The 229,180-nt window shown below is 41.8% G+C and overlaps 1 protein-coding gene across 4 annotated transcripts; it reads right to left on the reverse strand.

Moving 5' to 3' along the window:
• Window positions 1-19,630: 19,630 nt before the first annotated feature.
• LMO7 (LIM domain 7) lies at window positions 19,631-211,761 on the reverse strand. Of its 4 annotated transcripts, XM_040991278.1 has the most exons (32): window positions 211,693-211,761; window positions 142,326-142,396; window positions 131,341-131,410; window positions 109,452-109,558; window positions 75,396-75,426; window positions 74,309-74,422; window positions 70,763-70,961; window positions 66,329-66,581; window positions 65,109-65,390; window positions 63,070-63,789; window positions 62,078-62,107; window positions 54,785-54,902; window positions 52,585-52,727; window positions 50,871-51,357; window positions 48,775-49,077; window positions 41,174-41,288; window positions 39,900-40,061; window positions 38,964-39,070; window positions 37,838-37,898; window positions 36,195-36,251; window positions 34,369-34,394; window positions 33,994-34,098; window positions 33,327-33,419; window positions 32,731-32,936; window positions 32,482-32,616; window positions 31,620-31,685; window positions 29,006-29,062; window positions 26,281-26,490; window positions 24,498-24,776; window positions 22,879-22,987; window positions 21,662-21,764; window positions 19,631-20,383 (listed from the first exon to the last, which is right to left on the reverse strand). In XM_040991278.1, the coding sequence occupies exons 1-32, from the start codon at window positions 211,759-211,761 to the stop codon at window positions 20,361-20,363; spliced, it is 4,911 nt and encodes a 1,636-aa protein (XP_040847212.1). In that variant the 3' UTR covers window positions 19,631-20,360. The 4 variants fall into 4 exon arrangements, with proteins under 4 accessions (XP_040847212.1, XP_040847211.1, XP_040847214.1 ...); XM_040991277.1 differs by having other exon boundaries at window positions 26,281-26,494; window positions 29,010-29,062; window positions 32,482-32,936; XM_040991280.1 differs by lacking the exons at window positions 22,879-22,987; window positions 131,341-131,410; window positions 142,326-142,396; window positions 211,693-211,761 and adding an exon at window positions 110,071-110,148.
• Window positions 211,762-229,180: the final 17,419 nt, after the last annotated feature.

Genomic DNA, 229,180 nt, shown 5'->3' on the forward strand with positions numbered 1-229,180 from the left:
AGCACATTTGGCCTCTTTCTCTCCAATATTTAATAGGCACTTACTGTCCACAGGATTGTTTATAATGATCATTTGTCCTGAGGGTCACTCTCTGGACCAGGCTAGTAGTTCAGCATTAATGCTGGCACCAACCAATGAGTGACGTGGCAGGCTTAATGACAGAGTGAAGGAAGGCACCAGCCTGAAGCCAAGACCTGTCCCACTGCAACCGCAGAGCCATAATGGGAACAATGGAGGACCTGGGAAGACCATGGTAGCTGTGTGACCCCTGGCTGCCTCTGATTCACAGAAACGTGTCCACTGGTTGAATCATCTACATAGAATTGAGATAAGTCTTTTCTAGAAGGAAGATTAAAGCAATGGCTTTGTTTAGGCATCACTGAAGGAATCTAATCCATTTAGCAATCTAGATAAAATCGGGGTGCTCACCATGATTTTTCTGTCATCTTGAACCACTCCACCTCTTCCCAGAGTTTCTCTAGGAGTTTGAGTCTCAGCATTTCATGAACTCAGCACAATTTATCTAAGTTGTTCCCAGTGACAGTGAGAGTCACACTGTGGAATAAGAAGACTCTTGGACGACATCCAGTCCCACCCTCACTATTCTCACTGCTGTTACTTCTCTCCCTCTACCACAGCCAGGCTCTGATACCTCATTGCCCAATAGCAGCAAAGTCTGGATGTAAGGTGTTATGGAGGAGTGGTCAAAGACTGAGTTTTGGAGTCAAACTGCCAGAGTTCAAATCCCACTCTGATCAGGCCTGGGCTTCTTCGGAAACCTGCTGGTCACTAGAGACATCATTTAGTCATTGGAAATGATTATAACAGTCTCCACCACAATTTGAGGAAGAATGATAGGCAACTGTGTTTTAAAATACAACATAAATTTGGGATACTCCAGGTTTGCACAGTATCAGTCAGGAGGCGTTGAACATTTAATGATCCACTGAGCTCTAAAATACAGCACCCAGTCCCTGTCTTATCAACAAGGACCAGCCATGGAACCCAGCTCATGTGTGTTCATCTTGGCTCATCCTTGCTCATCCTCAGCTATTGAGAGAAGTCAGATCCCAGTTAGCTCCAGGAGCCTGCAGTCTGCCGAGCAGACCACCACAACCCCATGCAACAGGCTGTGTGAAAGGCAAAATATGGGATGACGCAATGAACACGATAGAAAAGTTAAGACAGAGTTGGGTTGAAGTAGTCAGGAAAAACATTTGAGAAGAGACATTTTGAATTTGTTTTGAAAAATGAAGTGTAACTGACATGTGGTGGTACCCGGGGGCTAGTAGGGGACACACATCAACTGACATCGTTGGAAAGAGCAGGTCCACGCAAAACCCAAGCCGTGGTGAGAAAGGAGACAAGCAAATGACAAGCAGTGAATGCAGAAGAGTTCATGATGGCGCCTAGGCATCAGCCACTGTAAGCACACAACAGAGGCAGGCGAGAAGGCAAAGCGGTGAAGCTGCTGATAGCACCACGTGAGGATACAGAGAATGGGTCCCAGAGCTGAATTCAGTGAATAAAGATAGAACAAGTGATGCAAAAGATTGTCCAGAAATGATTCTATGATTTCCCATCTAATATCTGGGGATGTTTATGGGTTTATAAAATCAAAGTCACCCCCATGCAAAGTGTGCCAATGCTGTCCTCTGCCCTGTATGACTACAGTGATGGACCAAGCCATGTGCACATTCTCAGGACGCCATGACAACAAGCCAGCAAGGAAAAAGTCCTGGGTGATGTTGGACGCGATCTATAGATTTACATTCAAGACCTAGCTTTGCCAGTTACAAGCCCGGTGACCCCACAGAAGCTATCCCGCCTCTCTGAGCCTCAAGAGCTTTCTAAGAAACGCCAGGAGAACTCCCACTTTGCAAAGGTTACAGTGGAGGGTGGGCGGGGAGCGGGGAATGCAAGGGAACACACAGCACAGTACCCTGCACACAAAACACAGTTAAGGTTAGAAATGATTGTGGCAGGAAATACAGGCAACTGAACATAGACAACATAAAGAATGCAAGCCCGAGATGAAAATAGTTCTTAAAATACCTATCAGAAATTCCTTATTTTAGTTCTTCAGTTACTGAAAATGAATTGGCGTTTGGCTTCATTATTTACGTCTCTAAAAAAACAAGATTAGCATCTCAGGAGTTGTGTTTGCCTGCCCCCTGGTGTTCAGATGAACATCCTGCAGGACAAAATCTAAACATTCTGAGGGCTGGAGAGATAAGGTGACTTCTTCAAGGTCACAACACTTTGAGGAAAATATTGGAACCCAGGTCACAGCTCAACTCTTCCTGTTTCTTTTTCCTAAGTCTGGAGAGAGGTCAATCCAAGAAGAATGCTTCATGAATACAAAATACTGGCTCCATCACTTCCTGCTCTTCCTACACAGTGAAGCTACTGTTCTCTGGAAAAGAAGGGTTTAAACAGCCAGGCCCTCCTGCCTCCCGGCCGGGTCCCTCTCAGGGTGAAGAAGCCATGGGGGAAATGGGCAGAAAGACTGTGAGCTGAGGGAACTGGGCTTGCACGGGGCAAAAGAGCAGTCCTCCGTCACCTGTACGTGGCCCTGGGCTCTGGCTGATGCACAGCTGGACGAACTGGTCTGAATGCTCTCTGTGCCTGGAACGTCGACCCTGAACATCCCCGCCATTTTGAACTCTTAAATATCTGCTTCCCCTAGGTCGGCTTCCTTAAGATTCGTGCCTTCCGCTTCTTATTTTGCTATCAATCCGCTATAACTTCCCTCACAACCCCATCGGCTAATCCCTGACAATTACCAATCACTGCGGCTCGACAAGCCGATCCACCGATCCTCACAGCCACCCTCGCATCCACTTCCTCCTCTCCCCCTGCTGCCCCGCCCCTGCCCGGCCACTTCCTTGTTCCGCTTCATCTTGGCCCTTCCGGTTGCCCTTCCTTGCAGCTCCATCCTGCCACCCCAGCAGGAGACATTTCCTTCTTTGTTCCCTTCTCCTCCACACCCCCTCTCATTCCTACCTTGCTGGAATAAAGAACCCTCTAGGTATCTCGCTGTGTCTGGGATTCCTGGGAAAAAGGATTTGACTGCAGTAAATTCGCCGTGTGTAAGGCCTTACTTGTGGGTAAAAGCTAACACTCTCCAAGTCATCTTCAGGCTCTGGATGTTGGCATCTGTAAGAGCCCAAATGTGATAACCAAGCACTGGCGTTTTCATATGGACCAAGTACGGAATGGTGAAACTTTGGAAAGCAGCTGTGTTTTGTGGCTAGCAGAGATTTATACACAGGCAAGATATGGCCATTTTCATACTTCACTTGAATGTGGGTATAAAAATCTACGGCTTTAGAGGTGTCTAAAATATGGCGCTGTAGTGAACACAACTTTTAACCTCTCTGAGTCACAATTTATCATCTGAAAATGTGAAGACTTCATGGGTTAATAGAACTCACAGCACAGCGTTTAGAGCTCAGTCTAATACAAAGACGAGTAACCTTCCATTTCCCTCCTGCCTTTGTCCCCTGGAACACACAGGGCCAGGACGGGTAATGTCGATGGAAACTGCGGCAAGACGTGTGGCTGCAAAGGAAGGCCATAGCCAGGAGCGAATGCAGTGCAACAGATGCACATGGCGAGGGTCCTCCTGGCGCCCCACGAATGCCAGAGGGCATCACCAACTCTATGGAAATTTAGGAAAGGGAACTTGGGGGCGGTGCTGTAGAGATTTTTCCCAGTTGGGGTCTATCAACGCTAAGGTTTGAAAGTTTTTAGGACCCTGAGAGAGGATGGTCACATCAGGCAGACCTTGCAGCCAAATTACTTTCATAGTTTATTGGAGGGAGAATGTGACGGGCTGGCCACTGGCACCTCAGTGCAGCCAGTTTCAAGCCATTTTTTTGCAATGATGCCATTCTGTGCTGGAGTGCAAGTTGCACCTGTTCTGCTTTGCTCCAGCTCCTTGCTAATGCCCCTGGAAAGCAGCCGGAGACATTCTAAGTACATGTGTCTCTCCACACCATGCCAGAGACCTGGGTGGAGCTCCTGGTTTCAATTTCACCCAACCCCAATGGTGATTTGCAACCCTTTGGGTAGATATCAATAGATGCTCATTCATATTCTCTCTCTCTCTCCCTTCCTCTTTTTTTTTCCTGTCACTCTTTCAAATAAATAAATAAATACTTCAAAATTTTGTATGCATATCACTGGGTTACACTGCAGCCCTCCCAAGGGCTGCTGACAAGTCCCCTCCTGATTAGTAGAACATTCTTACATGTCCCGGGAGCAGAACTGTGATGGCCAAGCAGTTCTTACCAATGAAGACTGATAGTGGGAAGGGGCCAAGGAAAGAACCATGGGCTCACCCCGCTAGCTAGTGAACAGATTAGAAGTTGCTGGGGAGAAGGCTGGCTGATACTGGAACAAGGACACAAAGTATTTGCTACCCAGAAGGAATTCCTCTGGTGATCTATCCCCACAATGGTGACTACAGTCAACACTGATGCATCCTGTACTTCAAAACTGCTAACTAGATGATTGAAAAAACTTCTATTGGGGGCTGGTGAGGTGGCATTGCAGGGCACCAGCATCTCACACGGGTGCTGGTTTGTGTCCCAGCTGCTCCACTTCTGATCCAGCTACTTGCTTATGGCCTGGGAAAGCAAAGGGAGAATGATTCAAGTCCTTGAGCCCCTGCACCCACATGGGAGACTCAGAGGAAGCTCCTGGCTTCCAGCTTCAGATCAGCTCAGCTCTGACCACTGTGGGACAGAAGCGATCTATCTGTGTCTCTCCCTCTTTCTGTAATTCTTTAAAGTAAAATAAATAAATCTTTTAAAAATGTTTTTATTAGTATAAAACAGATTTCATGTATTTTATAGGTATAGTTATTTCTAAGAAGATAAAGGACAGGTATGTGATAGAATGGACTTATTTATTCCACGTTCTAAACATACAACAAAATATCTCAGTGTACCCCATAAAAATGCATAATCGCTGCTTGCCAGAAATAAACATATAAAAGTGGTTGGTATGGACTGAATTCTCACTTCGTGTTGAGCACTGCCATGCATTCACCACATGCTGGCTGCTCCTCATGCTACTGTGATACCCACTGCCTGGAGGAAGAGGGGGGCAGCTAGAAAAGTGAGCAGGCAGTGTCTGCTAAGAGCTTCAGTCTGGTGCCAAAACCTACCTTCCTAACCCCTCTGTCACGTTGAGATCCTGCAAGCAGCCCTAACAATGAAGACAAGCCGTCAGCTCCGATGTCAGCCAGGATGTCCCTGCGGTATGCCGTGGATCATAGCTCACAAGAAGATGCAGTAACCTGAAGAGCACTGCTCTAAATGTCCTACAGAGGAAGTCCTCCCAGCAGAAGAGGCTGTGGCCATTGCTCTGGTGTAGGCTGCAGAGGCAAGCTGGTTTTAGTCTAGAAAGTCTGACACTGCATGTACACTTCCTCAGTGGGATTTGCCTTTTACATATCTCAAAGTTAACATGACTGGTCTCCTGCTAGTGAAGTTACCCAGTGCTACCTCCCCTTGGAACACCACCAGCATGACTCCAGTAAGACCATCATGTTACAGCTACTGTGTTTTATCCGATGGCTTCTTGACGCTTCTGTTACCGAAGCCAAACTGGACAAGAAGGGAAATGTGTTGGGCATGGCCTGTTCAGTGTGTCTTGGGCAGTGGGCTGTAAGAAGACAGCCTCCCAAGCCACTCCTACACTGCTGGACCCCCCTTTTTTGCCACCGCCTCACAACTGGATAGCAATGACTTGCCTAATCCAGCAGCTGACAAGGAACAAGGAGCTCATGAAACTGAACATCAGGTCTCTCGTGTGAGAGGTGACTTGTTGACACAATTGGAACATATTATAAAGCGTCAAAACAAAAGTTTAAAATCTCACCATCATCTTGCTGTTTTCCTATCCTTTTCTCCCTCTCTCACATCCCCTTTCTTCTCAGAAGGCAGTGATGTGAGGAAGGAAAAATTAGCTCAGGTCACCACACTCCAGGAAGACAAGAGAAACTCCATTTAATGCTGTCAGTGACCCTAGCCCCATCTGGTTTCTCAGAGCTGCCCAGCAGGAGGAGTTATGGGTTAATGGGTAGTTAACAAATCATAGGATTTATAATTATTATTCCTGGAGGTTATGCACAACTCTTTTAGGCATTGCTTCTACACCATCTTTGCCTACATCAACTACTGTTGGTTGATACATGACCAAACAGTCTAGCCAGCTGTAATACACCCTAAAGGCCAATGTCAAAAAGGATGAGGCTTAAGCATTTACAAACCCTTTGCTTTAGGGGCTCAGCAAGGTAGTCTATCAGCATCTTAATAGGTGGTTGCCATCCCCACCTATCCCAGCTGGTAAATAAACGTTCTAAACCATAACATCTTTGTTTCTGATGTGGTTTCTGATCAACCTCCCAGCAGTGGAGTAGCTGTGATCACACTGAGGACCTGCCAAAGGGGTGGCTGCCTCAAAGATGTGTCATTTGTGGGAAATCCAGAAGCCATGCAGTTTGTCTGGGCTGGTGCTCTCTGGGTAGAGGGATGGATTCCGGGAATGCCTGTCTTCCCTTGGGCTGCCCCACCCTGCCAGGCTGTCTTAGAGCTGAGATGGACAGGAAGCAAATGACACACAGATGCAGCTCTCAGAAGTAGGGAAACTCCATAGTTCCTCATCAACAGATTCCGAATGAACTCTATGAAAAGTCTTTCCGAATTTTCTGGCTCCTCTACGAAGGAAACTTCTGAGAGAGTTTTCCAATTCTGTGAGCTCAAGAGACTTATGAGGCGTAAACGAAGAGTGGAGCTGAAAGAAATGTGCAGACTGCCAATAGCATTTTTTCTCACCCACACACACACACACAAAGACTATGTCAGTTTATATCATTTTTATGTTACATCTTCAAGAGTATATTACAATCACCCAAGTCACATAACAACCATTTGAAGGGTGTGTGGTCAACACTATGGGGTGGGGGAGAAACACATCTGACAAATGTGTTAGACAGTTAGTGGATGAAAACATCCTTACTGGATGTGAAGGTTTTCACAATTGATCAGCTTTTAAAAATTCTTGTAGGGTTAGCATCATGTTACAGATTAAGCTACCACCTGTCGCAAACACATCCGGTATGTGCACTGGTTCAAGACCCACCAGCTTATCCACCAGTTCAGCTTCCTGAAGGCAGTTTATACTATTGGAGTGCTTCAGTCCCCACAACCATGTGGGAGACTGCTAGGAGTTTGTCTCCTGGCTTAGCGTGGCCCATCCAGGCCTCGAGGGAGAGGACGATCAGATCATTTGGTTACCCTGCTTTTCAAACAAATAAAACTTATTTTAAAAATTATTAAAATTTAATTATTAATTATTATTAATTATTAAAAATTAATTATTACTAATTATTATTAATTATTATTAATTATTAAAATTATTTCCTGGGATTTTATTCATTTGCATCAGTTTGTCTTGTCTCTTAAAGAGGGTGACACACTTTTAGAAGCTTCATGTCCCACCACCATGCACCTGCCCTTGCATCTCTGCCTTACCCTCTACCCTCACACCCAGGCGTTTCAGCACTGCCCCAAGGTTCATCCCTCGTGCCATCATGCTCCCCTAACAAGGGGCACATCTCCCTCACTTCAGGCGGTGTTTGTCTGCTCAGTTATCATTCTACTCAAGAATCTTCCAAGCAAACTCCTGGGCAGAAGATACTCCCCTTGGCTCCTCACCTCGCCAACCCTCATTAACCCTTCCCTTCCAGGCACTCACTGCCCAGCCTCTGTACAGTTACGGAGGCTGATACAAGCTCCGTATTACAAGCTCCCATTGAGGGTTTGCTGTATTATCTGCACTGTTGAGATCAACACATACCATATACCCAGTAAATGCAAGGCTATCTCAAAAGGTTAATAGAAAGCAATATTGTAGTTAACTGAGGCCCAGACAATATGTATTCCATGAAGCTTTTCATACTGTTCATTTTCCATGCGATGTGATTAGTTACCCAGTAGTCTCCCCCCCGCTTTTTTTTTGGTGACTGTGTTTGTGCTGTTTCAGTTACCTCTTATCATCCAGATGAAAACGCTAAATGGAAAATTCCAGAAATCATCCCTAAATTTTTTTAAAGATTTATTTATTTTTATTGGAAAGTCAGATATACAGAGAAGAAGATTTTCGATCCCCAAGCAGCTGCGATAGCCGGAGCTGCACTGATCCTTAGAAAGGAGCCAGGAGCCTCTTTCAGGTCTCTCACGCAGGTGCAGGGTCCCGAGGTTTTGGGCCATCCTCAATTGCTTTCCCAGGCCACAAGCAGGGAGCTGGATGGGAAACAGGGCTGCCTGGATTAGAACCAGCGCTCAAATGGGACACAGTTGGTAGGATCTGTGGTGCAGGTGCCCACTGGGGGGCTTGGAATAATACAGAGAGATGGTGAGAACACTGCATATGCACATACATGTATGTATATAGAGACACACGGATATTCAGAGAGATGTTTAGCCTTATAGACACACGCCCACCGCACTAAAGGGTTGATGTGCCCAGTAGGAAATCTCTGGCTTCACAAGAACCATGGAAACTTAATTCAAAGAAAAAACAGGGGTCCTCCTCCTCCCCTTACCTTGGCCTACTAGGGTCATTGTTTGATTGTAACCAACGGTATGTCCAGAAATCTATTATCATCCTCAGAGGAGCCCAGGTACAAATCTTAAAAGCTTTTACTAAAAAAGAAGAAAAAGAAAAAAGGAAAGAAACCCTGGCCTGGCAGAGTTTTTTATAGTCAAGACCTGAGTGTCCCAGCAAGCACTTGCCTCTCCCACAGAGTCAAGAAGAAAGGACTGAGGCAACGCCCCAGCCATCTAGGGCAGTGGGCTCATTAGCCAGGGAGACATTCAGATTCCTGAGACATGACAGCCCCTGTAAAAGCTAGCAGATCCTCTGGGAATATCACAACGTTCCTGGCCACCGCTCAAGCATGCATGGGGCTACTGCTGGGCAGAAAAACCATCCTAAAGCTCAGTGTAAGCATCGGACAGAAAAAAATAAGGCTGCAGCCTCTGCCCATCCTCATAGGCTGAATTTGCTCTGCAGGAGGCAATGATCATTTCCACCTCCTGTTAACCCTGCAGCCAGAGTCCACTAGGACTCAGCTCTGGAGCACACCCAGACTACTGATATCAGACTGACAAGCGATTCAAAAACTGCAGAGAAAGTTATAAGATTGAAAAGGGTGGAGAAGGACAGGGCAGAAGCTATTCCACTTGCTTTCCCTCTGTGCTAATACTGCCACCTAGTGTTACAAAAACATAAAAAACCTGGGGAGCACGAATTCTGCTGCAGAACCATGCACACAGATAGCATTGTAGGAAGCACTGTTTATACAGTAGACCTTGCAAAACTGTCAGTCTTGTCTCATCGCAAAATCTGAGGTCCGGTTTTTAGAAAACAGTTTATTCTTTACTCCACAACCCAGAAGTTGGGCTAAGAGTCAACACAGATGTTTTTGAGCAGCTTATTCTTGAGAGCACTGCATGACTCCAGGCTGTACTGGTCCCATGCAGCCCTGGAGAGAGGTGCCACTGGGAACCTGCATTGCTGTTTTGTTAGAAAAATGAGGCACAGGGTGGGAAAACCTGTGTGTCAAGGTTGCACACATAAGATGTAGCAAAGTTCCAGACAGACACACAGACACTTCCATAGCCCTGGAAACTCAGACCAACCTGCACCTCGCTCTAAGTGGAACCTGTCATGAAGGCTAATAACAAAAGTTTAGGAAAGCTGTCTGGAACTGTCAAGGAGTCAAGGAGCAAATGCAGCTCCTTGTGGGCAATGAAATGAGGGGGAGAATGTTTAACCAGACTACCAGGAGCTGTTCCTGTGGGGAGTATGGTGTCTCTGAGTCCACACCAGGTAGTACAAGACCAGACAAAAGCAGGGGTCCCAAGGCTAACACTTTGATTCTCCATGGAACGTAAATGTACTTTAATGAAAATAATACAAAGGTCAAAGGCCACACGTAGGAAATTAAGACCTACCATGCTCTGCCTGAAACACTTTCATCGATTCACCCTACTTCTTAAGATGTTTTTTGTTGTTAAAAAAAAAAAAATAAAACTAAGTACTTTTCATCCTGCTATGGAGACCAAGAGAAATCCTGCCAGACACGGTGTAGGGTGTTCGAAGGAGCCTTTATCAGCCAAACTTGGCGACAGCAGCACCCATCACTCTAGGAACCACCACCATGTCTGGAGTGGCACCTCCCTAATTACTAGCTACAGTTGCTAGGCAACCATTCAGCAGTGCTCACAGCAATTAGCAAATGATCGAAACTTGGAGATGAAGAAATGGTCATTACCATGAAATCCATCGGTTAATCTAAATATCTATGTTCCAGCTTCTCCAGCAATATAAATTATCCTAAGAGATGCACCAGGGAAAATCTGGACACACTTAGATAGCTGCGGACATCCCCTTTTTGCTGGCTTCTCTGTCCACATTCCATTAATGCTAGGCCTCACCTTTCCTGGAATTCTTGAAAGTACACAATTAGAAATACAAAACACCTTAGCATTTGCATTTTTGCTGACTAGTCCAAATAGTGAACAAAGGGTGAGGAATACAGACATCCGTGAGCCACATTCAGGCTCCACCCCAAATTCACGATAAGCAGGTGCCAGAGCTGCAGAAACACAGCCCCTGACCAAGAAAGTGAGCCCCCCACCTCCCGTACTGGCTTTTACGGGGCTTCAGAGAGAAGTGGTTATGAAGCAGCACATCACCCACCCGGGTCCCAGGTAATGATGGGTATGCCCACACAGGTGGGAAAGGTGTGTGAAAAAGCTGAGTGCCATCGGTGGGCAAAGGGGCTATTCACAAGCCAGGGACCCTGGGTTGTGTCTAACCTGGGAACACCAAGTGGCAGACTGAAATCCACGGTGCTATCTCTCCTTTATACCTCCCTCTGGTTAAAAATAAGAGAGAGCATCCCTGGCCTCAATACTATCTCTTCTTATGCTTTATTGGATCATAAATAACAGACCCAAGCATACCAAGATGCTTTGTTTAAAAGAGAAGAAATGTAAAGAAAATCAAAAACCTTCTTGAAGACAATGATGCTACTGTATGATCTATGAGTCACTGAAGAATTTAATCAGAAGAGTTTTGAAGAGATGACACAAACAACAAAAAAATCAAAATCCATGATACAGTTTCTGCTGATTTTTGTTGGTGAAATGTGTCTCCTGTAGGCAACAAATAGATGGGTTTTGTTTTTTAATCCAGTCTACTAGTCTATGACATTTGATTGAGCTTAAGTCATTTACATTCAGGGTTAATATGCAAGGGTGGTAATTTGGTCTTGTCACTTTAGCAATGGGTTGTTCATTGATTTAGTCTTCTGTAGTCAGTTTACTGGGATGTTCTTCCCGTTTGCCTTTGGTTTTGGTGGGTGCTATTCCTCTTCCCTGTCAAGCGAACATCTTTTACATTTCTTCAGTGACACATCAGTCATTCAGTAGCATGTTATTTAATTTCATGCTGTTATTTTTTTTTCTTCCTGTTGCCGATTTTGTTTTATGGCTTTTCATTTAAGGGAATGTTTAGTAGCTATGTAGTGGAGACTTTCATATCTAGAAGCAAGTTAACTTCATAGCATTGTAAATTTCTATTTTTCTTCCTATTGTTAAATTTGGATTTTGACTTTTCATTTAAGGGGATGTACAGTAACTGTGAAATGGAGACGAACATATCCAGATGTGAGAATACAATGCAGTATGCATCTCTACTTCCAGACTAAAGATGGACTCCCAATGAAACTGTTTACTATAGGACAATAGGATAATGGACTCTGCCATTGTCCATGCTCACAATAACAGACATATGACTGTATATGAAGAACTATGCTTTAGTAATGATATAGGGGAACTCATGGGGGGGCAGGAATAAGGGAAATTCCAGGGGCCTATGGAACTGTATCATAAAATGATGATGATGATAATTAGTAAATAAAAGATTTTTTAAAAGAAATTCAATGTATTGCTTTAGTTTTTAAGTTTTGCAAACATAAGAACGATTATTCCAAGAATTGCTAGCTTCATATAGGAACTAATGAAAGCCTTTGTGCAATATCTGCATTCTTTTGCGGTGTTAAAGTCTCTGTATTCTCAAAGTGTGTCATCCTGAACGTGTAGATAATGGCCGCAGTGCAGAATGATAAAATCATTTCTCCTTTAAGCTTCTTCTTGCTGTCTGTTCCATTAATCCTGACAGGTTTGGCTTCCAAACTTGTGACCATGAACTAGTTGCTTAAAACCATATCAATCCCACCTTTAAAAATAACACATCAGCTCAGAAAATAACAACCAAGCGGGTAGCCCCCACCACACGGAGGTACAACTTATCTGCTACCATATTAACTGAAATCTCGCAAGATGTTCCTACAGATCTAACAATGTATTTAAATCTAACAAGTTTAAAAATCTTTGGGGAAAAAAAACTTCTAGAGTTTTATTTATGTTCTTCATCACGTGTATGTATGTGTGCGCATGAATTCTTTGACTTGCGATGCCACAAAGTTGTAAAACATCACAGCATGCAGAAGGCAGATAACTTACTAAGGACACCACAGTTAACCTCCAAGCAGCATGGAGCTTCCATCCAGCCTTCAGGATGTCTTACACCCTCTATGCCACATGGGACAAACACAGCCAGGAAGACTGACATATGTACATCAATCCTTCTACAAGGTATTAGAAAGACTTAAATTTATTTCCAAACAGAAAGACAGTAAGTGCTCTAATCTCTGTCCTAAATTCAATCAGCCAGCACTTTATTTTGGAGATCACTACTATAAAAACAATGAGTCATATACTGCCAAAATGGGCTGTGAAGAGGTCATTATGTAATCACTCTCACAGAAACAAATCTAGATTATTAGCACCAGTTTACAATATTCCTAGTATTTAGCATGTATTTGTAAAGGCAATGTTAGTGGATAGCACAGTGGCTCAACAGACTAAGCCTCTACCTTCAAACACCAGCATCCCTTATGACGCTGGTTCATTTCACAGCTGCTCAACCGTTTCCCAGGCCACAAGCAGGGAGCTAGATGGGAAGCAGAGCTGCAGGGTCACAAACCACCCCGCATAAAGGATCCCAGTGCCTGCAAAGCAAGCACTCCAACCACTAGGCTACCATGCCAGACCCAACTATTCCTTTGATTTTTATGACATAATTTCAATTCATTTTATAATCAACTTAATGCATTATTAACTATGATGTTCAATAAATAAAAAGGCCACTATTCTATAGGATTTTAGACAGGACTATAAAAAATCATATTTATTTCATTCTTACCCATTTTTCAATCAACTTCTTGACGTCCCCCTATAGAATGGAGACATCACATTTGCCCTGGTATTCCTAACAATCCTGGCACCCTGATACTTCTCAGTGTAACTGGTGAGATGAAACTCAGCAGGAACAGAGGTTCTTTCTAGTCTTTTCTACCCAGTCTCACTTAGTCCTCTTCTCAACAATTGACTTAAACATGCCCAAAACGGAGGCATCATGGACATTCCCAACTGCCCTGTACACATGAGCTCGAGATGGTCTCAAATGTAGCGCCTTCTATCAAAGAGACCCTTGAGAGCTAGCTGATCTGGTATAAATGACTTAGGAGTTTAAAACCACGAGTTCTGACCATCTTCGACAGGCATTGTCTTCCTGTGGGACAGCAAGTTGAAAAGGCATATGAGCTTCTAACAAACCTAAGAGGAACTCTGTTTAGCCTTCAATGGCAGCAGAAAAATCCATAATGCCTCCCTTGCAGGTCTACAGCACTGAATCCATTATAGATTTAATAAAGCACATCAGCTGTTAAAACCGTAAGTAGCACGCGCGTGCACACACACACACACGCACAGCTGCATCATTTTCCTGATTCTAATAGGCTTCTATGAAATTTTAAGTCCTGTTTCTTCTCTATTTTTATAGCAAGGAGTTACTATAATCTCCCATAGAAGCAATGTTGTGGAAAAGGCTTAAGCATCCATAAAGAGCTTTGAGGATCTTTACAGAGTAAGCATTAAAAAGCTTCACACAGTTATCAAACAATAATGAAGGGACTTACTGGGTCATCTAAATGTGCTGATCCAACACGATTTCAGTACATAAAATCTATAACCTTAAAGTATTTAGAATTTAAGCATAAAAGGTTGAATTTTTTATAAGGACTTTAAAAAGTATGAGCTTTTATCCAAACTTTATACCAATTATTTGTAAATCAATCAAGTTTCCAATTTTTCTCTTCATCATTACCATAAGATGATCCTCCTCCATGTCAACTGGATCACATAAAATTTATCAAGTAACCTCTCCAACATGACTCTGCAAAATACAACAAAATAAAACTCAGCCCTGTCCTCTCATTTATATCGCTAAGAAACTCAATGAAAACAAGACAATACCTTGCATAATGCAGACCATAATCATTTTTCAAGGGAGTTCACAAGATTAGCTATAGGAATTACTGTGGGTGATGCCTCAACATTGGGATTCCATCACTACGCACTGGTTAGCAACAATATGATTTTAATCTTACCTCTGCTAAAGCAGGTCTTGATTCCTAAGAAAATGGGAATCTGTTAGTTCAAAAATGGCCAAATCACTCAATTATGGACAATGAGAATAACAATCTGTTGAAGAATTCTGAGACATTTTCCTCTGTACTTGAGGGTAACAAGCAATCTCTTCTTCCCACTGCTAAAGAACGAGAAAACATGAGGTCTGTCCATCATCTTGCAAGCATGGTAGTAACCTGTCTCAGGATCAGGTACGCACAGTGAGCAGCCAAACAACCTTTGATAGAATGTTTGCCTTTTGATGGCCATTACTAAACAGCTGGGTGACTATATCGACTTTCTTCAGGTAAGGAAATAAGCTTCAGTGTGTTTGATTTGAGCATGCAAATGAATGCATATTAATGGCTACTCTTGCCATTTACACCTGATTCCCCATTCCCAGTTGCATTCAGAAATTGTGTATGTCAACATAACAGTTGTGCCCAAAAAAGATCCTGTCTGAAACAGAACCCATTTGCTCTCTCAAAGGATATCAGTGTTTAAACTACCCAAGTTTCAAACGCCAAAGTTATTCTTTCATTTTTCTTTGGGTCCTGCTGCATCAGCAGGTCATGACCTTTCACCCATCCACATAGTCTTTTTTGGGGTTTCACCACCTTGGGTCAGATTTTTTTTTTCATATGTTCATCATTTATTGAGCATGCAGCATGACGATGGTTCTAGACAGTGGGAATAGAGCAACAAGCAGACACTTGCATTGTTCCAGAAGATCCAAATGATTAACAAATGAGTACAAAAATATTTAATACCATAAACAGAAATCCTCCTGAAGATGACATCTGATCAGAATACTGAAAAACCACCAAGCCATCCATTCCAAATTGAACAATGTTACTTTTTTTAAAAAGACTTATTTATTTTATTGGAAAGTCAGATATACAGAGAGGAGGAGAGAGAGAGAGGAAGATCTGTCCGATGGTTCACTCCCCAAGTGGCCACAACAGCTGGAGCTAAGCCAATCCGAAGTCAGGAGCCAGGAGCTCTTCTTGGTCTCCGATGCGGGTGCAGGATCCCAAGGCTTTGGGCCATCCTTGACTACTTTCTAAGGCCACAAACAGGGCTGCTGGGATTTGAACCAGTGCCCATATGGGATCCCGGTGTGTTGAAAGGAAGGACTTTAGTCGCTAGCCCACAGCACTGAGCCCTAAACAACCAACATTGGTTCTGAATCCAGTATTTGTGGAAGTGTAGAACAATGGTTCTGCAAGTATTTTTTTAATGGAAAAATGGGAATGGTAAATTTTTATGGGCTGGACTGTGATAATTCAATACACAATGTATAATGATCAATTCAAGGTAATTAACAATTCCACTGCCTTAAACATTTACCATTTTTGTAATAAGGACCTTTGAACTCTCTTCCCAGTGCTTTATAAAATATGTAGTTGTTGAAAACAAGTTACCCTAATGTGATGTTAAAACAGCTTATTCCTCTCCACTGAGTCAGATAACTACAATCACAGCTACAGTATCACACACAGCCTATCTAAGGATCTGCTTATTCCTTTGCAAAACAGGCTGAGCTGCATAAACTTTTGGTAGGAGTAACAAAGTACGTGAGGAGCCATGAGTATGTTGATCTTAACTCAAAACTGATATTCTGTTCCTTCTGCACATTATTAAGGTTGTATCTGCTCTTAAAGATACAGTTCTAACAGCGGCCACAGCATGAAACTGCTCTACTCCCTTCTTGTATAGGGCACCTAGAGTTCCCACACACTGTCCCTGAGGTCCCAGTCCCTTTGCTCTGTCCTAGAACCCTTTAGACATGTGAGAATGAGCTTTGCTCTGTATTCATCCTAGATTCTCTCAGAACCTACATGTTTTATGAAAAAGATTCAGGAAGTTGTTTTCCTGCCCCCTTATGCATGAATTTTAAGCACAAATGATACTTAATGCCATTTTTATGGCAAGAACTGGGACTTAATTTAGCATGCCTTTTGAACACTCTTCCAGATTGCAAGGGAGGAAGTCGGCGAGCTAATTAAAACAAGTAAAAGCCCAACCCCAACACTCCCTCTTAGGTTCTGTCAGATGGTAATAATTATTCCGTGTTTATTCACAGGTAGTTTCACTTTCCGGCTAGTTTTCACTCTGCTATTTCTGAACATTTCAAACCAACTGCTAAGACTAAATCCTTAAGTAGAATCCACTCAATTTTCATAGTACCTTCTTTTCTGAATTCAACACTGAAGAAAGTTCAAGGGCACAAAGCTGTCTTCTCTCCTCTTCTTTATTCTGCCAACTGAGAAAACAGAATCTACCAGAATCTATGAGGAATGCAGAGGGCTCAGGTGCAACACCAGTGTCCAGATGACACCACACACTGGGAAGCACAGTTGCAGCTTTTAATGAATTCTTTCACACCCTTCAATTCATATTGCCAGAAAATAGGCAATAATAGTAATTTAAAGTGACCCAGTGCTGGAAAGTGGGGCACACACATGAAGAGACCTGAACCAGGGCCTGGTGCAGCGGCCTTGCAGCTAAAGTCCTCGCTTTGCACGTATAAAGATCCCATATAAGTGCCAGTTCTAATCCTGGTGGTCCTGTTTCCCATCCAGCTCCCTGCTTGTGGCCTGGGAAAGTAGCTGAGGATGGCCTAAAGCCTTGGGACCATGCATCCATGTGGGAGACCTGGAAGAGGCTCCTGGTTCTGGCTTCAGATCGGCATAGTTTCAACTGTTGCCACTGCTTGGGGAGAGAATCAATGGATCTTCCTGTCTGTCTCTTCTCCTCTCTATATATCTGACTTTCTAATAAAAAAAATTTAAAAATAAAATTAAAAAAAAAAACAGTCTTGACATGAACCTCTAGGAGCAACCCACCAGCACCAATACATACATGGTAGGGAAAAGGCACATCATAGAAGACCTCCAGTTGTCAGCTCAGTCCTCCTTATAATGTCATGCCAGAAAGCATTTGTCACAGACGGAGGTTTCTCTGTCCCTGAAACACGGTCCTGAATTGGCTTCTAGGGCATACGTGTCTTGCTTCTCCTCTCACTTCACTGCTACTTCTGCAGCTCTGACCTTCAATGCTGACGCAACCCATGCATTGTTGTTCTGTGGACATCTTCCACATTGTTATAGTTAAAACCCAGGTGCTAGGCTCCCGATTCTCGGCTAAAGTCCCCTCTGCAGGCCAATGGTTCTACATTTCTCTATGCAGCCTAAGCCTTGGCTACAGACTTGCACAGCTAGCCAAATTCCCAACAATGGTCCTACTTTAGCCTTGCCATGTTGATAAACCAGACTTCTCAACTGTGCACAAACGTGCTATACTACAATCTTCCCCATTTCTGAAAATGGTGACTCTACTTTCTCAGAGTCATCTTTAATTTCTTCTATTCTCTCTGCCACATAAAACATATCACTGAATTCGACCAGCTTCACCATCAAGACAGACAGACACACACGTCTTCCTGCTCCTTGCTACCTCCCTGGTTCCTACTCTTTGAAAGCAGCATCATCTTTTGCCTGGATAATTCCAACATTCTCCAAACTGGTCTCTCTGCTTATCACCTTTGCCCTTTTGCAATCTGTCATTCACACAACTATTTACCTCCTGTGTTCAGAGTCCTTCAGAGTTTTCCTATCCCACTCAGAGCAAAAGCCAAAATATCACGGCCTGCTGACCAACGCCTGTGTACAGTCCTCACGATCCTACAATCCCCCTCACTCCACTCCAACCAGAGTCATCACAGTCATCTCTTGAACATGGCCAATAATCTCCTGCCTCAAGATGAGGGCACTTGCAGTTCCCCAGGCCTCTGACACTTTCCCTTCATGTGTATGTATGGTCTGCACCTCCATTTCCACAGATTTTACCTCTAAAGTCCGAGAGGCTTTCTCTGCTGCCTCGTATGAAAAAGTACCAACCTTCCACTCCTAGCACTCAAGAATTCTTCTATCAGCCATGAGTTCTCCACTGTCCTTCTCCTACCTGTATGTGACGGGTTCCTCTCAACTAACAGTGTTCCTGGCTCCTGACTGGCTGCCTCAGTCTCAGCTGTTGTGGTCATTTGGGGAGTGAACCAACAGGTGGAAGGCATCTTTCCCTCAGTCTCTTTCTCTGCTTTCCAAATAAATAGAATCTTTTTTTTTTTAAGAACACAGTATAAATAACTGTATGCCGAAGGAGTTCAAATACAGCATCCACATGTTTGGAGTATAAAATTAAACATCACAGAAACTACATCTTGCAGCGTTTGACAAATTTTCCTTAATAAGCACATATTACCTTAATATCCAGGAATAAACAATAAACACTTAAAAACACTAGAACCAAATTTTTAATTTTCTCCCATATTACTGCTACTTAATTATATATATTACAGTGTTCTCTGTAGAAAGGTCATGGCAAATGGAATTTAAAATTTCAGAGCAAAAAAAAACATTGAATTCCCCATATAGTTTTTTTCATAATCCATTTTTGTCATGAACATGGTGAAGGCCCTCTCATGTCAACAGTTTTCATTTTCTAGAATTCCTCACTCTGCCTACACTAGAACCTAGGTCTCAAGAAAATTTATATTTTCATTCAAAGCACATTAAAATTGCATACTTTTGCAATCCCACACTTTATTTTTGAAGCAAAAGTACATTTTGTTCTAGATCTTTCTAAATTTGCTGCTTTTTTCCTTTTATCACAGCAACAGCAAAAGCAAGGATTTTATTCAAATAATCCAACAATGTGTCACTCATATTTCCTACCAGAAAAAAAATATGCTGTATTCAAAAAAGTAACTGTCAGAAAATAAAGTTACTCATTAAAACTTCTCAGTTGGAACATCAAGACTACGGTAACAGCTTCACAACCGTAGGTTTGTCAGAATTTATCAGACTCTACGCTTTACATACAGGCAGTTTATTTTGTATCAATTATTCCTCAATGAAGCAACTACAGAAGACAATACTATGAAAACACACACCACAATGTATAATTAAAAGGCAGCAACAGACACACCAAAGAAGAGGAACCACCACATCTTAAAGACATCAGCAAATTTATTTACAAATGCAGTTGAAACAGAAATGCTCACTGGTTTCTGGAGAAAATGTCCCGCGTATAAACCCTGGTTATCCATCATTAATGAAAATAAGCCCTCTGTTATTGGGAATTGCTTAGCAACAACTCTAGTACAGAAAATAGAGCTCCCCTAATCAAGCAAATAAGGTGTTACAGAGGTAAAATTTTTAAAAATAGTATAACACAGATGGAAAACAAGATACAGAAAGTAAATTTGCAGATGCATTTTAGCAAAAGTTTCCATACACTTTGCATTAATTTAGCATACATTTCAATAAACAGCAAATGCAATTATGTATTTATATTAACTATTTCAAATGTTTAAGAACTTTTTTAAAAAAAGCAATAAAATACCCTCTCTTCAAAACACCACTAGAAACTCAAATTAGACAATTATCAGCCTCAAAAAATATTTTGTTTTTATTTTTCCCTTGTGCTTTTATGATGCCTGAATTCAAAAAGTAAATACTGCACTATTCCCCAACACACATAATTTCCTTCTTATAAATAAACAACAAAAATACAAGTTTTATCAAGGCTGCAGTGTTGCTATGTAATCTAAAGAGGCAAAAAGTGACTAGTTTTTTTAAAAGGGAGCAAAAAAGACATACAACACACATTTATTGATCTACAGCGGCAGCAACCACCTCCTCTTCTATCTGCACCAGTGCTTTCGTGTGCAGGGTTACGTCACATGGCAGTTGGCCGTCCAGCTGATCAGGCAGGAAAAGAAGAGAGAAAAAGGGCTTAGATTCACAAACAACGCTGAGTATTGCCACCTGGGACACAGAGCAGTCACTACTTGGAGACCGACTCGGGGAGGGGGGAGTAGAAAGAGTGACCTGTCACTCAGTTTTAGGAGGAAACAAAGCAAAGCACAGCCTGTATGATCTAGGGTTGTGTGTTCGCCGAGACGGCGTAAGTACGAACCACAGACACAGGAGTAAGTTACACTCAACTCTCTGTTATTTGTATTGGAGGCGGAGAAAAGGCATGGGCAATTTTACAATGATTCCAAAAATCAATGATATTTGCCTTTGGAATTGGATGAGAGAGGGAAAAGCACACACACGTACACACAAGTCCCTGCGCTCTGCAGGGTATGCCCAGCCAGGACATTCTCCATCCCAGGGGCAGCATCCAGGCGAGGCCTAGACAGCTGCAGTGCGAAGGCTCAGAAGCCACACAGATAAAAGAGAGTTGACTGGGCTCAGGCCAGTTGCAGAGCACTCTTCACATAGAGGGCCACATAAATACCTCGGAGTTCAAAAGCAAATGGTTTTGCTGATACCACCTGTAACACCCTTTCACAGTGAGGAAGAAACACAGGTTACGGGCATCAAGGTGTGAAAGAGAAAGAGCAGAAATGGCTCTCTTGCTGCAGCTATAAACAACACACAATCTCATTATGCTATTCTGACCTATGGCGCATAAGCACGTGCTAGGACACAAAGTAGCATTCAAAGGTTTTTTTTTTCAAGCATTCGGTTTTTCTAAAAATGACATGGAAACACGGTATAACAGGATTAAAAATCTTCCTCTAAAAATACTGGTATTTGATTATTACTTAAGAATTACTTGAAAATTACTTCAATTGGTAGCCCATTGTTAAGTTATAGAAACAAACTGATATCAATCCTTCATCGGCAGCAGCAGGTGACTGTGCAAAGAGGTGTCTGAACTCTCCATCTTGGTTTGCTTGTAATCAACAACCCTAGGAAGACCCTACAAGACATCGACTGTCCTGATATTTTTGGACACCTGTCCGTGTCCAGCAACTCAGTCCCACATCCCACCCTTTGCACAGCCAGAATCCTGATTAGCAGCCCAGTTACTACACACCCTCTGGGAATTGGGGACAGAATAAGATCCACCCTCCAAATCTAAGGCAGTGAACTTGGGGGAGAGGTGATTGCAGACTCAGGGGAAAGCAGGGGAACCCGGGTTCTCCTCAAAAGACAGGAAATTTTCTCCCTGATTTGCTCTCTTACATTTGAATCTGAGATAGCAGTCGTTGCAGTAGAGCTGGTTGTTCCGGATTCTGACTTCGGCTCCTGAGGCAGAACCTCCGAGGTCGCACTGGCAGGACACACACTGTGTGACACCAAAGAAAGAACATCTGTCATGAGGCAGCTCGGGAAAGCCAGGAGCACCCTGGGGTCTAGCAGTGGGGGGAGAGGAGATGAGCAGGATGCAGCTTTTCTAAGCTCTTAAACGCATTTCAGCAAAGAAAAAAAATAAGCCAAAAGATTATTAGTAGATTAAATTCAAGCCTGCTGGATCAGACACTATTTAAAGGATTCAAAACAGCCGTTGGTAAGAGCCAAATGATCATTCTAAATAAACAACAACAACAACAAAAAATGATTTGCTGGTTGACTTCAAGAAATACAGGCACAACGTGACATGAAAGAACTGACTCAAATGAATGAAAGCTGGCTCTCTGGCACTTGGTTCTAGAGGGGCCACTCCCAGTGTCCCAGCTGCACTAGCTTGGCAAATGCTCTCACAGACCCATCATTTCAGGTTGGTTCCTGTGTTCAAGTATTAAGTATTTTGACACATTCTGCTCTGTCTAGGAAAAGAATCCAGGTCACCAAGATCCTAAGACCAGTAATCAAAGACTGGAAACTTTCTCCAGCCTGCTGTCAGTTACAGAATTAAATCTATGTGTGTCCCATCTGATTCAGAGCATCTGAAACCGAGAAAAACTTTGGGTTGTACGAACCACTCTGTGAGTCTGAGTCTAGAATGGTGAAACCAGTTACAGCCTATCAGGTATAGGAATAAACAGGCTGTACAGCTGTAAAAACACCTGCAGAGGCATTCTTAACCTGTTCCTTCTCTCCAAAGCTAGGCTCTTGGATATTGGAAAAATGGCATGTCCACATGGCGGGTAAATTTTATTTCAAGAATGCCCATAAGGGCGTCTTATAGATGGCATTTACACTGGGAATTTTACATATGGGGTGATAACAGATGAGAGATAGGGAGTGTTTTGTGTTTCCAGACTGACTTTCTGTAATCAGGGTCAAGATCTGATAGCTATAGAGCAGCAAGCAATTTGTGCTTTCAAACGCAACCCAGACCTGCAAGCGCTGCACCTGGCTTGTTGGTTAGTGGCCCATCCGCACCCAGAAGCTCCAAGAAGCCATGCGCTCTCCAAGCAAAGCGTTGCGGGGCTGCAGGCCGTAGGTCTCAGTCTCACCTTAAAACAATGCAAATGATAACAAAGCCCCAGGGACTCGATGACCATGGCGGCTCCTTTGCCCAGAATGTTATTACAGCAGGAGCACACACGCTTCCCACTGACTGACCTAGATGTGGAACAAGAATGGAATGCTGGCTTTCAAAACCTGTGTGGCTCAAAGCTCTCATTTCAAACACTCCTGTATTAAAACACTAGCAATGGCTGAAGGTGGGTTCTACTGAGTCTGCAGGGAAAAAATTCTTACTCCTCAGCTAAAGCTTCTGGTCAGCCTATAGCAACCTTGAACAAACTGGTAGCTGTGGAACACTCAACAGCTAACCATCTCTATGCAGAGGCTCGGTGGAATAAGTTCAATCTGCACCTCATGAGCCCATCCTTCTTAGAGCACAATTGGACTGAGCAAGTGTCTTTCCCACCCCACCCCAAGACATCTACAGCCTTCTGTCAATTACACTCGCCAGAGCACAAAACTTTCAGCATGTCCTTCCATCCTGTGGAACATCAACAGCAACTGTGAGATATGGCGAGACCTCCTGTCCGAACTCTTCCTCCTCACACTTCATTTTCTTATGCCCCAGATGCAGGAGTTCAACATGTAGCCTTAGCATACCACCTTCTCTGCATGGGAAAGCCAGGACCTGTCCCTCTGCTTTCTGAGCAGGGCCTTCCTCTCATCTCCCCACTGCACAGCTCATCAACAATCCCTCTAGGATTAATCTAGTTGTTATGTGAAGTGTATTCATGTATACATGTAGTACTATTCTGGACTGAAATACAATTATTTTCTTACCAATTCATTCATTTACTAGCTTAACAAAAGCACTACTTTTGTGTAGCATAGGTGTCGAGTTTTAAGCATTTGGTGATGGAATGTGGCATATGCTAGCGGAACTCCCTTAAGGTGCTGGTACTCAGGAAGAGCATAATAGTTCCATGGAGAAGCTGTCAGGCTCTAAAATCCCAACCCCAATAGACACCTGAGCTGTTCCCCATACACCCTTCTCACACCCTATGACCCACGGAGTTCAGTAGATGTCACCTGAACAAAACGTTGGTAAACCAGAAAACAGACGTGCAATGGTTTTGCAATCAGAAACCCAAAGAGCAACATCTAACCCACCTAACATTTTCTTTCTTAATTCAACTTGTTGAAAGCTCCCCCAAACAATGTAACTGGACCACAATGCTTTCCTTTTATACACAGTTGCTAGGAGTTTTATTATACTGTCATTAAAATAGTCAAACGCTTACAGCACTGCCTTCACTCAGAAATGCAAAAAGCATTAATAATGAGCTGCTGTTTCATGATTCCACATTGAGAGTTGGTGAGGCACATCTTACATTTAGGATCCTGAGCACATGTGCACACACAGGATACGATGGCCTTAACCAGATATCTCAGAGGCCACCACACCCGACACATGGGAATTCTGAGAAGAGGAAAAAGTACTAAGAAAATACTCCGAGGAATTGGTCTGATAAAAGAACGTTCTATTGGACACATTCAAAGCATTTTTTCTTCTTTCTCATTGGGGATTTTAGACAAGATCCAAAAGGGAATTAAAAAACAAATAACTGAGACTAAGAAGGAAAAAATAAGCATGTGGGAGTCTCACCTGCTGCGTGGCTGAGAGGCTGGCTGGGAAGCGGAAGCAGACTGGCTGTGCAGGGTGGGGGTCTGGGCGGTGGGCTTCCCGGGGCCAGCTGCGGGAGGGGGCACACTGGAGGATGGGTTCCGCAGGTAGGCACGGTTGGAAGTGGACAACAGCTGGGGTGGTGGGTGACTGAAGTCTTGAACAGAGGAGGATGCATGGATTCCTGTGGACTGACTGAGCCGCGAGGTTGGCTTCCAGGAGCTGGATCTCTGGGAATCGAGGTTATCCAGGGATTCACCTCTAAACATACAAAGGATTCATAAAAACCTCATACTCAAGTAGAAATCTACCCAACACCTCATGATCGTCATTACGATGCCATATTCTGTGTTCATATGCAGGAGTCTAGATACACTGATAATGAACTTGCACAAGCAGAGCTGCCCATGCAATACCATGCTTCAAATTCAATCAACATTTACCAAGCCTTGTAACACACTCTGAGTTTTGTTCTTTTTTGAGCATTGCCAATAGTACTTCAGATGTACTGCCTTGAATACATATTTGCTTATTTAACCAAATACCTCCAGGAGAGAAATACTAGAATCTAAATTGCTCACAGGGCACAGATATATAAATGTCTTCTTTAACACATACTGAAAAACTGTCTGCACAGTCAGGAACAAGGATTCACATTTCCCAATACAACTGTTAATACTAGGTTTAATTAATCTTTTAATTCCTTACAAATCCCATTAGCAAAAAAAAAAATCATCATTGTTATTTTAATAGTGCTAATCTTTGATAAGCTTGTTTTCTGTCTTCTTTTTCCTGGAAACTGTCTACACTACTTGTGTATGTATATAAACTTGTATTTATTTACTGACTTTTAAAAATATTTGTATACTGGGCCCGGCAGTGTGGCCTAGCAGCTAAAGTCCTCGCCTTGAACCTGCCGGGATCCCATATGGACACCAGTTCTAATCCCAGCAGCTCCACTTCCCATCCAGCTCCCTGCTTGCGGCCTGGGGAAAGCAGTCGAGGATGGCCCAGAGCTTTGGGACCCTGCACCCGTGTGGGAGACACAGAAGAAGTCCCTGGATCCTGGCTTTGGACCAGCATAGCATCGGCCATTGCACTCACTTGGGGAGTGAATCATCAGATGGAAGATTTTCCTCTCTGTATATCTGACTTTCCAATAAATATATAAAAATCTTTAAAAAAAAAACATATTTGTATATTAAGACACTTAGCTCTTTGTCTATAGCATATTACAAAAACTTTCTCCAATTTCCTTATCATGGAAGCAAAGATTGAAATAGAGTAGCTACAACATTTGTTTGCCCAAGATATATCTTTGAAAATCCTCACCCACTCATCTCCAATGTCCATTACATTTAAGGGTTGACCTTCTTGAACTTACAGAAATTTGGTTTTCACACTTTGCGAATCCCAATGCCCAAGGCAATTATGACCTCACTATAAACACTAGAGGAAAATGTGACCTCTGGTTAAGGTTAGCGGCCAGGAAAGCACTAAGAGTGGCATGCACTATTTACATGTCGAGTTCTGCTTCCAAATCTGCAATCTATTTGCTGTCTGAGACTGCCCATGGTTTTCCCACAAGGAAACAATGACCATCCCTACCCTCCAAATATTTCCCCAAGATGAAACGAGCTGCAACAGACAAAGTGACCAGCTCACATCTCCTTCTCTCATCTCATCTGAGGCTACTTGAAAGAAGGATGACAACTTGTCCATCCAATGCATCAACCTTCCCATTTATTAGGTATTTGCCTCACACCTCCTCATGATGCCTGGCAGACAAATGGGTTCTTTGTTTATACTGGCGCTGCGCTGCCGGATCCAGCTGTTGTCGTTGTGCAGAGACGTTTTCTTCCTCATCTCCTGGAGGATTTGCTGTCTCTCCAACTCAGCCCCCGATGGGCCTTGGTCCTTCTTGAAGCTCCTCTGGGAAGAACTAGTCTCCCCGATGCGGTCTAAATATCTGCTGCTTCCTAATAACACACCCACATAACCCTAAAACACCTACAACCCATCTTCACAATACCATTTCCCCATCATCTTATTTTACAATATTCCAAATAATTCCTTCATATATCTTATCCTCTACAAAAACCTTTATCCCAATCTTACCACTCCTTCCCCCACCTTATACCCTCTATTCCATAACCCCCCACAACCTCCTAACCAAAACTCCTAAACACTCTTCAACATCTCCCCTATCCAACAAACATAACACCCAAACCCCCCTCCCCCCCCATCACCCCCCCCATCTATCCCCCACATACCATCCCATATTTCCCAAATTAATATATTACTAAAAACCAAACCATTTTCTCCCTCTTCATTTCTCTACTACCACCCCCATTAAAACTACCATCTCACCATCCCCTATAATTAACCCATACATAAACTAAAACAACCACATAACTTCATCCTAATACCAATCCTACACAAAAAATCAATTTTAATATACACAATTATCACCATAAATCAACAATATCAGAATTATTGTACTACCAATTATCAATATCCCCTATACATAATAACCAAATACAAAAACCATTTATATTTATTAATCCCCGGCACACTTACCTAACCTAAACTACAGCCACTTCACACCCGCGCAATATCTTGTGCCTCCTAGATTTGTCAATTAATGTCTGAGTTGTACAAAGCAGTCACAACTTTCAAGCACCATCCTTGTTTTAATTCCAGTTAGGAAACTTCATCTCAAGACCATTCTTCCTCTAGATCTACTGCCACTGTCATCTTTTCAAAATTCATGCCCTATGTCTTCATCTTCCTGTCACCAAAGGGCTACTCCATCATACATTTCCTATACATATCCATGTTTATATTTGTGAATACACATGGCTTGTTGGTTTGGTTGTATTTAAATGAAATATTTTCTTGTTATAAGATACCCATTAGTATAACCAACTTACTTGTTGAAATGCATTCATTTCCACTGTCATGCAAGAGCATGCGATTACTTATCAGAGAAGAATACATCCTACCAAAATAACCAGACTAATGACACAAGCCATACATATTAACATGGTTATTCCAGAGATAGACAACTGCTGCTGTGAACAGGTCAGTATACAGGCTCATCATCATAATACAATCACGGAAAGTAAGTGAAGACCAGATGAACCAGATCAGAGAGTACCTGGTAAACTGGGGACTGAGAGAAGGGATAACTTGGCACAGCAAAAGGGGAAAAGGTAATTATATAAGAAAAGAAAACTACATTCAGCTAACAGAAGCTTTTGCAAAGTTGAGGAGAAGGGGCAATGTGAGTCTTCTAGAACTCTACAGAAACATGGCCATCAGGATGATCATGACTCCACAGGTTACAAACTAGCTGCTCCCGGGCTGATGCTGTGGCTCAACAGGCTAATCTACCTTCACAAACTAGCTGCCCCCACATCACTCTGACCTCAGATACCCTCAGCTCTCAAGGGAGTTTAAATCTTTGTAAGTTCCTTGTCAGCACTTGACGGCAACACATGAAATCAGATGGTCCAACTCCAGGTAAAGCAGAAGGCTTGAGGATCACAAGTTTACATTCCCTCCATGGTGGCGATGAGTTGGAGAGCCAGGGAGGGTTGCCCACTCAGACTGTGGCTGCACCCCAGTACCCACCTTCACCTTTGCTCAAGCAGGTTATGCAAGTAGCCTGCTTAGGCAAACCCTGACAAAGATGAAGATGACGCCTTCGTGTCAGGACTTGTTTCCACAGTTATAAAATGTCATTTACATGCTTTTCTCACAAATGCATCTTGTGGTAAGCTGCAGAAATATTTGCTGTCCTAATTTTTCAGCTGTAAGATTATACCTACTGTACAAAACTATATCATTCCTTTATAAAATGCCTGCACAATTCATCAGCTGTTTTAAAATCATTTCAAAATTCCCAATGTTCTCATCAGTCTCTGAGCTAAGATGAAGTGATATACAACAGCCAGTCCTCACTTCATTGCTGAGCAAAGTCAAGGGCCTGGCATGGTAGCCTTGTGGCTAAAGTCCTCACCTTATACATGCTGGGATCCCATGTGGGTGCTGGTTTGTGTTCCAGGAACTCCACTTCCATCCAGCTCCCTGCTTGTGGCCTGGGAAAGCAGTCAAGGATGGCCTAAAGCCTTGGGACCCCCAACCCGTGTGGGAGACCTAGAAGAAGCTCGGGGCTTCTGGCTTCGGGTTAGCTTAGCCCCAGCCACTGCAGCCACCTGGGGAGTTAATCAACAGATGGATGATCTTCCTGTCTCTCCTCCTCTATATTATTCTGACTTTCCAATAAAAATAAAGAAATCTTAAAAAAATTAGAGTCAAAATATGCACATTATTTGTTGTAGGTACATATGAAGACAAGAAACACTCAGTTTTAATAATATAATCTTAATCAGAAATAGTCTGACTTAGAAACATTGATCCTGTTGTGTGACAACAGAAATAAAGCAGTTTGAATAAAAAATAAACAGAAATTTGAAAAAATATACTTACCATTTTTATTTGGGGCAATCTCATGCAGTTCAGTAGTAGACTTAGATTTATTCCTAAAGTACAGAACACAACATATTAAGTATATCCCATAAAGTTCACATGTATGAAGTTAAAACATCAGAAAAATTGCTTTTCTGAAGCAATATTTTGTCTGTTGAGAACTACATTTATTTTTCAACCAAAAAATTCTTCATACTGCACAAACTAGCAGCAAACCGTAACATCCTGAAATAGAAAACCATGACCTGTGAGAAATAAACTGAAGCCCATTGCAGTTCTTCTCAGGGATCCTAGAATAGTACAATGATTGAAACCATGAGGTCTGCCTAGCTGATGGCAGTGTTCACTGAGTTCTAGAGCTCAGTCTTTGTGGGCTTGCTAACACTGCCACCTGATCCCCTCAAGTCATGCAAGTCTCTTCTTCCACTCTGCCTTGGGTCACACGCTTGATCCCCACTGGCTCCTCTGGAACAGGCCTCTACTAAATGCTTCCCCAGAGAAACGACACCATCCTGTACTACCAACTTCTAAAAACACCGAGATCTGTAGTGGTAGAATTTATGTCCATAAATCAACACACACTGCTCTAGTTCTCACTCTAGCAGGTACAGTGAGTTCAAAATCACATAATCATATTGTACATGATACAATAATATGCAGTCTTACACACAGGCATATGCATTCAACGCTTCTATGCATAATGTGCAATACTCAATAGTATATCATGGTAGATCACAATTGGCAAATAGCTGCATTGGGAAAACACTCATGGCCAGATGCTGTCAATGCCCCTGCAACATCTGTTGTATTTTGTAATGTTTCTCTTACCTGCATTTTAATTATTTTTTCCAGGGTAACAAACTACATAAATCTTTTTCATATCAATAAGTAAACCCATGGTTTTGAAAGAGAACTTAACATTTGAATGGTCTATAGTTACCTGAGGCCATTCATTATAAACCAGGTCATCTATCAATAGATTTTTCTTTAGCTGGCTGCAGTCCATTACTGCCTGGTCATTCGTTTCTCCCTTTCTACTCTGAGCCTTCTTCAGTCATCATTGCTCACAGGTTCAAGTCCTTCCTTACATCTAATAAATTAGACACACTACCCAAGGGAGACATTTCAGGTCTCAAAACACAACTTCAGGAACTTCCACTCTGTAATTACTAGCACTTTGTTCAGATGTCTTTAATAATTTTAAAACTGCAAAGCATTTTTCATATTAAACTTTAAAAATGTATGTTTCAGGAAATTTGTAATTTATAAATCCCATATTTACTTGCTAAACTGATCAGAGTTCTAAGCAACTCTATAGGAAACAGGTCATAAATATTTTAGATGTCCAAATGTGTTCCTTTTTCAAGAGGGGAACATAAAATCTTTTTTTAAAAAAGATGCATTTATTTCTACTGGAAAGGCATATCAGATTTATGAAGAGAAGGAAAGATATATCTACTGCTTTACTTTCAAAATGGCCACAATGGCCAGAGCTAAGCTGATCCAAAGCCAGGAGCCAGGAGCTTCTTCTGGGTCTCCCACATAAATGCAGGGTCCAAGGCTTTGGGCCAACCTCAACTGTTTCCCTGGGCCATAAGTGGGAGCTGGATGGGAAGTGGAGCCACAGGGACTTGAACCCATGCCCATATGGGATCCTGGTAATTTAACCTTTGAGCCACTGTGCCAGGCCTAGGGGACATATAATCTTAAGCTATTGCTATTAACATGTCAAAAACAGATTATAATGCATTACCAAAAAATGAACTGTGGAGCCCAGCATGGTAGCCTTGTGGCTGAAGTTTTCACCTTACACACACCAGGATCCCATATGGGGACTGATTTGTGTCCCAGATGCTCCACTTCCATCGAGCTCCCTGCCTGTGGCCTGGGAAAGCAGTGAAGGGTGGCCCAAAGCCTTGGGCCTCTGCACCCATGTAGGAGACCCAAAAGAAGCTGCAGGCTTCTGGCTTCAGATGAGCTCAGCTCCGCCTATTGCAGCCAATTGGGGAGTGAACCTTATTTAGAAGTTCTTTGTCTCTGCTTCTCTCTGTAAATCTGAATTTCCAATAACAACGAATAAATCTTTAAAAAAAGACGGTTTTCATTCTCTGTCCAACCCCATTGTAATGTGGCTCCCTCCATAAAGATGTAAAGTTTGTATCCTGTCTGTGAAGTTGAGCTGATTTTTGTGACTTCACTATGGATAAGACAGCCCTACAGCCTTCCTCTCTTAATCCCCTCTGTCCTAACCAGCAGGTATGTGAGATTCCAATCAACTGCGGGATAATAAAAGGCACATGGTCCCCCTATCTCCCAGCTCTACCAGGCATCAGCCTGGCCCCCAGAGCAGAGTCTCCTAGCTAACTGGCAGCAGAGGCATGAGTAGGCCTGCCAACTGAGCTCAGTCCAAGAGCGGACTCACACAATCTTATGTAAGTCATTAAAAAAGGTTACATGGCAAAATCCAATACCAAGATCAACCAGAAAGTTCTCTTCATATCACACAAAAGACAAAAAGCTCAAGCAGCTCTACATCATAAAGGTAAGCATTGGAACGCTGATCTAAAAATAATGAATACTGATCAAATTATGAATTTGTGTTCGACTTACCTGTCAATAGGAAGCAAACCTGAAGATTCTTCCTCTGTCTTTGACAGATCATAGGAATCAATGGGCCTAAAAGATGGGGAACAAATGAATTTCATGCTGAACAAGAAACTTGATTTTCCCTAACTTTACGAAAAGGATACCAAAATTTATACATACAGTGTCTGAGTCAAAAACTAAACCAATTACTGTAGCCAAACCGATGGACTGCTGTTATCAGGCACCTGCAACTGCTTCATTCATTCCACAAGCACATACTAAGTAAGTGCCTAGCACATCCATGTACTGTTGTGGGTACGGGATAGAAGTATATAAAGCCAGCTGCATGGTCTCACGCTACATACAATCAAGGCAGCAAACAGAACAACAAACAAATAAGCACATTAACACAAAGCAGGCAGGCTACAGGCAGGGAGGGAGGGACAGAGGGAATGGCACGGTATTCTGGAATGTTAAAGAAGGTGATGTTTAAGCAGCCTTAAACAAAACCAGCAAGACATACAAAGATGTGAGGGAAGCCTTGCTCAGACACAGAAAGCAGAACCCATGAAGTCCCCAGGGCATAATATGTAGGGCATTTTTATAGGAGAAAAATGGGGCCAGAGTGGTTGGAACAGTGTGAACAAGAGGGAAGGCCATGAGACACCAAGAGGTCGACCACCAGCTACCACGTGGCCTTCTGTGCATGAGAGAGGCATCTGATCAGTGTCCTCACATGCCTAGAAGGCCAAGGGCAGCATTTTGGACAGAGAGAGGCAATGACAGGACTGGGGTTAGGGTTTAAGGGTACCAGGGCACTGTTTGTGCTCACTTATGCACAGAATGGAGGAGCCTTTAAAACAAGGTAAGAAAATGGCTCACATACCTCCTATACTGGTAAATTCTGATGGACGTTTCCCTCTCTCTTTCTGCCAGGTGTTTCTGGTCCTCTGCCCGGCGCCTCTGGGCATCTGCCTCAGCCTCTCGCTGTCGTCGCTCCTGCTCCTCCTGGTACCGCTGCCTCTGGGCTTCTGCCTCGGCCTCTCGCTGCCTTCGCTCCTGCTCTTCCACCCGGCATCTCTCAGCCTCAGCCTCTCGCTGCTGCCGATCCAGCTCCTCCTGGTACTGCTGCTGCTCCCTCAATTTCCTCTCTCTCTCAAGCACCAGCTGCTCCTGCAGTTGCTTTCTCTGATCCTCAAGAGCCACGTCCTCTGGCTGTTGATCCCTCTCCTCCTCACCAGCACGGGTTCCTTCCCTGTCTGAAGACTTGGACCCTTCACTCCAGGAGGCCTCCCAGGTGGCGACTGTAGAAATGCTGTGCGAGTTCAGGACCATCAGTTCCTAGTGGAACAAAGAAGACAAAATCCACCTAAATCTCTAGATCTCCTGAATTTCTAGACTTTCCTACAGATTCAGACACACTTGATTTGGGGTGACGTCCATTGTAGTTGGCCCAGAAACCCACTTGACAAACTATGAAGAGGTTATAGCACTACAAGATGCCACCTGCAAGGGACTGGAGTGTGATTCAGAAGAGAAGATGCATGCCAAGTTCTAGCAAAGTAACTGCTGGTGCCATAGAAGAAAAGCTAGGAGTGAGACCGAAACAACAAAACTTCAGAAAATTACACCGGTGGATACATGGCCAAACGTGGAGGGAGATGAAGCATCCCCTGCTTTCTAGTCAATTCCATCAACAAGGGCAAGAGGAGGAAGAGGAGGATGCACTACCTCATTTAGGTACTTGGAGTTTTCCCTCTCGGCCTCCTGTTGAGCCCTTTGCCACTCTTCTCTCAGCTTCTCCTGCTCACGCTGGTATTTCTCCTGTAAGAAAACATGGTGCAGGGATCCACAGGTTGAGTTTTCACCCTAAACAGCCACTTTGCTCATTAACACTTCTGCTCTCTCTAAATTGACACCTTGACCCCTAAAGGCAATGACTTTGTTTTCATCGACTGCAGTGAGCTTGTTACGAAGGGACAGATGCTCTGATATCAGACTTGCATCAACACTCCAACATGGTTGAACCCCAGGTGGATGATCAGGGGACCTGGGCTCTGGGGCAGTGGGCACTCTCATCCCTAGGTACAGGAACTGAGCCCACTCAACATCGCCATACCTCTCACTCCCACCACAGTGCCCTTCATACCCCCCTAAAACCATACATACAGGATGTTTAAAGTGATGAGTCAGGAATGTTCAAAATACAAAGTATCTGCCCAGTGCAAGATGGGCTAGCTCCAAAGGGATTATTAATGAGTTACAAGACTGTAGGGATTTTGTCTTGTGTTGCTAACTTGCTCCCCAATTTTGGTTAACACTGATCGATCAGGGAACAGCAGTGAGAGCAAGTCTCAACCAGCCCTACCACACCCACGGCCACACCATGGTGTGTCACCTGCAGCAGCCGGTCCTGCTCCTTCTGCCAGCGCTCCTGCCGCCTGCGCTCCTCCTCCTGATCCCAAGCCCAGCGACTGGGCGTGCTAACGGTTGGCACGGGAAGCTGAGCAGCCACAGAAGAGGAGCAAACATAGAACAACACAACAATGTTAAGTTGTCTCCCAGACTGTTCTCCTACGAAGTGTTCACATTACACTTGGCCTGTACTAGCCTGAAAGAGTTAGCTTTCCACAGAAAAGTGCTTTCTCCAACATGGAAGGACTACTAGCTGATAAATCCCCAGGTCAAACAATGGAAAGTAACGCTACTTGGCATGAGTTAAGTCCTACCCACCACATCCTATATATCCAAAATACAAAACAATCTTACTTACATCAGGAGCCACAGAATCGGAGCTTCCTGTCATCACAGCATGTGGGCAAGGAGGGGAAGGAAAGCAGAGTCAGTCTCCATTTCCATGAAACCATTCCTTTCAGCAAGTTGGGTCACTATCATCCCCAGGCCACTACTGTGCAACATCTATGTGTTTTGTTTTTAGTAACAGTCAGAAAAACATTTTTTTTCTTCTCAGCTCTATTAATGCTATTCCCAACTCAAAGTCAGTAACAAGCAGACCGAACCATGCATACCAGAACTGGATCCACAGATCATTTTGAAGAGATTTCAGGATTCTGTCATTAATAAACTGGACAAATCATCTCAAAGTTTGCTAGCAGAAAACAAAAAACTTCAAATGCTACTAAACCCACCAAATCCAATAATTTACTTGCCAAAATGACATCTACAAGTCACTACAAGTCATACTCTCAGGCCTTCTTGGTAAACAACTTTTTCTCTTTTTACAAATATGTCATCCAATGAACATATTAAAGAAACAGTTCCTTGTCCTCTCCTATTATTAGAAGCACAAGTACTCAAACTTCATGCACACACCTATAACAGGCACACAATTATTTCTTTCATCCCTTTGGAATTATGTGTGTACACAGCATAATATTTACAAAACGTACCATTTCAGAAAACACACTAACAGACAGTATTTTTCAGTTTCTCTGAAACCTCAGTATTTATGTAAACTATTCACTTGTAATTTAAGGAAACAGCTTAGAGGTTTAACTACTCTTCCTAAAATAGCCTGTTGAAAAAAATGTGAGGCAAAAATAGAAACCCCCCCCCAAAAAAAGAAAAGAAATTGGCTTATTTCTGCAATTTCTAAGTTTCATTTAAGTAGAGAAAAGGAGCTTAATTTTTTAAAATTAATGACAAACACTAAAAATACTGACACAAATAGATGTACAGAGCTGGTAAACTATTTCTCTTTATGGTCAAAAAGACACTTTTATCCATAAAAGAAAACTACTAAGTGATTAACACAAAATACACAAATTATTACACTATACAGCTAGTCTGTTTAGATAATCTTAAAAGAAACAGTAACATTTTAATCAGCAAGAGCACAATTTCCATTGACTATTGCACCTCAAATGTTGGATTGCTTTTAAGTTCTTCATAGCAAACATACAGTTTGAGCAGCATGCATGAGGCAGAATGTTAGATGAATGTGAAAGGGGAAGAAACGCGACACGTAACACACATTGTGAGGCAGTGTGCCCGACTACACCAACTTTGAGAATTTTAAAATACACCTGCTGTCAGATGCAACCAAGATCTACTGACTTTGAATTTATTTAAAAGTCAGCAGGGTAGTTACATCGCCAATTCCAAAGCCATCACTCAGCAGTAACAAATCACTCGGCTCTTTTGTTAAGAGCATTTTCTGCAATCAAAACAAAATCAAAGTTTTTAAGAGTTGGCTAACTACATGTTGGTATAATCTGATACAGGAAGCAGTAAGGTTTGCACATGAAATGTCTCATTTCTTATTGTTATCCAGTGGCAAGAACTGTGTGTTTCAGAGCAACTAAACTTCTTTTAACGTTTTAAAATAAGACCAAAAAAAAAAACACAAAACTTTGGCGGTAAAGGACATGTAAAGACCCATTACCACAGAGGTAGACCCATGAGCAGTAAGAAAAGCCTGGTGACCCCAGGGAAAGAATGGAGATGGTTATGCTGCTTGGTCATAATGACAGCCCAACCAAAAGGTTCAGTGCCCAGCACCGCAGACCATGAAGAGTGGACAGCAAGAAGAAGCTTGTGAAAGTGTAGGAAGCGTTAGCTTTGTGACTTGTAGTTTACCTTGTTCAAAAAATTGTGACCGCCTTTTTAAGTTTTTCAAAGATATGGGTTCACTTGCTAGTTGAAAAATAAAAACAAAAGTAATCAGTAAAAACAACATTTCTATTCATTTTCATTTCTCACCACTGGTGAATTAGATGATACTTGATACACCTTCCAAATCTATAGCACTGTTTTTAAATGACAAATCAGATAAGCACAGAAGATACACATTATAAGACATGCATGTGTGTGCACATGAGCACACATATATACACATTTTAGCAATCTGTTACATTCATATTAGTAAAAGGAATAATTTTTAATTAATTAATTTCAGCACTCAGCCTTGCATTTTCACAAACTAAGAAAGTTAAAACACAGTTTTCCATGCTACATCACTCTGCTTTGGGACATGGAACGTAACATGTATTGCTTAATCAAACCAAAATCTCATACAGCATGAGCAGAATTATCTGTAATAAAGAATTATGTGCAATGAAGAGCTTTCATATACTAATAAATAAGAACTAAAAAGTAATGCGAAGGAAAACAAAACAGGACATCCAAGGAAAGATCAAATGAAAACAAATGCTATAGTGACTAGGTTCTTCCAATTGGAGAATTTTGCTCTAGCTTCCCAGAATTAGGTCCTACTAACACTGAGTAAATTAAATGGAGTCCAGTCACACAGAAAACATTCTATCATCTAAAGCATAAAATGTAAACGTGATTATGGCTTGATGCTGGTTGGTGCTGACTTATCCAACCAAAACCTTCCAAGACAAAGGCCTGCACGAAATCCACTGCCATTACAGAGTTGAAGGGGTCTTATCAATGAGCCCCACCTGATCCAATGGCAGAGCTGGACCTGAATACCTCAGAGTTGACATTACCATGAAAAACAAGGACTCATCATTGAAAACAGGCTCTGACAAAGAACACAGATCCACATAATTGAACCAGTCGTTTCCAATGACCAAAAATGAATTACAAAGACAAATAATGACAGTAAGAAGTACATGCCCAGATGGGCTTTAGTTCAGAGGGAAAGAAATAACACCTTCTTTTCAGTACACTTATGTAGACCAGATCTCTTTTAGTTGGCATGTCCAAGAAATAGTACACAGCAGACTGGGGCAAAGCTATTTCTGGTTCTACAGAAAAAGGAGGCGGGTGACAACTCCAACTTTTCCTAGACAGTGTGTCTTCTTTCTCTTTCCAAATGTGCACATGCATCAATGACCATTATCACTACTCGCATTTCCCGTTAAGACTGGTTCCCTCCACACTTGTGCACCCTACACAACAAACAAGATTTCATTCATTGTTTCATTTTAACGAACAATCCTCTTGCCAGTATATTGCAGCCAAAAAAGCTAACGGCCTTGGGAGAACCAGTCTTTCTTATTTGACTTAGGCACACGGGTACTGGAAACTCCAGAACACACTGCCAAAGCTTTGTTTGCAGTTCCTGAACTCTTCAGTGCTCACCCAAAAGCCCTTCCACCTGGCTGCAGCTGGATCTTCACACTAACCTTTTAGTTTCAACTTGCATTGTATCTGCTTTTCTTTCATTCACGGACACTAATTTTTATAGCAGCAGATTCTGAGTGCCCAGCTTTTCCTACATTATAAATGAGAGTTAAAATGGTGGTACTTACCTTTTGATTCATAAATGTGGCTTTCATCATGAATCCCATTGATTTCTTTGGATTCAGTATTCTAGCAAGAATAAAAACCCTAATTAAATTTCTTTGCAATTGGACTTCACACTTAAATAATGCATTTCTCGTTAATGAAAATCTCTCCTAACAAGATGAGTTTTTCAGGATATTGATGCATTTCTACAGACTTCTACATATAGTAAAGACTTGAACTTTTTCATTATTCTTCAATATTTGCAGCAGGATTAATAGCTGGCTGCAGGCATGGATGATTTTAACTTTAATTAGTCATTATTTTTTCTAGAAACATGATGAACCCAATAATCATTAGTTCATCTGATCTCTATGTACAAATAGAAGTCATGAGATTTTTCTAACATCTAAACTTTTCTTATTTAAGGCACCAAGATACTCTTATCTAATAAAAAGGGGGTATTTTATCAGAATAATGATGATATCAAACAAAAAAATACAAATGCACAATATTTAGTTGAAATTTGCCTGCACTGAGTCTTCACTCATAACAAATAAGAAAACACTTTTTTCAAAGCCTATATAAAGTGTATTGCTTCAATATCTTAAAAATAATCACAGACCTTTCCATCAGCTAGTGAGACTGACATATTTTTCAAAGTCTATATAAAGTGCATTGTTTCCATACTTTGAAAATAATCATAATGTGGACATTTCTCCATCAACTAATATAACTATTATGCAATTTTACCCATCAAATTCACCCATATATGCACTAAAATTGATTTATAAGGTTTTACATTGCAAACAATGATAACATTTATTTTAACGGTACGAAAAAATGTGGGTCGCTTACTACTTCAGAGTCACACACATCTGAGGGATGGATACAAGATAGAAAGATTGGCGAGAAATGGGTGCAAATCAACAGTAATGGTGCTTTTGATTTTACCATATGTAACTCACTACTGCCCTGTTGACGAGAAATGCCTCACTGTTTTAGAAGTGCATTTGACTCTGTAAAAATAATATATTCAATTTCTCCTTTCTGAAGCATTACCAAAAGTATGTCAACAAATTATTTGCTGCATACACAATTCCCACAGTTGCTTTGCTCTATATAAGCAGTCCTTCCTCCCCAAACACTTACAGGACTCTGAAGGCTTTCAGAGAAATCAGTTGTTACTGACACACTTGAAGACTTCTCAGAACTGTAAATTCCAGAAGTTGTATCGATCCACTTTGTTTCAGGTGCACCTATAATTTTGGTAGCCATACTGGTGAGATTCAGAATTTTATGGCGTGTAAATGGCAAGGAAGGCTGGTCTTTGCCCCAGTCTGATTGGCACATGAAGATCAAGTAATGAGTACATATAAATGTTGAAGTGGAAAGAATAAAGTTACTGAGTGCACATACACAAGATGGACACATACAAGACAAACAAATCAGATAGTGTGAGGAGAAAGAAGTGAAGAGCCCAGGGTTTTGCCACCAGGCCAGCGTCCCAGGACACAGTACAAAGGTTAAATGTTAATAATAAAGAGACTAGCAAATTCCCTGAATCTTCCCATAAATCAGGACTGGATTTCTATTTCCATATACAAGTTGCTAGGTTAGGGGAGACGTAAGGCCCTTCCCCAATCCAACTCCAATGTGTGCAGAAACAAGAATGGGATGTATAGAGAGTCCTTTGAGAAGCAATACCTAGGATGTCATCCATCACACACGTTCACACCACACAGGTGGGACACTGTGAAGAGAGGCAAACCACAGTGTAATTCTTCATTCTCGTTATTACAGATGGTTCCAGAAAGCAGATCTGAATACTGCGATTCCATCAGAGCAGGACATGAGTCAGTTAAACAGTAACAGTACAGAATTCAGTAAATTTGCTAGTAGAAAGTTCTGAGACAGAATTTCCAAAAGGTATGATTCAAGATTTATCCCAATATAACTACAAAACACCTTTAAGCCAAAAAACGAATAGAATGAAAAAGGAGAAAGTTACTGAAGCAAATTGTTACAACCACTTGCCAAAGACCAGCTCCCAATTTAGAAGGCAGACACTGGGCCACATTCACTCACCAGACTTTCCATAGCGTCTGACATCCATAACTAGGTTTCCAGTTTCCTGAGCCTTAGCCATGGCTTCCTCCCACTCTTTTTTATCCTTATTTGAAAATTTGTTGTTGTTAATGGCAATAATTTCATCATCAACCTGGAGCTGAGAAAATTCTGCTGGGCTGCCTAAATACAAAGTAAATTTTAAAAGAAACACACATTTTTAAAAAGAACGGTATGCTTTGCTAGTCACTGCTTCTTTAATCAAGATGACTTCCTGAAAAAGAAAATTGACTTCCTAATCCTGACTATGCACATCCTATTTTTTCAGGTGTGTCAGTAAATTGTGTTGTGTGTGTGTGTGTGTGTGTGTGTGATTAACAAATGGTTGAGTATCAACAATATTCAAAAATCAAGGCATTTTCAAATGCATCTTTGTAAATGAGGAATTCTAACTCTTTTATGTAACAAAAATTAACTTCATGAGGACAAAGAAAATGTATATCATTTTTAAATTTAAAAGATGAAGCAGACTGCACTGAAATCAGATGCACTCTGGAATGAAGCTAAAGAAAACATGGACACTTACAATCACATAACAATTATTACTGTAATTAAAACACTGTCAGGTAATTAGAGCAACCTTGAACCTCTAAAAAAATTGCCAGCACTAATATGAAATTTTAAGTAGCTTTGAAATGTAAACAAAGATTTCCTGTTAAACACACTGGTGTTCATTTGAATTTTAGGCCTTGCAATAGTTAATATTATTTCCCAAGAGTTCCTGGGCTTAACCTGATAGAACCTTGGGTGAGGAAAGAGAATTCCTTTGCAGAAGCACAAGTGTCCTGAAGACTACATGGGCAATAAAGAGCATACAGACTAGGATGCTCAGAAATTACACACACATATGTAAACATTGATTTACTGCACAGTATATATAGCATTTATATTCCACAAAAAGCAGCCAATCACGGAAAATTCTAAATCTTTAACCAGTTACTGTTTATTAACATTTCCAAATATCAAACCTGAAATTCTGACAGAAACATTGTGTAAAGCCACAAAAATCAGACTCCTTAAAACCAAAAGTTAATTATACGAGGAAAATATGTAATACGCAATTTATAACCCCAACCACTGAAAGTCCCAGGGAAGAGGATGCATCTCCTTTATGAACTGATGCATTCTGCACATATTTTCTCCATCTACAGCAAATAAATGTATTTCTGTGTCTTATTTTTCCCCAGAAAGAGTAACAAAAAAGAACAGTCAGTAGAGTTAATGCCATCATTTACCTGCTTCAACTGATGCTACGAAGATCCCGGAAAAGTCCCATTTTACTGTAAAGCCAAAGTCAACACTGTTCCCAGGCATCTGGTTTATGCTGATTCTCATATCACTAAACTGATCCTGAAAATAAAACATGAAACGCTGGTATCAAGTGTCCTTGGCACCCATGGGAAGGAAACTCTATCCATGAGAGAAGGGAGGCTGCATGCAAGGTGCACCTGAGTTATCTCCCGTAAACCAGAAGCTCCATTCTTTTTCGTCTGGTTTTACAATACACAGATGTACAGAAGTACCACTGAGCTTATATAGTTTTCTGCTCAAATAAGGGAAGTCTTATTGTCAATCATTGTTTTTCTCCACCTTCATACTCTTCATCAGTTTGTCCATTGATAGAGTTAGATTTTTGCTCACCATACAAATGAGCAATTTAAAAGCCAGTTATTTCCTGCCCAGGAATGAAGCAGAGTGGTTGGTCTTGTTTATTTTTAAAATCCCAGGATGCTCCTGCAATATTTCACATTAATCTAGCTGAATACTTTTAAGTAGTTTATTGACACACAACTGCCTAAATTCACACACACACCATGTCATCCAGGATTGGTACCACCCCACCCCACGCTGCACACTTCAAACTTTGCAAAGCACTTCTGCCTTCCAACTGCCACATGAGGCTCAAGGCAGAGCTGTTACAAGGCCATAAATGCAGAACTACTCCACCTGTGAACACTGAGGGTTCTTGGTAACAAACTGCCATTTCTCGCTGGTATTGCAAATATCCTAGAGCTTCTACAGAGCCATTCTAAGCTACACCACGACTTTCTTGAGACAACATCAGCCCATAACCCCCCCTGAGAACAGTCTCAGAGATAGAAGGTAAAATTCTATTTCCATCTCAACACCATACAACACAACAACAAATTCCAAATTACACAAGACCTGCTTAAAACAATTTAGAAAATAGTTACAGTCTGACAGGGAACCATGTCTTTGAAAACCTTAACTACCTTTCATAATGTGCATATTTTGTTTCATTTGGGAAAGGAACCAGTTACAGACTTAGGTTTTCTAATGTTTTAGTTCTTTGTTTCATAACAACTATAATGAATTTAGATTTGCTTATTTTTAAAAAATTTCTTCGTAAAGCTAGTTGACTATCCAAGAGAAGAAAAATAATTTTTTTCCATTATAATCTGACAGTTAAAGCTAGAGTCCACTGCCAATTCTTACAGCTTTCTAAGTTTTTCCATTTCTAAACTGAGTTTAAAATCTAAATCACAATACTCTGAGAAAAACCTAGATAGTACCTACGAATTAGAAGGTAGACAAGAAGGCACAAAAATGAAGAGTTGGAACTACATAGAACTGCAGAGTCGAAGTGTTGTGCACACACTTACTGTACATCGATTCTGTGCAAGATAAAATAATTACCACTCTGGAAGAGAAAAAATGAAGTAGACCTGATCCTTGTTCTCAGGAACTCATTACTTTTCAACATTTTCAGCAGAAAGCCTCTGTAAAGCATTTTTAAAGGAAGAATCCACATGTTGACCATTGCACTCAGTAATAATCATCCTGATATGATGAACACAGATGTGAATATAATACCTTCCAGTAGATAACAAAGACCTACTTATTATTTTTACTTGTTAACCCATTTTACCATACAGTGAGCAATAACTCAAAGTTACCATCTTTGCCATGCTGACTGCAAGAAATATTAAAGCCAATTAAAGTATATAGTCTACTGTGACAGAAGGGCAGAGAGAAATGATAGCTTTGATTTAAAAATAGTAACAGGGTTTTTATTTTGCTAGAATAATAAGATATGGGGTTTAATAAACAGTTTCAAACTACATAAGGGATATACTTTGTATATAATACAAATAAATACTTTGCTTTTCTACCAAATATAGACCAAAAAGAATGAGCTTAACGAACCTCACAGATATATTAGACAAGAATAACTGTTCCATACAGGGCTATTCTTGCTTCAGAAAGAAAGGAACATCTATCTGAACATTTCACAAGAAATGACAGATAACCACCTCTACAGAAGTCCCCAGGGAACACAGCAGTCTCCTATGGCTGTCACATAGCAGACTGCTAACATTCATCTTAGTGACAGTGCACGAGAAGAGACAGCCACAAGAGGCAATTACAGGTGCATTTCTGTCAATAACCTATCGGGGAGTTTGTGAAAGCCTTTCTTCTCGCAGTGACCTTGGTTTTTTTTTTTTTAATGATTTAATTATTTCTATTAGAAAGAGATTTACAAAGAGAAGGCAAGACAGAGAAAAATCTGCTGGTTCTCTCCCTAGTCAGAATGGCCAGAACTGAGCTGACCTGAAGCCAGGATCTAGGAGCTTCTTCTAGGTTTCCCAACAGGGCACAGTGTCCCAAGGTTTTATGCCACCCTCCACTGCTTTTTCAGGCCACAAGCAGAGAACTGTACAAAAGGAACTTCCTGGACATGAACTGGCACCCATATGGAGTGCTGATGATTGCAGGTAGAGAAGAGCCAATTTAACCATGCCAGCCCTGGTTTCCTTTTATTTATTTATTGCCAAAATCTTACTTTCAAATGAAAACCCTATGCACATGGCCTCCACTTTCCAACCATAAGGTAAAAGTCTTATAGTGGGTGCATGTAGTTTCATGGTAAGAGTCCCAGAGGTCCACTTGCATTGGCACTCTTCATAGTAGTCTGCAGGCATCCTGCTGTGGTTCTGGGCTCCTACATCAGCTTACCCCAGACTCCTTGCATGCGGATGTACCTACAGTTGAGTTCTAGCTTAAAATGCTCAACTGTGATTGCAATCAGGATTTCTATTCATGTTTCTCTTCTAACGACATACAATGAGTCATTGTACAAAAGAAATGAGCTTCTAAAGATAATGGGTGAATTACATTTTTTCTTCATGGAACAAGCTTATGAACTTTGGGAATAACCCAGATTCTTGAGGACTGATAAAAAGAAACTATCCAAAGGGCTTCAGCTGTCCATGCAAATGCCAGGGCACAGTTTGCAAACATGTCACAACAGTAAGCTTTGTGGAAAATCTGATGAATTTAAATTCTCACATCATCATAGATCAGAATTAATATACAACTGGGTCAGTTTTAGGTACGGACAAGTCAGAAAACTAACCTCAAGCTTTTCAATTAAACAAATGTGTTGACTTCAAAGGAAGCCTACTTAGCTTACAAAATAACATTAAAATTAACAAAGTAATAAAAATAATCCAAAAATGTTGTGTATACAAGGTTATGTGATGTCTTTTAGGCTCTTCATGGGAGGAGAACATGGAGTAACACTTCTTTCACGGCCATTTGTGATAGTAGAGCTACTTGCCTTCAAAGATGCATCCAAATGTTCATTCCAAATTTTCAGGTGGCATTTCCACTGCCTCTCACTTTACCGTACTCATTCCAAGCATACCCTCTACCACATGCACATTCAGGCTTCACCCAATCAGACACTGACTACCACTCCTCTTCAGGAAAGTCTTCCAAGCCACCCATTAACTATGCTTTCTCTTGCCTCAGCTGCTCCAGGCCTAGCCACCTTCTTTCTCTTTCACTGTCATTCAATACATGATGTCTCCTAGTCAGTCTCCACTCTTTCCGATTGCAGGTTTCCCGAGTAACCTTAGATCGTCAAGACTTCAACTGCTAAATACATTTAAAAATTTTTCTTCTTTCCAAAACTTTTCTTCCTCCTCTTGGTTTTAACATTTTGGTGAATTGCATCACTACCCAACCTTTTTCCAAAGTCAAAAAAGAATCATACCCTTTTTTCCCCTCACCCGCTTTCAAACTCCACACCACAATCCCTAACCCTACGGTCTGGCACACACAGCCATTTAATACCAATCCATCCTGAATCACCCCATTCTTCCCATCCTCCGTTGGCTGATCACCTATGTGCAGGCCGCCATCTTCCTTAATCTCCTGTTTGAATCAAGGTCTCTCCTGCCTCAGCCCTTGCGGTGTGCATTTCTGTACTCCATCCTGTCTAGTAGCCTCTGTCTACTGCATAGATTTCAAACTCTACATTTCAGAAAGAGATTCAACCTTGGTGCATTTCAGTAGGATACAGTACACATTTCCTCAAGAAGATCATAAGAATGGTTTAACCTTTATGAATGATAATCTACTTCAATTCCTACTGGTGCTTAATTTTTAAACACACAGCAAAGTTAAAATAAATCAGCATTTGCTATTATTACTGTATGAACAGCAGTTTCCAAATGACAGTAAGGTACAGAAAAAAAAGAAAGGAAAGGAAAGGAAATATAGAGCTAGAGAGCTTAGGCTGCATTTGTAGCCTAAGCATTTCCACCAGTCTGGGGCAAGTTACATAATTTTCAAATCTCAAAAACTTCATTCGTAAAAATGCAGATAACACCACCTTCTTTGCAATGTTATTGAGGGGATTAAATGAAGCATTTAGAAGGTGCCAAGACACCCAGCTCATGCCCAGTAATTATCTTCTTTTTTCCATGGAAACAATTTATACAGTTTCCAGATCAACTAAAGAAAATCCTGTTTAACTCTCACATACTTAGCACAAAAGCCAAGAGAAGTGAAAGAGCACACAGCCACTATTTACAGATCTTGGCACATTGTTAAGGGGGAGAAGAATAGGCTGGCTTCCTGCCCTTATGGACAGGAACGTCTAGTTAAGGTAACAAGCAAAACTCCCAGTCTGAAGCAATGATAAGGTAAGCCCTGGGCACTGCTAAAAGCAGAGCTATAACATGGGCCTGAAGTCAGGACGTTCGCATGCCAAAAACTTTCTTGCTTACTTTCAGACTCTTCTTTCAAAAATCTGGGCAGAGTTTGGGAAAATAGATTCATAGGGTGATCAACTGTAGAGGGCTCAGAAAATATCAATTTAGAGGAAGTCACACTTCCTTCCTCTTTGCTTGAATCACCCCAGAACTGCCCTGGTAGCCTGGGTTGGCAAGGAAGGTGAAGAACAAAACAAACAGCACACAAGAAGAAAGAAAGCAAAGGGAAAAGAAAAGAAGAAAAACCCCCACCTTGGCAATGGGGATAGAAATGCACAAAAACAACTGCTTGTAAAAAACTTGCAAAAATAGGGAAAGAGTCTGATTTAGAGTACTGGATACTGAGACACAAAGAAATAGTGTCAAGGTAATTCCTGAAGGAAGAAATGCAAGAGAAAGGTGACAAGAACACTCTGTAAAAAAAGCTATCAAGGCCACCTAAATGTTCGGCCACACTTTTCATTTGCTGTTATCTGAACACTGAGTCAGAGTTTGCAGGGGTACTGTGCAATGCCCTTTACATTCTGATCATCATCTACTCCGTACACTCAAGTTCCTAGAGTCAAAGGCACGGTGATATATTACAAGCCGCTTTCCTAGCAGCACAGAAATGGACACTCAGCATTTCAGATAGGTAAGTAACTATGAAACACCAGGACACTTGCAAAAGTTTGTGAAAACAGAAGTTAAAACATGTATATTAGTGCAGGAAGTTGGTGTAACCCCATTTTTTTTTCATGAACCCGTGGCTGCACAGACTTTGAAATTTTTCATACCAAAATAAACCTAGCGGTGAATTCCATGTCCCCTTCATTTTCTGAAGTGCCCTCTTCAATGTCTGTTGAAGAATTTGGATAGCTCCAATTGTTAAATAAAGCCTAATTTTCCAGGCAGAATACAATATCAAGTTTCCTGTCCAAGCAGCACACGTCCATGAGTGACAAAACCCGAAAGAGCACCACATGGACCATGGCTCCTTGGAGGTGCAATAACTCAGATTATAGCTACACATCACTCCACCTCATTCCTTGATGTGTGAATGTAGCCCTGTCTCCCAAGGTGCAACATTCCAATCATTTACTACTGGAATTTACTACTTGAAAGGGCAAAACACACATGCAAATCCATAAAACAAAAGACATTCTGCCTTATGTTCCCCAAGTACAACACTGCTATTGTTCTTACAATGTTAATCATGTGTCTCCTCTTCTTCAAAAATATTATCAAATAATAATTATAACTAACAATTTTAAAAGGTTGAATGGGGGAACAGCAATGGTGGCTCAAAAAAGTGAAAAATACAACAATGAATGTTTTACATGTGATTAAAAACGTATGCAGAAAAATTCACAAAAATCTATACAAAGTTTAATGGTTACTTCTAAAAAATGGAATTACTGGTAATTTTCATTGCTTATATTTTCCTGCATTTCCAGATTTTCTCAAGTATAGAGAACTTCACAGTAAGATTTTTTTTTTTAATTTTAAAGCTCTCCTATATGGATACAAATCTCATGCTAAGTAAATACATTATAGCAAATCATTTCTCAAATTTATTTCACTAACAAACTTAGCTAAATTATATATTTGATGCCTTGCCTTGGAAAATTCTAGTAAGATAAAGAAATATTAGAACAAGCCAAAGAATCACCAAAGCTCTCCATGCTCAGGGTTCCACACAATTATCGATATGGATTGTTCTAGAAGAATGTCTCTTGTTTGCTATACAGATTTTTACTATGTATGTATATAGGTCAAAAAGAACAGTTACTACCTAATAAGATCTCTTCAGACACCTGCTAGCATTTTACAAATGTTCCCCTCCACTGTCATTTTTCACCTCAAGGTACATTTTGTTTGGAGTCCAAACTTCTCAAAATTTATAGTTATTTATTTGACAGTCACAAAAAGAGAGGGAAGGGAGTAAGGGAAAGCGAGCAGGAGAAACAGATAAACACTTGACCCTCCATGCACTGACTGCCTGCCCAAGTATCAGCCACAGCTAGAACTGGACCAGGCCAGAGCCAGGACAAGGTACTCAGTCTGGGTCTTCAACGAGGGTAGGAACCCTAAATTCTTCAGCCAACACAAATTGCCTTCCCAGAATATGCATTAATAGGAAGCTAGGAGTACAGCAAGGATTCAAACTCAAGCACTCCATTAGAGGATGCAGCCATCTCAAGCAGCATCCTAACCAATGTATCTAAAGCAGATCCTTGGACCACAGATTTTACCAATGCCTCATCATTCATTACAACTAAACCTCTTTATTCTCATTAAGAGACAGGGAGGTATGCAAAGTCCTAAATGTTCTAAAACATAAAGCAATACTAAAGGTCATTAGAAGGTTAAGAAAACAGAGAAATGAAATCCATTCCCTGGAGGCCAGCACCTATCATGTGCGTCACTGTGTCCTTAAGGACAGCTAATTTCCTGGAAAAGAATTTTTATTATCCACCTTTATACTAAATCTGCATCTATAAACTTCCAGGTGACCCTGAACCTGACACCTGCAACTACTGACCACTAGCAGCATGAGGTAACAGTTATAGAAACACGGAGTACAGAGGCAACACCAGCCAAACCCTAAGGAGGCGGTCCACCACCTCTACACCCACACAATGCAAGGCTTCTACAGATCTATAAACTCAGAGTTGCAAGAGACATACTTCTTCCAAGCCCTGTTAAAAATAAACCCTGATGTTACATTGCATAGTAGCAGCTTGGACTCAAACACCTGGAGGTTAGCACAAGGTGTCCAAGTTTAAATGCCGATGCATCTAAGCCATGACAAAGAGCTTTCCCAAACTCACCCGTGACCTGGAAACCTCTTCTTGTAGAGGGTGTCTCTCTTGTCCAAACTCAGACATTGAATCAATGCCAGACACTGAAGATGGTGTGGCTTTAGAGGAGTCAGGCTGGTCTTGGGATAAGGATGAGAGGGAGGGTGTAGGAGAAGGCAGCCTCATCACATCTTCTGTGGTTGCCTGTCTCTCAGTGGATGCATTTGCAGACAGGTGGCTTGTTTCAACTTTGGGGGCAGAGGTGCTGACCGAACTGTTCTGAATGCTCTTGATGCTTCTGAAATTTCCATTATACTTCCAACCATTGTCCATCTAAAGAAGGAGACATTGCTTTAAATTGGACATGTCTATTAACTTTATTTTCTGTCTGCACAATACTCATTAACATTTTTAAATGGAATAAGCAACATATACCTCCTGGAGCAAGATATTGCTAAAACCCAGAAATACATTCTTCCACACTAAACACACACATTTTATATACGTTTCTGAAACTCGATTTGCTTCATTTCCTTTATCCTTTTTTACAGGGTTTATCTTTCCCTTTCCAACTTGCAGAAATTGCTTTCATCTAAGAGATATGAAGGCTTTACCTGTAATATTCTTGAGGTCGTTCTTAGGCCTCCATCAATTGCTTTTAATCATGTTAATGCTGTCTGCCATACAAATGTATTAATTTTAAGTGTGAATCAAGTAGAAATAGAGAACCCAATTGGCTTCATTTTATAATTTATTTGTTTCAAAGGTAGAGCAGCAGAGAGAAATTAAGTGATCCTCCATCCCTCTTATGGTTCACTCCCCCAAACACCGTAAGAGAAGCACTTAGGCAAAGAGGAAACCAAGGACCAGGAAGCCCATCCCGGCCTACCATGTGGAGGACAGGGACCCAAGCACTTGAGCTTTCAAATGCTGACTGACAGGATGAAAGTAGACCAGAAGCACAGGCAGGACTCAGTCTTGGGCTCAGACATGCAAAGCAGGCCTCCCAAGCCACATTTTAGCCCACTGGGCCATGATTTCTGACGCTGAATTTAATTTTTTGATTGCTAAATATGTTAATTTTCCTCAATATAATTGTCATGGCTTTGCTGGAGAGTTTAGGCTGGCTTCGCTTATCTCAAATATTGTGGTTTTTTTTTTCTCGATTTGGGGATTATATATTAACAAAACTAAAAGGAAATTTGAATGTTAATTTTAAAATTTAATACTTTCTTTCATTAATTCAGATTGACTCACTCGAGTTGCATCTGTAGTACCTTTTCATTCCAGGATTTTTCACTATTTTATAGCCTTCAAAATTCCAATCTACATAAACATCTGCCTGAACAAGATAAATTTTCATAACTATATTCAAACACATAAAGATATGATGAATTGGGAAATCAGGAAAATACAGAAATTAACATACATATTACTGAAAATATTTAGGCTAAATAAATGAAACTGCTGCTGTGTTGGTCAATAAGAACTGATTATTGGCAACTTTGTATTGTCCGATCTTGGCAGAAATCTTCATTTGAAAAAATTCAATGGTGAGAAATACATGTTCTGCCTCAGAATGTATCATGTTGGGGCCTGTAATGGTACAGTGGGTTATTGTACCCCATGGGACATAAGACTACTCCTCTTCTGATCTAGCTCATTGCTAGCATGCCCAGGAAGACAGAGAAGATTATTCAAAATATCCTGGTTCCTGACACCCACATAGGAGATCTGGACGGAGGTCTGGGCTCTGGATTTCTGCCTGACCCAGCCCAGGCTGCTGCAGTCATCCACAGAGTGAACCAAAGGGTAAAAAAAATCTCTCTCACACTCTTAATTATCCCTTCCCCTCTCCTCCATCTTCCCTCACTGTCACTATGCCTTTCAATTAAACCAATCAAACTTTAAAATGTATTAGCTCTACTTTCACAAAACAAACTTTAATCAACCCTGTCTCACTGCTACACTTTAACCATTTCCAGTATATATCTACAGGCAAAAAATGAAACCATATTCTACATGTTATTTGCACTTGACACATCAATTGTGCACACCTGCAGCCTCTGCACAAGTTTAACATTCTATTCTTTAGAACAGACTAAATGAACTAGGCCCACTTTTACCGTGTAAGATCTGGGGAGCGATGCGGTTCCCCTTGACTGGAAGCCAAAAGGTCTCGCTGTGACCACAGATGTCAACCTGGCTGTATCAGTTTTCTGGTAGCTCCTGGGGAGAGAAGCTGAAACTCGAGGAGCCTCCATTTGTGTGTTCAGTGCATGATCAGGAGACGCAGAGGCTGGACGTTCCCCTGCCGGCTTCTGAGAAGAAAGCTGGAATTCGCCTAGCACACTGTCCTCTCTCTTTGAGAAAGTTGTAGAATCTTCTCCAGGAATTTCCATAGGATAAGCTGGGCCCTTCTGTTCGACTCTCTCACTCTGGTAACTTGATTCTGACAGAGTTACTGTAGGGGCTAGCTCCTTTTGCACTGTCTCGCTCTGATAGATTGTTTCTGATACAGTCAGGCTTGTGGGCAGCTCTTCATTGTTGAACACATCATCAGAAGAATACATTTTTCTTAGTGTACTTGTAGACCTCTCATGTTCGTATTCCCTTAGAAGGAAACATCCCAACATCAAAGTTATGCATTTCATACCAGATGTGGAGGAATAGTAATTAACATGTAAAATGAGGCTGCAAACAACACTTTAATCAGCATAACACTAACAGCATGTGACAACATATATATGTGTGTGTTTTATATTTAATGCCACACCAAGAAATGCTGAAGGAAGTTGACTATTAAAGAGGTTCACAATGCCTTACAAGGATTTTTCTTTAATAATCAGGAGATTTTTGTAATAATAGGGAAAATTTAATAGGAGATTATTCATAAGGTTAGCCATCATTTTATAATTCTTGCAAGATTAAAACATCATACACATAATTGATTTATATTTAAAATTTTCAAAGATGCGGATTCTTAATAACATTCTGAACTTTTTCTCTTGTATAAAATTCATAATCAGTGAGTAAAAAAGACTCAGGCTTTGGCAAGAGTCAGTAAAGAGCTCCATACAGCTTGCTAGTCCTTGTATAGACAGTTGTTATGAATTAAAAATCACTTCATAAACAAACTGAAACAGCCTCATCTTTAAGTAAGATTTGCTATTATCTCTCACAGTCTTTCTGTATGGCGTTTGATTTAATAAAATCAAATTTATTGTTGACTTTTCCCACACAAAGAAGCTTTGTCTAATTTTGTCTGCCAGTGTATTTCCTTTTTAACATTATTCATAAGCCATATTTGCCATCTCCTTGCACTATCTATGTGCCAGTGTTTCACAAACAACTGTTTTATAGGAAAGCTCAAATTTAATCTTGATCCTGTATATTGCAACATGAAGAATAAACAAACCTATGAATTAATGGCCACATAGACTTCCTTTAAAATATAGTTTATTCTACAGAGACACATAATCACTTTGTTACACTTTATACAACTTTGTTAAAAAGTTACTCTGACCACTGCACTCATAAACTTCCTCTATAAGGATAAAGAGTATTTCCTACATCACTATAGCAAATACATTCAATTCTGCATATGAAGTCATGATGCTAAAACAAAAGAAATAATGAACTTCTATTTTAAGCATTCATTTCTTTGATTAACCCATAACACCAGTTAAACTCAATTTTTCTCACTGCACAGCAAAATCCTGAAAGTTTTGGTGCCTATTTGATTAAATTTCACACAGATGAACACTCCATATCACACTGTACCTACCCAAGCCATTTTGTGCACCACAGTTCCCACCCGTCCACTTTCACCCTGATTACCTGTCCTGCAGCATCTCCTTAAACGTCTTGGAGCTCCTTGCAGACTTCTCAAGAGCCTGCTTTTCAATTTCCTCTCTCTCCTCCTTTTTCTTCTGTAGATCTGAAGTGTAACTTTTCCGCCGGTCTTTCCATTTTGCAAGGTCCTGGGAGAGAAATCACATCAGCACTGGCATACCTGCATTGGTACACACCCTTTCTAGCACAGAAAAAGCACCAGAGGATCCAGTTACATCACTGAAACTATTCACTCCCTCTTGATGCCAACGTGCCCTAATTCCGCTTTTTATAGCCAGTGTTTCTGTACCAAGACTTTATCTTGTGAGTCTGTCTGAAAAACCTGACCTAATAAGAGAGTCCCCATTTTTGTTCTCCCAAGAAAGGCCTGCCTCTTTGCCCATTTCACGGAGAATGCTAAATGCTTGTAATGAGGTGCCAGATCAGACAGATAAGGAACTGTTTCAAATTCATTTTTATCTCGCTCCAACAGCCTGTTACATGAAGCAACACGTCTCACTGGCAAGACCCAAACTTAGAAATGCGATTGCAATGTTTTAGCTGGACACACACTCACTCTTTTATTTCACAGACAAGCTCAATCCCTACCTTGAGGTAGGCCTGGGGCTGGGAACTATAAACCCTCAGATGAGTAAGACATACTCCCTTCAAGGAACTTTCCATGGAGAAGAGTAGCAGACATGTCAATAAAAGTTCAGGGATGAATGAGCCTGTGTGGCTGCACAGCGTAGGTGAAGAGCTTCCTAAAGCAAGCCGGCAAGGCTATCTCAGCAAGGCCAGTGTGGCCGGGACCTTCCTGAGGATGGGGGAGTTAAGTGGGGGAATGCAAAGACAGTAACTGCCACATGAGTCGCGACAAGAAAAGTCATTCAAGAAGAAAAGACTTCTTTCTCATCTCCCTAGGACCACTGAGTGTAAATGAGCAAGGCCACCTCAGCACAATCAACCCAATTCAGCTTTGCATGACAGCTTGCAATCTAGGTTGTAGTACCACCCAGACTGTTAAGACGTTTGGACAGTTCTAGCCTGTTCTATGTCTTCCTTAGAATCAGCACAATGAACTGGAATGCACCCTGCAATCCTTAAACAGAAGTACAGCCAATGTCTTAGACTAACTCGAATCTCACTCAAGGACACTCCAAGCAAATTTGGTTTACATTCTTTGGGAGTAGACAGAGCTACTTCTGCCACAATGTCATCTTGAAGTCAATATGAATTATTTCCCAAAAGAACAGTAGTTTGACTTGAGTCCTGTGGGGTAACAGACAACAAGTTCATCTGATTTGACCTAAAGGATAACCACTATTGCCATAGCAAAACCATCACCGTGCTTTAAGGAAAAGTGGTATTAGATTCTTGATTCTTGACAACTGAGGTCTCAATTAAAAGAGAGTGTGGAATTTAGAAACAGAGCCAAGCAAAAGGACTTCATCACTGTAGACTTTCACTCCTTTGAAAAGTAACATTTACCTTCTCTGGCCCTTTGGTTCATGCTACAACATAATTCTCCCACCAAATACTTGTCTTCAAATTTCTTTGGGTTTATGTACAAAGTCTGTTTGATATAGTTTCTTATAATCTCTCATTTTATAAATGTTTCCTATGCACAAATAGGTCAAGCTTCGGTCTCCAGGATCAAAGCTACCAACCAAACTTACATCTATAGAAACATCTGTGAATGCATCAGCCCTGGTATAACATCTTAGTTTTCAATTCAAATTGGACAATGACTTCTTCAGCCAAAACATGACTCTAACAAATTTCTTATCTCTGTCCCATTTACACAACTTTAGGATTATTTTCCTCTTTCCCTATGAATGCAAAGATCGTTGAGACTCCTCCTGCCTTCTTCAATTTCAACCCTGAGCAAGGTCTTCTAGCTATCAAAAGCATAATCAATAGTTATACCTCAAATTCAACCACCAAACCATGACAACAAGTTCAGCATATTGCAAGGAAGCAGCTTCAAGTTTCTGAGAACTCAGAACACTGCAGATAAACATACTGCTTAGGATGGCTTTGAAAATATGCAAGAGTAACAGGCCAAAAAGGTTTAAACATCCTTGTCGAGAAGTTGGTCACTTTCTCTTCCAAACTGAATGCTTTACTCTTGAGTATATTTAAGAGAATCAAAGAGAAGCTCTGCCCCCCGACTCTCCCCTCTCCTATTGTGGAGGATACTCACATCTTGCCATTTCTGGTCTTGCTCTTTCAACTGTGACTTTATTTTCTGCATCTCTTCATAACGCACCTGACGCATATGCTGCACATCTTCCGCAGTGACATCACTCATGGACTTGCTCCTACAACACAAGCACTTGTGATTGCTACAGTTCACGTAAGCAGACTTGGGGTTGAGACACGCAGGTTGGACTTAGGCTTGGAAATTCCATCTAAACTTTGCCTGTATGACCTAGACACCTGAGTGATAGCATCACAGAAATACCAGAGATAAATGGCGTTTTTTCCAAAACACAGAAACAAGATGCCTATGCTTGGCAGATGTGATTTTTTTTTTTTTTTACAAAGTGCCTAGCTGAAACCTACACAATTTTTTTTCTAAAACATAACCATCCAATATTTATACACAGAAGAATCAATGCATAAAGAGTCACTTAAAAGTGACTATCGGTCACTAGAACCGCCTACATTTTTCTATCTCCCACACAGATCATCTTTTAAGGGCTGGCTGCCTTTTCTGGGCACTTATTAAATAATTTAACGATTACCTGATATTTTCTCCTCAGGTTCGATACCAGGAATGTAGGTTCTACAGCCTCTCAAAGGTTCTAAGATCTGCCCTCTCACTGCTCAGAACATGTGCTCTAAGCACCACAGGCAATTCCTAAAAATCAGTTACAATCAACCACTTCTGTGGGCCTCTTCAGGAAGACAGCTTTTTTATTAACTGCTTGACTCATAAAATCTCCTAGAAAGAGGATGAGGCATTAGCTCTTGAAGAGCCAAATCCAGAAACGAAGCAATCATCTGAGCAGGATGTTGAATACAAGGTAAATTCCGAATACACACACACAAGTACCAGAGTTGGTAAATTATGCAATGAGAAAGGAAGACTGTGGAAAGAAGCTGAATCTGAATATTTAGTAGGTAAAGAAAAAGATGAGGAAGAGCTTTTGAAGATGAGGTACCCACAGAGCTCTTCCTACTGGCTTTCATGCTGTAAAAACAGTCTGTATCATCTACTTGGGTGCCTAAACTTGGCCTTCCTCACAATTTTGTTTCCCCATTACTTTTATGCACACTCACCCTTGGCCAGCTCAGGAATTTATTCATGTAAATGACTCCCAAATCTACAAAAGCTTAGGGCCCATGTGATTCATTTCCAACTGCTTGTTGAAAAAACATTTCAGCATGGACATCCCCTTAGGTCCATGAAAAAGGATCAGTTGAAATAATATCTAGAAGGAATTTTGTAAACTGTAACTCATTAAACATATGGTTCTTATCAACACGGCCAGGCTCAATCTTGTTCCCAAACGTGCTTTTTTTCTTGTAGCTGTTAGCGGTGTGGCCTGCCTTCTACACATCCACATCTGTAACTCACAACCATTTTTTTTTTTAACCTTTGTTTCTCCCTTCTCCACTTTCAATTAGCCATTAAGGCCTCTTTCATTCTGTGTCTCTTTCCACCTCTACTGCCAACACCCTAGATCAGAGCGCAGCCAACTTCTGCCAGGACTTCCAACAAACTGACATAAATCATCACCCTGAGAGGTCTCCTTGCCAACTCCATAGAATATTTATCTTGTGAAACACTAATTCTCTGAGGTCCCTACTACACTACACTGAATGACCATACCCAAATTCATATTCATTCTCCTGTACAGATTCAACATGAGATTGGTGCCCTCTGCAACCTGCTCACGTCAGAAAGGATGAACAACATGCTTACAGACTTCAGTGGGAAAATCTGCAGACATCTGCCCAGATTGTCCAAATTCTTTCATGCCAACCTCTAAGATAAAAAGGATTAACAACTCTCACCACTTTCACAGTTACCACCCAAGTCTCTCTGGATTATTGCTGTAAGAATCCTGTTTTCAGCCCTTCTGGTCTATACCATATTCCCAATCAGAAGCCAGAGAGATTCTTTGCAAATTGTACTCAGGTCATAGCATGCTCCTACTCCATGCCCACCAGTATCTTCCCAGTATGCCCAGGTTAAGAGCAGGTCTTCCTACACATGTAAGGTCTGACAATATCTGGCTCCTCTCTGTCCCTCTGAACTCATCCTCGTAACACCCCCATTCCAACATCACTCTGCTCCAGTCAAGTGGCCTCTATGTTTGTGCTCAAAGGTCTTGCTTCTCCCATTGCTCTCCTATTTGCCTAGAATGTTCCTCAATGAAATGTTCACATAGCTCATCTCACATCTGTTTAAATGTTACACAGGTCCTTTGTTCCCTGATCTCCCAGAGAAACAGGAAATGCTCCTCCCTTCTGGTTCACACAGTCCTTTAGTCTTCATCATCACAGCATTTATCATCTGTGTATACTTTTTTACATACCACTTCCCTACCTGCAACATGACAAAGCTGGAATCCTGACTCATCTGTCTTTTGGTCTATTGCTGAAAGGGGAGTCTGGCAGTAAGTGCTCAGAAAGTGGACTGCATGAGTGATCCAGATAGCATTTGACTACTTGGATGAAGTCTTCCCAGCTCCTCAATATCTAAAGTGTTCTGTCCTTCCTTCACCTGCCCCAGTGCTTCAGCTCCATCTACTCCTTTCATATTGCCTACCCCTTAGCCCCCGGTTACACACAGGATGTGCAAGTGTATTCAGTTCCTCTACCTCCCACCTGTGCTGCTGTCGATGGGGAGGTCTTAACACAGCACCAGGCATACTGGATAGACTCAATATATCTGTAGTAAGAATGAAATAAGATCAATCTTTTTTAAAAGTCTTATCCTAAACTTGAAATGCTTTCAATTTCTTTTGTGAGCTAAACCTTTGTGCTCCAAAGTACTTTAAAAAGGAAGTCTTGTGAGATTTACTAAAGAATATTAAGGAAAAGTAATATGAATATGGAACACATGAGCACATTTGTGAAAACATAAAGGTCTACCACTATATCTAACCAGGTGTGAGTACACATAAAACTAATGCGTGAATGTGAAAACAAATATGTACTTATGTCATAGCAAGAAAAGAATGAGGCTATTCAATCTTTACTAAAACAGGCTCAAGAACAGGAAGCAGGAAACATTCTCAGGGACACCAAGGCATGAGGAGAATCTACCTGGATGATGCACTCATAAAGAGGAAAACTTGGGTCCAGAGTGATTTCTCTTGCACTCTGCAACAGACTGAAAGGACCTTGAACTTCCCTTGGGTGCTCTTTAGTATACACTCTCCTGCACTGCAAAGTGAAAAGTGTCCTTCCATAAAATGTGCTCATCGGGAACAGGGGCTGCACCTGCTTCCTGTGCTCCCCAGAGGGCCTCCGCACCAACACAGTGAGCCAGACACAGCCTGAAGTAGACAAGCTGCCGTGAAGGCAAGAACGGGAGCTCAATTTATTTCCTGGGGAATATCAGGTTACCCGCAGAAAGCCCAGCACACCCCAGAGTAGGTTAGGCAGGCAGCTGAAGGCCACTGGAAGAGAGGGTTCCGTGTCCAGCTGTGGAACAGGTTTTAGGGTTTTTCCTGACACGGGTGAATTCACTTCTCTGAGCCTCAAGTTTATTCATCTGCTGTGTGAGAACTGGACAAGGCTGTGCTAGGTAGAAAAAAAATCATCTGCTGCTACACACCAATTCTCATTAAAGCTAATTGATGGGGCAGGAGATCCCAAAGGCTAACTCTCTCAGCTGCTTCAAATTAGAGAGGTCAACCCAGATCACAGTGATACAATCTAGAACTTTGGGAGTACAGGAGTCTCTTAGGCAACGCAAAAAGAATTCCTTCCTTATCAGCACTGGTAGCATAAAATTAAACTTCTAACAGCTGGCTGTGTGCCAGAGGGCGTGGATTAGCTCACAAGGCAAACCCTCATCCGTTCCTGCAACACACAATTCTGCATCCTTGGGAAAGTTGCAGTGTCTATTTCTCTGTCTCCACCTCTCTAAACCACAAACACCACCCACCTGCCTCCCTCACAGAGTAAGATAAGCAGAGAGACAGTCAGGAGAATGATTTCGCAAAATTACAGACAACTGCACAGCAGCAGCATGTTGAGCTGAATGAAGGGCTAGTCACCAGCAAGCCACATACTCCTCAAATGCACATTAATCCTCCATTCACTTTTATTTGGAGAGGATCCAACTTAGCATTGCATGTAGATACTGTAAACAAAAACAAAAACAACAACAACCAGAAAAAAAGAACAGAAAAGTACAGGCCTAACATCTTTCCTTTCAGTTGAAAAGAAACTTTTAAAACAGCCTTTATATGAAAGGCATGAGAATGGCAATGTTTAATTAAGCCCACGAGGCTGGTCATCTACTATGCCCCCACAGCCTTTTCACAAGCAGCAAGGCATAGTGTTTGCTTAACTCATTTTCAGAGCATTACACATGAATATCTCAGGAATAAGGAATGGAAAGTTCCAATATGCAACACATTTCCCCAACTGTAAAATCAATGATTTTTCTATTTTGCACAGAAAATAGAAATTCCAGAACACTACATTAATGGCTCCCAACTTTCAGAGTTGGGTTTGGGTATACTTACTTATGTACCTCTCACCATCAGGGATTGTAAAAACTCTAAGAGCAATCAATGCAAAGCCTTGGTAAGCAGCTTAGAAATCATCATAAACTAGAAAGCTAGGATACTACAATGAGGACTTTCCACTTACATAAACTTATTTTAAATTCAAGTCTCAAGCACTGCACTAGTGACATATGGAGGCCAGAAAATTATTTGTTGTTGGCACAACCCTAACTACAAAGGAATTACAAGCCACGTGTGTGAGAGACACATCCTCTGCTGTTGGTAATAAAAAAGGGTCTCCACATTTGACCAAATGTTCCCTGGGGTTAAAAAAAATCTCCAGAAGGTAACCCATATAAACTTTTCTCCCTTTCTTTTTGCTAACTTCTGTGTCTTCAGATTCGACAGAAGGTGTGGGTAAAATCTATAGGTGTCTTATATTAAAGTTTCTCCATGAATCAGTGTTCATTTCCTGGCATACTACTGGCATACCCAATGACGTTATCATGCTACAGAATTATTTTTATATCCTCTTACAGCAAGTCTTGACATACCATTAACAGCTCCTGTGAGAAGGCAACACCAAACTTCAAATTTTTAAAGTTTCTACAGACATAAGTCCATGCAGCATGAAAACACACACATGAGAATAACAGCCACATTCAAAGCATCTTATTTAAAATAAACTGACTGGTGTTAAAAGTCAAACAGAAAGCAAGCCAGAAATTAGTAGCTTAAGACTTCAAAAACAAAGTGCACATTTCTCTTGAACTAATCTGCACCAAAAAGAAAGTATTCATGTAATAGATCGGTTTTTTTTTTCAATTATAAGGTATTGTGTAAAAGTACTTTCTCAGGCAGGTATGCCCAGCTTGACAATGCCCATGATGTTCAGGGAAAGATCATCCAGCATAAATATGAAACAAGCTCTAAATTAAAAGCCTAAATGTAATCCAACTTAAATTTGTATTTTATTTTCATTGCAGATCAGCTCAGGGACTCCAGTAACCAATACGAAAGTTATCCTATATTTAAGTGTTCTAAAACATTCTTCAGTTTTCTGAAGACTCGCTTATACTACTTTCTATTATTTGACAGGTCATGCATTATTCATCAATCTCAACTTACAGGTACTCTTGCTTTATCGGTGTGGTTGCCTTCCCACCAAACTGCATGCAGAATTGCCTTTAAAACAAACACGGTACTACCCACACAGCTCTCTGACTACTCCCCAGAAAGCCTTTGCTGCTGCTGCCATAGACTACACGAACACTAGTTTCTTGAGTATTGCCATTTAGATTTGGTTTGGGAACTTTATCATGATAATGTGCCCTGTACTAAGGAGGAACATGCACAGTTACTGAACCACTTCTATTTGTTTGCCTTCCCATCCAGTATCTGACCTGTGGGCCCTTATATCCCCTTTAACAAAATCAACTACTCCTGTCACCTACTGATATTACAAAATCATATTGAATCAGCAAATGAAAATTCTCCTGAAAATTATTCAAAACGCCTAAAGCTACAAAGAGATATTTTAAAAATCTAATTAAAATAGCTTTCCCACAATGAGCTAAGAATAGTAAATGCTTAAGTGTCATGCTAACAGTTGCCTGGTTCACTCTCACAGACATTAAAGCACAAGAGGATCTGGATGGATGATAACATGCCTTGTCTAACACATTGAACTAGACTGGTAATGTGATTTTTTAAAAGCAGTGGTTGAACATTTCCAATTAGCTGTTTGTGGCTCAAATGTATTGTACCCTTTCACATCTGGAATGGTTATCTTGCTAGAAATTTTCATTTTAGGATCTTCCAAGCTTACTAAGCTATCAAAATTATCAACAGCTACCAAAATCAGATGTGCTTAAAAATAAACAAGTAGTAGCAGAAGAAGCTTTTAGCTACTAGGACTTATACAGATTAAAATATGTAACATATTTAAACTTACTATTACTCAAAAAACATTGGCACTCAGGTCACCAAGTTACACTAAATTTCATAGAAAAATATTAAGATATAGCCATCTGCAGAATTCACAAGAATATGTTATGAAACTTCAATTATTCTGCAAATGAAAACTGCTTCCATAAAACCAGCTTTATGTGTTGTCTTGTCTAGCAGATTAGACAAACAATTGACAAAAACAGAATTGGTCTTGAATATAATGCTTGATTATTGAAAACTAATAAAATTTTAATTCTTTGCCATTTTGGAAAGCCAACTTGGCTCTGTATCCACAGCCATGTTGCAAGATTTCTCACCAGGAATCTTGAAACTATTCCCAGACACTACTACAGGAAAGATGGTGCCACTCACCAGCCCCACCCAGACACTGCTACAGGAAGGATGGTGCCCCACTGACAAGCTTCCTATGAGTTGGATTTATGGGCAGTATCGATTATATACATTCTAACCTTGAATAACTAAGTAGTTATTTGGGCTTCAGCATCCGGAAATCATAATTTTAGTATGAGTAGGAGCCAAACAGCAAGTAAATACAGCCGATCTGGGCAAGCACGATGTTACTTTTAATCAATGACATTTTTTAACGAGCTCAATTTAAATTTTCTAATGCAGCAAAGCTATGGCTTTCACATAGCATTTCATGCACTGGACATTCAGACACAGAAGTGTTACAATTAGTTAAAAAATTAATAAAAATGTCCCTTTAAAAACATCTCATGCACTACACATAGCACTCCTATTTAGTGACATGCCAGAACAGAAGTACAATGACAAACTATGCAAAAGACAAACAATTCACAAAGCTTTTTTTTGTGAACCATGAAACTTACCCATTCTCACCATAAATCTTTTGAAAGAGTCTAAGGAACCAGAAAACCAAAAAAATTAAAATTAAAAAAAAATCTAGTTGGAATACTCAGTGTCTTCCTAAACTCCAAAAAAAAAAAAAAATCTATTTGAAGATGGACAAATCCGGAAAGGATATTTCTACATCCACATCTTGATAATGCCTCAGGTTCTCACTGATCTCATATTTCAAGAAACTCAAAGCAAAATGAAGGGTTTCTCAATTCATGCTAAACCCCAACAAATCCATCAAGTCAGAAAGGTTTCCGGCTGGTCAGGAACTGGTACATTACATCTGAATCTACTAATTTGATTCAACCTATTCAGATTTCTCCATCTCCAAATTCAACAAAGTCCACATCTATCAAAAAGGGAAGATGTATACTGCAAATTATCAAAATAGTCAATTATACATATGTAAAATTCAGCAAACAATGATTAACGTTCATGCATTTTAACACCAAAGTTTGCAATGAACTTCATGATGAAAATGACTTATAAACTGACAGTCCAATAAACCTAGATTAAAAACAAAAATCTAGTTAAATGAAATTTGCAATGCTATATTAAAAGTTCAATTTACTCCCCAAGAGACATTCCAAAATAAGAGAAACATACTAAACCAAACTCTAACCAGACTATTAGAGTCATATGAGGACATGAGAATAAAATTCTGTAAACATAACTGGAACACATCTTTAGGGAATTTCACACTGCAGAATAGTACCACAAGCTGGAGACCAAAGGCAAGGTTTGTGTGTACCACTTCTTAAATGGGCCTAAGGAAGAAATCTGCAAACACAGACTTGCACACTTTCCATGAAATGACCCAAAGTTTCTCAAGGCAACACAAGTTTTTACAGGATGCTTCCATACAGCACGCGACATGCAGGGTGGAGCAGCAGGAGGCAGATTTTTCACACACACCAAACGATGATCCATCACAAGCAAAACCCTAGCAGAAACACAATCTGACCTCTCCACCATCAGCCGCTTCTTGTACCGGCGCCGGCTGGCCTCGCGGATGGCCTCCCATTTCTCTAAGTCGGCCTTACTGCAAGGACCAGGAGTGAAGCTCACAGGAGGCACGGTCATCCCCAGCTTCCAAGACTGGATCTTACGAGCCAACATGTCATCTTTCTTCCTCCCATACGAAGGAACTAATATCCTACAGCTAGTACTTATTTCTTTGGGGGGACATGTCCTTTCAAGCACACTGAGAAATCTGGCTTGAATTTCTGGAGGAAGAGCCCAGGGTTCAGGGAAAGGGACTGGTTGGTATCTATCTGGGGCCCCAGATAGAGGCACTTCTTTCTTCTGTGCTGGCATTCGACGGACGATCATGTCGTCTTTTTCTAAATCCGGGAGTACAAGTTCCCCTTCTCTACATTGCAAAATTATATCTCGCTCGACAGGATCATCTTGTTCAGAGTACCTTCGAAAGTCCTCAAAGGCTCGGAGAACACACGGATTTGCATGGAAAGCCCTAGTCTTTCTGACAAAGAAGTCATCATTCTGTAAGTCAGGATCCAGGGCTGACAACTCCAAGTCCCCTCTTCCATGGCCTGGTGCCTGAGAGAGATTCCTTCTGCGTGTTATGAGCCTTGGGCCAGAAGTGGGATCAATTCTGACATTTGTTTCAGAAGACAAGATGTCATCAGAGTATGTTTGGAAAGCCTGAAGCAATAAAAACTGACTGGAGCATAGGAAAGAAAAAGGAAAAATCTTATTAAGTTTGAGCAGAAAAGGTCATTAGGTAGCAGAGCAACTTGTCAGTTCCTGTGGCTAACTACTTTAGGAAATCATAGAAGGACTCTTGCTAGGAAGACAGATGAGGGTTTAAGGCTGTCACCCTTTCCTCTCCTGCATACTATTTAAAGGAACACAAGCAGAGCACATTCCTCAGGAAAGGTGAGCACCATTGGGACCAAGAGATGGACCTCAATGTAGAGCAGGTTCCACCTTCCCAGCACAGTCTGACACCCTGATATTGCTTGCACACTCACAGACCATACATAATACCTAACTCTTCATTTCCCACCTTCCCCTCAAAGGAATGACCCTGGAAAGCTATAAGCGTTATACATCATGCACTTTGCATAGCAGGCTCTTGTAATAAGTAGAAGTAAATAAAAACACACCACTCTGAATACTTAGAAAAGATCTTGAGTAATCATTTCTCTGCCTTTGTCTAACAGGCTTGCTCTTCCTAGTTTCTATACCCAATTCCTTTGTCCACAATTTCACGCATAGTTCAACTGTAAAATAAGGTGCTCTTTCTAAAGTTTTGCTGAAGTGCCTTTCCAAAATAACTATGTCCTATGTAGACATACTGCACATTACCGTGCCAAAGAATGCTGGATACTACAAATGTCTAAGCTCACATGCTCACACACATAACAGTATGCTTTTGTACAACATCTAGTAAGTGCATGATGGTTCATGATTCAGTGCGGTTAGGTCCTGGTTAATATAGCAGCAGAAGAGGACAGAGAGGGTGTCTAAAGCCAGACCCCAAGCAGGCAGGCTTATGCAGACAGGTGCACCTGGGCTCGTCCGAAGCACCGCTGCCTCTCCTGGCTGAGTGTGTGTCCCGGGATTTTGTGGCCCGTCTGGTAGCCAGTTCCAACAAGACTGATTGTCGTTGACGGGTGCTGTCTAGCCTATGCTCTGCTCTTTGTATTTTACTGAAAATGCTGGAGCTTCTGTCACAGCCCAAGTCGTCATCCTCCAAGTCTGAATTCCATCTACTGTGAAGTGACACGAAGGAAAGGGGTGAGGGGAAGAAGGAGACAGACAGCAGCAGGAGGAGATGACTACATCTAGAAGATGCCTTTTGAAGAGCCAGACCCTAAGGCTTCCATGTAAGCAAAAACTGGTTTCACACACAGACCTTCTGTGGATTACAGAAGGGAAATTAGCCTCTCTCATCTCTCCCACTAAAAATGCACACACAATGTAGCCAGCCTGAGAGCTGAATAAACGCTGGAGCAATAGGAACATGCATGGACAAACCTGAATCCCTGAAATTCTTTATACCATGGCTTATAAGTTTCCCTTTTTAGTCTTTTCCAGTTCACGTCTTCTGGGATCCAGCATTTAGGGAGAAACTGATCAATAGAAGTCCCTGGGTTTGGTACAACTGGACTTAGCTTTCGCACATAGAGGTCATCCTTGACAGTGTTGGGAACATTTGTTGCTTTTTCTTGTTCCTCTTCCAAATAACAAGAGGAGTCTGAAGTTCCTCGTTCTGCCGGCCAGTGCTGTACACTGCTGCCCCAAGTTCTCCTCTGGTTACTGTTCAAAACATCCAACCAGTTAAGTTACAGCGTGAGCAACTGCTGAGACAAACATGCTTCCTGGCTCACAAAGTTTGCATCACTGTGAATGAAACAGATTAATTCCCACTCTCATCACCACAGCCCCAAGGACCAACCCGAGGCATTACGTACAGCATTTTAAAAAGGTATTAGCTAGATACGCATGGGCCAAAAATACTACATTCCAAGCCGTGTTGAAAGGAAGACAAGTCACAAACCATTGTGAAGTAAAACCAGCAGCATGAGAGACAGCCAGATCCAGGGCCAGCACTTCTGGCCTCTTCGGCGTGTACAGCCTGTGGCTAACATGTCAGTGGGAGGAAAGATGTGCAGACAAGTTAGCAGAAGTGATTTTCGAGATACAACTCTTGGGCCTCCTTTTCACTTGGAATCCACATACTGCTGGCCAAGTCACCGCAAACCATGTCAAGTGGCCTTCGTTCTTCCTCAGAGTTCAAGCTACTGCTGAAACCACATGCCACCTTCAGATTAGAAACCCCACACTCTGCTCTACTAATGTGATGAGAAATTAAAGGAGATTTTTTAGGGGATCCACTAACATCATTCACAATGGGGTGAAGGGTGGGTGTGAGGTGAAAGAAAACAACAGAGCACAGCTCACAATGATCAACACCTCATGTAAATCATGCAACAATCACAAAAATATCAGTAAGCTGAAGGCACGCATTTATAGTAAGACCTAGCCAATCATCCGCTGACACTCTAAAACCGAATTATCTTCCAGATAGATACGACTCGAAATAGAGGTAAGGACAAAAAAACCTCATTGGTGGAAAATTTAATACATCACCTAGGAAACATATTTAAGAGCCATTCTTCTAACACATTTACATATTCTCCCCTTCCACACACACATGCAGAATTCACAACTCAAATCACACCACATCCCAGTACCTGGAAAATGTTCCATCTGCTTCTGTGTAGACTGGGCTTGCCCAGCTCCTTCTGTTATCCTCATTTTTGTCCGGTTTTTTCTTCCTCAAGGGCGCTGGCATATAGAACGGCTGTCGACTTTTGTTGGGTAAAAAGCGATTGAATGGCAGAGCCGACTTTGGTTCAATAGCCAAAACCCTTCGATAGGACATATCATCTTTATTTAAATCCTGCATTTTGAATATGAGCTCAGAATCCGCTTCACTTTCAGAACCTACAAAGGCGGCACAAGAATTTGCTTTAGTCTCCAGACTACTGGACTACTGAAACCCGCACAGCAATGCCTACGTTGCTTTTCCCTTGGAAACCCAGCACTGCTATTGTGAACTACAGGGAATATTTTTAGAAATTTGTCATGAAGTTGAGATAAGATCCATTAGGAGGAACTTGTTTTGCATACGGGAGGCACAGCCGGCGCATTCTTCTGCTGTTGCATTTTCTGAGCACAAAAAAGCTCCCAATTCACTGAGGAATTCCTTTGTTTCTCAATCATCTTTTCCTCTGTGATTTTTTTTTTATAAAAGCGGTTGATGTGATATACATTAGTAAAACCCAGCAACCCAGTCAGAGACAGCAAATAAAATGCAGCAACCCAATCAGAGACAGGTAAGATGCACTGACAGACGTATTTCCAAGTATGCATGCAGCTGTCAAAGAGCCATCGGGAAAGAGAGAGAGAAGGACACAGAGCAGCCAAAAGCGCACAAAGTGGTCTCAGAGATCCTCATGAGACCCCAGTGAACACTACATACAAGGTTATACTGAAGGTCACCTAAAGTCCCAAAACTCATGGCTTCTTCTCAGAGAACCTATGGAAATGGTTTTTCAGAATTCTGGGTTTTAACACAATCCAAAACCCATTGCAGAAAAACACCCTTCAACACACCTCAAGGTCATAAAGATGTAACCAGTAATTCACTCTCTTCCAAAAGAAATGTATTCCTGAAGGCTCAGAAGCACAAAGGATTAGAAAGTCACACTACCAGTCCACACTGAGTGCTGTCCTTCCTGCCCAGCTCGTCCCCCTGCTGCCTAGACCTCAGTAAAGAGGGACAGAGATGGTCACCTGCTTTCCTTCAGGGTTGTTCTTGAAGCTGGCTGTGTGGAACAGCTGACAGTAATGGGATCTCCACAGCCAGAGCATCCACAGCAGTCACGTGAATTAAAGGTCTTTTCATCTTCTTCCTCCTGCCTAGCAGGCATCTACAATCAATATCATAAAGGACAATCTACAGGAAGTGGATGAACAGCCAACCATGGGTAAGTAGAGTCAGGGCAAGAAGGGAGATTAACTAAGCAGCAAGGATCAAGAGGATTAACAGGAAGTATTCAGGATCTTTAAAATAAGAAAAAAAAAAGCTTCCTAAACAATAATACATCTTGTTCTTATTTCCAATAAATGTACCAAAGAGTCTTGCCAAAATCTGTATATGTGGAAGGTGAAAAATAAGAAATATACTACTCCCTTTTGAATTTTCAAAGTCTTTTTATAGTGTAGTACAGTGCTCTGTGGAGTTTTTGTTTGCTTACATGTCACACTACATGGAAGAGTTTTCATGAAAAATTAAGGAATTTTACTTCTCAATTCTTCTCATCCTAAAAATGTTATACTAGATTGTACTGATCATCGGTTTGGGACTACAAGGACAGTGGAGAGCAGCAGAATTTTAACAAATTACAAAGGTTCACCATACCGGTACCTTACTTCCCTACACCAAGATTCTTTTTTCTGCCCATTTGTAGTTACCAAGACTTCTCTGTTACACTCTTCAAAAACTGTCTTCATGTGCCAGTGCCATGGAATAGTACATTAAGCCTTCTCCTGTGGGGCTAGCACCCTGTATGGATTAGAGTCTCAGCTACTCCACTAGTGATCCAACTCTTTGCTAATACACCTGGGAAGAAAGAGGAAGGTGGCCCAAGTCCTAGAGTCCCTACACGAGATGTGGGACACCAGAAGCACCTCCTGGCTTTCAATTTCATACCAGTCTACTCCAGTCACTGTAACTACTTGAAGAGTGAACTAGCAGATGGAAGATCTCTCTCTCAATCTCCATCCCCTTTCCCAAATCTTCTAACTGCCTTTTAAACAAAAGTAAATCCTTTAAAAAAATCTTCAATCTATTTATTTGAGAAAGAGAGAGGGTACCTGCCAATGCTCCCATCTGCTGGTTCACTCCAGAAGTGTTTCCAATACTCACGACAGTTGCAAACTCAGTTCAGATCTCTCTCTCCCATGGGGAGTAGGAATCAATCACTTGAGCCACTGCCATTTTTCCCAAAGTGGCATTAGCAAGAAGCTGAAGTCAGAAACTAGAGCCGAGTATTACACCTAGGCAACTCAACATGGAACACAGGTATCCCGTGCAATGTCATGACCCCTAAGACTAGTACTTGTCCTTACTACACTCTTTAAGCAATGTCTGCAATTCCTTTCTGCTTCTAGGGCTTTAACCCATTTCTTTAAATGCCACCACCTTAACAGGAGACGTCCCATAAAGAGCATGGTTCAAGTCCCAGCTGCATCACTTCAGATCTAGTTCCCTGATAATGTGCCTCAAAAATGCAACAGAAGATGGCTCAAATGCCAGGGCCCTCCACCCATATGGAAGACACAGAAGAAGCTCCTGGCTTCAGCTTGGCCTAGTCCTGGCCTTTGTAGCCATGTGGGAGTGAACCAGCAGATGGAAGATCGATTTCTCCTCTTTCTCTCTCCCTCTCTCTTTATCCTTCCCTCTCTCTCCCAATCTGTAACTTGGACTTTCAAATAAATAAAATTAAACCAAAAAGAAAAGAAGGGAATGTAATCAGTCACCTGGGCTATGGAGGGTCACACCTAGGTAGCAAACACACACAGCACTGCTAAGGAGGGTGAACACCTACACAGTCATTCATATGTTTGCCTTTCATTTGTAAATACTACTACCACTCTAAGAGCTCCAGGACTTCCTTCTTCTTACCATACCAAATGCTAAATTTATTTTTCAAAAAATACATTATATATTCATTTCCATAAATTTTACATCAGAAGAAAAATAAAAGCTGATCCTAACAAATGATATATTAACTCAAGTACTTAAGACAAAAACAATGTGTCCTATCAGGCTGCACACAAACTAATACAGAGATAGATGTACAGAAGTATAAAAAAGCAAGCATATTAAAGTTATGTAGTCCTAGGAGGTAGGTACAACTGCGTTCACTGTAAAAAATATTTTAAGTTTGTTTATGTCTGAAATATTTACAAAAATGCTAAGAACATTTATTTTGAATACTTTCATATTTATAACAAGTAAAATGAAGTACAAATCTACAACTTTAATGTTTTTACGTTAACTACAGTGAAATCGAGAAATATCTCAAAAAATATAGTGTACAGTTTCAATCCAGTTGAAAATGTAGAGCTTGATATTTCTTAATTACTACAGGAGTAAAACACACCTGGTACTTAAGACAGTAGGGTTTAGGGCTTTGGTCTTGTTTTCAACCACAGTGACAGACAAAAAAGAGAGTTTTTGCCACTCCTCAAATAACCAGTCAGGGCTGGCCTAGGTTGAAGCAAGGAATGTAATTTGGTTCTCCCACTTGGATGGCTTGGACCCAAGTACATAAACCACCATCATCTGCTGCTTTCCCTAGGTGCTCATCTGCAAGAAGCTAGATTTGAAAGCAGAGCTAACACTTGAACCTGAACACTGCAAGACAGCAGCTTATCCACTGCACAAAACACCTGTTAAAGACATGCAGCTAAACAGTGATCTGAGCACAAGCTTTGACTTTTGGAAAAAAAGGTTTCTTCCTCAATGACAATAACTTCCTCTAACACTTTTCTTTGACAGTCATTCTTTTCTGGGTTACCCCAGATCCTAACAGGTCCAAAAAATGTGTCCTGCCACACTAGACAACTTATCAAAATGTAAAGAGAATTACAAAAATAATTTCCTATTTCTTCTTAAGAGATTTTAACCTTTACAGGAGTTGTGGGTAGAAGAAAATCACTCAACAACTTACAGACTTTTTGGAAAACACTGGGTGTATTCTATGTTTGGGTGGATGAGCTAACACGTCTCACAGGTGATCCACCCAACAGATTTATTAAATAAATAAAATTATTATAAATAAAAGCTTTTACTGTAGAATAAAGGTGTCAGGATGACAGCCACTGATAGAACAGGTTCCTCCAGTCCTCTCCGGAAATAACAATGAAGACAACAAACAAAAAATTTAGAACTTTCTCACCACTACAAGGGAGAAGAAATCCTCCATTACAGTTAAGTTATGAAAATCCACTTCATGAAATTTTCACTTTAATCATTTTGCACTGTTTTTCCTCTCTCGTAACAAATTGTATTAATACACAAAGAAAACTAAGCTGACAGCCAAAAACCAACTCACCTTCACGAACCCCTCTCAATGTGACGTCAGAGAATCCACTTGTCAGTGTTCCAGACCCCCAAGAGTCCAAGCTTTCAAAAGTATTGTCTCTCTTTGGAGTGCCAGGAAGGTCAGGGAATTCCACACGCTCAGGATACCAGAAGTCACTGCAGACACTGCTCCTGCGGCTCCTGGCCAGGCAGCTGGGGTCTTCAAGTGCCTGAAGAAAATAAATTAAAACCACACACAAATACAGCAGTCAGTATAATGTACCCACAATGTCATGGGTTATTACTTGTCTGCACAGCATAAGGCACATTTCATCCAATAAGCGAGGCGATCTGAGTTCGTTCCAAAACCCGATAGAAAGGTTTCAAGTAACAGAAAAATGAACCTGCAAATAACAGAAGGTTTACAATATCAAATGTAACAATGAAATATTATGTATAGAATATGGAAAGGTTTATTTAAATAGAGGAAATGAATCCAGTGTGGTGTCCCAGCTGATTAAAGTCCTGCCTACCAGTCAGCATCCCTCACTGGAGCTGCTCCACTAAAGAACCTGGGATTACTAACAATCCAGTGTAAAATACGAGCCCTGACTGAACCATGACTCTGCTAAAAGAGCTATGAAAAACACAGCCTCAAATGGGGGATTTTTTAATATGGCCTACGCATTAAATAATAGGCGATATTTCCAAGTCTGCTTAAGTAAGCTACCAGAAGCTTATTCCTACTCTTAGGAGATATTTTTTGCACATTTAGGGGTGAGGAAACATATCTTCAGTATACCTTAAAATGGTAGCATAAATACAAATAGATTGATAAATACATAATATGGGAAAGTACATAATGGGAATCTTTGAGTCAGATGGTAGAAATTTAGGCATTTGTTGTACTGTTCTCCCAACTTTGAATTATGAGTATTTTTGAAATATGAAAACTATATTTACAGTGAATAATTAGCACCTAAATCAGGCACATTTCTAACGCTGAATCTCTCAATACATGGTTCAACTGTTGACAAGAGTTTGATGCACAAATAAGGTCTACTAGATTCAAGTGAGATTTCTTATACTTCTAATGCCAGGCACCTTGGTATGAGAGTTGACATCTTGTCATGAACATGTCAGCACCTTCCTGACATCCTGATACTTCCAAGCAGATGGGGAAACTAGGCCTAGTGCTGGTATCACAAAAAATATATCTCAAAATAGAAGATTTTATAAATTCCAGTAAATCTCAGAACTGTAAGGTTTCTTAGACATGTACTTGTTGAAGTTTTACAGTTCAATGCCCAGAGGGATGATCTTTGACTTCATAAATCTACTGAGTAATGACAGGTCAGCTCAGTTAAAAGATAACCTCAGTAGGCCCTGCTGCCTGGCCTTTAAGGAAATCTTCACCCTGACAAGTCACCCAGATTGAGTCACCTCCAACTTGCAAGATGACTCAGGCACAATCACATACGTTGCTTTTTTTATTTAGCTGATTATTTTGGATTGTTTATTAATCATTATCTAGTTAAACAGGGGAGGAGGGAAATGTGATGAACATACGACCTGAACAGAACTGGTACAAGACACAGGTTCGCATGCTTCTCACTTTATAACCAGAAGAGAACTACAAATATATATATGATTCTCTTCATCTTCCTTTACATGTTTATTTGAAATACAAAATGACAGAGTAAGAAACTGGGGAGGGAGGGACATAGCCAGAGAGGGAGGGACAAGGGAGGAGGGAGAAGGGAAGGAGAGGAGGGAATGGAAGAGAAATCTATCTGTGGTTCCACTCCCTAAATGGTCAAACAGGAAAGGCAAAACCAGGAGCCAAGAATGCCATCCAGGTTTCCCACATGGATGACAGTGGGCCTGAACCCACTGCCTTCTTAGGAGCATAAGTGGGAAGAAGCAAAGAAGCCAAGCCTCAAACTGGCACACTGATTTGGGATGCATTGCCTTAACCTGACTTGCTGCACCACAATGCTGGCCCCATTATATATGGCTCTACATACCAGAAACTCTCAGTGCACTCCAATTTTAACAATGGTGACAGGAAATGGGCTTTAAGGAGGCAGTCCTGGTATTAAACATTATACCAGGCTTATTCCGAGTCAAACGGTCATAAAAATGACCCAGGACTATAAAGAGAGTACCAGTACATAATCCAAAGTCCCAGGTGGACTTTCACTGACTATTTTCCTAGATGTAGCAACCATAAGGCACAGCTATCTATGGACCCAGAATCCTGTGAAATTCCTTCCCAGTGCCTCACCCTTCATGGCAGGGGCTGATCTGCTCAGCTGTTCTACACAACTGAGCTCTGTAAGGTTGAGTCATTTGCTCTGCTTTCCAAACATCTACCACAACATGTGTGCACATCAATATCACAATTATGAGCTGCCTTCACTGATTCAAGAGATCTGAATAGCATGTTAATAACTCCCAGCAATTTAAAAAGAAAGGAATACCTTAACTTCCTATCATCCAAACGCCTGTCTTTTAGTATGTGTAGCTGGATTCAGAAAATCGATTTTAAAAAATTAAGATAGATGTAAGGTAAAGTGGTTTTCTTCCCACTGGCATAAAACTTCCATCTCCCAATCATGGTAACTACCATTTATTACATCCTGATGTTGCACCAAGGTAATGCCAGCAATGACTTATTAGCATATTGTAATATAATCACTATAAAAACCATATACAAAAACTACAATCAATTAGACATTTCTCTCCTGAGCCCTGCAAATGCTCTCTAAGTAAGAAACCCCACAGAGGACTTCATTTATCAGTGCAAAATAGGAGAACTAAGCTCCGACAGAACAATGGTCAGTCTGTCGCTCAGCTTTACTCTGAGAGTCTGTAAGTATTCAAAAGCCTGCTACACTGATTCCAGGACATGAGGGGCTAGAAATGTGTCCAAAATAAAGCACTCAACTTAGCTGGGCAACCTACGCTTTGCATTTGCTGCTGATCAAGATACAGAGAGCAGGGTAGAATTAGATTTTAGAATGGAAACTGAGTTGATGTTCATAGATTTCCAACACTGGAACTACCTCTCAACTCCAGGTTGAATTTTTGAGTAGGGAAAAATATAAATTGTACAGAATACTGAAAGAACAAAGCAAAGACAGAGTGGCCTGTTAAAGAAAAACAAGAAAAGGAACAAGAGGAAAAAAGGGAAAGAGGATGAAAAAGTCTTAGTGGGCCTGGTGCAACAACCTAGTGGCTAAATCCTTGCATTGCAACCACCAGGATTCCAATGAGCATCAGTTCATATCCTGACTGCTCTACTTCCCATCCAGCCCCCTGCTTATGGCCTGGGAAAGCAGTAGAGCATGGCCTAACGCACTAGGACCCTACACCTGTATGGGAGACCCAGCAGAGGCTCCTGGCTTCAGATTGGCTCAGCTCCGGTCCCACATTGGGAGTGAACCAGCAGATGGAAGATCTTTTTCTTTCTCCCTCTCGCTACAAATCTGCCTTTCCAGTCATAAATAAAATAAATCTTGAGGAAAAAAGAAAAAGTGGAAACAGTCATTTCACACAGATGTCATGTTCTTACCTTAGTTAGAGCTTGTCCTAAAAGATTTTCAAATGCTTTCAAATTCAGATAGGGCCCATTATAGTAGGGGTTACTTTGTGCCTTTCTTCCCAGCCAGTACAACGTTATCAAAACCTTCATTTGAAATAAAAAGAATCCATAAAGAACAAAATCAGTCCATTTAGTGACCACTTGCAAGCTTAAATTCAGATGACTATAAGGGAAAGATGACAACCATATATCACCGTACAATGAAAACCAGGAATTCCTTTACACTTCATGGGAAGGGAAAGAGTCATTAAAAATCTTACTTCTGAGATTTCTCTATCCCTAAACACAATCTCAGATCAAAAGCTCAGGTCCCAAAAGACATGCAGACACTCAGAATGTGCGAAAAAAGCAAAATAACTTTCTAGGAAAACATGGATGAACATTTTAAAATCAATCTCTTCTGCAACAAACTCACAGAATACACACTTGAAGTTTCTGCTTCCTTAAGGAGGATATTAATATTTTACACAGTTGTCACATTTGTAGACAGTATTCTAATACATGCAGAATATTAATAACATCGTGTGAGCCTCCATGAAGCAACCATTGAGAGTCCTTAAACACTCAGTAGTTTCATTTAAGCCTGCTTCAGTGGTTTTACTTTTTCCTCTAAAAATTATAGTGTTTATTTGCCTTTAGCACATTAGCAATACCTAAGAAAACTTCAAAAAGTTCCTTCAAAAAATCTGATGGATATGAAAGTAAAATATAAATTATATTGAATGCAAAAACTTTAAAAAATCTATCCATAGTTTTTTCAAAGCATGTATGTTATGTGAACTTTTAAAAGACGCTATGTAAGATTTTTTAAATCTGCAGCAAAATCAAGTACCCTCATGTGCCCGATTCCTAAATTTAACTTCTTATTTTATACCAATAATGCCAGAAAGTATGTTTTGAATATACACTAGAATAAAGACATCTGAAAGTATTTAGCATCTGTGACTAGCTGGGGGTTTTTTTTGTTTGTTTGGTTTTGGTTTTTTTGGCAAATTGTGATGGAAAAAAATGATACAGAATATATTTTTATAATGATTCATTGAAGTAAAGAGCTTACATTTTTCACCCTCCTATCGGTCTCTTCTTGCCTGTAAAACAAAGAAAATATCCATTAGCATCCATACACCCTAAATTATTCATAATTAAGAAAAATATTTCATTATTGTTCTTAACTTCACTGTTAAAACATACATTTTAATTTACTCCCATACAGGGTAATATTTATGGAACACAAAAAGGTAACAGTATTCTACATAACACAGACAGAATGTGCTTCTAATTCCACACTTACATATGGTCTACGGGAATTCAAAGACGCCATAAGCCTGTATCGCACGGCTTTGAAAATAGCATTTTAGCCAAGTATGTTTGTAATGTAAGATATACACAAATACATAACCAATATATGCATGGAAGACACATATACACAAAACACAAATACAGCCTACACAAAACACATACTTACATATACAGAAAAAAATCAAAAGGAGAGTAGGAGTATAGAGATAAATATTTAAAGTCACTTTCAATGAATCCACAGAATAAGCATGAACCAAAATGAACCTAAAAATACTATGTACCTCCCACCCATTTCAAAAACAAAGCATTTCACAGTAAAAAATTTATAAACTTTCCTACTGCTAGTGGAAAGACCAACTGGAAAAATATTTTAAATATGGGCTCTTATCTACTCAAACGTTTAACCCAATTGCTGTTATCTATTCAACTAAATATATCTATTTTCTGTGACTTGGTAATTCTATTCCTAGGTGCACAGCCAACAAAAGTGCTCATGCTTGTTCCACAAAAGTCATATGCAACAATGTTTATGTGAGATCACTGCCCCGAAGAGCAAACTGGAAGACGCACATGCTTTTAATTGTAGCACAGATAAGTTATGCCACGATGAAGCATCACATGGCAGTGAGAAAACAGTAACGCAACGATATTCAACCACATGGTTCAGGATCACAAGCAGTGGACAAAATGGCCAGATACAGAATACAGATTATATTGTTTCATTCAGATAAAATACCAAACCAAAATATGTTATTAGAAGTCAGTAAAGTTCTCCTTCTGAGAGAAAATGATAGAATGGCTCAACAGGCATATGGCATATGAAATGCTGACAATGCACACATTTTAAAAAATTATTTTATTTATTTGTGAGGCCAAGAGAGACACAGAGACTGTCATCTGCTGGTTCACTCCCTAAACACCTGTAATGGCTAAGTGTCAGTCCATGTGAAGCCAGGAGCCAGAAACTCTGTCTGGGCCACCCACAAGCATGTCAGGGATCCACCTAACTGATCTAGCACCACTGTCTCCATGGACACACACTATCATAAAGCTGGGGTAGGAGATGGAGACAGAACTAGAACCTAGGCCCTCTGATACGGGATGCACATGGTCCTAGTGGTGTATCCTAGATGTTACCTAACCCTTGGACCATTTCTGTACCCTGACTATTTATAGTTTGATCTGGAAGCTTACTACCTGGGAATATTAGCTTTCTGGAAAATACCTTTGATATTGTACATTTATAACATATGCTTTTCTGTATGTGTATATATATATATATAACAATTCTGTAAGAAGTAAACAGAATGCTTCAACATTTACTTTTTATGCGTGAAACTGTCATTTTGTTTCAATTATTGTTAATAGGTGCCACCTATATGCCCAGGAAATTTTTTCTTTATTTTTACTTGTTAAACTTCTTATTCCGTGCAGTATTAAGACTTTTTACTATAATTTAAATTTAAAACATGTTGCCTCAATAGCTAAAAATATAAGGAAAGGGAGAGTAAAGAAAAGGAATGAGAGTGGAAGGGAGAGAAGGAGAACCAATGAGAAAGGAAGGAAAGAAGGGAATGTTACTGTATTCTTAGAATTGTATCTATGAACTGTGTTTAAATTTTTTTTTTAGAGAAAAGAAAAAAATAGGGGCCTGCTCTGGGCTTAGGAGGTCAATGTACGGGCACAGCATCCCATAAGGGCCCCAGTTTGAGTCCTGGCTGCTCCATTTCAAATCCAGCTCACTGCTGATGCGCCTGAGAAAGCAGCAAAAAAAGACCCAACTGCTTGGGCTACTGCATCCAGCTGACAGAACCAAACACAGCTCCTGTCCTCAGGCCTGCTTCGTTCAGGCTATTACAGCCATTTTGAGAATGAACAGCAGATAGAAGAGTTCACTCTGTAACTTTGCCCTTTCCATTATTTAAATACATATTTTAATCAAGGAAAAAATTCAAAATATTTCAGGAGAAAGGTTGAAAAAAATAAACAGAATACACTTCACCACTCAAGCACACGAATCACAGCTTACCTACCCCAATAAAAACAAAATCACAAAATTAATGGCACTTTATTTCAGTAGTAGTAAGTGGAGAAACTCACTATAAACCGATTTTTAAAAAATCAAGAGCACTGTAAACTTATTACCTCTTTAGACTGATGACCAACATACACACTTCAATAATTGTTAGCCAAAGCACAAAAGAACCATCAGTACCCAATGTAAGTGATGTACTGGATTCACAAGTCATCCTGCTCTTCACATAAGTACATTCTAAGCAGAAGGAGAAATGGAGCTCTCTTGAACCCTGACCTCCATTTCACTGCCCTCAATAAAGGTTGACAATCCAGCACACTCATTTGCTTTTTACTTTTTATCAAACTATGCTGTGATAAACATGTACAATGAGCATGACCTTGGCATTATTACCTTTCACTCAATTCACATTCTCTTCTATGAGCATTTACAACATACCCTGGAACACAATGATACACAGCCAGTGTAATTAGTATCCTGCCACTGAAATGTAATGATACGAATTCAAATAGTCGAGGATTTGCTCGAGCAAGGAGTTCTTCCTCTGATACAGAGCAAATCATCCTATTGCTTGAAGTCACAACCAGGTAGTTTTCTTGCCTACAAAGACCACACAGCACAACCCAATGCTTTGAAACAGAACATGGGATTAAGGGAAATTTAGGGCAACACGACTGTTTGTGCACCGATCATGCTGCAGCACAACCTTCAGAATCAACAACGAGTCAACCCCATCGCCAACACTGAGTCACTTCTAACAAATGCCTCTGCCATTGACAGGGTTTATATTAAGGCTTGGGAACAGATCTGGCCCTCAATGACTGTGTATGTGTGCAACTTATCTAACTCCCAAAGCTTCAGCTTTGTTCTGCACAGACTGGGGATAATATTCCCCATCTCAATGGAGGAACCGGAATTGTGTCTGCCCCTAGCTTCATGGCGAAGTGCTCAGCACAAATAGAAGGCATGCTGTGACAGCAGGGCAGCTTATTTACTCCACATACAAACACTCCCCAAAGAAAGCCCTGCTGGAACCGCACTATTTTAAATTGCAACCAGCCCACCTGATACTCTACCTGTCTCTCATTTCTGCTTTGTTTTTGCATTTGTAACTATCAATAATATGCATTTATTCTTTGTCTCTATCCTCCAGAATCCAATAGAACTTTATGGTTTTGTTTACTGTCATATTCTAAGTAGCTTAGGACAAGGTGTATCACTTGGCAAGCACATACAAATGCTTATTTAAAATATTCAGGACAGTGCATGGCACACAAGTGCTCTCAAACAATGGTTGAATACTTTTAACTTTTAGAAATAAAAATTAAGAAGAAAAAACACAGAATGATAAAAGTTCAGTATATCCTTTATAAATATTGATGATGTCAAAGCGAACAATTAAGTTACATTAGTTTTCTTAAAATACATCCCATGAGCTGGCATGTTTTCAGCACAGCAGTCAAAACATTGCTTAGGACTCGCCCTAAACTATGTCAGGATGTCTAACCTGAGCACCATCTCCTCTGCTTCCAATCTCGCTTCCTGTGCATGCGCGTCCCAGGGGAGAGCAGGCGATGATTCACGTACCAGGATTCTGCCTGGCCAGCAGAGACCTGAGTTCCAGACTCCTTGATTTAGCGTTACTGAACCTAGGCTTTTGGGGCATAGACAGTAATAACAGCAATCAATCAGTCTCTCTCCTCTAACTTTCTTTTTTTTAAATATGATTCCTTGGGCCAGTACCATGGCATTGTCAGCGAATCCTTCACCTGCAGTGCCAGCATCTAATATAGATGCCATTTTTTGTGTCTCAGCTGCTCCATTCCTGATTCAGATCACTGTTTATGGCCTGGTTACACAGTGAAGGATGATCCAAGTTCTTGGACCCCTGCACTCAAATGGGAGAATCAAAAAAGCTCCTGGCTTTGGATCAGCTCAGCTCCAGTCACTGCAACCACTCAGGAAGTAAGTGAGCAGGTAGAAGATTTCTCTCTCTCACACCTTCTTTCTGTAACTCTGCCTTCAAAAAAAAATAAAAATTTAAAAAAAAAACTGAAAAAGGGCGTGGCCTGGTAGCCTAGTGGCTCAAGCGCTTGCCTTGCATGTGCTGGGATCCCATACGAATGCTGGTTCTAATCCCAGCGGCCCTGCTTCCCATCCAGCCCCCTGCTTCTGACCTGGGGAAGCAGTCGAGGATGGCGCAAGGCCTTGGGACCCTGCACCAGCATGGGAGGGAGACTCAGAGCAAGCTCCTGACTGCTGGCTTCAGATTCGCTCAGCTCCAGCCATTGTGACTACTTCTGGAGTGAATCAGCAGATGAAAAAATCTTTCTGTCTCTCTTCTCTGTATATCTGACGTTCCAATTAAAAAAAAATAAATCTTTTTTAAAACCTGAAAAATATGATTCCCAATGCAGAATTCAGTTTTGAATCAAACTATATTGGTTCTTGCTTTTTAAAGTACATCTTTAAATTTATGACAGTGATGGATATCTGAAATTTCAGAGAGTGAGCTGAATACGTGGATAGCTTCTCACATTGCTTGGATTACAAGCAAACTCTAAAATATCACCTTTCTCATGAAAGAAACACAAGTAGAACTTAGGTGGAATCCCTTCAGTTCAATGGACCACCTCTGGTCACTCCCTTACTACCTCACAAGGGGCTAAAGTTTTTAAAAAGTTATACTTTGGTGAAAAATTTTTGTAAACCATGTAGCTTAGCATCCCACATATATCCTGCAAACTTTCTGAAGGCCCTTCATGTGTGACCAGCACAGACTCTGCAGTTCCTGCCAGAGGACAAGGCTGAAAAAGTCCCCCAGCTCTGCACAGAGCCCCTCTGTGGCTGCCTTGCCCACCAGCACCTTCCCTCCGTCACCAGGCACACAGGGCGGGATCTCTCATTTCACTCAATGATTTAAAAATACCAGGGCGAATCAAGCACAAAAATACCACTCTGACCAAAGGAACAGGGAAACACAGTCTACAGAGACTCTCAGAGGATGCAGGCCAGGGTCTTCCTGAGAAGTGGTTCTTCCAGGGTCTTCCAGTCAGGCAGTGCCTGGGCTGAGAAGGCAGGCTCTCAGGCTGGCCCTGCAGGCCATGATTTCTAGATCCATGCTCATAAGATGTGAGAACTCAGTCCCATCACTGAACTCTGCCTGCCCAGCCTTGTCTGTACGATGCCGAGATAACGGCTACCTCACTGGACTTCCAAGAGAGATTACAAGGCAGAACTAGTAAGTGAGACATTTCAAGACTATCACTCAGCATTCACCACAACCAAAGCCCTTGGGAGAAGAGCAATAGGCCAACTCCCTGCCTACCCCCTCCACACACACACATGAGATAACTGTTAAATAACCTGCGACATTCGTTCATACTGTATTTCCCTGCCCCCACATCACAGAAGCCCTGGGACAAGGACAAGAAATCATTTCCAGAACCAGGTCATGCAGAGGGCAAGGCAAGCTTGCGTGCTGTTGCTGTCACTGCCCAAACATTCACACTGGCATCACGCCAGCCCTCCCCACCCATCCTTGGTCTACCAGGGCCCGCCTTGGCTAAATACCATGAGGTTTTCCAAAAACTCAAAAGATGACACAAAATATGCTCTTACATACCACAGTATCTCTCTCTCTCAATTCTGATGGTACAGTTTGAAAACCAAGCACTAATGGGTGAAATTACTGTGTTTACAGCAGTATCAGTCAGTTATATCATGGAGCTATTTCCAAAATTTGTCTTATCCAGAGGGTTAACTCTGGGTCACATGCATGCTGTCCACCACACTCTCTCCTATAGTCCCCTTTGAGGGATAGAAAACTGCAGCCACTCCTGACCTATGGCTGTAAACCCTGGAGTTACAGGGCAAGCACTTACATGTTCACGTAAGTTGCCAAAGGCCACTTACAGAGCAGCAAATCCAGGGGCCACAGAGGTGAAGACAACTTTCCCAAAAACAAGAGTCCAGTGCACGGACCCTGACCTAGAAGCCCACTTCCACCTCTTCTTCTGAACCTTGGTGTCCTTCTCCCCAGGGTGCTACTATTTTCATCATTTGCTACCTCATTTATTCCCGTAATCACAAACCTCTAAAAGACAAGTTTTCCATGTTCCAAAATTCTCTCCTCTCCCTACACTGCAGCCTCTAACCCCAACCGAGACCAAACAGTTTTCAGGCCACAAATGATAAAATCTGTAATTTAAAACTCATGTTGGAATTTATCATAGACCAGGAAGATTTCTGCCCCAGGTACCATGAGCAAGATTTTCCCATATCCTAAGAGAAAGAGTGTCCCCATGCCAGCCTGCAGCCCACGTCTCTAACAAGTCATCCAGATTCCTGCAGTATCTACCCTTACCCATTCCCTCTCTGCTTCTAGAACATGCTTCCCTTGTTCCACAAGTGTCACTTACTGAACTGGTGTATCCCTCAGGATTCTACTTCCAGAAGTTACTTCCCAGAGCAAGGCCTGGATTCTTCCTGAAGACCCAACCCTTCAAAAGCTGGTTTCAGCCCTACCCTGCCCTGCCCTACATCAGCTGACCTGGGTGTTGTTTCTGGGAAACCAGGTTGGTGTTAAGAGGAACTGGGCTCACAAGATACTTGGTCCCTCTCCAAGCCACTAGGTAACCTCTGCACACTCTCTCTTATTCCCTCTCTCCCCACCTCATTCTCACTTTTATTATTGCTTAATTCAGCCTGGCTGCCTGTTCACAACTTAAAAAAAAAAAAAAAAAACTGGGGCCAACCTTGTGGCATAGCACATAAAGTCAGTACCTGTGACGCCATCATCCTACATGGGTGCTGGTTTGAGTCCTAGCTGTTCCATTTCTGACCCACTTCCCTGCTAATATGTCAAGGCAAGCACAAGTCCTAGGACCCCCGATCCCAAGGAGGAGACCCAGAAGAAGCTCCTGGCTTCTGGTTTCAAATGGGCCCTACTCAAGCACTGCAACCATTTGGGGAGTAAATCATTGAATGGAAGGTCTCTCTTCAAAATTAAAATTTTTTAAACTCAAGAAATTGGGTCTTAGACCATGACTTCTTATAAGTGAGGAGACAGAATCTGGTTTAAGTGTCGTCTACGGCCATACCACCCTGATCTCGTCTGATCTCAGAATCTGGTTTAAATCTGCCAGATCTGTAAGGGTAAAGGGGAGTGGGTGACAGCAGAGCCAATCCAAAGCAGATGTCATTATAAGAACAAAATAAGAGTGCCTTAGTCCACTCATCATTGCTGCACCAGAAGAAATGTCTTACACTTTTAGAGGCTGGGAAGCGCAGAGTGAAAGGCCTGTCCATGGTGAGGGGCTTACAGTAGTGTCATGCCACAACACAGGGAAAGATCAGGGAGAGAAGGGGCTGAAACCCCTGCATCAGGAACCCCTTCGCACAACAGGGGTCTTAGGGCGTCCATGAGGACCCAGTCCTCACAACCCAGTCACCGCTTAGAGGTCACACTGTCAGCACTGGGAGCCAAGGAATAAATGTCCCAATGCTTTCAAACCCCAATAAGGGACATCCCTAGTTACTTATAAGGATGGTCTGGCTCCAAGTGACAAGAAAGTGCAGGCATCATGAACAACCCTGAGGACACCGAGAGAAACTTTCAAAAACCGAGCAAGGAACTAAGTTTTCACACAACTATACATAAAGAAAGGACCATGTCTTTCCAAAATGTAAAGAAACAAAGAAGGAATTGAAGAATCTATCGGGTAATGGCTTCATTTTCTATTAGCACAAGTTATTCTAGTTAAAGCTCCCCAGTTGCATTATCTAAAATACAGCAAATACTATCATCTTTTTTCTCACTGTGTGAAACTGAAGAAATGTGTAAATAAAAAGAAATTGAGGATCAATTGTTAGGCTATTTTACTCCTCTTTCCTCCACTCGAAAAACAGCAAGCAGCACTGAAAAGAAACTGAAATTCTTTCTCCTGCCCTCCCACCTTCATTCCTAAGAATGCAACTGTGTTTCATTTGACAGCCATCCCAAGGATGCTAGAGACCAGTGACTCATGCTAGTTTTAATCTGCCATTTCTACAAAACGCACCTCTGATGATGTGCAAAGCAACACTATCACAGGAGAGAATTAGTGGTTTCTATAATATATAAACCAAACTTCCTTACTTAAGTAGTGAAAATGAAACCACTCTTACAGACATAACAGTTTTTGCCTTAGCAACATAATGTAAACTCCTATTATGATGGAAGTACTAGCTTGTTAAAAATTTGTTATTAAATGTTACACTCCTCCCACATACTAGTAAAAATAGTGCCATTTTACTTAAAGAGAGAAAGAGAGAGAGAGAGAGAGAGAGAGAAAACCACGCATTTGCACTGGCACACAGGTCCTATTTTAAAAAAACAAAATTCCAGGAAACAAAAGGTGAGTTTTATCCGTAACTCTCTCAACTTAAATTCTTTTCTACTTCACACATCTCTTACTACATAAAACTGAGTTCACAACAAAAATTTTCCTGTAGATCCAGCATACATTGTATACTGGACCATTAAGATAGAAACTAAATAAGAATCTGATATCTGTTATGTATAGTCTGTTCATTAAATGGAGCTCTGACATTCCATTATTGGCAAAAGTGTTGAGGGAGATACTAGATGAGATGTCAACTAAGGAAGTTTCACTTCCCTCCTGTAAGTAACAACATTAGGTACCCACAGAAATGGAAAGATACAAAAAATAGCTGGCTTTGAGTTTTGGTTTTAGGCCTATTAAGTTCAAGACCCTGAACAAAGCAGGAATGTTGAGTAGCCAAATGGCAATTAGACATTCACACAGGATGCTAAAAATCTAGATAGAGTTTGTATTTGGGGAGAGCTGACAGCACACAAATTAAATGAAAGCCATAAAACGACTCAGAAAATAAGTATAGCTCAGAGAAGAGGTACATGGATTGAGCCCTGGAAGACCCAAACTGTAAGGGTGAGGAAACAAAAAAAGAACAATGGACAAGGGCCCCCAGGGAGATGGCAGTGCTTGCCCCTGGCCAGGACAGGCAAGGCAGCAGGGAAAAGGGAGCGAGTGCAGGAGGAAGATGGAGTGAAGACCAGGCAGTAAGGAACATCTCAGCCTTAACACCCACACACAACCAGTTACTAGACATCACTGCTCCTCTAAGGAGGCCAATACAGACAGGTAAGCCCTAACAGCCACGAGGATTCTATCAAAACCACTCATGCTCCTGAAGACACAAATCAAAAAAAAATACTCAAGTAGTCAAGCTATGCATCCCTCCTGACCTGGTAAGGGCAGCAGCTAATTAAACTATCAATATGAATCTTCTGGTCTTAAACTCATCAAAGAAACAACGTGCCAAGTAATATAACTAATCCAAGTGTTTCTCAAACTGTACCACAGAATGGCAGAAACCAGGAAAATTGATAGAGGCTGTAAGCTTAAAACATTTTTGAGGATACAAGGCAGCAAACTGACATTCTGCTCCATCCTTACACTTTGTGAGCCTCACTTTCGTTGTTTTTCTTTTGCAGAAGAGTTATTAAAATTCAGGATGATGGTCTTCATGAAGTTTTTTCCAATTGCATTCTGTTTAGTTCTACTTTGTAATTATAATCCCACAATCACCTTTATTAATATTTTACATTAATCATGTTGAATATCCAACATTATCCATTTCAATCAACATGAAAATTTAATGATTCAGAGATTATGAAACCGATATGCCAAAAACCTAAGGACTTTTCCCAATACTTATTATGATTTGTTTAAAATTTGCTTCAGGGTCTGGCACTGTGAGACTACAATCTAATCCTCTGTATGCTATGCCCGCATGCCATATAGGTGCTGGTTCAAGTCCCAGCTGCTCCACTTGCAATCTAGTTCCCTGGTTATAGACTGAAAAAGCAGCAAAAGATGGGTCAAATCCTTGGGTCCCTGCACCAATGTGGGAAACCTGGAAGAAACACCTGGCTCCCAACTTCAGATAAGCCTATCTCTGCCCACTGTAGCCATTTAGGAAGGAAACCAGCAGATAGACTATTTCTTTCTCTGTCTTTCCGCTATAAGATGCTAAGCAGAAGCATTTCAGTCCTCTCTCCACTGATATACCAGTATACTCCTCTACCCCAGTCAAGAAAATAAAACATGTCTCCAAACTTTGCCAAATATCCCAAGAGTCAGAAATGCTCTAGGTTAAACAACTGCTATTTAAGCAGAATTGAACTCTCCAAACACATAAACCTCCTGAAGGTCTAAAATTCGGTTAAAGAGTCATTTAATAACATCTGTCTAGAGAAAAATACCAAACATACATGCAGAGCAAGTACTAACTATGTATGTGCAAAGTTAATGCAAGTGTCCCTTTAGGAGACAAGGAGAGGCGGTTTTTACTACAGCCAAGGAAACAGCGATCTGACCACAGGAAAAGACTGGAGAGAAACAGCCAAGAGGCTAGTACTGCTGGCTGCCTCTAGAAGCCAACAGGGAAGGAACGGATTTTCCCCTGAACCGTCAAAAAACAACCAGCCCTACGACACTTCTGTTCAGCTCTTTAACGCTCATTTTGAGTGGCCCAGGTGCAGTCTGTGACAGCACCTTAAGCAAGAGTTCCTGTGCATAAAACCATAAGTGCTTGGGCCCCTGCACCCACATAGAAGACCCAGAAGAAGTTCCTGGCTCCTGGCTTTAGATCGGCTGAGCTCCATTCATTGTAGCCATTTGGGGAATAAACCAGCAGATACGTGATGTCTGTCTCTTTTATTCCTCCATCCCCCTCTTCCCTGTCTAGTACTACCTTTAAAGTTGCACAGAAAAAGAATTATGTAGTTGAAAGGTAGAGTTACAGAGAGAGGGTGGGAGAGATATACAGGCTAAAGCCAGCAGCCTGGAACTCCACCCAACATGGGCAGCATGGGCCAAAACATTCAGGCCATCTTCTGGTGCTTTTCCAGGTGCATCAGCAAGGACCCAGATTGCAAGTTCAACAGCCAGGACTCAAACAAGCGATATATGTGATGCTGGCAATGCAGGTAGCGACCTGACCTACTGCACCACAATATTAGCCCTTGTCATTCACGCTTTCAAATAAATAAAAATACATCTTTTTAAAGACTCATTTTGAACATAACATCAAAACTATAATCCAATTCTATTAGCCCAAGAAAACTTTGCTCCATCTTATTCTTTATAATCCCATTATCATTATCTCCACCTAACAGAGCAGACACAGTAATCTCTTCTCAAGTGCAAATATGATCTAAAAATCCCCAATGCTCTGATCTGGTGAAGAGCCCTAAAGTATCAGAGCCAAAAAGCTGAGGCCTAAACCTAACAATTAACTCCTTGTCTCACAAACTCTTCACGGACAGATCCCATCAACTGCAGCTCTTACATGTCTCTTGTGTGTCTCTTCTTTCTATGATACAATTCCCTCCCAGCCCTCACTCTGACCTTGTATCTCCTCCTCCACAGAGATCCTCCCATGCCTTTCTACAGGTAATGCACTCTGTGGCCATTATCTAGGAAGGACGTGGCTTGTGGAGCCCTCCACATGACCACGATGTACTCTAATGACTTAGAACCATTGCCTTAGAAATATACCACAGTTGCAATAACCTCTGAAGTTAAACATCATTTCCATTTCATGAGTGAAGCTCCTGCTCTGAAAATGGAAGTCTGAAACAATTCCCCCAGCCTTACTCAACTAGAATGAAAAGGGAAAAAAAAGCACAAAGAAATACCAACTGAAGTGAAAAGGTTGGAGCTGCTGCCAATTTTTCAGGTGTTGACTTACAAACCTTGGTATGCTTTGGCTGTGCTTAACAGAGCACCATAAAAATGCACTCAATTTGCTGTTACTATCACGCACTGAACTGGCTATCCAGATGCCTTGGTCCAGGGATCTAAAGGACAGGGAAGGTCACCGGATTTATTATTTAACACTGCTTGAGTACTTAGACTCCATGAGACCCAGATGAAAACATGGAAACATAAAACACCTATCTTGAGGCCATAGCACCCAATGCTTCAAGCAGCAAAGGAGGAATTTCTTCTGAATGATTTCGTAGCAGTCAACCAATGCCACCTTTAAAGAAACACTAATCAGAAAGTTAAAACAAGTTACCTGTGTGGCATTCACTTTATTTGCACTCTGTGCAAATTTATATAATTGCCTCATGACACTGTAGATTCTTGTTGCCTATTTCTTAGGAAAGCAATCTAAAAATATTTTTGTATTGCATTACTTCATGTTTTCCCCAGTTAAGTAAATCTGACTTAAAAAGCAGAGTAATTCATCGGAATGCAAGTAAGCATGACTGGAAGGCCACTGCACTGGAAAATCATATGGATAAACATTCTAACACCAAATTAGTTTGCCTGAAAGTAGTGATGCACAGAGAACTGTAAGGTAACAGTTTTAAAAGAGGGAAACATAACTTTTGGAAAAGAATAAAAAATATGGAGAAAAACTGATAACAGCTACACAGAAAAGTTAAGTATATGAGCATATTCTGGTGTCCTACTTAAAACAGGTAAATTGCTTTGAAATTTGAATCTAGTTCCTATTTAATTTAGCTTCTTAAATCTAAATCTACAATAAACAAAACGCAGAAAAGTGCTTTACTATAGAAAGCTAATAACTGGAATAAAAAATGTAGCTTTGTCCCAGCCTTTAGCTACTCTGGGTGAGCTGGTAGTGAGGTGCAGTGTACATAAGGACATCTGGAATCAGGTGGTAGGAGTGGAATCCACATAACCCATCTTGGCTCACGGCTAACATTGCCAAATCCAACGGACCTCTTCAGGGCCATTCAGTGATAAGCCTGCACTGGAAGAGATTATCTTTTGAGGATGATTCCTCTCTGATACTGCAATTATTACATCTTACAAAGGAAATATTCCAGAGAAGTATGCTGTTCAACATTCCTACTGTTATGAAAGCCAACAAACAGGTTTGCTAGTCTTTCTAGAGAGTCTTTATGGTAAGTTCAAACAAAACAATGTGTGACCACATTCACTGGATGGCATGACTAAGCACTCTGCAGGAATATAAATAGATGTTCCCATGTATTATTTCAATTATAACTCCGGGATAACATGTTCCAGAGATATTAACAATGACAGCTTTTGGGATATTCTATCCCTCCTCAATGTATGTCAATTTTAAAATGTCTTAAGAAATTAATTATTTTCAAAGATCACAGGTAGTGATGAATTAGTTCATTATCAGTCATTCAATAGAAAGCAATTCTACAACATAATAAAAATGAGCTTTATACAGATGTAACTCAAAATTTTGTCATGTTTCAACAGAACATAAGGATCAAAATTAGATGGTCAAATTATTTGGGAACAAAACAGGAAGAAGAGAATCAGTGTGATGGCAAGGGGCATGGCTCCTTATAAGTTCAAAAGTTAGTCAAGGGCAGGCTTTGGCTCAGAGGGTAAGATGCTCCTGTCACACACAGGATTACTTGGGTTCTAATCCAGGTTCAGCTCCTGGTTCCAGCTTCCTGCTGTTGCAGTCTCTTGGAGACAGCAGGTGAAGAATCAGGCAGTTGGGTCCCTGATGCAGGACACAGGGACTCTGGTCCAGGCTCCTGACATGAGCCTGCCACAGCCACACCTATTACAACACTTGGGGTACAGGCCACTGGATGGAAGCTACCTTTCTGCCCCTCTGCCTCTTGGGTAAATAAGAATAAAAATAAAAATAAAATTTATCTAAGAGAAGTCTTTCCTGATTCGATCATTCATCATTTTATGAAGACACTAATTTTAAACTCTTAGACACAATGCTTGGTTACTGACTTCTCAGGGAGATGATGTCTTTCCTAATTCCATAAGTTTAAGACACTTGTTACTAAAATAAAGAGGAAAAATTATAGAACCATAAGTAAATCTTTAAGAAAATGTTGAAGACAGTCACTCCTAATAATGAACTACAATAAAATAAATTGCTGGTGAGGCAGTCTATAATTTTACATACATTAAGGTATTGAAACATTTTAAAAGAATTTGATTAACAGAAAGTGAACAGATTTTATGCATTCCACAGATACAGTTTCAAGAAGACACTCACATTCCCCTCTTTCCTTTTTCCAAATCCCTCCCCGCATCCCTTCCCTCCACCAAAAACAAATGTTTTTGTTTTCACCTTATTTTATTCTGAGAACAGTGAATGCAGAGAATAATTCCATTCATAATTGTTAGCACAATCACAGAAACATTCAAGAATTATAGAGAAATTTAAAACTATATAGATTTTCATACCTGATGATTTAGACTTAACTGGCATACAGAAAAAAAAAACTTCTTTGTTTATAGAAAGGACCCCTTGAGGGGCTTAGCTCATTGGCATAGTGGCTCAGGTCCTCATGTTGCATGTGCTGGTATCTTATGTGGGTGCGGGTTCATGTACTGGCTGCCCCATTCCCCATCCAGCGTCCTGCTTGTGACCTGGGAGGACAGTTGAGGAAGGCCCAGACCTTGGGACCCTGCACCCATGTGGGAGACCAAGAGGAAGCTCCTGGCTCCTGACTTTGGATTGGCTCAGCTCTGGCCATGGTGGCTACCTGGGAAGTGAATCAACAGACAGAAGATACGTGTCTCTCCTTCTCTCTGTGAACTTGTCTTTGCAATAAAAATAAGCAGATCTTTTAAAAAAAAAAAGGCCCCTTATTTATAGGAGTCCTTCTTGCCCCATTTTTGTGCAAGGGTACTTCAAAAAGTTCATGGAAAAGGGAAATAAAGAGAAATTTTAAAAGTTCTTAAATTTATTCATAATTTCTCTACTGTATGTGTTTCTGAGCACTAATTGAAGACCTTCCTCACCTGTGTAGCAGATTGGATCTGTAGGAATATCACCTGCATTACACCATGTTCTCCTGGAAAAAGCAGCTTATTATCTCTAGGCCCCCGGTGACCCCTCTCATTCCTCCACGGGCACTGCAGCTTCTCTCCTAGAAGGCTTTCTTCTTTCTCCTCAAATGGACATATACTGTGCTCTCTGCCTTATCCCTCCAAGGATAAAAACTGCCAGACTTATTTCATTTGATAAATAAATGGATTCTTGCAAGTCTTTGGACTCAGACACACTTCCAACCACAGTCATTTTCACCTGCAGCTCACTGCCTGAAAAATTACTGGGAATCAGGTAAGTGAGGTAAACACAACATTGCTAGTGTAAAAAAAAAAAAAATCAATGAATTAATCCAGGAAAAAAAAGTCCAAAACTGGAGAAAAGCTAATAACACAGTGAAACCATCTCTTGGCAACTCATGTTGGGAGGCAGAGGAGAAGGCACGGGAGGAGGTGAAGATGACCAGGACAAGCTCCTTGGGGACAGGCTACTGACCCAGAAAGTCACTATTTGCAATGACAGTATCCCATAGCTAAGTGCCCTGGTTTGAATCTCGGCCACTCTACTACCTAGCCAGCTTCTTGCTAACTCGCTCCTTGTGAGGCAGTCCAAGTGTTTGGGTCCTTGCCACCACACTGGAGACCTGGGAGTAGTTCCAGACTCTTGGTTTTAGCCTGGTCCAGCCTCAGGTGTTGCAGACAATTAAGGAATGAGCATATGGGAGATCTCTTTCCAGCTGTCTGCTTGACTGCTTGCTTTTCTCTCTCTGCCTTTTAAATAGAAATGAGAATAAACATTTTTGAAAAGGTGCAAGTCCCAGTGGGCATGGTACTGATCTCGGTAAAATGGGACCAAAAGTACAAAAGAGAAGGGGTGTGTGTGTGTGTGTGTGTGTACACACTTCAGATTTTATACATGTCAATGTTGTAAGGATAAAACCAACAGTGAGCGTGGGCTTGCCTTCTGGACTTAGCCAGACACTGACGTCAGTTCAAAGACGTCAACATCACCGTATGGCCCAGCCTGGCAGTCCTGGGGTGGCAGAGACTCTTGTTTGAACACTGGTTTACAAAAGAGAGCTGAGTATTAAAAGCAGATGGCAGCAAAGTTAAGTGACAACTCTTCCTCCTGTTGTAGGAGAACGTATGAAGCCAATGGGAGGTGTGGGGATGGCTGACACTGCTCTGCACTGCGAAAGCCACACAGATAGAACTATTGCTTAAGTCCTAAAATATAGGAATCTCAGAACCGACTTCATTATCTAACAGATCCACACTCTTAAGGTACTTTTTAAATTCTTTTAATTTTTACCAGAAAGGTAGATCTGCACAGACAAGGAGAGACAAGTATCTGCCTGCTGCTTCACACCCCAAATGGTCACAACAGCTGGAACTGTGCCAATCCAAAGCCAGGAACTTCTTCCAGGTCTCCCACACAGATACAGCACCCCAAGGCTTTCCTACGCCACAAGCAGGGAGCTGGACGGGAAGAGGAGCAGCCAGGACAGAAGCCAGCAACCATATGGGATCCCAGTACTTGGAGGTGAATTAGTCAGTTCAGCCATTGTGCCAAGCCCATAGACATGGTTTTATTCCTGCAGGGTAAATATCTCCTGTACCCACTAGTTTTCCTAGCAAGCAATTCAGAGCATTTTCAGAAGGCACCAGAAAAAACAGACTGAATTCAATGAAGAGATCCTTTTTTGGGTTTTAAAGAATGAATGAAACCACATGTTGCAATCCACAATTATCAACATGAGGTACTGGCAGAAGGTTGGGTACATTGACCAATATAAAAAATCGTAATAGGTTTTCAACCCAGATGTCAAAGCAATAATGCAAGGGAAACTGACTTTAAATATTAGTACAGAACAATTGGAATTCATAGGGGACAGGGCAGGAAAATGGATCTCAACCTTTATATCATATACATAGATTAATGCTAAATGGAATACAGAGCTGAATGAGGAACTAAACATACTTAAGTTCAAGTGGAGGATGGAAATGACAGTATCTTTGCAACATTATATAAAATAAGGATTTCTTTTTTTTTTTAATTGGAAAGGCAGATATACAGAGAGAAGAGACAGAGAGGAAGATCCTCCATCTGAGGATTCACTCCCCAAGTGAGCTCAACGGCCGATGCTATGCCGGTCCGAAGCCAGGAGCCTCTTCCGGGTCTCCCACGTAGGTGCAAGGTCCCAAAGCTTTGGGCCGTCCTGGACTGCTTTCCCAGGCCACAGGCAGGGAGCTGGAAGGGAAGTGGGGCTGCCGGGATTAGAACTGGCACCCATATGGGATCCTGGGGTGTGCAAGGCGAGGACCTTAACCACTTGCACTACAGCACTGGGCCCAAAATAAGGATTTCTTAAGCATCACACACACACACACACACACACACACACACACACACACACACACACACACATTAAAAAATAAAAGGAAAAAGTAACTAAGATGGTAATTTGAACAAAATTTAAATCTTATGTTGTTCAGAAGACACAGAGTTAAACTGTGAAAGCTTAAAAACCTGAAAGGGGACAAGACAACAACCTTCTAAACATAATATAAACTAACTTTTGCAGAGCATTGAAATGAAGACAACTCAACTTCAAGGAGTGGGTAAACAACTTGAAAAACACTCTAGCCAGTACACACACACAAATGGTCAGTCTATACATGGAAGTTTTCACCATTACTAGTCATGAGGAAATGTGAAGCAAAGGCAAAAGGAACACCAATATACACTAAGTAGAGTGACTAAAGTCCAGCAGACCAGTAATAAACATTCATGAGAATGTGGAACAACTGGTCACACATTAGTCAGACACAGCAAACGGTCTGGCCACTCTGGAGAGTAGTACAGCAGTTTATCAAACTGACTGTCCAGTCACCATTTGGCAACCACATCCCTAAGAAATTTTCCCTGAAAAAAAATGTCCATACACAGACTTGCATAGGGGACAGGCAGCCTAGTGGTTAAGAGGTCCACACACCGCACTAGTGCCTGCATTCAACTTAAATTCCTGCCTACAGCTTCTGACTCTACCTTTTTGTTGGAAGCAATGACTACAGCTCAAGTAGTTGGGTTCCCGCCACCACGTCAAACACCTGGTTTGGGTTTAACACTCTAGGGTTTGTCTCAGGACATTGGAAGTATTTTAGGATACAGCCAGTGAACAAGAGTGTTCTCACTCTCTTCTCCACCTCCCAAATAAATCAATATGTTTTTAGAAGAACAAAATGTGAAAAAGTTTTTCAAAAAATAACCAAAAGTTCATGGAAAGTGGAATTCAAAGGTAAGCTTCCTTTTGTGCCAAAAAATAATGAAATCTATTAACAATTTTGTAAAAACACATTTTTGTGAACTTATTAAAAGCCAAAATTTGGAAATTCATGTCAATCAGTTGACAAATGAATAAACTGCAATATCTATATTTGGAAATACTACTTGGTAATAAAAGATCTCAACATACATAAATCTCAACAATAGTACATGAGGGCAGATATCTGGCCTCAGGCTAGGGAACCAGTTAAGATACCCAGGTCTGTCTCGGGTACCTAGTTCCATACTTGGGTTTAGTTCCTAACTCCAGCTTCCTGCTAACTTCCTGTAAGCAGCGGCAGTAGCTCAAGTGATTGGATTCCCAAGACCTACAAGAAAGACCCAAATTAGGACCAAGTTCTCAGCCATTCTGGAAGTGAACCAGGACACATGGAAATTCTCTCACTCTGTCTCATTCACACTTTCCTGAGTCTTTGCCCTCAAAATAATTTTTAGGTGCATAAATTCAAAGTAGTCCAATCTCAAGAGATTACTTACTATATATTCATGTATGTAATATTCTAAAAATGGCAGCACTATATGACCCAAAGCACAAGAGCTAAAGATGAAGGGGTTTGAGTGATACGGGAGTTAAGGTAACTTCCTAGGATTCTATACTTTCATTATGGTGATGTCTATGTATTGCATTTAATTTCAAAATTCAAGTTGCACACATAATGTGAATTTTATTATATACAAGTCACACAACAATAAAGCTGCAAAAAAATTAAGGCAGATGGTAAAGATGAATGGGAAGTGTACCCCAGGCAATGCAATAGCATGGACAAAGGTACGGCTTGCTTTTGGAGTCGATGGTCATCATTTTATACCACCAAAAAAGTGTAAGCATGAAACAAATGTGACACAGGGGCCTTTCCTTTTGGAAGCAGAAGTAAGGAAAGATTTCTATCCCCTTCAAAGAACCTGACTTTCTCATCTTGCACACAATTGCCCTGTCAGAAAACTATCAAATCTAAAAAGCTTAAATATAGCCATAGCTCCTGAATTACCCACTGCCCATCCAACACAGAATGGTAAGTTACTTCTGTCTTGCCTCCAAATTACATGCATTTCCTGTTGCTGTGAATGGTTCCACAGCTCAAAAGCCAACTCCCTGCTGCTTCACTCTAATCAATCCCCATTATGTCTTCCTTCTAGCATTTCTTGGCACCTGTCTGTCCAATCATGCTTTCACTACAAGCAGCAGTTGGCATGTTTATCATAACACTCCTGAACAGCAACAGTTCCTGCTCCTCTCCCCTAATCTCCATGCAGTTATCATTCAATCAATTTCATTGACTATATTTTCCCATCTTCCTATGGCTCTGAGTTTTAACATTCGTGCTCACAAGTTTGGGTACTGACACCAATAGCTTTTGAGATAGTTTCAACCAACCCAGGATACTTGAAGCACCAGTCTAATATCCCCCAATCTCATCATCCCTACCACTCTGCATCCTCTCTGCCAAAAGATGCATACCTCAAGCTTCTCCCACCAAAATGGAAGCCTCCAACAGCAGAGAGCATTGGTTTCTACAGAGAAGGCTCTGTTCAAGTGTTAGGTTTCTAATTCCTGCCTCTACACTTCTGGAGGTGTCCGTCTCCTTGCAGTGGTCACTCACTTCTCATTCCATCCTGCTATAACTACAGATGCACACTTAAGCCTGTCACCTGTTACACCTTCATGAAACTCTCACTTCTGTGTGAGATCATTGCCAATTATTTCCTTAACTCATGACATTCAGACTGTGGTCCTACCTGGAAACAGCTGGCCTACTAAACACCCACTCACAGCCCTGCCCTAGACCTCAAGCATCAGAGCTTGAATTTGAACGAGATGCTGATGTTCATGGAGCACTCAAATTAGGCAGGACAACTCTCCGTGAAATCTGGGGAATCTTTCATTTATAACTTGCCGAAATGTCAAAATCCTCCGTATCTCCAGAACTTAATTCCTACCAACCAGCTTCTTGAATTTCAGTCCATGTCTGAAAGACACACATTAACATGGCAATTTTTCCTTCCTATCCCTCAGGCAAATGCATTAGAGGTAGAACTCTACCGCAGAAACAGTCCTGGATTTGGAGTCAGCTGAGCTTTTCCACTTGAGCCATTTATGCAGTGACCTTTGGTAAGCCACCAAGCCGCTGTGTCTCGTTTTCCACACCTGTACACTTGGACACCCACCCTATCTTACCAAGTGCTTCTAAGATTACACAAGGCATTAAACAGAACATTCAAGTGCTACTTTCTTTCCATTCCTCTACCCTCTCACAAGCAGTATTTTTCCTTCTCTAGGTACTTAATAGCCTTAAAACTCAAATGTGTTTTTAAAAATACCATATCTAACCCATCTGCTATCTAATGAAAAACTGCCCTTCCTTGTAATTTTCTGCTTTATTCACAGCTTAGACTACCATGGGTTTCATTGTTTCCTTGGTAACACAAAACATCACATAACAGAATGTCAATCATTTATGAATTTAAAAATAATTCCTAAAGGCTTGGTAAGAGAAGAAGTAATGACTCTATTTACTATATATCCGTAAGAAATTCTTGAAGGGTTTCTGTGCTTGACTCATTTCTTGGACTTTGCTTGTCTGAGTCACTATCTGATCCTCCAGTCTTATTTTCTGCAACTAGAGTTTCATCTTACTGAAATTGGCCTGTGCTATTAATCGTTACACTTGACGTTCTGGGTTTAACCACCTGCTTCAAACTCTCCAATGACTATACTTACAACACTACTTAGCCAATATATTTAACATTTTTTTTCATTAATCCAACAGCACACGCCCATAACTTATGCTTTTGTCTACAATTTGGGTTTTGGAACAATACTTCAAATTATTACTACTCATTGAGATCTTACATCAAATTTAGTATGTAATGATCTAAAATGTAAAAGACAATCCCATTTTACATATATGTGTAAATATATCATCACTTATTCCCAGTCAAAAATGGTTGGAAAGCATCAAAAACAAGGAAACAAAGAAATTATGCTATATAAAGTGTACATATCACTTATTGTGTTAATAGTTTCCATGACAATGCTATAAAGGTCAAAGTGTCATTATATGATCCCAAGCAATTCAGATTAGTATGGTTTTATAATGCTCAGCCCTTAACAGGAATGTTCCATTATCACAGAAAATACAATTGAACATTCATAAATATCTGCATGAAGGTCATAAAACCTAAAGTGGTATTTATCCATCCAAATTTTTTTAAAAACCAAACACTACTGTTTCTCAACTGACTAGTGTTAAGAAGAATACTTTTACTACAGTTGTCTGTTACAAAACACGTGTTTTCATTTAACACTGCTAAAATTAAGAAACATCAAAACTGGTTACCTTAGATTCAAAGGCATAATACTAGGATATTTCAAAAGTTTGTAGAAAATGGAATTCAAAGCCTATGTTAGTAAAAAAAATATATATATATACATAAAATATAAATTTATATATATAATATATAATTATATATTTAACTTTTTGTGTATTAATATATATAAAACTATGTGCATATATATTTGTTTAACTTTATACATGCAAAGGGGTCTCCAAAAACTTCACATTATGCAAATTTTATAAAACTATGCACTGTTTTAAAAAACGCTTAGCATCAAATGAGTATTTTAATTGTAATTTTCTGTGAATTTTTTTAAGTCCCCTCAAAAAGTCACATGAAGTCACACTTATTATCTCACAAACCAAAAAAAATTAAGTCATATTACAAAGATATTTGTTACGTAACAAACCAAGAAGTATCAATCATGTACACAAATCCAATTTAGGTGTAGCTGGCCTGGATATACACAGCATATGCCTTTTCTCCCAAATAATGTAGTGGGGTGTGCATTACTATTTTTAATTACACTTTTACATTAACTTACTTTAATTTTCTCCCTTTTCCTACACCTGTCATATTATGATACGTATCAGAAAATGAAGCTTGTAACAGTGAAAAAAACGACTATGCTATTGTAATAACTTGGGGACAAACAATAAGACTGGATAGAAAGGAAAGAGGGGAGATGAAGGGTGACCCCTTATGCATATAACTTTATACCACTGTGGAAAAACAAATCTTAAAAAGAAAATTTGTCACAGAGAAGCACAAAGAATGCTAGAAATAGACTGATGGTCTGCTTAGGAAGGACTATGTTATTGTAATAATATGGGGAATATCAGGGGTTGGGAATTTGGCGATGGGGTAGGGAAATCCCAAACCCTATGGAATTGTTCCACAAAATTAAAATAAAATTAAAAAATTTTAAATACTAGCAATTTTGCAACAATTAGTCAAGACTGTTTAAACAGAGTGGAAAGAGGACAGATTCTGGAGACAGAGACACTGCCTGGATTTGACTGCGAGCTACACTTGAAAAAGTTCATACAGCTAAGCATGTTACCCTTCCCTCTGCCTCATTTCATTGGAGGCATCTGAAGCACAGGTAAACACCCAGCAGTGATGTCATTACTACTTGGAAATAACATACATAAAATACTTGCCAATGTCCAATAGCTCTTACCCAGTTTACGTAAATCTATCTGAATAACTGTGATCGGAATCATTCTGACAATTTCCCAATCTTGTTTGCTGCTAGTCAATCACTCCAGCATATGCATACAGAGGAAAATTGAGAAGTCATTTCAGTGCTCAAGACCCAAAAGCAAGTTATAACTTCAGAATGCATTTCCTGTTCTCAACTTTCAGCTTCCAGATCAAAGTAGAGGAAAACTAGGTCTCCCTTCCCTCATCTTTCCTCAGAATTCAGGATGTTTACTAAGTGAATATTAAATACTCAATGGCAATTAAACTCATCATTCCCAAAGTTATACTAAAGGGCCAGCATTGAAGAGAAGTGTATTGAGACGCTGCCTGCAATGCCAGCATCCCATAGGGATGCTAGTTGAAGATCTGGCTGCTCCATTTCCTGGCCAGCTCCCTGCTTGGGGCCTGGAAGGACAGTGGGTTAATGGCTCACTGTTGTGGCCCTCTCGAGACTGAATCAGCAGATGGGAGATTCTCTCCCTCTCCAACTCTGCCTTTCAAATAAAAGCTTTAAAACCTTTTTTAAATAGATGCCACTAACAGGGCACAGATCACAGTTAAGAGGACTCAATACCCTGAGACAAACCTTATCACCCTCTCCCCACCAAGAGCCCAGTGCAAAGCTTGCTGCTTCTGCCTGTGCTGGAAGCAAGTCCCCTGTAAAATCCACCAACCCACACAAATATACTCCTTCTTCTAAATACTTGGAGAGAGGGAGGAAAGGAAAATGTCAGGGGAAGGACAAAGCTCCATTTCTTAAGAATCTGGAACTCTGCATGCTGTGACCACCTCTGGTGCAATACTAATACTCCTGTGTCACCTTGAAAACATGGACAAAGCTAAGAGATGGACAAAGCTAAGACATGGACAAGAAAATAAGTTTACAAAGGTCTGGGGAACCTCAGCATCTGGCATCTCATTATGAAATTTCAGACATTTTCAAACAAGTCATTATCAAACAAAAATGAGTGTTCTATTCAGGCAGTTTACAGATGTGTTTTATTCACATTAATAAATGTGGAATAAGCAAAAGCTACTTATTAGACATTTCTTTCTCAGCATTAAATCAAAAGTAGTCCTAATAATATCTGTTGACCCAGATAGGTTGATTCCAACACAGAGTTCCATAGTTCAGTAAATTTAGAAAAAAAGGCAATCCAAAAAACTTGGCAGTCACCAATATTATTACAATGTAATAAAATAGTGAAATGCGGTTGCAACAATGATACTCTTGATCTTTAGAGACTTCTCCCTCAAAAGTGTTCAAAGCACAGAGAGCAAATCCATATTAAATTGACAATGGTTAATGCAAACATAACTCAAAGCAGGTGCTTCCCCAAAGCTAACTAAATCCCTACTTTTTCCTTTTTTAGCTTAAGAAAAAAATGGGCTTATTTGACGTGTTGATTCAAAATGCGTTTTAATCTTACACACAGAGAGAAGATCAAATAAGTATCTGTTCCCTGGCTTCCAGCTGCACTATTTGTAACATCATTTTTTTAAATTGGATAAACAAACATAAATGTCAAGACATACATCTGCCAAAGGAGAGAAGTAATAATTCCAACAGATAATTCCAATTTATTTACGCTGTTCTTTATGATCACAATTATAGTAGGCAGGGCCATGATTTGGGGGGTCAAAATAAAAAACCACCATCTTCTTTCCCATCTGACTCATGATGTTTGATAAACTTTTCTGTTTCAGAAGACAACTTCTGCTCAGATAAAGATGATGATGCAGCAGACACAGCCACCGGCACTGATCAAAAACTTCCCAGGTCAAGAAAGGCCTCCATTAGTTGAGATAGATTTTCACGCCTGGGATAGGCAAACCCTACATCCCTGATAAGCAGGAAGTAACTACAGAAGATGTGATGAATCTGTAACTTTCAGCAACCTTTAAGAGTTAGAAATCTCTGAGGAGGAACTGAAATGGGACAGGTAGGTACTGGCTGAGAGTCAACTCCCCCACACTACACAAGCCCCACCTGCATATCAATTAAATGACTCCTTTCTCAGGATGTACTCTTGTCCACCAGGGACTTGAAGGTGATGAGTAGCCATTCCCCTTCCCAAGCCCACAGAAGTATGGCCTACGGGAGAGGTACTCCGTCTCTTTCCATGGACACAATGTGCAAGGCAGAAAGGCATTCTTCTATCTTCCACCTTTCCCTCCCAACACATTCAATCCTGAGCATGACCTATGTATCTGTTATCTCCTTCCTTTTAAACAAAATTCCTTGAAAAAAATGCCAAGTTATGAAAATGACAATAAGAACTAAATGCCATTTGTTGAGCACTGATTCTATGCCAGCAACTATGAACTTCATAAACCTCACTTCACATTCCTCACTATGTTTTATCAGTACAACATTCTTGTGAGGCAACAATGATACCCAAAGGGCAGTATTTGTTAATTTCCATGGGAACACCAGGCTCTTGTTGCTTCTTTAAGATTTACTTATTTTTATTGGAAAGGCAGATATACAGAGAGGACAAGAGACAGAGGGGAAGATCTTCCATCTGATGGTTCACTCCCCAAGCAGCCGCAACGGCTGGAGCTGAGCCAATCTGAAGCCAGGAGCCCAGAGCTTCTTCTGTCTCCAATGTGGATGCAGGGTCCCTATGGCTTTGGCTGTCCTCAACTACTTTCCCAGGCCATGAGCAGAATGCTGGATGGGAAGTGGAGCCAATGGGATTAGAACTGGTGCTGATACGGGACCCTGGCACATTCAAGGCAGAGACTAGTCACTAGGCCATCGTGCTGGGCTCTGGCTTCTTTACTAATATCCTCACAGTGCGGACACATAGTAAGCAGGCAATAATGATTTGCCAAAAAAAACAACATGGAGAAACAAGCCTATCATAGAGAAGATGCTAGGTTAGCCATGGGGTAACATGGGATGGAACTGAACTGAAATCAAGAGACACCACCAGTTCTGCTCTCCTTTGAGATGCTTCTGTTCACAACATCCATCCAATGAGCACTCCTGTTCCCAGCTCTGAGAAACCAGGACACTTCAGCCACAGCTCAACCAAACACAGTCCATGAGAAATGAGCTGTTAGGAAACCTTCAAGTTTTTTCAGGTTTCTTTTCCTCAAATGGATTTTAACTATGACAAAGTCAAAGTAAATGTGATTTTTTTGCTGGGAAGACGAATGGTTTTGATGTTTCATGTTACACACAGTCAGGCAACTTGCCTTTGGAAAGTCAGAGGATTCCTGTAAGCTTGTTAGCAAACTTTCTTACTAAACATGGATTTCTCATTAGACATTAAATCTACCATGAGTTAGTATTAAAGAAAAATTATTTGCCCATGAGCTTCTACCATAATATTCCTAATACCCCCCATAAACCACCTTTTCCATCCAAAAATCCTAGTAATTTTAGAGTTGCTCCACTGGATGAAAACTAGTTAGTGATCATCACCTCAAGACAGGGAAATGTTTATAATGCATCCTTTACATGTCAGTTAACCATTTATCATTTGCACAACAGTATATGGTTTTATTAAAACTTCCGCCAACCACTTTGAAAGGTACATGGAACAAAGTTACAGTTTTGTTTATAGCTCACATCTAAGGAGGATACACATATTTCTTTGAGAGTAAGTGAATTTCAGAGTATGTTGCAATTTGCCATATCATATTCCGGTATGATAAGTGAAAGGCAATTAAAACCAAAAGTTCAATGACTGCTTGCCAGATCTGCTTGGTGTCTGTGAATCATGATAATTAAAAGAGGAAGTTCTGGCAAAGAAAAAAGCATCCATTTCACCCTATCTTGAACAGAATGGTTTTAAAATATACCAGAAGTCTTTGTAAATGAAATCCAATTTTCAAACATTGAACACCTATGGTGTCAGGAAGCAAGGGGCACAACAATGGAAATCATATGTGTTCTTTACCCACAGTTTTTTGAGTCACTGTAAAAATTACACACAGAAAAATCAGGCACTCTGAATGTGCTGATGAGAAGCCTACGTCACCTTCATTGCAATCAAGTGAAATGAATATATATCTCTATGTTCTCAGATAAATCTTCACACATATATTCTATCTGTGAATTTGCGGGGACAGTCACTAATTATAACATGAACTCTACTGCTGACACTTCATCATCTTATCTCTGTATGTGTAAGTGCAATCCACACTGAAGATACAGAATCAAAGTTTCTTACATGGGAGGTAAGTGAACAACTCACATAGCCTAGTTTCCTCTTAACTGGATTCAGTGCCATCTCCTAGTTTGTAGCTCCACAAACATTTAAGCATATATTCCAACAACACCTATGCCACTATCACACAAATGATCATTTAAGTCAGCTCAGAATAAAAGATGAAATTCAAAAATAATGCTTAATATTTCAAATTACTGATGAAGCTCACATTATCAAAATCAGCTGAGGAGACTAAAATTGTGTCAGTGTGTTTTAATTTTTTCTTAAGATTTATTCATTTTTAATGCAAATTCAGATATACAGAGAGGAGAGGCAGAGACGAAGATCTTCCATCTAATAATTCACTCCCCAAGTGACCCCAAGGGCTGAAGCTGCACCGATCTGAAGTCAGAAGCCAGGAACTTCCTCCAGGACTCCCAGGTGGGTGCAGGATCCCCAGGTGTTGGGCCATCCTCAACTACTTTCCCAGGCCACAAACAGGAAGCTGGATGGGAAGTGGAGTAGCTGGAATGAGAACTGGCGCCCATATGTGATTCGGGTGCATTCAAGGCGAGGACCTTAGCTGCTAGGCCACCAAGCCAGGCCCATGTGTTAATTTTTAAAGTGGGATTAATTCAGGGAAAAGTCAGGCTGGACTGACTATTCCAACTGGTGCAAGTAAAAATTAGAGTGGGTGAAGGTTGGTTGGGCTTTGCCACAGCATCACCTGGCAGAGGCTGGCACTGGGAGCTAAATCTATCAAATTAAACTCCAGAACCACCTAGAGAGTGCATAATCCAGGAGTGGGAGTGACCTATTGCGGAAATAGTGAGCACCTCCCACTTGGGTTACCACTCCCACTGGAGAGAACGAAAACCAGGACAGGGGCAGGGGTGGCTAGACAGAAAGGCACCTGCCAGTGTATGTATGGCCTGGATAGTAGGGTTGGTTGGGTTGAACTAGGCTTCAATGCCCATTGACATGTAGGAGAGCTGAATGGGATATGGGACAGACTGAACAAGTCTGAGGTACATATTGGCATGCGTGGAAACCAGGGTAGGGGCAGGCCTGGTGGGGGTTACAGGGAGTCACCCCAACTAGGCTGCAGCTCCCCCTGGTTTTCATGAGGGCCAAGTATCAAGTGGGCAGGATTGGGCTGGACTGCAACACCCATCAGTTCGTGTTGAAGATAAGGCTGGAAACAGAATGGACCCAGCAATTACAACAACCAGCATGTGCGTAAGCTGAATGCGGCAATGGACAGTGCTGGACCATGTACTGGCAAGTACACACAAGAATCAGGTCTGGGATCACCTCAGATGAAGTTTCTTTGGAGATCCCTACAACTGAACTGATCTCAGAACCCCAACCATGAAGAGACTAAGTCAGCCAGTAGATTCTGAGCAGATTTCATCGCGATTGGAACAGCGAGATCAGCAGCAATTCAGACCTGTTGAACTATCAAAACTGCTTGAGCGGGACCTGTGGAGCATGACTCACATTGGGGACCTGGGATGGGTGGGAGGCCGGGTGGGGCTTCTCCCTTTGTTACTTCCCTGACCCCAGATACTGGGATAAAATGACATTAGTGTGGAAACAATGGTCTTACCCACTTTCCAGTAGCCCTTGACCCTTTGAAACTTAATCAACTAAGATTATTAAAAAAAATTGATTTAATTTAACAATAAAGTGGGATTAATTCAACATAGGAAGTCCTATAGATAATAATTGGAAAGACAGAAACATCTCTTCAACAGACATAGGATATCTTATCCCTTCAAAGGGTAATGCTACAAAACAAAGGCATCATATCCACAAAAAACTCCATAAATAAAAGGTGTTACTTTTTAAAAGATGGATTTAGTTTTATTGGAAGGGCAGATTTTACAAAAAGAGAAGGAGAGAGAGAGGTCTTCTTTCCACCTGGTTCACTCCTTCAGTGGCCACAATGGCTAGAGCTGAACCGATCAGAAGCCAATAGCTATGATTTTGTTTCAGGTATCCCATGCAGGTGCAGGTTTCTAAGCCTTTGGGCCATTCTCTACCATGCTAGGCCACAGACCGGAAGCTGGATGGGAAATGGAGCAGCCGGAACACAAACCAGTATCCACATAGGATCCTGGCGCATGAAACATAAGAATTTAGCCACTGAAGTATCATGTCAGGCCCAACAGGAACTCTTTCAAGAACACCTTGTTCAGGTTATCTCCAGAGATAAAGATCCTGGCCAGAAAAGCAGAAGTCCTCAACATGAAGTAACATACCACCACACAAAGAAGAAGTGGGGTCCCTTCTGTATTTCTGTATTTCAGGGCATGGAAAGCGAAGAAAGGAGAGCTGATAGAAACACAGGCAATTGAGGAAGAAATCAACTAGAAACAGAAATAGCCTAGATGAAACTCTCAATTATTTCCTTGTTTCTTCCAATATGAGACCTATTGTATCTCAGAACTTTTCTCTACAACTTGGACTCACAGAAATTCAAACTCTATCATGAAAACATTTATGAACTTGGTTATCCATTTTTGCTAATCACTACCTGAGAAATCTAGAAAAATTAATACCCCTTCTAGGTAAGTGCCTACCCTGACAGAATGGCTGGATGGGATAGAAATTTAGGCGGGGGCGGGGAGAAACTTCCTCTGTTTTATTCTAATACATCAGCAGAAAAGGAATGTTTTAAAATAGTAACATGAGTGACAGGTGGAAGACATCATGCTCAGGTTACAGATCCAAGTTTAGAAATCATTAAGCTTGTTATAAAAAGATTAAGATGTTCTATGACTCATTTGGAAAGACACAAGCAAAAAAAATGAAAAATCAGATTTTAAAACAGAAAGAACAGAATACTACAAAATAGGTAATTTCTACTTAGATGAGTAACTTCTAAACACACACACACACAAAACGCACACACAACACACACCCCTCGAGCACAGTTTGGCAGACTGGTTAAAAAAAAAAAGCACCATCTGGGAACCTGATTCCTAAGAAATGACTTCACAATACTGCCACAAAAATCAAGCCCTCTTCTGAAGCTGTAGAGAGAAGTCAAGCCTTAAAATATTCATTTGAGTCTTATTTTCATAATAGAAGCATTTTAATACTAACTTTTCTTTCAATTATTTTTCCCTAGGCAACTAGCTGTGAAAAATGAAGATCTCTGAGAGACATTTATCCCCCCCCAAAAAAAGCTCAATCAACAGCAATATCTAAAATTATATTTTACACCTAAAAACACTAATAGTGCAAATAATGATGAAGTTCACACTAGAAAATAACATTTGACTGGAATACTATGTTCAAAAGCACTGCCATCCTGTAATTCTATTATGAACAGAATGTATCTAAAGAAATGCTAAAAACTGGATCAGCACAGTAAGGGGGTGGAGAAAAGAAACATGTCTACAATCTGTTCAGATTCTCAGCTTTAAACGTTTGATATGCCAGTTGATTAGAGCACTTGTTTCTGATTCAAATCAACAGAAATACAAAATTAACACCTACCCTTCTTCCAACTGAGCGCTCAAATACAGGACTCCCAGGTTTTTTGTTAAGTTACCCCATTGTTCTGTGCCACTAACTGCCCAGGTTCCAACATAGAGATCGTGACATCTGCTGCTAGAACTCTCCAAGATGCAGTGGCCTGTTGGCATGGCCACTGTTTCACTCCCCCAGTTCTTTCATTACAGGTGTGCTCAGAAGAGCTCCATAGGAAACCTGGCGCCTCCTTACAACAGATCAGTAATGTCTCTAACACCTGTGTGCATATCTGACCAGTGGTTAACAGTAAAGCAAGTTCAGTGTCATGGACTGAAATCAGCAAAGTTTCAATTTACCACATCCATGAAACTAAGTCAGTTTACTTAATGGTCTTCTGAAGAAAATATAAAGATAGATTCCACACGTGAAATCAAAGCACATCAAAATAAAAGCTGTCAGCTGACTTTGAACATACAATCTTTAAATAAATGAAATAATTCCAACATACTTGGAAAAACTGGAACCATTACTTTCTGCAAATAACTCACAAAACTAGATCATACATCCATTCCAGAAGTTTAAGGAGTATTCTAGTTCTGTTTGACTAGTAAAACATTCTTTATTGTAAATAAAAATTGTAAATTTCACGTTGCCAGAAAACTCTTGGGAAGACCATTATAGTCTGATTCCAAATGATTGAAATAATCCAATAGTAACAGTTCATGAACTCATGTTACTTCCCACGCCAGTGCCACATGTCAACCATGAATGTATCACTGCTAGCTCCATTACTGAAAGCCCCCATATTCACCAACCTGGAGGATGTCAGCTCTCAGAACACTACGCTAAGCAAGGGCAACAACAGCTCCTCATGCTAATAGACGCATTTGAGCAACTAATTCACAATCAAGTATTTAAAATAACCAAATACCCTGCCACACTGTTTGCTAAGTTCAATCTATACAGATGAGCAAAAATATTTTCAAACTACTCATGTCGGGACAAATTACAATGAGTCTTCCTATTTAAACAAACACACTAACAAGAAAATGGATACCCTATTACATAAGTAAATGGTTACACTTTAGCAGAATGTTAAAAGTCTGTTACAGTCAGTATCTTTCATTTCCACATGACTATTTTGCTGGCAGAGAGGAAGTTAAGAATTTTAAATCTATGCCAGTGTTTCCCAATCCCAGCACTATAAATAGTTGGAGCAGGAAAATTCTTGGAGGCGAGGAGCTGTTCTGTGCATTAAAGGGTACTCAGCATCATCCTGACTCAATAGATGCCTGCAGCACCCACAACTCCAGCAACGACAGAGGCTCCAGATGGGGCCAACTGCCTCCAGGTAAGGAGTATTCATCTCACTGAAGCAAGTTCTTTCAGATAACAGGAGAGTAAGATTTTTGACCGTTAGGAATCTGCACGTTATATGACAACAACAACTAACAACTCAGAAATGCATTGCTATTTAGTAAGCAATTTTACCCCTTTCCTTTCCTGACCACTATCTCAGGGAATTAGAGATTAGCAATTAGCCAACACATTCAACTCCCAAGCATCTGCTAGCTTCCTTGTGTGCCACAGGAGGGATTCCAGAGCTTCCCAGGGAGGCAGACCCAGGATCCGATGCCACGCTTAGTTGGTTCAGCATGACAGACTTTTCAGGGGAAATGTTCATAAGCAAAATCAAGATCCTCATCAGACACACCTTGCTGGGACGGGCGTGCAGTCGCCCCTGAAACAAGTTGTTCTGCATACTTCTTGACTGCAGCTCTAGCAGCGTGACCTCCCAGTTTCAGTTTGTTAGGAATTTAATTTCACTGAAGGCTGACTCAAGATGCCATTTTTTTTTCCTTAAGCATTTCTGACCAATGTCTCATGACAAGCTTTGTCATAGCACTCTTGGAACTGGTAAACCAACACCCATTTTGCTTAACTCAAGCACAGGCTGGGGAGTTTCAGAATAGAGCCTGATTCTGGAGGGAAACATGGCGAGTACTGAGAGACATCAGCAATTTCACGAAAAGACACCCTTCAAGGTCTGAAGTCTCTGTGCTCATCAGTCAGAGTGTACACACTGGGAAAAGTCAAACACATCTAAACGTGTCATTTTCAAGTAGACTACAACATGACTTCAAACACTGAAGAAGGAAACATTTCACTGTGGCTGTGAACCTTAGGATCCCTCAATTGTCTTTCGAATAATCAAAAGAAACTCTCGTGGCTGACAGCCACTATATTGTTAGAGTATGCCAAGGGCCAAAACTTTGTTCAACACGGCCAAAATCAGACAGGTCCAAACTGTCTGCTCAGTAGAAACCATACATCACTAGGCTCTTCAATACATCTTCATTCTAGATACACTTTCATATTATCTGGGCTTTTCCAATTGTTCTACTCGGAAGACATTCTATGTTGCCAAAGATTTATGAATACAGATGGTTATTTTTCATGACAAAAATGACCAGTTTATATTTTTACAGGTTAAAAAAAACTGACAGGCAATACATGGGAATATTAATGATGTAAATAAGTCTTTGAGATGGCAAAAACTGATGTTTCCTTAGAGACAGAATAAGGTGCTTATTTGCTCCCTTGGAAACTCGTTAACTAGGCTTGAGAGTCATCACGATAAGGAAGCCGCCATTATTATAAAATCAAATAGTTTTCCTGTCACATTTATGAGTTTATTAATTATTTCCTGGAAACAAATTAGATTTACGAGGTAAGGTGGGAGGTAGTCTCCCAAGAGCTCAAAGCCACATTTCCTGACTCCATGCAGTCATACACAAGCAGTATTTTCCACTGAAATCCAGTGGTACACCTGGGTATGTGGTCCCTTCCCTATTTTCACTTCCTCCACTGTCCTGTGCTAATAAAATCAAGGAAAACAGTTCATTGTTGAAAATCGGACATAACTGACTAGCTCACTAGGGTGTTACACGAAAGTCTGAGTTACTGCCTCCTGAATATTCAGAAAGCCTCCTTGATAAGGCAAGGGACTTATTTTTATAAGCAAGTCTTAAATCCAGACGTGTAAAAATCTACTCTACAGCCACTCTTACTGTGCACATCGAAAATGACCTCTAAATTCACTTTTGTATCGATAATGAGCAGCCTCACCATTAGCAACCAAACACAACAACGTTAGTCAAGCATTAAAATATGAACTACCATGTCTGACACCTAAACAATCACAATAAGACCCTGACATGTGAGCTGACATTACAGGTTCCCAGCCCTGAGCCATTTTTCAGTCTATTTTGGAATGAGCACAGAGAAAAGACACAGAGAAGAGCGAGCTTTCCGTAGTCACGAACTCTCAGCGATTCTCTTCCCTCAAGCTACAAGCAGTAAGTTTAAAAATATATAACAAACCAGAGTGACTTACTTGACAGTGACTCGATTGGATAAATCCTGCAGATCCCCAGGATGGAAAAGCTGGGCTTCTTTCAATCCAAGCTGTTCACAAGCTTTCAAAAAAACGCTGATGTTATCCTGCAAAAAGATTTGGAAAGTGACTGCCTTAGCCGAGTGCTCTCACACAAAGGTTACAATTTTTTTATGATATAACTTCCAGGCTCCAAAGTCCAATCACAGCCAGCAAAAGACAAGGCAGTGAAACCAAGACGAATATATTCACATATTGGAATAAAAATTAAAACACCCAGGCATATAACGTCTTTCAGTCTTCCAGACCCTAAACGGTGCTGCTGTCTTATGCCCGGGCATACGCTGCTTCTGTGATCTTTGTGACTGGCACGTTAAACATTACCTGTTACAGGACAAGCGCCTAGCCACTGAGCAGTAATCTACACTTTGATGTCAGCTTCGTTCTGCAAACAAACGCCCTCTTCCCAGTTCGCACGGCAAGCTTCACCTCTCCTCTTTAAAAATAACTCTGGTTACTGACATTCACCCACCCAGAAACTGTTGGCAGGGAAGAAATAAGAGGCGGCACATTCTGTTTCTATGATTACAAATTACAGAACGACTGTGGAATACCACACCTGGAATCTGGGCTTGGTTGCTGAGCCAGCTCTTGACAGACAGGGAAACCAGACCACAGGACCAAGCCCAGTGTTCATTGGCTAACCCACTGAGTTCAGGAGTGGCACGTTACTAACTCCCCTGCACCTGCCGCAGGAACCGCCTCCAAAAACTGAAAATCTATCCCCCACCTCCCAAGGCTGCCCATGTATTTAGTTTCAAAACCGAAATCCTCCATTCACAAACCAGCACTTCTCGTTAAACTGCTGGATGAACCTGAACCACGATATTCTATTTATAATAAGCTGCATCTCTCTCTTTCTCTCTCTCTCTCTCTCTCACACACACACACACACACACACACACACACACACACACACACACACACACACACTCAGTTACCAGAATGCTCTTTATTACTCTTAAAGGAAACATTTTCAAGGGCTGAGTTTGTGAGGACCCCAGGGCTCTCGACTAAGTGAATTTTCTCACCACACTCCAGCAGACATTGGTCTGTTAAGCACACTGGCAACACCACGTCTGCGTGCAGGTTATAGAGAGCTTCCTTAGGATCAGCTGACACTCTGCCACTGGGATGAAGGCAAAGTACTCTTTTCCTCCATGTTGAGAAGGAAGAAAGTTGGGGTGAGATGGGAAAGTGGGAGGCAATGATTAGAAGAAGAGAAGGAGGTTAACTGCTACAGCTTTGACTCAGGGATGGGGAGAGGAAGTCTGGGGAGGTGGGAGTTGTGGTATCCCAGTAAACAGCCAGAGAAAGTTAGACATGAGCGTGCAACTCTGACTGCTAGGGAAAGACGAACACTAACAGCACAGTGCCAGGCTGGGAGGAGGAAGGTGCTTTCAATAAAATGCAACCTGAACCACCGGGCCGTTGGCTCAGATCCACCAATCACTGAAATAAGAAGTCAAGGAGTAAAGAGATTTAAGTCCAAAGTTCAGCAGCTCAACCAAGAGGTGTCTAACTTCACTTAGACTTCACATGGAATAAGCAGAAGGAATTTACTGGAAAAATTCCAGAAACTGTGAAACTTACAATTTCTTTTTTTAAAACACATACACACACATATATATGGAGGGAAAGAGAGAGAGAGAGAGAGAGAGAGGTCTTCCATCCACTGGTTCACACCCCAAATGTCTGCAAAAGCTGGGGCTGGGCTGGGCTGGGCTGGGCCAGGCACTTCCTCAATCTCCCACAAGGGTGCAGGTGCTGCTTCCCCAGGCCACAGGCAGGGAGCTGGATTTGAAATGGGGCAGCCAACACTTGAACCAGCATCCAAGTGGATACTAGCACCGCAGGCAATGCCTTAACCCACTATGGTTACAGAGCTGTCCCTGAAATTCAATTTCAAAAAACTATACTAACTGTAATTACCAAACGAGAACAATTAATGGTTCTAAACTGGCCACTTGAGTACAGAAAATAAATGGTTTGGACAACCAGTGCACAAAATTCTATAGGTGACAAAAGAAAGAAATGTACACCATTAGGAGTTTCCCTTTAATTCTATTTCATACTAGATGTTTGTTTTAATATTTTGTAACACTTTAAACCAAAGGCAAACTTACTGAATTGGCAGCCAAAACAATTTTTCACATATTTTATACATTCATAATGGCATTCAACAAGGTAACAAATATGTACAGGTTGATAAGGAAAAATAAAATGATACTCTTCAAAATTCATCTAAGTATTTAGAGAAAAACCACTTAAGCTCAAAAGTGACTAAATCGGAGAAACTGCAACAAAAACAGACTTACTTTTAGTCTTAAAGTCTACATTTTTTTAAAAGATTTATTTTTATTATTTTTTTATCGGAAAGGCGGATATACAGAGAGGAGAGACAGAGAGGAAGATCTTCCATCCGATGATTCACTCCCCAAGTGAGCACAACGGCCGATGCTATGCTGGTCCGAAGCCAGGATCCAGGGACTTCTTCCGGGTCTCCCACGCGGGTGCAGGGTCCCAAAGCTTTGGGCTGTCCTCGACTGCTTTCCCGGGCCACAGGCAGGGAGCTGGAAGGGAAGCGGGGCTGCTGGGATAGAATCGGCGCCCATATGGGATCCCGGGGGTGCAAGCCGAGGACCTTTAACCACTGCATCACCGCGCCGGGCCCGAAAGTCTACATTTTTAACAAAAAAATCTTTTAAACAGCTAAATTAGAAACTCATCTAAATAGAAAAACTGTAAACGAGTCACACGTGGGCAATGCAGCAGGCATGGGTTGTACCAACACCATTGTAAATTACATCATGAATACTGGACTCAAGCCCATTGGTAATTTATTTTTTGCAATTTCAAAAGACCTAGCCAGAGAAGTACCCAGAGGGATATACAAACATTTTCATGTCTATTTAAACAAAGACACCACACCCAGCAAAACCAATTAAAAGGGAAGCTTTCGGTGTTCATTCAGTGGAACCATTTTTTTTCCTTGAAAACATCAAAAAACAAAACAAATGAAGACAAGAAACAAGTAAGGTAGAAATAAAGGACAAACTGAAACAAATCTTATTTAATTGGACTGGCAGCCAGGATTCTAAGGCTGCTCTGCCATCAACCACTTATTTGGCTTTGGAAAGACTGGCCCCATTTTCCTCTTCTGCGAAATGAGTAGTTTGTGGATCTATAACCCAATACCAAGGACGCACGCTCCTCACTGTAAGGGAAGGGAAGTTTTACCCTCCCTGGTCCAACCCATCACACAAATGTGTCACGGCTCAACTTGCATTAAATGCTTCAAGCCAAAAGTCAACCAGAAATATCTGTAAGACCTGCACTTTCAGGACCAAAAATGGCTTCTCGGAAACAAATCCAAAATAACACTGAACCTTAAAATATGCAATATAGCTCTTTCAATTTTAAATTTGTTTACTTTGACTATGAATAAAGTCACACAATATATAAATAAATACAGAGGATTATTTAAGAATCTTCCTATTTTCTCCAAACTCCTCTCTACCCCTGAGCAGTCATAATAGCTATGAAGTGTGGGGACAGTGAGAGAAAATCATGGTTAGTAATCACAACAGCAGCAGTCTTCAGAAAGTTTGTGGAAATGCATGATGAAAAAAATGTGCAAAAATTTCAAAATTATTGTAGCAAAATAAACTGAATTTTTCCATAAACATTTTGTAAATTTTTAACCTAACTCAGGTACAACAAGAAAGCCATAAATACTCGCAAAGGTTCTTGGGATTTTTTTAATTCATATGGTACTGCTATTATCTTTTGCTGAGTAACAAATCATCCTATAATTGAGCAACTTCATACAACAGTTATTTATGGTTTCAGTCCGTGAAGGTCAGGAATTTGGGAGTGCTGTTAGCTGCATGGTCCTGACTTGAAGAAGCACTCAGCTAGTCTCAGTTAAGATATTAGCCACTATCACAGTGTGGTCTGTCTGAAGGCTTTCCTGGGGTCATTCACATGGCAGGCCAATCAGGTCTCACTGTTGACTGCCAGTCTGAGTCCTTTACCAAACGGACATTTCAGAAGGGCTCCTTGACGATGAAGGAAGTGATCCAAGACACGCCCAGAAGAAAGCTGCAATGTTGGACGACCTCCCTTGTGAAGTCATGCTCCATCATTTCCTCAATATCCTATTAGACAGGTCAGCCCTGTCTACGGAGGGCGCGGAGGCCTTCTTGCTGATAACCACAGTCATTCACTCTGTACCACAATAACTCACATCCTGCCCATATGCAAAGTCCTCAGATTATTTCCCCAAGGCCCTGAAAATTGTCATCCCTTTATAAAGTGGGTTCCAAGTCCAGAATCTCATCACTTAAGTCAGATGAGGAATAAATGAGATAGCTCAGGCATAATTCTCTTAGTCTTTGAGTATATATTCCATTTAATTTTGAGTATCAGTGAGCTCAAGAAACAGGTTACCTTCCCCCTAGACTCCCTAACACACAATGGTAGAACAGGTGCATGTTAATCACCATAGACACTCTTGTCAAAGTGTAGACAGATGAAAGGCCCGTAGGAGTCATTGATTACGGAAATCCAGATATCCTGCAAAGGACAGCTTGGTGGTTCCTTCACTGGGATTCAATGCCAGCAAACACTTCACAGTTTTTAGTTTCACCCTTAGGACTCATGGTCCACCCTAAACATTATTTTCCATTTTCCTTGAAAGCAGCCTATGCTTACAGCTCTGTGGGTTTCTCAAACTTCACTCCATCCTTTCCCCAGAAATTTTGGGCAACTAGTTTTGTAATTATCTAGGTCTGAGTTGGCAGTGTTTCCACAAACCCAAGCACAAATCTCTCAAAGAAGGTACAGATTTTCTTTGAAACTTCTTGGGGTTCATTCCATTAAACATAACCCACACCACCTCTGAAAGAAGGAATAAGTTTTCTGATGCTTATTGGGGTTCATTCCATTTAACATAATCCACACCTAAGAGCTCTTTGAGGGAAGCCCAGCTCTCTTTAGTCTTTTATGATGAGTAAGCAGTAACACTCCAGAGCTTGTTAGAAGTCCTAATGCTGGAGTAGATGGATCTCCAAGGCACCACCTTGGATTTTTCTAGGAACTCAGAGGATTTTACAGCCACACCCTCAACTTTATCTGTAGCCCTTTTTTTTCCTGCCAACACCTTGAAACTGATCTCCAACGAAATCATTTCCCCATACTAGCATCACTTATTGACTAAAGGGGCTGACATTCTCAATACCAGGAAACAATTCCTGTGTCCACTATCCCTCATATTTGTCATCCTTTCCTTTTTCTTTTTATATTGTAATATAAATCACAAAAAGAGTCAATACAGCATTTCAGTACCCTGAAGTCTCTTCACTAGAATGTCTAGTCTATTGGGTACAATTTTCAGAAGGTATGAACCATTGGAACTATTTTGGAATTTGGCCACTGCACTCATAATAAGGAATGCAGAATTGTCATTGATTTGGGATGTAAAAAAATTGTTGCTGATATTAAGCTTCAGATATCCACATTAAAATGTTCAGCTGGCAGTAAGCTGGGTTTGAGCAATGACTAATATATGTTCTTGGAATATGATTTAAGGAGCTGAGCACATGTCAATAGTATTTGAATCTGAGGATGTTGCAGAGCCCTCCTAGGAAATGCAAAAAGAGGGACTGACAATCTACCCCAGAACTTAACAGGAAGATAAAGAAAAAAGTTAAGAAAAAGGAAATCTAGTACCCAGAAAAAATGGGAGGAAAAGCAGAAGGGAATAGCATTATGCAAAACGGGGGAAGAGAGTACCCAAAGGGGAGAATCAGAGTCAGGCTCTATTCGAAAGAAAAAAAGCAACAGCATTCTTATGACTATGAACTCCAGGGGACAACGGAGTAACCAAGTCACAGTGAAGCTCAGCCTTGTCAACTGGTTCATGGATTCTGAAAATTGGAACTCTTCCTCAGTGTTCATCTCCTACTCAAGCCCCCATCACCTGCAGACAGCAACCCCCACCCCCACAGCCCAGTGCTAAGGAGCCCTAGAAGCAGAAGTCAAGAGAGAAGTAGCTCTCTCACTCTCCTGAGCACAAGTGAAGGGCTGCATTCCATCTTCTCTCAACATTTTCCAGTTTTAAACAAACACAATTATACATTCCGAGGTAGTCTCACCTCCTCTATTGACATTATAAATCCTGAAAGGAATTATGAAAAAAATAGCATGAGGCCGCATGAATATTCCAACATCAGGCCCAAGGGTAAGACTTGCTAACACCTTCCCTTTCGAAATCTTTCAACTCATCTTTCCTTTCACAGGCACTTATTCAGTAACCTCTTCTTGTGTTATGTTAGCATATTTTACATGTTCTTTCAACAAGGATGAAAGTAGCTCGACAGAATGTCAGGGTCCCAAAGTTGAATTAGTCATTCCAATTCCTATTAGTCGTTTATAAAGCTTTCCCTCATTCGACAAAAAAGCTCCCTCATCTTATTGTTACTTTGCATTTTTCCTCTTTGCCTCAGCTTCCCTCTCACTCTCATTTTCCCTTCCACTGAAAAAATACTTGCTCAGGGCCAGCACCATGGCATAGTGGGCTCCAGCATCTCATATGGGTACTGGTTCAAATCTTGGCAGCTCCCCTTCTGATCCTTCTCGCTGTTGATGGCCTGGAAAGGAGCAGAAGATGATTCAAGTCCGTGTGCCCTTCCACCCGTGTGGGAGACCCAGAGGAAGCTTCTAGCTCCAGATCAGCCCAGCTCCAGTCATTGTGGCCATTTGTAGAGTGAAACAAATGAAAGACCTCTCTGATCTTCCTTCTCTTTGTGAAATTCCTTCAAGTAAAATAAATCTTCAAAAAAAAAAAAAAGTAACTTCTTGAGGCTGATGTTGTAGGACACCAGGTAAAGCCACTGCCTGCAATACCAGCAGCACAACGTGGACTCTAGTTTGTTACCAGCTCCTGTGCTTCTAATGGAGCTCCCTGTTGATGGCCTGGGAAAAGCGAGGATGGTCTAGGTACCTGGGCCCTGCTACCCACACAAGAGACCTATAAGCAGCTCCTGACTCCTTGTTTTGGCCTGACCCAACACTGCCACCGCAGCCATCAGGGGGAACTATGACTTTCAAACAGATAAATCTACACATTAAAAAAAAAAAAAAGGTACCTTCTCATTAGGTAAATACACTAAAGAACTGAAGAGGGAGTCTCACCCAAGTAAATGCACATACATAATAGTCAAAAAGCCGAAATAACTCATTGTCCAAAAACTGACTGATGGACAGAATGGTGTTGTCGATCCATATGACAGATTACTTACGTGCAGAACAAAATGAAGCACTAGAAAATGCCACAATGTGTTTGCATTTCCAAAGTGTATGCTACGTCAATGAAGCCAAAGCACAAAGGGCAAAAATAAACCCCATTTCTATGAACTATTTAGAACGGATATATCCATAAATACAGAAAGCAAGCACCACTCAAGTGGTGGATACCATGAGCTGGAAGGAGAAAATGTGGAGAAAGTACTTAATGGAGAGGTGGCTTCACTTTTTCAAAAGTATTGGAAATGCTTAGTAGACGCACAACACTGAAAATACTCCATACCAGTGAATGTTCACTTTCAACAATTTCATATTATGTGAATTCCACTCACATTTTCAAAATGTGCCTTCTCCAATATGTTTTAAAAATGCAAATGGCCTTTTCAAAACTCTCTATTTATAGTCTAATATACACATGGCATAATGACCCAGGTTTTTCTCTTGAACATTGCATCAGAGTACTCAAAAGTCCAAACCCTTTACAAAGTATACTATACCACTCCAGGCTCTTAGCCTGCCCACAGCCACCTTCACTTTTACCTCCAGGACCCAAAAACAAAACCTTTAGTTTTCAAGGTAATGACTTTCATTGTGCAGCGGGAATATTTTATGTCACAAAGCTCTCACGTAACAACAAATATGGAAATGTCCAAGATCAAACCAGTCAGTCTCCCACAAAATCTGCTGAGTATGCTCAAGAACTCATAAATAAAAATGGACTCCTAGTAAAGCAAGAAGGTTAACAAAGGGCATGGTGAAAAATAACAGTCTTAACTAATTCTGAAAAAAACACAGTCAAAGCGGTGACCCAAGGCCTTACCCTGCCTAAATCAGTGTTCCCAGGCAACAGCACCTGGAAGTTCGCTCCATCTATCAACCAAATGCTGTTCTCATGACTACTGATCCGGTATTCCCTAAAAGAACCTACAGGTACTTAAAAAAAAATTTTTTTTTTCAATAACAGAAGCTAGTTAATCCCTCTGAAGCTGAACACAAACCGATGCTCATCAGCGCACAGTAAAAGAAGAGATGGGGATCTCAATTCTTCTCTATTTCTGGTGTGCTTACCCACGTCCCTGCCTCCTCTATCCGTGGAACTCCTCGTGTGAAAAACATTAACAGATATGTGTCAGCAATCTAGTACTAATCATCAACTGAAGAAAAAGAATGCATGCTTCACAATTATTTGCAGACAGCAGTCCCGAGTAAGTCATATCCAAATCAAGGGACTTGCCAAGAGGTCCTCCTGCAGATGACTGAATCACAGGCCAGCTGCAGACTGCTGCCCTGACTCAGTGTGGTCATGGGCCTCACCTGAACAACTGTTAGAAATGAAAACTCTCTAACGTCAGCCCAGACCTTCTAAATCACAGTTCCAAACTGAGGATTTCCCAAGTGACTCAAGTTTTCACAAACTTTTTGGCAAATAAAACGAGGAAAGCATTGTGGCATAGTGAGCTAAGTTGATACTTGCATCCTGCTAATACTAGCTTTCTGCTAATACACCTTTCTGTAATTCTGCCTTTTGAATCAATACTTAAAACTTGTGTTTAAGTGAGGAACATGCTCTTATCACATGCAACACAAAGCAGTGTTTCTCTCCAGGGTACAGATGATTCAGCTAGGGATTAAGAGCGCACCATTAGACCACCACCGGAAGTATCTGACTCCCACTCTTACCATATATGAATGTGATCACTTGAAATAATTTTAAAGCAATTTCAAAGCAGCAGGTGATGAAAATAATCTAAATTTGCATGCAGTCACATGGTTTCTTAAGCAGCTGAGTCACAATCTGCTCACAGCTGGTACAAATTCTTCTATTATTTTTGGAGAGTTCAGCCTCTTTTAAAGCTTTGCTCATAAGAAATGGAATGCCAAGTAACACCTGTGCTTTATTAGTCCAGCAAACACTGACAGTCACCAGGTACACCTCCTCTCTGAGAGAAAAAGGAGCCACCAGACTCATCAGTTTTTTCCGAATGGCCCTCCAGTATCTGTTTCTCCAGAGTCATGTTCATTAGCTGGCAGCAAGGAAGCTAAGGCTTCCAGGGGCAGTGAAATTTGGTAATGTGTCAAAGGAGAGCCAGGAATCAAAAACTAGGAATATCTAAGGGCCCTGCCAGGAAGCATGGAGGGCTCAAGGGATCATGCATAACAAGGTCAGGATGCCAGCAGCATGGTGAGCTAGTTCTTCCTCAGCATGGTCTGGCAGAGCAGGAACCAAAGCCAGACCAAGCAAGGCAGAACTGGCAAGTCTGGGCAGCAGCGAGTCAGGGGAAGAGGGCTGAGCCCACTGATGGAAGGCTAGTTATTGAAACGCTTCATGGTCTCAGGTTACAATTAGCTACACAGAAGCAATAACAGGCTTTGTCAAACTGCAGCAGCAATTAAATCAGAGCCTTGCCTGATACTCATCAAATTAAACCTTACGTCAAAAACGAAGTAACCCAAACTCACGTAGTCTTAAAAAATGCTGAAATAGATGCTTAACAAGTTCTGCTCATGAATTATCCAAATTCTACATTCCAAGGTAGAACAAGTCATTGTTTTATGAAGACATGTCATGGGCCCAGCGTGGTCACCTAGTAGCTGAAGTTCTGGTCTTGCATGCACTGGCATCCCATACAGGTTCTGATTCCTGTCCTGCTTGTGTCACTTCCCATCCAACTCCCTGCTTGTGGCCTGGGAAAGCAGTAGAGGTCAGCCCAAAGCCTTGAGACCCTGTACCCACATGGGAGAATCAGAAGAGACCCCAGGCTCCTGCCTTCGGATCAGCTCAGTTCCAGCTGTTGTGGCCACTTGAAGGGGTTGAATCAGCAGAAGGAAGATCTTTATCTCTCTTCCTCTCTATATATATGACTTTCCAATAAAAATAAATCTTAATTAAAAAGACATGTCATGAGGCTGCAAAAATGCGTATTTTATGAAGCAATAAAGTGCATTTAAGGAAGGAGTTGCACACAGGGAACTTCAGAGCCAGCTGAGAACTGGCGCTCCTATCCTACATCCAGCCCCCACGGCTCTCAGAATCACTTTCACAGGATGTGTCCAGAGCATCAGCCCTGGTCCAAGCTGTTCCAGGCGCAGGCACTAGGTGCCTTGGAGGCTGCCAGGCGAGTCCAATGCCTGCCTCATGGTCAGTAAATCCTGACCCTACATAGTTCAACTCCATAATGCAAGCCCAATCTTCTGTCTCCTTCCCACAGTTGACCTTTTAAGCAATCTAGGGGCACGCCTGCCTTATGTACTCCACATACCCCTGCAAGTATACAGCTTCTTTCCATGCATGCCTTGTTTCCTTGATTTCTCATGTTCCTCATGAGACATCTTCAGTTCTATTATCTTAATTTGCTCTCTCTCAATACTCAATTTCCCAAGCTTCACTGAGTTCTTACTGTACATTAGGTAGCACATTATTGCATTTTACATGATCAAATCCTTGCTAAGAGACATGGTGGAGTCTCATCGTTCCCATTTTTCACATGAGGAAATAGTCTAGAGAAGTTGTGTGACTTGCTCAAGATTAAGACATTCAGTTGTGTAGCTGGGATTCAAAGCCAGCAGTCTGACTCAAAATTGTGCACTAACCATTGCACCAGTTTCCTTATAGCAACTACAACAAAATGCCACAACCGAATGGCTTAAAACAAAGCATTTTATTATCTTACAGCATTGGAGCGTTGCAAATACGAAACCAGTTTAATTTATTCCTTTAAAGATTTACTTATTTGAAGAATTACGGAGATCTTCTACCTGCTGTTTCACTCAAGTGGCCGCAACAGCTGCAGCTGAGCTAAGCTGAATCCAGCAATGGGATTCATCCAGGTCTCCCACGTGAGTGTCAGAGGAACAATCACTTGAGCTGTCTCCTTTGCTTTTCCCAAGACATTAGCAGTGAGCTGAATTACAAGTGGAGCAGCCAGGCCAGAAATCATCACAGGGGGTGGCTGCACTCACTACCCTACAGTAAAGACCCTTACTACAGCAGTTTCAACAGGCAACTGTCAAGGTGTCAAGGAAGGAATTCATTTCCTTACCTTTTCTAGCTTCCATCTTAATCTTAATGTCCACTGACTGGATCAGAGATGCTGCAGATCCCATCTGATTGCTGGCTGACCCCCTACTCGGGGGCTCTCCTGCATGAGATAGCAGTTCCTTTCCTTCAACCTGACAATGGACACCCCCAACCACACACTTCCTTGAAGACAGATCCCATGTGGTAGGTCATCCTCCATGAAATAAAACATCGGTAACTCAACACAGTTAACCAACATGCAAATGCTAAGAATACTGATCTTTTAACATGAGCATAACAGGATTACCGCGCAGGTTGTAAGAGGAAAAAGCTCCCTTGCTGCCACTTCTAACAATATGCTAAATGGTCATTTCTCATTCTTCAAGCCATGGGTGGTTTTCTTTTTACAAAAAAAAAAAGAAATTGTTTATTTGAAAGGCAGGGTGACAGAGGGAGAGACAGAAAAATAGATCTTCCACCTGCTGCTTCACTCCCCATGTGGCTATAACGGCCAGGTCTGGGTCAGGCCAAAGCCAGAAGCCAGGAACTCCATCCCCAGGAGCTGGGTGGCAAGGATTGAAGTACTGAAGGCATTCACTGGCTGCCTTGGCAGGGAGCTGGATCACAAGCAGAGGAGCTGAGAATGAAACAAGCACTCCGATGTAAGACATGGACATCACAGTGGCTTAGCCTGCTGTGCCACAATGCCTGGTTCAAGTCTTAGGTATTTCTTCTTGTAGTGTCTAGGTTATATCGTTCACTGACACTCAGTTGCCACAGGCAATGACTATGGGCTGTAAAGGAACACAGGGTAATCAAATTTAAAAGAAAATGAGAGTTCAATTTACAAGATCCAAAATGGAAAAAGAGGATCCTATCAAGGGGTGTTGTGGGTAAAAGCTTGACATATATGATTAAGTTTGTAGCTAATATAAAATTACCCTAGACTCTTGTGATTGATGTTTCTCACCTAAAATACACAAGTTTTTACCTGATAAGCATGCTTTTAAACATTTGGGCCCATTCTGGTCATTTTTAATTCCATATTTTTATTCCCAGCTCATTAACTATATTGCCTCAACATCTATAAACTAGACCACGTTTCTCATCTTTTCTTTTTAATCCAAATAGGGCAAATAAAGTCTCCAAGGCAAATTACCAAAAGTCTCACATGAAGTTTCCATGGATTTAACCATTTTTGTTCCTTGAAATTGACCATTTTTATTCAGCTAAGATTTCATCTAGACAACTCTCTGCTCCTCCACTCTTATCCATCTTACTTCCACCAAGGTTACAATGATGCACATGTTGCCGGAATTAAGGCAGATAAATAAAAAAGGCTGACAGTCTAAAGGACTGAATGACAAATAAGAAAATATCAGAGAGAAGACAAGAGACCAAGGAAAGACTCCACTCTGTCTGAACAAAATGTCTCTGAGGGAAAGCAGCCCTGTTTTTTTACTTCGTAACCAGTGATCTTTTTCAACTGTTTGCCTTGAGATACAATTCATACAGTACATACCTCACCAGTTTAAACTAAACAACTAAGTGGCCTTCAGTACATTCACAGGCGCATGCTTCCATCACAGAAGGCAGCCAACAGACTTCTCATAACAATTAAACTGATCCCCAAAGTCCCCCCAACCAGCTCATCATCACACCTGGAGCAAAACGTGGTCCCCTCAGCGAAGCTTGTGGAGCTTTTGCCACCTCATGCACCTGTCTCCCCATCCCTGCGGTCCTGCTATCCTCCCTGTGTCCTTCTGGCTGGATATCCCCCAGTCATTCCCATGCTCCCCACCCAGCTCACTCACCCTCAAGTAACTCAGGTCCCTGAGTCAATGGCAACACAGGAAACAGGTCATTGAGCATCTTTTCTACAACACTTCTCACACCTGTCAATGTGCTTTATCCATTCACATTCGTTTCAGTATAACTAGTGGCAGCTGATAAGCTGTTACCTTCTCTTCCCTGCCCCTGAACGGATATAACCAACTTACCACACTCTTTATACTCCATGGAATGTCAGCACTACAGAAGAAACTTTCCCTGCCTTGTGTGCTTTATTCTGAGTTCCAGCAACACAGCGTACCACACAGTGAGGGGTTTGGTAAGCATTTTTAGGGAAGAAGAGCTAGTCCTGGCCTAAGCTATATGAAGTGACCAGTGCCCTTGTGCCATTTTCACATTTCACATTCGATTTCATATCAATCTCCTTGACTTTCTGTCCCCATCTCCAAATCCTTAAAATTTCCTTTGGAAAGGCACCCCAAGCTTACTGAAAGGAAACCATCCTGCACGATGCCATCCTATTTGAACACTGCACTGATATTTTGAGATCAATTAATTTTTAACCCTGCAAGTTAATTATAGTGTGCATTAATAATTCTCATCCATTAATGCTTCAAAATGTTTTGCCCTGAGGGCTGAGACCTGGTATATAAAAGCTCATCTTGGGCTTTGGAAGTCAAGGGAAGTCTCCCACACTTGCACCAACGCAACGATTAAGAGATTATGGCTAGAAATAAAGCAGGAATTTCCTAGTAACAGCACTACCTCATTATGAGGGACTTGAAACAGCTTTGGTGTTGACATTGCAACTTAGTGACACCTACTTTTATTGGAGACTTAGAGAGAAGCACGGAGACAAAACGACTTGAGAGAATCTGCTAAGAATACTTTATGGCCACCCCTGACTTATTTAGAGGAAAGGATTCAAGGCATTCTGATATTTCAGCTCCAACCTTTGTCACCTTGGAGAAACCCACACACAGTCCCCAGTCAATTCAATTAGACGAGACTTTGGATAGTCCCCAACTATTGTAAAATACAGGTGGTGTTCCACAAATTCCAGGACAATTCAGATCACAAAAATTAATACTCAAATGTATTTATTTGAAAATCAGCAGAAAGTGGTTCATCTTCCCTCTGAAATAAAACCATCAAAAGCAGATGTTTCATCTAACAGTGGAGATGCATCTATGCTCCAGGTCAGCTCCCAACCCCTGCTGATGAGGCAGATCCTGGAGGGAACCAGTGATGGTTCAAGCATCTCAATTCCTACCTCCGACATGGGAAACCTGCATGGAATTCCAGGCTCTCAATTATGGCCTGATCCAGGCTCGGCTACTGAGGGCACAAGCAAAGTGAGTTCACTCTTCCTCTGCCTGCCTCTCAAACAAATCAAATTTTTTTTTTAAATTCTACAATAGTTTTAACACTATACTGTATTCAGTAGTTTCAATTGAAACTACTGACATTCTTTAACATACACCATCTACCCAAAAATGGAAGGAAGACTGAAATGTATTTTTTAAGCCAATGAAATGCCAATGCCTGATACAATAAATATGAAATTATACCAAGAGAGTTATAGGTGAGAAGAGGATTGAGGGCAGAAGCCATGCCAGGCCACCTCATGGGAGAGGACCCTAAGCAGTTCACTCCACACCCCTCCTTATCCTGCAGAGGTTGATCTATACCCATTGGAAGATGGGGATTACTAAGACAAAATCGGCCCTCAACAAGCACTGCTCATACGGGCTAAGCAATCAAACAAGCAAGGATGACCAATGGAAAGGGAACAGATAGGGTAGAAGTCTTTCCCAAAAGTTCTAGGTGAATCTCGTCGAAGAAATTTACCACATTAGTAATACAATTCCAGAAAAGGCGGCAGCGAACTACTAACCCTTATCTGTAACCATCTTCCACCTCCTTCCTGTGTTATCACTGGTTGTTAATAGTCTATATTCATCAATATCCAAATCTACCAACAAATGCACCTTGCTTAGGCACACCAGGGAGTTCTTGCTCTGAGGCCCATGCTGTGCTGGACGCAGCACAGAGCATCCCCTGGCATCGTTTTCCTTGTCTGATCATCCTGGAGACTCATCTCCCAAGTCCCATTCTAAACTGCTTTGATAATTTTCTCTACCACACAGAAGTAACTATGTGTGTGCTTCTTGTATTATTTCAACTTAAATGACACAAGAGGAAACAGAATTGGGCTTTATTACACCCAGTCACCCGCCCCCCCCCCAAAAAAAAACTGTACAGAAATATCACATATTTGATTTTACTTGTGGCAAGTATCCACAAACCTCAGGAACATAAACAGTCACTGCATGAGAATGGATTTTCAAAAAGCACAAGGCAAGGCTTGTGTAACAGCAATATTTCCATTTCATAACAAATTCCTCAGGTGCATTGTCCATTGCTGCTGGAAGAGCACAACCAGGTTATTCAACAGTGACCTCTCATGACAGAATAGTCCCCACTGCCTCCACGAACAGTGAGTAAAGTGAAAGAATCAGAAATTGGTTCATGTGGGCACAAGAACACATTAACTACTAATGACTTCCTGAGAAAGCAGTAAGAATCAACCCACAGAGTTGCCTCCCTTCCTGAAGCAGCCATTATGAAAGCAGCCATTATGAAGGCAAAGGAAACACACACACAACAGCTTAAGTCAGCTGGCATCTTTGCCCGTTTCCTACAGTCTATAACAGTCCTGATTCTGGAGACAACTTTCCCAGCCTCAATAGTCATACCTTACATACTCCAATCCTAAAAACAATTGCATGAAGGGCAGACAGGGCCCTGCATTATGGCATAGCTGGTATAGCCAATGCCTGCAACACCATTATTCCATATGGGTGCCAGTTAGAGTCCCAGCTGCTCCACTTCCAATCCAGCTCCTGGCATGTGGCATGGGAAAGGAGCTAAGGATGGTACAAATAGCTGGTCCCAGTCCCTATGTGAAAGACCCAGAAAAAGTTCCTGGCTCCTGTGTGGCACAGTCCTTGTTTTTGTGGCCATTTGGGGAGGGAACACTTCAATCGAAGATGTGTCTCTTTTTCAGTCTGTAATCTCTTAAATAGAATTTCTTTTAAGGTGTGGGTGGGTGTTTGGCAATGGGGTTAAAATCCCACCTGGAATGCCTATACCTAATACAGAATACTTGCGTTTGAGTCCAAGCTCTACTTCTGATTTTTAGCTTCATCTAATATACCAACTCAGCAATAGCAGATGGCAGCTCAGGTACAAGGCTTTCCATCACCCACACGGGAGACACAGATAAGACTTCCAGGCTCTCTATACAATTTTCTTTCCAATAAAAGTAAATAAATCTTAGCAAAAAAAAAAAAAAAACAGTTCCAGGCCTGGCCAAGCTCTAGCTATTGCAGACAATGGGGAAGTAAATCATCAGAAGCAATAGCTCTGTCTCCACGTCTCTACCTTTCAAACACACAAAAATGATCCTTCACGGTAAAAATGTCCAAATATAGTCCACATTTTCAGACAAATATGGAAATATTAGGACTTTTCTACGGAGACCACCAGTTGGCTTAAATGAATACCATTACTGTTCAAGGGGAAATTACAATTGATATGGAATGCATGAATAGATCAATCAAATTTGTAGTCAGCAAAATTAGAGTGTGATCCATACTTTCCTGGAATGGATTTATCCCAGAGAGGTCTCTGGCAATGTCAAGGGACACCTTAGCTGTCACAAATGAGAGGACTAGAGCTCATACTATTGACATCTAGAATCAGATACCAGTGACGCTATTAAAGATTCTTTAGTCCACAGGACAGATCTCTGCAGTGGAGAATTACCCAGCCAGGAATGCCAATAGCATAGAGATTGAGAAAACCTGCATTAGCTAAACACGAACACAAATCAACAGGGTCTAAATGGCTATGCATCTTAGAGTTAATAACTCGTTAATGTTTCCACATGTCTTAGATTTCACGTACACTGACAGATCAGATGGTGCTCTTCACTCGGCTCATTGGCTTTTTTCACCACCAAGATGTTTTGCCTGTTTCTCTGGGTTTTGTTTGTAGGTCAGATTTCTTTTTTATTATTCCCAAGTAAAGTTTTGGATTTTTAGCTATTGAAATCCCTGGCTGGATAATTCATCACTGAGATCCATCCTGTGGCTTGCAGAACGTTTAACAGCATCACATTTTGGGGCCCAGGGCAATAGCATAGTGGTTAAGGTCTTTGCCTTGCATACACCGGGATCCATATGGTTGCCAGTTCTAATCCTGGTGACCCTGCTTCCCATCCAGCTTCCTGCTTGTGGCCTTGGAAAGCAGTCGAGGACAGCCCAAAGCCTTGGTACCCTGCACCGGCATGGGAGACCCGGAAGAGCTCCTGTACCCTGGCTTCAGATTGGCTCAGCTAGCTCCAGCCGTTGCAGTCACTTGGGGAGTGAACCATCAGACAGAAGATCTTCCTCTCTGTCTCTCCTCCTCTCAGTATATCTGTCTTTCCAATAAAAATAAATCTTAAAAAAAACAGCATCACATTTAGAGGTACAGCAAAGAATTTAGAACTTTTTGAGGGAAGGAAGCAGGCATAACCCAACCTAAAGCAGTATACCACAGAAGACCCAATCCTAGAATCTATAACTTTCCTGTAGCACAAATCCTATTCACTCCTTTTGCACGATTTTGACCATTTACATGTGCCAGCCACTACATTAGGTGTTATGGACACAAAACAAAACAATAAAAAGAGTCTGGCTCAGATTATTCATCTTTTTTTTTTCAGTAACTGAAAAACTAAGACTTCTAGCATAGTCTTAAGAAACTTTTAGAGGTCAGTCTTGTCTGTTAGACTATCTTTAGCATTCTCTGAAGCCTCATAACAACCCCTTCCCAGAGCTCTGACTGCACTTGAAATCAAGGCTCTGAGAAGTTGTGAGACAGCCACCATGACAAACAATTATCACAGATTGTCAAATGGGAGATGAGGCTTATTCCAAAGCGACTGCGCTTGGCACAATTCTGAAGAGATCATTCCTCTCATCCTCCTACATCCAAGTAAAAATGTTTAGTTTCCTGTATTTGGAAAGCCAATCCTACTTCATATGCCAGAGACACATTCCACTTAGTTTCTAGAGATAAAGTCAAAAGTGCATAGGACTTCTGATGCTTAAAATAGAAATACTTAGAATTTAAAAACAAAATACATTTGTGCATTTATCTAATCACGCAATCAGAAAAATAGAATAAAACCTCCAGGAGCCAACAACAACACTCCAAGCATTGCAAACATGCAGAATGTTTTAAATCATGGGCCAATTTCATAGAAACACATATAATTAATGCAAGTAACATATTTAAAAATTAACTATTAAAACATCTTAAAATCACAGACATTTAAAAGGACAGAATATTTTCAATGATTCAGACTTTTGATTTTAATAAAATCGTTTTTATATAGATTACTTACTAAATTGAATTTTTACACCAGAAAACATTAAAAACAAGATTTGCTAATTTCCCCTTAATTAGCAAGTATATAACACTATATTAATAGAACAAGAGGGCACACATATATGTGTATATTATATATAAACACATATGTGCATATGTAATTATAAATAAATACAACAGGCTTTTTAATTTCCCTGTTATTTGAGAGGCAGCAAAGGTACAGAGAAAGAATCAGAAAGCTCTGTCCACTGGCTCACTCCACCAGATGTCTGTAACAGTTGGGGCTGGGCGAGGCAGAAGGCAGGAGCAGGAATTCAAACCGTGTCTCTGGGAAAAAGACGGCAGGGACCTAAGTAGCTGAGCCACCACCATTATCTCCCAGAGACTATACTAGCAAAGAGCTGGAGTCAGAAACCAAGCTGGCACTCAATGTGGGAAAAAGTACTTACCTAGGCCAATCACCTGCCCAAAAGGCTTCACTATTTGAACTTTAAACCAATTTTAAAAAATAATAATCAGTTCAGCTGCTTATTCATAACAGATGTAGCAAGGGAATAATCTTGAAGGAAGGGAGAAATTCGTATTTGAGCCCAATTACTCAGGGAAATTCATATATACTTTATAGCTCAAATGAAAACTTACAGGGGTCAGCGCTGTGGTATAAAGGGTTAAGCTGTCTCCTATAATGCCAGCATCCTGTATACTGGCGCTGCATACTATAGTACTGGTTTAGGTTCCAGCTACTTGACTTGCTATCCAGCTTCCTGCTACAATGCCTGAGAAAACAGCAGATGAATGCCCAATACTTTGGTTCTTGCCACCCCCACAGCAGACCCAAGGATAAAGTTCTTGGCTCCTGGCTTCAACCTGGCCTACCTTGCCTGTTGTTGTCTTGGGATTGAGATAACAGAAGCAAAACAAACCCTATTCTTTCTCTTTCTCCGTCTCTCTCCTCTTCATCCTATCCCTCTTACTCTGCCTTTCAAATAAATAAATAAATAAATAAAAATGTTACACTTCTTTTCTAAGATGCTTTACAACAAACACTTTGCAGGCAACTTATCCCAACAGTATAAGCTGTTAATGCTTCCTACAGAACCATACCTTTGTACTTCTATCTTTAATAATTTATGCCTATCATATGCATGTAAATTATTGAATGGCTGAACAGAACTTTTCCAAATGAATCATAAGCAGTATGAATATTCCAAAGGTTTCAGTTTGTTTTATATTCTGATTATTGGCTATTACAAACTTCAGGGTTTTGTAGTATGAATTTGTTAACAAACTCTTAGGAGTTGCATCAGTTTTTTAGGATTTCGAACTTTCTGAAAATCATTCAGGCCCAGGAAGTGTTGTGGTACGCAGTTGCAACCTACAGCACTGCTCAAGTTCTGGCTGATCCACTTGAAATCCACCTCCCCACCAGTGGGTCCCTGCACCCATATAGGAGACCTGGAAGAAGCTCCCGGTCCACTGCAGCCATTGCGGGAGTGAACCAGTGAATAGAGGATCTCCCTCTGCCTCTTTCTCTTTTCTCTCTCTCTTGTGGAACTCGAATTAGCTACTTGAAATCTCCTGAGAAGGGCCACCTGTGACGTGATGTCTAATGGGAGAGGAAGAGCAGCCTGGGAGAGGTTCTCCCTGGGAGTCTAAATTTCTTGTCCATCTCAAAAGAACAAATACCATATGTTCTCTCCTAGATAAGGAAACCAGCATGGAAAGAGTAACTTCAATAACCCAACCCATACTGTTTGTTTGTTTTGGCTGCATCTCATGTGTTTTGATGTTTGTTATTTCAGTTATATATATTCCAAATACTTTCTTTTCTCTTGTCTAATTCATTGCTGGCTCGTGGATTACATGGTGGCACCATTATTCCCAAGAGAATTGTGATTCCTTTTTGTCACTCATGTTTTGGTTACTCAGTGGAGCATTTTTTTTCATGGTTCTATAATTTGTTGTTGTTGTTGAGGCTGTTGTTCTAACTCATACCAGTTATTTACCTTATTTCATGGCTATTCAATTATGGAAATGTATAGTGAGTACTGGGGCCTAACATATCCAGATGTGGGGGTATAATGCAACATGCATCCCTGATTTGAGACAAAAGATGGATTCCCTATTAAACTGCTAGACATGTGTAGACAATGGAATGCAGGACTCTCTGACATTGTCTGTACCAGCAATGTTGGGGTAAACTTAAATAAGAGACTGATGGAATTATGATTCCTTATGAAGGACTATACCACTGTAGTAAAATGGGGAAAATTTGTTGCAGGGTGGGAGTTTGGGGGAGAAATCCCAGTCAATATGAAATTGTACCAAGTAAATCAAAAATTCAAAATAAAAAATATATAAACAAATCTTTTTAAAAATTAAAATATTCATCATTTGCATTTAATTTTAAATGATTTCCAAAGGCACAATCTCATTATCAGTTTCTTCAGTGTGTTGACCCTTTGGAATAACTACAAAATAACAATACAGAGCATTTTCCATGCACAAAATCCTGAATTTAAAGCCAGGAAAAACACGAAGAATCTCAGGGTCACTTTGCCGATGCTATTACTGCAGCCAAGAGGAATGCAGTGACTTGCTCAACATGGCAAAGGATGTTTGTAGAAAGCCTATTACATAAAGCCCAAGAGCTAGCAGGCCTTGAGTTTTCCGCAAACACTTGTAAGATCCAAGTGCTGGGGGAAAAAAATCCATGTACTGAGGGAAGGTAATACGTAAACATGAGACTGGGGACATAACCAGTAAACACTTGACAGTTTAAGGAACTGCTGCCATCAGCCAGAAAACAGTGAATGTAGGCCTGAGCTAGGGAGGTAGCCAGACCCTACACAGAGGGAAGCTACAACATAGAAGCTTTAAGGGCATAAAAATCAAAACAAGGAAAAAAAATGTCCTCCAGATAAAAGCAAACAAAGGAAGAAACCTAAAGAAACAGGGAGAACATTACTAATAAAATACTTTCCTACAGCAAAAGCCTCTAACATACCTTCTAGAGTAACTGCAGATAACAGCATCCATGTATGCCCACCTGCTTACATGTTCAAGAAAAAGAAACCTAGTTCTACAGTGAGAAAACTCTTAATCTCCTCCAAGTATATTGAAATATACATCATCATGAGTTACAGCCATCCTAGTATGCCACAGACCCCCATATGTACGTCTCACTGCAACCCATTCATATTCATAATTGCATTTCTCCATGAAAAGGAAAGTAAAAAAATCCAGTTTTGAGGACAATTTATTACTTACCAAGCCTGCTATTGGTGTGGATAGCCTATTCACCTTCTTAATGATGCCTGGTTTAAGCTTATTGACCAAACTGAAAGCAAACAAAGAAATAGCATGCTATTATAAGAATGCTAATTCCAGTCTAGTGGCAATTTAACATTCTCAAAAATCACACGCCCCTATCCATCACCCAATATGTTATTCAGAATCAAAAGTTCATTACAAACAAGTCAAGAAACAAAGAACTGGGTCCCACGGTGGTGACTGGGTCTGCAATGGACCACACAGGCACCCTTCTTCTTCCAAAGTCATGTCCTTCAAAACAGTTTCACAGGTATTAAAGGAAGGTAATATTTGAATATATTCCCATAGCCAGTCTTAGAATATCTCTAATCATAATTTAACTCTTAGTTTACTGATATACATTGCTATTCCTAAGAAAAAATTTTTTCTAATAATGTCACTGATCATTTTTCCTCTCAAACTTATCTTTATTTAGACAGAAAGCTTTCTACCCATGTTATCTGGCCACATTCCATGGGTGCAGTGGAACTGACCCAGTCAACAAATATAGACTTATTAGTAATTCTTTAAAGTCCATCGATCGACGAAATTAATATGACAGTTACTGCAAAGCTATCTAAGTTTCTATCTCCTAAAAACTTTAAAAACAAAAATCTCAACTTTGACAACTGTAACTTACAGTACTTTATTGGTTCTAAGTTTAGACAAGTATTCTTTCCTTCCCCCTTTTTTTTTGGTTATTCACTGATGTAGTACCAGGCAAGGGAGAAATTTACTATCAAAATACATTTCTATCAACAACAGCTTGGTCAATCAATCATTAGTCATTTTCAAAAACACTATCTTCAGCAGTGATTTTCATATTCAATAATTCATTTAAAAGAAAGTGACTTCCTTTTACTCTGTAACAGAATTCCAGGAAAAATTACAAATGCAGAAGAAAGAATCAAACATTCGTAATTCCTGGTCGCCTCTTCACAATGAGGAATGGGGAAAAAATTGAGAAGCTTGTGGAATGTCACTCTTTCAACATTCCAGGGATTTGTATGTACACTTGAGTGAGCTAAGAACAAGAAAGACAAAAGTCTCAATTTAATAACCTTCAGAATGTTGTCCAACTAGATTCAAAATTACAAAGCAGTGGCTTATGAAGATTTGGTCTGTAAAATAAGATGTTTTTCTGTTTTTTTTTTTCCAAAGAACATAAAAAAACTTAATATAGATAATAAAAGCATCCCCTTGACTCTAAGCATTCCCTAGAATTGTTGGTCCATGCTGGCTGGTTTTTGATTTGTGCATTAAAACTCAGGTAGAAAAAAAGGATCTCTCCCTTCATGTCACATTCTTCTTTAATCACAAGTTGAGGAACCAGAAAAAAAAATTGCACAGGTCTGTAAGAAATGACAGTTCCAAATATTCCAAATATTTCTTCTAGTTGTTTGTTTCTGTAATTCTATTATTAGTAACAGTCTTCTAACGCATAAAACTAATGACTAAATAATTATTCAACAGGAACATAATTCCAGTATATCAAGAATCAGAAAATTATGCGCAGGGACTAGTGTTGTGGGCAGCAGGTTAAGCTACCACTTTCTACGCCAGCATCCTGCAGAACCAAATCTTTGTACTGCTTTCATTTATAATTTATGCCTATCATATGTCTGTAAATTAGTGAATAGCTGAACACAACTTTCCCAAATGAATCATAAGCAGTATGAATATTCCAAAGGTATCAGTTTGTTTTATATTCTGATTATTGGCTATTACAAACTTCAGGGTTTTGTAATATTAATTCATTAATAGACTTCTAGCAGTTGTATCAGTTTTTTAGGATTTCAACTTTTTGAAAATCTTTCAGAGCCAGAAAGTGATGTGACAGGAAATTGCCACCTACAACATTGCTCAAGTCCTTGTGTTTGTTCAAGAACCACCGGGATCACCTCCCTACCAACAAAGCAGCAAAAGATATCCCAAATATTTGAGCCTCTGACACCCATGTGAGAGACCCAAATGGGGTGCTAAGCTCCTGACTTCTGCTTGGCCCACCCCAACTACTCAGGTCATTTTAAGAAGTGAGCCAGTGAGTGGAAGACCTTTCCTTGTCTTTCCTTCTACCTCTACCTTTCAAGTACAAAAACAGATTTCTTAAAAATTATGTGCAGCTTGCCAGAGATATCCTTGGAATAATTTGTATTTTAAAATGTAATTTTCCACTGATATAAATTTAGAGGACAACACGAGCTGGGGCAGCCAATGTCAGGAACTTCTGGCACCAGATGTCTTTATTTGATGAAGAATATCATAAATTCCTGCCACACCTGCTTGAGTCACTTGGTGACTTTGGCCAAGTCATTCAGTTTACCTGTTTGTATCACTTATACAAAAGCATTACAGGATTAGTAATTACAAAGGCATTCTTTTAACATACAGTTTCTGGAATGAATAACAACACAGGCTATTCTTAATTAGCTTAGCCCAAAAAAGTAAGGGATAGAGTTTAAGGAAATAGCATAGAAAATGAGGACTCCCAATAATGACTCCTCCCTCATCAGAAGGCTTTACCAGAGCTATTATTTACAAGCAACACAGACACAATGGATTAACGTTCCTCACTCCTGAACCTTCTAGGACATGCGTAAACACGGAAATAGCCACAAGGAAAACATAACACTCTGGATAACACAAAAAACCACCCTTCAAGAAGGTGAATCACCAGACAAAGACACTACCTGATTTTATTGTTACAATGGTCATCATTTCAAAGCACCAGAACGTAGAAAAAAGCACACATATAGATTTGGCAGCTAGTGACCATCTAACCAAATTATTGACTTGTCAATAATTTTCACATATAATTAAAGGAAGAACTTTTTGTATACTGTTTCTAAGGAGAATAAGCAATTTTGGTAAAAGCTAAACTTCCCTGCAATTTAAGTATACCTAAAAGGGACACAGTTCTATGTCAAACAAAAAGCAAGGACCATCTATGGAAATACTCTTTAATAAAACTTCTTTGCACAAGTGTTCAATTACACATGTATCCAAAGACCACATTAACTTCAGATGACTGTAGTCGCAAATGAGGTGACACAATAATTTTCTACTGCCTCATGGACACATGTCTAAAATCAACCAAGAGATCATTTTGTCTACCCATATGGTCCTATGCCTTTAAACCTGGGTTGAATCCTCTCACTACTCCTCCAAGCATTCCCTGAGGCCACAGCATAAAGCTGGTTATGTTTAGCACATCAGAGGTTTACTCTTGTTATAATTAAAAACACAACAAAGCAGCTGGTCACTATAAACTTCCTTGGTGGAATCCCTATAAGGTCTCCTCGCCAGCCACCGTTTGCTACGGTCTAAATGTGCGCACGTGTGCGTGTGTGTGTGTGTGTTGAAATTCAATGTTTCAACATTCAACTCCCCCAAAAGGATGGCAGTACAAGGTAAGGAGCCTTTGGGGAGGTGATCAGCTCATGAGAACTCAGTCTCTTAAATGGGACTAATGCCCTCATCCAAAGCTGTACTGCCCCTTCCTTCTCCCACATGAAGTTATAATGAAAAGACATCATGAAGGCACTGGGTCCTCATCACAACAAAAATCTGCCAGCAACTTGACCCTGGATGTGTTGGCCTCTAGGCCTCGGAAAAATACATTTCTGCTGTGTACAAGTTACTTGGTGTATGGGATTTTATTACTGCAGCTTCAATGAACTGAGACATTCCACCACACTGTCCATCCAACCTAAAGACACTGAGTTACACAACAGATGCTCCACTCAAAAACCTCACCACTGGTGAATGTGATCCAATCTTGAATGCAACTACGAGGTGATACTCAGAACATGGCACATAAAGATGCACTTGTTTTCTCCCTCAGCTATGGACGGTTTCAATGAGAACTGCAATTGGAAGCTCTACCGCTTGCTAGTCTCCAGATACTTGTCATAAACACTAATCTTCATTTTCCTGTTTCTACAAATACTCATAAGCAGAGGTATCCTTTTTCATTTCCTGTTTCCAAAATGACTTTAAAAATTCACAAAACAAACTGACATCAGAGTTTAATAAAACAATGAATTAACATTTTAAGCTATGATTTATTAGCTGACATCTTTCAACCACACTTTTTAAATGGCCAGGGCTGGAAGAGGTCAGAGCTAGCAGTCGGACTTTCCCCAAGCGGATGGCAGGAATCCAAGCACTGGACAGTCTTCTGTTGCTTTCCCAGGTGCATTAGCAGGGAGCTGAAATCAGAACCGAGTAGTAGGAACTAGAACAGGGGTGCATGTAAGAAGCCCACATTGCAGGTGGCAGCTTAAACTGAGCCACATGAGCTCTGCACTTTCTAACATATAGCCCCTCACATCACTAAACATTTACTATTACTAATGAAATTTCTGGAAAGATATAAAGTTATTATACTTTTCTGACAAACTGAAGCAAGGATTTTTGTTGTATTCTTTTTCACTTGACTTTTTCTTGACAACATAAATTCTGCTCATTAAACATTTGCATGTATAACAGACAGCCCTGTGCTGGATGAAACTGCACCTAGTTCAGATCAAAAAGCATCTCCCAGAACTTGACAAGGCACCTGGATCATAGCAGGTGCTCCAAAAACATTTAACATTCTGGCAACTTTTAATCCAGAACTTTTTCTGTGAATGCCCTAAAATCTGTTTTCTTCACAAGAATGAAATAAGGAAATTTCTGCCTTACTTTCTAGCAAATACTAGAAATGTCTTTTTGTTTGCATCATCAGCACTTCCATGGTAGTATTTTTTCGTTCATGTGTTTGTTTCCAGACAAGACAAACCTCACAATTGTGAAGTAGATCAGATCAACGGAGTAAAGTTTCTGATACACTCACTTGCACTGGTTATCTTCTATAAATGTTTTATATAGATTTTAAATTAATGACTTCTATCTAAATGTCAAGGTGCAACTTTTTAAAATAAAACAAAATTTGATTAGCCATCAATCACTTTTCCATAGGTAACACCTTTGGCATATGTAATTTAGATCTTAAAAGCAGCCAGTATAAATATTCATGATCACTTTGACATTTTCAGAAACTGGTAACAATTAATGTTTACTTTCTAGAATTCCTAAGGCAGTAATTGCTGATGAACCCCCTGTAACATAAAAATGCATGGAATGGTAAGAAGTCAATACAAATGTAATTTATGCTATCACTTTGTTACGATGGAACTTTCTTATATAGTTTCACTATTATGATTGAAACCCCTTAAACTGAATCAAGTGAAGCTTATATGGTCAGATTCCTTGTATCCTGAGGACTTTAACAGGTAATAAGACCAACAGATTTCACTGAGTAGCAGGAAATTTACTAATAGCCATGAACACAGAAGGGCACTGTAGACACAGCTCTCAGGCTCTTCATGACGTGTAACTCAAAATAATCACAGGTTAAACTGTGAAACAACAAGCTCATAAAACTCCTGTTATATCATCTAAGAAAAAATCGATATAACGTCTTAAATACAACACCTAAGGCATCATCCATGAAAGAATGAACTGGTAAACAGGATGTCATTAAAATCAAGTTTTCAGGGTCAGCAGTGTAGTATAACAGCTAAAGCTGCCACAAGCAACACCACAATCCCATTCAGGCACCTATTCATGTCCTGGGTATTCCATTTCCAATGCAGCTCCCTGTTAATGTTCTGCGAAAAATAGTAGATGACGGAAGTGTTTGGGCCCCTGCCATTCACAGGCAAGGCCCATAAAAGGTCCTGGCTTCATCTGAGGAGTGAACCAGCAGAGAGAATTTCTCTCCCTCTCTCTTCCCGGGTAATCTTCTAATCAATAAATAGATCCTTTTAAAAAGTCAACATTTTTCATTCATGAAAGATTATCAAGAAACTAAAAAGACTACAGACTGAGAGAACAGATTTACAAAACACCAGATTAAAGATCTGTTATCTACATTATCAGAAGCACTTTTAGAACTCAGCAATAAGAAAATAATTTGAAAAAAAAAAAAAAAGAAAATCATTTGATTAAAAAATGGACCATACATCTTAACAGCTACCTCAGCAGAGATACATAAATGGCAAATAGCCACATATGTTATCAGGGAAACACATGCAAGTATATATGCAAGTAACCCCTCTCTTCTTCCTCCTTGGGAAAATCCAACATTAACAAGTCCAAGAGAAAAAGTTCTCCATCTAAAAAAGAAACTTGACGTGGAGTCCCACATCAAATTCCAAGGACCCCAGATGTGCCTGGACTTCTCTAACTCGAGCAAAATGGGCTTGCAGCAAGAAGGACCAGTCACAGTTTTTTATTTTGTCTCATGGCTTTCAACAATTACCTGAATATTCCAGAGTATACAGTGTTCATAACATAATTTTTGCTTCTACTGAATGTATCTTTGAAAAGATAGGTTACTTTCAGGCAGACAGTACAGGCATTATGTGGCGCATACAGAAGCTGCATCTCTGAAATCAACAGCTAAACACCTTATTCCACACTTTCCAAGCTGTAAGCAAAAGGAAAGAGCCGGTGATCCTGTGAGAAGAGTCCTCTCCATCCTGTGAGTCAGTATTCACAAAAGATCAACTTGTGATACATGACTGCTGGGGACAGAGGAAACACTTGGAATCATGCCAGGGTTGTGATCAACTAGCCCAGGACACACCCTTCAAACTAGCTTCAGCCAGATCTTACTTCTTACAAGGATCACAAAATGCTTCTATGAGTTTTTCCAAGACTACTGTCACATTATGAATATCTGGAAAACGACCAGCTGGTCCTATCAGTTGAGGAGGCCACAACCAGCTTTGATGAGACCAGAGAAGCCATGCAGCCAGCAGTCACAGCAGGCAGTCCTCCCAAACACTAGGAAACAGGGCAGAGGCATGGGTGAAATTCATTTTTAAAATGTGATCTGGGCTAGGCACAGTGGCACAGCAGCTGAAGTCCTCACCTTGAGCATGCTGGGTTCCCATATGGGCATTGGTTCTAATCCCAGCAGCTCCACTTCCCATCCAACTCCCTGCTTGTGGCTTGGAAAAACAGTAGAGGATGGCCCAAAGCCTTGGAATCCTGCCCCCGTGTAGGAAGAAAGAAGCACCAGGCTCCTGGCTTTGGATAAGCTCAGCTCTGGCCATTGTGGTCAGTTAGGGAGTGAACCATCAGACGCAAGATCTTCCTCTGTCTCTACTCCTCTCTGTATATCTGACTTTGCAATAAAAACTAAATAAACTTTTTTTAAAAACCAAACAAAAAAGGCAATAAAATCTTTTCTACTAATCAGAAAATTTTCCAATACAAGATTTTGTTCCCATTTCCTGCTTAGTAAATCATAGAGACTCTGTGTCCATAAAGAATGACCCTAGGGCCCGGTGCAGTGGCACAAGTGGTTAAGGTCCTCGCCTTGCACGCCCGGGATCCCATATGGGCACCGGTTCTATCCCAGCAGCCCCGCTTCCCATCCAGCTCCCTGCCTGTGGCCTGGGAAAGCAGCAGAGGACGGCCCAAAGCTTTGGGACCCTGCACCTGCGCGGGAGACCTGGAGGAGGCTCCTGGCTCCGGACCGGCATAGTATCGGCCGTTGAGCTCACTTGGGGAGTGAATCATCGGACGGAAGATCTTCCTCTCTGTCTCTCCTCTCTGTATATCTACCTTTCCAATAAAAATTAAAAATAAATCTTAAAAAAAAAAAGAATAACCCTAACACTTCGACTGGTGTGGGGGTACACGTTCGCCCTCACCTCACTAGAGCCCACAGTAAATCACACACTGATTAACAGGAAGACCCTAACTTCTGCAGTCATGCCTGGAAGAAAAGGCTAGGTGTGCACCTAACCCATCCTCACTCCTCAGATGCAGATCTTCACTGAAACCGTAGCACCGCCTGTATCCCATTTAGATCCTCGGAAAGGCCAGCATACTGCCAGCCAAGCGCAAGCTATAATAAGCATCTCCAGCTCCGGACTTAGGTATTTCAGAATGCCAGTTCAAAAAAAAGTACTCCTGAAAGATTAAAAGACCGATGACACACCAGATGAAATATTGAGAATAGTCTCTCCTGGCGGCTGGAGATTTCTTAATAATTAAGAAGCAGACGCAGTGTCTCCTAAGAAAGAGGGCTCCAAAAGTAAGCAAAGGAGAAGACAGCCTTTTCCTGTTTAAAAAAAAAAATGGTCTTATATTTTAAAAAAGTGTAATCATGTTTTCATATATATCTGAGAGATGTAAGGAGTAAAGTATTCTGCCAGACTGCTTCCCACTGTAACCATTACCGTGAAAGCCAGGGCCTCTGGGGCAAGGCCTCAGAGCTGCTGCCTCTGCCTGCCTCCTATGCAATCCAGCTGGAGGCAGTCACCAACAATGGTGCCTGATTAATGATTTCATAGACCAAGCAGAGAGGCTTTCCTCAGTTAGACTTATGAAGAACATTAATGACCTTTTTTATTATTTTTACCACACTGCATCTTTTAAATTAATGTGTCTTCATTAACCATTGACCATAAACAATTGTAACTCACAATTGAGAGAAACAATTTTTAATACAAATATTATGAAGTACTTTAATACCCTACAGTGCTAACTACTTTGGCCTTAACAATGACTAAGCTACTTTGGTGAAACATTCATTTAAAGAGTAAGAGTATTAAACAGATTGATTCAATTTACATAGCAGTATACCCAATCACATCGTATTATTCTAATAATATTCCAAGAATGAGCTTTGAGATTTGTGAATAAAAGTGTTTTTTCCAAAACTGTGTGTGTGTGGTTATATATATAATAGTTTATATATATAATATTATATATAAACTTACTTCCAATATTTGCTGTCACCATGGAAATAGAATGTATATCCTTCGGTTGAGTATAAATCTTGAACATTGTTTCAAATAATTCAGACCCCAGACTAATAATTAAATTTCATTTTAAATTCAAAGTCAGCTGTCACTATCAAACAAGCTTAATGACCAATTTATGGAGTCTATGCTCCAAAAAGGTGTGATCCCTAAAATATTTTTATCACTGAAACTTTATTACCCACAAAGTGACTTCTTTTAAAACATCATCTATTTCAATCATATGACCTTACATCTCTAAAATGAACCCCCTACTCCACGGGCACTCTGCACACACACCTCTAAATGCCTCTCCTGACTTGTGGGACTTAAAATTGACAGCTACTTTGCTTCAAACTGTTAAATACTCCATATGAGAACTAAGCTATTTTACAAGTCGCATCTCTTTCTCTTTTAAAAAAAAAATATTTGAAACGCAGAGTTACACAAATACAGGAAGAGCTAGAAAGCGTTCTTCCATCTCCTGATTCACTCCCTAAATGGCTGCAACAGTCAGCAGTGGACTGAGCTGAAATCGGAGCCAGGAGCTTCTTCCAGGTCTCTTATACAGATGGAAAAGGACTCAGCACTCTGGCCATGTTCCTCTGCTTTCCCAGCTGCACTATCAGGGAGCTAACTGAAAGTGGAGCAGCCAATACTCAAACCAATACCGAGTAGCTGAACTCACTGTCACAGTGTGCCAGTCCCCACACCTCTAACAAACATCTGGTGCCCCTCAATCTTTGGAATACATCAGAATTATACAGTGTTCTAAATAAAATGAGTAATTTCCCATCAGAATCAACTGGGCTGATCATGTGGCCTATTGAAGTTACTTGAAATGCTATTTTGCAGGTATTCTGAATGTGACAAACTGGAAGAGGACAGCAAACTTACTTTGATATTTGTGACTCTTCTTTATAGTAAGTAAAATCTTAGGAAACCGACATTTCTATAGGTCTCAAATGGTTCAATAGCAGCATTTCCCAAATCAAACTCTACAACAAGGAACTTTGAACTCTTGCCATCAGAGCAAAGAAAAAATGGAATTCTACCAGCCTGGCCATCTTCCCAGCAACAACTTTCATTCAAGCGAAGTTTGACAATTTATTAAAAACACTTTTATGTATGTATGACTGAATTCAGAAACATTTGTAAATTAGATCAGATGCACTGGTCTCCACTTCAGAGATAAGCAAATAAGGCTCAAAAGTTACGGCACTTGCTCAAATGTACACAAATAGTAAGTCATTCATTCAAATCTCCATAAATAAGGGAGCAAGGTCTCCAACCTAGGCTTCTTGACTCCAGAACTTTGCTACAAAGAACAAGCTTCAAGAGTTACCAGAACATTCAGCCATTGCCAAGGCTTAATGTGGAGAGAATCCATAAATTCCTATGTAATAAGTATTTGAGTTGAAATCACTATTTTTTAAAATGTAGATGGATGCAAGCACGTTCTCATAATTCATTTGCTTATTTCTGCAAACTTCACCATCACCCACAATTGCATGATTTTACCCCATGGGCCTGCCTGCCTTTCCCTAGAAAGGTCACACACTTGGTGCATTCAACAATGCAGTCATTGTGGAACAAACAATACTAAGCCTACAAGTCTGTCCATACACCTTCAGTCATAGCACTGGGATTTTTCACTTATGGAAATGATGGCCTGGGATATGATTCTTGGTAAGATTAATTGGATGACTCATGACTCAAATTGATTCAATTGATTCTGGTAACACTGACTCCACACAGACCTAAGAAAACAAATGTGCCACTTCAACCATCACAATTTGCTGATGAAGAAGTGTTACATTTGTTTCTAACCCAGACAATTCCAGAGGCAAGAATATTTAGTATAAAGGGTGAGTGGTGAAACGTAATAACCCTTATTCAACAGTTCTCCCCTATCAGCCCTTAAAGCAATAACAGAATCTTTCTTGTTAACTAATTAAAATATATATTTCACCAATACTATCTTTCGATTCGGAGACAGATAACCTTCCTACTGTCTCATCCTGAGGGAGTGTCAATTTGCAAGGATCAACTCGCATCTTAAGGAGGAGGGGAGTGAAGACATCCACACACACACAAGCAGAGCTTTAAAATTATTTTCCAAATGTTTTGAATACTTACTCACACAACAGAACACCATTTTCTAGGGAGGCTCGGAAATCCTTTCTTTCAAAATTCTTCTCTGTTACTGCCTAGAAAAAAAATAGGGGAGTTAATTTTCTCTTCACAAAGGATTAAATAATAAACATCTAATGTAAAGTCCACAAATATCACCAAAAGTTGATCCCATATTACAGAACATTATATACAGATCTGTGCTATGAAGAAACTTACTATTTTAGCATGAATAATCATACTGGAAAAAAAACACAATGAATATTTTCTGTAATGTAATAAAGAAGCCAACTAAATCCAAAATGCATTTTCTATTTTAAAAAATGTGGTGATCTGCACCCAGCGCAGTGGCCTCACAGCTGAAGTTCTCACCTTGAACGCGCCAGGATCCCATATGGGTGCTGGTTCTATTCCCGGCATCCCCACTTCCCATCCAGCTCCCTGCTTGTGGCCTGGGAAAGCAGTTAAGGACAGCCCAAAGCCTTGGGACCCTGTACCTGTATGGGAGACCTGGAGACTCGGAAGAGCTCCTAGCTCCTGGCTTAGGATCGGTGCAGCTCTGGCCATGCCAGTCGCTTGGGGAGTGAATCATTGGATGGGAGATCTTCCTCTCTGTCTCTCCTCTCTCTCTCTCTCTCTCTCTCTCTCTGTGTGTGTGTGTATATATATATATCTATATATATATAGATAGATATAGATATCTGGCTTTGCAATAAAAATAAATTAATCTTTTTTAAAAAAGAATATACAGGAATCATTCTTTAAAATGTGGTGATGTAAGAATAAATAAAAACAGTTTAATAAATAAAACTGCATTATCAACTGTACACACACACACCCTTGATTTCAATTGTATCTTTAAATTGCTCAAGGTTCAAACCAAGCAAAATAACAAAGGTTATGATTCTCCTTCAGCTTATTCACTAAATGATCTTGATTTGTGTAGAGATTTTTTTATTGCAGTATCTTGGAGAGAATACCAATGAATTCTATGAGAGGTAAAAGGTAGAGGCAAAATGGTAACTACCATAAAAGAAATTTGCAACTTGCAGCTGTTAGCGACCACCTGCAGTTACTATAATCAGTGATGTCAACAAAACCTCTAGGAAAACATCTAGATTCTGTTTCCAGGGGATTGGAATGCTTGGGAAATGAAAAGAAATTCCATAAGGGAAACAATAGCAGAGAAAATGGAAGCCATGGTGTGTGGTGGAGGAAGGTATGGGTGGAGGTACAGGGAGCTGTCAGGGGAGGGGAGACACCACTCCTAGAAGAACTCCTACAACTGGAACTAAAAACAGGGGAACAGAAAGCCAGAAGCAACAGCAACAGCACCAGATGCCACGGAGAGACACCCCAATATCAAATAGAAATAAGTTTCTGGAATCATAAATTGGGATGCTGACATCCCAGACAGCTACAGAGACATTCCAGCCATCCCAGCCCTGCTCCCACACTTAGCGCAGCTCACTTTACAACTTATCTACCACCCCAATATATCTTCACTCTGTATCTCTCCACAATGCCTCGTGCTGCTATAGCTAGAACTAAGATCGAGCACCTGACATCAGAAAGCTGCTTTAAGAATGCAAGACAGTTTCTCCTAATTTGGTTCTGTAAGTATGGACAGAGCCTGGGCCAGAGGGTGACATGTCAAAAGCAGAAAAACATAGAAAATCCCTTTTCTATAGGCAGCATGATTCAACATAGAAAGGATCTACTGCTGTCATCCACGTACACTCTGGCCCACAGGTTTGGCCATAACCAGCAGCCAGTACAAACAGTTGGGAAGTAAGCCAGCAGACTGAAGCACTTTCTCTCTCTAGCCTCTATCTCACTAATTAAAAAAATAAATAAAATTAAAGCCTGATAAAAGCTCTAAATGGAATGTTAACATTTGTTGAAGGGGAAGTTTAATAGCCTGTGCAACACAATCACTTTCCAATTTGCCCCAAGTGGATACTTTTTAAAAATTCAAAGTAAATGTGAAGTTCAATTACAAAAGTACTATCCCATTCATCCAGAAACTCCTTTCCAAAGCCAAAATGTTTGAAAAGGGCTCAAAAATGTGCCAAGAGGATGGCAGAATCCATTCTGTGTAATCCCAGGAAAACCTCTGACACTTGTGCTCAATTATCCTCCACAGAAATCATCTGGAAATTACATTCCCAAATCAGTAAGAATTAGTTCGAGATTCTAAAGGAAGAAAAACTGGGGTCAGTAAGGTGGCATAGAACACCAATCCTCTCTCTGTGGTGCTGGCATCCCAGACGGGCACTGGTTCATGTCCCATCTGCCCTACTTCTGATTTAGCCCCTTAATAATGGTCTGGGAAAACACTAGAGGACAGCCCAAATGCTTGGGCCCTTGCACCCTTGTGGGAGACCCAGAGGAGACCCGGCTCCCAACGTCAGTCCAGCTCTGGCCACGGCAGCCGTCTCTGGAGTGAACAGATGGAAGAGCTCTTGAAACAGATACAGGTATACAGATAGAAAGACAGATATGTAGAGGTATCTGAAATTCTGACTTTCAAGTAAAATAAGTTGATCTTAAAAGGAGAAATGTATTTTCTAAAAATAAATGAATAAACATAAAAAGAAGGGTGAATCCTGCAGATACAGAGCAGTAAGAGTGACTCAGCAGTAATAGCTGGGCCACTCTGGAGGGCAGAGCAAGCAAGGAAGTGAAAAGACAAAACATTAAAAGCCACATACAAGAAAATTCAAATCTTCCTAATCACTCTTCCTAACCAACAGCTGTATGGTCTTAAGTTAAAAAAAAAAAAACTCTCAAATCCAGTCAGGTCACCTGGAAATAGACTATCACCTACTATTAGTTTGCAATATTTGAGATGTCCTATAACCAAATACTTGTGAGTAGTTAGAAAAAAAAACATGCCTAACTTCATAACCTCATTTCATGCATTTACTTTGAAGTTGCCACTCAACAAAACCTGCATAATTAATCATAAAAAAAAAAACACACCATTCTGGGGCCAGCCTTGTGGCACAGAAGAAAGAGCAAACCCTTTGATGCTGGCACCTTTATGAATGTCGGTTCATGCCTGGGTTGCTCTATATCTGATCCACTCCCTGTTAGTGGCCTGCAAAAAGCAGCGGAAGATGGCCCCAGCACTTGTTTAGGCCCTGCCATTCAAGTAAGAGCCCTGAATGAAGCTCCTGGCTTCGGCCCGGCTCAGCCCTGGCCACTGCTGCCGCTTAAGAAATGAACTACAAATGGAGGACCTCTCCCTCTGTATCTCTAACTCTGGCTTTCAAACACATAAATCTTTACAACAAACCCACTGAATAATATGAATAAGGATGAGTCAGTATATTCAAAATAGTATTCACTAAAATAGAAATACACAGAGCTATGAATAAAAATTATTCAGAATGTAACATCTTCCCAAAAAAAGACTACAGAAAAATAAGCCCCTAGAATGTAGAATTCAGAGCCCACCTCTGACCTGACTTTAAATATTGAGTTACGGGGCAGGCACCATGTGCAGCAGCTTAAGTCACCACCTGAGATGTTCACATCCCATGATGAGACTGCCTGGAACAGAATTCCTCCTCTGCTTCTGCTGTAGCTTCCTGTGGATGGAAGCCCCATGAGAGATCAAGTATTCAGGTCCCTGCCACCCCCATGGGAGACCTGAGTGGAGCGTCTGGCTCCTGGCTCATTTGGGGTGTGAACTAGTGTGAGGGAGAGCTCTGTTCAGAGGCTGGCAATTGTGGCACAATTGGGATACCTGGTTGGGATACCAGTTGCCATGTCAGCACCCTCAAGCAGTGCTGGCTCCAATTGCAGCTGGCCTGCTTCCGCTCCAGCTCCAGCTCCCTGTTAAAGTGCCTGAGGAGGCAGCAGAGGATGGATCAAGCACTTAGGACCCCTGAAACCCACGTGGAAGAGCCAGATGGAGCTCCAGGACCCCAGCTTTAGTCTGACTGCAGTCATTTGGGGAGTTAACCAGCAGACAAAAGATCTCTCGAACTCCCTCTCTTCTCTCTATAGACCCCACATTTGTCCCTCTGAGAGTTTCAAATACTCTTAATAATCTCCCCATCCCTCTGGGCCTTTCAATTAATGTTCTAAAAAAAAATTATTTTTTAAGGAACTCTGTAGGGCCCAGTGCAGTAGCCTAGCAGTTAAAGTCCTCGCATTGCATGCACAAGGACCCATGTAGGCACCAGCTCGTGTCTCGGTGGCACTGCTTCCCGTCCAGCTCCCTCTTTGTGCCCTGCAAAAGCAGATGAAAATGACCCAAAGCTTTGGGTCCCTGCACCCACGTGGGAGACTCGGAAGAAGCTTCTGGCTCCTGGCTGCGGATCAGCTCAGCTCCAGCCACTGCAGCCAGTTGAGGAGTGAATCAGCGGATGGAAGATCTTCCTCTACATCTCTCCTCTTCTCTGTACATGAATTTCCAATAAAAATAAATAAATCTTTTAAAAAAAGACTGTACAAAATCTAAAGATCTTACACAATTTATAGTATAAAATGTCATAAATCAAAATATTCATTTATTTGTCAATTTTCCTGGATCAAAAAGATGTGCTGTATTAGTGTGTGACAGATCAAACTATACAGCACTGCAAACTTTAATACAATAAAATTATCTCTAGATAGTTCAATAATTTCTCAGTAGCTTCATGAGCATTAAAAAAATGTTCATTTTATAGGAGTGACTCCATCCTCAGTAAATCAAATAATTTGAATTTTAATTAGTAATTTGTACATCCACATACATATAACGTTATCTGAAGCCCTCTCTAAAGAAACTTAGTTTTAAAAACCAAATTACAACATCTGTTATACTTTTTTTTTTTTTTAGAAATTTACGGCAACATTCATGCAAAACATAAGTAGATATAAAGTAAGCATTTATACCGATATATCCTCAAATATGAAGTGTATAAGAGACCAGCATAGCATGAAGTGCAGACACAGCACAGTATGCTCTCTACTTCCGAATAAAAGTAGGGCTCCCAAACTGTTCAACATATTTTGTCAATATGATACTAGATTTTCCACCATTGTCAATACCTACAATGCCATGATACCTTCAAATAGCAGAATGTTGGACTTGTGACTGTTGCTGAAGGACTATATTATATTGTAATAATACGGAGAAAAATGGTATAGGGTGGTGCAGAAAATGGGGAGATGGACGGGGGACTCCCTATACCTACAAAACCATATCATGGAAAATAATGACAGAACACCAAAAAAAAAAAATATTTACGAAGGCTAGCACAACGGCACAGAGGGTTAATCCTTAGCCCGTGATACCAGCACCCCATATGGCTACCAGCTCATCTATCTGCCCCACTTCTGATTCAGTTCCCTACTAATGGTCTGGAAAAGCACAAAAGGATGGTCCAAGTCCTTGGGACCCTGTAACCACATGGAGAGCCAGAAGAAGCTTCTGGTTCCCACCTTCGGACTAACCCAGCTTTGGCTGTAGAAGCCACATGGGGAGTGAGCCAGCAGATGCAGGATCTCTCTCTGTCTTTCCCTCCATGTAATTCTATCAAGTAAAATAAATAAAAACTTTTTTAAAATATTTATTTTTATTTGAACAAGTGAGAGAAAATCAACATAGTGGGTGGGGGTGATAGGGGAAAGAACGAAAGGTTTTTCATTCATGGTTTAATATTCCAAACGTGCACAAGAGCCAATTTAAAGCCAGGAGCCAGGGACCCCATCCGGACTCGCACATGTAGGCGGCAGGAACTCAGGCACAGGCATGACCACGTGCTGCCTGCCCAGGCAATCAGAAGGAGCACCCTGTGCCACAATGTCTGCCCCTTGGCTACATTTCTTTGTATTTGTTTTTAAGGTTTATTTATTTACTTTGAAACCCAAAATTACACAGACAAAGAGAGACACAGAGAGAGAGAGGTTTCTCCCAGTGGTTTACTTCCTGGAGGATTACAACGGCCCAGCCTGAGCCAGGACAAAGTCAGGTGCTCCACTGGAGTCTCCCACATTACCAGGGAGCTAGATGCAAAGCGCAGCAGCCAGAACCAAACCGGTTCCCACATCAGATCCCAGTGTCACAGAGAGTGACTTGACCCACTAGGCCACACTGCCAGCCCCCAGGGTTACATTTCTTAAGGTCACGACATTCGCCCACAGCTGCTGGGTCAGACCAGGTGGGGGCTCGGAGTCTGTACATGTGTGCAGATCCCTGCTCTGCCACCTGCTGCCAGGAACTCCAGACAGGCCGCCTCATCTCTCACACACTCACTTGTACAATGACACTGAAGTACTAACCTTGCTATCTCCCAGGGTGGGGCTGAGAAGTAACTGAGTTAATACTTAGGAAACCCTGAGCATGCATTTATTAGCTGTCACTATTGGCTTGTACTATCTATCCACAGAACGGAATCGCAAAGCTACACCATGGCCCACAAAGTCTGTTCTGTCAGATGCAACATGCTTTACTTCAACCGCCAAGGGCCATTTGGATATTGGTAACCACATCCACAGGCCACACAAAATCACCATCTTAAAGTCAGCCTGCTATTAATTTACTCAGGTTCCAATCTCCCCGGAAGGGCCAGACTGCAAGACTTCATGGACCTTACACATAGCGTGCAGTCAGATGCTCCCCGATTTTTATTTAAAGTAGGAACTCAGTTACCACACTATCAAAAACCTACTAGATTAGCTGCGAGGTCCTGAAAACATTGCAAAAATTAAAGCCAGCTTGTTAAAGATGAAGTCATACTTTCAGACAGGAATCCACTCTTACGTTAGGAAGACCTCAGTATTACGAATATCCAGAATTTTGAAAAAACATCTGTGTGTGTAGTGGTTCCAAACTAACACTCCTTTGGTTTTTCAATCACCTTGAGCCTTATTCATCAGTGAGCTATTTAAGGTGTAACATGTGGTACGTAATGAGTTTGTGAGTCACAGCTCCAAATAGAAACCATGTGTTTCCCACATACAGTATCAAAAGTCAACACAGAAAGAGATCACTACCTAGTCAAACAACCACACCTCGCTCTCTACCAACTCTTCCTTTTGGTTTTGTTGTTGTTTTTGTTGTTGTTGGGTTTTTTCTTTTCTTTCTTTTTTTTTTTTTTTTTTTGGTGGGGGTGCAGATCAACAGAGAGAAGGAGAAATAAGTCAGAGAGAAAGATCTTATGTCTGCTGGCTCACTTCCCAAATGACCACAACAGTTGGAGCTCAGCCAATCTGAAGCCAAGAACCCGAGGTTTCTCTGGGTCTCCCACATGGGTGCAGGATCCCAAGGCTTTGGGCTGTCCTCCACTGCTTTCCCAGGCTACAAGCAGGGAGCGGGGTGGGAAGTGGAGCAGCCGGGACACAAACCAACACCCATCCTCTCTTGCTTTGTCCCCCTCTCCCTGTTGTCCCAATGCAAGCAAACTGAAGTGCTGGCATAGAAAACTGAGACAAGAAGACCTAGGATTCCAAACTCTTCACACGCCCCATGAAGCTGCCACTCATCCCCCACCTCCCCCCAGTTAGTTTTTCAAGAGAAACACCTATCTGGCCTCTTTGTTTTGTACCACACAAAAGGCAGGTGAAAATATTTAGTGCACACTCTGACCCAGGCTGCTGCCTCTCCAGCCCCTGTCCTGCTATAAAGCCACAGAGGTGCCAGGGCCCAGCGTGAGGCTCCTGAGAGTCGTTTCCTGTGCAGGTGTAATTAGTCTAATGGAGCGTGGTGAGGGTGGAGTGGCAAGCCTAGGGCGGATTCTGCACAAACCCTGCTGCCAAACCTGTCTGGCCACCTGTGGCTTCCCTCCCTCCCTCTGGGGAAGTCCTCGAGAGGCAGGTTTCTGTTAAAGGGCATATCTGGAGAAAGCAAGCACCTGGCCTCTAAATTCAGAAGTCACAACACCATTTCTGTTGCTGTGAACTAGCCTGTGAGCATACAGACACGGGAATAGCCTCCTACCCTTTGCTGGGATGTTGCTCATCTTAACCCTCTGGCTGGGTAAGGTTTCCCACCAAGAGAATCAATAACAATATTCTCTGACGCTCCATCACTCATTTCCTGTTCTGGCCACATGATTCGCATGACTTAAATCCCGAACATTCTGGGAACTCCTCAAAGACCACTTCATACCAGACGAGTTATCAGCAAACACCCACTAGCGCAAGTCAGCAGCCTCTTGTCTCCTTTAAGCAATTCAATTCTCCTTAGGCAGCCATTTAAAACAACTCTGAGAATCTCCAAAGCTATCTCTATCATGTTTTTTGTGCAAACCAAAGTACAAAAACACAAAACCTGTTTGGGCTTGTTCAAAAAGGACACACAGCTGCTTCCAAACTAAATTACTAATTGATTAGTTACCTGAGCATGCAATCCACGATATACGTATCATTTCAACATAAATGCTAAAAAAAAAAACCCTAGGGAATATTTAACATTAGAAGCCACTGTGGTATATGAAAAGCATATACAGGTACACACAGGTCTAATTCTCTGACCAAATAGCACAGTCCATACTGAGCACATGTAAAAGCTGCTTTTCCCCAATCACTACTGCTACCAATGAATGAAAACCACTGCCTCCATTTTATTAAACTTCATTTGGAAGCAACACAGTATATGATCCCCCCTAATCCCAGAAAGCTGGCCCAATTTTCATAAATAATCGTATGAGCCATCTAAGTCGTCATCGATGATGCATTAACTTTCACAGATTTTTGATCAGTGTCGAAGTGTAAATGCGACGCACAATCAAGGCAATTCTTAAAGATTTATTTTTATTATTTTTTCATTGGAAAGGCGGATATACAGAGAGGAAGATCTTCCATCCGATGATTCACTCCCCAAGTGAGCGCAACGGGCCGATACTATGCCGATCCGAAGCCAGGAGCCTCTTCTGGGTCTCCCACGCGGGCGCAGGTTCCCAAAAGCTTTGGGCCGTCCTCGACTGCTTTCCCAGGCCACAGGCAGGGAGCTGGAAGGGAAGCGGGGCTGCCGGGATTAGAACCGGCGCCCATATGGGATCCCGGGCGTGAAAGGCGAGGACCCTTAACCACTTGTGCCACCGCGCTGGGCCCGATCAAGGCAATTCTTAAAAGCTGAACATAACTTCAACAGAGCAAATCTCCTCTTCCTTTCCTTGAGTAGAATAACTGAAGAGATTACTAATGATATTAGAGAGGCCAAAAAGTTCTTCGCAAAACGTGCAAGCTCTGCCATCTTAAAACCACCCTCATAGAGGGTGCTCAGGAATCAGGCAGAGATGAGAACGCCAGCCTGCTTAGGTAATGAAGATGAGGCCTTACAAAGTCTCCAGATCTGCTTCTTCAGCTATCAGACGAGACCTCAGTCTGACACCCAATGGCTACAATGAAGGGCATCCCCCTTAACCCTCACTGCAACCCTACGTGACAGGCTGGCACACGGGTGCACACACAGGCTCTCCGTTGTACGCACACGACTGCTTGAAACGAAAGCTTGGTTAGTAAGTAGCACAAGGCTGGGGGCATCAAAATGTCTACAACAGCACTCAATAAATTCTAAAAAGCAGTTAGAGATCTATTTCCTACAGCAGGCACTCTAAAGCACAGACTGTCCAAGCCAACTTCTCACTGGCTAAAACACCGTCACTTACAGCTTACATTACAGTACTTTGCACGAAAATATTCACATTTACATGGAAGAACAAAGCAACAGTGAAACTGATGGTCGCACTTCAGGCGTTTGTGAAAGGGACGTGTGTGTTTGGGAGGAAGAACTCCTGAAATCACTTAACTAAAGCAGCCTCCCCCTGTACAAGTGTGAACTCAGCCTGGCTGTCAGTAGCTTGAGAATAAAAGCGAGCAAGAAACACAGCAGTCTAATGACCCAACTTTCTGAAACGGAATAGCCTTGGATGAAATCTTCAAAGTGAGAGCAGTCACCGCTACAGACTAGGGAAAGCAAAATTTTTCCAAACTAAAGAATGTTAGAATTCACTCTCCATTTGCAAAATCTTCATTTAAATTAAGATGCTAACACATTCATTTGTTCAAAAATCACTTAATTTCAAACTGCTAAGCACTAAGTTTGAGAGGCACTACCAACATAAACAGATGACGGGTCCAGTGCTCTAGCCTAATAGGTTAAGCCACTGCCTGCAATGCTGGCATCCCATAGAGGTGCTGGTCCAAGTCCCAGTTGCTCCACTTCTGATTCAGTTCCCTGCTAATGCACCTAGCAAAGCAGCTGAAGATGGCCAAGAAAGAGGCTCCTGGTTCCTCGCTTTCACCTGGTCCACCAACCCTAGCCACCGCAGCCACATGGGGAATGAACGAGCAGATCAACAATCTCCCTCTTCTCTTTGGTGACTCCGCATTTCAGATAAATAAAATACATCTCTCAACAAAACAGTGAGGTGATTAAAGGTCAAACTCAGTTTCGAAATCTGTGGTCAAAATGGCATTTTTAAGCCCAAGCATCTCTCTAATATGTGGCTAACCCTCTGTTACAGCATGTCTCGGTTAACTGATATGATACAGTCAGCAAATAAGACTGTTTTAAGGGACATGGTTCCTAGCCTTAAGATTTGGCATCATACCATGTAATATTTGAGTAGACCAGGATTATTTTTGCCAATACTAATGTCATCTGATAGCAAAACCAAAGCCAGCTCATAGTCTTCCAAAACAGCGGTAATCAAAATTGCACAGACCACTGGGTTCTAAACAGAATCCAAAGGCCTCGTCCTGGCTAAAGTTCTAACCACATTTCCTGCCCCACTGCCTGCCCTATCTTCCAGTGGCTAGTGTAAATTACACCTCCTGCTTCACCTCTTGGAAAAAGCCATCTTCACACAGCCAGCAGGGAGGAAGAGGGAAAAAAACAGCAAAATGCAGAGCCTGGGGCTGTGTCCCCAGATTATTACAGGGCCACCGTCCAAGTGCCCAGTCCATCACCAAGGCCCAGGCATCTGGTCTAGTTAGTGCTTCAGAGCGGCTGGGCTCCGAGTCCCGTAACTCTTGACCCTGGCTTCCGGCCAGTGTAGTCCCTAAGCAGCAGCAGTGAGGGTCCACTCACTGGGCTCCACAGTGCAGCCCTGCACTGAAGCCCAGCCACCGAGGTCACCTGCGCAGGGAACCAAACGCTAGGCAGGAGCCGGCTTGCTCATCAACAAGCTCTCTCTGCCCTCTGCATCCCAAATCATCTTGTTTCTTTCAAGTTAATATCCTATCAAATCATCTTTATTTTGCACAAATTATAAGGCCAAATGTCGATTTTACCTTTTAAGGGGAAAAAAAAATAACAATTTCTAGTCCAAAGGAAGCCCCCCCCCCACGTCGACATAACCACCTTTAGCTTACAGCCTCAAATTGTCTATGCTAAATCACAATAATGAACTAAAAATGAAATGCAGCTGGATAGAACCAAAAAAAAGCAATGGGAGATTTGCTCTAAGGTTAACAACTTTCACGCATGATTTTATCAAGATACAGAATCTGAAACAACCTGAGTGCATTAACAGACAGGTGAGTTCATGGACAACACCACACACAGCGGGCACATTTCACTGCTCTCTCTTCTATTAACCATCAGAAAAACTAATTCTAAGGGGTATAAATGTGCATACATAAGACCTATAAATACAGATTCATATTCCACTTTATGTTGTGGCATACAACAAAGAAAAAGCATCAAAATCCTACTGCAGTACATAAACTGTATTTTTTCTAGATCACAGTGTTTAAAACAAGTAGTACCTGGTCAGAAACAGCTGTGAACACTCATTATCAGGATATTTTAAGTATAGTTCAGATGCTTAATATAATCACGGGTTCCCAAGAGTCAAAAGATGTTGTTTTTGGCAGAAACGTCTCACACACACACATTATCAAGTCTCAACAATTACCTGCTTAGCTCTTGTGAATTGCTGTGAGAGTCATCGCTGTGGGAAACATTCATTTTGGGAAGCAGTGTGTCTGTATTACAGGTGAGAGCCTACACTTACTTTCTGTGAACTTCAAATTGATGGTTAGGCCCTCGGTATGCACGACACACTTCACTATGCAGCATCAGCTTGGTGTGAGGCCTTGCAGATGCTCTGATATACAGGAACTCCCGCCCCAATGGATTTCTGCTACAAGCCAAAAACACAGACCTCTGCAACTCACTCGTTAGCCTTCCTTCCTCCAAGTCAACCACAGATTTCCAAGGAGTAAGGGGATGACTACAATTCTACTCCCTGCCAACCCCAGGGATGAAAGTCTATCTCACACAAAAACGTCTAGAAGAATGTTAATACTACTTATATTCACCAAAAAGTGAAAAATATCCAATGTTCATTAACCAATGAATGGACAACAGGATACGGTATCCTCACACAACAGATTCATCATTCACAGTGAGAAGGAATAAGCAGATAAATGGCACAATCTGAAGGAACCAGGAAAATGGGCTAAATGCAAGGAACCAGATACCAAGACCACACCTCACTGGATCCCACTGATGTAAAAGGTCCAGAAAGGTCCAGAACAGACAAATCCACAGAACCAAAGTGGATGGGCAGTTGTCAAGATGACAGGGAAGAGAGAACGGCACGTTCTGCTGATGGTCCAGGGTTTCTCCTAAGGGTGAGGAAAATGCTCTGAAATTAGACCAATCTTTGAATAAACTAAAAACAAAGATTCATACACATTAAAGCATGAGTTGTAAGTATGTGAATTATATCTCACTAGATTTGTTCTTTAAGTTTCAACTTATGTTGTTTATACAGTCAAGACGTTTTGTTATAACCTCTCAAACATACTAATACTATTATATATGTACAAACACAAATACAAACGTATCATCTAAAAACAGATTACACAGAAATAAGCTAAACTATACACTTAGAAATGTGTACATTTTAATCAAACTCAAGATGATTTTCAAAAAAGTTGCAAAAGATCTTTTACATTGTCTGAGACCTCCTACACAAAACAAGTTCACAAAATAAGTTTAATTAAGAGTCCTGAATTATAAATACTTACCTTCTCCTAAAAAACTTGTGTTCACAGATACAGGTCTTAAGCTGTAAAGTAGAATTCCCTATGTCTTGCTTCTAGAAACATTCTAATATTAAATTATATTTGCTCTTTACACACATCCATATTTTTGTTTTCAAGCCTGTCACCTTTGCATTATATCCAAATAATTCCCTAGAATCATGTTTTCTCAAGTATAGTTACTGTCTTTTTTCATAATTCATTTTAATTATAAGGTTTCAAAGCATAAAATACACATCAGATGTAATAAAGAGGGCTGGAGCAAATGCGCTTACAGGACTGGCCAGTTCCCTATTGTGAACTAATTACACTCCCAAGAGCAGAAATGTGAAGAAACCAGTTTTCCTCGCACAATTTGCAGTAGCAAAGTTTCTAGTTTACTTTCCTAAGGAAGTGGAAGGCTGCAGGCTAGCCCCACAAGGCACCATCGCTCCTTTAAGGCATCCTAGACCAAGTGTCACTTGTGCTTCTATCTGCTAGCATCTGGCGGCCAGCACAGGAGCACCGGGAATAACTTACCACACTCACGTGCTGAGGCTGAACCAAGACTAACATGAACGTTCCCTACCAGTAGAGCAAAAAGGAAGACCTTCCACACAAATCAATGGAGCTTATTTTCCTGGAACCAACCAGTGCCCGGAAGAACCGCCTTCACAGGCCCAGCATGGTGGCCTAGCCAGTAAAGTCCTCACCTTGAACACACCAGGATCCCATATGGGTGCTGGTTCTAATCCCGGCAGCTCCACTTCCCATCCAGCTCCCTGCTTGTGGCCTGGGAAAGCAGTCGAGGACAACCCAAAGCCTTGGGACCCTGCACCTATGTGGGAGACCTGGAGGAAGTTCCTGGCTCCTGGCTTAAAATCAGCATAGCACCAGCCATTGCGGTCACTTGGGGAGTGAACCATCAAACAGAAGATCTTCCTCTCTCTCCTCCCCTATGTATATATGACTTTGCAATGAAAAATACATAAATCTTTTAAAAACAAACCCTCCTTCAGGAAGCCATTCAGCTTCGCTCAGCCATGCCACCGACCCCACTGTGCCATCTTCTGAGGTCCACCCAGAATGTTCCGACCACCACAGAACAAATGAAGCGAGCCCCTGACCGGGAAAGCACAGCCAGCCTGTTTCCGGCCTATGGGCAGTTCGTGGTGCATCTGACAGAAAATGGCCAACAAGGGTGAAGCTGGTCATGCTAGTTTGAAACTGTGTGGGCTTTTTTCTTCATAGCTCCTAAGTCTGATTTTTAGAAGGGACTATGACTCTCATCCTACCACATAATCACCCTGTGGAGCTTATAAAGAACTGCTAGCATGGATCCTAACATTATGGCTGGAAGGACATGCTTTCCAGAACGGCTACAACTAAGGGTCCTAACAACGGTCTTTATAAATGGGATTTTAGTGGAAAGAACCTGACAGAACTGCTACAAGTGTTGACTCTGCTCACAGGCATTTGATCTCCAACATGTATCAAGGCTTCCTATGAGATTTAGCTCCCTCATAAAAATGTGCACGAATTAGCACTTCATACACTCTCAGCTCTTATATTCCCTGGCTCTATGGTGGGAGTCTAAGGAAACGAAGTGTGAAATCCGTTCTAGTTCTCTGCTGCCATCTGCTGGCAGCTCCTTGAAACTGCAGGGGTCTAAGCTGCACCCCGAGACCACCATCCACAATATTTTTCTTTAAAGATTTTTATTGTATTGTATTATTTTACTAATATAATATAATATAGAAAAGGCAGATCAACAGAGAGGAGATACAAGGACAAAGGTCTGTCCACTGATTCACTTTCCAAGTGGCCACAATGGCCAGAACTGAGCCAATCTGAAACCAAGATCCAGGAACTTCTTTTGGGTCTCTCCTACACAAGAGCACGGTTCCAAGGCTTTGGCCCATCCTCTACTGCTTTCTCAGGTAACAAGCAGGGAGCTGGATGGAAGTAGAGCAACCAGTATTCAAACCAGTGCCCATATGGGATCCTGGTGCATGCAAGGTGAGGATTTCGCTCCAGGACCCATCCACTTCTCAATGGCTAGATCCAGACACACACACAAAGCTGGTATTCTACCTTTGACTACACACACACACACACACACGTAAAAACACAAACTCAGCTCATATCAAAATTAAAAATACAACTGCCAGTCATTCATGTTGAAAAGAAAAATGTTTTGGTATAATATCACTAGCCTGTCTCCGCTAAATCTACAAGAACCATTTTTCCCATCACTTTCCTGTCCAAATACCCACAAAGGTTGAGATGGAGCCTGGGCCAGGCTGAAGTCGGGAACTCAGCCAAGGTCTCGCACATGGAGAGTGGAGCCCAGATACTTGAACTCTCCTTGCCTCCCTGGTCTGCATGAGCAGGAAGCTGGAGTCAGGAGCCAGAGCCCAGAGGGTCAAACCTAGATCCTGATGTGGAATACTGCTGGCTTTTTTTTCTATAGTTTACAGCCACAGGTACAGAGGGAAAGAAATACAGATGTCAGCAGCCCAGGTAAGCACCTCTTGGAGTCCCAGCTGCTCTACTTCACATCCAGCTCCCTGTTAATAGCCCTGGACAGAAGGTGCAGCTTGGGCCTCTGCACCCACATGGGAGACCTACATGGAGTTTCAGATTCCTGCTTCAACCTGGTCCAGCCCCAGCCATTGTGATCATTTAGGAAGTGAACCAGCAGACAGATATCTGTCTCTCCCCCTCCCTCTGTAACACTGCCTTTCCAATAAAGCAGAGAGAGAAAGAGGGAAAGGAAAGGAAGGAGAGAAAAGGCGGCAGGTCTGAAAGACAGATCTTCCATCCCCCTTTGCGGCTCACTCCCTGAATGACCACAATACTTAGAACTGGCACAAGCCAACACAAGAAACCAAGGACTCCACCTGTGCTTCTCACATGGGCAGGAGAGGCCCAAACATTTGGATCAACTTGTGCTGCTTCTTTCGGCTCAACAGCAAAGAGGCAGGTCAGAAACAGAACAGCCAGGACTCAAGCCAGAGCTCATACAGGATGCCAGAGCTGCTTAACCCCCTGCATATGGCTGCATCACCCTGTATGTCAACCCCTGGGTCAAATGCCCTCACCTCCAAGAGCTTCTCCTGTGCACCTACTAGATCTCCAGACTTTTTGTGGGGGGAAAAAAAACTGTGCATATAGGTACTTAATCTGTTTAAATGTAGATTTGGAATTCATACAGGAGCAACTTTCTTTGGTTAAAATTTTTCAAAAATGGAGTAAAATCCTGGCAGAGAAAATATGCAGAATGCAGACACATGCGAGACTCCAGGGCTACTCTCAGCCCTCTGGACGCTGAGCCTCCTGCGCACGCAGCTGGGCGACAGAGAGCTCAGAGAGCTGGCTGCTTGGAGGCTTCCCAGTGCAGACTGTGTGTTCCACTAAGCCCAGTACTACTACTCAGAAGGGTGCTCACTGGGTAGACAAGCAACCATACCAAACAGTATGCCCAGGCAAAACTGAGCAGGACCTGGGCAAGGAGTGGCTGGGTGTGACAGAAGGTGTGGGAGGCGGGACAGCATGGTTTAATCTGGACGGCTTCCTGGAGATGACGACTTAACCATCCTCGAAACTGTGAAGCCTCACCTGCCAGCCACTCCCCTCGCTGGACACTCACCGCTCCCTGCTGCGTGCTCTTTGTTCCGCATTGCGGACTGCAGAACAAACTCAGGCAATGTCACAGCTACAACACTGGCCCTTCCTCCAGGGCCGCCCTGCCCTCGCCTGCATGGACTGCCTCCAGCACATGTGCACACTTCACCTCCCAGCTCCCAGGAAAGTAGACCATGCCTTCTCATCCAAGACTCAAAGGTCACTTCTCGTTTTTCTACAGAAACCATGAGACCACAGCAGCCCAGCCCCTCAAATGGATCACATCAGCAGCCATCCTCTTCCCTCCAAAGCCACACAACAACCTCTAGCTAAGCATCCCCCTATCACTGATGGGCTTCCTCCACTCTGAATGGCAAGGCCTAGCACTCCACAAAATAGCATTGCTCATAATAAAACAAAGCACAACCAAGCTCCACTCAACACCTTCCTCAGCTCCATTCAAGTTGGAGAGTAAGGCTTCCTCCCTCCGCTCTCACCATTCAGCCTGATCGTCACTTCCTTGGTTCAAAATCAGCCCAGGAACTCAATCTCCTCAGTGCCTCCACATCACCGAATGGGGCAATGTCCTTAAATGGTATTTTTTTGAGAAGCAGAGAGACAGAGAAACTGCTATCTTTGGTTCAATCCCCAAGCATCCTCAGTAGCCCCAAGGCAGGAAGCTGAAGGTGGAAGCCAGAATCCAATCCAGCTGGGCAGCAGGGCCCAGATGGAATGGGCTGCATGGGCAGGCAGGGAACAAGAGTTTGGAGGGTTCCCACAGTCTCTCTCTCCAACTCTCTGCACCCTACCTCCACCCCCAGGCGTGCCAATTGAGCACACCCAGTTTTCCATGATTCACTTAAGTCTCCTTGATCATGAAAACGCCATGACAAGCATGAATGGAGACACCAGCAAAACCTCTCCAGAGGACAGCACACACGCAGGAAGGCACCCAATTCCACCCCTGTGTGGATTGAGCACCACCCCCTGAACTAGGGGCAGTTCAGATTTACCTGACAGTGGGCGCCGCTCCTCACAGGGCTACCCAAATTCACATCTCAGTGTGTTCTCTACAGAAAGAAATCCCGTTCCCATTCTCATGCTTTAACCCATGTTTCTGTTTTGAATTCTTATCTTACCTGGAAGAAGTTAGCTAGGGACATGCCCACTCAACATAAAGTGATGATCCAGTCTACAACACCTTCACTTGAGCCATGCATCCCTGCTGCCTCTTACAGGGCACACCAGCAGGAAGCTGAAGTCAGAAATGGAACAAGGTAGCAAGACCCACCAGCACTCTACTACGGGACACAACATCTCCACCACCAGGTCAAACGCCCACCCCACGGTCTTCTATTTCAGTCATTCAGATTACGTAGCCCCAACAGTACCAGTCCAAACAAACACATCTTTGACACCAATGTTTTAAGCCGTTGAGTCACTAATTCACCATTCTGCAAAGTGTCACCGCTTGGTCATCTTCTCTGTCCTAGACTGAAACCTTGTTGAGGTCAGAAAATTCCACAAAGCTTTCACACAGGTTTTCCTGATTTCCCCAAAGCACAACAGCAACTATTTGTGATAAACTTTTTTCTCTAGAGACCTTCTAAAGGTAAAATGGTTCAGAGAAGTTGCTTCAGAGAGTTAGAGATGCTTCAGTGAGAGTTTAGAAACTAAAGAGCACCAGTCAGAAAAAAAAAAGATGTAGCCCTATTATGGAAAAAAGAAGATGGGTCCTGAAGAGCAGCAGGGTGCATGAGCTGCCTGCCATGCCCTGGAGGGGCTGCGAGGGTGCGTCCAGTCCCCTGCCTCTGTCCAGAGGCCCAGGACAGCCTGAGGGTGCCTCCACTGTGGAAAAACACCCTGAGAGATAGACAATAAGGGAAATCCCAGCACACACCCTGAGGGGAGGAGAAGGCAACAAGTAAACCATTAGCAAATAACAGCTTTCTCTGCAACAGGGAATAATGAAAATCATTCTACACCCCAGGACAGGGAAGTATCAGAGGACAGAAAAGCGGCAGAGAAAGGAAAGTGGAATCAGTTAAGGATGGAGCAGGGCTGTGAGGGCCACATGAAATAATTATCATCCCAGTCTACAGCGAGCGGGGGCCAGATGGCAGCCGTGGACAAAGGAGCCGCACACAGGCCCTATGAAAGTTTGATGAATTCCTTAATGGCTGCACAATAAAGACCACAGTCCAGGAACAGACTCATAATAGAACTAAATGTCAGCGTGACACAAAAGGACCTAAAATTGCCTTCATTATTTACTCATCTATGTTTGCACATTTCTCACAACATGGATGTTGAATTAAGCACTATTTTTTGATGAGAACGATGATATTTACAGCATTTATATTACTTTTTTGAACTCCAGGCTATTGTAATAGCTATATTATTTTTAAAAATGCCATGATAACACAGCTAACATGTGACCTAAAATAATAGCTACAGCTATGCAATAGGACCCTCGCATGCCACTTCATTGCACCTCAGTGTGAGGAATTATGCTCATAATCTCCAAAATGAGCAGAGCAATTTCCACCAGAGTATACATGGTGCATTATGAACTCTGACTTATTTATGTCAAAAAAGGATACTGCTTCACAGTTGCTGAGAATCCTTCTTTAAACACTCAAAGACAACATAAGTCTAAATGACAGCTAAACTGTCTCCCTTCTATGAAAGCCTTGGGGAAACAAGGTAAATTTGCCAGAGATTATCCCCAAGGAAGACGCTGAGAAGGCACAGTAGCTGGATCACTGGGGTGAAGGAAACCTCCAGATTGCAAGCGTTAATGCTTGACTGAGTAACTCCACAGACACCTGAGTACTTGGTAAGCACACATGCTAGACCTCAAAGTCACTGGAAAATAATTTCAAAATAGTAGCATGACTGCAAGTCAAGTATCAAAAACCCCTTGGATAAGAGACACTAAAACCGACTGGCAGACAGTGGTGGTACAAGCCACTCTACACAAGTAGGCAATCTTAGAGCTGCAACAGTTGAGACCCAAGCTGACAACCAACTGTTGAATTTTGCCAGGTAAATGTGCTGGAGCAGAACAAGTCTAACAATCTTTGCATTCAAGTGGCTTAGTCTTTGCCTGTGCAAAGTACATAAGTCAGGGAAGTCATGGTTCATAGAAGAAAGCAAAAAGGTTTTGATGAATCAAGTACAGGTGGAGCTACAACATAAACTTTAGGGCAAGCTGCAGAGTAAGGTATTGGGATTTAAGAGTGCAAAGTGATGCTTCTTGCAACTCGTGCTGGAAAGCATGAGAGCTAGACTGGGTGCAGGACAGGGCAGAGCAGATCAGGCTGGGCTGCAGCACCTGTCAGCATATGCATAAGCCAGCTCTAGCTGCAGGCTGGGTCAGGCCAGTCCACAGCACACTGGCATAAGCAAGAGCTAGGAATGGGTGCAGGCCAGCCTGGGGTTAGACTGCAACACCAACAGTTCACATGAGGGCTGGGCGAAGCTGCTGCACCTTCCAGTAAGAGCTGGGATGGGAGGCAGGCTGAGCTGAACCAGGCTATAGCAACAACTAGAAAATGCCGAGACTGGGGGAGGACCATTTCAATCTTCTGGGCCACAGCATCTGCTGGCACACACAAGATCCCAGGCTGGAATCGAGCCTGGTAGGGAAACTTTAGGGACTCCTTTGCTAGGTCACTGCTTCCACTGCATGCCTAGTTTGTGAGAGAATGTTGGCTAGTACTGTGAGCCAACCCGCCAGTCCCCCCTTTGTCTAGATTAATTCCCACGACCTTGTGCATGTCTAGCTGGAAAATGTTTGCGAGCACTTGCTGCCTGAGAGTTCAACATAGCCAAACCAACTACGACGCCTGTGTCCCTGTCGCCCCACATCGAATCATACCCCAATCACCCCCCCCCCCACCCCTCCTTTTGAGTCCATAGGGATAGATGATCAAGTGTATATGGTAGTATACGAAGGTGGGTTGGATCAAGTGTCCAGTATGGGCTCATGGTGTGCTCTGTGTTATGACTGATAAGGCGTCTGCCTGCTAGATGCGGTGTTGGCATCGTTCAGTGAGAAATTTCATTGTAGAGCGTGGATATGGTCTGAGGCATGGAGATGAATTTCAGGAACGGCTTCATAAATATCCAGGGGCTGGCCAGAGGGACTCATATCACAGGCCCTGTTCCACACACTTGGGTTTTGAAGTGCAATTTCAAATAAAAAAGTGGGTTTATCAGTTCGGTGGTCTGCCACATGGCACTGCATAGCACTGAGCAAAGGCATAAAGTGTATCAGATGTAATTGGCCACAGTTACGTAAAATCAGTTGTTCTCATTGCCTGCTACTCAGCTCTAACCATGTGTTAGACTTAATTCAGCGTAAACCATCAAGATAGTTTTCAGAAGAAATGTATGACCGTTGTTATATATAATAAGTATTTTTTAAAATTTAGTTTCATTAAAACGTGGATTTCCGCATTATACTGGAGATGAAAATATAATGCTAAGAGAGAGCATTTGGAGTGGTTCTTTCAGCTTAATCAGGTGATTTCTGACAGAATATGATGAGTATGTTTTTTTCTGGCAAAGCTGTATAAGAATTAATTTTTTCTGTCTTTGTCGTGTCTGCTTAAGCTGTTTCTCTTCCTCTCTTGTAAAACTACTTTTCAAATAGAATTGCTTTTCAAATGTTAAATAAAAAAGGGAAACCCAGCACGGTGGGGTAAACAGCCTAAATCCTTCACCTGCAGTTACCAGTTCCCATGTGAACAACTGTTCAATATCCACCAGCTGCGCCACTTCCAGTCAGCTCCCTGCTTATGGCCTGTGGGGAGTGGTGAAAGCTACAAGGCGCCTCAAGACTTGGGCTCCTGTACCATGTGGAGGACCTGGAGGAGGGCTCCTGGCTTCAGATTGGCCTCAGCTCTGGCCTTGTGGAAGATTTCCCTCCTTCTCTCTGTAAATCGTGCCTGTCAATAAGTAAAATATTTTTTTAAATAAAAGTTATTGCTTCTGGTAACGTGATTCCCAGCCACTATTGTGTCAATGATGTGTTGATGGTCGACCTCAGGTTTGAAGTTTTGGGTTAACCCGTCAATTTTCTGGGTTTGGGCCCCGAGTAAAGGGTGTTTATGTTTAAGTTTCATGTTCACAAAAGCAGACAGCTTTATCATAGGAAACTGCAGTGATTGTGTGGTTGTCGGGCCTGCATTGGTTTCAACAGATTAAGAAGTGCTAACATCGGGCTGTTAGGTGGATGTCAAGGCCCATCCTTTTTTGCTTTTCTTGCAGTCAGCCTACTGGTGTCCCCCTTAGTAGTTGCCCCGCGCTCGCTTTTCCCCTGTGGTTTCTGGTCATGTTGGCTGGTTTTCTCCTCTCATATACGCTGAACAGGTGAGCTACGTCAGGCGAAGATTCTGTAGCTGGCTCTTGAAGCATCCATGAGGCTGTGCCGACGTGTCTTTAGGCTCTCCTTGCAGACCCTACTCAGTTTATAAAACCACTAATCCGCTCACACTCACGCATTGTTACACAGGCTTCTCATAGTTCCTCGCTCACGACTCACTCTCTCCATCTCACACACGCCCACCCCCTGCCAAGATCGCTCTAGGTGAAGAGAGTGACGCTAGACTGAAGCATTCCTACCTCCTTGCTCGGTGTGTCACTGAAGAACGCAATTCAAACCCCCCCCCCCCTCGGCCTGTGTGAGTGGGGTACATGTCATATATCTAGATAAGTCCCTTGAGGAGAACGCAGGCCCTACAGGCATGATGGCGTGATGATCAGCGAATATTATTCGGCAAGTGTCTGTTGCACTTGGAGTGACGGGCATTATCTATCTTAGATATCATGTCATCATTTAGACGGATGGGTTGGTGCAAAGGAGGGCAAATCGCAAGGGGAGTGGATGCAGTCCAAGAGGAGAGCACTCACACGCGCCTCGTAGTTAGATGTATCCTCAGCAAGGAGCTAAACAGAATGGAATGTGGCAGCGATCTATAGTGGGTCTACGTTTCACAAATACTCATATGTATTGCACACTGATCGATGCTTCTTCCACTGCATGATCAGTAGAAAAAGAGATCGATGGGCGTCATGCACCCTGTTAAACATCTTATACAATAATACCCCTCACACTGAAGGACAGGTCTAGAGATGGCCACATAATTTAGGGGCAAGTGCCACGGGTAGTTGCACTGTAGAAGGCCAACTCCCACTCATCCGCAGTACTCAATAAGCGACATCATTATAACATATATAAATGTACGTAATTGCAGGTTTCTTTGTCAGTGTATTGAGGCTTGTTAGGACTACAGTGCTTAATGTGCTTTACCGGGGAGCGTGTCGTTTGTAGTGGAGGGGAAATGCTGTGGGACCTTATCTGTAGTAGCTACCTATCCTATTGCCCTATTAACACTAAATAACTACCCCAACCACCCCACAAACACCGCGCCCAGATCCCCACTGCCCCTCCCCCCCCCCCCCGTGCGTCCCCCCATCTCTGGACTACCCCCCTACCCCGATCCCCCCCCCCCCCCCCGTATCTTCCCCCCACCCGCGCGGCTTATGACGGCCAGCTCATCCTGGTCAGCAGAGGACATCGTGTGCCTCATCAGAGGATGGAAAGTAGAACATGCTGCCAACCTTGGGCCTCTGGATGCACTAAAGTGGACTTGGCCAATCAACAGACCTTGGAAAAGATTTTCTCAACCCTGGTACAATGAAGCCGATGATATCTCAGAACTATCAAGCCCACTCAAGTAACAGACCTTGGAATATTCTTCCCCATATGGGCGTCTTTCAGACATCACCAAAAGACTGTCCCCCATCCCCAGGTGCTGATGTAGTTTGACAGCAAGGAGTGGCCCTTGCAGGGTCTCTTCACCTAGGAACATGGCAGGGTGAGGGCGGGAAGGAAAGTAGACAGGCACTCAGAGAAGGCCAGTGTAACAATGAGGGGGAAGCATCTTGGATATCTTCACCAAATAGGGTCTGCAGGGAGCAATATGTGTCACCAGGAAGCCCTACTTTGTGCAGCCCTGAGGTATAGAGGAGGGAAACCAGCAAACATGACCAGGAAACGCCACAGGGGAAAGGACTGGGCAACAACTAAGGGGGAACATCAGTAGGCTGACTGCAAGAAAAGCAAAAAAGGCATGGCCTTGACATCCTACCTAACAGCTCCATGTTACACTTCTTAATCTGTGATACCAAGGCAGGCCGACACCACACAATCACTGCAGTTTCCTATGATAAAGCAGTCTGCTTTTGGAAATGAAACTGAACAAACACCCTTTACTCGGCACACACCCAGAAAATTGACGGGTTACCAATACTTCAAACATGAGGTCACCAGTCTACAAACAGTGACACATTAGGGGCTGGATTCACGTTACATGAAGCAAAACTTTTTTTAAAAAAATATTTTACTTATTTGAAAGGCAGATTTACAGAGAGAAGGAGGGAAATCTTCCACAAGGCCAGAGCTGAGCCAATCTGAAGCCAGGAGCCTCCTCCAGGTCCTCCACATGGGTACAGGAGCCCAAGCACTTGAGCCATTCTTCACCACTTCCCCAGGCCATAAGCAGGGAGCTGGACTGGAAGTGGCGCAGCTGGGATATGAACAGGTGTTCACATGGGAAGCTGGTACTGCAGGTGAAGGATTAGGCTGTTACACCACCGTGCTGGCTTCCCTTTTTTATTTAACATTTTAGCAATTTCTATTTGAAAAGTAGTTTTACAAGAGAGGATGAGAAACAGCTAAGCAGACACACAAAGACAGAACAAAATTAATTCTTTAAAGCTTTGCCAAAAATAACATTCTCAGTCATATTCTGTCAGAAATCAGCCGGTTTTGCTGAAAGAACCCACTCCAAATGAACTTAGCAAAACTTTTCATTCAGTAAAATGAAATCCCCAGTTTTAACTATAATTTTAAAAATACTTATTATATATAAACAACATCTTACATGTGCTCTGAAAACTTCCTTGAAGTATTACCAGAAAAAGCAACCATGGTTAGTATTCAGGCAATGAGAACAACTGATTTACTCACCCAATGAACATCTGTACACTTTATGCCTTTGCTCTGTGCTATGCTGTGCCATGTGGCAGACCACAGAACTGATAAACCCACTTTTATTTGAAATTGCACTTCAAACCAAGTGTGGGGAAACTAGGGCCTGTGATATGAGCCATCTGGCCAGCCCCTGGATTCTATGAAGCCTTCCAGAAATTCAGCCTCCAGTCACTTACAATGAAATTTCTCACTGAGATGCATAAGGCATGTCAGTAGCATTTCCAGAGACCCATAGCCCATAAAATCTAAACTATTTATCCCTCAAAAAGCTGGTTAAGTGCTGCTATTGTCAACTCAATAACTGCTTTCTTTTACGAATTGAATGCATCATACCAAAGCTAGCACCGATTGAGCATCCCTGATTTTAAAAAACCTGTACCTGGGGTCCTGGCGTGATGGCTCAATTAGGAAATCCTCCCCCTGCAAGTGCCGGGATCCCATACAAGGGCACCAGTTTCTGTCCTGGCTGTTCCACTTCCCATCCAGCTCCCTTCTTGTGGCCTGGGAAAGCAGTCAAGGACAGCCCAAAGCCTTGGGACCCTGAACCAGCATGGGAGACCCAGAGAAGGCTCCTCGCTTCAGATCAGCTCATTTCTGGTCATTGGGGGGGAATTTGTGGATGAGGTTAACCAAGATGATTAGAAGTGGGTGTTTGTTCTTCAAGGGAGCCCGAATGGTATCTCGGGTAAGGGGGGGCCTTGAGATGTATTTTTTTATTTTAGTGGTGGGTTTTATGTTTGTTTTTGTTTTAGGGTGGTTGGTGAATATTTATTGTAATGAGGGGAGGGGGATATATATTTATAAGAAAATATGTACTGTAATATAAGAAAAGTTGTTAGGAAAGATATATTATAAATTTTTGGGTATTAGGTGATTTATTGTTAATTAGGCTTGAAAATATAGTGGGGGGTTATTTTAATATTGTTGTGTAGGGTGAGAGAAGGGGACAAAATTTATTAAGAGGTGTGATTGTTGATTTGTTAAGTTCTTAAATTTTTTTATATTTGATTTTGAGGGGGTAAAATTATGGAGGTAAGGGGAAAATTTGAGTAAGTGAGTGGTTTAGAATGGTTGGATTTTATGAGGAGAAGGGAATTTGGATGGGAAGGGGAGTAATGGGGGTGGGGGATGGTAGGTTTAAGATAGATGAATGGAAGGTGAGTAAATGAGGGGAAATATTTGATGTGATAGAGAGTTGGTAGTAAGATGGTAATGAGTAAGGGTTATTTTGGAGGGTATATGATAGGTTGAAGTTTTGGAAGTTTTATTGTTATGGTTTTGTTTGATTATTCTATTTTTATTTGGAATGTGAGAGGTTAGTTGATTTTTGGGATTTAATGATTAGGAATTGATGTTTTTTGGTGGTGAAGAGTTTGGGGAATGTTTGTATATTAAATGGATTTGGGATTTTTTTTTTATGAATTTTTGTGTGAAGATAAGAAGAAGTGTGGTAGAGGGTTCAAATTTTAGATTATGTTTTCTGATTGATATGCTATAAGGGTTGATGAGTTATAAAGGGAAGGGGTCACTCAGAGACCCATGCATTCCATAGGGATGCAATTAAGCCCCAGCTGCTCCACTCTCCTGCCAGCTCTCTGCCCAAGGCCTTGGACAAGAGACGATGGGCCAAGTGCTTGAGCCAACACACCTGTGTGGGAGACTCAGAAATTGTTTCTGCGGAGTAACAATGGTTTGCTCAGATAGTTTTTGGAGGATAGGTGGAAGATCATCACTGAGAATTGTTGATTGTGACTGCGGGATCCTATAGTTTGAGTAGAGCGACATTGGATAATGTGCGCGTTGGTTTGGCGTCTATTGCTAGTCGTAGTCGACACTATTACTTCTGTTCATGTTATTTCTTTATATTTTTCTATTTCCATCTGATTTGCATATATAAGTTGAGAAGGCTATGGTGGGAGGGGGGTGTTTATGGTACATGGGTCATTATTTTGTCTCATTTCTAGTACTACACACACACACAACAGGTTGTTATATAGGGGGTGTGTTGAATGTGTTTGAGATTGATTATACTCTCTCATTGTTTAAGGGTGTTTTTATAATGATTAGGGGTAGAGTAAGATTATGTTAGTGTATTGGAATGTTGGGTGGAGGGGGTTTTAATATGAGGGATTTTGTTTATGGGGGGGTTGTAAATGATTGTGGTATGAGATTATTTTATTGAAGATGGTTGTGTTTAGATGATAAGATTGAGTTAGAGGGAAGTAGATAAAGAGTAAATTAAGATAAGAAAGATTATAGTTGGGGGAGATTGGGTGGCTGTGTGAGAGAATGGTAGATTTAGAATAGGGGGGGGTGGTAGAGTTGGAATTGTTGGGGATAGAAGTATGATTGAGATAAATTAAAATGGGTGGGTGATGGTGGTTTGAAACAAATTTAGAATATATCTCGATATATTGCGATATGTTTAAATATTTAATTTTAAATGCTTCGGCATGTTTTAAAAATGGGAAACCAAAACATGCAAAATATGTACCTTGTGGCATTTTCCAGTAAAGTCACAGGTTCCAAGTGCTCGATTCACTGAAATGATTTTTCTGGTTTTGTTAAATGTGTCATAAGACTGACACAGGGAGGGATGGGGAAGGAAAGAAGGCGGGAATGAATGGATGAATTGGAACGTTAATTCCTGAATCTTCCATTGTTTTGTAAGGGGGCAACTGAAGAGGACAGAATGGGGATTTCTGCGACTTGTTCAAGAATTCTTTGAGGGAGTGATATGATCTTTTAACACTTATGTAAGCCTTCAATACAAACCCCTTTCCAATTTGCATCACTTTGTACATTATACGCAATGAACTTCTTCCCCTTTAATGGCACTTCCTTTAGCAGTCTGTTAAGATTGATGCCTGTGTATAATGGATTAGTCATAAGTGCCAAGACCATCTCAACTGATACTGTTTTTATGAACACCTTTAATTGTTTGAATGATGTATAAGTAAATATTAAATCTTTAGTCAGATGTGGTGGAGTTAATATTTCATAGTCATGCTGTAAAAGCCATGGATTAATTTTTAGATACCTTCAAATACAATATTTTAATAAGATAAATAAAATATGGTGAGTACTACAAGGAATTGTGTGCATCCAATGCTGCGGAGTAATTCTACCTGACAAGAAAAAAATTACTTTCACTAAAGGTCACCAGGTAGAGGGAGAGGAGGTGGAAGGAAAAGGAAAAATCATTGCAGAATTGTCCCCACAGTGGCTGCCCTGAAGTCCCCCCATCTCAATGGCATGCTACCTTGAAGAGCTCAACAACTGTTTAATGACTACTGCCCTCTAGTGGTACAAAACAGTATCCCCTACAAGTCTAGTAAAGTACACAAATTGTACCTGGTATTGCAGAATTTTCCCCAATGGTTTTCTTTCAAAACATCATCCAGCCTTTATTCTAATCACCTAAGACACTGACCTGACATGCCAGCCTACTATTTTAGAAGCTAACTCACTCGAGTTTAAGCCCTGTTGGCATATAATTAGTTGGTGCTAACTTCATAAAAGCTCATCCCAGGAAGAGCCAGAAAGTCATTCCAGGAAAGGGATAACACCCTTCATGGGGCACGAATGGAATCCTCTCTCCCTCTTAGGATGGCTCCAACATCCATATGCTGAAATCCTAAGCCCAATGAGATGCTAGGGTCTTGGGAGGCATTTTAAAGGAAAGAACTCATAAATCGGACTAGTGTGCTTACAAAAGACCCCAAAGAGTGCTCAAATCCTTTCTTTCACATGAGGACACAGCAAGAAAGTGCTCTCTAGCAAGTGGACCTAACCTGACACCAAACCTTGCAGCACCTCGATTTTGGCCTTCTCAGCCCACAGAACTGTGAGAAGTATCCGTGGCCTGACCGACCTAGACTACCTGCTAGGACAGTCCCTGTGGACTTCATGGTACGATTACCCACCTTCTCATCCATGTTCCCCCAGTGCTTGCAAAGGTCAGATCCAGGATACTCAACCAACATCATCCTAGATCCTTCTCTACACACCCCAAATAGTCTGTCTTATCTAAAATTTCCTCCCCCCAAGCCAACTCAAGGATATTTTACCCTTTACAGAGGATGAAGAGCTAAGATTGGAAAAGCCTTGGGTTGCTTGGCCTTCACATCCCAGTAAACTGAAATGTGTAAGTAGTCTTCTTCCTATTTATCACCCCTTATTTTATATGTATCATTTTCATGGCTCGTTTTCAGAACATGATACCCCCAAAATACCATGCCTTGGTACACTGAGTATGTTGAACTAAAGCATGCTGCAAGTTCTCAGAACCAAGATGACTCTAACCTTTGTTACCTGACTTCCTGTTTCTTATCCAAATTCTCAGAAAAGGATTTTCTCTAAAGTTGCCTCATAGACTCCCCAAAAAGGAACTCAATGGCTCTAGGCATTTTCCCCAGGAATGTCACCCACCAGAAGATAAAGAAAAGATAAACTGCCTCCCAGGAAACTGGAGATACACACTACACCCTGACAGAGGCCAAGGGTTATCACTGTCCTCGTAAGAAGCATTCATCTCTCCCCCTAATCATGTATCCCCCCGACCCGAGGCTTCCCATATCCCTACCCTCCTAACTTAGGGCGTACAACTTTTAGATAACACTGGGTATTTGTGATACGGGACAGACAGCTAACAAGGTCTGCTAAGCTGAAAGTCACAAGCCCCCATGTAATTCTCTTTTCTTACTAGTCAATCAAAATGCCCCCATTCTCAGGATTCATCTCCATGCATGACTTAAAAGACACATCATGAAAATATGAAAACTAAGCCTGGAGCTTGTGGAAGTCACACGTGATAATCAGGTGGCTTCACCCCTGGTGGCACCGGCCCTAACCTCATAAAAGAACCAGCTTGGCAACCAGAAGCTCTGTCTTCCTTTCACCACAGACCACACCTTGGGCGGCTGCTACATGCTTTCTGTGTCTTTCCTCCCCAAACCTATCTTCCTTTCACACCATCTTCCAGCCCTCCACCCATTCATGACAGCCACATGCTCATGTGACAGGTATGTGGACAGATGTTCATTTTCTCACCTTTTAAATAAATGTTACCACTTTGGGCACCTTATACGTTTCAGTAGATAGCATGCTTGTGTGTGCAAGAAAAGAACCTAAAGTTAAATTAATACTTTGCTTGCCCACATCATTTAAATATGCATTTTTTTTCTTGTGATGCTCCCATGCAAACATGCACTGCTGTTAACCCATCTAGTGTCAGGTCATTTCATAGCTCCAATGATGGAAACTTTGGAGAATAGGCAAAACTGTTTTCTCCCCCATCCACACATCCAGGCTGCCAAAAGCTTTTTCCACCTCCTCTTACACTTCTGCTTTGGGACCTCCTGGTCACCACAACAGGCAGCTGGCAGAGAACAACATGCCCACTGGCAAGCCTGAAAGCCTGGTTCTATAAATATCTAAATATCCAAAACTCCAAATATCAGGGAGCACTTTAGTAAAAACAGCTGAGTACAGAGTTGATTTCCAAAAGACAAATTCAGTAAGTATTCCACAGACTACCAGCTACTTCCTTCTGACAAGGTCCAGAGGCTGTACAGCACAGACAGATGAGAAGCTTAAAAATGCGCCAGGCTTTCATCTTCCAATTGATCTCTGTCTTTGGCTTGCTATTGAAAGACTACAATGGGGGATGAGACTATAGTTTCCCCACATTTCACAGAGATGTGAGTCAACTCCAGCCAGAAGTGGGAAAGAACACACAAATATGTGGCCTAGCAGCCTCATTCCCAGAGGCCAGCAAGGTTCACAGACACGCAAACCCGGGTTACTCTGAGTTCACATCTGCTTGGACAGGATGTTTACTCACTCTGTGCAGTGCACGATGAAATAGAGGCAAAGCCCTTGGAATACCTAAAGCACAAGACACAGAGGTGGACACCTGGTCTTGTCATCCAACAAATTCTAGGGAAATCGCCTGCAGAGTAGATGAATGGAAGCTTATGGAAAACATACTGACATTCCCACTGTTCATTTCTTTTACACGACAATTTATAAATAGCAAGAGACAGGTGGAATTTAGTAGAGTAAATCCTACAAATCGCTGTGTCACATTAGATTAAAGCTGGAAAGGCCCTCTAAGTTTATCTATTAACTGATATCCAAAGTGTAAATCACTCTATTCTCCTACAAGTGAGAAAAGTACATCGTTTCACCTAAATAACTTGGGAAAAGTAAAATGTGTAGTCCTGCAGTAACAAGCACAAAGTTTGAGTCCAACACTCCCCTTTCCATTGGACAATTTCTGAGCCTCCCACTTTTTCGTTCCATTTACACAAGAAGCTTAGTCAATTCCAGCTCCCTTCCCATAAGACTTTCTTTCTTCCATGACACAGAACCTTATTTTTCAAAAAGAAGAAATTTCATAGTGAAAACGCTGAGTCAAGGTTGACGCTCTTTTCCACTGCATACTGTTGCAGGACCGAGAGGATTTCCTCTGCTGGACTTGTTCCTAACTTCTTGTCTCCACCAGTGAAAGAATTCATGAGGAAGACACAGACAAAGGCGGCAGGAAAGTAAGTAAAGATGTATTCCGAGATAAAGTGCTCACTCAGATGGGAGTGAGGGTAACCTCAGAAGAAAACAGGACTGTACTCTTACTGCGGAGGATTGGTGCTCAGGCCAGGAGGCAGGGTTTGGAGAGGGCTGCAGTGCACCTGTGATCTAGGCAAGCCATGGCTTCTGTACACGGGGCCACAGAACATGCTGGGATGCAGAGGTGTCACAGCAGATGGCGCATGACGGGAAGAGAGGCTCAGGGGCCTGATGGGGAGTGAGTATACTGAGACTATGCTCACGTCACATCAGCATGGAATGGGAACGGGCTGTGACTACGCAGGCCTCAGCCCCCTCTGGCTACTTCCTGCAGCACCAATATTCCCAAGTGGTGTGCATAAGACACTGATTGATTTACTGTTTTCCCTGATATAGTTTCATAAGCATTTGGGTTCAAGTCCTGGAGAAAAGGGTACGCTGAAAAGAAATATACAAAGGAAAATAAGAATGAGTCTACATTTTAAAAGAATGACAGCAACTGAGCTGGGACAAATGGATGTGTGTACGTACGAACAGAAACCTCAATCCAGATTTTGAGTTTTACAAAAATACAAGTCAAAACAAGTCTTAAACCTAACTGTAAAATCTAAACCCATAAACTTTCAGAAGAAAACACTGGAAAACCCCATTACTTTGGGTTAGACAAAAATGTCTTTGATGTCAAAAAAAGCATGACCAATAAAAGACTACAAAAAAATAAACTGGATTTTACCCAACCCCTCTGAAAGACACTGTTAACAGGAGGAAAATCGAAATACTTTTAAGAAATACTTTTAAAACAAATCTGACATGTATTCAGAGGCTCTGATTTGTATTGAAATATTCAACTTTCAAAAATAAATAACCCAATCTAAAAGATGGGCAGGATGCCAGCATTGTGGCAAGTGGGTTAAGTCGCTGCCAATAATGCCAGCCATATGGATGGCAATTCACACCTTACTCACTTTTTTAAAAAAGATTTATTTATTCACTTTTGTTTGAAAGCTGTAATTGCAGAGGGAAGGAGAGAGAGAATCTTCCATCTGCTGGTTCACTCTCCACATGGCCACAGTAACCAGAACTGGGCCAGGGTCGTCAGCAGCGTCTTCCATGTGGATGACAGGGTCCAAAGTACTTGTACTATCTTTTGCTGCTTTTACCAAGGCCTTAGCAGGGACCTGGATCAGAAGTGGAACAGGAGGACCAGCCCCGTGGCACAGGATGTGAGTCAACTCCACCTGCAACACCAGCATGCCATATCAGCATGAGTTCAAGACCTGGCTGTTCCACTTTCAATCCAGCCCCTTGTTACTAGTCTTGGAAAACAGTGAACGACAGCCCAAGTTCTTGGGCTCCTGCACCCACAAGGGATACCAGCTAAAACAAAGATGCCCCATATATGCTCTTTTAACACAGTAAAAATCCTAAACCACCAATGCCTTCCTCATTCCAAATAAAACCTAAGCCTTCTTCCTTGGTAAATCTTTTTGCTATTTACTATGTTGAGTAATAAACTTTATTTTCTGGCCTTCAATACTCAAGCATCACTTGTCATGATATTTGGCTGTGCCCAGCAGGGTATGCTATGTGCTCAAATTAAATAATCAGTACCTAGGAAAAAGATTAAAATCACTAAGAGGCGCTAGCAGCACAATCCCCATAAATATACTATTACTACCACCCACAACACATTTAAGAACTGCTAAAAGTTAAAATTCCTAATTGCAAGTACTGACAAGGGAGAAGAAACTAGAGCTCTCAAACTCCGCTAGTGAGAATGTAAAACAGTGCAATAATGTGAAAAACTGTCCATTAAAAAATTAACCACACTTGCATAAGAAGATCCATCAGTGCCTTCCCTCAGCATTTACTCACATGAAACAAAGCGCCAACATATGGCAGGCTCATCACATCCATAAACTGGAAACAATTCAAGTCTCTCAAATGGGAGTTGATGACTCAGTAAGCTGCATCCATAGCAAGGACTGGTCTCAACTACAGAAAAGATTATGTAGTATTGATTTAAAAACACATGGGTAAACCTGAAATCATTATGGCAAGAGGAAGAAACCAGATTCCATTTGTAAGGAGGAACTCTGAGGACTGAAGCCACCATCCTGGACTCAGTGCCACCCAGAATGCCTTCATGGCCAGCTTACCCAGCACTGCCTTAAATCCCCTGGGTCTCAATTCCCTTGAATACCTGGTTACTCAGCACTACCATAAACCTTCTAGATCTCAGTCCCCTTCAGGCCCACGAGGCTAAATAAGCTTAGTGACCCTCTGTTTTAAAGTGTGTACTCTACCAATCCCCTGAGGCACGCATTCCTGGCGTCTGCCAATTCCTGAGACTTCACACTACCTAGTTCTCTATCCTGGGGCCATAAAAATGCCTCTCCCCTTTGTTCTCTCTCAGCTCTCACTTTCTAGCTCCCCCACTGAAATAAAGGCCTCTCTTGTGGCTCACTTACTGGGTCTGGCATCTTGGGTTTATGGAAATAACCTAACACCATTTCCTCAGCACATCCAAAAAGACAAAACTGCAAACACCTACAAGAACCAGAAACTAGAGCAATAGTGACCAGGGAAGGGGAGGAGATTGGAGAGGGAAACATCAGTGTGAAGATGTGCAAGGAAATCTGGAGAAGTGACAAAAGTCGTTGTATCTTAATGGAATGCATTTGTCAGCACTCAACACACCAAAAAGGATACTTACTGTAAAATATACCACCACCCCCAAAAAAGAAGTCAATGATGTAAAACAGCTACCCCAAACCCTGTCTCATCGAAACTGGTATTATCAAAGTTTAGGGCAGGGACTCTGCCGTTTCACTGACTGTTAAGGAGCAGCAGGACCATTTATTAGTACTTTCGATTCCCACCTGTGCATACATTCTTGAGTCAGTGGGCCTAGACAGTTCAGATGATTCTCAGGCCAGTGGTCCTACAGCTATACTTTAGGGATTGTTATATAGTATTCTGGCAAAAGCTACCAGAAATACCCTTCTACCATTTCTCATTCTCATGAATTCTCCATCTTTTCCAAGGCTCAGCAACTGGAGCTATAGACTGCAGTGTCTGCATCTTCTGGACCTACCACTCCCGCCCTACGGCACGTGGATACATGACATGCATGAGGCCCCTCGGGCTTTGGCTAAACACCTGGGAAGGCACCTTTGATACCACCAACACTAAATATTACGAAGAAAGTGTCCATGGCCTTCACACACATACATGTGTACACAAGCACACATCCTTTGAATTACATTTTCCAAGGGTTTTTTGAAATATCCTTATAATTGGAAAACGAAGTCACACATGAGCTATTCAATTTCTTTCATCAATATAGCAGAATTTTATCTTATGTTCTTCATGTTTTCTGAAACAGTACATTTGTCATGAGAAAGGAAGGGAAAGACTGTATTGGCCTCTCCAAGAAAGGACCTAGGATGCTACAAAGATAGAAACAGCTGTGAACAGAGCGTGGGCTCCATCTACTGATTGGTTGAGCAAAGTAACCACAATCAACTAGCAGATGCTACCTAAATTCTCCAAATTCCCAATTTTAAGAGCTGTAGATTTCAGTTAATCATCTACTTAGTGTCAAACAATTTTACCAAGCTGGGAAGACAGAGAAATTAAATTCATGGGTGAATACAGCTCAGCCCAGTGACATACTTTAATCATGAAACATCCAGACTGCCTACGTTTAAGGCAAACTGCAAACAGGAAAAAAGTCATTCTCTAAAACTTCTCATTCCATTCGTTATCTGGATTAGAGCATAAGAACACGATGCTGAATTCCCATGTGAAAACTAAGAGTGAAACTGGTCTAAGTAAAGGCGTCTGTAGAGGCGCAGGAGTGCCAAAAACTCTAGGCCTCACTGAAAAAACCATGAACTCCCTAAGGCCCATGCCCGACCCTGTCTGCCCAGGGGATCCCACTCCACATGGGGCCTTCCTCCAAGATTAAATTACAGGGATAGATGCACAGCCTCCTATTAGAGCACACTGAAGTCTAGCTTACTTCCAACACAACATTCACAGCAAGCTCTGTAAATTCACCTGGATTATACCACAAGCTTAACAACTTCTTAGCCATTCTGTATGTTTCTCTGTTTTGTTAATTCATCAACACACCCCAGTCTCTCAGAAACCTCACGGGTCCATAATGGGTTTCACAAACTTGTAGAATGAATGGATGGGTATACAACACTTTCCCAGCTAATTCAAATCCTGAACACAGATGCTGGTAAGAACTGAAAGCTAAAAGTTAATTTTCCAAAAAGTTTCAATGTTATTGTTTACATTTTATTTGTAAGAAACAGAGACTAGAGACATTTTCTCCCTATTGGGTCACTCTTAAAAAGACCTGCAGTAGCCTAGACAGGTTCAATCTTAAGCCAGGAGTCCAGAATTCATCATGGATCTCCCATACTGGTGGCAGGGACGCCAAGAATTAAGCCATCCACTGCTAACTTCTAAGGCATACACCAGCAAAAAAAGCTCTTCTAGGAAGCACAGCTGGGCTTTTAGGGAATCCAGGCAGCCCAAGAAGTGGCTTAATTGTTGCATCACACATGCACCCCAACAACTGCAATTAAAAAAAAACACACAAATACAAAGTAAACGAAACTGCTACTGTTCAAAAATATTAGAGTTTTGTAGAGGAGTGGCCTTGCTCCATACCTCTTCCCAGCAGCCGGCAGACACAAATATGTGCCTTTTTTAGTGCTTCATGTATAATTATCTATGTTTCCTCTGAATTAAAAGTGAAAAGGGTGGATGGGAGCAAAGGGGGAGGAACACACTTGGTTTTGTTCCATACCATAAATCATGTCACAAAAGCTTTTCCTAGAAAAAGAACCATACAACGTTTTTAGCACAGCTACAAAGCTAAAATTTGTGCCACCAGAATTTCATCTTTAGAAAGTTCCAAGTTACATTTTTAAACATCTGATAGGTTAAAAACCCTTGAAGAAAGCCTGTCACCTTATTATGGGAAGGTTCTACCTCTGAATGACTGTTTTGTTTAAAAAAAAAAAATAGGAAGTATCCTAAACTTATTTACCTAGCACCTCTCTGACTGGCTAAAAGCCTTGTTAATAATGCAATACCTTCCCATCTTTGTCAGCTAGTCAAAGGAGGCTTGAGTTTCACATTCACATTCAATTAGTGACTGCTGTGGAATGCATTAAGTAAGGAATGGTTTATCCTCAGCAGAACAAACCTAATCTTCAGGTGTGGACTGCTACACAGAGGGAGATATTCACCAAATTCAAAAGAGAATCAACACCTAACAAATTCCTGTTCCCCAGCCAGGTGTTACATTACAAGCTACAAGGCTCCCAGGGTTAATTCCCCACTGTGGTCAAAGACATTGAGAAGGCACTCCAATGAATGTAAAGGAAGCCACTTAGAGGGCTTAGTGTCTTTGTAGATAACTTAGATACACAAGAGTAAGGGCTGAGAACGCTTTTATGTTAACTATAATTACAGCAACAATCATAGATCTTAATGAGTAGGAATACTGGATGTTAATTCATTACGTCAGCCAAACATTTTGTCTGGAGCCAAAGCACATACTTAAAATTAGTAGGCTATAAGTGACAGCATAATTGTATTCATCCATTTAACCTACATTTGCTCAGTGCCTGCTCTGGTGCAGGCCAGATGCTGAGCATGCTCTCAACAACAGCATCTCACATCACACAGGGGAGGACTAAATCGTGCACGGAGCTTCTGCATTCTATTTTAATTCATTTTTCCATGCACTCTTTGAAGCTCTGTGTGGAAGAACACAATGAAACGATGGATTTTGCTAAAATCAAACTCCCAACCCATGTACAAGTTTTTTATATTAATTTTTTTCTGAACTTTTTAAACAACTCTCTCCATATGCATGGATTTCTTAAGTTTGGTACTAACAGAAAAGCTATCTTTTCATTCCTCTTCCCAAAGACTTTAAGTCCCTTATATACACATGACTACATTCATTTGTAGCTGTGTCTTTTCCAAACATGTACAATGAAAGGTAACATTCACAAAATAAACTCCATGTATTTTAATAGGACTTTACCCATTCCAATACGTACTGTGTCAGGCACATCAGAGAGAGACAGAGAGAAAATATATGTATTTTACAAGCAGGAGAAATTGATTAAGAAGCAGGCCGAATGATTAAAGCATTCTGAAATGTTGTTTTACTATCATCTTGTCTCACAGACCATCTTCTTCAGCTGCCAGCCTTTGTTCAAAGAACAGCTTTCTGGCCAAGAATGGGTCTGTGACATTTAGACAGATTTCTCACTTTCAGAAAGCTCAGCCACCATCTCTGAGCTTGCCTGTGACAACAAAGCTGGCTTACAGCTCCACCAATGTCACAAAAAAGGGAACACCTTCTTACGAAAAAATTACTTTCTTGGAAAAAATAAAGCCCAAATTCCTAAATAAGTCTATTCAAGTAGGAGTTTATGAAAGTATCTACTTAGAGTCATGCAGCCTTGCTCAAATGTAATTTACAAAAAGATTGTGCAATGAAAACAAAATACAGCACACAACTATGTTGGAATGATCTTCTACTACAATTTAACCTGAAAAATAAAATCGTAATTGACAAGGTTATGGAGTTGAAAGTGAGTCCGAGATAATACATTCTGCAGCTTCCAACACAAACCACTTGCTTATTGGCAGATTCAACATAGCAATTCCAATCCACTGCCATCCATGCCTTCCTTAGAAGTTCTAAACTGAGCACCTGCGTTTTAAAGGCTGAGCACGACGACCGAATGCTTTCTGTAGAATGCTCTTCTCACTGTGGCTCACATCAGCTCTGAGTTTGCAAATGTACACAGAGGCACCCTGACCTCTGCTGCCAGAAACTGGAACTTTCCCACACAGACATTTCCATGATGCTTTTTTTTTTTTTTAAGACACACAATATCCACCTCAGTTTCTCAAAGTGTGATCCACAGTGATTGTTCTGATGTGCTACAAGAATTTATGACACTGTAATTTCAGTTGATGATAATCTCCCCCAAACGCTTCACAAATTATCAAGGCGCAAGCAACTGGTTTGCAGTGTTGATTCAAACTGGAAGATACCCTGCAAGAACACATGCTTCTTAAATTTCTGAAATACTTTTGGAAGCCAGAAGCCCTGATGTGCAATACTGTTTACTTCAGCTTGGTTTAACTATTTCCTTCTTTAAGAGTACAAACCTGTTGTTAAAATCACTTTCTGCCACTGCTTTCTATTACAATTTGCAAGAAAAAATATAACTATACATGCAGATTTACAAAACTGCACTTAGATAATGAATGAGCTTTTTTAAAGTTTTGCTTCTATTTCTGAAAAAAATTCAAAGTTTAAAATTTACAACTGAAAGGGAAAAAAGGAATACTAGTGAAATTTTCATTACTTTGAGATAACAAAGAGTCTTTTTGTATCCTGAAGAAACAGCTAGATGCGGTGCCAAACAAATCATTAGCTGGCATAGTAAAATACATCAAAACACACAAACACACACAGTTATAACACACAAGATCATGAGCAACTATAACTTTCAATATTCTTTGCAGCATTTTCTAGATGTGCAATAGCTCTGTATTCTTTTTATGATCAGAAAAATAACCTCGCAAATTATACTTCATAAGGAAATATTACACACTCAATAAAGGTGATGTATTTACGGACACAGCAGACAACGTTAAAAGTGGCTTATGATAAACCTTGAAATGCCATCAGGGTCACTTCTGTCCCAGCCGTGGGGATTGCCCACATCCTTGTGCCTGGCTGTCCCTAGCTCACAGAGGGCTGCTGTGTATCTGTGCCTCAGACCCTCAGCAAGCAAGAAAAGGCGGCAACAGTAAGACCATGGGCAAGGCCAGCAAGGTGAAGGCTCTCCTGGAAGCTCTCTGTGACACACAGTCACCTCTAGTAGCAAGTGCATTCATCTAGACTTATTCACATTCTCATAAACCTCAGGGTTCCAACATTTATGAAGAAAAAAAAAGGTATCAGGTAGACACTGTAATCTCTGCCATGGTGGAATGTGTTTATTTTTTTTTTTTTAAAGATTTATTTTTATTATTTTTTATTGGAAAGGCGGATATACAGAGAGGAGAGACAGAGAGGAAGATCTTCCGTCCGATGATTCACTCCCCAAGTGAGCCGCAACGGCCGATACTATGCCAATCCGAAGCCAGGAGCCTCTTCCGGGTCTCCCATGCGGGTGCAGGTTCCCAAAGCTTTGGGCCGTCCTCTACTGCTTTCCCAGGCCACAGGCAGGGAGCTGGAAGGGAAGCGGGGCTGCTGGGATTAGAACCGGCGCCCATATGGGATCCCGGGCGTGCAAGGCGAGGACTTAACCACTTGTGCCACCGCACCGGGCCCGGAATGTGTTTTTTAAAAAAATCAACAGCCTGGGGCTGGCAAAGTGGCTTAACAGGCTAATCTTCTGCCTGCAGCACCAGTGCTGCCCATTTATGTTCGCATTGCTCTACTTCCAATCCAGCTCCCTGCTTAAAGACTGAGAAAGCAGAGGAGGGTGGCCCAAGCTCTTGCGTCCCTGCAGACACATGGAAGACCTGGAAGGAATTCCTGGCTCCCAGCTTCTGACCAGTCCAGCTCTGGCCACAGCAGGTATCTGGGGAGTGAATTACACGATGTAAGAACTTTCTGTCGTTCCTTCCCTTTCTAAATCTGACTTTATAAAAATAAATCTGCCTTTATAAAAATGTTTTTTAAGAAGGCAAGAGATAGGAATTTGGGGGAGGGAATCCCAAACTCTATGAAATTGTACCATAAAATTCAAGCTTTTAAAAAAAATTTTAAAAAGCAAATAACTCAACTGTTCTAACTACATTAATTCAAGATGGATCAGTGATTTCAAAACATAAGAGGTAAAAAGAAGGTTTTAAAAAAAGTAGATTAAATGTTATACAGAAAATGTTATACAAAATTAACTCAATTTGATAATAAAATGCTTCTTTATAGAAAAAAAACACAAAGCAACACATATAAAAAAACAAATATGGCTGATTCTTAGGGTAAGAGCTGATTTCCATAAAGCGCAAGCTTGTACCAGGAACAGACGAGAGGATTAAGGCAGAAGAGACACCTGCCCTTGATCACACCAAGAGACGACCAATCTCTTTCAGGTTAATACACAATCAGTACTACAGGATTCCACCTTCACCATTTTGGCTGACAAAGAACAAGAGGAGTAACAGATTCTACTTTGACAATATGGTAGCAGTGTAAATACAGTGGGTCTCCAGAGTAGGTGGGACTTATCCTACAGTTATTACCACAATCCTGCAAAATAACACTATTAAGTCACTGAAACACTGAATGTAATTAAATACTGCAGGGAAAAAAAATATCAAAAGCGCACAGGTTACATAAATTTTGTTTTTTGTTTTTTACATACAGTAAAATACAATTCAAAAGGTTAAAAATTTATTTTTAACAAGGACAATACAGCCAGTTTAAAAAAAAAAAGTAGTGGGGGAACCAAAGATCAAAACAGTGTGTATACAGCTATAGTACAGCAAAAATACATGCCAAGGGCCCGGCGGTGTGGCCTAGCGGCTTAAGTCCTTGCCTTGAATGTGCCGGGATCCCATATGGGTGCCGGTTCTAATCCCGGCGACAACACTTCCCATCCAGCTCCCTGCCTGTGGCCTGGGAAAGCAGTCGAGGACAGCCCAAAGCTTTGGGACCCTGCACCCATATGGGAGACCCGGAAGAGGTTCCTGGATCCTGGCTTCAGACAGGCATAGCATCGGCCGTTGCGCTCACTTGGGGAGTGAATCATCAGACAGAAGATCTTTCTCTCTGTCTCTCCTCCTCTCTGTATATCTGACTTTCCAAAAAATAAATAAATCTTTGTAAAAAAAAAATACATGCCAATCATGCATTTAAGAGGTGGAAACAGGATCCAGCACGGTAGCCTAGTGGCTAAAATCCTCACCCTGTATGTCCAGGATCCCATATGGGTACTGGCTTTAATTCTGGCATCCCCACTTCTCATCCAGCTCCCTGCTTGTAGTTTGGGAAAGCAGTGGAAGACAACCCAAAGCCTTGGGATCCTGCACCCACATGGGAGAGCTAAAGAACCTCTTGGCTTCTGGCTTCAGAATGGGAAGCTTCACTCTTTTTTGTTTTTAAAGATTATTTTTTCTATTGGAAAGGAAAGTTCTACAGAGAGAAGGAGAGACAAAGATTTTCTGTCTGCTGGTTCTCACCCCCCAAATGGCTACAATAGCTGGAGCTGAGCCAATCCAAAGCCAAGAGCTAAGGGTTTCTTCTGGGTCTCCCACACGAGTGCAGAGTCCCACGTCTATTGCTTTCCCAGGCCACAAGCAGGGAGCTGGGTGGGAAATGGAGCAGCCAGGACACAAACTGGCACCCATATGAGATACTGGCACATGCAAGGCAAGGATTTAGCTACTAGATTATCCCTACTTCACTCTCTTTCTCTCAATTCCTCTTGTCTTTCAATTAAACAAGCCTTTGGGGGGGGGGGAGTTCACTTCCTAGTTTGCCATAGTTCAGCTTACCTTAATTGGGCTCAGAACACTTCTGAGAAAGCCTACATTTGTGTAAAACCATATAACACAATTTATTTTCTTAAAAAGTGTTGAATAGTTCATGTAACTGAACATTGTACTGTAAGAGAAAAGGGGAATGGTCGCATGGGTACTTACTACTAACATATATAGCTGAAAACACTAGGCCTGAAGAATTCCTGAAGCACTGAACAAAAATCAATCGTTGGGGGGCCAGCATTATTGCGTGGGGGGTAAGCTGTCGCCTATGCTGACATCATCCCATCACAGTACCTACTCAAGTCCCAGTTGCTCTATTTCCTGTCCATTTTCCTGTTAAAGCCATGGAAGGTGGCCTAAGTGCTTGGGTCTCTGCCACTCATGTGTGAGACTCCCACATGGCATTTGGGGCTCCTGGCAATGAAAGAGTCCAGTCTGGCTATTGTATCCACTTGGAGAGTGAGCCAGTAAATATGTATTTCTCTGTCTCTGCCTTTATCTGCAACTACGCCTGCCAAACAAATAAATCAATTTGAAAACTATCTGCCACGATGGAGACCCGGCACAGTGGTGTATCAGGCTAACCCCTTACCTGCGGCACCAGCATCCCATATACATGCCAATTTTTGCCCCAGTTGCTCCATTTCTGATCCCTCTCCTTACTTATGGCACGGGAAAAGCAGCAAAGGATGGCTCAAGTCTTGGAGCCCCAGCACCCATCTGGGAGAACCAAAACAAGCTTCAGACTGGCTCAGCTCTGGCCATTATGGCCAATTGGGTAGTAAAATGCACATGAAAGAGAACTGTCTCACCTTCTCTCTTTAAATATTTAATTTTTATTTAAAAGGAAGATTTTTAAAAATCACATCAGGTGGAATGTATACAAAGATCCTGTATAAAGTGTAGGTGGTTGATATTCACAAACCCTTCCCTGGCCAGTGCAGCCCCAGCTGCGGCTGCTGTGGCCATCCAAAATCACGCCTCACATTGATTAGAAGGAGAAACAACACACCTGCAAACCCCAAGTCCAATTTCTATCACATGCATCTTTCTCTTGGACCTTGCATAGTAAGATCAATCAGCGACAGACTGCCTGACTCTATTTCCACTGTTTTTCAATTCAACAATGTAAGAAATAAACACACACACTCCCCCAAAGCACTGAGATGTCACAGAAGCTATTCAGATGTCTTCAGGTGCCTGGTAGAATTGGCCTCGCTTTTCTTCCCAGGCAGCGGCCCTTCAAGATGATGCAGAGCCTATCAACAGAGGGAGAAAGGCGGAAGGCTGCCCTGGGACCTAGGATCCAATGATGATCAATGATCGGACACATTTGGCTCCTGACAAAGGGTCCAAGAAGGAGACAATCAAACGTGTCTCAACCACACACCCCATGTATAGTCCATGTTTCCAAACAAGTTTCTATTATAAGAACACAGGTGGAGAAATAGCTGTCATATAATCTTTCATCAAATATTTTCACCATGAGCTGATACTAGCAACACAAGGAACCTTGGCAGCTAGAACGAATGAGAAATTTTTGTTATCCACTGCTTGGGTGAGGAGGCAGCACTGGGTGGTTGGAGAGCAGACAAGCCTCCACGGTAGAAAGTACAAGAAGTAATAGGAAGGGGCTGCACAGAGGCTTGGGGTATCAGGCTGAGCCCACAAAGCTGCCGGCCTCCTGCTCCTTTTCCGATTCCCTCACAGAATCAGCGTGAGGTGTCTGATTTCCTTTGGTCTGCAAATGTGCTCCCTAAAATTCATGCTGAAAATTCCTCTAGGGTCCTATGGTTCACAGCATTGGGAGGTGAGCCGCCTGGAAGGTAACTTCTGAGTCCATCAGGATGGTTCTCCTGTAATGACATCCGTGTCCTCATGGAAGAGACCCCTGTTCTGCCTCCACAGGCACCCACTCGTGCCTCTTCAAAACTACAGGAAGCATCACAGCAGCCAGAGGTCCTCACCACCTGTGGTCCCTCAACATGATCTCTCAGCTTTTAGACTGAATAAACTTAAATACTGTGTATTTTTTTACTTGTTCTTTTAAAACCAGAGAAATACAAAGATGGAGATTTCCTATTCACTGGTTCACTCCATAAAGGCCTGCGGCAGCCAAGGGCCCTGGAACTCACCCCCTGTCTCCTGCAAGGTGGTATGCAGTTACAGTCCTAAGACAGGAACTATGGCCAACATCTACTAGGGAAACAGCCCGAAACGGAAAGGATAAAGAGCATGTATGTGTATGTGTCTCCCGCTGCCCTGCTCCACTTGGACAAAACATGTCTCTGTGACACACAACTTCAAAGGAGTTTTAATAAATCAGCTAAGTAGTAACAGTCCTCTACAATCCCCAGGGCCAGAAGATACCGGCACACTGTAAGGGAAACCTTGGACCACAGACATTCATTACACCCTTGGCGCAGGGACCCTTGTTTCCACCAGATCATGTCCTTGTCCCGGAAACCTCTGCCAGAAAGCAATGCCAAGCCTGGACTCTGTGTAAAGCGGAGTAGAAAGCACTGCAAGTTAAAGTCCGGGTTCTCAGGGAATTCAGTGTTTGCCCCAGAGGTATGAATGCTGCCGCTGGCCCACACAGGCAGCCTCTGGAGTTCACAACACGGCAGCCTTCATTTCACATGCTGCACGGCTATGTAAGTACACACGCACAAGGGGATGCATGGCAAGCAGCCCGCGACAGACGACGCCGGGCAGGCCATGCTACGCTTTGCTCCATCTCCGTTCTATCACGCCATCTCTCCTCACCTTATCACCCAGACTTCCTGAAAGAACTCTACACTCCCCATCCCAACCCGCTTCTCCGATTCACTTCTCAGTGAATTTGCTCGTCTTTCACCTTCACTGAGAAATTGCTCTAAACCACTACAATTCCCTAATATACAGATTTAATAAAGACTTTTTTTTCATTTTATGACCTTTCAGTTTTACACTGTTTATTTTAATGCTGAATTGTTTGTAGGTCACAGACCTCTTTTGGAAATTAATGCATGCCATGAATCTTCCCCTCTGCCCTACAACATCTAGTCTCACTCTTAATTACACACACCCACTCTCCCACACACACACTCTCTCATATGCACACACATACACAACACAGAAGGTTCAAAACCCCTTCAAGGGGCTGATGCTGTGACATAATGAGTTAAGGTTCTGCCTCTAACACCTATATCCGTAACACTTACATGCTACCTGAGTACCGGCTCAAGTTTCAGTCACTCCAATACAGGGTCCCTGCCAACGCACTTGGGTAATTAGCAAAAGCTAAGGCCCTGCCACCCATGTGGGAGATCTAGACACAGCTCAAGCTCCGGCCTGAGGGCTTGTGCATGCCCAGCTGTTTTCAGTCATGTGAGGTGTCAAACAGTAAACAGAAGTTCTTCACCTCTGCCTTTCAGAAAAAATCAATCTTTCTAAGAAACCTAACTACAGAAATCTATTGTAATTTAACTTAATCATGGACCCAATAGATCAGCAATCCCAGGTATAAAAACTGCTACCTCATCATCTGGTTGCAGCAACAACTTCTCTGCCAGATGACTCTGCTTACTTTGGAAAGCCCTCTCCTGGGTTGCTCCTTCCCATTATACATGCCTGTTCCCCAGGGATACAGACTACAGCTCAGTCCTGTTGCACAAAACATCCCTTCCTGTTCATCCTCTTTTGCTCTCTCAGCCCCAACCACCACAGTCCAAATGTCTAATCTCCAGCCAGGATCCCATATGGGTATCAGCTCTAATCCTGACTGCTCCACTTCCCATCCAGCTCCCTGTCTGTGGTCTGGGAAAGCAGTCAAGGACGGCCCATAGCCTTGGGACCCTGTACCCACATGGAAGATTCAGAAGCTCCTGGCTTTTGGCTTTGGATTGGATCAGCTCCAGCCATTGCAGACACTTGGGGAGTGAATCAATGGATGGAATATCTTCCTCTCTGTTTTTCCTCCTCTCTGTATCTCTGACTTTCCAATAAAAATAAATAAATCTTTAAAAAAATCCCCTCTAGTGTGCATCATGGTCTTGGTAAAAACAAGCTCACCAGGACCAAACTGAATCCTTGTGTCTCTCATATCCTCACCCCCCCGTAACATGAAGGCTTTTATAAACTTTCTCGGGAAGGCCGCCAGGATAGCATCATAGTCTCACTGCTGCAATGGTCTAACAGCTTCCATCAGCCTCACGGTTTATGGGTAAGAGCTGGAAACTTAGGGTTTATGTATAAAAACAACTTCCAGGCTTAGCACGATGGCTCAATGGCTAAATCCTTACCCTGCAAGCTTCAACATCCTATTTGGTTCATGTCCCAGCTAATCCACTTCCCATTCAACTTGTGGCCTGGGAAAGTAATAGAGGATGGTCCAAACGTTAGGACTCTTCTCTTCTTAATCCACAAAGAAAAATGATTGTTCCTTTTGACATTCATCAGAAATGCCTTGGCATAACAAACAAGTGTTTATCTTACAGACACATACAGGGCTATCTAAACCCATTTTATCTTAGCATTTGACCCCAATTACGCCAAGACTGGTAAGATTAGCCCCATGAAATAACTAAGGAAAATAAAAGCATTACATTTTATTTTAGTAGCCTCAATATTCTCATGTAAACTATTTTAACCTAAATTTCTTATACTCATAGTTTAGATATTAAAATAACAAAAATTTTAAAACTACACTTAAGATCAGGTAAGAATCCAAAGCTGTAAATTCCATAGAGGAAGCACAATTTATCATTTACAGTACAAAAGTATACCCACTGAAGAAAACAAATCATTCAACTATAAAACACAAATTAAATAAAAGAACCCTACATAATCATGACAATGTGGGGAACGCTTAGCAATAGTTAGTGCCACACAATTTTACAGCATGCAAATGATACCTCCAAATAGTTTTAGAAATACAAATAAAGCACAGGAGACAAGAACACCTGCTCCAAGTGCAGAGGCAATCAATGTCACAGTGCTGATGCAGGAGTGTTAATGTGAGTGAAACAAGAAAGAGGAAGTAGGAACATGTGACAACAGTGGCATGTCATGTCTGGTTACTTACTGGATCACTGCTCATTCCTACACATTCCCAAGGAGACCAACGCAGCCTCTTCCATCACTGGGCCCTCTGTGTTCATTTCCAGGGTGCACATTTACTCTTTCCTTCACTGCTCCAATCGGAACAGCTCCTTCCAGGCATTGCCTCGTCTTCCAAACCCATGACATGATTTTATTATCATATCATTAAAAAGTGAAAGCACACTGGGCTCAGCACAGTAGGCTAGTGGCTAAAGTCGTCACCTTGATCCCATATGGGCGCCGGTTCTAATCCCAGCAGCCATGCTTCCCATCCAGCTCCCTGCTTGTGGCCTGGGAAAGCAGTACAAGACAGCCCAAAGTCTTGAGACAATGCACCCACATGGGAGACGCAGAACAAGCTCTTGGCAGCTCCACTTCCCATCCAGCTCCCTGCTTGTGGCCTGGGAAAGCAGTACAAGACAGCTCAAAGTCTTGAGACCCTGCACCCACATGGGAGACACAGAACAAGCTCTCGGCAGCTCCCCTTCCCATCCAGCTCCCTGCTTGTGACCTGGAAAAGCAGTTGAGGATGGCCCAAGTCTTGGAACCCTGCACCCATGTGGGAGACCTGGAGAAAGTTCCAGGCTACTGGCTTCGGATCGGCACAGCACCGGCTGTTGCACTCACTTGGGGAGTGAATCATCAGACGGAAGGTCTTCCTCTCTGACCTCCTATCTGTATATCTGACTTTGCAATAAAAATAAAATTTAAAAAGCAGATTTACAGAGGAGAGAGAGAGACCAAGTGATCAGTCCCCAAATGAACATAAACAGGCTGAACCCCTGAGTTGTATTTCAAGGTGCTATGGTGCAAAAATTCTAAAATCCCAACAAATCTTTTGGAGCAGTACAGAGCAGTGGAATATTAACAAGCCACATTTTGTACATCCTCGGATTGTTGAGTTCACATGGAGCGGGGAGAGAACATCTGAGGTCTAGTGCTCCGCACAGTGTGAGTCACAGAGAGGCTGCCGGGGTCAATCTCCAACTGAGCTTTTTCACAGTCAACAAAATTGATGTTGCCTTTCCAAAACCCACACACTTTATATCCCCCCCAAAAAATAAATAAATAAAATGCTGGCAGGGATTTCCCTCCACTAAGTAAAAACCTCTACAGTCTACTAACCACAGGCTAAATATGGCATCTCTGAAACCACAGCTGTAACAATCCATTCAGTAATACAAAATATGCACATACTCACTCCAAAGTTGCAATTTAAGAGAAAATGCTACTCTTGGGGGTTTGATACATAAAAATAGCTCCACCCTAATGAAAAACGCTGATGCTCAAGTCAAGAAAGATTTAGACATTTCAAAGATGAGTAATCACTTGCTGGGTAGTCAATTATACAACATAAATAGTCCATCAAGTCTAAAGCACTCTCAAACAGGACAGCAGGCACATATTGCCGGCCTACAGTGAGGCCAGCATTATGGTATAGCCAGTAAAGCCATCATTTTCAACTGCAGTATCCAATTTAGGCACCAATTCAAGCCCTGGCTGCTCCGCTCTGATCCAGCTCTCGGCTAATGCACCTGAGAAAGCAGCGGAGCGTGGCTCAAGTGTTTGGGTCCCTGCCAAGTGGAAGACTCAGAAGCTCCTGGTTCCCAGCTTCTGCCTGACCCAGTTCTAGCCACTGGCAACATCCGAGGAGAGAACCAGAAGATAGAAGATCTCTACCTTTCAAATAAGTAAATGTATCTATTTTTAAAAGAAAGCAAGCTCCATCATATCAAATATGATGGCTTGTTTTCTCTGCCACACTTGAAATGCAAAGCAGATTTGTCTTTTGAGTTAATTCTTCCAGCTAAGGTTCTTAGTTTCCAAAACACACAAAACAACTTTTGTCTATTTCCCCTGTCAGCTCTGAGAAAGCTAGGACCCAGAAGGAGGCTCTGGTCACAGTGGTTTATAGAGATATGACCCATAGGCAGAACCAGAACCTCAGGAAAACAGTGACACCAACTTCCACTGCCACCAGGAAGAGAACATGGGGTATGCTTTCCTCCATGAAAAGACCAAGCAGCATAAATACACCTAGGAGACTTTTCCTCTTGATGTCTGAACACAAGCTAAGGGTTTACCTTCACATTCCATGACTGCCACATGGACCCCTTTTAAAGCCCCTCCCCCCCAACACACCATTCACAAACAGGAAAATTCAGCAGATGAATTGATTTATCAGTATTGATTACAGGCCTTAAAGGAATATCAAACACAGAGCAAAACTACAAAGAGATGGAAAATTTGCAAAGTGGGGGAGAGCTAAACTAGTTCTAACTGCAAATAAGATGGATTACAAAACGTGTCAGATAAAAAACAAAAGACAGTATGTCTCCGGATCAAAAACGTCTACTTTTTTCTGATGAAGAAAAATATGTATTACAAGCTTCCAGATAAAAGTAAGTTACAACCGTCTTCTCATCTCCAGTGTTGAAAATGAGAAGACTGTGGAACAACTCCACACATCAGAGGCACAGGCTGCAAGCTAAAACTTCTGAAGCCAGATAAGAAGCCACTCGCCTGTTAGGTAACAGATAGTACAGATAGGCAAGGATTCAGAAACTTTGGTATTTAAAAAGGTGTCCAAGTGAAACATTTAAGAAACGAAGCATTACTAACATATATTAGAGGTTCTGAGACTGAAAAGAAAAAACAATATTAGACCAAGATCCTGGATGATAATACTGGTATGCATAATAATGTTAAATAAGAGCTCTCTAAATCAAAGAGGAAAACCCTACAGGGAAAATTCTCAGTCTCCTGAAATTGCGCAGCAGGCAAAATATAAAGGAAAAAAATGTATTCTACACAAGCTATTTTGTTCATCCTCCTTGAGCCTAGTTGCTGGCTTCCACCAGATGAAGTTATTCTGCCAACCTGTGTCACAGGAGACTGCTCCTAACGACTATCCCAGCTTAGCTACCTGGCCACTGGCTGCCAACTAGGTTTAGGAAAAGGGATGTGTCAGAGGAACCAGAGACTCCCACACACACACCAAAAAAAGTCAGGGCTTTCTACATTTTCTTTTATCAACCTGTCAAGATCCCAAACTCAAACCTAACCCACTGCCCCTGCCCAAGGGCCAATTTGTTTTTCTGATTTTCAGAAACATCAGCCATCCAGGGTGCCATCTTACTGCTGCTACGTTCTCTGCCCTGAACCCCATTTTTAGTTCCTACCTCACCCTAACATTTCTAAGCATGCACTGACATTGAAATCTCTATGTGAACCACAAGATCCTCTGTTCTTCCTCCTGCCAGAGTCCTGACACACCTTTCATGTTTCTTAATTGGAGAACAGGTAGAAGATAGTACAGTGATGATGACAGTGAGAAAGCTATATATTTATGCAGTTTTTAATTTAATCACGTTTTCCATAAAGAGATCCACTACAGTTGCAAAGAGAAAATTACACATAAAGTTAATGACTAACATTAAAATCATTATTCATTAACCGACTGCTGCAGTTTTATGAAACAACACATGAATACTTCAAAAAGTAAATGGAATTTAAGAGTAAGTTTATTGGGGTAGGGGAGGTGTTTGAATAATTGCCATGTGGGAAACCTGCTTCCCAGAGTGTCTAGGTTTGAGTCTCAGACACTGTTTCCAGTTTCCTAGAAGGTGTACCCTTAGGCACCAGGTGAGGGCCCAGGGTCAGCTCCCTGACACACAAGTGGGCAACCAGGACTGAGTTCTGCGCTCCTGGTTTCAATCTATCCCTTATCTGGCTGTGCAGCCATTTGGGGAGGGAGAAAACCAGCAGATGGAAGCTAGTGTTCTTTCACTCTATCCCTCTCTCTCTCTTTTTCTGGGCCTCTCTTGCCCTCTCTCCATGCCTTCCAAATAAATAAAATTTGGGGGAGAAGAATAAGTTTATTCTGGCACAGAAATATTTTGAAATCTAAGAATAGCCTTCATTTGTTATAAAATTTTGAAGACAGTGTCAGAATTGCAAATCTGGATTCATCAGAGTAACATAAAGCTATTTATTGGATTCTATCATCACAAACCTGGCACATACTTTAACTACAATGCACCAGAGCCATCACACAACTTGTAGTTGTCTGAATAGTTTCCCTGCTCCTATTCAAAACATCTCCAGAAGCTACAACTGTCCAAGTCTTGGGTCACAGTAAGAATTTACAGTACTGGCCTTTGTATGTAAATGAAGCACTGGATTCCTTCAACTTTGCTTCCTTTTGAGAAATTCCTAGTGAGCACTGTTCTTGGTGCTGAATGGTTCGGCACCTCCTGACATTGTGGTGCAGTGGATAAAGCCGCCACCTATGACACTAGCATCCCCTATAGACACTAGTTCGAGCCCTGACTGCTCCTACATCATCTCCCTGCCACCTGAGAAAGCAAAGCACGGCCCAAGTGTTGGAGCCTCATCCACATAGGAGACCCAGACCAAGCTCCAGACCCCAGCCTATCCCAGTCACAAGTGTTCTAGACATTTGGGGAGTGAACCAGCAGATAGAAGATTTCTTTATCTAGCCTTCTCTGTTCTCTCCCTCTTTCTAACTCTGCCCTTCAGACAAATAAACATTTAAAGAAAGAAATCTCATTTATTCAGTATCTACTCTAAGCCTGACACTATTCATTTTCTTCATCAGTATCTGTCCTCCAGCTGACAAACAGAAAATGTAAAAGCTCAGCTGTGAAAAGCAAGAAAGGAGCCATGATGCTGTTACTTCAGAGACAGAAGGATTGAGGTTCATGATTCAGTACTAGTACCGATAATGAAACATATGGCAACGAAGTCCACTCAGCTATGAGTTTAGTTTATTTTTGATCATTTTCTACTTGCCTTATATTCTGTTTATTCATGATTTAAATTTTGCCTCATTGCATTGTACAGACTGAAAACTTTTATAAGTACTCTCAATTTTGCTTTACAATAAGGTAACATTTTAAAATTTTAATAAGATGGCATATAGTTTATTTGTATGGAAATATAACTCTACAGTGCTAAATGCCAGCAACTCATGCTTTTCTATTCTCTATGTTCAACACACACACACACACACACACACACACTGGCTTCCCATTGTCCTTTAAAACCTCATCAAAATAGCAGCATAAATATGTAAGACACTAGCCCACCACAACAAGAAGAAAAGAGAAAATTGAAAAAACTTCGGGAAAATGCAAAGTGAATAAAGGAGTGGTAACTGAGAAGAACAGGGGATATTTAAAATTGAGAACTTGCAACACGACACTACAAACACAAAGCATGGAAATTATTCCAGAAAAAATTCAGGGCTTAGAAGCGATGGGTCATTCAGGTAAGTGAAGGGCAGTAACGGACAGGGCTGGCTGTACAGACTTGTAGCAAATCCAGAAAGCAGTGGACATGGACACTGTAAGTGTAAAGAAAGCTTCCAGCTTGAGAGAAACTGAGCCCAACAGAGAAAAAGAGATCTTGGAGCAAAAAAAAACGAAAGAGGAAAAACTCTTGTGTACTACAGTATCACTAGGGAGCTAACACTGCAATCATAATAAATTAAAATACTGTGAAACAGCAACATTCAGAAAACCAGCATGGCAGATGCCCAAGCTGTCCATTTCTTCTTCCTAACAGATTCTCCCAGACTTCTATGGACAAGGGTAACTGATGAGAAGTGGGGAGAAATATTTCAGTGGGCTTTTGAGAAAGTTCTTTATAGTCCTAGCTTCCTTAGGGTCTTCAACTTGTCTCCCTAAAGGCTGGGAACCAGTCATAAGCAAGGCATATTTCATGGCTCCATGCCTTATGCACAGACACTGGCACATCAAAAACGTGTGCCCCAAAATGACCCACCCAAAATACAAATGTTCCCCCCTCAAATGTTTCCATTTCATAAAGTATTTTAACATCAGACTGGTCATCATAGAAAAGAGGGCTGCCACAACTAAATTAGACAAAGGAACCTGAATTTTAAGTAACTTGGTAACAATAAAGGAGCCAGGAACACATCTGGAATTTATTAAGCCAAGTAGATTCATTTCCTTACACAAAAAGGATTACTGTAAATTGTAGTGTGGCTGTCAACCACATTCTTTTACCAGAACTAAGTCCAAATTTCAAACAGTATCAGCTATTTAGCAAGTTACACCTATCAGGATTTAAACTACTTTCTAAGTCTAAAAACGTTTTTAGATTGGTTTAAAAACTGGCAGTTGTATACACTTTATCCTCTGAACAAAACACCTAAAAGTGCACTTTATTTCTTCATGGAAACTAAACATTAGTCTTTTCTAAAATAGCTCATTAATTTTCATAAAGACATCATAAAATATCCTGCTTGAAAACACCATATAATTGCCTTGTCCAAATTGAATGTGGCAAAAGAGCTGAACTAACGACTCAAAGACAAGAATAACATTTGAACATTTGAATATACAAAAGGAACAAAGGACAGCCTAGACAAAGACACATAAATGACTTGTGGAGTAATGCACAGACTTGAAAAGGCAATTTACTTTGAAAACAAACTTGACATATGCAGTCTACACACCCAACCCTTTAATATGAAACACCAGAGAATAGCTAAAAAGGAGTATGAATAAGAGAACACAGGACAGCGTTTTCAAGAGTGCTTTAAATTCAGGACTCTTTCTTCAGTGTGAAGTCCTAGGCAAGTGAACTGGCCTTAGCTTGATACTGTGAATATATTGACAGGAAAGGATTAATAGCAAACAATCATCAAGAAAAAACACAAGGATCTCTGGGGAAGGGAAGGATGACAAAAGTCAAGAAACAAAATACACTACTATTAAAATATTCATTCCAACCTTGAATTCTCATAAGGTAGAAATATTTTAGTCTCAATTTAAAGTCAACATAGAAATGGCAATTACTAAAAAATTAATATTCATAAATCAAGTGAGAATAAACAAGTTATCTAAATTCAGATTTGGACAAACACAGCCTTGAAAATGAGTTATTCTATGAAGTTCACTTTATATTCTATTTTCTGAAGTCATTTTTACCTAAACCTCATCAACACCTATAATCTTCATTTTATAGTTGTGAAACTTAAAGCTTGGATACATTCTAACTTTGACTTTTATTAAATCTACTATGACTTTAGAATTCTTAGAATCACTAAATCAAACCTATTCATGTACATTTACTCACATTTTGTAACGACCTCTTTGAGTCTGTTTAAAAATGTTGATTCAGTTTTATTTATTGGAAAATAAAAAAACAGAGGGAGGGACAGAGTGAGATTTTCCACTTGTTGGTTGACTCCCCAGACACCCACACAGTGGGAATGGGCCAGGCCAAAGCCAGCAGCCACATACAGGTCGCCCATGTGGATGTGAAGACTCAAGTACCTGAGCAATCGTCACAGCTTCCTAGGCACATTAGCAAGGAGCTGCACTGAGAGCAGAGGGGAAGGCCGGGCTTGACCTCACGTACTTCAATACAGTACGAGGACATCAAAAGCAGTGGCTTGTCAACCCAGTGTGCCACAATGCCTATCCTATTTATTTACTTATTTAGGCATGTTGTTAGGTCCCATTCTCATTTCCAAAGATAAAGTTGCCATTGTGTTTTTGAGAGTATATATTTCTTCAGTCTTTAAGGACTCAGCTTTGGCGATGGAACAGAGCACCACCAATACATGTAATGTGAAGGCGGATATACAGAGAGAAGAGACAGAGAGGAAGATCTTCCATCCAATGATTCACTCCCCAAGTGAGCGCAACGGCTGATACTATGCCAATCCGAAACCAGGAGCCTTCTGGTCTCCTACATGGGTGCAGGGTCCCAAAGCTTTGGGCCGTCCTCCACTGCTTTCCCGGGCCACAGGCAGGGAGCTGGAAGGGAAGTGGGGCTGCCGGGGATAGAACCGCCACCCATATGGGATCCCGGGCGTGCAAGGCGAGGACTTTAACCACTGTGCCATCGCACAGGGCCCCTCCCTTTCTTTTTAATGTCATCTTAGCAGAGGATGTTAACCAAAGTGTAGTGTTTACCTTCCATTGACCCATTTTGTTCAATATTCCCTAATGCACTATTTTTTTTAATTCAAAATATTTGCCTAAATGTTTGGTCTTGTAATTCTCAAACATTCACATCAGCACCTTTGACACCACAACTTCAACTACAGATTGCCAACAGGACAATGGCTCCTGCTCACATTGGTCCAACCCCTAACTCAAATGCCCTACTTCAAGTCAAAAGAGGCCTTGTCTAGAAGTTTTCTAATATTTTTCCATTGACATACTCCTGCAGATCCTGCTATCCTGCAACTATCTCCTCCCCATCAGGATAAGTCTTGGAGGGAACAATGACAGCAAGTGTCAGATCGTTCTGACCACGCACATGATCTACAAGCTCCTGTGCCATCCCAGTATCTAGAAACTATCTAACAGTAACTAGTCACTTTACTGTGAATTTATACCACATTCACAGTAAGTCTAAGCACTTTCCTCAGAAGCAGCTTTGTAACTTAGCTTCTGCTGTAAAATAAAGGAATAAGACAAATACACACATATAACCCATGGTATGTATGCATCAAAACATCAGAGCTATACGAGAAAAGGTAAGCAGGGGAAGACAAAGTGGTTGAGAACCAAGTTTTTCTATTAGATGAGCCAAAATTCAAATTCTATTTTGAACAATATCAGTTGAATGGTATTGAGGGAGAAAATACACTTCTCTGAGCCTCGATTTAATCACCTTAAGAAATGATAATCACAGGGGCTGGCATTATGGCTCAACTGACTAATCCCGTCTTGCAGCACCAGCATCCCACATGGGCTTCAGTTCCCATTCTGTTTGCTCCACTTCCCTTCCATGATTATGGCCTGGAAAAGCAGCAAAAGATGACTCAAAGCCATGGGACCCTGCACCCACATGGGAGACACAAACACATCTCCTGGCTCCAAATATGCTCAGCGCTAACCACTGTGGCCATTGGGGAAGTGAACCAACTGATGCAAGATTTTTCTCTCTCCTGTCTGCAAATCTGCTTTCTGATAAAATTAATCATTTAAAAAATGGTAATAATAACAAAAGCATAGCACTTAATTTTAAAATAAGTTAAGGGAAAGTCAACTTGTGAAAAAACACACCGGAAACAGCAGCTCTCCATTTTCCCTCATTTTTGAACAAACTTCTTTTGCAAGGCTCAACCATCAATTTTACCCATGGAATGATTCCTAGAAAAACTGGTTTGAAAGCATGAGACGCCTCAGTGCCTGCTACTCTGAGGAAGAAGGAGAAAACTTTCCTCTAGTCAAAGTTGCGATTATTTCTAGACAGGGTAAAAATATTGTCTACTTCTTGACTCCAATTAGTTCTGATTATAGACTCTGCTCAAACTGCAGGACACAGATTAATCTGAGTCATGGGATTTTTTTCATGAATATCCTCCAGTGCATGGTTCCCAGCACAGGGTTTTCTGCTTTAAACACTCATCTTTAAATTGTCCTTAGTATTTACATTTCCTTTAGGAACCTCTAAAATTGATTAACCAAGTCCACTTCTCATGGTTTAAACTTTTATTTCAATATGCCTAGAATCTGCTCAGTCTGATGTTTAAAAGGGAAAAACAAACAAAACACAAACCCTCATACAACAGAATGAACCACAGCCATGAAGTCGGTTCTATCATACGGTTGAAATATTTCAAGTACAAAGAATTCACTTCCCCAATCTATCCTCTTATCCAGTGAATACTTACCGAGTATCTTAGGAGCTTAGGGCTGGCACAGAGGCACAGCATGCTAAGCCTCCATGGGCCATACCGGCATCCCATATGCGTGCCCATTGGAGTCTTGGCTGCTCTGCTTCCAATCCAGCTCCTGGCTTATGGCCTGGGAAAGTAGTGGAAGATGACTCAAGTGTTTGGGCCCCTACAGCCACATGGGAAACCCATAAGATTATCCTGACTGCTGGCTCCTAACTTCAGATGGGCTCAACTCCAGCCACTGTGGCGTTCTGGGGACTAGAGCAGTAGATGGAAGACCTCTCTCTGTATGTCTCTACTTTCTGTAAATCTGCCTTTGCAACAAAAAAATAACAAAATTTTTTAAAAAAATTTAAAAGCCTGAAAACAAAATAATTGATTGCATAAGGCTCCCACATTATAGTGGGAGCCAAGCAAAATAAACCATTAAAAGACAAATGATATGTGAATATAAGAATAGGAAGGGATAGAGAGGATATTTCAGAGGAGAGGAGGAGTGGGCACAAGGAAGTATCATTTCAGATGTGACCTAAGTGAAAGAAGTATCTTTACACAAAAGGAAAGGCATCTTAAATACCCTAGGGGCCACTGCAGTGCTGTGTGAGGTTAAGCTCCTGCCTGAGGCACCCGCATCCCACATGAGTACCACTTCTAGTACTGGTTGCTCCACATCCAATCCAGTTCCTTGTTAATAACCTGAGAAAGCAGTGGAGTATGGCCCAAGTTCTTGAGCCCCTGCACCCAGATGAAGACCCTGAAGAAGCTCCTGGCTTCTGGCTTTGAACTGGTCCAGTTCAGTTGTTGCAGTCAATTGGAGAATGAACCAGCAGATGGAAGATTTCTGTCTCTAACTGCCTTTCAAACAAAAATAAAACATGGGTTGGGTGGTGGGAAAACCGTCTTCCCTTCCGTAATGCTTTCAAATACATACATAAATCTTCAAAAAGAGTTAACCTAAAAATGAAGCCTTTTTCACATTTTAGCCAAGGGCAAAAAAAAAAAAAAAAAACAGACAAGACAGCAAGATGAACTACATCACATGCAGCCCTACAGACTGCAACTTTAAAATTTAGATTTTCTTATAAATATGATGGGACACCATGTTCGGGGAAGAAAGGAATAGTTTGGACTTTATCATTTCTGGCTTATATGTTTAAAAGAGGTATTAGGCTGCTTTGCTGGAATTAGGAAGCTGACACTAGTGTAAATATCCTAACAAGAGGTGGTGGTGGGTGTGGCAACAAGAGCTCAGATTCCAGAGAGACTTGAAGATACAGTCAACCAAATGTCCCCACAGGGTGACTGGGCTGCAGGGTGGCATTTTTTTTAAAAAAAAAAAAAAAAAAAAAAGGACAAGAAGTCAATAATGGGCTCACATTTAGGACGGGGGCCACAACATGAATGATGGAGCCATTTGCTAAGACCATAAGGTATGGGGAGATGAACAGGGAGACTGGCAGAGAGCCGGAAGAACCAAGTGTCTTGTTTTGGACACAGCTATTGGGATGTGCTTATCTGACCTACAATGGGAAATTCTGTGCAGGCATTACATAAACAAGTGTGGAGTGGAGGAACAAGTCAGGGCCTGGATGTAAATGCAGATGTCACATCACAGAGATGACACAGAAAGCCACGTTACTACTAACACCTGCAAGGGAGAGACTGCAGCCAGAGAAGACATGAGAAGATGAACCCTTGTGCACTAAATTTACTAACAATAATTACAAGGATTCTACAAAAAAAAATTGAAACAGCAAGTGAAATAGGAGAAAAATTCAAAAGGCAGCTAAAAGGAATTTTTAAAAATATTTATTTGAAAGGCAGAGAAAGATGGAGAGATTTTGGTTATCTTCTCAAATGGCCAGGGCTGAACCATGCCAAAGCCAGGAGCCTAAAACTGCGTCCTTTCTCCCAGTGCTTTCCCACATACGTTAGCAGAAAGCTGGATCAAAAGCCGAGCAGCCAGGTTTTAAACTGGCACTCATATGGGAAGCCAAAATTGCTGGTGGTTGTTTAATACACTGTGCCATAGCACTAACCCCAAAGAGAATGAAATGAGAGAACTTATTAACAACCATATCTGATGCTGTTGACATAGTATTTTCTTCAAAAAGGATAAATTTTAAATTGACTAAATATTCAAAAAGTAAATAAAACATATTTGCTTATTTTCCCCATTTTCGGACAGAAAAGAAAGACTTCCAACTTTGTAACAAGGATCTCCTTCCCCTTGAACACTGTGAAACAGTGGTATAATAGTTCAGACAAGCGCCAGTGCGGTGTGCAGCACACTAACCCTCCACTATCAGCTTGGCCATGGCAGTTATTGGGGAAATGAACCAGCAAGAACTGTCTCTTTTCTCCTCTGTAAAAATCTGTATTTTAAATAAAAATAAATAAGTCTTTAAAAAATTATTCAGGTATTTGATTCCCAGTTTACACATATATATCAAATGTCATTCTAAGCAAGGCGGTAGAGCCCAGCACAGTCGCCTAGTGGCTAAAAGTTCTTGCCTTGAACGCGCCGGGGTCCCATATGGGCACTCATTCTAATCCCAACAGCTCCACTTCCCATCCAGTTCCCTGGGAAAACAGTCGAAGACAGCCCAAAGCCTTGGGACCCTGAACCCACCTGGGAGACCCAGAAGAAGCTCCTGGCTCCTGGCTTCAAATTGGCTCAGCTCCAGCTGTAGCAGCCACTTGGAGAATGAACAATCAGATAAAAGATCTTCCTCTCTGTCTCCCCTTCTCTTTATCTGCCTTTCCAATAAAAAGATAAAGCTTAAAAGACAAAAAAGACAGTAAAATTTTTGCTCGTGATTTCAACTAAGTTCACAATACAAACTAGAACGTATTCATGTTAAAAACCTGACATACAGAAAAGCATAGAGTAACATTGTTTAATTTTTACTGTGTGTGAAATTACTGAGATGCAGGTGACATAAGAGAGAAACCGACACTTCCATAAATTGTCTCACAAGAAACTAAATGGACTCTATTTCATATTCTAGTTGAAGCACAACTCGATTTCGTCACATGAAAAGCTTCTACTGACACCTTGAAGGGTTTATTGAGTACAAAAAAATTCCCTTCGACATATTTGAACATGTAACTCCAAGATCTGCAACTGCTGTGCCAAAACACCCACTGGCAAGTCTACAACTTTTATAATATCTGGTCATCCACTGGCAAGTCTAACTTTTATAATACCTGGTCATCATGTACAACCAAGTCACTGTCCTAACATAGGACCTGTGCTGGTGATCAGGACTTGCCACATGCAAAAGAAAGAAAAACAGCTAAACTTTCAGCATTAGATAAAGACAAAGCCCACTCTTCCAGAGTAAAACCCTGTACACTAGCTAGCCAGTGTCACTCTCAGGCAATTCAACATAGTGACTAAAAGGGCAGTCACTGCCTGTGTGCCCAACCACCACTTACAAGTTCTAATGTTTCTCAGACTCCACTTTTTTCTCATCAGAAAAATCTCCTCTGGTAGTAATATTCCTTCAGTGAAGGGTATGTGAGCGTCATATACCAGGCCAAACATCCTGCACATGGTGGCAATTCAAACATACTAGCTGCTCAATTGTTATTTATCTTCTCTTTAAAAAAATCTTCACTAATAGGCCACTCACGATTGAAGTCATCTCATGCTGGTATAGTACAATCTTTCTATTTATTAAAGGATCTTCCAAATACCGAGTCAAAAGACTCATTCACACAAATCAGTTCTTGGCTGTTCTGCTCTCTGAACCCTAAGATTGTTTCCTGCCTTCTCTCATAAAGATGGACATAATATCTAGGGCTGTACCCCATCACCAAGATGCCCTTCAACACCGAAGCAAGCAATCCTGTACTCAGAAATTAGGGAAAGTCTTCATGCAGGCTGTTGGAGACTCTTCCTTTGGAAAGGCTGTGTACTGGTTTGGGCTGTAATTCATCTGCAGGACTTCTTAATGCCCACCTCTTCAGGGCAAAGCAACAGACCGTGTTCAACCTCAGCTTTTCAAAGCTGAGCATGGATGACAGCTATTATCCTTATTAAGAGCTTGACTACATCAAACGTGTTTTTAAAGAAGCACACCCGATAATTACCTTCGGAAACTAAAAAGTAAGCCCAAGTATGCATAATTTATCATTTCCCCAGGCTCAAAGACACTCTTGAGAGTTAACAGGCTTACGGCGATCTGCAAGCACCAATTAAATAAGCCAACATTTTGATTGCATACAAAACATGCATTCATTCAACAAGCATTTAAGAATGTTCTCTCAGGAACTGTAGGACATAAAACAACTCAGTCTGCAGGTGGTAACTGAAAAGAAATAATTCACCTATAAAGTGTATTTTCTTTAAAATGAAAGAGTGGAGTGGATTTGTTGATGTTGTTCTGTTTTTCCTAATTAGTATCCAGGGCTGTTGTGTAACTCAGATGCTGTTATGTTGAACAAAGTTTTGAAATTTTCACTCATTTATCAAGACACAGACAGTTCACAAACATGGATTCAGTTTCCCAGTGCTACAACTGGCAGCGCTGGGGTGGGAAGGAACTTGGAGGTGGGAATTCAACTTAGGTCTCCCAGGCAGGAAGAATCCCCTTGATGTCAGCCATCAACGCCGCCCCCCTTACACTGGCAGGACACTGTGGTGAGGAGCACAAGCCAGGAAGCAAACCAGGTTCTCCAAGGTGGGAGTCAGGGGTCTTCACTCCTTGGCTCAACCCCTGCTCCAAGAAACAATTCTAAAAGGAAGGGCAAGAGGACAAGAAGCAGTGAGCTTGCACAACAGCCTCCCAGAGAAAGAGCCTGTGCAATGCACACAACACCAAGTAAGTAAGCAAAGCCACTCCCACACCCACATGTGCCTGTCTCAGGCCAGTTCAGTGCCCCATTAACGCCTGAAGAAACAGCAAGATGCTCTCTGTGGTCAGAATTGTGACTCTGGGGGGCCTTCTGTGCCGTCACTGACCATTCTTGTCCCAACTTCACCCTGGTCAGAGAAACCCAAAGAATCATTGCTAATATGATTATTAGCCTGACCAAAAAAGTAAACCATGCATTGTTCATCCACTAATCGAGAGGAAAACTACAAATGACAACTTTTAATTCTAGGCAGAATATAGACAGCTGGTGCCCTTAACTCCTGCGCCTGACTGCAAACTGATATAAAATTAATAACTGAGTAACTTGAGACTGTGTACTATCAACCACAAAATCACACCTTCCCCTTGGCCAAGTGGGTCCATCTCTCCAGCTGGTTCAAGTGCATCCTGACAAATGTGCATGATCTTAGCATTTTTTCCTCACTGATGAAAAAAACTTCACTTCCAGTTTACAGTGTATCTGTACTTCAGAAGCATCCAGAACGGCTGGCACTTGCTGGAACTCTCCCAGCTCCTCAGGAAATACTCTGACACATCTGTTTATACTTCCTGGAGCCAGGCTGCTCATCCACATGGCTGCTCTGGTTCCCATTTGCAGAATTCAGTTCCCTCCAAGAGCTATTTCATAAACTCCTTCATCTCTTGCCACCCCTCCCTCTTTCCTGCATTCCTTTCTTATTTGTCAATAAAGAGGTCATCTTCAAGAAATAGTAAGGTACTGCCTAAAGGAAAAGTGGAAGAATAAAAGGAACCAGCAGGCATTTAGGTACTTCTTGGCTGTTTAAAACCACCCTGAGAGGTTTTTGGTTCTAGAAACCAGGAAAACCAGGAGAATGGTTGCTTATAGAAAGAGAGAAGGGGTGGAGTGTGTTGTGCTCTTCTGGGAAGGAGCTTTTGTAAACGAGAAGAATGTTCTTTATCTTGAGAGGTGTGGTAGCTGCAGAAGCATATACAATTCAATCATGCAACTGTACACTTTAAACCTAGACACTGCATTGCAATGCAAGAATGTCCTCAGTAAGAAGCCACAGGCTTGCAGCCCAACCAAGCAATGTGTTAACCCCACTTCAGCCCTCGGCCAATGCTGCCTTCAATCACTCTCCAGGGCAGTCTCCTCTGAGCCATCACTACGCACTGAGCCTAGGTCCATCACAGTAATTACAGTCACATTGGACTGTTTGAACAACTGTTCCTCATGGGGTACATTTTTGTCAAAAAGTTCAGGTCAAAGGCCAAGAATTTGGTGATTAAATCAATAAACCAGCATGTGCCTCCCAGACAGTAGACACAGAACAGGTATCTTTTGGACAAATAAGTGCAAGTACCCACAAGGGAAACCATCATGCTAAGGCAGCAGCAGTAGAGTACATGACTCAGTAGAGGCCTAGGCATTGGGCAGAAAAGCAAATGCTGAGCAAACAGGCCAGTGCACACAAACACTGAATGAAGACAAATCCTATGAAAAATCCCAACCAACAAGTGTTATATACATCCACTTCTAAAATGAAAATGTTTCGACTAGCCCTGGTCCATGAAATCCTACCTTTCAATTTTATTAAAACAACAGCTTTGAAATTCTACTTTCACTCAATAAGGATTTACTGGGTACTGTGCCCAATACCCAATCAATGATCAGAAACTATTCTATGATCTCTTTTGGAAAACCCGAAGAAACCATACCACAAGCACACAGAGAAAGGATGGCAACAGGTTAGAGGTGTGGCAGTTCAGAAAGCTTTCTCATAGTCTGACTTCATTCCAAGTATGGAAGAAAGAAGGAGCATTAACTAGGGAGACAAACAATAGCACATACCACACAGGAAACTGTATCCCACGCCTACACAGTCAACACAAGCAACCATAACAGAGCATTAACTGCCTTCAATGAGTATCTTAAAGAATAGTACTCGAAGAAGCAGACACACAGAGAGACAGAGTTAGAGATCTTCCATCTAGTGATTCACTCCCCAAGTGGCCACAAAGGCTGGGGCTCAGCCAGGCTGAAGCCAGGAGCCAGGAATTCCATTGGAGTCTCCCCCATGTGGGTGGCCAGACTGTAAAAACTGGGGCCATCTTCAACTACTCTCCCAGGCACACAGCAGAGAACTGGACCAGAACTGGAGCAATCAGGACTCGAATATGGGTTTCTGGTATCACAGGTGGCAGCTTAACCCACTGGTTCACAAAGCTGGCCCCTCATCTCATCTAACTGTACAACCACCAACAGAAGTTTAAAAAGTGAAAACAAAGACTACAAGAACAAAGTAGCAAGCACAGGCCTTGAACAATGATTTCAACACTGTAGTCACAATCTCTACATTGTCCAGGAACTACACAAGCAGTTACAGAGAAAATACCCAAAAGTAAAGATAGCCATACAGGCAGGGACCAAAACATAAAGAGCCACAACGCAACACCAAGGTCCACAAAATCCAAAAGCATTTCATGACTCACCAGGAAACAAGCTTTGACAAAATCAAATTGATATTTTTGAAAATATTATTCTGGCTAAATAATCAGTCTAAGACTTGCCTTTTATTATCAAGGCTTTCACAAACGTTTGCCATCGCAGTTTTTTCAAGTTTAATAACCATTGATCATGTTAAAAACAAAACCACAACGTATCTAGTTTGTACATCTTAACTGGCTTTACTTGCAATCCCAAAAACAGACAAGCAAGGACCAAAAATAATTCAAAACGCCCCATCCCACCACTTGAAGTTATATATAAACATACAAACATATTTCCAGACAAAAAATGGATTGCATACATAAAGCAGGAACTAAAGTACAGCAAGCAATAAGCCAATCAATCACAACTCCATCGGCCTTATTTAATCATGGTTTTGTTCTTCAGTCATTCGTTATCGGATGAGGCTCAAACTTGCTCCACACCAAGATGCAGCACAGCACAGTACATACAAAAAAGCCTTCGGCCATATTTAAAATATGTACAGTTAGCCTTGGCCCAATAATTCTATTTCACTGAAATCACATATAGCTACTGAAAATTTGTCTATGATTTGGTAATGTTTTCAACCAAATGCCTTTTTCACTCTACATACATGTGAAAAGTAACATTTCAAATCCAAAGACCTCTATTTGGCATATGGGCAACACAGATAAACACCAAGGACTTGTGTACTCTACGCAAATTCTTTCAGACCAGACCACAGATTGGTAACCACAATGCAAAGGATGTGGTTTACAGGGAAAGAGAGAAACCATTCAGAAGGATTTTGCTAGTACCAATGAGATACTCAACGAGCGCGATTATTTAAAACTAAGAGTCTTTAAATTCTTTAGATTCTTCAACAGCAAAGGTAAGCAGACTAAGTCAAAAAAGTGTTTGCCCAGCACATCCATGGTGGATAAAAACAGAGGCAGGTGGAGAAAACAGACCAACTGGAAGTCAATCACAAAGGACTTATTCCCAGACCAGACCTGGCAACAAGCCTCAGTTTTCATCCCGTGGACCTTTTACAAGATGATGGTGATACTAGAAGAATCAAAATCAGAGGTAACAGGAAGGATAGGTAATCAGGAAGGTGGTACGTTCAGTTAGCTTTGCCTGCTCCAGGTATGGAAGTTACTATGGAAAAAGCTCTAATGTTCTAAAGCCACATCAATTCAGACTTGAAATTGGTGACTAAGCAAGGCCAAGAGTGACATACCCCATTTTTCTTCTCATGGGTATTTGTTTACTCCAAGGTTTTTCAATGTCCTAAAACAGAAGGACTGAAGCAACTGTTAGGTACAGAAAATTGAAAGGTGATGCAGATGAGGACTAAAATTAGAGAGTCCAGGTTGTATTTTTTTTTTTTTTAAAGATTTATTTTTATTATTTTTTCATTGGAAAGGCGGATATACAGAGAGGAGAGACAGAGAGGAAGATCTTCCGTCCGATGATTCACTCCCCAAGTGAGCGCAACGGCCGATACTATGCCGATCCGAAGCCAGGAGCCAGGAGCCTCTTCCGGGTCTCCCACACGGGTGCAGGTTCCCAAAGCTTTGGGCCGTCCTCGACTGCTTTCCCAGGCCACAGGCAGGGAGCTGGAAGGGAAGCGGGGCTGCCGGGATTAGAACCGGCGCCCATATGGGATCCCGGGCGTGCTAGGTGAGGACCTTTAACCACTTGCGCCACCGCGCCGGGCCCCAGGTTGTATTTTTAACCACTTTGTCACCCAGCCTCTCCAAGACTTTGGTATAATCAAGCTTCCACTCTGTGTTTTCAAACAATTATATAACTTGTTTAGAAACCAGTGTTTAATCATAAGCCAGCCTTGCAACATTGTTACTATTCCAAAAAGCTTTCCAACCAGATAAAACTCCAATATGATTATGTTGAGTTATCTAAAAGAGCAGCACTCCAACATGTGGTCTGATTGCACAAATAGCCGCAAGGGTGGACAAAACCAGCATATATATATATATATATATGGATTTTTAAGGATAATTTGAAATGAATAGAGTCATTAAAATAAGGGGAACCAGCATCACGATGGAGTGGGTCACCCACAGTGCTCACACCCCATACAGGCATTGGTTCGAGTCTCAGCTGCTCTGCTTCCAATCCAGTACCCTGCTAATGCGCCTGGGAAAGCAATGAAAGAAGGCCAGGTTCTTTGGTTCCTGCCACCCATATATGAGACCTGGTTGAGCTCCTGGCTTCAGTTTGACCCAGCCATCTGTGGTTGTTGCAGAAAATGCATAAAAATTTTAATGCATAAAAAATTTTGTCTCTCCCTCTCCAACTCAGACTTTCCTAAGTTTTTGTTTTTATTGCAAAGTTAGATATGCAGCAAGGAGGAGAGACAGAGAGGAAGATCTTCCGTCCGATGATTCACTCACGAAGTGACTGCAATGGCTGGTCTGCGCCGATCCGAAGCCAGGAACCTCCCCTAGGTCTCCCACACCGGTGCAGGGTCCCAAGGCTTTGGGCAGTCCTCAACTGCTTTCCTGGCCACAAGCAGGAAGCTGGATGGGAAAGTGGAGCTACCAGGATTAGAACTGGTGCCCATATGGGATCCTGGTGTATTCAAGGCGAGGACTTTAGCCACTAGGCCACCATGCTGGGCCCAGATTTTCAATAAAAAACAAAAATTTTAAGATTAAAAATATTTTTAAATTATACTGAGGGATAGAATCACAAACACTAGCCCTTACCTTACTTTGTTCCACTTCCCCACACAAAAAATGAATTCTAAAAATTCTGACTTTGTGAATAAGAACATTTCACCTTTTTAAAAATCAGAAACAGAAAATGCAAATGACAAGGCTATAGCAGATAAAGAGTCAAAGTGGCATTCAAAGTTTCACAAGGTTGCTGGAGGTGGTTTTTCCTTGTTTTCTGAGCAAAACAAACTTTACTTGAGTCAGAAATTGCCTGCCACACCAGCCAGAATGGAGCTCCAAAAGAGGCAGCCCACTTTACCGAAGTGTCTTGACCTGGGGATAGCCAAAGCTACATCTGAGAACAAAGACAGCAGAGCAGAAACTTATAATAGATACTATCACAAAAATGGTATGAGTATACATATGCACTTTCATACATGGGAAGGGCCCACTTATGCTTCAACACACAAGGAAAAAGAACAAAAATGGAGCAAGGATATTAGCAAACGGGAGAAAAATTCACATCATAATCCACTTTACAAAGCGCTTCACATAATCCATTTTTAAATCAACGCTCATTTTCAACTACCAGGACTCTTAAAATGAAGAGGCTGTGGCCAAGACAGAAACAATGACTCTGCTCATTTTTATAAGAAAATTCAATTATCTGCTGTAATTGTAAAAGAAAAGCTAAGAAAAGAGAAGGAGGCATGAATACAAACAGAAGAAATAAAAGAAATCTGACCATTACCATCCCACCATCACATCAAATGGTCAGGATACGCCCAAAAGGTATGTGAATATGTATGTTACTGAAGATATAAGTAGATTAAGGGAAACCATCACTTACCTTTAATTTCATTAATTACATTAAATGGATATGACAGCATCTTTAGAAAGATTAAAGCTTCTCTTAATGATGGACTGAATCCTAACAGCCATCACATCACTGCTGCCAGGGGCAGGTGTCTGACATCGCACTTCCATTGCTGACAACACCTGGGTTCAAGTCCTGTTTCTGGCTTCTTGCTAATGCACACCCTAGGAGGCAACAGCTGATGGCTCCACGCTGGGCCCTGCTGCCAAAGGGTTTTTAGCCCCTGGCTTTGGCTTGGCCCAGTCTCCGCCAAAGGATTGGGGAATGAACCAGAGGTTGTATAACCTATGTGTGTGCACGCCTTTCAAATAAATAAAAAATACGTTTTTTAGAAAATGATCAATGATAAACACCTTTCCGTAGAGTGGGAACAGAGAGGAAGCACAGAGCACCAGCCTGCAGACTACACCTTTCCTTACAGCCCACACACTCCCACTCACCACATGCAAACTTCTCACCGAGCAATCACCAACAAGCCAAGTCAAACAAGGAATCCTGAGCTCGGAAGCACCTGCATACTACAGGAGCCATCCACATTCACAGGCTTGCGGAGGCATATACGAACGCTCGCAGACACAGCCTCCACACCGGAGCCAGGCATCACCACCAAACGCCCACATTCGTCTTGCTGGCCCTCTCCCTCCCTCCACCCCAAGGCTCACACACACACAACGGTCAGTGTGTTTTCTAAAATTACACAGAAGGAGAGCGGATGGAAAATTACCGTTGGAAGCTTGGACTCTCCAAAGTTTATGGATGAGGGAGGTTATTGCTCTTAACTACATTGCTGGAATTTTTCCACTCTCATTTCAATTCCAAATACCATGTTTATGCTGCTCTCATCCACGCATGCCCTTGCCTCACACCTTTCAGAGTCACCTTCAGATCAGCTCCAGGCTGTAGCCCAAAAAAAGGCACCAAAAAGCTGATTTCTTAGAACTCCCCGCTTCCTACTGGCTAACACAATTCACATTTCGCCTTCCTTCAATTTAGTGTAAGAAACGAAGCATTTGAATTTATTCTCTTTATGTTTTCCACATGCAAGCATGTATTGCTTTCAAGAAAAACGAGCCATTTTGAAGTCCTGTCCGCTGTGGAATTCTTGAATATGCCCTTCTTGTTCTTGAGGACTAACCTTTAAACCTAACTCGAATTTTTAAGTACGTGGAGCCAACTCGCACATGGCATCAATAACCCCTAAATGACTGCAAAAGCGGTGTAGGCCACAGCTTTCTAACAACCAGTTGTTCCTAATTCAGATCTGCTTGAAGACTTTGGGGATCCTAGGGGTGTATTACAAATGTCGCCTTTTAAGACTGGAAGTCGTGGTGTTAACCTTCTACCGATAAAGGGCGCCCCAAAGTACGCAGCCACCAGTTCCAATGGGAGAGGAGTGGGGAGAGAAAGAAGGGAAGCGAGTTGGCCACGCACAGCTGGGAAAGTTCACAGCTCTTGGGCGGGTGACGCCCTGGTATTCTGTCTCCTCAAGCCCTGCGGTCCCCGACGCCCACACTCTGAGCTCGACCGCAGCCTGCGAGACCTCAACTGTACAGGCGTCCCCACACGCTGCACACTCACCCACCTGTAGCCACCTCGGTGGCCCCCCGGCCAGCTCTGTGCAACCGGGCCCCCGGGCCGGAGCCCCCTCTGGGAGGCTCTCAGGGCTGCGCGCTGCCCAGAAGCTGCGGCGCGCGTCCAGGACTCCAGCGGGACCGTCGGGAAAGGACAGCGCTACACGAAGCCGGGCAAGAAAAGCGGCAGGAGAGCAAAGCCTCGCCAAGTTCCCCGGGCTGCACGCGCAAGCGAGCCCCTCCGGGGCACTGACAACCTGGGGTCTAGGGCGGACGCTGCAAATCGCCCGGCGGCCGGGACACCAGCGCCCGCCACGAGCCCGCAGATTCGCGCCGAGGGGGCGAGTCGGCCAAGGCACTCACCTCCACCCATCTCTGAGCCTCGGCGAACGCCACGGAGCAGTCGGCCTCCGCCTCTTCCAACCCGTCCATGACGAGGGAGAGAGAAGGAGAGAGACGGCGCGGGTGCACTGGGGCGCGGGCCGCACGCGTCTCGGCCCGGCGCGCTACGAGGACACGCGCGCTCTGCTGTCCCGGCCTCGGCTCTGGCGGCGCGACGCCGGGCGCTAGCTCCTCTTCGCTTAAACTTCGCAAACCCTCCAAGAACTTGGAGACGCTGACTCTTTGACGCTCCCGAAAGCGTCCCGGGGTCCACAGGAGTGCAGGCGGGGACGGAAGACCGCGCGCAGCACCGGCTCGGACCACACTGCGGGCTTCGGACGGCACGGCTCGGCCGCTACCCGCCCCGCGAGGCCCCGCCCGGCCCCGCCCCGGTCCCGCCCGCCCAGTGCCCGCTTCCGTCCTCCTCCGCCGCGGCCACCCCGGGGCTCCCGGAGCTGCAGCCTCTGTGGTCACACCGCCTGGGCGGGGAGATGCCACCGCTCCCTGGGGACCGCAGCCCCGCCTCCAGGGAATGCGCCCGCATCCTTTTCGCCTCCGCCCGCCCGGCCACCTCCTACCCCTCGGAGCTCCTGGAAGGGGCGTGTTGTTGGCCCGAGGCCGCCAAGCCAGCCTGAGGTACTGAGAACAGCCGCGCACAGTTGCACCTTCGCGAGCCCCGAGCAGCTTCCTCCGCAGGGGCGCGCAACAGGCCGAAGGCCCCTCAGCTGTGGTCGGACTTGAATCCACGGCCCCGCCCCCGGTACTCACCTGGCGGCAGGTGAGGGTAGTAACCTCCTCCACCTGCAGTGGGTATCCTCCAGCCCCCAGCGGCCCAGCTGAGCCGCGGTTCCAGGTGTGCATGGAGGAAGGGTCCTGCCCACTCAAGAGAAGGAAACTTGGCGATTCTCCGGTCTGCCGCTGGGTCAGCCTTGTTCAGATCATCTCGCCAGAAAATGCAACCATTCCTACTTCTGGCACTGTCAGAGGGGCAGGAGGGTGATGCGTCCCTGTAGTATCCGCTTCAGCCCCAGGGACTACAGACTGGAGGGTGGGCTCAACAGGACGCTTTCTCACACTGGAGGCCAAATCAAGACACAAATCAAAGTGCCATTTGCATCCTCGCTGCCCTGCCTCCTATCCAGCTTCCTGTTGATGTGCCTGGAAAGGCTGAAGAAGATGGTCCGAGTGTTTGGGCCCCTGTCACCCACGTGGAAAACCAGGAGGGAGTCTGGCTCCGGGCTGCCGACATCCTTGGAGTAAGGTAGTGCCTGGAAGATTCATTTTCTGTCACTCTTTCAAGTTAAGTAAATAGGTTTTTTCATATTTATTTATTTTTATTGGAAAGGCAGATTACGGAGAGATGAAGAGACAGATCTTCCATCCTTTGGTTCACTCTGCTAATGACCACAACGGCTGGAGCCGAGTTTCTTCCACATCTCCCACGTGGGTGCAAGGTCCAAGGTGGGTGCAGGGTCCAAGGCTTTGACCCATCCTCGATTGCTTTTCCCAAGCCATAAACAGGGAGTTGGACGGTAAGTGGAACAACCAGGACATGAACCGGCACCCATATGGAATCCCCGAGCTTGTAGGCAGAGAATTACCCAATTGAATCATTGCCAAGGTGCCATAAATACATTTTTATTTGATTTGTTTTTGATTTTGTTTTTAAGTGGATGAAGCTGCTCATCTCTCTGGGCTCCCTGGGACTTGAAGCTGCTCATCTCTCTGGGCTCCCTGGGACTTTTGTGTCTGTATGCCCTTGAATCTCACCCTGTTTGCTTCCCCCAGGGGAGAAAGATAACAATGCATAACCATACACACACACACACACACACACATGCTCCTGAAAAGGAAGTGACTCTTATTTTTTTCTGGTTTGCTGTTTACGCTTTACCATGACTAACAGCAGAAGGACCACTTCTACTGGAATCTATTTAACAGCTAACTTCTTGCCTTATTCACTTTTCTGCTGCAGAATTCTAAAGTTAAATGTAATTTTTCAGCCCTAAATGATAATATATATACATATATATACATTTAATTTTAAGACACTTCCTTACTGTATCATTTCCACACCCAGGCTCTGATTTCCCTAGCTGACCCCAAAATGTTTTTCACTGCTTAGAGACCATGATAGCATCAGTGGCCACACGCTGCATTTGATCATGTCCTTCCTAAACTGGAAAAGTGTCTTCCTTCTCTATTTTGGGATTCTGCCTGTGGATCCGCTTAGAGCTTCCTTGTGGGGTCTCCTGTGCATCTTTACTCTGCACATCTCGTTCCCTGGAAGTTAGATCCAAAGGCCAGATTAGAATCCATTGATTCTTCTAAATGAAAACTTCACCACTCACCTTCTTTGAGTTTGGCATGGCGGGTTTTGCTTATTTGGTAGGCTTATTTTCTGGTTTGTTGTTGTTTGTTTGTTTTGTTTTGTTTTTAGGATTATTTTTACTGGAAAGGCAAATTTCAGAGACAAGGAAAAACAGAAAGATCTTGCATCTACTGGTTCACTTCCCAAACGGCCACAACAGCCAGAGCTGAGCCAGTCCAAAGCCAGGAGCTTGTTCTGGGTCTCCCACATGAGTGCAGGTTCCCAAGCATGTGAACCATCCACTGCTGCTTTTCCAGGCCATAAGCAGAGGGCTGGATGAGAAGCGGAGCAACTGAGACAGAAACCAGCATCGATATGGGGTCCCAGGGCTTGCAGGCACAGGATTAGACAAGTAAACCATTACATGCACCCCTAAACTTTTGTACTGGCACTATGTGTAACCAGTGTTACACATAACCAGCAACTGTTTACAAAAACCAACCATTGTCCTTGCTGAAGTGGGCCCAATGGTTACATTTCTGATCAGGTCAAACTTCACAAGCTGAAATGGTGGAAGATACTGGGTGGTGAGTTATTTCTCTCTTCCTGGCTTTTTGAGGACTGTTCTGTTGTAGGTAGACACTTGGTAGAGTGTCTTTGACCTTCCGTGGGACACCCTTGTTCTTTACTGGAATCCCTTTGGAGTTTCTGTTCTTTGCATCCTGACTCTGTCTTCCTGGTACTGTGTGCCCTGCGTAGGGCAGGTGGCAGCTAAATGGGTTGGATCCCTGACACCTATATGGGGCTCACTTTCTCTCCACCCCTCAAATAATTTACAAAAAAAAAAAAAAAGACTGGTGAAGAAAGCACTGTGGCACGGTAAGCTGTCGAGGAACACCAGCATCTCATATCAGTGCTGATTCTGTGTGCTTCATTTATTATCCAGCTTCCTGCCAGTGCACCTCAGACGGCAGTGAATGATGGCTCATGTAGTTGAATACCTGCCACCTGGCCTCCTACATGGAGCTCAAAATGAAGTTCCTCCCTTGTAGCTTTTTCTTTTTTTAGATTTATTTATTTATTTTATGAGACAGATATACAAAGAGGAGGAGAGACCAAGAGGAAGCTCTTCCATCCAATAATTCACTCTCCAAGTGACCACAACTGTTGGAGCTGAGCCAATCCAAAGCCAGAAGCCTGGAGCCTCTTCTGGGTCTCCCATGTGGGTACATGGTCCCAAGGCTTTGGGCCGTCCTCAACTGCTTCACCAGGCCACAAGCAGGAAGCTGGATGGGATGCAGGGCTGCTGAAATTAGAACCGGCACCCATATGGGATTCTGATACATTCAAGGCAAGGACTGTACCCACTAGGCCACCACACCGGGCCCTCCTCCCTTGCATCTTCAGTGTGATCCAATACTGGCCATTGCAGCTAATTGGGAAATGAGCCAGCAGACAGATGTCTCTCTTTCTCCATCACCAAAAAAAAAAAGGAAAGCAAGCAAGCAAGTGAGCACTGTCTGTCCACTTCTGTAGGATTCAGCCTATGATGGCATCAAGCACAGTCTGGTAAAAATGAGAATCTCCAGAGTGAGAAAAGCCTCCAAGTAGAGCAGTTAAGGTGCCATTTGAGATCTCATATCAGAGTACATGGGCTCAGGTCCTGGCTTTGCTTCTCGGTCCAGCTTCCTGCTCATGCGCACACAGGAAACAACAGGTAATGCCTGAAGTAGTTGGGTCCCTGCCACCCATAGGGAAGACCTAAAGTGAGTTCTCAGCTCCTGGCTTGAGCCTGGCATGGCTCTGGCTGCTCCCAATCTTGTCAGTTCTCTCAAATATCTCCCCAGTTGGTCCAACTTCTTCAATCCCCATTTCCAATACCTTATTGCTCTCCGTAGATTTCAACACCAGAATGACCTTCCTGAAATGTACATCTGATGCTACAAATTCTCCCATACCCTCAATAACCCTTCCTCAGAGGACTTCCATTGGCCTTGTAGGGATGTCTAGTGATGGCCAGCATCCTAGGGTGGTACCCTTCAGGATCTGCTCCTTAAATAGGCCAAGCTAAGTATAGTTTCTCTAAGCTCCTTTCCCCAGGTATTCCACCATCTCTATTTTTCATGGAATCATAAGCAACTTATGAGGCCAGTCTTGGTCCCTAAAACAGATCTGGTACAACAGCTGGACTTTGATTGAAATTTCATGTGTACAAATCATCTAACACTGTTAGATAAGTAATAAAGAACTGGTAAAGCACTGACAGTAGCAGAGTAGAAAACATCATTGACTGTAACAGCTGGTACAACAACAATATAAGGAATTTTTTTTTACAGCATGGTTTCTCAGTGGAGAACTTGTTAATAGTTTGAGTTCATTAATTCTCTATTATGGTGATTGTTCTGTGCCTCTTACAATGTTTAACAGCATTCCTGTCCACCAGAAGTCAGTAGCACTCTGTAGATTTAGTAGCCAAAATGGTCCAGACATTGCCAGATGTCCACCTTGGAGGCCAAATTACCCCTGCTCAAGGGACTGGCCTGGGTACAGTAGAAGTGTAATGTAAGTCCAAGTTTTATGCAAATGACTGGGCTGGGTAGAATGCATTTAGGGTGAATGAGAATAGGGCATACTCTTACAAAGGAGGAGCCAAACTTAAGGATGCTTGGGGCAAACATAAATGAGGGGTGAGCAGGTGGTTGGAAAGAAAGAAAGGAAGATAGGACATGTGGAGTGGGAACTCTTCTAATAAAAGAACTAAGCGTTCCACTGTGATTGGTTTTGGTTCAAAGAAGTGTCTGCCTTTCTGGATTCAGAAATAACCAACATCTGCATTACATGTATTTCTTATGCTTCCACAGCAGCTTAATTAACAGGAGAAATCATTTCTAGAAGGCAGATAAAAAGCATATTAAATACACTAATGATTATGTTTACCCCAACTGTGATTATGTCACCTGTAACAAGCTTCAGTGTAATAATCAGAGGATTAGTATTCAGAAAGGTAAGTTAAATTTTTTTTAAAAAAGATTTTATTTTCATTGGAAAGTCAGATGAACAGAGAGGAGAGACACAGAGGAAGATCTTCCATCCAATGATTCACTCCCCAAGTGACTGCAATGGCTGGAGCTGAGCCAATCAGGAGCCAGGAGCCTCTTCTGGCTCTCCCACGTGTGTTCAGGGTCCCATGGCTTTGGCCCATCCTCAACTGCTTTCCCAGGATACAGGCAGAAAGCTGGATTGGAAGTGGGGCCACCATGATTGGAACTGGTGTCCATATGGGATCCCAGCCCATGCAAGAGGAGGATTTTAGCTGCTAGGCTACTGCGTCCAACCCAGTTCAATTCTATATGTGGATATGTAGAAGCCAGAATATTATAGATCATGAATAAGAAAGGGACATGAGGAGAAACATGGGAATGTCAGAAGGCAAAAGAAAAAAAATCAAAGTGAATCTAATATAACTTCTCTAACAGACAAATGGATCTGAAAGATGCTTTCGGTGCAGTGGAAGGGAAATAAGCATTTCTTTTGCCCAGTGGACACAGGCAGGAATCCTCACTGGGTCTTCTTTCGGCTTCTGGCTAGCGAAACGGGCAGCGACAGATGAGGAGATGAGAATCCTTGGCTTCACGGACCTTCCCCTTTGCGTGCACAGACATCTCATTAGGAGATCAACAGACAGTGACTTTGAAAACACAGAACCAACCCCATAATTTGAAGAGCAGTTGGTTATTTTCTTCCCACTATGAAGATCTTGAGCAGTTTTTGTTTGTTTCTTCTTTTTATGTATATAAAGGGATTTCCCCATCACTGAGCTCAAATTATTTAACATAAATCTACCTACCCTCCCCCCCTTTTTTTTCCTTTAAGGTCCTGCCTGGTAGCCAGAATTACAAAACCACATGATAGTTCTCTAAGTGATAGCAGAGAGATCAAAAGGAATTACCCTAGAATTAGTTTTTTTTTTTTTAAAGATTTATTTTTATTATTTTTTGTTGGAAAGGCGGATATACAGAGAGGAGAGACAGAGAGGAAGATCTTCCGTCCGATGATTCACTCCCCAAGTGAGCGCAACGGGCCGATACTATGCCAATCCGAAGCCAGGAGCCTCTTTCGGGTCTCCCACGCGGGTGCAGGGTCCCAAAGCTTTGGACCGTCCTCGACTGCTTTCCCAGGCCACAGGCAGGGAGCTGGAAGGGAAGCGGGGCTGCCGGGATTAGAACCGGCGCCCATATGGGATCCCGGGCGTGCAAGGCGAGGACTTAGCCACTTGCGCCACCGCGCCGGGCCCTAGAATTAGTTTTAAAATAAACTAGTGGGGGCTTCTGGGAAAGAGGAAAGAGAGAATGTGTGTTTACTAAACTCCTCTTCCTGAAGCCCAATGAAATCAATAAAATAAACTGTTTTCCTTGGAAGGATATCTTTAGCAAGGAAGGGCAAAGATAAAAATAGTCAAGTCCAGTATTCCCTAATATATATATGTATATATATATGTATATATTTGACAAATTTCAATCTGTTTTCTCATTAACTTTATTTCATAAAAGAAATAACCTTACTGTTGGTTCAAACTGTTATGCTTGAAAAAACAGGGAAAGAATTTAGACATATTATATATTATACCACCGATACTATAGAATTGTAGCCCCCCCAAAAAACAAAGAATCCATCAACTAAGGGAAATTTGTACAAATTCAAGCTTTACTTTTCATAATTCTCCCAACTCTGTACAGTTGGGCAAATATTAAATATCTTAGCTTCAAAGAAAGATTCTTGTGTATGATTAATAATGAAGTCTCATATACTAAAATTTTTATTTAGAAGGCATAGCTCATGTTTACCGCATTAAAATTTTGGAAATAAAAATAAACTTGCTATAAGAAGAGATGAAAGATTGCAGAACTAATTGGGGACAAGAGCCTCCCCACCCCCAGTTGGTGCTGTTACCAGTCAGGGTCTCCACTGCACTATCAGTGATCCCAAGCTGACTTCCCTGTCTTTACTACCTAGTGGGAAGAAACACAGCTCTGGAGTGAATTTTATGGCTGTTCTTCAGAGTCTCAGAGTGCACAGAGGCAGGTCTACTGCTCCCTGAAGGTCTAGGGAAAACAATTCACAGGGAGAGGCCAGCCTTGGAGCAGGCTCAGTCAACAGATTTTCTGTGAAACAAGGAATCAGGCTTTCCCTGATCATGGAGATCGGTTCAGAGAGCTCATAAACGTCATGAACAAAAGTCAGATGGTTGGAGCTAGCACAGTGGTGTAATAAGTTAATCCTCCACTTGCAGCATTAGCATTCCATATGGGTGTAGGTCTGGTCCCAGCTGTTCCACTTCCAACACAGCTGCCTATGACCTAGGAAAGTGTCAGAGGATGGCCTACATCCTTGGGTTGCTTGATCACTTGGGAGACTTGGAAAGAAGCTTCTGGCTCCTGGCTTCAGATTGGCTCAGCTCTGGCCTTTGCAACCATTTGGGAAATGAACCAACAGATGAATGGCCTCTCTCTACTCTCTGTCTCTCCTCTCTCTGCCTTTCAAATAAAAATACATAAATCTTTTCTTAGAAAAATTCAGATGGTCTCTGAGGAAAACCTCATCCAAAGAGCTCTTAGACTGGGAATGTCCTATCTATGACTCCACGGTAATTTCTATAGTCCATGTGGACAGAAGTAAATTTTTCAAGCCAAACAATTCCAATTCAATGTAACTGAAACAAAACAAAAAACATGGCACTAAAGATTTCCTTGAGCAGAGAAGACTCAGGTTCCTTTGTGTTTACTATGAAAGAAGCAAGCTCAACCTGGGCACTAAGACTTCATTGCCAATCAAGGTACACAGGCATCTTCTGCTGGATGCTCACCTAGGTACAGGTAGTGATCAAGGCTACGCAATCCCACCATTGGAAGGGACAGTGTGATGGCTTCCTTGGAGTTTTGCAAAGACAGAACTCTGGGCATGGTCTAGATCATGCTGCACAGGTGGAACAGGCTGCTTAGCAAAGACAGGAAAAGATCTTTGTTACTTTACTGGCTCTAGAGAAATGTTCCTCTCTTTTAATGTGGACTCAAGAATAGCCCATTCTTTTGAGTAATTGACATTTGGAGATCTTGTGAGTGTGCATTTTTGTCCAAAAGATACTCAGAGAAGACCAAAGGAAGCAGGAAGAATAAAGACAGTTACACTTCCCCATGACCCAGAACCTCAGTAACAGAGAGCGTTGTCATGCCCATAGCCATCTTCTGTTGTTTGCTATTATCTACTTACCGCTTCCATCACAGCTCAAACTCAAATACAAACTTCTGTGTGGATCTTTATGAGTCCTACAGCAAAATCAACTCCTATAGATCGTGAGAGAAGTGTCCTTAGAGTGAGTTGAAATTGGCCCCCTGAAAATTTCATGGAAGGCTCTTCCTCAGTGGGTGAGATCAGGTGGAGCTTGGTGCAGAACATACGGGTGAGGAAGCTGGGTATACCTCCACAATCTATTTTTACCCTTAGGTTCTGGAAACAGTTACATCTGAAATACAGGCTGAAGGTAGTGGTGTACACTTGTGTATTCTACTTATTTTCCAGAGTGTGAAAACCATCAGTACAAGTGGATACCTCACTTAACTTTGGTGATACCTTGGAGGATATGCTCTTCAGGCAAAGTACTACCTGGAAGTGCTACCATCCGTCACAGACGATGAGCCTGAAGCAGAAAGCAACCTGAGCAAAAGCAACCAAAACCACAGAAAAGTGTAAATGAACACCCTTGAGAATGCTAGGGGATATGGACCAGAGGGTGTTGGAGGGAGCCTGCCCTGGTCTTTGAAACATTCTACTAGAAAGTAATAGGAAGTTTAACTCCAAGTGGCCGAAGACTCAGTAATACCACGAGACATCTGGTTACCGTCTGCACTGTGATATCAAATTATCCTGCTGGAAGAGAAGTGGACCTGAAAGAGCAACATTTACCCATCACCTTTCAAAGTTTCATTCCTGATCGTACCATGGTCATATATTTCGCTGATTCTTATCTTCCTACAACATTTCTAGAAACAAAGACAGATTGAAAAAATGTAATAGCTAAGTTGCTCAACATTTTGAAAGCAATTCAGTTAGCAATACCTAAAATAAATTACCAACTTAAGAATGCTTTTTTCATTGTATTTTAAATGTACCTTGAAACCAAACTTACACAAACATTTTACTTTAATGGGAATAGTCCTTCCATAAATTAAAGTAATTATCAACAAGAAAACAGATTACCTGTAGTTCATACATAAAATTATTGTGCTACTCATTGCTGTCAGACTACATCAGTGCCAGTGGCCAGGGACGGTCATTTGACGTCACCTTCATACCCAGAATGGGGGATGGGAGAATGTTCCAAGGGTGTTACATGAGTGGTCTTCTGAGAAGTTGTTGTCTTTGTTGCCCAGAGGTGAGAAATTCAATCCATGACCATCTATGGCTACCTCAGTGTGTCCACAGACTTAGATGTTTGCTGTAATACCAGGCCTAGTGTTAGTCAACCTGCTTTTCTTTCTACACTTGGAAGAGGTACTTGAAATCTTTGGTTGGATTAAAAGAGTTGGCTGTCTTGTCCTTCATGTGCATCTGGGTGTTTTCTATCCTTGTATGACAGTCAGCAATTGAGGTGGCCCAGTCTTACAACATGTGCTCCAAGGTCAGACAACAAACCTGTCTATGTGATGTTTCCTGAAGTCAGGGGCCAAGCACAATAGTCTAGGTGGAGATCCCCCTAAGAACTCCCACCTGGGAGGTGCTCAAAACTGGCTTTTGCAGGTATAGCAGTCTGGCCCAGGCCACCTCCAGCCCTGGGTCTCACACAAACCATTGGGTGCTGAGGCCTAATTGGAGAGACCTTTAAGAATCCCTATCACACCCACTCCCAGACTCAGCTCTCATCACACTGGCAGGTGCTGCAGCATAGATGGGGAAACCTCAAAGAACCCTAACAGGCCTGTCCCCAGCTTTGGCTTTCACACTCATTAATGGATGAAGTAATCTGGTTGTCAGAACCCTCCAGAGCCCCCACCATTCCAGTCCCTTCACATGACTCTCAAATCTATCCCTATTCCACAATTGCCTACAGGTGAGCTAGTCCTGTCTGTGGAAGCCCTTAGAATCATTTCATTTTATACATCTCACACAAGCTCTCAGTGGCTTCATTCTGGTTTGTCCCCAGTGCACTGCTCCCCACTCAACACAGCACCTGTAATGGGTGGCGGCTCCTGGCTGGCGTGTACCCACGTTAGTACCATGAACTATTCTCCAAGAATATTTTTGCCCCCATCAGGGTGCAGGGTTTCAAGGTCTTCGGCCATCCTCTGCTACTTTCCCAGGCCATTAGTAGGGAACTGGATCAGGACTCAAACTGGCCACCCATATTGGATACAGGCACCACAGGTAGAATATTAGTGTGCTAAGCCACTGTGCCAGCCCCTAAGAACATTTTAATAAGAAATATTTGAATAAATATTTGAATTAATAAGAAATATTTGAAATTATTTTTGCTCCAGGCCCCTGCACCCTAGAAAAGCTCCTGTCTCCTGGCTTCAGTCTTGCCTAATCCTGGCCATTGCAGCCATTTGGGGAGTGAATCAACAGATGGAAGATTCTTTCTCTGTCTCTCCTCTCTAACTCTGCCTTTTGAATAACTTTTTGAAAATGAATGAAATAAACATTTTAAATGTTCAATTTTAAAGAATTCCACATAATTTTTCAAAACGTGAAATATAAAATCTATTTTTAATTATTTTTAAAAATTAATTAAAATTTCCACAATGCCAGAAAAATATTTACTGATGTATTTTGTGCATTAAGCCCCAGTAGTCAGGGGTTTATTGAATGCTTAATTAAAAAAAAAAAAAACAGACATTATTTTTAAGATCTGCTTCCAGGGCCCAGTGTTGTGGTGCAGCAAGTTAAGACACCACTTGAAATGTCGGCATCCCATATCTAGGTGCTGGCTCGAGTCCAAGGTTTTCTAATTCCAACCTGGCTCCCTGCTAATAAACCTGGGAAGGTAGTGGAAGATGGCCAAGATAGGGGGCCCCATGCCAGCCACAGGGGAGACCTGGATGGAGTTCTGGGCTCCTGGCTTATGCTTGGCATTGATCTGCTGTGACCATGTAGATAGAAAGTCTTTCTCTCTGATGCTCTGCTTTTCAAATAAATAAAGACTTTTTAAAAGGAAGAAAGAAACAAAGGAAAAGAAGAATGACCACAAATTTCTCTTTTTACTTATTTAATTTTATTGGAAAGGCAGATATATACAGAGAGGAGATACAGAAAAAGATCTTCCATCCGTTGGTTTATTCCCCAAGTGGCCACAACAGCCAGAGCTGAGTCCGTCCGAAGCCGGGAACTTCACAACTCCTATGTGAGTGGAGAAGTCCCAAAGCTTTGGGCTGTCTTCGACTGCTTTCCCAGGCCACAAGAAGAAAGCTGGATGAGAAGTAGAGCAGCCGGGATTAGAACTGGTGCCCATATTGGATCCTGGCACATGCAAGACAGGACTTTAGCCACTAAGGTACTGTGCCAGACCCACATATCTCTTTCTTTAAACACTGTTTTCAGTAGATATCCTGATGTATTTAGTGAACCTAACGGAAGAAAATATACTAGCACTTGCTTATTGCCAGATCTGCTGAGAGGATCTAATGTCAGGTTGGGACAGTGGTTGTAAATCAATGTGACAGTAGCCCTTAAGCATCCTTCTCTGCCTGCACTCCTTCAAAGAAATGCTAGGCTTATAATTCTTAGATCTTAAAACACAGAGCAGAAGCATTTTAATTAGGAAGGTAGTGCTTACAGACAATTACAAGATTTGAAAAAGGAATAAGACAACAATTTTCAAAGCAAAAATCCAACAGGGTCTTAATAACTCTGGACACACAAAGCTAAATCCCAGTTGCCTTTAAATAGGTCCACAGGCAGAGCTGCATGTCCTTACAGCTTATTCACAGAAGCACTTCACCAACGACAGCAGGCCTGGTGTTAGTGCCATCCATCACACGGAATATTCTGCCACTACAAGGGAGCAAAGACCACGCAACTGGAAAGAAGTAATGAAGAAGTTGTGATTGCCAACAAGAAAAGTTCCAGTTGAAAATTCCAGGGATCATCAGAAAAACTGGCTTAATTTTGTCAGTTATTTACTTTGTCTTGCTTGCTTTTGTGGTGGGGACGTTAAGCACAGTATGATCAGGAATGACTTTTTTTTTTTTTTGCTTGTTTGTTTCAGTCTTCATTTATTTGAAAGAGTGACAGAGAGAGCTTACAACTGCTACTTTCCTCTTGAAATGGCTAGGGCTGGGAAAGGATGGTCCCAAGAATCCCATAGGGGTCTCCGATGCAGTAGGAGGAGGCCAAGTATTTCAGTTGCTTGCACAGGTGCAATGAAGGGAGCTGGATTGAAAGTGGAGCAACTGGTACTTGAACCTGTTGGAATGCTGGGCACCACAGGCAGCAACTTTACCCATTATTCCACAACACTAGCCTCAGCAATTCTTTTTTTGAAAGATAGGTAGAATAATCTCCCATTCACTTGCTGAGTTAGGACCTGGGAACTCAATCTTGTTTTCAAACATAGGTGGGTGACAGGAACCCAGCTATTAAAGCCACCAACCCCTGTGTTTCAAGACATACATTAACAGGAAGCTGGAATCAGGAATGGAGTGGGTGGTGAACTGAGTCCTTTTAATATGGAATGGGCCACTCATGAGAATTCTTAAACTCTGTGCCAAATTCCTCCCCCTGGTCCCAGCACAGTAGCCTAGTGGTTAAAGTCCTTGCCTTGCACGCACCAGGATCCCATATGGGATCCCATACACTGGTTCGTACCCTAGTGGCCCCACTTCCCATCCAGCTCCCTGCTTGTGGCCTGGGAAATAGTCGAGGACGGCCCAAAGCCTTGGGACCCTACACCTGCATGGGAGAGCTGGAAGAAGCTCCTGACTTATGGTTTCAGATTGGCTCAGCTCTGGCTTGGGGATAACTTAGGGAATGAACCAGCAGTTGGAATATGTGACTTTCCGATCAAAATAAGTAAATAAATTTTTAAAAATTCCTCCCCCTGTTGTTTACTTGTTTGTTTAAAAGCTTTATTTTGAAAGACTTACAGAGAGAAGGAAAGACAGAGTCTTCCAACCACTGGTTCACTCCCCAAATGGCCAGAGCTGAGCTGAAGTCAAGAGCTTCTTGTGGGTCTCCTACATGGGTGCAGGGTCGCCAGGACTTGAGCCTTCCCAGGCCGCAAGCAGGGAGCAGGGAGCTGGAATAGAAGTGAAGCAGCTGGACTAGAACCAGCGTCCATATGTGATACTGGTGCTGCAAGGTGGAGGATTAGTCTTTTGGACCATCACATTGGCTCCTGCTGTTTCCTTCTTGGCCACATGCTGAAGGGCCTCTTCTCCAAATTCTGCCTTAGCTCTGTTGGATATAACAAAGGGAAATATTCGAAGAGCTGTTATTACCTGCTGTGTGGTTGACTCTTTAAGAGACAATCTGCACAGGTGCAGACATGGGTACTGATCTATTGCTTCCAAGTTAGCAGAACTTAGTTCTGTTTTCAGCATAAGCTCAACTGTAGAAAATTGAAATATTTATTGTCTTCATGAGAATTATAATTTTTTTAAAAGTTGGGTTTACACCACACCCACATGATGAGCTGATTTGAACTTTTTTCTATCATTGAAGCTGGGTATTGAACTTCATAAAAAATTTAAATCTCTCTCAATAAAGCATGAACACTTATAATAACTTGAAATAATTGCTCAGGGTGGTTGAGATTCTATAAATTTAGCTGTCAAAAAGAAAAACAGCATTTTTTGGCCCGCAACAGTATGAGATTTAGATAAAAATGTGTTCCTAATGAGCAGTGTGTTTAGGTATAGTATTATTACAGGAAAGACCAAAATTCCAATCATCCTTGCTAAATTGCATGTCTGCTAACTTCAGCTATTTTGGGATTTTTTTTTCTTCTTTCAGTTAAACCATTTCTGAGTCACAGAATAAAATAGGCACAGTTTTCCTGTGCATAAAAACAAAACGCTATCTATGCCTTCTGTCTTCTCATTCAAAATTTTTAAAATTAGATAAATCTGATGCTATAGGAAACAAACTTGGAAGCTATTGTCAATATAGTTACTTTCAGTTTTGGGTGCTAGCGATAATAGCTACCACTTGTGAGTGACCGGCTTTCATGTACTTCACCTGTAATTCCCATACACAACACTTTTGCTTAAGGTGTTAAAATCTACCCCAGACTACCAAGTCAAAATTAAGAATACTAACTAAAACCAGGTTTCACACCAGACTTGGGGCTCTGTTTAGACAATATCTGTTTCCTTAAAGAGCATGTCTGATGGCGTTTGGACATAGCTCACTGCTCACTTTCCAAATTGCCACCATGAGCGCTTCACATGTTATTAATTTTTTCTTTTTATTAATTGTTATTAATTTGTTATTAATCTTCCCATCATTTAAAAGTCAGGTAATGAAGGGATTTAATTTACCAAACAATGCTATTCTTCCAAGTTATTCTTTCATTAAAATGTTATTTATGCTAGCTTAATCTGCCCTAATAGTACAAATGTTAGTGTTTACATTTTTTTATTCGTTCATTAACTTTAACTTTCATTAGTTCATTGATATAATAATGAAAAAATTTTACAAGTACTTTTGAACTCACGAGTACATACTGAGTAATACTATTTCACTGTAATTCGTATTTATTTTTTTAATGCAGTATGTATATTTAAATGGCATAATATTTCATCAAGGCTTGATTTTAGTTTAGAATTCTTTCCATTAACATTAGCTGGGGCACGGGCGGTGTGATAGCTCGACCAGCTAATCCTCTGCTTTGCAGTGCTAGCATCCCCTATGGGCGCCAATCGTGTGCTGGCTGTTCCATTTCCCCTGCAGTCCCCTGCTTATGGTCTGGGAAAGCCGAGATGCATAACTCAAAGTCTTGAAACTCTCTACACATCTGGGAGATCTGCATGAGGCTCCTGGCTCCTGGCCTCAGATCAGCTCAACTCCGGCCACTGCAGTCATGTGGGGAGTGAAACAGTGGATGAAAGATCTTTCTATCTCGACTTCTCTATAAATCTACCTTCCAATAAAAATCAGTAAATCTTTTTTTTTTTAAGATTTATTTTTATTATTATTTTTTTTTATTGGAAAGGTGGATATACAGAGAGGAGAGACAGAGAGGAAGATCTTCCGTCCGATGATTCACTCCCCAAGTGAGCGCAACGGCCGATGCTATGCCAATCCGAAGCCAGGAGCCTCTTCCGGGTCTCCCACGCGGGTGCAGGTTCCCAAAGCTTTGGGCCGTCCTCTACTGCTTTCCCGGGCCACAGGCAGGGAGCTGGAAGGGAAGCGGGGCTGCCGGGATAGAACCGGCACCCATATGGGATCCTGGGCGTGCAAGGCGAGGACCTTAACCACTGTGCCACCGCGCCGGGCCCAATCAGTAAATCTTTAAAAAGTTATTTATGGTAGCATGAGATGATGTTTTATTTTTAAATAAATAAATATTATTTACATTAATTTTTCATCTCTAGTCTAGTACAAGAATGCAACAGCTCTCTTGGCCCTCCATAAATTTTAAAAATTGCCCTGGGCTTCTGAGACTCCAAAATTTGAGAACTATTTTCCTTTTTTTTTTTTCAAAGATTTATTTGATTTTATTGGAAAGTCAGATTTTCAGAGAGGAAGAGAGACAGAGAAAAACATTTTCTGTCCACTGGTTCACTCCCCAAGTGGCTGCCACAGCCAGAGCTGAGCTGATCCGAAGCCAGGAGCCTGGAGCCTCTTCCAGGTCTCACAGGGGTGCAGAGTCCCAAGGCTTTGGGCCTTCCTTGACTGCTTCCCCAGGCCACAAGCAGGGAGCTGGATGGGAAAGTAGAGCTGCCGGGGATATGGGATTAAGGAGCATGCAAGGAGAGGACTTTAGCCACTAGGCTACCTCACTGGGCCCGATTTTCCATTTTAAAAGCAGTCTAATTTGTAGCAAATCTTCAGTATCTATGTAAGGATCAGCCCTCAAATACTGTGCAGATAGGGATAAATGCCCTGAGCATTTCCTCTCCTGTGTTATTTTAAAAACTTTCCTAGGCATCCCGTGGATATTGAGCAAACAAGAGAAGCCTGCTGGTTATTAAAAGTGACCTGGCTTCCCTAGAATTTCTGTAGCAACTGAGGTACCTGCTTTAGTCTTCTGAACATGAAAAACACAAGCTTAAAATGGAGACACTAGATAAAGAGTTGCCTTTAAGTATTCTTTCTGTGAGTTTCTTTTGCCCTGAAGCCATGTTTTCCAAAGTTCTTGAAATCAGTACCCTCGTACTCCTATCTTGAATACTTCATATGAACCTGATCATGGCTATATGAGTGAATATGTATTACATTAGAATGAAAAAATATTAAAACCATTTACACTTGGTCTATATATGTATGTGTGTGAAAAAAATATGCAATTTTCATATATATATGAAAAAATATATATAAATATGATACATCAATTCCTCTAAAGAATGTACCCATACCAGGAAATATTATGAAATATTAAGCTTTGGTCTCCATGGTAAAAATAGTAATGTGTGTAACACTCTTAAACTATTCCATATATTCAGAACATGTGGCCAACGTGTATACTTCCATGTTGCAGGTACTACTACTTCCAGGTAGTAGAGGCGGAAAAAGGACAATTTTGGCTGCAAATACTTCATATTCAGGAACAGCACAGCAAGATATTCTTTATGGAAAAAAAAATTCTCTACTGCTTAGTCTTAAAGGAAAAATTCAGAATCAGTGCTTTTACCATCTTCTACCACAAGTAGTTACAACTCCCAACTTTTCATCGAACAAGTTATACTACATTTTTAAAGAACAATCTAACTTACAACCTTTGTGTGTCCTTTAAAATGTCCATGTTTACGACACAAATAAAACCTTGAGCCATTTGCTTCCAATTTGTAATAAAAAAACATGCTCAGTACACAGAGAGCTCAACCTTTAACGCTTAGAGAAAATACTATCAGACATAACTGATTTCACTCTTTACATGTTGATAAAGATCATGGTGTTGAACTAAATTGTGCCATTCCTATCATTAGGGTTTTGTTCTTTATAAAA

This window comes from Ochotona curzoniae, unplaced genomic scaffold (assembly GCF_017591425.1).
Source record: "Ochotona curzoniae isolate NIBS_2020 unplaced genomic scaffold, NIBS_Ocur_1.0 contig_64, whole genome shotgun sequence".
In the NCBI taxonomy this organism is placed as follows: Eukaryota; Metazoa; Chordata; class Mammalia; order Lagomorpha; family Ochotonidae; genus Ochotona; species Ochotona curzoniae.

Coding starts and splice junctions, on each gene's coding strand:
- LMO7 (XM_040991277.1), bottom strand. CDS start 211,761: ATGGACGGGTTGGAAGAGGCGGAGGCCGACTGCTCCGTGGCGTTCGCC. Junction 40,062..41,173: donor CGTAGCATCAGTTGAAGCAG/GTAAATGATGGC, acceptor CTTTGTATTTAG/GCAGCCCAGCAGAATTTTCT. Junction 37,899..38,963: donor CTGAAAGCCTTCAGAGTCCT/GTAAGTGTTTGG, acceptor TATTCTTGCTAG/AATACTGAATCCAAAGAAAT.